This window comes from Halichoerus grypus, chromosome 1 (assembly GCF_964656455.1).
Source record: "Halichoerus grypus chromosome 1, mHalGry1.hap1.1, whole genome shotgun sequence".
Lineage (NCBI taxonomy): Eukaryota > Metazoa > Chordata > Mammalia > Carnivora > Phocidae > Halichoerus > Halichoerus grypus.
The window spans coordinates 210244996-210448202 of record NC_135712.1 but is presented as its reverse complement, the minus strand read 5'-3'; the positions used below and the strand labels follow the sequence as shown (position 1 = coordinate 210448202).

Here is a 203207-nt window from a genome sequence, read left to right as displayed (position 1 = left end):
TCAGTCGTTAAGCGTCTGCCTTCGGCTCAGGTCATGATCCCAGGGTCCTGGGATCGAGCCCCACATCGGGCTCCCTGCTCGGCGGGAAGCCTGCTTCTCCCTCTCCCACTCCCCCTGCTTGTGTTCCCTCTCTCGCTGTGTCTCTCTCTGTCAAATAAATAAATAAAATCTTTAAAAAAAAACAAAAAACAAAAAAAAACCTTACAGTTAAATAAATCATGTCAAGAACGAAAGTAATAGACCCTTAAATCCAACACCGCGTACTTAATGCCACTGAACTCTAGGCTTAGAAATGGTTAAAGTGGTAAATTTTAAGGTCATGTATGCTTTACTGTAATAAAATTAAGAAATGCAACCCTCCCAATTATTCTGCTTCATTTTTCTCTTATCTGTGCTCTCAAGGTTATTTACGACTACTGAATCTGTTTGGGGGCGACACTGGACAATGGGGTGCTCCTGTGCATCTCTTCCCAGCTCCGAGGTCGGTGACATCACGCTGGTACCTGGAAATGGGCCACGGTGAGAGGAACTGACACCATGGGAAGCGGCAAACACCACAGCTCAGTGCCCACGGAAACACACAAACACAAGACACACGCAGGACACAAGGAGACAGGGAAGCGCGCAGGTTCACATGCACAACCCATTCTGTAACCATCGGTTGTTTACTGAATGCAACACACTTATTGAGCGCCTGCTGTATGCTGGGTCTTTTTGTGGGCAGGGGACTATGGTGAACGGGGTGGACACAACCCCCTGCCCTGGAGAGCTGGAGGCAAGCTGTGAGCAGGAAACAGACCCACCCTGTGATTAATGGCCGCGAAAGGAAGCAAACCTGGTGATGCGACAGAGAGCGTGTCGGGGTGGAGGCTGCATTCGCCGGGGGGGCGCCAGGGAAGGCCCAGAAGGAGCCAGGCGTGTAAATGAAGATCTGGGACATTCGGTGGGGCAGGAACTGCAGGGGCAAAGGCTAGGGGACAGGACTGAGCTTGGTGTGTTTGGGGAATGACGGAGGGCAGGAGTGAGGCTGGAGGGGGACAGTCCTAGAAAGTGAGGCTGGCGGTGCTCGGACCTGCAGGCCCTTGGGGCCCAGACTGGAAGCATGATTGAAGGGCGTCATCAGGGTGAAGGGGGTTAAGCCGGGAATGAAGGGGCAGAGGTGGGGACAGGTGGCTCAGAGGGTGCAGAGCCCCAGAGACCCACCCAGACACCATCACTGGCTGGTGCCGGGACGGAGGGTGAGTTTAGAGTCCTTGGCCCGGGAGGAGCTGCTCTCTCTGTCCCTGTCTCTCCCCCACCTCCATTTCTCTCTGCCTCTTCTTCTGGGTTCCCCTACCGGAATTTAAATTCTCTCAGGCCTCTCCCCTTCCCTGGCTCCCTATCCTGCTCTCTCTCTTGTGGTCCGATCTAGAGCATCCTCTCCCCGCTCTCAGTACGGGCTTCCCTGGCCCTCTGCGCTGGACTCCATGCTCACTGCCCTCCTTCCACTGCTGAGGTCCCCGGTGGCCTCATGGACACTGACCGCGCAGCTGTGTACCCCTGTCTCACCTCCAGGGAGATCCCCTCTGCCTGAACTACCCTTTTCTGCTTTCCTTGGTGGTAAAATATACATAATGTAACATTTGCTCTTCTAACCATTTCTAAGCGCACAGCTCAGGGGCATAAAGCACATTCACACTGTTGTGCGAGCATCCACACCATCCAAGTTCTGCAGAACTTTGTCATCTCCCCGCGAGTGAGACTCTGTCTCCATGAAACACTGACTCCCCACCCCCATCCCTGGTGTCTTCTATTGGACTTCCTGTGCCCCTGAATTTGCCGTCTGGGTACCTCCTATGAGTGGAGTCAATTTCTGTCCTTTTGTGTCTGGTTTATTTCACTGAGCGTAATGCCCTCAAGGTTCATCCGTGATGTAGCGGGTGTCAGAATGCCCTTCCTTTTTAAGGCTGAGTTATATTGCATTGTGTGGACGGACACATTTTGTTTATCCATTCATCTGTCAATGGACAGTTAGGTTGTTTTCCACCTCTGGCCATCGTGAATAATGATGCTATGAACATGCGTGTGCAAATGCCTGTTGGAATCCCTCATTTGAACCCCTTTGGGTATATACTGCTGGAGAGTTTTAACTCCAGAGGAAACGGACCCATTCTGCTTTTAGCTTTAGGAGATGGCTTTCTTCAGACGGTAGCTGCTAACACTGAAGTGGGCCACTAGAGGGCAGTGCTTCACCAGGGCTTCTCCTCTGGCCAACCCAAGACCACAGAGAGAAAAAAACCCCAAAACCAGGCAGGGAATGCAACTCGGACTGCCTAAGGGCGGGGCCGTGCTTTAGTTAGCGATGGACACCTGTGTCTGTTAGGTCTACCTTTCCTTCTCTCACTTTTTTTTTTTTTTTCCTTCTCTCACTTTTGATAGAGATGTGGTTGAGTGAAATATTTTCTGTGCTGCAGGAAAAAAAATTTTCAGATGGGCTAAAGGGCAAATGTAAAAAACACCCCAAAGTAATACAAACTGTAGAAGGAATTTACACAGCAATTTTTACACTTTGGTTTGAAAAGCTTTTTTCTTTTCTTTTTTGTTTATCTTTTTTTTTTTAAACTAAGAGAGGAAACTCAGAAGGCATGAATGACAAGACAGAAATATCTGAATATATATAAACTAACACAAATGTAGGGGGGAGGTGTTATAAACAAAACCAATAAGTAAAGCTCAATTAGTTGTCTGTGAAGCGTTAGTACTTTCATATAGAAAGGATTTCTATACGTTGATAAGAAAAAGACTAACAACATAAATAGAAAACTGAGAAATCACATGAAGGGGTGTTTCTCGAAACCAAGAGCCAAAGAACATATGAAAATATGGCCCTCAGGAGCCCAGAGAGTGTGAATTTCAGTAACAATGGCTGTCACTTCACACCCAAGAGAGTGTCATCAACGAGAGAAAAGAGTGAGACTGTGTGTCTGATTACCATCTTATTGTAGATGAAATTATAGGGGACATCAGAAAATTTGTGAAATTCTATATATTTAATTTATCTATGATTTCCAATATTTTCTAAGATTGAACTAAAATTTCCATCATAAAACACGTAAAAAATGTGATAAAAAACATTAAAAAATGATAACACTTATTGCCGGCAGAGATGCAGAGAAAAGAGCAGTGATGCATATTGTCATACACAGATATTCCTTGACTTACAACAGGGTTACATCCAGATAAACCCATCATAAGTTGAAAATATCAGAAGTCAAGATGTATTTAATATACCTAACCTATCCAATAGCATAGGGTGGCTTAGTCTCCTCGAGACATACGCAGAACACTTTTATTAGCCTACACTGGGCAAAATCATCAAACACAAATCTATTTTATAATAAGATGCTGAATATCTCATGTAATTTATTGAATACTGTACTGAACCTGAAAACCGGAATGGTTGTCAGTGTATACATTTACAGTGTTGCTCAACAGTTGGTGTATCGATGGTTTAAATTTCTGATCCCATGGCTGACGGGGAGCCGCAACTCACGGACACTGCCCAGCATCATGATGGGATCATACGACATATGGCCAGCCTGGGAAAAGATCAAAATTCAAAATCCGAAGTACAGTCTCTACTGAATGCATATCGCTTTCACACCATGGCAAAGTTGAAAATTTGTAAGTTGAACCACGCAAGTCAGGGACTGTCTGTATTTAGAAACCCTTCCTCTAGTGTGTACAACCATACAGGGTCACAGCCTTAGCAGCCCCCACTCTCTGGTCTCTTGTTTCCGAAGTAGAGCTTACACTCTAGGATGTGCTTACCATTTCTCACCACATTTCATGAAAGACCCAAGGAGGAAAAATACTCAGTAGGGTCTCATTTTCTGAGTATGAGCCTCCCTCTTCTTTCAGTGTTTAAAAAGTGAGGTAGGATTAACATAGAGTGAAATTCAATCCCTTGAGAGTACAGTTCTGTGAGTTTTGGCTAATCCATACTCTCATGTACCCAACACCATGATCAAGATATAGAACGATTCCATCGCCTCCCAAATTTCCTTCTGCCTTTTTGTAGGCATCCTCTTTCTTTCCCTCTGGAAATCACTGAATTCTTCTCTGTCCCTAGAGTTTTGTCTTTTCCAGAATGTCATATTGATGGAATCATACAGATGTTTAGCCTTTGAATCTGACGTTGTCCACCCAGCATAACGCATTTGAGATTCACCCATGTTGCTATGTGTGTTTCTTTCTTTCTTTCTTTTTTTTTTTTTTAAGATTTTATTTATTTACTTGGCAGAGAGAGAGAGACAGCGAGAGAGGGAACACAAGCAGGGGGAGTGGGAGAGGGAGAAGCAGGCTTCCTACCGAGCAGGGAGCCCGATGTGGGGCTTGATCCCTCCATGACCTGAGCTGAAGGCAGACGCTTAACCAACTGAGCCATCCAGGCGCCCCTGTGTGTTTCTTTTTATCACTGTTATAAGGTATACCACTATTTGTCCAGTCACCCACTGACGGTCCTTTAGATGGTATGTAGTTGGTGGTGATTATGAATAACACCACTATAAACATTCGTACTGAGGTTTCTGTGTGAACACGAGTTTTTATTTCTCTTGGGAAAATATCTAGGAGTGGCATTGCTGGGTCCTCTGGGGAATGTACTTCCAACTTTACGAGAATCATTTCAACTGTCTTCCAAAATGCTGTTAAAAATGCACTGTTTTGTGAAAGAGAAGAAAGATGAGGCAGAGGTCCCAGTGAACCGCTAGCTTGTGCACCTTCGGAGGCCAGAGGAGCAGAAATAAGGAGAGCCGGAGGCTGGGGACGTGGGGCCAAATTGTTGGACGGCACGCCTACTTTCTAGACCGTGACTCAAAGGGCCCAGAACATCCATTGCCGTGTGATCACCACGACCACCCTTTGAGAGACCCACCTTGCTCACATCAGAACAGTTCCTTTTGGTCCTTTGCCCTGGACCTGTGACTTTCAGGATGAATTCTATTTTCACTTGTGGCTGAAGGTAACGCACAGACCATAAATCATCTCTTCTGCTGTCTCTGCGGACGAAAAAGTAATGCATTCCCACCAGCAATGATTGAGAGCCCTCTGTGGGGCCCTTTACTCATGTTAGCCATGCTAGTTGGCATACGGTGACATCTCATTGTGTGAGGGCCCCTTGATAACATCAGGAAACTGGGGTGGTTGCCAATGGGGCGCATAACATCCCTGCATGGAGAGTGGAGCAGTGGAGTTGGACAGGGCTAGGAGTGTGGGGTTCTGGGTCCAACTCCTGATTCTGCCCATCACTGTGCCTCCCGAGTGTGCAAGCTGGGTGCACTTGCAGCTCAGCCCTCCGCAGCGTGTCAGTGTTCCCACGACAGGGGCTTTGATGAGACAATGCGGGTGACAGGCTTGGAACAGGGTCTGGCCCAGCGCACACAGCCGCCGGACCTTCCAAAGCTCCTTCCGCCACCCCCTTGCTGCCTCAGGCCTTTGCACCTGTAACGTGCTCTGCTGGAATATTCTTCTGGTCCCCTTTCAACTGCCCAACTCTGTGTGTGCATGTGCGTGAGTGTGTGTGTGCATAAGCAACAAGCTAAGAGGAGTTTATTAATGCCTTGAATCAGTTTGTATTTTTGAAGCCAAACAGCACCTACCCACGTTACCAAAATAGACCTACACACATGCAGGAGATCGTGTTTATTCTGTCCCTGGCGTACCCGGAGGGTCAGGGTTGTTGCCAGATAAAATACAGGCAAATGGAGCTCTTATGTTGTTTGCTTTTGTCTTTTTGATTTTTTAAAAAATTTTAAATTTTTATTATTTATTATTTTTTAATTTTACTTTATTTTTTAAAAGATTTTATTTATTTATTTGACAGAGAGAGACACAGCGAGAGAGGGAACACAAGCAGGGGGAGGGGGAGAGAGAGAGAAGCAGGCTTCCCGCTGAGCAGGGAGCCTGATGCGGGGTTTGATCCCAGGACGCTGGGATCACAACCTGAGCCAAAGGCAGATGCTTAACCAACTGAGCCACCCAGGCGCCCCATGCTTTTTTTTTTTTTAAGATTTATTTATTTATTTGAGAGCGAGAGGGAGAGAGAGCATGAGGGTGTGGGCAGGGAGAGGGGCAGAGGGAGAGGGAGAGAGAGAATCCTCAAGCAGACTCCACGCTGAGTGTGGAGCCCAACTCAGGGCTCGATCCCAGGACCCTGAGATCATGACCTGAGCCGAAATCACAAGGTGGATGCTCAACTGACTGAGCCAGCCAGGCACCCCTGGACCTCTTACGCTTTTATTTGCTGATGGGGGTGACCCTGCTTAGGGACGACCCTTTGTGGTAGCTCCCAAGCCCCAAGTTCAGGCAGCAACGCAAAGGGCAGGGAGGCTGGGCCTCCTTCTCCTGCCCACTCCTGGTTGAGAACCTACCTCTTCCCCTGCTGCTGAACCCCCAGAGAACCCACAGGGGATTTCAGAGGCTTGAACAGGAAAACCGCATCTTAATATAACCCAAGAAACCAACATTCTCATAACGAGATGCCCGCAGAAGCGCAACATTGTTTGTCAGATGCATCCTGGAGTGGCTCCCAGGGCTGGTGATGAATCACAAAGGAGGGGTCACCACCCTCTGAGAACTTTCTATATGGCTTATTCCTCTCCTTTAATCGTCACGGCCATCCGGGGAAATGGGTTCCATTGGCCCCATTCTGCTGCTGAGGAAGCTGAGCCTTGGTGAGGTGAAGCTCTGTGCCACACGGCCCCCCAGGGGTTGCGGTGTGGAGAAACCTTTAGAACACCGGCCTGGTTAAGAACGTGTTGAGAGGGACGGCGTCTGGGCCGCTGCGTCAGCCACTGTGGCTGGGGGCCATCCACGCACCTGCATTGTTAGCTCTGCTTGTCTCTGCTAGTGACCCAGACTCGCGTGGCTGGTGACAGGGACAGCCTCTGACCACCACCACACCCACGGGAGACACCATTCCCCAGCAGTTCCCTTCCCACCACTGCATTCTTTTTTTTTTAAATTTCTTTATTTAAATTCAGTTTAGTTAACATATGCTGTATTACTAGTTACTGGGGTAGAATGTAGTGATTCATCAGTTGCATACGACACCCAGTGCTCATTACATCACATGCCCTCCTTGATGCCCGTTACCCAGTTACCCCATCCCCCCACCCACCTCCCCTCCAGCAACCCTCAGTGTTTCCTGGAGTTCAGCATCTCTTATGGTTTTTCTCCTTCCCTATTTTCATCTTATTTTTCCTTCCCTTCCCCTATATTCATCTGTTCTGTTTCTTAAATTCCACATAAGAGTGAGATCATATGGTATCTGTCTTTCTCTGACTGACTTATTTTGCTTCGCGTAATGCCCTCTAGTCCCATCCAGGTCATTGCAAATGGCAAGATTTCATTCTTTTTGAGGACTGAGTAATATTCCGTTGTGTAAATATACCACCTCTTCTTTATCCATTCATCTGTCGATGGACATCTGGGCTCTTTCCATAGTTTGGCTATCGGCACCACTGCATTTGTCATGCGGTTCCCCCAGTTTGGGACTCCAGCCTTCCTGGAAAACACTGAGGCACTGTTGTCCTTCCCCAGTGCCTTACTACCCTCGACCCCCAGTCTGGTGGCTACTTCTTCCAGCCAAAGCTCCCTCTGGAGGCTTGTCTGGGGTGGGGCAGGAGTCATGCTCACTGCTGGGTGGGGCACACAGAGGCTGGAGAGACATGGTGCCGAACGCTGCCTTCTAATGATCAGGGTCATCACCAGTGAGAGGGAGTGACCCAACACCAGGGTCATCCAAGGCTCCTGCTAGGGAGACCCAGGCTTATAACTTTTATACTCTAATACTGCCCTGGGCACCGCTGAGAAGCTTTCTTTTTCAGCCCACGAGTCTTGTCTTGGCTAAGAGAGCAGAAGAGGGGATCACCTATGTCCACCCTCGGTGTGAGCCATGAAGGACTTCTAGTAAGTGCCTGGCAATCGCCCACCCCCCTCAACCATGGAACAGGCTAGGAGAGCAGCAGGCTTGCGCAAGGCATCATATGCTTATCTGTTTGGGACCAGACACTGCGCCAGGTGTGGGAGGCCCTTGCAGAGCTCGGGTCCACTGGGAGACAGGCAACCTGGCGAGTACAAAGCGATATGGCCCGTGCTCTAGGGGGAGCCCAGGTGAACTTGGATTTGGAGTCCAGGAAGGCTTTCAGGAAATGATGCTCAGCACACACCTGAAGGATGGGTGAGGCTGGGGAACCCAGTGACAAGCACAGGGCTCTCGTGGGGACCGAAAGTGATCCCACCTGTCTGCAGCAAGGAGAGACATGGGCAGGGTGGGGGCGGGTGGCCATAATAAGGAAGCTAGAGATGGAGGCGGGTGTGTGCTGGGTCCCAAGACATGGGTTTCGAAAGAGCTTTAGGCTTTGCTCCAAGGGCAACGAGGAGCCATGAGAGGCTGTACGCAGCTGGAGGTGGCCAGGGCTGCGCTTTGTTTCAGGAAGATCCCTCTGCCTGGGCAGGGGTGGGGTGGGGGCGAGAGTGGATACAGGGTGCACTCTGGGAGGCTGGGAGGCTGGTTAGGGGGCCGTGGTGTCATCTGGGGGAGAGGGTGGTGGCTTAGCCCAGGCATGGGAGGGAGAGCAGTGGGTGGCTTTGCAGAATGCAGAATGAGCTTGACTTTGTGTAGACATGGGAGGTAGGGAGTGAGCATGCCTCCTGGCTCTCAGCCTGGTTCCCTAGATGGCAGGCCCTGGGGGAGGCTCCAGGGTCAGCCCTTGTGATGGAGGGCCTCCGTGTCCGCTAATCTATGGGTGTAACCTCCCTGCCTGCTTCCCACCATTTGCCCAGTTTCGTTTCCTGTGCCTGGGATTTTCCAGCAGCCCCTCTGGTCACCTGGAAGGAAGAAAGCTGGGAAGACATTCTCCCACCCCAGCAGCTGGCCCACAAGACAGAGGCTGCCCCGGGCTGACGCTCTTCCTTTTCCTCCAGGGGAGCCTGTGTCAGGGCAGCTGGGAACCCTGGAGGAAGGGCAGGCTGTCTCAGCCATGGGGGCCTCTCTTCCCATGCCCTCATGGACTCAGGGGTCAAGGAATCCCAGGTCCAGGTGGGGGGCTGGGGCATGCATGTTTGGGGCACCTGGACACGTGTGCATGTGGCCCGGGTGCGTGTCTTGCCTGCCGGAGCCCACGTGCCCGTGTCTGTGTGTGCCCATTACTGCTGGACTTGAAGCCCCCCGCCCCGCCCCCACCCCCAGGCAGCTGGCCCCTTCTTAATGCGGCCTCTGCGCAAACAGCACCTGCCTGGGGCTATCTGACCCTTGTTTTATTTTCTCTAGTGTCTGTATTTCCTGGCTGTTCTCTGAAATCATTTCTTGGTTTACGCACGTTGATCTGCCTCCTCCATTCGAATGCTGGTTTGGGGGGAAAGGGGATTTTTGTCTATTTCCTTTGCCACTAGGCACACAGTAGACGCTCAATAAACATCTGTTGAAAGAAGGAGAAAGCCCCTGCCTCCAGGGAGACGATAGAGGGGTGAGAGACAAATAATAGGTGGACAATAGCAGCAATAATGTCTAACATTTACTCAACATTTAAGGAGTATTTATGGAACGCCTATTGTGGACCTGTGCCCTTTGGAACTGGGATTCCAGCAGAGAATGAAGCCTACGGACAACCCCGTTTGGGGCGGCCTTTTCTAGTGGCAAGGGACAGAGAATAAAAATAAAGACCCAAAGGTGGTAAGGGAGTGAGATGTGGGAATATCAGGGAGAAGAGCAGTTTGGACAAAGGGAACAGCCAGTGCAAAGGTCCTGGGGTAGTCCCTGGCCTGGTGTGATGGAGGAACAGAGGGGAGGCCCCTGTGACTGGAGCAGAGTGAGTGAGGGGGACAATGGGAGAAGATGAGGGCAGGGAAGGGACAGGAGCAGGTCCTGCAGGATCTTGTGTGCCTTGGGATGGCTTGGGCTTTTACTCTGAAGGAGGTGGGAGCCCCGGAGGGTGGCAGGCAGAGGAGGGGAGGACCTGACTCCCCTCTGGAGGCCGCTGTGGGGAGGACAGATGGTGGGGCTGAGGGTGGGAGCAGGGGGACCAGGGGCAGGGGACTGCACCGGTCCCAGGGGAGGGGGGAGGTGATGGGCGCTGACCAGGTGGGGCAGCGGGAGGAGGGAAGGGGGTAGAATCCTGGCTACACTTTGCAGCCTGGGCACGTGGAGAGATTTGAGATTGGGTACAGGAGAAGACCGGACAGACAATATGACAAGAGAAAGCTTGTGGGTGGGGACGCTCCGAGGGTTTTGGCCTGAGCACCGGGGAGGGTTGGAGAAGGTGGAGGCCCAGAAGAGGAGGAGCAGGGGCAGCGGCGGGTGGGGAGGTGGAGGGGGGAAGGTCAGAAGCTAGAGTTCCAGGGAGGGGCCTGGAGGTGCCCCCTGGGAGGCATCAGCCTTCGTGAGTCCTCCTGGCTTCTCACTACTTGGGGGGTAAATACCTTGTGGGGAAATGGGGAGAGAAGGGGGGAGGAGGGTGCAAACATGTGTGTGCTCCTGAGCTCGAGCCTGTGTCCGTGAAAGGCTCACTCTGAGGCCACCTCGTCTGACTCCCTAGTGGAGTTTGAGTCCCCTTGCCCGCACCCGCCCCACGCCCCCTGGAAATCTTTGAATCCTGTGGTCCCCCTAGGCTCTTCTCCCCAAGTCAGGTCTGTGTCAGCAGGTGGCTGGGTTTGAGGTGTTGGGTCCCCTCTGGTCTGTGTGCGCCTGGAGGGCAAGATCGGGCTGGTTGTTATTAGCTGCCATCGGATCCCCGGAGTCAAGCACAGAGCCCCACACAAATACGAGGTGCTCCACAGACATTTGCGGACACGAATCCAAGTGTGTACAGAGCTGGGGACTGGGAATGGAGGTGAGAGCAATAGGGGATGCCAGGACCAGAAGACGTGTGGCCGCTCTGTGTGTGGGTCTGAACACATCTCTGTGCGAGTCACGTGTGTGTTTTCTTGTGCTGAGCACGCCTGTGTGTGCCCACATGGGTGTGTCAGAGTGTATTTGTGAATGTGGGATCACACGGGTGTCCACGTGCACCCAAGCTTGTCCGTGTGTGTATTTGCATGAGTGTATTTGAATGTACTGTGTGCCTACGAAGGTGCAAACATGGGCTTAAGCATGTCTGTGCATGTGCCCACGTGAATACATGTGTATCCCCCACATGCCTGTGTATGTACCCACATAGGTGTGTCTGAGAGTGTCCATGCAGGGTGCCCACATGCCTTCAGAGCCGGCCCCTGATCCCAGGGATTTCCTGACCCACCCATTCCCCTTCCCCCCAGCACTGCTTTATTTCAAACCCAGAGAAGAGCTTGGCCCACTGAGACTCCCTTTGTCCTCCTAGCCTTGACCCCAGCCCCTCTGGCCTCCCCCCAAGCCAAACGAGCCTTCAAAGAACCAGGATGAAGTGGAGGAAATTCCTCCTGGCAGCTTCCGGGCCTCTGGGCCGTTCCCAGGGAGGACTCCAGAGCTTTCTGGAGTGGGAACAGTTTTCTTGGAGGGGGCCCCTGGGTCCCAGGGACGGGAGCTGGGACCTCGCATGCTGGGACGTTTGGGGGCTGGTTCTGCCGGCTGGATCCAGCTCCGCGACTCCACTGCCAAGTTCAGACACAGAACTGGATGATAAATGTGATCTCTCGGACAGCTGGTGTGTATCATGCACATACCATGCAACCCAACAAATTGGACCCCTCTCCCACTGCTCACCACCCTCCAGTCACATGCATCCGGAAGGTTATGGCACCGAATGCTCAGCACACTCTGAGGGGCCGTATCAATCGGTCCCCGTTCCAGAGCTAGAGAGACCCAGAGGGGCGGGATGTAACCTAAGCCTGGGTGACTCTAAGCCTGTGGTTCTCAAATGAGGGGCAATTTCCCCCTCCAGGGTACATGTGTCAGTATCTGAAGATATTTTTGGTTGATGCACCAGCCAGGGGGATGTGCTTCTGTATTTTAGTGGGTGGATGGAAGCCAGAGATGCTGCTAAACATCCTACAAAACACAGGATGCCCCCCTCCCCCACGGCAGAGAATGATACAGCCCCAAATGTCGATAAGTGCCGAGGCTGAGAAACTCTTGTAAAGCATTTTGAGCATCATGGGAGGCAGACAGGATCCCGAAGCGTGAGCCGAGTTTAGAGACATAAAAGGTGTCTCAGGTGCAAAAACTTGACAGATGCTTCAGAACGTAAGGACAAATGAATAGCCAGGAGCCCATGAAGAGATGCTCAGCATCATCGTTCTTCAGGAAAATGCAAATTAGGACCACCGCGAGATACCACCACACACCCACCAGAGTGGCCAACATGGGAAATTCCAACAACAGCAAATGGTAGCAAAATTATGGAGCCATTGGAACGCTCCACTATTGCTAGTGGAATGTTAGAGGGTCCAACCACGTTCCATCAGTCAAACCGAGGCAGAAAGTCACGTGGCCAGCCCGGATTCCAGGCCGGATCTGATCAAGCAGAGTATCGCTTTCCAGGCTCAAGACCAGGGGACGTGGGGCTCATGGGGCTTCCCACCGGAAGAGGGAGCCCAGTTCAAATGCCACGATTCAGGATTTGCTGTCCTTGGTGGGCACCATCATCCATTACAAGGTCAATGGCTCTGGCTTCTTAAGAACTCTGCTTGGAGCATGGCTATTGAATAAAAAAGGAGTCACTGATGTCTGCTAGAGGTTTCTTGGGAGACTGGCAGACGGTGCTGAATCTCCAGCCCGGTTCCCAGCAGGCGGCTCCCGAGGACCTGAGGAAGATGACGGGTCAGGGCCTTCCTGAGCTACACCCTGCAGAGGTTCCCACGGCTGGCACTTGTGGATCCTTTGTAACAGTTGTTACATTTATTGAGCCTCAGCTGTGTGCCAGGCCCAAGGCTGAGATGCTATCCATGCAACCCAACAAACTGGACCCCTCTCCCACTGCTCACCACCCTCCAGTCACACGGGCTGCCTTTCTGTTCTTCCGACAGATCTCCCCGACCTCAGGGTCTTTGCACTTGCAGCTCCTTCTGCCCGACGTTCTCTTCGCTCCCAGACCTTCATAGCTGGGCCCTTCTCATGCTCCAGGCCTTGGGTCAAATGTTATCTGCTCTCTGGAGTGGAGACCCCCCACCCATCGCTCACCATCTGATCACTGGGCATTAGTTTCTTTATTACATTCTGGACGCTATTTTGAGTTTATTCATTGTTTCTGCTTCCCCACGTCCTCACCGGCACGGGATGTTATGTTTTACCAAGCTGATAGGCAAAGAACGCAGCTCATTTTATTTTATAAACTTCCTTTTTTTTTTTTTTTAAAGATTTTATTTATTTTATTTGAGAGAGAGAGAGAGAGAGCGGGCAAGCATGAGCAGGGGTAGGGCGGGGCAGAGAGAGAAGCAGACTCCCCGCTGAGCAGGGAGCCCGATATGGGACTCCATCCCAGGACCCTGGGAGAAGTCAGATGCCTAATCAACTGAGCCACCCAAGCAACCCAGCAAAGGCGTTTCAAATGTTCTTTTCTCTTTTAACTTAAAAAACTTTTTTTTTTAAAAAAAAAGCTATATTTACTTAGGTCATCTCTATGCCCAACGTGGGGCTTGAGCTCACGACTCCGAGATCAAGACCTGAGCTGAGATCAAGAATTGGACGCTTAACTGACTGAGCCACTCGGGCACCCCCCCTTTTAACTTCTTAGAAGTGTTTTTTAGGGCGCCTGGGTGGCTCAGTCGTTAAGTGTCTGCCTTTGGCTCAGGTCATGATCCCAGGGTCCTGGGATCAAGTCCCACATCGGGCTCCCTGCTCGGCGGGAAGCCTGCTTCTCCCTCTCCCATTCCCCCTGCTTGTGTTCCTGCTCTCGCTGTCTCTCTCTCTGTCAAATAAATAAATAAAATCTTTTAAAAAAAAGTGGTTTTTAGCTCCTAGCAGTTTAAATTTTTTTATCTAGTCAAATATTTCAGTCTTTTCCGTTATTATTTATACCTTCGTAAATATCCATCTTGTATTTTCTTCTAGTGGCCGGTTACTGCAGTGTTTTTAGGTTTCACATTTTTGTCCATCCGGAATTTATTTGGTTGTGAGGGTTGATGGGCAGGCATGTCAGACTTAATTTTGTTCTTTTCAGGTGATGACTGAGTTGTCCCAAGTCTGTTTATTGAATGAGTAGCCGTTTGCATTCTGATTTGAAGTTCCTCATTTATAAATACCAAATAATTATCTGTATTTGGGTTTGTTTAAGGATTTTCTGTTCTTTTCTATAAATCTTTTTTTTTTTTTTTTTGTTATCTGTCCCATAGTGACATCTTCATAATATTCTTCCCATCCAGGAATATTTATTTGTTTAGCTTTTTTATATCCCTTAAAAATTTAATGATTTTGTTCATATGAACCCCTATACTATTGTTACGAAATATATTCATGGGTTGTACATATTTTGGGTGAATAATATAAAATGAGTCATTTCCCCATTATGTTTCCTGGTAATTACTGGTCTATTCATATTTATGTATTTATTTTGTATCCTGTTGCCTTCCTGAATTTTTATTAACTGTAATAGTTTTTTGGCTAGATTTTCTAGGGTAAATAAGGTTACTTCCTGTAGAGAAATATTATTTGATTTCCTTTTCTCTTAATGCTATTTTTTTCTTATTTTTTCTTGTTATACTGATGGTTAGGACATCCGAATACTAACTAACAATGACAACAGACATTCTAATAATGGCAACATATTCTTTTCCTTTAATTGTAACAAAGTTCGCGTTTCCCTGTTAAATGTGGTGGAGTCATTGAGATAAAACAATTTCTCATTGGGAAGGGTTTTTTTTTTTTTTTCATATTTGACAATGAATAGCAAGCGTTACCATTTACTAGGTTCTTAATATTTGCTGGGTTCTTTTCTAAGCATTTTACAGGGATTGTTTCGATCCCTCAGAACCAAATATAAATATAATTCCTAAAAACAGCCCTCAGAGGTAAGGTGCTATTGTTATTCTCAATTACATAGAAAGGAGCTTAGGGTCAGAGAATTCAAGGAAAATCAGTCAATGGAGGAATCGGGATTTGAACGCAGGTAATAAAACTTCTGAGCCTGTGTGTCCGTGTGCTATGCCCACCATAAAAACCTCCTTCCCTTTACTAACTTGCTACATTTTTACCATCAGGGCTGGATCAAGAGTTTATCAAAATAACTTTCTGACTTCTTTGGAGATGAGCATGCCTATGTTTTCTTTCACTGGCTGATAGTTCATTTCATTTAAAAGACTTCAGTGCTTGGTAGAGTGCTGGCAAATGGGGAAAAAGAATCATTTGCCAGTTTCTGTGGTGTAAATACTCCTGTTGTGGATAATTTCAAGCGACCACTGCGATATCGCCGGGTGAGGAGTTAGGAGGAGACGCACTCTGTTCGGGCCAACATTGATGTGTGCTTGCATTCCCAGGACTAACCTCTAAGGTCATGGCAAATTATTAATTTAACACACACACACATATGATAGATGGCATATACTGTGTGGTCACTGAACATACCCTAGCGGGGGGTGCAGGAGGACCTTGCAATCAAGCACATCAATATTTGAGCAGCAAAAATGCATTACACATTCTGTGTCATAAATACTATCAAGAGGCTCCCGGAACTTTGGGTCAAGTTGGCTACCAACTTAGTTTTGGTGCCAAACTTACCCAAAAGGTCAGAGTTTTTTTGCTCTGGATGGATGAGTGTGTGAACTTGGGTTTTTATGTAGTATTTTTGCTCTCTCTCTCTCTCTCTCTCTCTCTCTCTATATATATATATATATATATTTGGTGAGCTTGGTCTTCAAATTTTTTTTTCTAGCTTGTCACGTTTTGTATCAGGGTTGGGCTGTTTATAGAATGCCTAGGAAGTTTTCCATCTCTTTTGGAAATCTTTACCTATTTCTTGAACTTTTGAAGGTGGAAAAATGGCATAACTTTTTGGGATTGATCTTTTTGGAGATGTTATTTTTGATAATATCTTTAGTTTTTTCATCAGTATTTATTGATTCCTTCAGGTGTTCTACTCCTTCTTTCTTTCTTTTTTTTTTAAGGTTTTATTTTTAAATAATCTCTATACCCAAAGTGGGGCTCGAATTCACAACCCTGAGATCGAGAGCTGCATGCACTTCCCATTGAGCCAGCCAGGCGCCCCGGTGTTCTACTTCTTCTTGAGTTAATATTGGTAATGTATACATTTGTAGAAAGCTCAATTCCACTGAGATTTTCAAAATTTTCAGCATAGTGCTGTATGTCATATTCTTTTATTTTAAAAAAAGCCTCTGTTTATTTAGTTTTAGAGAATAGCATTTGTTTTCTTTCTGTTTCTTGGATAAACTGGCTAGAGGTGTGGCTATTCAGTTTCCAAATTCCTTTTGTGTGTGTGTGTGTGTGTGTGTGTGTGTGTGTGTTCTAATTGATGAAAGATCTTTGAAACTCATTACAAATTCCTTTCTTGACTTTTGTTACTCTCTTACTGACTTCTTGAGTTGAATGTTCCAGTTTATGTATTTCTACAGTAGCTCAGTAGAGAGAGGGGTTCCTTTTATGAAGTATAGGAGGGAGGAGAGTCAGGGGAAGTAAACTTGAAGCTGTGTTTTGACGGATGGAGAGAAGTTTTCTAGATGGAGAAGTTCTTTCCAGTTGAGACGCCAGCCACAGAGCAGTGAAAGACCCACTGCATGCTAGAAGTGATTCCTGGCAAGGTGCAGTTGAATGAGCAAATGAATGGTATTTGTAATAATATATTTATCTATTATGTTTATAAACTATATAATCTAATATGTTTATAATATATTAATACATTTGTGGGATTATTTGATGCAACTGTAAGCTCCATGAGGGCTTACAGAGACCACTGTTTTCTAGTGTCAATTCCAGGACCCAGCCCAAAGAAGGTTATTGAGGAAAGGATTCCCCAGGATGCCTGGAACGTGCCAAGCCTTGTTCCAGGCACTGGCGGACACAGTAACGAACAGAGCCTTTCTGGTGGGTGGTCCTGGAAGATTTCATTTGGCTGCAATATAGGGAGCCAGAGAGAGTGTGGTGGGAGGTCAGCAGGGGCAGTCATGAGGGGCTTTGCCAGTCCGCTTGAGCCCTGGGCACCATGCGGACTGTATTGTATCGAAGATAAAGAAAAGCCCCAGGGCTGCAGTGCTGCGAATGGACTCTAGGGGGCAGGAGTGGAAGCTGGGAGGTCAGGGAGGAGGTGCAGGGCAGTACAGGTGTGGGGTGAAGGGTCTGCAGAGTCGGGAGCCTACCAGGCAGCTCCGTGTGTAGTAGGACTGCTTTGGACTAAAAGGGACCACATTGCTTTTCTTTTCAGTGGCTCTGTTGAGGCGTAAGGGACCAGGTCCGGTATTTTCGTTGTAAGCATCTTTGCTGCAAAGATTTTTGCCACTTACCTAATCGACCTTAAGGCAGTTTTGCTGTAAAAGTTAAAATCACAAAAAATAAAAGAGGGACCTTAAAAAAGGACATAATGAAACATGAAAAATGAAGAACAAAATTAAAAAGACTTTATTGCGAAATATGAAATATTTGAATACATTCCACATGTATAGTGTAGATTCATAGCAATGCTGTGCAAATAACTGATTTTTATTTTGTGGGTGGTACCTAAGGACTTGTCTTCGAAGTCTTCCGTTCACAGTATTGTACATATATTTGTTTGTTGATTCTTCTCCTCATTTGGTAACCCACTTTCTCTTTTTTCACTAAAATTTCTTCCTTCATTAAGAAAGGTATCCGGGGGCACCTGGCTGGCTCTGGTGGTAGAGCATTTGACCCTTGATCTTGGGATCTGGAGTTTAAGCCCCACATTGGGTGTATTGATTATTGAAAAAAAAAGAGGGGCGCCTGGATGGCTCAGTCTGTTAAGCGTCCAATTCTTGATTTCAGCTCAGGTCGTGAGCTCAGGGTTGTGAGATCCAACCCTGCACGGGGCAAGCTGCTAAAGATTCCTTCCCTCTTCTCCCCGCCCCCCCCTCCAAAGTATCTATTTCCAAATAGTAGGCTGCGTATTTTTTTTTAAAGATTTTATTTATTTATTTGACAGAGAGCAAGAGAGTGAGAGAGAGAGCACAAGCAGGGGAGCAGAGAGAGAGGGAGAAGCAGACTCCCCCTGAGCAGGGAGGCTGATGGGGGACTCGATTCCAGGACCTCGAGATCACTACCTGAGCTGAAGGCAGACGCTTAACCAACCGAGCCACCCAGGTGCCCCTAGGCTGCATATTTGTAACTCAGCTTTGTATTGCGTCGTGAAAGCTTTCTGCCCTGTTTGTTTTTGACATATTGTCACATATCCATTGATAGATGTTCCAAAGTTCTATGGGACACATGGGCTCAAAATTCTGAGACACTGTATAGACCATTGTGAGGGCTAAGATTTATACAATATGAAAATGGGAGAAACCAAACTGTTAACCATTTTGATGAAGCCAAACTGCCAAACCAAACTGTCAACCAGTTATTATTATTTTTTTTAATCTTGTATGGTAAAATTGGCTTGTGGCCCATGAGTTACGTGGCCAAAGTGTTTGTGGTGAAAATGTCTAAGGCAAAGATGTTTATGGCAAAAGTACCTAGAACCCCAAACTGACACACAGTAAGTTGCACATATTTAAAGTAACAAATCGGATGAGTTCTGATCTATTTGTACACGTGTAAAACCATCATCACAATTAAGATCATGAATGTTTGGTCAACCCCCTACATTTCTTACTGTCTCTTCATCATCGTTCCATTCTGTCTCACCCCCACCCCCAAATCACCAATAAAAACCCTGATGTATTTTCTGCCATGGAGACCGGTGTGCACTTTCTAGTACTTCATGTAAATGGAAACAAACCATATGCGGTTTTGTTTTTGTTTTGGTGTGAGCATGTGATCTCACTCAGCATAATGATTTCGAGATTTGTCCACATGCTTCTGCATGTCCATAGTTTGATCTCTGTTTCATTCCTGAATCACATCCAGCAGACAGATACCATAATTTCGTTATTCACTCTCCCGAGAATGGACATTAGGTTTGCTTTGGCTTCCTGGCAATTACAGATAGAGCCAGGATAGTTCACGTACAAATCCGCATGTGGACGTATGCTTTCGCCTCTTCTGGGTAAAGACTCAGGAGTGGAAGCCACCAAACTGGTCCAAAGCGTGTGTATCATTTTACCCCCCCCATCCCATCAGCAGTATATGGCATTCCAGTTCCTTCACCTCCTTGACAGCACTTGGTAATGTCCTTGCTTTTATTTACTTATTTAATTTTTTAGAAAGATTTCATTTATTTATTTGACAGAGAGAGAGACAGCGAGAGAGGGAACACAAGCAGGGGGAGCGGGAGAGGGAGAAGCAGGTTCTCCACTTGAGCAAGGAGCCCAATACGGGACTGGATCCCAGGACCCTGGTATCATGACCTGAGCTGAAGGCAGGTGTTTAACCGACTGAGCCATCCAGGCGTCCCTGGGTTTCATTTTAAAAGCTGTGTATTGCTCATAGGAATGTAAAATACTGCAGACTCTATGGCAAACAGTATGGCGGCACCACAAAAAATTAAAAATAGAATTGCCAGTGTGATCTAGCAATTCCACTTATGGGTACATACCCAAAGAAATTGAAGGCAGGGGCTTAAGAGATATTTGCACACCCATGTTCACAGCAGCATTATTCACAATAGCCGAAAGGTGGAAGCAACCCAAATGTGTATGGATGGACAAATGGATAAACCAAACGTGCTGCATCCATACAACGGAATATTATCTAGCAAAAATGGAAGGATGTTCTGACACCTGCTACAACATGGATGAAACTTGAAGACCTTATTCCGGTGAAACAAGTCAGTCACTAAAGGACAGATACTGTAGGATTCCACTTATATGAGGTCCCGAGAGTCATCAAATTCATAGAGACAGGAAGTAGATGGTGGGAGTCGGGGGCTGGGGGAAGGAGATGGGGACTCAGTGTTTCGTGGGGACAGAGTTTCAGTTTTGCAAGATGAACAAGTTCTGGAGACGGAGGGTGGGGATGGTTGCACAATAATGTGAGTGTACGTCACACCACTGAGCTGTACATTTAACAATGGTTAAAATGGTCAATTTGGGGGGCGCCTGGGTGGCTCAGATGGTTAAGCGTCTGCCTTTGGCTCAGGTCATGATCCCGGGGTCCTGGGATCGAGCCCCGCATCGGGCTCCTGGCTCAGCGGGAAGCCTGCTTCTCCCTCTTCCTCTGCCTCTCCCACTGCTCATGCTCTCTCTCTGTATCTCTGTGTCTCAAATGAATAAATAAAATCTTTAAAAAAAATAGGGGTGCCTGGGTGGCTCAGTTCTTAAGCATCTGCCTTTGGCTCAGGTCATGATCCCAGGGTCCTGGGATTGAGCCCCACATCGGGCTCCCTGCTCAGCAGGAAGCCTGCTTCTCCCTCTCACACTTCCCCTGCTTGTGTTCCCTCTCTCGCTGTCTCTCTCTCTGTCAAATAAGTAAATAAAATTAAAAATAAATAAATAAATAAAATGGTCAATTTTTGTTACATGTATTTTGCCACAATTAAATTTTTTTCACAATTAAACAGTTTTTAATTGCTTAATTGAAAAAAAGGAGTACATATTGTAAAAAAAAATAAACAAAACGAAAACCAACAACACCAAAATAGAGAATGTGGAAGTCCCTCAAGGTGATTCTAACCACGATAATTACCATTTGTATATCCTCCCAGAATGCTATAAACCCACATACACACCTGTGTATGTATTTTCTTAGGTTCTCTGTCTATACTCAAATAAATAAATTATACCCATATATTTTGCCAACATGGAATTGTACTATGCACAATTTTCTGCACTTTTTTTTTTTTTTTTTTTTTTTGCTGTAATCATAGATCATGTTCATCCTCCCATGTCATTATTTGGAAAAACAAGACTAGGCATGCTACTTTTAAGGGTGGTATAATATCCTGTAGCAGGACTTGGCAAACTTTCTTAAAGGGCCAGAGAGTAAATATTTAGGCTTCCTAGATCCGGATGGTCTCCGTGGCCATCACTCACCTCTGCTGTCATAGCGCAAAAGTAGTCATAGGTGATATAGAAACAAATGGATGTGGCTTTGTGCCAATAAAACTTTATTTACAAAAACCAACCCTTGTTCTACAACATGAATGTTCTTTAGTATGTATTTACTTAGTCCCCTGCAGATGGACAGTTGGGTTATTTCCCTCTCCCTCTTCAAGGAATGCTGCAACAAACGTGTGCAGAGATCCCAGGGACGGCAGAGGCACAAGATGGAAGGGGCTCTCTCCGAATCATCATTCATCAACCCACAGTGCCCATTTTACAGATGTGGAAACTGAGGTCAAGAGATAGCTACATAAGGGAGCAAGACAGACTAAAACATTGGGGTTTATCATAACTGACTGTCCTAACTGGCTGAATTCCTCACTTGGAATCAATTTATTCCTTTTTTCTCCTGTGCTATTGAGCACCTTCGCATTTCTCAGCCAAGGAGAGAGAAGTGTCTTTCCGTTTAGGGCAGGGCAGGTGGGGCGTGGGAAACTACTCAGAATAGAGTCGGTTTATCAGCTACTGCTTGTTTTGGACGTGCCTGATGGTGGACAGCAGATGTGACTTCAAAACTGCCCTTTGGGTTCTCCTGGGCTGGGAACGTGCACTGAGGTCTCAGACAGGCCCATTCCTTGGACCAGAGGTCAGGCCACATCGGAGAACCGTAAGGCTGGGGGCTGAGTTCTAGGGGTTTTGTGGCTGTCCATAGGCAGATGGTGGTGGTGGGAGATAATTATTTTGTTACTAGGGCTGTTTATGATGTTCCATTTTTTCAATGCAATTTACAGAAGGTTCCATACTCTTTTCTGTTGATGGTCTCGAGAAATAATCCTTGGCTCGTGTTTCCTGAACATTTGCTATATGCCAGGCTCTGTATTAAGTGCAGCGACTGCCTTATCTCATTTAATCCAAATTAAATAATCCACAGACCTAGGAGTCAGATCTGAAGTCCTTACGATGGGCTATGAGACCCTGTGGTGTGTGAGTATCACTTCTTACCCGTCTGAACTCACCGCCTCTCATTCTGCTTCAGCTACACCAGCCTCCTGCTGTTCCTCCAACAAGCCAGCACCATCCTGCCTCAGGACCTTTGCACTGGCTGTTCCTTCTTCCTCAAATGCCCTTCTTCACTCCTTTCCGATCTCTGCTCAGATATTGCCACATCAGAGAGGCCCTCTGGATCTTCCTATTTAAAGTTTCACTCTCTAAACCACTGGCTGGCAGCATCTATATCCCTGTTTTATTTTTCTCCATGGCATACCTCCTAGCCTGATGGATTTTGTATAGGTCAGTTACTCATTTTGTTTATTGTGTGTTTCCCTCCCCTGCTGCATGGGAAAAGGAAGTTTTAACTGCTCTGTTCACCTCTGGGTCCCTAGTCTTGGCACATGGTAGGCGCTCAATAATATTTGCAGAATGAATGTACAAGGTAGGTGCCATTTTAAAGATGAGGTTATTGCATAATGGGGTCCAGAGAAGTGAAGGGACTTGTCTGAGATCATACTCTGATAAGCGGCACAGTGGACTTGGACATGAACTTGCTGGTGCCCACCCAGGTCTCTCTCCCAGCTCTGTGGGCTCGTCCCCCCTTCATGCTTTTCTACTGAGAACTCACACCTGTGGCCTTCAGTGCTGTCCTCGGCTCTGGAGTGGCTCTCCCAGAAGTGACCCAGAAGTTCGTGGAAGGCTCCCCGTCTCCTTACCTTCTTGACTGACTGGTGCAGAAATACAAAGCTCCCTCCCTCCCGTGGAAGCAGAACAAACTCTGAGACGTAATTCACACGCCAGAGCTGCCCACAGGATGCGGGCTCCTCTTTAATAAATCCTTGCATCCAAATTCTTGGCTTGGGTCTGCTTCTGAGAGAGCCCACCCCACGGAATCACCAAATCCCCAGAGCCCATCTAGTGCTGGTATGCAGTAGGTGCTTCATAAATGTTGGGCAAAGCCAGTTTCTCACTCCACACACCCTCCCAGGGTCTGATCCTCTGTCTCCTGTCTCACCCTGGGCTCTGAAATCTAGCCGCCTCCTGGATATTCCTCCTGGGTATTCCCCCCTAACTCAGTGTATCTCCAAACTGAACTCAACATCTTCATTCACTCAACATGCTGCAGATGGATGGGCAGAAACATGGAAAGAATCTGACTTCTGACTCGGCTGAATTTAGGAGCCCGGGAGCCACCCAACATCAAAACTCCTCCTTCCAAGACATAATATGTCCCCTTAAGGTTTTTCTTTTTGATGAACTATAATTGTGTAAATTTAAGGTGTACAACATGTTGATTTGATACATTTATGTAATGCAATATGATTACCACAGGTAGCATCATGTTACATAATTATAATTTCCTTTTTGTGGTGAGAACAATTAAGATCGAATCTCTTAGCAGCCTTGAAGTTTGTGACACGTATTGTTGACTATCATCACCATGTCGTGGATTAGATCTCCAGAACTTACTTATCTGCTAGTTGCAAATTTGTACCCTGAAAACATCATCTCCCCAACTCCTCCACCCAGCCCCTGGTAATCACCATTCTACTCTGTTTTTCTGATTTCAGCTTTTTTAGATTCCACATAAGTGAGATCATAGAGTACTTGTTTCTTAAGATTTAAGCCACTTCTAGTTGGGGTTTCTAACACTCGTAGCTGATAGAGTAAGAACTGATACATGCCTCTGCTCTCAGCTTTCAAGCTCAGTGGATATGCTAATGAAGGAGCTGCGACAATGTTACCTGGGACCGAGGTGAGCACCAGGCATTGCAGGAACGGAGATACACAGCTCGCCTAACCGAGCTGTGAGTTGGGGGATGGTCGGTGGGGGGGGGGGGGATCTCCCCAGAGGTTAGCATTAACAGGCAAAGAAGAGTTAGTTGGGCTGAAAAGGAGAACTTTGTAGGCAGGAGAAAGAGCACCTGCAAAGGCTCTGAGGCTGGACAACGTTTGTTCTGTTCACCTCTGCAGAGAGTCAGGAATGGCCAGAGCAAAGGAGGTGTGTGCTGGGGGGAGAGGTGAAAATAGGATTCGGAGCTTGCTAGGAGCCTTGAAGGTCGTGCTAAGGTAACCTTAGATTTTCGCCTGAGGGGGATGGAGAGCCACAGAGGTTTCCAGCTGGGGAGGGATGAGGTCAGAGCCCCTGTGGAGGAGGGCATAACCTCGATTTACTCATCTGCAGGATGGGGATAATAATATTATCTGCCACATAGGAATATTGGCAGGATTATATATGTTAATGCAGGCAAGGGATTTGGCTCAATGCATAGCACATAGGAAGCCTCCAATAATCTTAGAATGAGTGTACAGCATGAGAAGAGAATAGGAAGGCGGACCAGGGCATGGTTAAAGATGCTAGAATCTAGCCTTTGCACTTGCTCACTTGCCGCCATGTGAACTTTACCGCCGTGCCTCAGTTTCCCTGTCTGTAAGATAGGAACAACAGGATCATCACAGCATGCACTGTGAACAGCACCTCAGCATTACCAACTCTATAAGCGTGTTTGTTAGGGAGTCTCACCTCCTCGGCTGCCACCATACTCTTATTACTTAGTACTTTTTTCTTCACTTGAGTTACTTAAATTTATTTCTCTCTTCCTATTGTAGTAAAATATGCGTAACATAACATTTACCATTTACACCATTTTAGCTGTATAGTTCTGTGGCATTAAGCTCGTTCACATGGTTGTGCAACCGTCCCCACCATCCATCTCCAGAACTTTCCATCTCCCCAAACTTAACCTCTGTCCCTGTGAAACACGGACTCCCCTCCCACCCCCCACGCCCCCGCCCTTCGCTCCTGCCGTCTACTCTCTGTCTCTGTGGACAGGACTCCTCTACAGTGTCTGTCCTTCTGTGTCTGGCTTGCTTCATGGAGCACAGGGCCCTGCAGGTTCACCCTATTGTAGCAGGTGTCAGAATGTCCTTCCTTTTTAAGGCTGATTAATATTCCATTGTATGGGTGGGCCACATTTGGTTTATCCATTCATCTATTGAAAGGCGTTTGATGCCCCTCTGAACGTGGTGGGTGTGCGGAGATCTCCTTGAGGCCCTGGTTTCAATGCTTTTGAGTATTTGCCCAGAAGTGGGATCGCTGCGTTACATCTTACCACCAGGTTTTACTTTCTGAGGAGCCGCCAAACCGTTTTCCACAGTGGCTACACCATTCTACCCGAGATTCCACTCTTGCCCCATAGTGCATTCTCCACCCATAGCCAATGTGAGCTCAGAACAGAAATCATCCATTCCCCCCATGCACGAATACTTCTCACTCACCTAGTGCACTCTGGGATTAGTGGTGCTCAGTACGGGGACACCGACCTTCCTGTAGCTTATGGTTGAGAGGAGGGAGCCAGGCAACAAATGATAAAAATACACAACCGATAGCATACTCAGATGGCAATAACTACAAGAGAGAGGTAGAGAGAGGGTGACAAAAATCACTGGGGGTGAGGGTGTGATGCAGATTTTCAAATAGGGTGGTCAGAGAAGTCCTTGCTGAGGTTAACATTAGGGCAGAGATCAGAAGGGAGGGAGGGAGCCTTGTGGGTATCTGTGGGAAGAGTGTTCTAGGCAGAGGGCACAGCCCTGTGCAAAGGTCCTGGGGTAGCCCTGGGTCTGGTGTGTTCCAGAAACAGGCAGGAGGTTGTGTGGCTGGAGCAGAGTGAGTGAGGGAGAGAGAGGAGGAGGGGAGGGCAGGCAGGGGACACGGGCAGGTCCTGCAGGGTCTTGTGGGCTGAGAGAGGACTCAGAACTCCTGCCCCCCAAGGTGGGAGCCCTGGAAGGCTGTGAGCAGAGAAGGGCAGGACCTGACTTGGGTGCTCACAGGCGCCCTCTGGTGGTTTCTTCAGGGAGGACAACCTGTGGGGTTCAAGAAGGGGGTGCTGGGTACCCAGCGTGGGGTGGGGTAGGGTAGTGTCAGTGCTAGTCCGGGTGAGTGGTGATGGAGTGAACTAGGTTGGGGACTGAGGAGTTGCTGAGAAGCGTTCAGTTTCTGGATGGATGTTGCCGGAAGAACCAATAGCATCTTCTGAAGGATTGCGGGAGTGACAAGGTGACTCCAGTGATAATTTCGGCCAGTGCAATGGGAGAGGAGGAGCCTCCACTGGCCAAGATGGGAAAGATGATGCGGGATCAGGCTGAGTGTGGCAGAATCGCACTCCGTTCCTGTCTCAAGCGCTCGCCTGGCTGGCTTCCATTCACACTCAGGACTTGGTCCAATCCTCCCTCTCTGACTTAGCAGGCTGAGATCACTCCTCCATCCCTTCATCTATGTGGGGGTCCCCCTGCCTCCCTGCAGCCTCATTTCCCAGTCTCCCCTTTGAATCTGGCACCTAGAGCCCATGCGTTTCCTCTCGACCCCCACCTTGGAGGCCTGTGGACCTGTTCCTTACTATTTACACCCCCCTCTGCCTGGACTGAGTGGCTTATTGCTTCGGGATCCTTCTTGACCTCCTTTGTAATTAGAGATGGTGGCAGAACTACTCTTATCAAAGATGATGTGCTTTTAGGAGAGTTGATGTTTTCTTTCTCCAAACTAGGGGTGGTGGCATTCATGTAGAAGCAAGCAGCCTCCAAGAGGACACCACGTTTGACTTCTCAGTGCGAGGTCACACTGCAAGGTGGTCTGGAGTGGTATGCCGCAGGGCTCTTCGTCGACTCCCCAGCGCACAGTGTTTTTACTCTTATCAGATCCTGCTGTTTTATTTTGTTCACAGCACTCCCTGCTATCTGCCATTATCTTTATTATTGCACCCAGCCACCCCCCAGCATGTTTATTGCTTGTTTTCTGCCACTAGACTGTCACCTCTACAAACAAGGGCAGAGATCTTGTTTGTTTTACTTAAGGCCACAGCTGCAGTGTGGTAAGTGGAACAATGGCACCTGCAAAAATGTTTACTTCCTAATCCCTAGAACCTAGGAATCTGTGAGGCTGCCTGGCAAGGGGCATCAAGGTTGTTAATCAGCTGACCCGGAGGTGGGGAGATGAGCCTGGATTATCTGTGGGATCCCAGTGTTAATCTGGAGCATCCTTAAATGTGAAGGAGGGAGGCAGCAGAGAGAAAACCAGAGACATGGTGGCGTGAGAAGGACTTGGCCTGACATTGCCAGCTTTGAAGGTGGACGAGTGACCAATGAGCCAAGGCACGAAAGGAGGCCTCTAGAAGCCGGGAAAGGCAAAGAAACGGGTTTTCTTGTAGAACCTCCAGAAGGAAGAAGAACTTTCAGACACCTTGATTTTTTTTTTTTTTAAAGATTTTATTTATTTGACAGGATGAGAGAGAGAGAGAGAGCACAAGCAGGGAGAACAGCAGAGGGAGAGGGAGAAGTAGGCTCCCAGGGAGCCCGATGCGGGGCTTGATCCCAGGACCCTGGGATCATGACCTGAGCTGAAGGCAGACACTTAACAGACTGAGCCACCCCGGTGCGGCAGACACCTTGATTTTTGCTTTAGCCAGATGGTTTTGGATTTATGACCTCCAGAACTATGAGATAATAAATGTGTTGTTTTAAGCTACCAAGGTTGTGGTAATTTGTTACAGTAGCAACAAGGGATGGATACACTTAGCTTGGCACCTAGTAAACGCGCAATTAATTTTTTTTTTTTTTTTTAGAGAGAGAGAGCACGAGCAGGAGGGAGGGGCAGAGGGAGAGGGAGAGAGAGAATCTTAAGCCGGCTCCATGCACAGCGCTGAGCCCGACATGGGGCTCCATCCCACGACCTGAGCCGAAATTCAAAGGTCGGATGCTTAACCTACTGAGCCACCCAGGTGCCCCTCAATTAGCATTTGTTAAACGAATGATCAGGAGGTGACTTCAAGACCCAGAACTGCAGATGGTACATTAAACCTTAAGTTAAAGGGGCTGTCGGGCAGCCAGGAGTGGGGTGGGGATCTTGGAGTCAATGGGGTTCACCTCTGGGTCAGCACTGGGCGTGAAGGGGTGTGGAGTTCAAGGTCAGAGCTGCCCTCCCTGGGAACAGTTCAGAAACAGAAAAGGGGTTTCTTGATAACCCCCACCCCCAAACTACTGTTTTCACTGCATCCCAGTGATGCTGGATGGCTGAGGTGTCCGAAGCGTGTTCTTCTATTTCCTTTTTTAAAAATTACCTTAGGGGCGCCTGGGTGGCTCAGTCATTAAGCGTCTGCCTTCGGCTCAGGTCATGATCCCAGGGTCCTGGGGTCGAGCCCCACATCGGGCTCTCTGCTCCGCAGGAAGCCTGTTTCTCCCTCTCCCACTCCCCCTGCTTGTGTTCCCTCTCTCACTGTCAATAAATAAATAAAATGTCAAATAAATAAATAAAATCTCTCTGTCAAATAAATAAAATCTTTAAAAAAATTACCTTAAAACTTAAAATAATTTTATTGTAAAAATTTTAAGTAGTTTGATGTTTACAGAACAATTGAGCAGAAAATACAGGGAATTCCTGTACCTCTTTTCCCCCCTCTACCCTCAATTTCCCATATTATGAACATCTTGCATTAGGGTGGTACATTTGTCACAACGAATGAGCCAACACTGATGCATTATTATTAAAAAAAGTCCATAGTTTACATTAGGTTCACTCTTGATGTTGTATCTTCTTTGTTTTTTTTTTTTTTTAAAGATTTAATTTATTTATTTGACAGAGAGAGAGACAGCTAGAGAGGGAACACAAGCAGGGAGAGTGGGAGAGGGAGAAGCAGGCCTCCCGTGGATCAGGGAGCCCGATGTGGGGCTCGACCCCAGGACCCCAGGATCATGATCTGAGCCGAAGGCAGATGCTTAATGACTGAGCCACCCAGGCGCCCCTCTTCTTTGTTTTTTTTTTTTTTAAGATTTTATTTATTTATTTGAGAGAGAGCCCTCACACGAGGGGGGGTGGGGCAGAGGGAGAGGGAGAAGCAGCCTGGGGGGGGAGGGGCAGACAGAGAAGCAGACTCCCCGCTGAGCAGGGAGCCCAATGCTGGGCTCCATCCGAGGACCTGAGCCAAAGGCAGACGCTTAACCAACTGAGCCACCCAGGCACCCCTCTTCTTTGGGTTTTGACAAAAGTGTAAAGACATGAATTTACCAATACAGTGTTACACAGACCAGTTTCACTGTCCCCCAAGCCCCTGTCCACCTGTTTATCCCGTCCTCCCTTGCCCTGAGCCCCCCGCAACCACTGATCTTTTTACTCTCTCCGTAATTTCATTTTTTTCAGAAAGTCATATAGTTGTGATTATATAGCACGTAGCTTTTGCAGAGTGGTTTTTTTTTTTCTTTCACTTAGAAATATGCATTTAAGGTCCCTCCTCTTAGGGTTTTTGCTTGTTTGTTTTGTTTTGTTTTTTGCTTTAAAAAATCATGGTAAAAAAATAAAAAATAAAAAATCATGGTAAAATGTAAAACTTGTCATTTTAACCAATTTTAAACGTACAGTTCAATGGCACTAGATACATCACAATATTTGTGCAACCATCACCACCATCCATTTCCAGAACTTTTCCCCCCCAGCTTTACTGATGTATAACTGACAAGTAAAATTGTATACATTTAAAGTATACAAGATGATGATTTGACATATGTATACTTTGTGAAATGATTGCCACAACCCTGTTTATTAACGCAGTCATCACCTCACATAGTTACGTTTTTTTGTTTTGTTCTGTTTTTTGGTGGTGAGAAAGCTTACATGTTACCCTCTTAGCAAATGCCCAGCACTTTTTTTTTTTAATCATCCCAAACTGAAACTCTTAAACAACTACCCATTATCCCCCTTCTGCCTTCAGCCCCTGGTAACTTCTAATATACGTCTTGTCCGTGAATTTGACCACCGTAGATACTTTGTACAAGTGGAATCATACACTACTTGTCCTTTTGTGCCTGGCTTATTTCATTCGGCATAATATCTTCAAGGTTCATCCCTGTTGTAGCAGGTGCCAGAATGCCATTCCTTTTTTTTTTTTTTAAAGATTTTATTTATTTATTCATGAGAGACGGGGGTGGGGTGGGGGCGCAGAGGCAGAGGGAGAAGCAGGCTCCCTGCTGAGCAGGGAGCCCGACGCAGGGCTCGATCCCAGGAGCCCAGGACCATGACCTGAGCCGAAGGCAGACGCTTACCTGACTGAGCCACCCAGGCGCCCGCCGTTCATTTTTATTTTTTTTATTTTTTTTTAAATTTTTTTATTGTTATGTGAATCCCCATACATTACATCATTAGTTTTAGATACAGTGTTCCATGATTCATTGTTTGTGCATAACACCCAGTGCTCCATGCAGAACGTGCCCTCCTCAATACCCATCACCAGGCTAACCCATCCTCCCACCCCCCTCCCCTCTAGAACCCTCAGTTTGTTTTTCAGAGTCCATCGTCTCTCATGGTTCTTCTCCCCCTCCGATTTCCCCCCCTTCATTCTTCCCCTCCTGCTACATTCTTCTTCTTCTTTTTTTCTTTCTTAACATATATTGCATTATTTGTTTCAGAGGTACAGATCTGAGATTCAACAGTCTTGCACAATTCACAGCGCTTACCAGAGCACATACCCTCCCCAGTGTCCATCACCCAGTCACCCCATCCCTCCCACCCCACCCCCCACTCCAGCAACCCTCAGTTTGTTTCCTGAGATTAAGAATTCCTCATATCAGTGACCGCCGTTCATTTTTAAGGCCGAATAATACTACACGTATGGATGGGCCACTGTGTCTTATCCATTCATCCATCAACAGACACTGGGTTACTTCCACCTTTTGGCTACTGTGAATAATGCTGTTGTGAACATTGGTTAAAACCATCTGTTTGAGTTCCTGCTTTCAATTCTTTTTGGGTGGACATCTTAGAATGGGATTACTAGATCATACAGTAATATTCTTATCTTTTTGTATCCTATATTTAAACTGGTAAATTTACTACTAGGTGGACAATGGCATCGACCTGTTATTTTCACTCATGTTTCTTTGGTTAGGAGTAAAACTGAACATTTTTTTTATTATGTTCAATTAGCCAACATATAGTACAACATTTGGTTCCTTGGCAGTTTTGTTTTCTCTTGGAAACAGTCCCTTAATACCATTTGCTTTTTATCTGGAAGGTGGAACCCTTATCAACTTGAGAACACCCTTTATATGTATAGGGTCCATATATAGATATGGACCTCTTTTGTATCTTGTTTGTGGAATATACCTCCCCATTCTGTTGCTTATATTTTCATTTTGGTCATTTCTTTTTGGATATGTAGACATTTTTATTTTCATGAAGTGAAATCTTGATGTTGTTGTTATGTTTTTTGTGATATGCTTAGCAAGTGCTTTCTCTTGGAAGACTGATACACATCCAATTCTATATTCATCTAGTTTGTTCTAAAGGATAGAACAATCTGAAGTTTAGCAAACTTTTAGTGTGGGAAATTAGATTTAAACTCTTTTTTAGATCTAGCTTTTATTTATTATTTTTTAAAAAGATTTATTTATCTGAGAGAGAGTGCACACGAAAGGGGGGAGGGGCAGAAGGAGAGGGAGAGAGAGAATCCTCAAGCCCACTCACTGCTGAGCACAGAGCCCCATGCGGGTGTTGATCCCAGGACCCTGAGCTCATGACCTGAGCCAAAAATCAAGAATCGGATACTCAACCGACTGAGCCACCCAGGCGCCCCTAGATCTAGCCTTTAACTCATTAAAGACTTTATAGATTTCTTTCTCAAATTACCAATTATCTCAGCCCCATTTATTGACTGATGATATTGGAGAAAATTTTTCTCTTTCCAACTCCGACTGATTGGGAGGCACCTTTAAGATAAATTATTTAAAAATGGGGTGTATTTCCAGGTTAGTCCTTCTGATATATTGATTCAACTGCCTGCCCATACTTGTGCCTATTTGAATTTATTTCGGCTTTTTAATATTTTAATATCCAAAAGCGTTATTGCCATCCTGATTACCCTTCTTTTCCAGATTTTCTTCTCGGTGCTGATTTAATTATTTTTTCAGTCAGTGGTTCCCAGCCAGGAGTTTGTGGTCCAGGACATACTTGGCAATGTCTGGAGATAATTTTGGTTGTCATACCTGGGGCTGTGCTGCTCGCATAGAAACCAGGGATGCCACTAAACATCCTACAGTGTGTAGGACAGCCCCCACGACAAAGAATTATCTGGCTCTACATGTCCATCGTCCCAAGGTTGAGAAACCCTCCCCTAGATGAACTTCAGAATAATTTTCATATATTCTTTTAGATATAAATTTTTATGCCGAATTGGATTTATATATATTTTGGGGGACAGTGGGAATGCCCCTATACAGTGTTCTGTTTTTAAGTTCTACTTTATGTCCCCCATAAAGTACTATAGTTTTCTTTTAATGGGTCAGAGACTGTTAAAATTTTTCCTCTGTCTTTATTTTATTTCATGTGGTAGATATGGTGATGTTATTCTGAAAAAATGTCTCTGTCTTATGCTGATTTTTGAAAAGGGAATTAACGGTTTAATACACGGTTTAAACAATCCAAGCAGATAGAAAAAGGTTAACCAGTTTCCTGTGTATTCTTTGAGAGAAATTGCATGCATCTAGAAACGTCTGGGGGTAGGTATATGTTAACTCGTGCTGCTGAATTTCACGCTCTCTTTTAAAACACAAATGGTTGTATTTCCCTTACGTTATTCTTTTTTTTTAATTTTTTATTTATTTTTATTATTATGTTATGTTAATCACCATACATTACATCATTAGTTTTTGATGTAGTGTTCCATGTTTGCGTATAACACCCAGTGCTCCATGCAGAATGTGCCCTCTTTATTTTATTTTATTTTTTTTTAAAGATTTTATGCATTTCTCTGACAGAGAGAGACACAGCAAGAGAGGGAACACAAGCAGGGGGAGTGGGAGAGGGAGAAGCAGGCTTCCCGTGGAGCAGGGAGCCCGATGTGGGGCTCGATTCCAGGACTCTGGGATCATGACCTGAGCCGAAGGCAGACGCTTAACGACTGAGCCACCCAGGCGCCCAGAACGTGCCCTCTTTAATACCCATCACCAGGCTAACCCATCCGCCCACCCTCCCTTACGTTATTCTTCATTTAACTTTTTGTATAAAAATAGTATATATCTTGCAGGTTTCCTCATCTTAGTACATGTAGATTAACTCATCCTTTTGTTAAAAAGGTCATGGTGTCCCGCTGGCTATTTTCCCGTTATTTGTTTATGTTAGAAAGTTTCCTTTGAGGGGCGCCTGGGTGGCTCAGTCCTGCCGCATTGGGCTCCCTGCTCAGCGGGAAGCCTGCTTCTCCCTCTCCCACTCCCCCTGCTCGTGTTCCCTTTCTCTCTCTCTCTCTCTGTGTCAAATAAATAAAAACTTAAAAAAAAAAAGAAAGTTTTCTTTGAATTATAACTTTTCATGTACCGTGTTTCTACCCAGGGTCAGGTAACTCACTCTCAGCCAGTAGGAAACAGTCCTTTACATTGCAGCATGAAAAGAAATGCTTTTGAGAAATACATATTCCACGTGCGGTCCATCATGCCTTTTCTCTTTCTTGAAAACCGCACTGGAAAGAGGCAAGTAGGCAGGAGAAGCAAACACCTCGGTGCCCATACTTGCAAATGAGTTGGCAGCGCTCCCTTAATATTTTTTTTTGGTCTTACTCAAGTACAAATAGTTCCCCATAGAAGCTTTCCCATCTTCTAAGCATTTTATGTGTTCAGCCCAGTGGCTGTCGAAATTCTCTGAAACGAAACGAAGCCAAAATCTTGACAACAGCTGTGCTGTCAGTAGCCTCAGAAGCCGGGAGGAGCCCCTTACTCAGAAATCCAACCGGGGGGCTGTACCTCAGCAGACCTCAGAAAGTGTGGGTTCAAGGGTAGGTTCAAGATGGGAGCGTGGGGGTGGGTCTGACGATTCAAAATCCAACGGATGATGGAATATCATTCAGCCATAAAAAGGAATGAAGGGCTAATCCATGCTTCAATATGGATGCAACTTGAAAGCATTATCCTAAGTAGTGAAAGGAGCCAGTCACAAAAGGTCACGTGTTACATGATCCCATTTATATGGAATGTCTAGAATAGGCAAATCCAGAGAGACAGAAAGTAGATTAGTGGTTGCCAGGGGCTGAGGGGAGGGGAAACGAGAAGTGGTTGCTTAATGGGTATGGGGTTTCCCTTTGGGGCACTGAAAAAAAAAATCTGGAGCTAGTGTGATGGTTGCACAATATTATGAATCTACTAAATATCCCTGAATTATACATATTAAAATGGTTAAAATGGTAAATTCTATGTTATGTGCACTTTACCACCATAAAAAAAAAAAAAGGGAATCAAAACAGTAACTGAGTGTATTTGAATACGGGTCAGAAATGGAGGTAAGAATCACAGAGCTCCATGCAAGTGGAGAACGTACCCCCGAGGGGAGCAAGACTGATAGACATCAAGCTGCGTGAGCATGTCTGTTCTCTCTTTTTTTTCCTTTTTAGATTTTTATTTTATTTAATTTTATTTTTTAAAGATTTTATTTATTTGACAGAGAGAGACACAGCGAGAGAGGGAACACAAGCAGGGGGAGTGGGAGAGGGAGAAGCAGGCTTCCTGGGGAGCAGGGAGCCTGATGCAGGGCTGGATCCCAGGACGCTGGGATCATGACCTGAGCCGAAGGCAGACACTTAACGACTGAGCCACCCAGGCGCCCCTTCCTTTTTAGATTTTTAAAAACCGAGACACAATTGACATATAATGTGTAAATTTAAGTTGTGCAGTGTGTTGGTTTGATGCATTTATATATTGCAATAGTAACACGATAGCATTAGCTAACGTCTTTATCATGTCACATATTTATTTTTGTTAAGAACAGTTAAGATTTAGTCTCCTAGCAGCTTTGCAGTTTATAATACAGCATTGTTGACTATAACCACTCTGTTGTGCATTAGAACTCCAGAGCCTTTTATCTACTAGTTTTAATTTGTATCCTTAAACGGCGTGCCCTAATTCCCCTGTCCCCAACCCCTGGTAACTACCGTTCTACTCTCTGTTTTCATAAGTTCAAGGTGATTGTTTTCTTTTCTTTTCTTTTCTTCTTCTTTTTTTAAAGATTTATTTATTTATTTGAGAGAAAGAGAGAGAGAGAGAGCGTGCAGGGGTGAGGTGCAGAGGGAGAGGGAGAGAGAGAGTCTTTTAAGCAAACTCTGCGCCGAGTGGGCAGCCTGGGGGTGGGGTTGGGGGGACTCCATCCCACCACCCTGAGATCACAACCCAAGCCGAAACCAAGAGTCAGACGCTCAACTGACCGTGCCACCCAGGTGCCCCCAAGATGATTGTTTTCTTCTACCAATATCACCCCCTGCCTTTCTAACCTCAAAACTAAAAAAAAAAAAGAAAAAAAAACCCATGAAAACCCATGAAAAGATTGGAAGTTACCATAACTTGTTGATGCAAACCCTGTGTGAATGGTTTAAGAGATAAAAAAGAAAGAGAACAAGAAAAATTTTAAATATTTGAATTGATTAGTATTTTGAGGAGAATGTATAGGTCTCTCTGTTTCTTGTGGGAAAGAGTTATTTAGGTTGATTCTAGGTTTTGTTACAGTGAATATCCTTGTGAATATATATATATATATATCCTTGTGAATATATATGTATATATATATTACACTCATGGGAGTATACCTGGGCAGCATATAAATTCCTGGAAATGAGATGAGAGGTGGAAAGGGTCAGTGCAATTTACTTGTTGAAAGTCATTGCCAAATCACCTCCCATTGATTGACCTGATTTATACCAGTGATTACGAGAGTGTCTGCTTTCTCACAGATGTTCATATTGTGTTGCCCGTTTTTCTGATTGTTGGCAAATTCAGTGAAAATGATGTGGGCATATCTCTAACCATGAAGAAAGCTGAACGTCCTCTTATATGTGTAAATCCCTTTGTATTCTTTTTCTTTTTTTCTTTTCAGCAGTCTGTTTCTGTGAGCTGCCTGTTCATGTCCTTTGCCATTTAAATTTTGGCAAACAAGAGTTTGGGGTTTTATCTCACTGAAAAAAAAGTACTATGTTTTGTATATTTTGTAATATAGTAGAATGCATGACCTTTATCTGTCATTTAATCTTTTCTCACTTAAAATTTTTTTCTCACTTTTAAAAATCTGATTTTTGACTTTATGTATGAATTTTTTTTTGCAATTCATATAATCTGTTTTTACATTGCCAAATTTGTTATTTTTGGATTTTAGATTTGGGACTTGTGCCTTGCTTAACGAAATAGTCCCTACTTTGAAATTATGAAACAGTATTTCCACATTGTAGCGTCTTACGGTTTCATTTTTGAATGGCTGCGAGTTCATCAAATACATTTGTAGTTTTGTGATAGGGGCTCATGAGCCTTCCCTCCTTGGATCTATTAAAACAATGATCTCGATGGCTAGACTTCCTAGCATTGAACCATCTTTGCACTCCTGGTTCCACTTATCCTGCTATTGGTTTTGGTGCTGTGTGTGTGTTTTAATTTGCCTGGTTCTTTTAGTAAATTCTCCATGCGGGGTTTTTGCACTGTTATTCACAAGTGAACTCAGTCTGTACTTTTTTTTTTTTTTTTTTTTGCCTCCTTACTCCTAAGTGTAATGTATTAAAGCAGGTTTCCATGACAGCGTAGGAGTCTGGATTTACACTTGGTTTCCTGCTTCAGTGAAATGGAAAACAGCTAGATTGAGGATGATTGCACCAGAGGGACCTGCTAAGAGAAGGCCCCCAGCAGGTTGATGGTGAGGTCTCCCCAAGACCTCTGTGATGGGCAACAAAAGTGTTTATTGCCTATATTCATGAACTATGAACCAAGCTTGCTTTCTCTTTAGATCATGCGTTCCGAGTACAATGTGTTTAAATGTCAAACCAAAGCCAGTCTAACAAAAACAAAGTGAAATAAAAAGCCCCAAATAGGTTTTTTTTTTTTAAGTAGGTTCCACACCCAACGTGGGGCTTGAACTCTCAACCCTGAGATCAAGAGTCACAGGCTCTACCGACTAAGCCAGCCAGGCGCCCCACCCCAAATAGTTTTTCAAAATTTAAAACTTTTGATTTTGATATGACGCTAGACTCCATGCAAAGCTGTTTGAATAGTACAGCAAATCTCTATGTCCACACTCTTCACCAGATTTACAAATTTTGTCACACTTTATCACTTCTGCTTTGTTCTCTCTTTTCTGTCTGTTTTTTTTCTGAAGTGATTTGAAAGTTGGTTGCAGTCTGCCCCTTTATCCCTACATACTTCATTCAGTATGTATTTCCTTTTTCTTTTTCTTTTTAAGATTTTTAATTTATTTATTAGAGAGAGAGAGCTCGAGCACAAGAAGGGGGAGCAGGAGAGGGAGAAGCAGGCTCCCTGCTGAGCAGGGAGCCCGATATGGGGCTCGATCCCAGGACCCTGGGATCATGACCTGAGCCAAAGGCAGACGCTTAACCGACTGAGCCACCCAGGTACCCCTCAGTATGTATTTCCTAAAACCAAAGACATTCTCTCACATCGCCTCCATACAACGATCAAATTAATATTGATTCAATACTATTATATAATTGATGGACCTTTTTTAGTCTTCCCCAATTGTCCCGGTAATGTCTTACATGACAACAGAAAATCCAGAAGCAACTTTGATCACTTAATTAAGGTGATTAAGTCTGGCAGCTTTCTCTTCTATGAAGCTACTGTTTTTCCTTTCCTTTATCATTGACAAGTATCTTGCAGAGAGATACTTGGAGACCATGGAAATACTCCTTTACTTCTCAAAACTCCAACCATTAGTTTTGGCATTCCGAGATGGTTTTTGCCCTAATCAATTATTTGGAGATTCCCAAAGTGTGGTTTTTCTGCTTCTGTCCCAATGATTTTTATTTATTTATTTATTTATTATTATTATTTTTAAAGATTTTATTTATTTGACAGCGAGAGACAGCGAGAGAGGGAACACAAGCAGGGGGGTGGGAGAGTGAGAAGCAGGCTTCCCGCCGAGCAGGGAGCCTGACGTGGGGCTCAATCCCAGGACCCTGGGATCACGATCTGAGCTGAAGGCAGATGCTTAACGACTGAGCCACCCAGGCGCCCCTGTCCCAATGATTTTTAAAAGGCAGAGGTTGACTTTCAATTTTTAGAAACTTGTTTTTTTGGGGTGGTGGTGCTGGGGGGTTTTTACGAAAGAAACAGTGAGCAGTTTCAGGAAGTGGCGGGTCTTCATTTCCAAGTCACGACCGAAATGATTCTTTCAACTTATATCCAACACACAAGTCCTGTGTCCTGAAGGATTTCCAGAGGACAGTGTGTTTCCTTCCATGTGTTTTTCAGCACACACTTCCTACTTGGAACTGTGGTGGCTTTTGGGGCTCCCGTGGATCCGAGGGAAACCCACAGCTCTGGACAGGTTTGCATAAGGAAGAAGGGGGACATTTATCGAACCTACAATTCTTGATATCCTGGGACTGCAGCTACCTTCTCTTTGTTCTCCCTGGGTCCATGCTTGCCCCATGGCACACGGTGAGAGATTATTGGAAAGAAAATCAGATTATGTCAGCCCTTTTGTGTAAACCCTCTAGTGGCTCCCCACTGCTTTTAGGATAAAGACGGTTTGGGAGGGGGCTTAACATGGTATATCCAAGGCTCTTCTCCTTCTAGCCCTGACTTTGAGTCCACCTTCCCTTCTCCTCTCTCTGTGCCTAGGTCCATTGGGAGAACACCTGCCGGACTTCCTCTGGGCCCCTGCTCATGCTTGTCTCCCCACCTAGAACACTTCCATGCTTTCCTTTGCTGACTCCTCCTCACCTTCAGATTTCAGCCCAAACTGTCTTCCTTCCCTATCCCCCCTACCCCCACCCCTCTTTATGCCCCCAGGATTATTTAATTAATGGCCCTCTGCCCCGCCAGACTGTGAGGTCTACAAGGAAACAGAGTGTGTTTATTTTGCTCATTGTAAATCCTCATTACTTATTGCACGTTGATTCTTCCATTCAACAAATATTTATTAAGCAACAGATAGATCAGGCACTGGGTGTAAAATAGTGAAGAAGATTGACACACTTTCTGCTTCGTGGAGAAGGGAGAAGACACACAGGAAACCCAAAGAATTTCAGGAGATACTGGAGTGATGTAAATAACAGGTAAGGGAACAAAGGGATTGGGGGGGGGTGGATTTGCAAAGTGGAGCACAGAGGTGGAGCCAGCCACTGGAGGGACAGGCCCAGGAAACAGCCGAGGCCGGAGTAGGTTTGGTGGGTTAGAGAAACCGTGGGCTCAGCTCCTGGCAAACTAATATTTGTTTAATGGACCAGACGAAGAATGAGCGCCCTCTGCCTAGAATTGTGCTGGGTGCTTTCTCATGCTTTATTGCTCTTGCACCTCGTCAGATCTGACCTGCAGGTATTGTTACATCCATTACAGAGCTGAGGCCAACCCAGAGAGCCAGAAAGAGAGAGAGAGAGAGTAAAGTCCCACGTTCAAGGCCACACAGGAAGTGAGGGGAGGGGGAGCCAGATTCCACTCGGTCCTGGCTTTCTAGACTTAAGGCTCCTTCACCCACCCCCCCCCCCCCCACCGCCCAAGGTGGGTCGGCCGCTATCGTGCCCTATTCGTGAATGCCATTTGCTAGACACTCAGACACACACGGACTCTGGGTCTGTGCATTGGAAATCGGGTGTGTCTACCTGTGCGGCAACCGGGCTCTCTGGGGCCTGGTTTGCTCTTCTGCGAGGTTCTGCACATTCTCCCGGGTGTCTTTTCTCCGACCTGAGCCACAGGCCGCGCCTAAGGCACCCTCGCTCCCGTAGCCCTGCCACGGAGCACACTGAGTGCACTGGGCGCGCGTGCACGTGGCTGTCCCCAGGGCCCTGGCGCTGGGCGGGGGCGCCCGCGCGTCTACTACGAGACGCGCTGGCAGGACTGGGACGAGGGTGACGCGAGCGCAACATTTAAGGGAGTACCAAAAAACCCGGTGATCAAGAGAAACAGTATTTTAATGAAATATTTTTAAGAAAATCAAAATGAGCCTGCCAGAGTCCAAGGGAACGAAATAGCAAAAACGTTAAGGAAGGGATCCGTCTCGATGGGTCGGGCATGTGGGGCGCCCCCAAACTCTGAGACGCGAGTCGCGGGGTGTCGGGGGCGCCCCCTCGGCCAGGGCGCGCCGGGGGCCTCCAGCTCGGGGCCCGGGGTAGGGAGGCTGACGGGCGGGGCGGGGCGGCGCCTCCCTCTCGGTCCTCCCTCCACCCCTCCCGGGGCCTCTCCTGGGCGCCGAGTCCCTTCCGAGTCTCGATCCGCGCCGCCTTTTCCCGCGACCCGCACGGGGCCCAGCTGACGGGCCGCGTTGTTTACGGGCCGAGCAGCCCTCGCTCCCGCCGCCCGCCCGCCACTCGCCTGCCCAGGTGCCCGCCCGCCAGTCCGCGCGTCTGTCTGTCCGCGCGTCCGTCTGTCTCAGCGTTCGCAGATCGTGGCCCGGAGCGCTCCGGGCCGAGAGCCGGGCGGCCGGGGCGCAGCGAGGGGCTCCGGGCCGGGAGATCGCGGGACGGGGCCCGGGCCGCAGTGGTCCGGGGTCGGGGCTGCCTGCGCCGCGGCGCCGCCGGATTGATTTGTAGCGGCCGAGGCCCCGCGCCCCTTCCTGGGGCTGTCTGAAGGGCCCTCCCGGGCGGGGGCTGCGGCCCGCGGGCCGCCGGCGTGGAAGAGAAGGACGCGCGTCCCCCAGCGCCGCTCGGGCGGCCGCCTCGGAGCATGACCCCCGCGGGCCGGCGCCGCGCGCTCTGATCCGCCGGGACCCCGCGCTCCAGCAGCCATGGGCGCCGGGGCTGGGCGGGGGGCGGCGACCGCGCCGCTGCTGGTGGCGGTGGCCGCGCTGCTGCTGGGTGCCACGGGCCACCTGTACCCCGGAGAGGGTGAGTCTGGGGGTCCGGGAGTGGGCGGGGAGCAGCGCGGTGGGGAGGGGGACCCCTTGCCAAAATGGAGCCCACCGCCGTGGATCCAGAGCCCTCCTCGGTGCGTGTAGGGGTGCGGGTGGCCAGGACGGTGGCTTCGGCCCCGCGCGGGGCGGGAAGCCGCTGACCTTGGCCTTTGCCCGCCTGGGCTCGCGGTTCCGCGCCCCGTGTGCGGGCCCCGGGCGGGAGGAACCTTGCCCCAGTGCCCGCCCCGCCGCGGGTGCGTCTCCCAAGCGCGCCTCGGACCCGTGCCTAGCCCTCTCCGAGCCCAGCTCGCTCCGGGGACGCGACACGCGTCTTCTCCAGGTCCTCTGTGAAGTGGGGTCCCTGGGTCCAGGCGGCCTGGGACAGTTAAATGCCGGGGGCGCACGGGTTTTGGAGCGAGAGTCGAGGGTGACTGGACTGAGGGTCCCTTGGGGTCCCTGCTGATAGGTGCTCCAGGGGGAGAATGGTAGAATCCTAGCCCCTCTTCCTGGATCTAGGCCCGTGGCTACGCGGACTTCAGATCCATGTTTACACTTTTGGGTTCTGTTTCCAGATGTCCAGAGGCAAACTCTAGCGCCTTGGCAACAGGGCCTTTGTTGTAGCAGAAGCAGGGGTGTCTTTATCATGATCATTATAGTGTCACCAAAAGCCATGAGCTTATCTCTTTGCACCTTCACCGTGCCCCCCCCCCCAGGTTGATACTGTTTGCCCATTTCATAGAGGAGTAAACTGAGGCTCCGGTAGGAGACAATTCGACTTGCTCAAAAGTCAGTGCCAGAGGGAGTAAGAACTCGAACCTTTCTGTGTGGTGCCCTTGTGGGGCTCTGGACTGCTGCTGCTGGATGTCCCATGTCCCCCCATAACCCCCGCAGCCCCCCCTCCAGCTCTGCCCTTCATGAAGGGCTCTTTACCTGTCAGCTCAGGGAGGTCTCCAACCTCAGGTGAGCCTCTCATACCCCCTAGCCCCATGGACTTCCCTCCTGGGCCTCCCTGTGCTGGCAGCAGATGGAGGCAAACCCCAACTCCAGCATCCTCTTTGGGCTTGGTAGCAGGCCTTTCTGGTTGGGGGCAAGAAATGAAGAACCCGTTATGAGAACATGGCTGGAGTTTCCCACTGGTGTCTGAGGCCCTGCTTTAAAAATATCTGTTGGGTTACTTTTTCAGAATTCTCCATAAAAGGAAATCAGTCATGGTGAGGAAGGGGTCGGGGAGGGAAGGAGCCGCAGCTCCTGAGCTCCGTGACAGTGAATGAGGTCCATGAGAAAGCCCACATGGGCTCTGAAGTTGACACCCCAGGTTTGCTGAGCTCCTCTCTGTTACACAGTGGGTCCAAGGCCCAAGTGCTCGGTGTACAGTGGGCACAATAAAGGTGGCAGTTGGCTTGGGTTCTCATTAGGAGTGTATGCATGTGCGTGTGCACAGGTGTGTGTGTGTGTGTGTGTGTGTGTGTGGTTCCCTGCTCTTCTGTTCCTTGTAGCTTTGGTAATTAATTGTGGATTTGTGCCTGGGCTTCCAGGGGCCAGTAGATGGGTTTACCATTTCTTTACGTATTTACAGTTCCCACAGGAGCAGAGGCTTCTGCTTCTTTCGTTCACAGCTACATTTCCAGAGCCTAGAACAGTGCCTGGCGCATAGAAGATGTTTGGTTAAAATATTTGTTCTTGAGTCAGTTCATGTTCTTCATGTTCTCAACAGTACTCCAAGCCGTGACTCTTTTATTCTTCAGATAATGCCTAACTAACACGTACTAATAAGAGCAAACTCTTGGCGGGTGCTGTTCCATATGCTTTGAATATATAATTCTCAGTTAATCCTCACTACGGCCCTATGACGTAGGGTTTATTTTCCCTTTTCGCAGGTGAGGCGATTTGACTAAGCTGCAGAGCCCTGGTTTCTTAATAGAAGGTTGCTCTCTTGGGCTTGAGCTTCCCTACCCCTGGCCCGTGGTAATGGTTAACAAAATCCTATCAACTGAATGAGATGTGATGCCCCTCGGAGGTTTGGAAACTTCGAGAAACTTTACAGATCATTAATCTCTAATGTCAACCGGTAGGGCATTTTGGCTGGGGGTTGGGAGGGGGTGGTGGTGTGATTTTTTTCTGAAATGCAGGACTTCCTTGGAGATGCCCACTCTCCCGTGGAATCCCTGCTGCTCCGCTCAACTGGGCAGTGGCTCCCCCCTCCGTTTCTCCTCCGACTGGCTGGCTGGGGCCTGAGATTACTCGGGGGCATTGCAAAGTCAAAGAATGAAGGCAATGTGAGATTAATTAAAATAAAAACCCACAGGGCTTTGGGGGAGTCCAGCAGTCGGCCAATTAAGGCATGAGAGGCTTGCTTCCAGAGCCCCCTTGTTTCTCAGGTGCCCCTCATTTCTCAAGGGTGGCCCCAGATGTTTCTCTTGTGGGTTATCTTGTGTGCTTTGGGACCCCCAGAGCAGGACTTCTGCCTGCTCAGTAACCTGCCTGAGGTTATTCTTAACCTTTGCTTCTCTCCTGGAGCCCTGCCCATCATCCCTGCCCCACTCACTCATTAGAGGTCATGGGGGTGGGCTCCCGGGGGTCCCCACTGCACCCCACTCCATCATTGACTTCCATTCTTAACCTGGTTAGAGTAGAACCTCTCAACTTCAGCGCTCTTAATATTTGGGGTTAGATAGGTCTGGGTTGTTGGGGGGCTGTCCTGTGTATTGTGAGAAGTTGAGCTGCATCCCTGGTCTCTCCCCCCAACAACGTGCTGTAGCACTGCCCAAGTGTCTCTGGACATTGCTAGCTGTCCCTAGTTGAAAACAACTGCATTGAGGGAGATAAGCTTTCCTTCGTCTAGGGCACTTCCCCACCTGGGTCTCCCTGTTCTCTTCTCTGTACTCGGATCTCCATCTGCCCCAGAGTCTTTCCCTTTCCAGCCTACAAACATTCAGTACTCCCTGAACCCCAGTGCCCACCACCCATCTCCAGCCTTCCTCTGCCCAGCCTCCCTGGTGGGCCCTAACCACCCTCCTTCTCCCCTCTCACCCACTGCACTGCCCACAGCATCTGGCTTGTGTCTCCATCGCTTTGCTTTGCCGATGGCTCTTGTGAAGGTAATCCCTCACCTCCTGAGTGCGTCTCCTGTCCCCTCACCCCAGCTGACCTCTCTGGGTCTGCTACTCTCTACTCCCCCCTCCCTGGGGGGGGGGGCAGGAACGCACAGTCTCTTGCAGAGTTTTCACCTGCACCTGGCTCCTCTCCACCTTCTCTGCTCCCTTCCTGGGCTCGGATGTTAGCTCTCTCTTCATCGAGGGCCAATCCCTACTGCCATCCACTCTCAGCCCAGTTTTGAATTTACATAGTCAAACTCCTTCATCTAGAACAGGGGCCAGCAAACTATAGCCCATAGGCCGACTCCTGCCTGCCCGTGTGGGTTTTATAAATAAAAATAAAATAAATAAATAAAATAAATAAATAATAAATAAATAATCTTCTAAAAAAAAGAATACATACATTGGCTTACCATAAACCCTATTTATGGTTTTTTAACTAAAATGATAAGTAATGCACGCTCATTGCAAAAAAATTTGCAAAACCCTGGAGAGGAAAAAACAGAAGTCCCCTTGCAACACTCTATCCCTAAAATCATCCCATTTCTATTCTGGGAGGTGACTGTGCTATCAGTTTGTGTCTTAATTGTATGTGGGTGCGTGCGCAGAGTTATGTGAATTTTAACTCATGCATAGAGTTGTGTGACTGTCCCCACAACTGGGATGTGGAACAGTACCATCACCCCAGTTCCCTCCAGGCATCCCTTTATGGTTGTGCTCTCTCAATCCCCAACCCTAGCAACACTGATCTGTTCTTCATTGTTTTCTCTGTAGACTTTAAAACATATCTTATAATTGAATTAATACTCTTTTTAAAAAAGATTTTATTTATTTGAGAGAGAGAGAGAGAGAGCGAGCATGAGCGGTGGGAAGGGCAGAGGGAGAGGGAGAAGCAGGCTCCTCACTGAGCAGGGAGCCCAAGGCAGGGCTCGATCCCAGGACCCTGAGATCATGACCTGAGCTGAAGTCAGTCGCTTAACTGACTGAGCCACCCAGGCACCCCAATTGAATTAATATTCTTAACGTTTGACATTTTAAATTTAAGCCCTCATAAGATTTGCTCACAGATTTCCTATTTGTGAATTTGCCTCGTGGCTAAAATTAATTTGTAACTCTAAAGTCAGTACTCAGTGCACTTTGGTGGTTCTTCTGGACCTGCGTAGAGCATCAGGTCACCTGGGTCTCTGAACCGGCCCGTTCCCAGCTGAGGTCAGGCGTGGTGGAGTTGTGTGTTTTATCTCTGGGACGGTGGATTCACGCAAGCCTCAAAGATGAAAACAAGTGTCTCCTTTGACGATGTATGTAGTGCCGCGTTTCCCACATTTTCGTGCTTTTCACTGGTGATTTTGCTGTTTGAAAAGGCCTCGCCCATCGTGTTGACGGGCTGTTCGTGTAAGTGCAAAGAATAAATGCAGGAGAGTTGTGATGTGCCTCACAGAATACGTGGGGGGATAAGCTTTGCTCAGGCCCGAGCTCTAGTGTCTGGTGCTGTTGGCTGTGATTCAAAGTTAATGAATCAACACTGTCTATTAAATAAGGTGTATTTAAACAGAAGCGCACATAAAACAAGGTTATGGATTAATCAATTGACAAAAACATTGTGGCCAGAGGCTTGCAGGAACCTAGCCTTGTACTTCCCTAGGGACAACGGCGCAGTGTTTGCTAAGCCCGTGTTCCAAGGGGCCCGTGTGCCCAGGCAGGAAGAATCTTGTGTGTAGAATCTTGTGGAACACATCTGCCCCTCTGGTCCTATTTTTATCTGTGCAGAAATCCTTGGTTACGTCTTGGAAAGTTCATGAGATGGCACCAGACTGCTGGCCCTTGTTTCAAGGAGGGGTCTCCTGTGTTCTGTTGATCCTGGTGTCAGGGGGGTGCTCCAGTGGCTTTGGGGCCTTTAGAAAGAGATTGTGTTTCCAGCACAGCAAGATTTGCTGTGCCGTGTTGCCAGATGCAGACTGGATACCAAATGCAGACTGGGTATGCCTTCCAGTTGGAGTTCAAGGCAGACTCATGAGGATTAAAATTTGAGTTCCCATCTGGGTTTTTCTTCCAATTCCAGAAGGGTATGGTGTCACATCGGGTCTGTGTGGTAGCTTCTGTTGTGTGTTCAGGAACAGCGGCCCGTTAGTGGGAGATGCTCGCTTCTCTCCTGTGCCTTTGTGGGAATGTGGAAAGCATAGGTACTTTCCGAAAACTGTGTTTGCTAATCGTGTGCAAAAAGGTAAGTGCTTGGACACAGAGGGATAGAGAGAGTAGAGCTACCCCTGTTTTCCTGCAGGCCTTCTATGATTTCTTGTTGCCAATCTGTTTCCAAAGATGTATCCTGTTTCCTTGCAGAAGATCAGAAAGGGGAGGAGTTCTGAGATGTTCCTTCTTAATTACATGTGGTTGCATTGTATCAAAGCCACCTGCTACTTTATTATTATCATTATTTTTTAAACAAAGTGCCTTTTGGTCTTGTAAGACTTCTTTTGGTTTTCTTTCCTGGGTCTTCTGTGGCATTATCTGTCCCCATCTAGAAAAGTGAGGAGGTAGAATCCCTAAGGGGCATGGAAGCTTCTTATGATCCTGTGGTTTGATGTATGATGCCCATAGGATTGCAAAGCTATGAGTGCAGGAATTAGCCTAGATGTTCTGGAGCCTTCAGGCTTGTAGAAGGTGGTGTCGGGATGGGCATGGACCTTTGGTCCTCTCCACGTTCATTAGTGACTGCCCCTCACTTCTCCCTCCCCTCCTCCACCTCCCTGGGTCCCACGTCCCATTGATGGTAATTCCCTAGTGTCTCTGCGGCCTCGCCTCTCTCCTTGTACCCGCTCCCACGATGGGCCCCCTTTCTTCTCAGCCAGTGTGTGCCCTATTCAATACTTTCTCTCCTCTGCTGCCACAGGGATTTTTCTTCTTCCTACTTGGGTCCTTCCACAGCTGCCAGCCAAACCCCTTCCCCTGGCACGTGAGATCCTGCTCTCAGTGTAGGCTGGAGAAGGGCTTGATACGTGTTTGTCCAGAGCAAAAAGCAACGTCCCGTAGCCCCCACCCCTGCCAGTTCATACATGGGAGCCACGTGGGAGATAGAGCTTTTGGGGGAGGTAATTAAGGTTAAATGAGGTCAGAAGAGTAGAGCCCTAATTTGATAGGGTTGGTGGCCTTCTGAGGACAGGAGGAGAGAGATCCCTTTCTTCCTGCCTGGGCGCACCAAGGAAAGACCACGTGAGGACAGGGAGAAGGCAGAGTCTGCAGGCTAGGAAGAGAGCCCTCCCCACAAAGGGACCGAGCTGGCTACCTTGATCTCAGACTCCCAGCCTCCAGAACTGTGAGAAATAAATTTCTGTGGCTTACGTTGCCCAATTGGTGGTATTTTCTTATGGCAGCCCTAGCTGACTAAGATGAGAACTGGGATCGGAATCGGCTCTGAAACCTAGCCGAGAGGGACACTGGCAGATAAAATGGGTGTGGGTCCAGCTTTCTTTGAAATTGCTGGGGCTGGGGGCGCGGCCCACCATGTTCTCTCTAGCAACAGTCAACAACAATCAACAGCCCCCAGAGAAGGCGTCTGATGGTATTGATCCTGGGGCGAAGTGCTCAGTGGAGCGGGTGGGACAGAAGAAAGGGGACAGACAGGTGGGGGGGGTCCCCGGCTGGAGAGGTGGGCCAGGATGGGTAGATGGTATGTCCGTCCTACTTGAGTCCCCACCACATCCCTTGGGGAACCTTGTGTAGAATGCAGATTCTTGGTTCTGGCTCCTGGACATATTGATTTGTTTGGTCTAGAGCCGGGCCTGGGAATCTGCATTCTCCCCGGCCGTGATTCCGATGCTGGCCTTGCACAGAGCACACTGTGGGGAACCCTCTGCGATGGGTAAGGGCACAGGTGCTGGTGTCCTAGGCACCTGTGCGTGATGGGCTGGATTATGTCCCTCTTCCCCAAATTCATGGGTTGAGGCCCTACCCACCCAGGACTGCAGAGTGTGACTATATTTGGAGATCGGGTCTTGAAAGAGGTGATCAAGGTTTAGGACGAGGGCCTCACAGTGGGTGCTAATCCAATATGCCTGGTGTCCTCATAAGAAGAAGAGATCAGGACACAGACCTGTGCGTGCACAGAGGGTCTACTTCGTGAGGACATAGGGAGAAGCTGGTTGTTTATAAGCCGAAGAGAGGCCTCAGAAGAAACCAGCTCTGCTGACACCTTGCGCTTGGACTCCTGGATGCCAGGACCGTGAGAAATTAATGTGTGGTGGGTAAGCCCCCTGGCCAGTGGGTCTGCGTTATGGCAGCCCGAGCAAACTAGTATACGGGGCTCAGGTCTCGGCTCTCTCATCTTTGCTGTGTGACCTTGAGGAGGACACAGTCCTCTCTGAGCTTCCGTCACGTTCCTTTTCTAGAAAATCTGTCTGGGCAACACGTGCGCAGTGTTTTGTCTGTGTCCCAGCCTTGCGCACCCCCACCCCTCAGGGCATTTGCCACCCCTCTGTGTCCAGCAATTTCCAGTGGAGCCCGACTCACGTGCTCATGGCTGATGGGGCTTTCTGAGGTCACCCTCGGAAAGCCTGTTTTTGAGAGCTTATCTTCCCTGGTCTGAGGAATTCGCAGGTCTCACCCCGGCCTTTTGATGTCCCTGCCTTGTGGACATCACAGGTCAGGCATCTGCCTTCTCCCGGGGAGGGAGAACCGGCAGGGATTTCAGTTCTATCTTTCCTGGGGCTTTCTTCAACTTCCACATCTCCCACAGCCCCTCGTTGGCTCTTGGTTTGTTCAGGAGATCTCCTTGGTGCATCCTCCAAGACTGTGAGAAGTTTCTAGAAGGATGATGGTCTGGATGGCAAATGTCCCATCAGGGCTCCCTTTCCCCTCTGGTCCTCTGCTTACACAATTTTCTTCTCCATCCTGCATGTATGATGATGGGCCACTGTTGTTACCTGCATCCTCTGTTTCCGAGCATCCGAGCCCCCAAGCACCCACCTCGGGGTCCCTGACCCCTGTGGCTGGCCACTGTGGAGGCAGAGGGGCCCTCCCGTCTACTCCTCCTTCCAGCTGGGCTCAAGAACCACCTTCCTGGGGCGCCTGGGTGGCTCAGTCAGTTAAGTGTCTGCCTTTGGCTCAGGTCATGATCTCAGGGTCCTGGGATCGAGCCCCATGTTGGGCTCCCTGTTCCACGAGGAGCGTGCTTCTTCCTCTCCCTCTGCCTGCCGCTCCCCCTGCTTGTGCTCTCTCTCTCCCTCCTGCCCCCCCCCCGCCCTGTCTCTGTCAAATAAATAAATAAAATCTTAAAAAAAAAAAAAAAAGAACTACCTTCCTCAGGTCTCCTCTCTGGGCTGCTTCTTCTCTCACTGGGATTTTTACCAGGAATTTGCAGGAAAATACTACAATGCTTTAGTCCCCCCACCTCTGGTCCACCCGTAAACCTCCCTGAGTTGCATGTGTGAACCTATCTGCAGCAGACTTCCAGAACAAGAATCTCTGGGCCCAGAGGCATTTGTGTTTATAAAATTGCCCCTGAGTCTTGGTGGTTTCATCACTCCCCCTTCAACCCCATGTGGTCGGGATAGGTCCCCCAGGCCTCTTGAGGTCCCTTAGATCTTGTCTGAGCTGGCTTCTCTAGGATATTTATTCGGTTCCCTGTTAACTCCAGCCTCCTCTGCCTGTGTGCACCTGCTCCCCCCCTCCCCCCCGTGGGGCCAGGAAAATGGAAGCCCAGAGAGGTTAAATTACTCACCTGAGGTCACACAGCTGCCAGTCGGCAAAGCTGAGATTTGCACCTGGGGCCATCAGGCCTCTGGTCTGTGGGGCGCATTGCTTTAGTGCACTCTGACGGCAGTTTGTCGCAGTTAGCTCGGTGTCTCTATGAGCTGGAAGCCTTCCACCTTACCCATCTTGATAGTCCCCATGCCCGGCGTGATGCCTGGTGCACCGGGATGCTCAGCAAATGTTGGATGAATGAATAAAGGAGTGATTCCCATGTGGCTGACTTGCTGGTCCTGGAACCCACATTAGAATCCTGGGGTCTTGATTCTCCCTGCCACGTGCCCCGGCTCCCCCATTTCTCCTTCTCGGAGGAAGCCAGTTTTAAGAGCTAGTCTTTCAGGCAGGTGGAGAATCTTCAGGATGTCTGATACCACAGTGTGCCCCGTTCTCCTTTCCGAAGGTGATAATACATCTAGGAATTGGTTCCGTGAGCTCAGCGCAGAGCACTGACATGGCTGCACGGCCACATTCCAGTTCTCATCGGTTCTTCATCATGCTGCTGCCATTGTTCACAGCGAGGAAACGGAGGCAGAGATGGAGGAGGTGGCTCAGGATGACCATAACTGGCAGGTGCTGCGGTAGGAAGCCAGATCTGCTGGGTTTCTAGCGCGGCCCGGAACTGGCATGCGTGGTGGCTGGACACCTAAACCCAAGGCTCGTTGGCACCGGACTCCTGAATTTTGGGGTGTTAAGACTGGTAGGAATGCAGAGAACAAGTGGCCCCAGACTAGGTCACCAGGGAGCATTTGAAGAATGTGGAGTATATTCATGGTCGAACGCAGAATGTCTAAAACTCTCAGCATTGGAAAGCACTCTCAGAACCTTCTAGATACCCTCTTCCCGGCCCCTCCACACTTCTTGCCTGCTTTCACGGTGGAGAGACAATCAGGGAGAAGGGACACTTTCCAAGATGGCTCTCGTGTTAAGTCTTCTTGCCTGGAAAATCCTCAGATCCCTCCGGCTGGGCAGGAAGTTCTAGACCAGCACCGTCCAAAAGAACGTGTTGCTCTGAGGGAGATGTTCCGTGTGTGGGCTGTTCAGCATGGTGGCCGTTGTCCACATGGGGCTCTCGAAGCTGTGGCCAGGCTGACTGAATCTTTACTTTTATTTTACTTTAGTTCATTTAAATATTAAAAAAGTCAATGTTGGATTCTGTTGCTCGAAAACCCTTTGGTACGTTTGGGACAAGCTGGGGAAATGTGCCTATATTTTCAATGCTACGTTGTATGAGATCTACATATACAGATCTAGTATTTCTGCTGCAGAGTTAGCATCTGAATTGAGACCTGCTGCATGGCATTTTGAAAGCTTACTGTGAAAAAAAAATCCTGTAGAGTATCTCATTAATAATTTTTTAAGTATAGCTTACATGTTGAAGTGAAATTTTTGAATACATTGCATTAATTAAAATGTATTTAATTTCATCTGTTTTTTTTTTTTAAAGATTTTATTTATTTATTTGACAGAGAGAGACAAAGCGAGAGAGGGAACACAAGCAGGGGGAGTGGGAGAGGGAGAAGCAGGCTTTCCGCTGAGCAGGGAGCCCGATGCGGGGCTCGATCCCAGGACCCTGGGATCATGACCTGAGCCGAAGGCAGACGCTTAACGACTGAGCCACCTAGGTGCCCCTCATCTGTTTTTTTTAATAAAGATTTTATTTATTTATTTGAGAGAGAGACTGAGAGCACGAGCAGGGGGAATGGCAGAGGGAGAGGCAGGCTCCTCGCTGAGCAGGGAGGCGGATGCGGGGCTCGATCCCAGGACCCTGGGATCATGACCTGAGCCGAAGGCAGACGCCCAACGACTGAGCCACCCAGGCGCCCCTCATCTGTTTTTTTTTTTTAATAAAGATTTTATTTATTTATTTGAGAGAGAGACTGAGAGCACGAGCAGGGGGAGCGGCAGAGGGAGAGGCAGGCTCCTCGCTGAGCAGGGAGGCGGTTGCAGGGCTTGATCCCAGGACCCCGGGATCATGACCTGAGCTGAAGGCAGACCCTTAACCGACTGAGCTACCCAGGTGACCCTCATTCCATCTGTTTCTTTTTACCTTTTTAGAGAACATTTAAAATGCCATATGTGGCTCATATTATATTTCTGTTGGATGGTAGTGCTCTAGACCCACACAACCTGGCCACCCACGGTGATGAGCTGTAGCTTGCCATTGCCCTTGACCTTCCAGTGAAGTAGGCAGAACTAAATAATTCTTTTTTTTTTTTTTAAGATGTTATTTATTTATTTGACAGAGAGAGACACAGTGAGAGCGGGAACACAAGCAGGGGGAGTGGGAGAGGGAGAAGCAAGCTTCCCGCCGAGCAGGGAGCCCGATGCGGGGCTCGATCCCAGGACCCTGGGATCAGGACCTGAGCCGAAGGCAGTCGCTTAAGGACTGAGCCACCCAGGCGCCCCAGAACTAAATAATTCTTAATGCACCATTTGTGTAGGTGTTGGTCCTAGGGCCACCTCCTTCAGGAAGCCTTCCTTCATTGTCCCAGACCAAGTCAAATAGCTCATTTCTGTGATCTCTTCTGGCCGCTGAAGCTCTCCTTGAAGGCATCGTCTTGGTTATATTTTAAGTTGACTTAGGTAGTTGATAGCAACTAACTAGTCTGAGAGATCCAGGAATCTGGATCTGTCCTAATCCCTGTGGCACTTCCATCCTTGGAACAATGGTGGGCACAGAGCAGGGCCTCCTCAAATATTTGCTGAAGGAGTGAACAAAGGAAATGATCTTTAACAAGATTTCTCTGGGTTGTCACAGCAGGAAAACTGTTTCACTGTTTCCTGATATTTGTCACATGTACCCGCTTCTTCATTAGGCATGTTCTTGAAGGAACAAAGATGGTAAAACTGTAACATAGTTATAGCATAGACTTTGCATGTAATTGCAAGGTTGCAAACCTCATGCCACCACTTAAAACTCAAGCCTGGGTGAGTCTCGATTTGCTTGTCACACAAATGGGCATGAAGATGCACCTCCTCTGGGGATTATTTTTAGAATTCAGTGAGCCAGAGAGTGGGCCAGGTACTTTATATAGTAAGTGCTCAGAAAACACAGTAGCCCCCCCTTATCCGCCGGGGATGTGTTCCAAGACCCCCAGTGGATGCGTGAAACCATGATAGTCCTGAGCCCCACAGATGCTATGTTTATTTTCTATACTCACATACCTATGTTATGTGACTAACGGGTGTGTAGCGTACACAGCTTGGATGGGCTGGACAAAGGGATGATTCACATACCGGGCGAAACAGGATGGCGTGAGATTTCATCACGCTCCTCAGAATCGTGGGCAATTCAAAACTTATGAATTGTTTATTTCAGGAATTTTCCATTTAATATTTTCTGACTGCAGTTGACCATGGGTAACCGAACCTACGGATAACAGGGGACTACTGTATTAGCCGTCGCTGGATCCCCCAATGCCCCTGCTCCTCATTGTCCTTCTCTCCCAGCTCTCCCCGTGTATAGAGGGCTGGCTAGCCAGGTACCACTTATGAAGAACCTGAAGCATTCTTCGGTTCCCACCCAGAGGTATTAAAAGCCAGCAGAAGGCCCTATATTTATTTCTGGCACCATTTCTAACATCCTCGGGATATTTTCTGTCCCGACAGTAAATTGCTCTATTGTTTAATAGATGGGGACACACACAGCTTTAATGAGTTGAGTGAGATTCATTGGAGACTTTAAAAAAGCAGTTCTTTATTGTTCCCTACTATTATAGTTGTTTAATTTTTTATGACAACTTTATTGAGCTATGATTCAATACCATACAATTCACCTATTTAAAGTTTACAATTCAGTGGCTCTTACTTCATTCACCGAGTTGTGCAACCATCACTACAGTCCATTTTATTTATTTTTTTTTATTTTTATTTTTTTAAAGATTTTATTTATTTATTTATTTATTTATGTGAGAGAGAGAGAGAGAGAAACAGCATGAGAGGGGATAGGGTCAGAGGGAGAAGCAGGCTTCCCGCTGAGCCGGGAGCCCGATGTGGGACTCGATCCCAGGACTCTGGGATCATGACCTGAGCCGAAGGCAGTCGCTTAACCAACTGAGCCACCCAGGCGCCCCACTACAGTCCATTTTAGAACATTTTTGGTGCTCCAAAGAGAAACCCCATCCTCGTTAGCTGTCCCTCCTCATTCCTTCCTCTCCAGCCCCTGGGAACCACTAATCTACTTTCTGTCTCTGTAGGTTTGCCTCTTCTGGACATTCCGTGTAAATGGAATCATAGCACATGTGGTCTTTTGTGACTGGCTTCTTTCACTGAGCATCAGGTTTTCAGGCTACATCCACGTTGTTGCTCATATCAGAGCTTCATTCCTTCTTATGGCTGAGTCGTATTTCATTGTATGGATTTGCCACATCTTGTTTATCCATTCATTGGCTGAGGGACATTGGGCTGTCTCCACTTCTTGGCTATTATGAATAATGCTCCAGGGGACATTTGTATACACGCATGCGTCGTTTTATTGCACTCCACTTGATCATGCTTTGCAGATACTGCGCTTTTTACAAGTTGAAGGTTTGTGGCAAGCCTGCGTTGAGCAAGTCTATCTGCCCCATTTTTCCAAAGCATTTGCTCACTTCGTGTGTCCGTGTCATTTTTGCTAATTCTCACAATATTTCAGACTTTTTCATTATATTGGTTTGGTGATCGGTGATCGGTGATTATGACTCACCAAAAGCTCAGATGATCATTAGCATTTTTCAGCAGTGAATTATTTTTTAATTAAGGGGCGTACATTTTTTTTTTTTTTTTAAAGATTTATTTATTTATTTGAGATAGCGAGAATGAGAGAGAGAGAGAGTACATGAGAGGGGGGAGGGTCAGAGGGAGAAGCAGGCTCCTCGCCGAGCAGGGAGCCCGATGCGGGACTCGATCCAGGGACTCCAGGATCATGACCTGAGCCGAAGGCAGTCGCTTAACCAACTGAGCCACCCAGGCGCCCAGGGGCGTACATTTTTTTTAGTCATAATGCTATTGCACACTTCATAGACTATAGTATAATGTGAATATAACTTTTTTCTTTTTTTAGAGGGGGAGGGAGGGGCAGAGGGAGAGTGAGAGAGAATCCTTTTTTTTGGTCAAGTTCAAAATCAGATGAGTTTATTTTATTTTTTAAAGATTTTATTTATTTGAGAGAGAGAGAGAGCGAGCAAGCGAGCAAGCAAGCACACACAAGCAGGGGGAGCAGCAGGCAGAGGGAGAGGGAGAAGCAGGCTCCCCAGCGAAGAGGGAGCCTGACGTGGGACTCAGTCCCAGCACCCTGGGATCATGACCTGAGCTGAAGACAGACGCTCAACTAACTGAACCACCCAGGCGCACCACGGGAGAGAGAGAATCTTAAGCAGCCTCCATGCCCAGCATGAGCCTGACGTGGGACTTAATCTTATGAGCCTGAGTCATGACCCCAGCCGAAATCAAGAGTCGGCTGCCTAACCGACTGAGTCACCCAGGTTCCCCAAATATAACCTTTTTTTTTTTTAAAGATTTTATTTATTTATTTGACAGAGAGACAGCGAGAGAGGGAACACAAACAGGGGGAGTGGGGAGAGGGAGAAGCAGGCTCCCCACTGAGCAGGGAGCCCGACGAGGGGCTCGATCCCAGGACCCTGGGATCATGACCTGAGCCGAAGGCAGACACTTGACGACTGAGCCACCCAGGCGCCCCCAAATATAACTTTTTTATGCACTGGGGAAACCAAGAAATTCATTCGATGCATTTTATCAAGATACTTGCTTTATTGCGGTGGCCTGGAACCGAACCCGCAGTATCTCCAAGGTATGCCTGTACAAGTTTCTGTGTGGTTGTGTTTTCATTTCTCTTGGGTATCTACCTAGGAGTGGAATTGCTGGGTCACGTGGTAACTCTTTGCTTAATGGTTTGAAGAATCGCCAGACTTTTCCACAGCAGCTGCATCATTTTATGTTCCTACCAGTGAAGTACGAGGGTTCCAATTGCTCTGCATCCTTGACAACACTTGTTATTGTCCATCTCTGATTTCAGCCATCCTCGTGGGAGTGAAGTGGTGTCTCATTGTGGCTTGGATTTGCATTTCCCTGGTGTTCAACAGTTGAATGAACGTTCATCCCTGGTTTTGGTCCTGCCACAGCCTGGGGAGGATGGCGGGCAGGTGTTTTTGGTTCCTGCACCGTAAAATTTTAGGGCGTGTGTGTGAAACACAGGATGAGGTTCAGGTTTGAGGAGCCCAGAACGGTGGCCAAACCTACGCCATAAGTTGCCAGAGAAAAGGCAGAGCACCTGGCTAAATTTGAATTTCCTATAAACAACAGTTTCTAAGGATAAGTATGCTCCAAACATTGCAGGGGATGTAGTTATCCTAAAGAAATACTTGTTGCTTATCTGAAATTGAAATTTAACTGGGCATCCTGCATTTTTATTCGTCAGATCTGGCACCCCTGCCGGCCGCTGGTCGGGTGGGGACAGGGCTTGTGGGAGACATCAGAGGCGCCGTACCTGGGGCGACCTCTGTATGTGGATGTTTGGATGTGACTGCAGCTGGGAGCTGTGTGTGGGGCTCGAACCGGTGTCCTCGTCCCAACTTCCTAGCGAGTAGATGAGTGTGTGCGTGTATTTTCCCTTGATTTAGCCTAATCTGCACAGAACGTGACTAAGGAACATTGCAACTTTACTCCCCCAATTGTTTGCTTTGCTTTGGTGTGTGTGTGTGTGTGTGTGTGTGTGTGTGTGTTTTCTTTCTTCCTAATTTGTGCTTCTTTTGCGAGTTGTTCCCCGGGTAGATTTTTAAGAGGATTTTCTACTATTCTTTAGAATAATCTATTTGCCTCAAAAATACTGGGGGACGGGTTAGTGTCTTTAGAATATAGTAAGTAGAGATTGTATACTGAGCCTTATATTCCAGGTGTTGAGGTGTGTGTGTGTGTGTGTGTGTGTGTGTGTGTGTGTGTGTGTTTTGGCAAGGAGAAACTGTCTCAAGAGTTTGATTCCGATGAATGTTAACTCGAGTTTAAGGGGCACAAGGAGAAGGAAAAGCTTCTAATAGATATATGGGAGAAAAATCAGAGAAGGCTGCCTGGAAGAGGTGGCGTTTGAGCTGGATCTTGAAGGGTGATAGGCTGGATTTAGAAACACGGAGCTAAGGCATAAAGGGGCTTTGAGAGCCGACAGAGCTAGGGCTGCCCTGTCCAGTACAGTAGCCACTAGCTGCACATGTCCATTTCCATTTAAATTAACTAAAGTAAAATTAAAAATTCAGTTCCTCAGCCTTTTTTTTTTTTTAAAGATTTTATTTATTTATTCGACAGAGAGAGACACAGCGAGAGAGGGAACACAAGCAGGGGGAGTGGGAGAGGGAGAAGCAGGCTTCCCGCCGAGCAGGGAGCCTGACACGGGGCTCAATCCCAGGACCCTGTGATCATGACCTGAGCCGAAGGCAGATGCTCAACGACTGAGCCACCCAGGCGCCCACTCTGTGTTCAATTTAAATGACCCGTTTTTGTTTTTATTGGAACTCAGAGCAGATACAGAACATTCGTATCAGTGCTGAAAGTTCTGTTGGACAGCACTGGACTAGGACAAGGGTTATCAACTGCAGCCCCAGGAATGAAACTCCAGGCCACCACCTGTTTTTGTAAATAAAGTTTTATTGGAACACAGCCACATCCACTCATTCACATACTGTCTCCGCCTGCTTTGGAGCTACGATGTCAGAGTGGAGTAGTTTCTACCCAGACCGTCTGACCACGAAGCCAAACGTATTTACTGTCTGAGCTGGGGAAGTGAAGGCACAGAGCCCCGAGATGATTGTGATATGTTCGGGAGAAATAAACCACACCAAGGTAGCTGGCATTAATTGAGCACCTACTATGTGCTGGGCACTGCTTGCATGCCTGTTACCCCACTCACTGCTTCCCATAGGTCATGTTACAAGGGGAGGACACTGAGCCTTGGAGGTGTGTGAGTGGTGGGCAGCCTCTTCAGCATGGCACAGGGGAGCGAGCGAGGGGGGAGCCCTGAGGGCTGGGAGGGAGAAGTGCAGGGTCATGGGGAGCCAGGGAGGGTGCTGGAGCCCGGGAAGGACCACCTTCAGGAGATGGGCATTCAGGGTGTTTGTGCGGGGGAGATCAGGTAACAGGGAACAAGGAGGGCAGGTTGGGAAGGACAGACCTCGAAGTAGGAGAATTGACAAAACAAATTCAGCTCTCCTTGCCCCATTTTGATGCGGGCACCTTTATCCTCCTAAAGCCAAGTCTTTTGAAGATCTCCAGTGTTGACTCACCAGGCACAGCTCCCCTTTCCCTTCTGCACCTGCTGCCTTACTCAATCCCGTGTAGTCCCAAGGTCTCCACTGCATGATAATTCGATGCGATGGTTCTCAGGCTGCTCACAGGTCCCACCAAAGGAGTTATGTTCTTTGCCTTCTGGAAGTGATGACTTAGGCACAGACACTGTAGAGAAAACCACTCATCATCAGGGCTCGCTAATTTGCAGGGACCCAGGCAGAGTGAAAACGTGGGGCCCCTTGCTCAAAAATGATTAAGGATTTCAAGATGGATGGAAGAGCATTGAGCCAAGGGTTGGGCCCTCCTGAGTGAGCCCCACGACTCAGGTTGCACACTGGCGAAGCTGGGCCTGCCACTAATTCTTTCTTTTTTTTTTTTTTTAAGATTTTATTTATTTATTTGACAGAGAGAGACAAAGCGAGAGAGGGAACACAAGCAGGGGGAGTGGGAGAGGGAGAAGCAGGTTTCCTGCTGAGCAGGGAGCCCGATGTGGGGCTCGATCCCAGGACCCTGAGATCATGACCTGAGCCGAAGGCAGACGCTTAACGACTGAGCCACCCAGGCGCCCCCAGCTGGGCCTGCCACTAATTCTTATAACCCATCCATGGCATGTTTGCTCACCTGTCTTGCTTTCTGCTTGTTTTCACTTCTAGTGTGCCCTGGCATGGATATCCGGAACAACCTCACGAGGTTGCATGAGCTGGCCAACTGCTCGGTCATTGAAGGACATTTGCAGATACTGTTGATGTTCAAAACAAAGCCCGAGGATTTCCGAGACCTCAGTTTCCCCAAACTCATCATGATCACTGATTACTTGCTGCTCTTCCGGGTCTATGGGCTGGAGAGCCTGAAGGACCTGTTCCCCAACCTCACGGTCATCCGGGGCTCGCGTCTCTTCTTCAACTATGCGCTGGTCATCTTCGAGATGGTTCACCTGAAGGAGCTTGGCCTCTACAGCTTGATGAACATTACGCGGGGCTCCGTCCGCATTGAGAAGAACAACGAGCTCTGCTACCTGGCCACCATTGACTGGTCGCGCATCCTGGATTCTGTGGAAGATAATTACATTGTGCTGAACAAAGATGACAACGAGGAGTGTGGGGACATTTGTCCAGGCACTGCAAAGGGCAAGACCAACTGCCCCGCCACCGTCATCAACGGGCAGTTTGTCGAGCGGTGCTGGACACACAACCACTGCCAAAAAGGTATGCTGGGGTACACAGGGCTTTCGGCTGCTCGCACGCCTCGTTCTTTAGCGAGAAGCTGGAGGCCTTCCCTAGACCAGGGGGTGGCACATTTTTTCTGCAGAGGCTCTGGTAGTAAATACTTTCGACTTTGCAGGCTGTGTGGTCTCCTGTTAGAACCCCTCAGCGCGGCCGTGGCAGCACATCAACACGTGGGCATGGCTGTGTTTCAATAAAACTTTACTGGCAAGACAAGTTGTGGGCCAGGTTTTGCCAACTCCTGTGCTAGACAGTTGAATGTTCCTCTTGCTTGGGACGGGGTGGGGGCAGACGAGCGCGGACTTCGTTGTGGAAAAAAAAAAAGTTTATCTCTTGTCTGATTATAGAAGTAAGATTGCTCAGGGTAGACGTTTGGGAAAAGAAATCGATAAAGGAAACACAACAGCAGCCCTTATTCCACAGTTAGTGGGAGTACTTCCTTCTCGTGGTTCTGTTGTGTCTTTATTTACTTACCTTTCCCTGTCTTTGGGCATTTAGGTGATTTCCAGTTTTTCTAAAGAGAAGGATGAACATTTTGGGGTCAGAGCTTTATCAAGCATTTGTTTCTTTGGGCCTTGCTTTTCCAGAAGTGAAATTTCTGGGCCAAAGGCTCTTGATACCAGTTGCCAAATGACTTTCTGGAAATGTTGTACCGATGGGCACCCCTCCTAGCACTGGCCGAGAGGGAACACCTTGGCCAGCTTTTTTTTTTTTTTTTTTTTAAAGATTTTATTTATTTATCAGAGAGAGAGAGAGAGAGACAGAGGCAGGCAGAGGGAGAAGCAGGCTCCTTGCTGAGCAAGGAGCCCGATGTGGGACTCGATCCCAGGACCCTGGGATCATGACCTGAGCTGAAGGCAGAGGCTTAACTGACTGAGCCACCCAGGCGCCCCACACCTTGGCCAGCTTTGAGTGTTGCTCGAAACATTGTTCATAATTTACTGCAGGGAGGAGCGGAGGTGTTGTAACTGTATTTGCATTTCTTTGATTGCTGTCGGGGTTGAGCCTTTTAAAACATGTTTATTTATCATTTGGGTTTTCTCTTCCTGTTCGTATCCTCTGTTCGTTTATCTTTTAGTACTTCAGTGGTTTTCGAAATACTAGTCTACGTGAGGTTTTCATAGATGAAGACTACTGACCCTTTGGTCAAATTTTTTTTTTTTTTTAAGATTTTATTTATTTATTCGACAGAGAGAGAGACAGCGAGAGCAGGAACACAAGCAGGGGGAGTGGGAGAGGGAGAAGCAGGCTTCCCGCTGAGCAGGGAGCCCGATGTGGGGCTCGATCCCAGGGCCCTGGGATCATGACCTGAGCCGAAGCAGACGCTTAACGACTGAGCCACCCAGGCACCCTGGCCAGATGGGTTTTCAGGCCTTTTTGTTCAGTGGTGAAAATGCTCTGGATCGCCGGCTGTTGCCAGAGAAGCTTCAGATGTTTATGGAGTCCAGAGTGGGATCTTTGCATGCCTCTCATGTTGTTAGGTTATGTTTAGAAAGTCCTTTTCCATCCACGAAATGATTTTTTCCCCAAATTCCCTATTTTAATTATCATTAAAAAAGATTCATCTGGGACATTTGGAATCTATCGGTGTGCATGATTCAAAGGGATGTCCCTCCCCCACCTCCCCAATAACTTGTTGGGGTCTCACTGCTGTTTATTGCAGAAATTTACTCCTTTGGCTTTGATTTGGGGTCTGTTTCTGAACAGCCATCAATATGTTCCTGTACCAGGCCTGCTACTGTTCTAATCACTATAGTTTTATAATGTTTTTGTAACCAGGAAGGCATGCTCCAAACACACACCCGTTACTTTTTTATTGTTTCGACTCTTTCATACATCGTGAAATTCCCTGGGAAGAGTTAGTGAGCATGAGATCGAGGTGGGAGAAAGTGATGGGGGTGGGGGGGGGGGTTGCTTAATGGTTGTATCACGAAAGATACAAGGGAAGGGAGAAAGGAGGGTTTTCTCGTCTGAGCCCAAAGCTGTCGGGAAGCCACACAAGGTGAGTCCTGAGTAGAATCCATGGAATTGTCCATGAGAAGCCATCGGAGCCCTGGGGAGGGGCCCTTCTGAGGCACAGGTGTTGGGTCCTAGGGTAGCAGAAGGTGAGAGTGGGGGCCACATGTCTTCTGAGAGGTTGGGCAGTGAAGGGAAAGAGAGCCTCGTTGTTTGAGGATGGGGGAGGGTACGATAATTATTATATTGTGGAGCAATCTTGGGGACGTTGGTAGGTCAGGGACAGAGAGAGAAGCTAAATCACAAAGTTGGGGCAAAGTCTCAGCAGAAGTAGAACGACTGCCTGTGGGTTTGGAATTTCGGAGAACAGGGAAGTTTCTGAGGTGGGGGTGGGCGGCAGGTAAGGGTGAATAAGCTGGGAGCAATGGCTTTGAGGGGGGGTTGGCATCCACGGTGGCGAGGCCAGAAGAGGATGTCTAGGATCTACGTTAGAGGCCACACGGCTACAGAGGAGCACTGTCATTCTCATGTTGGAGACCAGAGAAGTTACTTAACTTACCTAAGGCCACACAGCTAATGAAAGACAGCTGGGGTTCGTGCCAAGTCTGAGACACAAAAAAGGCATATTTTTTTGAGGGGGGGTGGTTGTCCCCTCTGTTTAGAAACAGTTAAGCCACTTGTAGTTGGGGCACCAGGGAAACAAGGAACACGCTTTTATTATTCCTGTGCCGAGGTCTCCAAATTTAGGTGCTTGTTTGAAATGCTCCAGGCTCTTGTGTCTTGTGATATAATTTAAGACATTCCTCTGTGGATTTATTTCTGTACACATTTTAGTCAAAATATCCAGAACGGTATTATCTGCAGAAATGTCCCTGGTGTGAGCAGTTTTTTGTGTTTTTTTGTTTGTTTTTTGTTTTTTTTTCCCTAATCTTTTGCTTTTGAGAACAGACTTGTTTTTTCAGCATGGGGGTTTTGTCAGAGGGGAAGGTGTGGCTCTGTACACATTGCTGTGACCGACACCTGCTGAGGTACCTGGTTCCTGGCATCTGGCTTGGTCATCACCTGCTCCTGGTGTGTGATCAGTGCCGAGGTCCCCTAGGCGAAGCATTGTCCTGTCCTAGGAGTAGCTGGTGAAATGAGTGTTCTTTGAACCAGCGCCCCTGTCTGCTGAGTACCACTCCGCTCTGGCCTTTTCTTTTTCCCTCAGTTTCTTTTATTGTGGGAAAATACACATAATATAAAACTTACCATCTTAAGTTTTTTTTTTTTTTAAAGATCTGATATTTTTACTTATTATTATTTTTTAAAGTAAGCTTGATGCCCAACGCGGGGCTCCAACTCACGACCCCGAGATCAACAGTCACACGCATGCTCTACCATGTCAGCCAGCCAGGTGCCCTGCCATCTTAAATATATTTAAGTGCGTAGCCCAGCGGCACGAAGCACACTCACACTGTCCTGCAGCCACCCCCACCCTCCGTCTCCAGAGCTTTCCATCTCCCCAAACTGAGACTCTGTCCCCATGAAGCATGGACTCCCTGCCCCCTGCCCCCTGGCTCCCACCCTCTACCTCCTGTCTGTGGATGGGACTCTCCTCGGGTCCTCATAGAAGTAGAATACTACAGTATTTGGACTTCTGTCACTGGCTTATTTCGCTGAGTCTGATGTCTTCAAGGTTCATCTGTGTTGTGTGTGTGTGTTGGAACTCTCCCTTCTTCAGGCTGACTGGTATTCCATTGTGTGGACGGACCACATTTACTTATCATTATCCATGGATGGGCACGTGGGTTCCTACCACATTTTAGCTACTGTGAATAAGGCTGCCGTGGACGTGGCTTTTTATTTTTTTTATTTATTTTTTATTTTTTTATTGTTATGTTAATCCCCATACATTACATCATTAGTTTTAGATATAGTGTTCCATGATTCATTGTTTGTGCATAACACCCAGTGCTCCATGCAGAACGTGCCCTCCTCAATACCCATCACCAGGCTAACCCATCCTCCCACCCCCCTCCCCTCTAGAACCCTCAGTTTGTTTTTCAGAGTCCATCGTCTCTCATGGTTCTTCTCCCCCTCCGATTTCCCCCCCTTCATTCTTCCCCTCCCGCTACATTCTTCTTCTTTTTTTCTTTCTTAGCATATATTGCATTATTTGTTTCAGAGTTACAGATCTGAGATTCAACAGTCTTGCACAATTCACAGCGCTTACCAGAGCACATACCCTCCCCAGTGTCCATCACCCAGGCACCCCATCCCTCCCACCCCACCCTCCACTCCAGCAACCCTCAGTTTGTTTCCTGAGATTAAGAATTCCTCATATCAGTGAGGTCATATGATACATGTCTTTCTCTGTTTGACTTATTTCGCTCAGCATAATATGGACGTGGCTTTTTAAATGCTTATGTTACCTTGTGACCCTGGCTTTTGAAGGCTTATTTAATGTGCTGTGAGACTCGAACACAAAAACAGACCCAAATGAACCTTTATAGGGGATGCTCCCCTGTCTTAGGTGACGGACACTGGCCTATGAAAAACTGTCAGCTCGTTTAGTTCTCTAGAATCCTCCCAAACACTTCCTGGAGGGGCCAGAGCCATTGTCTTTTTCTTGCATGATTGTCAGGCTCTGGAAGCTTTTGGGGTCTGGCCAGTGTTTGGGATGAAAGTGTTGGATTGTTCTCTGGACCCAGCTTATGCATTCTCTACATTGTGCCCTCTTCTACCTGTTCTCAAAACAATGACGTTTTAAGCAGAGAAAGCAAAGGAAGATTAAAGGAAGGTCAAGGTAATTAAAAGGGGAAAAAAAAATCACTGTAGTGTGCGGCTGGAGGTGCTTCCTCTCTGTCGCCCTGCCCATGGATTTGGGGTGCAAATACCAGGAGAGGCCAAATGCGAGGGGGCCTTGGATGGGCAGAGTGGAGACGGAGTCTATGCAGGCTGGGTCACGAATCACCTTTATTGAGAGCCTACTATGTGCCGGGCATTGGGGTCCTTGGGGCCGCAGGGTGGGAACCAGCCCCCGCCTCCTCGGAGAGGACCTTCTGGTGGCAAATACTGACCTTGAATATGTGACGACACACTCTTGCTAGGAGAGTTACAGGACAGGGCTCTGTGGGTGGGAGCACGGGTCGAAGCCCCAAACTTGCCTTCAGGGTCCGAGAATATCTCCCCTCCCCCAAACTGGTGTGTCATGAAGACCCCGAAGGTCGGCCTCACTGACCCTTTCCCAGGTGGTTACAAGAACTGCTTGGAGTCCTGTTTTGCTCTTCACTGGTCATGAGCCGGTTCAAGCCTCTGTCTCCTGATCCAAAAGATGGGGACAATGATGGGACCTGCTTGTCAGAGTTGCAGGTTGGGAGGAGGTGAGGTGGTGTAGGGGGTGCATTTAGCGCTGCGCCTGGCACTCCGTGAGTGTTCTGGAAGCTTCCTGGGAGCACCATGGCTGCGCTCCGCTTCTGAGCAGACCCGCCGCTAGGTGAATGCCTGCCAGGGTTTGGCTTTGGCTCTGATTTTGGGCTTGGGTCAGGCAGAGGAGAGCCCACTGCCCGACCCGCTGATGACGGGGGTGGGGTGTTGGACCCACAGCACCAGAGGGAAGACCACTCTGCTCACCTGGGGCCTTGAGATACTCCAGAGACCCCCAGCTCTGGGCTTTTGGGGGCATCAGAAGCCACAGAGCTTGCTTGACCAGCTGCTCTAGCCAAACCCACTGGCATTTTTTTTTTCTGGGCGGCCACCCCAGCTGCTTGCTGCCAGTCAGAGGGGTGGGTGAGGCCGGGGCCCACAGGGTGCCAGGAAACTGCCTGCGACGCCACATAGGACATCGGCGAGAGAGTAGGCGCAGGAGGCTGAGGAGGCCGGTCTCTCCTCCCCGGGTTTGGACTTCCTTCCATCTTTGTTTCAGGTTCTCTCAATGTTGGGGTGCTCTCTCTAGATTAAATATTAACTATTTAATTCCGCCTTTGGCATTTTAATGATCAGAACCTTCTTGGTAGCCAATGCACTGTTCTAAGCGCTTGGCTGATGATGCTGCATTGAGCCCCCCGCAATTCCTTCTCACGGACGAGGCCACGGAGGCCCCCCCAGAGGGTACGCCACTTGCCCTGGATCACACGGCTAGCGAACATTGGAGATGGGATTCCAGCTGGGGACCCAGGTGTTGGAGCCCAGAATTTGAGCTATTAAGCATTGTGCTCTCCTGCACTCCAGGTGGAGAGCTGGGCAAGTACGGAAGACAAAGAAATGGAGGGGAGGGGGAAATCCCTGGAATTCTAGCCTGCCAACATTCTGGCTGCCTTTTCTTACGGCTCTTTTCGTCCCCCCTTACAGTAGCTGCCTCCTCCATCAGGCTGGGATTTCTTGAAGACAGGGACTGTGGCATTTATCGCTGTGGCCCCAGCACCTGTCAGGTAGAAAAGCAATGGCATCTTTGACCACTCAGGCCTAGCCAGTGTTTATTGAGCACCTACTAAGTGCTAAGCATTTGACAATGACAGCCCAGGAGAGGATACGATTCCCATTTTACAGAAGGGGAAACGCTGAGGCCAGAGGAGTAATTCAGAAACTTATTCTTGGAGACCTTGCTGGGAAATGGCTTGACCTCAGGCTTGTCGGGTGCCCTTGACCAGAGGTCAGCAAACTGACGTGTGGGGCAAATCCGACCCATCAAGTGATTTTTGTGTGGCCCATGAGCTAAGAATGCATTTTATATTTTAAAAAGTTGGGTGTGTGTGTGTATGTAAATCTAAAGGATAATATTTTATGAGAGGTGAAAATGCTATGAAATTAACATTTCAGTGTCCCAAAATAAAGTTTCCTTGGAACACAGCCAAACGCGCTCATATGTGCATTTATATAACGCCCGTGGCTGTGGTTGGTGCGGTGAATAGTTGCAACAGAGACCGTATAGCTCTTCGCAGAAAAAACTGTGCCGACCTTTGGTCTTGGCTATGCACCTTATAAAGATGAGGGGGCGCATTGGGGGGTGGAGGCTGGTTTCACTGGAAATCGGGAGCATCCTAGCATCCAGCCAACGTGGTCACCTTGCCCCTTGCTGGCACCAAGGGGCACTGCGAGGTATGGCATGCCATCCTTACCTTACCTTACATCAGAAGCTCTTGTTTGGTTGGGGAGTCAAAAGGCAGGAGTGAATTAACCATCCAGGGCAGCCCAGCTGGCAGGAGATGTCACGAGGCAGGTAGGTGCCCCCCCTTCCCGTTCCCCTCAAGTGAGTCATCAGATTGGTGGTTCAAGACATGTCTGTGAGCCAGAGCACCTGGAAATCACGATGTTCTCTAGATAATATCGCTGCAGAATATTGATAAATTAAATTCCTTTGAGGTTTTGTCACTGTAGTCCCTGCAGAAAGCAGGAAAGTCTAACACATGCACACGGGTATTGAATAATAGTAATAAAAGATGGTGGATCGTGTAGCATGAGGGGCCATTTGAATTTGTCACCCATATTCCTTTTTGTTTTTACCAACAATCTTTTTTTTTGTTTAAAAGATTTTATTTATTTATTTGACAGAGAGAGACAGCGAGAGAGGGAACACAAGCAGGGGGAGTGGGAGAGGGAGAAGCAGGCTTCCCGCCGAGCAGGGAGCCCGATGCGGGGCTCCATCCCAGGACCCTGGGATCATGACCTGAGCCGAAGGCAGTCACCCAACCAACCGAGCCACCCAGGTGCCCCTTTGCCAACAATCTTTTAAAAAAATCAAGGAGAGGACTAAAAGCACCAAACTGGGGGGGGGGGAGGGGAAGCAACAATCCAGGGTCATGGTAATTTCCTTATCATGGAGATGATTGGAATTTTTAAAAGGAACTTCTGGTTTTGGAGATGACTGGATTTTGTGTAGCAGGAAAGAGCACGTGCTCCTGGTCCTGCCCAGGCTCGATGGATGACAAGTTGCCGTTGGCATTTGTGGAAGGAGAGTGGTGGTTCCAGATTGGAGTGGTTTGGTTTGGCTGGCCAATGACGCTTAGAAACAGGGGAAGAAGGAAGAGTGTTCCAGATGGGTGGGATGGCAATGACGAAAAACATAGATGCCTTTTGTGGGCAAGAGTAAGGAGGCTGCCTCATGCTGTGAAGAGCCTCAGACCATCATGTGCTTTGGCTGCTGGATGTTTTCCTGTGGCCCAAGGGAGAGGTCATAAAGATTACTTTGGGGCTGTATTCCGGGTGGCCTGTTGCACTGATAGTGAGTGAACAGCTGTGCCGAGCCAGGCATGTTGCTGGGACCCCAAAGTCCTCGCTGAGTTGGAGAAAAAGTGAAAGACGTTCACTCTAAGGTTATAAGCTAGGTAGGCAGAAAGTGTTGGGGTAGGCTCCAGGATGCTGAGGGAAGAAGGTAGACCAGTTGACTGCATGGTTCCCTGGCATCTTGGGGACAGTACTGTCCAAATCTTCAGTAGTGAAGATTCAGACTTAAGTTTGGACGAGTGCCCGGCTTCCTGGAGAGGGCTTAAGGGATTCCAATTAACTACTTTTTCGCCTAGAGAAGTAAATTGGCCCAATCCTTTGGAAGAAGGTGGTGTAGAGTTAAATACATAATTATGGAGAGGTGGCTGTCTGGTAACTTGGTAACTGGTCTGACAAGTTTTTCTTTTATTCCCTCCTCCTTGACGAAATTCATTGACCAGTTATTTCCCACCGTGTCACCAGGCCTTTTGTCAGAATTAAAATCTGTTCTTTGTGACTGAACACCTGAAATGCCCCAGGGAGGTCCCGGGGACCTCAGGTCCTGTTGGGCTTGGAAGCCAGCACCATGTGGTCGTCCTCCTCTCTCCACACACCTGTCCCTGATAGAATGTTCCCTTTCCCAGCGAAGAGTTTCAAAATTGTATCTTCTCTCTTCTCCTGCTCCCCGTTTCCCCCCTCTCTCTGTCTCTCTCTCAGGCTTGGAGGGCGTCTGTGCTAGCTCAGGCTTAGAGATAAATAATGTTAAATAGGATACAAAAAAAAAAAAAAGAAAAACCCATTGCTTTCCTCTGGGGCCCCATTGTCTGTCATGGGTGGGGCCATATGGGTAGCAGTAATTGGGCTAATTTCCTCCAATTCTAAGTTTGGGAAGAGTCCCAAGATCTCCCAACCCAGCCTCAAGCCACGGGACACAGAGGCACAGAGGCACGGGATGGAGCATGGATCAGTCGGCGCTGGGGGGCATCTGGTAGATAAAAGCCCACAATCGTCTAGTGCCTGGAGGGTTTTGGGTAGAGGGTCCTTTGACCTTTTCATTATAGAAGTTTCTTTGCTTCTTTTTTTGTTTCATCAAGGAGGGTCTTGGGTCTTTAATGACCCCAGGCTTGCTGGCTGCCGTCTAGAGAGGGAGGTTCGTTGATGGGCTTTTTCTAGAGTGTTTCCAAGTGCTTTGCTTAGGAGAAGCTGTTCTCTTTGGAAGATCTGATAAGGGCAGGGTTTCAAGTGCCGACATCTAGTCACACGGGCACGAGTGTGCATAGCACCCGTGTTGCTAATCGACCACCTGCAGCCCTGATCCATGGGCAGATGGGAGTCCTGCCACAGGCTGTCCTGTTAGTGGTGTGGAAGCTAAAGGCTTTCACCTTTGCAAAGAAACTGCGGGCTATCACAGCAGGAGATATGCAAAAGCAAGACAGGCTTCATCGGAAGCATTCCAGATTTCCCTTCTTTAAAACTGGGAATGAATCATTGAACACTACATCAAAAACTAATGAGATACAGTGGCTAACTGAGCATAATAAAAAAAAGCTAAAAAAATAAACAAAACAAAATAAAACAAAAAACCCAAAAAAACCCCAGTGTTTTTTATTGTGGTAAGATACACATAAGATTTACTATTAGTGACATTAGGTACATTCACAGTGCTGTGTGACCATCACCACTATATACTTTTCATCATTGCACAAAGGAGCTGTGCCCGTTAGCAGTCACTCCCCGTCCCCCACCCTTCTTCCCCGCAACGCCCCCCTCCCCGCCCGGCCCCCACTAGTCTGCTTTCTGTCTCTGTGGGTTTACCTATTCTGGATGTTTCAGTATAAATGGAATCATGTGATATGTGGCTTTTTATGTCTTACTTCTTTCCCTAGACATGGTTTCGTGGTTCGTCCATGTTGTAGCATATATAGCATATATCAGGACCCTGTTCCTCTTTCTTGCTGAATAATATTCCATTGTATGGATATACCAGTCTTGTGTATCCATTTACCAGTAGATGAACATTTGAGTTGTTTCCACCTGTTGGCTATTGTGAGTGATGCTGCTAAAACATTCGTGTACAAGCTTTTGTTTGAATACTTAATTTCAATTATCTCAGGGGATACATCTGGGGGTGGGATTGCTGGGTCATTTAGTAATTCTGTTTAATAAATTGAGTCGAGATTTCCTCCTATCTTTTTCTTTTCTTCTTTTTTTTGCCTTTGGTCTTATTTTTTAAAACATTATTGTATTATCAAAGAAGACACAGATTCGGAAAACCATACAAAATGAGTGTGTAGCCCAATGGCTGCTACTTCCCTATGGGCAAGGCTGTGGCTCTTTGATTATTACTTCCTTTTTAAAATTTGAAAATTCTGTCATGTAGTAAAATGGTACTCATTGGTCTCCCTGTTTTTAGTGTATAATAAACAAGGCATAGACTGAACTTTGTTAACAAAACTTTGTGTTCTTTATGAAGGCAACTTTTGCTAAGAAAATTATTTTTATAAGTCAGCGAGATATGAAGGTTATTTGCAAAGGACTTTTACAAGGGCAAGGAAAAAAAAACAACAACAACCACCCAAGAAGTTGATCTTAGGGCTCGCGGTTCTGCAGAAGACAGAGTGGACAAGACCTTGAGACACGTTCCAGAGGGAAAACAACAGATGAATCCGAGAAAGGAGAGATGTTCCAAATGGGGATGAATTTGATGAAGAAAAAAAGTTGGAGAATTGTCTTAAAGATGCCCGCATGGGCGCACCTGGGTGGCTCAGTCAGTTAAGCGTTTGACTCTTGACTTTGGCTTAGGTCATAATCTCAGGGTAGTGGGATCGAGCCTGCTTAAGATTCTCTCTCTCCCGACGATGGACTCTGAAAAACAAACTGAGGGTTCTAGAGGGGAGGGGGGTGGGAGGATAGGTTAGCCTGGTGATGGGTATTGAGGAGGGCACGTTCTGCATGGAGCACTGGGTGTTATGCACAAACAATGAATCATGGAACACTATATCTAAAACTAATGATGTAATGTATGGGGATTAACATAACAATAAAAAAATTTTTAAAAAAATTAAAAAAAAAAAAAAAAGATTCTCTCTCTCCCGGGGTGCCTGGGAGGCTCAGTCAGTTAAGCATCTGCCTTTGGCTCAGGTTATGATCCCAGGGTTCTGGGATTGATCCCTGCGTTGGGTTCCCTGCTCAGTAGGGAGCCTGCTCGTCCCTCTGTCCTCCCCCACCCCCCTGCTTGTGTGTGTTCTCTCTCTCAAATGAACAAATGAATCTTAAAAAAAAATTCTCGGGGTGCCTGGGTTGCTCAGTCAGTTAAGCGTCTGCCTTCAGCTCAGGTCATGATCCCAGGGTCCTGGGATTGAACCCCACATCGGGCTCCCCGCTCAGTGGGGAGCCTGCTTCTCCTTCCCTCTGCCTGTCGCTCCCCCTGCTTGTGCTCTCTTTCTCTCTCTCTCTCTCTCTATCAAATAAATAAATAAATAAAATCTTTTAAAAAAATTCTTTCTCCCTCTGTCCCTCCCCTCCCCACATTCCTGCACGCTTTCTCTCTCTCTAAAAAAAAAAAAAAGATGCCCGTGTGGTTCAGAGGAGGGCATAATTCTTCACAGACTTTCTTCACAGTTTTGAAAGGATGCCTTTGAAAGACAGCCACTAGCCTGGTGCACTGCTTGACTTGATTTTGTGACTTCTGGCCATTGGGAGTTTACAAATGTCTCATGTTGGGGATGGCAAATAACAGCAGTGGGCATCTGTAGGATGAAAAACAGGAGTTGGGGACGCGAGAGAGTGAAGGACACAGTGGCACATTGGCCTTGAGGTCTTGGGAGGAGGGATGAAGGAAGCTAAGGTGGATCCAGGTCATAAAAGTTACAAATTCTGAATCAAAGAAGTCAGAGAATGGCATTGATTCCCCCTTGACCCACAGTGCGAATATTGCCTACACAGAGACAAACAAATTTCTGTTTTTCCCCAACTTGGTGAAGGAGGTCTTGAAAAGGTTCTAGCCAGCCAGGAATGGTCAATGGGAATCCGTTCTTCAGGGTCTGTTCTTGCTCCGTGAGTATAAAGTGGCATGGGCTGTCTGTTTTATTTTAGAGGACATTAGAGTATTTCTAGAAGGCTAGGTTAGGTGGTAGCCCCGTTTCGCTCACACTGTTCTCCCCTGCATGGCTTACATTGTTCAACTGCTGCTCCTCCTGGATGGGTGGGTGGGCTTCAGCGAGGGTAAGGATGTTGAGGGTCCCACCTCTGAAGGCAGTGGAGAACCAACATGGCGAACTCCAGAGCTGGGCTCTCCCAAAGGTAGCCCTACTGGTCACATGTGGCAGAGTTTAAATGGATTAAAAGTAAACGGAATGAAACACTTGTTCCTCGGTTACACTCACCACATTCGGACAGTGCAGATGTAGAGCATTTTCATCATTCCAGAAAGTTCTGTTGGGCAGCGTTGGTCTAGAGCATCTTCATCATTCTGGAGCATGTCATTCCATGGTTAAAGACAGCCCTAGGGTCAGACAGACCTGGATTTGAGACCTGTATCTGTCATGTGACCTTGGACAAGTTGTCTGGCTCTTCCGAGCCTCAGTTTCTTCATCTGAAATGAGAAAATGGTAAAGGACCCCGTCTCTCATCATTTTTTCCTCAACTTTTACCTGATATTCCCCTCTTTTGATAAAAATAAAAATCTCATTCCTCTGCTCTTTTTTGATCTTGATTTCTTCCCCTCTTAACTCTGAAATAAAACATTGAATTGTTTTTCAGCCTTTGTACCTTCTTGAGAATCCGTAGAATAGAGGAAGGAGAGACCGTGGGAAAGTTGCACACATACAACAAAGAGGCTATTCTAGGTACATGTGAGCGAGAAGAGGAACAAGGAAGGGGTAGGTGTGTTGAGTGGGGCATGAGAGTGTCATCAAGAATGAGGAATATGTCAGCTCCTTCCTGGCTTCTCTTCTCTCTCGGGGGAACAGGGAACAGAGTGCTTTCAGTGTAAGCGGAATAGAAGGGGGTAGCGGAGAGGAAGTAGCCTCCAGATGGGGAAGGGACTGAGGGAGGGAACCCCAGTCTGATTTTGTCTTCCTGGCGCAGCATTGAGCGTCTCAATCAACTCATGATTGTTAGTGATGGGAATCGACTCAGACCAACCTAAACTGCAGTGGGGGGTGTGGTTTATTGGGAGGACGTAAGACCTTCTCTTGGAACTTATATCAGCTAGTTTTCGCTGTGTAACAGACTGCCCTGAAACAAAATGGCTTTACACAGCTGTCATTTATTTTGCTCACGATTCTGTGGGTTAGCGGGTCGGGTCTTCTGGGCTGGATCCATCAGCTGACCACAGACACAGTCTTGGCTCTCTCCTGAGTCTGGGATCAGCTGGTGGGATGGCCTCAGTCACATGGATGGCAGTTGGTACCGGGCTGTCAACTGGGATGCTTTGGTTTTCCGCCCTGTGGCTGCTCATCCCGCAGTAGGCTAGCTTCTACTTGGATCACATGATGGTCTGGAGGTTCCAAAAGTAGCAAGAGGTTAATCCCTAGAGCCACAAGTGTTTTCCAAATCTCTCTTTGCTTCATGTGTGATGATTTCCTATTGGTCCAAGCAAGTCACATGGCGAAGGGATGCGGGGAGCTGGAGGGAGGATAGACTCCACCTCTTGATCGGAGGGGAGGAATTTGTGGTGTTTTTTGCCATCTACCACAGAACCCCAGGGCGGGAAATGCCGGGGCACTCTTGAGACATTTTAGCCAGGACTCAGAGCTTACTCAAACACCCAAGACTGTGTGTGGTGTAACTGAGAACCTAAAATGATTTTCCTGAGCAGTTATTTAATTTCCTGAATTCCAGTGATTGAATAATCAGTTCCTTTCCCAGAAGGACTCCTGATGTTTTCTTTATCATTTATTAAATTCAACCAAACACCATGGCCAGCTTCTGGGATGCCAGGTCTGTCTCGTTCATTTGTGTCTATTCTTATAGACACAGTACCATACTGATTTAATTTCCATAGATTTCGAACATGTTTTATTAATGGCAGATATAGCATTTCCTTTTGCACTTTTTCAAAGTGTTTATCTTTTCCGGTTGAACCTAAGAATCTCCAAATCTACCTCCTCCAGCACACATAAAACCCATTGAAATTTTGATGAAAAAAATTGTATTAAATCTGTAAATTAATTTGAGAAGATACACCTTAATATTTTAGTAATTTTCCTTCCCATCCAGGTATGTAATCAATTGCTCCATTTGTTCAAATCTTTTTATGTTGTTCTCTTAAAAATATTTATTCTGTATATTTCTTGCTATGATTCCTGTAACATAGTTATTTATTTATTTATTTATTTATTTATTTATTTATTTAGCAGAGAGAGAGAGAGAGAGCACAAGCAGGGGGAGCGGCAGGCAGAGGGAGAAGCAGGCTTCCTGCTGAGCAAGGAGCCCTATGCGGGACTCGATCCCAGCACCCTGGGATCATGACCCGAGCCGAAGGCAGACGCCTAACTGACTGAGCCACACAGGCACCCCGAGTTTTTTTTTTTTTTTAAAGATTTATTTATTTATTTAAAAGAGAGAGAGAGAGAGAGAGAGAAAGAGAGTGCAAGCTGGGGGGAGGGGCACGGGGAGAAGGAGAGAATCTCTGCAGACTCCTTGCTAAGCAGGGAGCCCACGTGGGGCTTGATCTCAAAATGGTGAGATCACGATCTGAGCCAAAATCAAGACTCGGATGCTTAACCAACTGCATGATCCAGGCGCCCCTGTGTGTAGAGTTTTTGTTGTTCATTGTTGCTACTGTGAATGGGCATATTTATCCCGAATCCAGATCCTTTAGTGGCATTGACGAGTCAGTTGTAAATTTTTTTGTTCATTGTGTGCAGTTCTATCCTGTACAAATTTTGGTCATTTTTTTTTTTTTTAATCTTGTTTTAAATTTTGTACCTCTCACTTCAGTTTTAAATCTTTTTCTATTGGGGCGCCTGTGTGGCTCAGATGGTTAAGCGTCTGCCTTCGGCTCAGGTCGTGATCCCAGGGTCCTGGGATTGAGCCCCACATCGGGCTCCCTGCTCCTTGGGAGCCTGCTTCTCCCTCTGCCTCTCTCTCTCTCTCTCTCTCTCTCTGTCTCTCATGAATAAATAAATAAAATCTTAAAAAAAAAATCTTCTTCTATTGACTTGGGCTTCACGACTAATATTAAATATTTAACAGTGGTATGACCTGACATCCATGATTAACAGATATCCTCAGATAAAATCATCTTTGTTTTCCTGTGGTAAACCTTACTTGGTTGTGACGAATTATTCTCTTAGCATAGTGTTGAATTTGATTTGCTAGATTTGCTTTGTTCTGGTTGGTTTTTATTATTTTTGGGGGATTTTTGCCATCTGTGTTCATGAGTGAAATTGTGCTATGTTTTTGGTCTGTTTGATTTTGCAATCTCTTCATTAGGTTTTATTATCTGATATTCTAGCCACATAATATGAACTAGGCAAGTTTCCATTTTAAATATCTTGGAATTATGGCATCAGGCCTAACACTTACTTGAAGAACCAATTATTTGTTGGAAAAATCATATGGTGCTAAAAACCTTCTGGGGAAGTAATTCTTCGATAACCTTTGAAAATTTCATACTAGGTTGTTAGAGAATTCAGCTTAAATTTTTTTTTTTAACCTCTGGTAAGATCTTTTTGAGTCAGCTTTTGTGATCTGTATTTTCTTAGTGATCATTTCATTGAGATTTTTGGATTTAATAGCATGCTATTATGCTTGCTATAATCTTGTTTGTATATTCTCCTTATATCCATTTGGATTTGCCAGTTTTTTCCCCCCCCCCAGGAAAGCAGATGTTGGATTTATTTATCAATTCTTTCTCCGCAATTTATTAGTTATTTAGAGGAATCTTAATTTTTTTCATTTTTAGATTATTCTGAGCCATGCTTTTGCCTTCCCCCCTCCCCCCCCGGTGTTAAATGTTTGGATGACTCACCAGACACTGAAATCCTTTTTGGAATAAACTGGGGAATGAATGAATGAATGAATGAATGAATGAAGAATTTGATAATGTCCTCTGAATACAATTAAAGCTTTTAAGGCCATGAATTCAGCCCCTGAACTTGGCTTTGGCTGCCCTCCAAAGTTTTGGCTATCTAGCATTCTTGTTTTCGAAAGAGTTTGTGAATATAATTTTGATTTGTTATTTTTGATAATCAGTATTGGGAAAGCTGCTCCTGAGGGCCGACTTGCTTTCAGTCACTTTATATGAATGCTCTGACTTAATCTTCATAGGCACCCTAGGAATTATCCTTGCTTTACAGCCTAGTTTAACAGCCCATGAAACTGAGCGCCATGGGAGGGAAAGTGACTTGCCCAAGGTCGCACAGGTGATGGGGTGGGGGCGGGGCCAGGACTGGCATCTAGCCCACGGTCTGTTTTGATTCTAAACCACGTGCCCTTGTGACTCTGCCACTCGGCGTCTCCAGTTGAGTGAGTTTTAACCACTAGTCGTTAGGGATTTAAAAAAAAAAAAATTAACCGTTCATTTTAATGGGTTGTCTCAATCTCCAGTTGACGGGATTAAAAATTTAACTTGTTGTGACCCGTCGAGTTTGTGCATTTTTATAACTGCATGTGGCCTCTTGGTAGCCGAGTGACTGTTCCATGGGCTTCTACGAAGGCTGCTTGGAAGCTGCCGGAGTAGGCAAATTTAGAGTCAGAGCTCACAATCTACCGTTCCACCAGAAAAACGTACCTCCCTGGGACAGACGTGCACGTGGGGGTGTGGAAATAAAGGCTTCACCTCGCTGGCAAAATATCTCTGCCCTACCAGAGCTGGGAAGCCTTCTTCTTCCTTGCTCACTCTTGTTATCCTAGCCTCCTGAGACAGCTGGAACTAGTTTTTGCAAAGGCACTTTCTCCTTCCCTCATCATGTGCTTATGGTTTTGTGCTGCTGGCCTGGAGGAGCGCGGGCCGGGCCAGCGCTGAACTTGACCTGTGGGCTGCCCCGCTGTTTGGCCCTCTTTCCTATTTCTGGGTCTTGCTCTCAGCGTGAGGATGCTACCAATCAGTGTGACTTGTTGTGATGTCACGTGGTCAAACCTTTCCTTTAAAAACGGTCTGTGATTCATCTTTATTTTTACGGGGCTGTATCATGTTAGAAGTATTACAGTAGGAGTTTTCGTTTGAAATCTAATAAAGGTTTTAATCGGCCATCTGGAGTCTGTGTTCCTTACACTTTTTTTATTGTTCATGACTAAGAGTGGTGTTGGGGTTGGTGGTGGTGGTGGCGGGGGGGGGCTGGCGATGGTGGTTCACATCCCACGGGAGGATCGGGTCCATCATCCAAAACCTCATTTTCTCTGTCTTGGCTGCAGGCGGAGGCCGAGAGCCAAGTGCTGACCCTAAAGAATCCTTCTTTGGAGGAGTTCTTTTCTTTTCTTTTCTTTTTTGACCGAAACCTTTTATTTATTTATTTATTTATATATTTTTAAAGATTTTATTTATTTATTTGACAGAGAGAGAGACAGTGAGAGAGGGAACACAAGCAGGGGGAGTGGGAGAGGGAGAAGCAGGCTTCCCGCCGAGCAGGGAGCCCGATGTGGGGCTCGATCCCAGGACCCTGGGATCATGACCCGAGCCGAAGGCAGACGCTTGACGACTGAGCCACCCAGGCGCCCCGGAAACCTTTTATTTTTAATAGCTTGTTAGATACGTAACATGCAAATACTTTTAGTATCACAATTTTACATTATCAATTTTAACATAGCATCATAGACAGGTTTAAAAAAATTTTAAATTAATTATTGAACACAAAAGATAAGGGCTATTCGTTTTCTAAAGCAATTAACAATGAAAACATTAAAATTTTTTTTTTTTTTAAGTAGGCTCCATGCCCAGCACGGAGCCCAACCTCAGGTTTGAGCTCACAACCCTGAGATTGAGATCTGAGCTGAGATCAAGGGTCAGACACTCGGGGCGCTGGGTGGCTCAGTCTCTTAAGCGTTGGACCCTTGATTTCGGCTCAGGTCATGATCTCTGGGTCCTGAGATCGAGTCCTGCGTCTGGCTCCCAGCTAGGCAGGGAGTCTGTTTGAGATTCTCCCTCTCCCTCTGCCCCTCCCCACCCAATAAATAAATAAATCTTAAAAAAAAAAAAAGTTGGGTGCTTAATTGACTGAGCCACCCAGGTGCCCCGAAAACATTTTAAATTTTTACTCACATTGGTAGAGAATAAAAATCACTGTTTTTTCCCCCCACATCTTTTCCCCAAACTAATAATGTCAGCCTTTTTCGTTTGGGGTCAGGTGGAGGGTGTGGGAGGGTACATCAGTGGGGTCTTAACATGCATTTTTCTGGACCGCTTATAAAGTTGGTCCTCTCTTATATGTCTCTTGATCACGAATGCTTGTTTCTTCTATTTTTTCTCTTTTAAACGTGAGGAGTTTAGGCGGGCGTTTCTCAATCTGAACCCTGCTGACATTTTGCGCCAAATAATTTTGTGTTGTGGGGGCCGTCCTGTGTGTGGTGGGGTGCCAGCAGCATGGTCCCGGGTCATGACAACCAGAACCGTCTGCAGACATTGCTGTCCCATGCTCCCCGGCTGAGAACTAGTGCTCTGGCGTGAGTACGCTCGTTACCTTCGTTCAGATCAAGAATGGTTCCCACTTAAGCCCCTTGATGGGCCAAGGGTCCCAGTCTTTTTCATACCCGGCCCCCACCCTCCCACCCAATAACCACTGTCCTGAGCTGGATTAATCACTCCCTTGTGTTGCTGTATACAGTAGTCCCCCCTCTTTTTTTTTTTTGTTTTAAGATTTTATTTATTTATTTGACAGAGATAGAGAGAGAGCACAGATAGAGTGGCAGGCAGAGGGAGAGGGAGAAGCAGGCTCTCCGCCGAGCAGGAGCCCGATGTGGGGTTCGATCCCAGGGCCCTGGGATCATGACCCGAGCTGAAGGCAGACGCTTAACCGACTGAGCCATCCAGGCGCCCCACAGTAGTCCCCCCTTATCTATGGTTTCGCTTCCTGTGGTTTTAGTTACCTGTGGTCAGCTGTTGGCAGCAAGCAGATGATCCTCCTGGTGAATGTCAGAGGATCACGAGTCGCCGGCGTCCTATCACGTAGGCATTTTATCATCTCATCCCATCACAGGAACGAGAAGGATGAGGACGGCAGAGTTAAGATATTTTGAAAGAGAGCGAGCGAGCACATTCATGTGACTTTTATTATGGTCTACCGTTGTAATGTTCTACTTCATTATGGGCTGTTGTTCATCTCTTGCTGTGCCCAATTTATACGTGCATAGAGGAGAAACATAAAATATATAGGGTTTGGTACAATCCGTGCCTTCATCCTGCGGGGATCTCGGAATGTATCCCCCATGGGTAAGAGAAGGGGCCGCTGTCAGTTATGTTGCAAATCCCTAGACTCTGTGGTTTAATCTTGCCCATATTAAAAAAAAAAAAATTTAATAGGTCTTTTCAAAAAATGTATATTTTTTATTTCTTAAGTTATCCGTGCTTGTTTTTGAGAAATATAGGTAAAAGGAAAAGTATCATGTCACTCTGAAATCCACCCCTACCCCCAAGCATGGCTTCTTTTTTTTTTTTTTTTTTTTTTTTTTTTTTTTAAAGATTTTTTATTTATTTATTTGAGAGAGAGAGAATGAGAGAGAGCAAGCACATGAGAGGGGGGAGGGTCAGAGGGAGAAGCAGACTCCCTGCCGAGCAGGGAGCCCGATGCGGGACTCGATCCCGGGACTCCAGGATCATGACCTGAGCCGAAGGCAGTTGCTTAACCAACTGAGCCACCCAGGCACCCCCAAGCATGGCTTCTTAATTTTGATGAGAAATCTTTCATAATTGCCTCCGCAAACATATGTGTGTCAATTGAAATCCCATTAATGTGTTCTAGAAAATGAGGTTATATGATGCCATCTGATGCCTTTGTTGCAATCTGCTTTTTTTCCCCTCTTGGATCTATTAATACTCTCTGTGTAAATATGAATCTATATCATACTTTTACTTCTTTATAAATATGAATCTATATCAGACTTTTAATTTCTGCATTGGTGGACGTTTTAAGGTTGTTTCCAGTTTAGCATTTTACAGAAGGGGAAACTGAGGCATCAGAGGGTGGCCTGACCAACGTGGCAGCTTCTGGACCCACTCTTCGCAGTGCGGTGTGGAGCGATCACGAGCCGTGCCTGGTGGCAGCCTTGGCCCACCTTGAGTTCCAGTGAGTCCTTCCCCTGGTGTCCCCATGTGGACGGCCCCCCGCTGCCGGCTGAGTCCCTGCCCGACTTACAGCGCCGACACTGGAATCAGTCGGGATGTGGAGCACGGAGCTGTTTTGTCAGCTCGATGACATCCTGTACAAAAGCAAGCTGAAACCCAGCAGGGCTCTTGTCCTCTCACTTTATATTGTTTTTCTTTTTAATAGAACAAAGTACGGTTTGCGTAACTCCTCTCCGAGGCAGAGGTGATAGGATCTGAGAGCGGGTCTCACGGCCTCTGGATCTCTGCGGGAGACCAAGCGTGCCCTGTGGCATGTTAGGTGCGTGTGCGCTGCAAAGGGGCGGACCGGGCAGGTCTCTGATCCGCAGGTGCCTTCGTCACTCTGGTTTGGGATGTCGCAGGGAGGCGTAGACCTCTTACTCTAGTTACCGACTCCTGGGGCTCTCCCAGATGGATTCTTCTGAGTCCTCAGCTGGGCACGGCGAGCCAGCACGTGCCTGCCTTGCTCTCCCCATGCCCTGGGGTCCCCGTTGAGAAAATTCAAGGCGAACAGAGCCAGGAGGGGGGCAGCAGCACTGCCCTGGGGTGGGCGGCTGGAATTGTGGCATTCCCTGGCATTTGACCCTGGCATTTTGGGTAAGGCAAGTCAGGATTGCCCATGTGGACAGAGCAAATACTGCCTTGGGTAGGTGTCTCCGTCAGCTCGGGCTGCTATAACAAAACACCATAGGTTGGGTGGCTTAAACAGTAGACATTTATTTCTTCCAGCTCTGGAGGCTGGTAAGCTCCAGATCAAGGCACCAGTGGATTCTGTTTGTGGCGAGAGCCTGCCTGCTTCGTGGCTTGTACATGGGCTGCCTTCTCGCTATGTCTTGCCTGGCCTTTCCTTGGGGTGTGCTCTGGACGTAGAGCCCGTGTTTTGACATTCCCGCATGTTCTTGCATTTATCAACAGCGTATCCCTTTTTAAGATCGCGGAGGAAGTATTCCATTGTTTGGGACATCTACCTGTTCAAGAACATTTGGGTTGTTTTCCATTTTTGGCTATTATGCATAAGCCTGCTGCAAACATTTGTGCGTGAGCCTTTGTGTGAATACATGCTTTCATTCCTCCTGGATTCATACCTGGGAGTGGCAGGCACGCATTGATATAGGTGTAACTTGGAGAAACTGCCAGACTGTTTTCCTAAGTGCTTGTGCCACATTACGATTCCATCAGAGATGCAAGAGAGAGTTTCCAGTGGCTCTCGTGTCCTCACCAGCACCGGGTACTGTCAGTCTCTTTAATATTAGTGCGTGTGTACTGACATCTCATTGCGTTTGTCTGATGACCGATGGTGTTGGACATCTTTTCACAGATGTATTGAGCATCTGTATATGCTTTGTGGAACATTGTTAAAATCCTTTGCCCCCCCCTTTTTTTTCCCTTGGGGGGGTGGTTTGTTTCATTATTTATACAATTTGCAATCAAGAATGATGTCAGAGAGAGGTGTTGTGAATATTTTCTCCCATTTACTGCCTTAACCCTTTCATTTTTTTTTAACAGCGTCTTTTGAAGAGCAGCCAATTTTTAACAGGGTGATGTTATTAATTTAATCAGCTCCAGGTTGTGGCTTTGAGAATCTTCCTGAAGCTCTAGCCCCAGATATAGGACATTTGCAGAATTTTATTCTATTGTTTGTTTGTTTATGAATAGCATTTATTTATTTTATTTTTTTTAAAGATTTTATTTATTTATTTGAGAGAGAGAGAATGAGAGAGAGCACATGAGAGCGGGGGAGGGTCAGAGGGAGAAGCAGACTCCCCGCTGAGCAGAGAGCCTGATGCGGGACTCGATCCAGGGACTCCAGGATCATGACCTGAGCCGAAGGCAGTTGCTTAACCAACTGAGCCACCCAGGCACCCTGAATAGCATTTATTTTTAAGGCCAGTTTGAGGCTTGCAGAAAAATTGAGCAGAAAGTAAAAAAAAAAAAAAAATTCTCATGGCGTCCCTCACCCTCCCCAACGCAGCTTTCCCTATTATTCACATCTTCATTAAGGTGTCTGAGCAGTACCCCCTCTTTATCCACGGGGGATTTGTTCCAAGACCCCAGCGGCTGCCTGAAACCGCGCGTGGTACTGAACCCTGGCACTACTGTGGTTTTTCTCGTACACATGTACCTGTGGGAAAGTGTAATCTATAAATCAAGCACCGTGAGAGATAAACAACAAAATAGAACAATTATAACAATATAACGTAATAAAAGTTACATGAATGTCATCTCTCAAAACTCTTGCTGTGCTGTACTCACCCTTCTTCTTGTGATAATGTGAGATGCTGAAGTGCCTCTGAGGGGAGTGACATGGGCACTGTGACATCATGTTAGGCTGCTGCTGGACCTCTGATGGTGTGGCAGAAGGAGGGTCCTGTGCTTTGGACCACGTGGTTGGCCACGTGGTTGACCGTGGGTAACTGAAACCGTGGTTAGCTGGGTGTGGGGGGTACTGTTGTACGTTTGTTGTAATTGATGAGCCAATATTGATACAAGGTTATTAACCAAAGTCCCCGGTTTATGTTCAAGTTCACATGGTGTGTGACATCCTCTGGGTTGTGACATAATGTATAATGGCATGTGTCCACCATTACGATGTCAAACACCGTGGTTTCACTCCTTGTGCGTTCCCCGTGCCCCATGTTCATCCCTCCCTCCCTCCTTCCCGGAACATTATTCCAGAGCGTACCAGAACTTCTCTTTCATGTGAGTTTGGAGCAAAGATGTTAGGATGGTTTTCCATCTGTAAGTACAAGGAGTCAGAATTTAAGAAGTTAAAGACTCTCTTTGGAGAAGGGGAAGCATAATCGTGGTCTAATGACCTTCTCAGGATCTTCCAAGGGGAGAAAAGCTGGAGGTTGAACCTTGCCTTGTTTTTAGACTGTGGACTAGGTTTAAAGTTTGGCAAGGGAGGGCTGCAGCCCAAGTTAGGGCTGACTGGTCAGGAGTGATGATCCGATTCTGGCATTTGCTCTCAGGACCATTTGTGAAAAATCCATTTCCAGAAATATTTTAAAGAAGGGAGGAGAACCATCCTTCCCCCGCTCCTCCACAAACCCTCGTTTCCATGATTTGAACATATGAAAACATATTTTGAAACCTTATCCTTAGGTCCTGATACTCTGAATTGCCAATTTTCTCAGTATCTTTTTCTCCTGACTATATTGTACCATGGACCCTGCCCCCAGGAAAGTGCATAGAATCTGCACAGTTTAGCAAGTCATTATAAAGGGAGTTGGACTCAGGTCGAGTAGCGGAACAGCCTGGGCTCCCTGCATGTTCACCATGTCCTTTTCCAATCATAACTGCCTTCCTCATTCCAGAGGTAACTTTTTTTTTTAAATGACTGCCAAGACTGTATTTTTAACTAAATGTTGAGCTGACACAGCGCTGCATACATTTAAATGGATCAACAGCATTTTACTCCCTGTACAAAAGTTTGCAGGTGGATTTTCCTGTGTTTGTTCTTTTTGTATACCAGGTCCTGGATCTCTACGAGGGTCCCAGATTAACAGTGACTTCAGTCACATTTCCAACACAGAACGTGTGTATGTATTAGAAAGGTACACTGTTCTGGGGCCCAGGGACATGCCGAGCAAAGGTGTAAAGTAGGAAGCCCTGATAGGAGCTGGTGAGAATACAAGGCTCTATTTTGTAAAGGTTGTTCAGGAGTTTCTATCAACAGGGCTGAGTCCGCAGACACCGAATTATCAAAATGAAAGATTCAGGGGCGCCTGGGTGGCTCAGATGGTTAAGCATCTGCCTTCAGTTCAGGTCATGATCCCAGGGTCCTGGGATCGAGCCCCACATCGGGCTCCTGGCTCAGCGGGGAGCCTGCTTCTCCCTCTCCTTCTGCCTCTCTCCCTGCTCATACTTTCTCTCTCTCTCTATCTCTGTGTCTCAAATGAATAAATAAAATCTTTAAAAAAAAAAAAAAAGAAAGATTCAAAGCCAAACAACTTGGAAGTCACATTTGAGGAAACACTTTGTCACCGTGATTAAGGGCTCAGACGAGTTGAAATCTCAACCCGCTGTTAACTGACAACAGCTCTGGGCAGGTGGTTTATTCTTTTGGGATTAAAAAAAAAAAAAGCCTCACCTGTGAAAGGTAAAATACAGTCTGAGCTTCCTCATGGAGTCCTCGAGAGATAATGCGCCTAAAACATCGAGCACAGAGTAGGAAGCCATTTAGAGCTAGGACATCACAGTACGGATTGAAGAGTGTGAGGGGGAGGCAGCCGAACGTCAAGCATGTGGAAAAAAAAAACCCAGTTGTCTATATTTGTTTGGTTAAGAATAAAAAATCACACACATACGTATACTCTCTAGCTTTGGGTTACTAAAGAACTTTGTTAAGAGCCAGAATAAATAGATCTTTCAGTAGTTAGGAGAAAAAAAAAAAAAGATGTTTTACTTTCCCAAGCTGCTCAAAGTTGCAGGGACTCGCCATCGTTGGTTTGAAAGTGCTGGAGGTCCAGGTGGCAGGTGGGTTCGGTGGACAGCGTGAGTGTATGAAGTTTCTTGAAAAGCTGTGATCAAGTAAAACACATCCCTGGGGCACACGGGGAGCCCCTGGGATCTGTAGCCTGGCCCTGCCGCTTCCTACCTGTGGGAGGCCGGGGAAGTTACTGGAATTCTCCAAAGTCCCTCAGTTTCCTCGTCTGTAAAATGGGAATAGAAACGTACCATAAAGTTGTAAAGATCAAATAAGGTTAAGGCAGGAACGGTAGACACTGTAATCAGTCACACTGTTGCTCTTTTATCACGATCGTCACCATCATCACTAATTGCTATCGTTCAGTTTATTCTTTGGAGGAGAGAGAGGAGAGTGGAGAAAGAAATGTGAGAACGGTGGGGAGGGGGCGCTGGGAGAAGGGTGGGCGCGGCCCAGGGAGGACTTGTCACTCTGGGCTCGTCAGGCCTTTCATGCAGGAGTGCGAGACCGAGCCCCAGACGAGGCCTAAGAAAAGTTTGGAGAAGTTTAAGAGGTGTCTGCACGTTGTGGTAGGTGAGATCCACCGCCATGAGCTGTTAGGATTCAACGACCGAGAATTGGGTGGAGGCGGGAGAGGGATGTGTGGTCGATTGCGCGCGGTGGCAGAAATACACTTCCAGACACCCGGTGACTTGGAACTTTATCAAGACAACGTGGAGCCTTTTAACCAAAACGGTGTTCGCAGAAGCAAGTTTCAGGATCAGGAACTTTCCCCCCTTCTTTCCTTGCTTTCCAGGCTGCGCAGATTCTGTGAACAATTCTGAGTGTCTGGGATTCAACAGGCCGGTGCGGCTCTCGGCTCCTGGCTCTTGCTGCAGAGGCCGCCCAAGGTCTCGGGCCAGCCAAGGGAGTGAGCTTCCCGAGTCCCGAGCCAGGCGGGGAAGCTGGAGGCTGTTAGAGGCCATAGCTCCGGCTGTAGACACGTGTTCCTTTGGCTTTCACTTTGTTGAAAACACATTCCCTAGATAGTTTCTCTTCTGCACAGACCTCTGGGGCTCTTGGGCATGCTGGAGGGCCTTGCTGGGTGAAGAGCAACCTGATTTAGTCTCTCCTCGGGGAGGCCGTAAGCTGACATTTGTGGGAGGTGACATGCCTTGTGAATTCCCTTCCCCACACTTCGGTGACTTCAGGAGGTGGACACCATTATCACTTCCATCTCACGGAGGAAGAAATTGAGGCTTGGACAGAAATTGGTACCACACCCAAGGGGACCCAGCTCCTGCCAAGTTGGCTTGCAGCTTTACCCCTGCTCACAGCCTGACTGGGCCTGGAGCCGGGGCCCTTTCTCCCCTCATCTCTCCACACAGCCTTTGAGGGCTGTCGCTCGAACCCCTTAAATGGCCTCAAGTCCATCTTCCCTGTCCATGCTGCTCGTCAGTTGACTTTTGCTTCCCAGTCCCCCTGCTAAGTGCCACGTACTGTTCTAGACTCTGAGGACGTGGCCCAGGACAGTAGAGATGAGTTCCTAACCTTGGAGGCTGACATTCCTTCAGGGAAAGGACAGATACCAGTAATAAGCTGGAGGCCACTGGGATACCACCTCCCATCCACCAGGACGGCTACTATCAAAATACCAGAAACAAACAAACAAACAAACAAACAAACAAACAAACAAACAAACCCCAGTGCTGGTGAGGATGTGGGGAGATCAGAACCCTTGGGCGCTGTTGGTGGGAACATAAAATGGCGTGGCCTCTGTGGAAAACAGTGTGGCGGTTCCTCAAAAGACGAAACAAAGAAACACCGCTTCTGAGTACATACTCCAAAGAATTGAAAGCAGAGACTCGGAGAGATGTTCACATAACCAAGTCCACAGCAGCATTATCCACAGTGGCCGAAAGATGGAAGCAACCTAAATGTCTGTCAACAGCTGAATGGATAAACAAGATATGGAATATATCCCTACAATGGACTGTGATTCAGCCTTGAAAAGGAAGGACATACTGACACCCACTCCAACATGGATGGCCCTTGAGGACACTGTGCTCAGTGAAAGAAGCCAGACACAAAAGGACAAATACTGTATTATCCCACTCCCAGGAGGTCCCCAGAGGAGTCCCGTCCACAGAGACAGAGAGGAGACGGTGGGAGCCCAGGGGCTGGGGACAGGAGGTTTGGGGGGGGGGTCAGTGCTTCTTTGGGACAGAGGTTCAGTTTGGGAAGATGAGAAAGTTCTGGAGACGGATGGTAGGGGTGGTTGCACCGCAGTGAATGTGCTCGATGTCCCTGACCTGTCCTTAAAAATGACTAAAATGGTAAATGTTATATATATTTTATCACAATTTAAAAAAGAAAAAGAGAAGACGATAAGATGAGTTGTGGTTTGACGTAGGGGTTTCATTCCAGTGTGTTGTAAAGTCCTTGGCAGGCTGGGAAGTGTCTTTTTTTTTTTAGGCTGGGAAGTGTCTTGTCCCACTTGGAGAGCTGTGTGGCTTTTTCATCTTTTGTGTCTTCAGTAGCTGCTTGGGGCTGCAACGGGGCAGGCCACAGTGACATTCAGTGCATGAAAGAGTGGGAAGTTTGGGTCTGTTGGGGGAAAGAGTTGGGTGCTGGTAAGCGTGCTCAGGGCAAGGGGGCCCGCTGTCAGGGAAGTAGAGAAGAGAGGCGGGTTCTTGTGTCCCAGCGCCCGTGGGCTTGCTGTGGCCCAGAGGTGGCGTCTGCCATGCTCTGGGACCCTACCTGCCACTGTGGCCCCAGTGGGCTCTGTTCCGGGCTAGATTCTGTGCCCCCCCAAAAAGAGATGCTGGAGTCATAACCCCCAGGACCTCAGAGTGTGACCTTATTTGGAAATGGATTGTTTAGGGAGGTAATCAAGTCAAAATGAGGTCATTAGGGTAGGCCCTAATCCGAATGAGTGGTGTCCTGAAAAGAAGAGGAAAGTCAGACGCAGAGACAAATACCTGCAGAGGGAAGATGATCAGCTGTAAGCGAAGGGGACATGCCTGGAACAGACCCTTCCCTCACAGCCCTCAGGAGCCAGCTCTGCGGATACCTTGATTTTGGACTTCCGGCCTCCAGAACCGGGAGACATTTCTGATGTCGTAGCCAGGTGGTGTGTGGTCCTTTGTTACAGCAGCCCCAGGACCCCTGTATGAGGCCCATCTCTGCACAGAAGTGGATGGAAAGCCTCAGAAAGGTTGACGTGAGGGGGGTTTGGAGTTTATACTCACAGCCCTTCAGGCTTTCAAACTCTGATTTGTGCTCCCACCCGCCCTCCAATTTGTGATTCCCTTATTGTCTTATTCTGGAAAGTTTTTCTCCTCCCATGTGTGGGAAACAGCTATCCATATGTTAGTTGTTGTGTGTTTTTTTTTTAATAGTTCTATGCTTTTCACACACATCTGGGGTTTACCTTTGCCGAGAGCTGAGACTGTGACAAGTAATCAAATTTGTCAGCATTGGGTGTCGAATGGTCCATGTCACGGACGGGAGGTCATATATATTTCCTTGGTCTCCGGGGAATCTGATGTTAGAACCCCTTATTCTAAACCATCGATCTTTGCATTTCTTCTTGCCTTCATGTCACAACTAAAATGATTGTAAAATGATCATAAAGTATCTTCCACGTAATTCTTCCTTCCTAGCTTTTGAAAGCACCCCAGCTTTGTTTGTTCTTCTTATAATGTGGAAAATGTAACCAAGTTTCAGGAAAGAAAAAGGAGGGGAAGGAAAAGAAAAACAAAAAACAAAAAACAAAAACAAACAGACTTGGAAGCTCTGTGTGGGATTTATTGTGAGATGATAAGTTCATAAACTGATTTGGAGAGAAGTGGCATCTTGATAATATTTCCTTGTACCCTTCCACTTTTCCAAGGGTTCCTTTGTATTCTTAGACGTGTCTTAACGATTTTTCTTCAGACAGCATGAGTCTTGTGAGCACTGTTCTTAGGTTGACTGGCTTTCTCTCTATCCCTCCATCTCTCCATTAATCATCCATCTAACTATCCATCTGTCCCTCCATCTACCTATTTATCTGTCCATCCATTCACTCATCCATCTATCTGTCTGTCTATCTCATCTATTCATCCATCTACCCACCCACTCACCCACCCATTATCTACCCATTCTTTTTATTCCCACTCATTTTTTCATCTACCCATCCATCTACGTACCTTTTCATCCACCTGTTTATCTATGTATCTGTCTGTCTAATGCGGGAGAGATTTCTGAAAAGCATGAAATGAGGTAATTTTCCAGAATACGGGACAGGGATTGTGTTTTCTCTGTTCTCTGCTCCTTCACTAAATGTGTACTAATTCTAAAAGCCATGGTGTTGACTTCCTTCAACTTTCCAACTCTATAATCATAGCACCTGCAGATAATGATGATTTGCTGCCCTTTACCAATAATTATGCCAGTTATTGCCGTTAACCTTGTTACGGCAGGAACTTTCAGAATAGCGTTAAATGACAGAGTTGAACGTGGTGAGCCGGGCTCACTCCTCATTGGACTGGAATGCTTCAATTGTTTTACTGCAGAGGATAATTATATAATTGTTAGGACTCTTGACCTTCCTGTTTTTAGCCTCCTTTAGTAAATGGGGTGTGATCATGAACTCTTGACTGTCTCATATATCCAAGAGATACAACTGACATTTGTCTGTTCATAAGGACGGCAGATTCAATGTGTTAAGCCGTTAAGCTGTTAAAATCGCCCTGAAGCCCCCAGCCCGGTTTTCAAGCAGGGTGGAGTGTTGGTTTGTCACCTCCTGCCAGATGGCCACCTTCATTCTGGAGCAGCTTTTCCCTGGAAGGTCTTTGTGCCCGCAGTGGGCTTCAGACCCGAGAACTCTTGGGACCCTTGTGCCTTCACTGGGGTTAGGGTAGGTCTCAGAACTGCCCTGTATCATGGTAACCAGAGAGAGGCTGACTTTATGAGCAGGACCCACTGGGGACCCACAAGAGAGGCCCCAGGTTTGGGACAGTCTGGTCCAGGTTTGCCAGAGTTTTTTTCCAGGTGATGCCACCCTCATTCCTGTGGGTGAGTGAAGGTGTGGGTCTCAGACTACCTTGTTCCAGGTACGACAAGAAACAGATAAAAACACCTTCCAGAACACAGTGTTAACACTCGGTGGCACATGTCGGTTTTCAGGAAGAAAACTCAAAACCCCATCCGAAATGATTGAATGGCCACTGGGGTCTTCGTGGAGGTGGGCTACCTTTCCAGTCCACGACCACGCGGGGCTCAGTGCAGACACTGTTGTGTAACTGACCGGAGCATGTGCCGTAACTGAGGGTCCTCTTGGTGCACGGGGAGCTCGACATCCCGAATTAGGTTCTGAGCCGGCTAGAATCGATACAGAACTCTAACATGCTTTGGAGAAACGCACGTCAGCTTTAGGCAAACACGCACGTGCTCGCCCGATGACAGCTCAGCCCCTTCACAGCGCCGCTCCCTTGGTCCCAGACGGGCTGTGCGTTCTTTGATTTTCTGATCTTCTCTGTTGCTTCTTGTTCCCTGGCCATCTGATCTTTCACCCCAAGCCTGCTGAACATAAACGGGAAACGTATATGCTGGAAAACCCAAGCCATTCTCATGGCATCCGTGTTTACCCCTTCAAGCGTCAAGGTCACAGAATGCCTGGTGGCTGGTGTTGAGAGGAAAGGATTCACGGGGCCGTGTGGCCAGCTCTCCTTGTTTCATTGGTTTCCAAGGTAAGATTTGAACTGTTTACTGAAAGAAATTAGCGTAATAAGTCTCCTCTGGCATATATTTCCAGTGTCCAAGTGGAGCTGCTGAGATGTTGCTCAAGAGTAGCGGAAGGGTGGGGGGGGGGACATGCGTCACGCCAGCCCGAGGGGTTTTTATCCGCATTTTTGCAATATGGAAACCTGTTTGGAATGTGGGTGTATGGGGGGGAACTGGGCTGGTTTCTAGGATTTATCTCTTCTTTGGGCATTTAAAATTGTTTTTTTTTCTCTTTTTAAGTTTTAAAGATTTTATTTATTTATTTGACAGAGAGAGAGAGACAGCTAGAGAAGGAACATAAGCGGGGGAGTGGGAGAGGGAGAAGCAGGCTTCCTGCTGAGCAGGGAGCCCGATGCGGGGCTTGATTCCAGGACCCCGGGATCATGACCCGAGCCGAAGGCAGACGCTTAACCGACTGAGCCACCCAGGTGCCCCCAATTTTTTTTTAAATTTTATTTATTTATTTATTTATTTATTTATTTATTTATTTATTTATTTATTTTTAGTGTCGTTGCCCGGCAAGACTTTCCCCCTGACTTTGTGTTAAAGTTAGAGATGTTTTGATCTTGGCTTTGATGCAGTTGAGAGGGGGATCTTCGCACGCTGGGGCAGAGTTTCTCTGCCCCGGCACTTCGGGCGTTCAAGGCCGGCCCGTTCCCTGCGTGGTAGCGGCCTGTACCGTGCCCTGTGGGGTGCTGAGCTGCATCCCTGGCCTCCACTGTCCCTCCTCAGAGTTGTGACAACCACACATGTCTCCAGACACGGCCAGTGTCCCCCCGGGGGGCGGGGGGGTGGAACGGGCAGAACCGTCCCCTGATTGAGAACCACTCGACCGGGACCGTGGAATCCAGCGAAGGGAGGGCACTCCAGAGTTTTCTCCTTTTCATGGCAAAATGGAAACCGGGAGCCAGCAGCTGTCAGCCACGTGTGTGTAGAATCAGTGGTTTGGCATTGCAGAGCTGCCTGCTGGCAAAAACCACATCTCCACCCCAGGGGGACCAAAGAATCTGAGCAAGTGTGATTACAGTCCACGGTGGGTGGGTTCATGGATTTCCCAGGTGCCGTGCTTAGGAGGAGAGGACCGGGCGATGGGGAGCAACACAGACAGGTGACCATCCTCTTGGATGCCGTCTGTCGAACACCTGATTAGTGACATCGTAGACTAGAAAAGCACAGGGCGCAATGCAAGTTTGTTTGGTTTGGGCTGGGGTCCAGCAGGGACTCGGGTAGCCCCAAACTAATCTGGAAGAAGAGCCAGGGAAGGGGATGTTCAGCGTCTCCCCCCAGGATGCTTCGTCACACACAGTGGGGCAGAATAGAAAGGAATCATCTTATGCCTATGATGGCGACTGGCCCACAGCAACATTGTCTCGCTGTGGCTCGGCCACTCGCTCGCTGTGTGACCACAGGCGGGTTGCTTGACCTCTCTGTGCCTTGGTTTTCTCGTCTGTGAAATGGGGATAACAGTAGTGCCTGAGGTTGTTGGGAGGAGTAGCTGATGGATCGATGGAAAGGTGCTTGGCGTGCAAGAAAGCCCCGTCTAGGTGGTAGGCAGCACGTGGGGACAGACTCTCCTTTCCCCTGCTACGTTGGTGGGGCGCTCGCCTCTCCCCACGTCAGCTGTGACCTCCCCACCCCACCCCCGACCCCTGCGGCTTCGCCTTCTCTTGGTCAGCTGGCCATCTTAGAGGCAAGTGCAACCTGGCTATTTAACGGAGTCTGGAGTGTTCTTTCTGTGCAGCCCCTGTGCTTCTGTGTGCCCGGGGTGTATTTGTGCAAAAGCCCACCTGCGGCTGGTTAACCAGGACCATCTCCACTTTCAGACATGAGCCTCATCCAAACACCCTCCGCTATATTTAACCACGGTGTGCTTCCTCGGGACCACACGTCTTTCGGCTTCTTTGCCCCTTGCAGGCTACTGGCTGAGACCTTGGTCCTCCAGTGGCCACAGGGTCTTTCTTTGTGCATTCTTGCTCCTCTGGTCGAGATGTGGCTTGGTCGCCTGGAGTGGGGCCGTCGGCAAGTCTCCTCGGCTTCACGGAGGCTCCTTGTCCCCACGGCGGAAGACTTGGCTGCACACCCTGGCTGCCCGACACCTTTGAGCTGCCCATGAATGGGTTTTCAGAGCTTCTCTTGTTTACTTCACTGCACGCCTCTCTGTGGGCTCTTGTGAAATCATCGGGAGAGGAAAAGCCAAGTGGAAAACAGCCCTGCTTGGTGTCAGGGCTTGAGCGTGATGGAGAGAGACTGAGATGGAGATTTGCATGAACTGGTTTGCACATGTTTCAAGATTTTATCTTTTTTTTTTTTTTTTTTTAATTGTGTGTCAGTCTGTTCTGGTGGTTTAGAGAAGGGAAATAGGGAACTCTGGGTCTAAGGAGGGACAAGGACAGGTAACAGAGCAGATTAAGGGCTCTGGAGCACTTGGGGACACCCACAAGCCATTGTTTATTAGGCACCATCCACTGGCTACATGACCCTTCTAACCGTCAAAAGAGGTAGGATTTGAGCCTAAAAGTCTGGCTCCAGAAACCCAGCCTTTGCTGCGCTACTCTGCCTTACAGAGGAAGGGACCTTTTGTACTGGGTTTTGAAGGTTGAATAGGAGTTCCATGAAGAAGAAACACATTCTGTACTGACTTTGGCCTCCTGTTCCTCCTAGAATTGGCCAGAGGCAAATACGTTGGAGGCCATAATTAGGTGACTAGGGTGACCAACTTGCCCTGGCTTTCCCAGGACTTTCTTAGCTTTAGGAAGCTCTGCTTCCTGGGAAACCCACCAGTCCCAGGCAAACCAGAACTGTTGGTCTCCCTAGGTTTCACCCAGCAGCAGAATTTTACACCAGAGCCTGGAGACCCACTGAATTCCCTTTAACACATCCCCAACAATGCTCATCTCTCAGAATGCTCCCTTATTTCTTCCTGCTGAGGTTCTTTCCCTTGACCCTTCCATTTCTTAGTTTGGGTGAGAATGAAATGAGGTAATTAATGCTTGCGATGAGCTAAGCAAAGTACCGGGCACACGGGAGCGCCTTTTGGTTTGAGCTGTTGCAGTTTTAGTCCTCTTTGCTCTCTTTGTCTGCATTGGCGCGGGCACCCCTGTCCCTGAAGCCAGCGGGCTTCCTTGTACCCTCTTCTGAGGGAGCATAATCACTCCAGCCGGCCCCCCCCAAGGACGTGGCTGTTTTCCCCCAAGAGCCAGGGGTGGGCATAGTGCCCATCAGTTAGGGGAGCCACATGCGTGCCGGAGGTCTGGGGCAGCGTGGAAGTGTCGAGTATCAGGTCTTAGCGGAGTAAGTAGGAAACAGGTTCAGGGTTAGGATTCAGGACCAAGGCAACTGAAGGTCATCAGAGGCCAGGCTGGGCCAGATGTTAGTCGAGCCCCTTCTCCTTCCAACGGCTGCTACCATCTTTCCGTTACCTTGCTGCTGTCCGCTGAGATCCAGTCACCCCCGCTTGTTTATTTTTATTAATTTATTTTTAAAGATTTTATGTATTTATTTTAGAGGGAGAGTGGGAGTGGGGTGAGGGGCAGCAGGAGAGAGCGAATCTCAAGCAGACTCCTTGCTGAGCGCCGGACCTGACGCGGGGCCCCGATCTCACGACCCTGAGATCACGACCTGAGCCGAAATCAGAAGTCGGACTCTCAGTCGACTGAGCCGCCCAGGCGCCCCACCCCTGCTCATCTGTTGAGGACACCGGCCCAGACACCAGCCCGCCCTGGACTCTGATGCAGCCTTTCCTACCAGGCCTTCTGCAGAAAAATGATAGCCATGAATATTCATGGGCGCTGAGGACGTGCCAGGCACAGGGCTAAGCGTCCTCCGCCACTTTCCCTTAAAACGCGGTCAGGGGCTGCAGGAACCTGTACCTGTTTTCATCCAAATTCCCAACCAGGCTAGGCCTTGTGGTCTGAACACGTCCTAGAAGGAAGACAGGGAAGCAGAAATGGGGAACGTTGTCGGGAAAGGAGGCTCAGTATATTCTGGGGCTTACCGACGCTGTGAGTCTTTGGAGTCCTGATGAAGTGCAACAGAGAAAGGGGGATAGTGTGAGCAGATGTGGGTGGTGGTGGTGGCAGCTGTCTGCTCTGCCTGGACCGAGAATCTGGGAGATTATTGTGGTGTTTCGGTCGTGATTCTTTCCCCCAGATTTAGACAATGACACAGAGGACAAATACGAGGAGCCATGACCTTCCCCGTGTCCTCGTCGGAAGCATCTGAGACTGCCCGAGAGGCCTGGGCATGCCTGAGCTCACTGGTGTTCACATTAACACGCATGGCCTGGAGCCCATAGTCGTGGGTTCGAATTCTGGTTCTCTACTTCCTTGCTGTGTGACCTTGGGATTCACTTAACATCTCTGTTTCCTCTTCTATAAAATTGGGGGAAATGATCGGATCTGCCTCATACGGTTGTTGAGTGGATTACACAGGACAATGTCCACAGATCCCCTAACGCAAGGGCCTGACATGGAGCTGGCCTCCGTTATTTCAACTTGGGCTCTAGTAGTGGTGGGTTGAAAACCCCCAAACTTTGGCCCATCTGTAGAGGAGGTCATTTTTTTTTATTGTGGGTAGGCTCGGTAGCGAGGAACGAACACCTCTAGCCAGGTTAGAGAGACCTGGTTCCGTGACCTTGGGGAGGCTTTTAACTTTTTGAACTTGAGTGCTGAAGACTCGTCCCCTCCCGTAGGGCAGCTGGTGGCCCAGGCATCTTGAGATTTCCATTGCCTCCAACCCATTGGTTCATTTGTTCGCTGAACTTCAGTTCATGGAGGGCGGGCACAGGCGAAACATGACCCAGACCCTGTTGTCTCAGGCACTGCGCTGGACCTAAATGAAAGGTCGTTGGAAGAAAGGGGTTCAGGGCCAGCAGAGGGAAGGAGGTCACTGCCTGCCTCCCTTCTCGGGGGGGTGGGAGAGTGTTTCCTCTCCTACCTGGTTTGCTTCTTACACTGAATTTCCCCCCTTTGGACGCATACTTAGTTTGATTACAAAGAGAAAACACCTTCATCGGGTTGATATCCTTGAAAGGAGCTGATTTATATAACGTTTGGCCAGGCTGTTACTAGCTGACCAGCCTGGGTTCTAGAAAGTTCAAGAGCCTATGTCCTATGTATCGGCCATTGTTCCTTAAAAAACCCACATTCACAGGCTCTTCTCCGAGAATGACTTCTCAGGCTTACAGAATTCTGTCTCTGTTCTTGGTCCCATTTTAGCTCATAGGTTTCTCCCGTAACTAGGACTGTTGGAGACTTTAACTTTTGTAATAGGATACATGACAGTAGCATCTTCTGTTTATCGAGGGCTTCTGATTTTCTAGGACCTGTGTTAGTCACTTTCTGTGTGGTCAGCATGTTTAATTTTCTAACCAGCTGTTATGTAGGGATTGTTACTCATTAACTCCTGTTTACAGATGGGGAAACTGAGGCCCAAGGATGTTGGCTCACTTGCCTGATTTCACATAAGGGCAGAGTTGGTCATTGACCTTGGGTCTGTCCGACCTCACAGTCTGAGCTCTGAGCTCTAGTTGATACCCGTTCTGTCCTGCTCCCCACGGGTTGGGAGATGCGTGAGCCCCCTTGTGTCCCCAGGGTCCAGCCCAAGGCCAACCAGAGTGTGTGTGGCTTGGCTGGGGGTCCTGTGATCATCACAGTTCCCACCTGTCGTCTTGGTGATCATGAGCAGAAAGGCACCATTTGCAGATTCACTCGGGGAAGTGGAAGGAATTTACTGGAAGGCAGGGGGTATTGGCAGAAAGTCAGAATTAGGAATCCTGAATTTGAAGACTACAGTGTGAGCATTAAAAGTTCCAACTCTGGAGCCAAACTGCCTGGGTTCAAATCCAGGCTCCATCCACCATGCCCTGAGCAAATTACTGAACCTTCTGTTTCCTTCTTTACAAAATAAGGATAGTTTTGTACCTGATGTGGTTAGCCAGAGGATGCAGCAGGGTCCTGCAACCACCCCCACCGTCCGTTTCCAGAACTTTCCATCTCCCCACACGGAGACTCTGTCCCCGTGAAGCACGGACTCCCCACCCCCTGCCCCAGCCCTGGCTCCCACCCTCTCCTCTTTGTCTCTGTGGACGGGACTCCTCTGGGGACCTCCTGGGAGTGGGGTCCTGCGGGATGTGTCCTTCTGGGTCTGGCTCCTCTCGCTGAGCACAGTGTCCTCAGGGTCCCTCCACGTTGTGGTAGGTGTCAAATTGCCTTCCTTTTTAAGGCTGAATAATATTCCAGTGTGTGGATGGACCCCATATGTTTATCCATTCATCCATCAATGGTGAGTCTTGGGTTTTCTTTCTTTCTTTCCTTTTTTTTTTTTTTAAGATTTATTTATTTATTACAATAAAGAGAGAGAGCACAAGTGGGAGGGGCAGAGGGAGAGGGAGAGAGAATCTCAAGCAGACTCCTCGAGGAGTGTAGAGTCCGACATAGGGCTCCATCTCATGACCCTGAGCTCACGACCTGAGCTGCAACCAAGAGTCGGATGCTCAGCTGAGAGCCCCCCCGGCACCCCAGATCCTGGGTTTTAAAAGCCACCTTGCACATGTGTGCCCAGGTCATGGACAGCGAATAGGTTTCCCATCACACGTATGTACAGTAGAAAGCCTGGTTTTCCATCTCCGTGCAGTGCGTGTCTTCAGTCAAGTCTGTCTATGAGAAATGAGAAAATCCAACATTCTTTGTCTTGATCCATTAAGACCCCATAAAGGAGGACTGACCCTGAGCATTCCCTGGTGAGAAAAACAAAAAGGAAAACGGACATTTAATACTAACTCTTTGCACGATTCACAGAGGGTGGGTTCTTGCAGTGCCCTGTAGTGGTTTAAGGAATCCTCAGCGTCGTTCCAAACCTCACATTTTAAATGGAGCTGGGAAAGGACCCTCACTGCTGGCCTGGGGCGCCCCTGTGCTTCAGGAATTCTTGGAGGGACCAGGGCTGGTGGGGGCTGGCAGAGAGGGGCATGAAGCAAAGGGAGGCTTCTCTCTGGCTCTGCCTGCCCACAGGCTGGGAGGGTGCTGAGGACAGTGGCAACAGGACGTGGCCTCATGGCAGATCCTCAGCAAAACTCGGACACGTGGATGGTGCAGTGGATTGCGTGTGTGTGTGCGGCTTGAGAGCTGAGCTGGAGATACGAGACGTGGGTTGTGGGGACTCTGGAAACTGAGGTGTGATGGGGGTTGGGTGGGGGGCTGGAGCCTCTGCAGCTGTACCTGAGGGCTGGACGGACAGACAGACAGTCTTCGTGATCTCAGCCCCATTCACTTTTGTGATGTCCTTCTGTCTTTGCCACAGGTCACGCTCTAAGGCAGTGGTTCTCACTGGAGGGCGACTCTAGCGATATCTAGGGACATTTGTGGTTGTCACGACTGGAGGAGGGAGGGTGCTACTGGCATCTAGAGGGTGGAGGCCAGGGATGTGGCTCAACATCTTCCCTCACATGGGACACCCCCCGCCCCCCTGCCCGTCCCCCCCCCCCCCCCACGGCCCACGACAGAGAATGATCTGGCTCCCGATATCCACTGTGCTGAGGTCGAGAAACCCTGGTCCAAGACAACAGTGGTGGTGGAATTGTCAGTCCCAGATCAGTCCCAGAGCTCCCAAATCCGTGACTTGGGAAAGCGCCCCAGAGTTCCCAGGTGTGCATTTGGCAAGGAAGGTGAAGCTGGCAGGTGGTCCTGTCCTGCCTCAGACAAACCAGTGCTCCCTGCAAAGCTCTGTTTGGCAGAAGATGTGTTTGTTGCCCCTTGCCCATGGTATCTCTCTTGATAAGCTTTGTGGATTGTTCCAGATCGCGTTGATGGGGGAGGGGGGGCAGCTTCCTCCTCTCCGGCTACTGGCCCCGTAGCGCTCTGTCGATGGGAGAGGAGGTAGCTGCCCAGCTCAGGTCTCGGCTCGTAATGTGCTTGTGTATGTTTCGGTTCAGAGGGTCACTGGATTGTGTGCTTTCCTTTTGTTGTTAGTCAATTTAATTTGTTACTAATAATAAAATCCGGAACTTACCTGGCCCTGAAGCCCCGGGTCATTGAGAAAGCTTGGTGGCATGCACATCCTTTTCAAAGGCTGGCTTCGGAAAAAGCAGAGGGTGGAGTAAAATTGTCCCCTGGAACATTTCCTGAAAACTGAATTTACCTTCTTGCTGACTAAACCAACAGCTGGATCCCAGGGGGTCAGTTTTTCTAGAATCACCTGGTTGTATCAAGGACAGATTGAGGTTTCTGGATAGGGGCACAAAATTTAAGGCGGCACCAAAAATATTCAGTACTCTAATGCTGTATTTAAAAAAAAATCAAATTTAAGGACAAAATATTTACGATGAATAAAATTTCAAAATTTAAGTTTTTTTTTTTTTTTTTTAGAGAGTGTGGGCACACATGTGCATGAGCTGGGGGGGGGAGCAGAGGGAGAGGGAGAGAGAGAGAATCCTAAGCAGACTCCACACTGAGTGTGGAGCCTGATGCGGGGCTCGATCTCACGACCCTGAGGTCACGACCTGAGCCGAAATCAAGAGTCCGATGCTTAACCGACTGAGCCACCCAGGCGCCCCAAAATCTCAAAATTTTAAATAAAAATGGGATCTGACACTACTTACCTTACCCTAGTCTTGGTGCTGTTGAATCCTGGTTTTAATGAAAATTTTGATTTTGGGTGCACCATGGACTTTTTGGCCTTAATTTTGATTTTTAAAAATATTGTTTGTCCTGATGACGGTGTGCTTTGGCACCCCCTTACATTTGTGCCTGAGGTGAGTGCCTCATTCGCCCTGCCCCAGTCCCAGCCCTGGGAGTCTGGGTCGTTTTCTCAGATCATTTTACAGATGGGGAAACTGAGGCCCATGGAGGCTGGGTTTCTGTCCTGGGGTCACAGCCAGCAAACTGGGGCAGGGACTTGAGCCTGAGCAGTCGGACTCCAGAATCCAAACTTTTCTGGCTTTTACCTTCTTGTTGACTTCCTAACTTTGTGTGTTTCGGGAGGCCAGAGTTTCTCCTGCTTGTTTACAGGGAGGAGACACCCCTGTTTCTTTTTGGCTTTTACCTTGAATTAAATCATGGCAACATGGATTATGCAGAACCTTGTCACTTATGTGCTCAAACCATCAGATTTCTACCTGTGTCTTTTTTTTTTACTTAAAATTTTTTTATTATGGTGAAATGTATATAACCTAAATTTTCCATCTTAACCATTGTTAAGTGCACAGCTCAGTGGCGTGAAGCACACTCGCATTGTCCTGCAACCATCCCCACCCTCCGTCTCCAGAACTTTCCATCTCCCCAAACTGAGACGCTGACCCCATGAAGCACTGACTCCCCACTTCCTCGCCCACCCCTGGCTCCCACCATCTACCTTCTGCCTCTGTGGATGGGACTCTCCTGGGGACGTCCTGGGAGGGGGTTCATGCGGGATGTGTCCTTCTGGGTCTGGCTTCTGTCACTAAGCATAATGTCCCTAAGATTCGTCCATATTATAGCAGGTGTCAGAATGTCCTTCCTTTTTAAGGTTGAATAATGTTCCAGTGTGTGTATGTTTTGTGTGTGTCTTTCTATTCATTTGTATTTATATCTGTCTAGTCACATTTTGTTTATCTATTCAACCAATTTTTTAAAAAAGAGTATTATACGTGCAATGGTCAACCACCTTCAAGAGGTGTACCGGGAAAAGTGAGGTCCTTCCGCGTCTACCCTCTCCCCAGAAGCAATCACTCCTCTGAGTTTCTTGTTCACCCAAAAGAGGAATTGTATGCACACGTGTGTGGATGCCACTCACATCTGCCTGCCCCCGTTTTTGCACAAATACACTCTCCTCACTGCTCTGTGCCTTGGCTTTCTCCCTTAACAACATTTCTTGGAAGTCATCTGCATCTTTTTCTTTTGTGGCCGCGTCATTTGTAATGGACTTGTCCAATCGTCAATCAATGGACATTTCCAGCCCTTTGTTATTATAAACAGTGAAGCAGTTGGCTGTCCTTGTACTTGAAATGCACAGAATTTTTCTTGAGGAGGTGCCGTCCTGAGTGCCTAGAGCATCCTAGCCCTTGCTCTCGAATTGAAGTAGGGTGGGTGAAGTGGTATTCAAAGATGGGGTGATGCAGAACATTCTGTATTTCAGCTTGTAAGTTGTTCACACGTTATTTTTATCCTCAAACCCACATGGATCTTTTATGGGGTAAAACACACAACTTTTACAGAGTTGATCTTGACATTTGCGTACATTGAAGAGCAGAAGCTAGAGGTCTCAAATAAATGTCTGGTTTATTCAGGCTGTTGGGGGTGAGGTGTGAGTTATATATTCATTGCTCCCTGCACAGTGGGAGAACTAAGTCTTAATTACTAAGGTGACGTCCAGGCTTGGGTGGATTTGCGGGCCATCACCCGCAGCGCTCCGCCTGGTCTCACCTGTCCCGGAGGTTGTACTCTCAGCCTTGCTCTCATGCTCTATGGCAGATTCCAGCAAAGACGCGATGGCGAACAGTAGAACCACATGAGCTGGATGCATGTGTTATGTTTGCTTTGGTGCAGTCCTGTTTCTGCCCAGCCAGTCACCTAAGAGGTCTCAGTCTTGTCACCACCAGGCTTAGGGCTGGCGCCAAACTCACTGTGGCTGGGCAGACGTGAGGACGTTCTTAAAAGCAGGAGTCACTGTTTTATAGCTCTTAACTCTTTGCTGGGTGCTGATGTGGGACAGTGGGTAAAAAACACAGGGCCCTGCTCTCATGCAGCCCGTACTCAGTGGGCCTGATGTTCAGGAAACACGTCCACAAAAGGTGGACAAGATAATTTCAGGTTGCTGATAAGTCCTAGGAAAGAATGATGTCAGGGGGACAAGAGAGGCCAGGGTGAGTGGGGGCTCCATGAAGTAGAGAGGTCATGAGGGGAAGCTGCTGTGGGAGGCACTGGGGAGCAAAGTGGCTTCTAGGGGGATGGAACTTGCATGTGCAAAGGCCCTGGGGTGGCCTGTTTTTTTTTTTTTTTTTTTTTTTAGGAATCAATTTTTACTGCCTGGTCCTTCAGTGCCACAACCAGGGCACAGAATGAACCTCAGAGCAACAATGCAAAGCGGGTGGCCAGATGATCTTCCATTTTACAAAAGGGGAAATGGGCTCAGAGAGGCCAAGACACTTGCCTGGGAGCCCAGAATCAGGCAGTGGCAGATTCCACCTTGGACCCGATTCTCTGCCCTGAGCTTCTAGCCGCTGGCATGCATACCCTGAATCGATTACCCTGTGGGGTGTAAGGACAGCCCTGCCCCCCATCCCTCCATTAGACCACCTCCGTCGGCTCAGTAGCTGCCTCTCCCAAGTCTCCCAGGAGGGGTCTCTGGTGCTGGTGCTTATCTTGGCCACTTCAACCCTGTTTCCCTGGAGCTCTGGCTCTTGGTTTCTCACACATGTGACGATTGTTCTCCGAAGCTACTCAAGGTTACGATGTGTGTGTGTGTGTGTGTGTGTGTGTGTGTGTGAGACCCCATTTTTCCAATGCAAAGTTTCTTTTTGGGTACCTGCTGTTTAATTTTCCAAGGTGGGTTTTTTTTTTTTTGGTTGCTAAGGAAAAGTGCATTAATTTTTATCTTTGCATCCTGTGGAACTTTTTGTGAATAATGGGCAGCCGGGGGTGAGGGCTGCCAAGGAACAGATTAGGAAGGAAATTCGGCGGGTGGTGGGGGGGGATGTCTGTTTGCGAACCAAGGTGCACCTTTGATCTTCAGATGCCACGGAGGGAAACTCCAGGTGAGCTGGGAGTGAGGGCGAGGGGCGTGCCCAGGAAGGCCAAGCCCGCACGCAGGTCCGGCCAGTGGCTGCACGGGGTGTTCAGTGACATCTCAGAGGGGTGGCTGTCATTATCTGAGAGCAGTTCCAAGAAGTGGAGGTCTGTGAGCCAAATATGAGGTGTTTTCCTGGGGGTGCGAGGGGCAGGTCTTCACCATAAATCCCCTTGCAAGTCATCCTTTCTGTGCACCGCCGCCCCCCCTCCCCCACCTCAGCCAGGCCAGGGAGACCTAATGAGGTGGAGCCGTGTCTCCGTTGAGACTGCAGGTTTGTTTCTCTGCAGGAGGATTTCCTTCCTCCCAACCTTTCTTTCAGTCTGTGTGTGTGTGTGGAGGGACGCAGTTATACCTCTTGCTTTGGGTCTTACTCATTTCAAGTTCGAGCCCAAAGTCATTCCAGGCCCAAATTCCCAACCTTTCCCAGCATTCCATAATCACAGGCCTCGGGGAGAAATGTGCCCCAAAGCCCTCCAATTATGGTTTCCTTAGGAGGCTATTAAATCTTGATTTCTGAGAGGAAAATTGGGCATCCTGTGTTTTCCCTTTCAGTCTCCAGTGTTCTGCTACTGTGGGTGAGCTCTTCTAGAAACTTCCAGGTGGTTTCAAAGGCCGTTTAGGTACCATCGGAAAGTGTGGTTATTTTACAACGTTGTTGGGCTATAAAAAGAGCACGCCGTGTGTTTTATTGAGATCCCTGAACAATAATGTTGGCTGTTTCCTTCGGGGGAAGAGGTGAGTGTGGGGTTCATGGGAACGTGGGGAGACTGTGGATTTGGATCCGAATGGACACGTGGAAGTGTCTGGCGGGGACCTGCTGGACAGTGGGGATCCCGGGGAGCATGGACAGCCCCAGTGTTTTCTGCCTCGGGTGGCTGCCTGGCCTCAGGCTGCCTGGCACAGAGCACGGAAATGTTTGCGTTTAGGGAACCGAATGGAGTGCAGTGACAGGCTGGGTTTCCAGGGTCAGCCATCAGTCCAGGGTCACCAGCGATACCAAACGCGTCTGCCTCCCCTCACCCCACCCCTGCCTCATACTTAGCAGATTGAGAACTAACATACAGAAGTGCGGATGAACACACTTTCCCCAAGAATACATTGGGGGGAGGGAAATGAAAGTTTCTTGGGGGCATATTTTAGATTTGGTCATTTAATCCATCCAATGCCTCCCCGCCAGTGGGTTGTAGGAGGTCCACTATTTTGGGGAGGAATCAAGGCTGACAGATGAGATGCCTGATATTGTTGAGGGTGCTGCTAAGGACGCCCCCGAAACCCCTTTCTTGGGCTCTGCAAGGGGCCGGATGCTGTGCAGAGCACGTTTTGCGCATCATCCCATCTGATCCTCAAGCTAGCCCAAGCTGCTGTCACTATCCCCATGTATACGCACGGGGAAACTGAGGCACGGAAAGCTGAGTCGCGTGACCAGGAAGTAGCACGCATCCACTCAAAAACCCAGGTCTGCCTGAAGTCATAATTCTTCGTGTTCCACGCTGGGGTGCTTTGAAGCTGTGGATCCCAGGTCTGACGAGAAAGCCTCCAGAGAGCAGATTTGGACAACGCAGAATTTTCCCCAGCCCGTTCATTATACGGCCCCCATTCCAGTCCTGGCGGCCGAGGGCCTGGGATGCGCGGCTGACTCTGTGCAGCAGCTCGATTGCATGGTGAAGACAGGGAAGCTGTGAGGACTAAGGCAAGGCAGAGGGTTCCGCCAGAAGATGGCATTTAGCTCTCTGGCTGTTGAATGCAAGAAAGAAACACTTGAGCTTTCACAGAATAACCATCTGAGGAAATTAACAGGCCCCTGTGAACTGCCTGGAGTATCAGCACCATGGGTAACTAAATGTTCTTGATATGTAACTGAATGTTCCCTTGCTCCTGAGCCATTCTGTCTGTCTCCCCGAGAGGTGTGTGGAACTGCGTCTGTTCACCAGCTTGCGTCCAGAGCTTAGCATGGTGCCTGTGGCTCAGTAGGAGCTCAGATCTGTGGACCAAGGGGACCAAAAGGAAGATGGTGGGGGGACGGGCAGTGGGATGTGTTTTGCTACCTAGGGAACTTTTTAATTAAGAAACTTAAGAATTCACAGTCAGGCAGCCCATCTGTAAAGGTCGAAGGGGTTTCCAGGGCATCTCCATGGTGCAGAAAACAATCCACCTGTGAATAAATACGGGCCGGAGAGCGAGGGCATGGACGTTGTTGATGCCGGGGGGGGGGGGGGGGGGGGGGGAGGGGGGAGGAAGCACAATTCCTCCGTGGTCATAGCGTGCATGTAAAGGAGCCCCGATAAGCTTTCTCTCCATCAAGAGAGAAGGTGACTTCGTTTGGGTGTTGATAAACTACCCATCTTTTTTAGATGATCCTTGGCATCCAGATCTGATGGGAAAGCATTTCTACAGCTCTGTTTTCCTTCATGCACTTTCCCTGAGTGTGTGCCCGGACTTGGCAGCGTAAACAGAGGTGGAGCCAGGAAGTGGCAGGTGCATGAGCTGTTTGCTCAGGTAGATGGAGGGCTACAAAGTGGATCTGAAGAGTTAGTGAAGTCTGAGGATCCAGTGGCAAAGGGGCAAACTCGTTCTTTTCTCTGGTCGAAATAAACATGGAGAGGAAATGGGTTTTCCCCCAAATCAGAGAACTCCATTTTTTAAAGTAATAGAATAGCAGTGTGTGAGGTCTACACACTTTAGTATCCCAAGAACAGCCTTGGGGCTCTCGGCATGGAGATGACACACGGAGCTTCTGGTCTTTGCTAGACAGAAAATAAAGCAGCCAAGACTGGCTTTAGGAACCAACTCAATAAGGAAATAAGCTGAAAGTTTTCTCCCTTTGGTCACAATGGAATTTGGAATAGGTGTCTTTTCTTTTTTTAAAGTAAACTCGATCCTACTTCATGGTGTGTCTCTGCAGAAATGCAGTATATTCTGCTCTTAACTTTTGTCCTTGAGAAGTTGAGGAGATTTTCTCCATTCCGTGTCACTCTGTCTAAACCCTGCTAGCTCACGTGTGTAGAAGCACCCAGGAAACTGGCTTCTGTCGACCTGTGTACATTCAAGACCACCGTGTACTTTGTTATTGAAAAGCCATCAGTCGTGTGAGCGAGCAGACCTTTTTGTGGTTGAGATTGTCCCCAGGGAAACCCTCCTTGCAATTCAGACCTTCCAGTGACAGATTTTAAACTCTGACATTCCCCATTTCTACTTCCTTGTTCCCATGGAGGCTGCAGTTCTGTCTCCCCACCCCCACCGCTAGAAAATGGTTATACCTAATTCCAAAAACGACACAGGACACTTGACCATGTGTGTCAATAGCAACAGAGAAAAATATGCAAAGAACTCAGGCAAAAGGCATTATTAGGGAGTAAAGGAGAGGTTTTGCATCGTGTGAAGGGACAATCCTTAATGAGGGTCCACTAGCACAGTATCAAACTTCAGTGAGGAAATTGAAGGAACTACAAGAAGAATTGAGAAACCTTTGGGGATCCTCAAACACAGTCTTGATCATGTAGATAAACCTCAATTAGGCAACAAGGAGTTTTAATACGGTTAATAAGATCGTGGTAACAGATATAGACTGAACTTCGTACTCTACAAATGATAAACATTTTTAAATGCTCTTGAAATATTTAGAAAAATTAATCATCTGTTAAATCTCAAAAAAAAAAAAAAAAAAAAGGAGCCCCAGCAGAGTCCAAAAAACAGACATTGCACTGGCCCTAATCTCTTGCTGCAAGTAAACGTAAGTGGAAATTAATTTTTAAGAGCTTAACTGAACAAGCATGCAAGACAAACTCCTACCATGTGATGATGAAAAACAAAACACAACTCTTTTGGTTAGGGAGGAGCTCAATACTGTAAGGATAGACTCTTTAGAAAGCAGTGGAGTGGATGCAGAGACAAATGCAGGGCCGTAAGTGATCGCCTACGGAGATCACAAAATCGACACAACAAATAATAGAACAAATCTTCCCAGGAAGAAGGACATAATAAATTCACAGGGACTAACTGATTTAGAAAACAAATAGAACTGACAAATTCAAGAGCTGGGTCTTTCAGAGCTGCAGTGCCTAATAAGGTAGCCACTGGGCATATGAAAATTAATTGTTTTGCCGTCACATTAGCCAGATTTTCAGCTCTCACTGGGTACAGGTGGCTAGTGAATTTGGACAGCACAGATACAGAACTTTTCTATCAATGCAGAAAGTTTATAGGGCAGTGCTGTTTTCCAAAGAATTTATGAAGTAATGTAACTAAGGAAAAAAAAAAGAGGGGGGAAGGACAAATACTGTAAAATTAAGAATAAAAAGAGAAATGTAATTTAAAGCCCAGTAAAAAAATTATAGACAGCTCTGGTAATACTTTTGGGAGTATTATTATTATTATTATGTAATTTTTTTTTTTAAGAGATTTTATTTATTTGACACAGAGAGAGAGCGAGAAAGGGAACATGAGCAGGGGGAGTGGGAGAGGGAGAAGCAGGCTTCCCGCTGAGCAGGAACCCCATGTGGGGCTCGATCCCAGGACCCTGAGATCATGACCTGAGCCGAAGGCAGACGCGTAACGACTTTTGGGCCCCACTTTTGGGAGGATTATTGAAATAACTTCACTTAGTGTTTTAAGTGCTTATTTTATTAGATTGATCAGTACCTTATAGAAGAAATTAAGGCTGTGATTTTGCCCCCGAGAGCAGCTATGCCTGAATCTCATAAGCTGTGCCATTGTTAATTTCCAAATAGCCTTTAAAGTTTACTTTGGCTCAAGAAGCCAAAAACCTGAGTAGGTGGAAACAGCTTTTAAAAAGTGACTCTTAGGGTCACTGTCTAGCACGTGTATGTATTACATACACAAATGAAGAAAACTTTTTAAAATATCCACAACAAACAGGGGTCCTTGCACCTTGCAAGGGTGGTTTTTAGGACCAGGCTGGGGTGGGATTGAGGAGTGACTTAGCAGATGTTCCGGACTCCACACGTTAAACCCACGTCAGGGAAGTCTGAGCACCCGCTTCCTTGTCTGTCATTTGTCTTATGAGTCGTTTCCAGCCCCCCGAGGTGGAAACTTGGGAACCATCTGGGAGATAAGTCCTGAAGGCTCCACCTCCCTGGTGGTTTCAGAAGCCAGCCTCTTCCTTCCTGTCCCCTCTGCCCTTGCCTTCCTCAGCCGTCCACCAGAGAGCTAGAAAATTGCCCCACACGTGGATCTGATGGTGTCTTTTCTGGTTGAAGCCCTTCTTTGGTTCCTCCGGAGGGGCAAAGTCCAAGCCCCTCGGCTCCCTAACTTTCCTGTGTGCCCTGACCTCCCATGCCTCTTCCCCTGTACTTTGCCCTTCATCAACTCTGAACTGTTTATAGTTGCCTAAAGGCAGCCCCGATGATTCATGCATTTGCACGTACTGTCCCTCCCGCATGGGATAAAGCCAGTCAACTGATCCCTCACTTTTTTTTTTTTCCTATGAGCTTTATTGTGTACCTACTGTGTGCATGGCTCTGGGACCCAGTATAAGACAGGTGAGGTCCTCCCTTTCACAGGGCTTATTGGGAGAGAAAAGACAGTGTCTCCATTCATTTCTGCATATCAGTGCCTGGAAGCGGCCAGATCCATGTGGGCCAGGGTGGGGAACAGGTGAATAAAACCCACAGAACTCCATGATACCACACCCAGCCCCATTCTCCTTGGGAGACCTGGGTTCGAGTTTTGGCCCTGCTGCTTGCTAGCTGAGTTGGCATCAGCAAAGCAGCCCTTCTGTGCCTCAGAAGGAGATGGTTGTTTGAGTAATAGGATTAGTATGTTACTAACCGATGGGGGTTGAATGTTGTATTCTGCAAATGGAATACACATTTTAAACTGTATTCTTGGTGGGAGGTGGTTAGAGATAATGCCCATTGGCTGCCTCAGTTTACTGGAATTGCAAATACACACGGAGCACGCAGGTTTGACGTCTTCACATCTGCAGGGAACATTGGCTGGAGGGCACCCCAAAAATAGCCTGTAGATTTTCTTAAAAGTGTAATTTATGAGTATGGTCCTTGGTTTTCTGGGTGAGTGATGGGTGGAAATACCGGGGGTGGGTCCGAGAGAGCGCTGTCCCCGTTGTGCGGATTCTTCCCTTGCCACTCCCCCCTGGCCTCCAATTTGGGGGATTTTGCTGTGTGACCCTGGAGAGCCGCTGCCCCCCTCTGGGCTTCTAGCGAGTGAGGCCTGGGGCCAGGGCGCCCCTCGGCCATCCCAGGCGCTGCCACGCGGTGACCCGATCTCCTCCCGGGCACACGCCCAGCTCGCGAGCGGCCCAAGTCGCGCGGTGGCTGCTTGGGCCGGCCTGCACACTCAGTTTCATCTTTTCTTTAACTTTTCCCAAAGTTCCATTCTTTGCAGGGCCGTCCTGCAGGGTCTGCATCCTCGGGAGGCCCTCCCGGGGCGCCCCCTCCCCTCTCCAGCGCGGACCGCCTGGCGGCGGTCACTACGCGAGCACCAGTCGGGCCGACCGAGCCCCGCGCGCCTGGGGGCGGGGCCAGAGCTCCGGCAACACGCCTGTCTATTGGCTGAGCGCGAGGGCGGCGCTGCGGCCACCGCTACCGCCCGGCCCGGATTCCACGGAGCGGACCGCGCCTTGGGCTTTGTGTGGCGCGCGGACGCCGCTGGCTCGAGGGGGCGGGGCCTCACCCGCCCTCGGCCCGCCCGTTAGGAACTATACACACGCAGTTGCCTGCCACCCACCAATCCTGAGGCTGCCTTAACGGGGAGCGCCCCCCTCCCCCGGACCCGCCCCCTTCCTGGCCTGCGCGCGCCGTATGTCTCCTAAGAGCTACGCAACTCGATTCCAAACGCATCTGGAAAGCCAATCGGTTTGCGCGCGTGGGGGCGGCATTGTCAGGGAAGCAAAGGGAGAGCTTCCCTGTTTCAAGGACACGTGTCCTTGCGGTTGTCGCTTCTCGTGGATCGCGGACTGGAAAGGGCGTCTGTTGACCACCCAGCTGTTAGAAGTTCGCCCCTGGCCCCCACCCCACCGTTAAATCACCAAGGGGAGGAATTTCCCGAGGCTGTGCTGCCCGTGGTCCGGGCTCGGGGGGGAGGGAGGGGGGGGGCTCGGGGGCTCGAACCTCCGCTGCCCGGTATCTGGGGCGGGCGTGGGGGAGAGGGTCTGTGAATGGAAACCGAGTAAATGACTCTACAGAGTTTATAAAATTCACACTTTCGGGGAGAGCCACGGGGCCCTGCGGGGAATGTGTCTGCAGGCCCATGACGCAACTGTTCCGTTTGGAAATTTCTGGAAAGCAGTAATTTTGGGAATAATAAATCTTGAGTTTTTTTTTTCCCCCCAACTACAGGCTTTGGAAAGAAATGTAACAAAATGTTATTAACATATGTCGTGCTATGGAAACATAGTGGCTTTTTTCCTTTGGCTTTGTTTTGCTTTTTACCATACAGCTTAATTAAGGAACACTAAACCGATTTGAACTTAAAAAAAAGGCAAAGAGGAAAAAAAAAAAGGTGGGTTTTTCTAAGCATGTCGTTTACAGCGCGGCGCTGTGCTAGTCTTTCCCACTCTTTCAGCCTTTAAACCTTCCTTTGGATTTATTTTAACCTTTTTATTTTGATGCAGTTTTCAGGTTTACAGAAAAGTTGCAAGAATTGTATCCAGATTCAGTGTTGTTTACATCTTACTCTATTTTATCTCTAAAGCATTTATGTACATATGTTATATACATATATTTGTTTTTTTTTTCCTGAGCCTTTTGAGAGTCCTTTGCAGGCATACTGGGCCTTTACTCGTAATTCTTAATGGTTTTCTAAGGACAAGAAAATTGTCTTGCACAGCTGCAGTGCAATGAGCAGAATCAGAAAGTTAACACGGATGCAGTATTTTAATCCACAAGCTCGTGTATAAATCTTATCCCTCCTGCCAGTGTTGTCCTCATCAATACTATTTTTTCCTGGCCCTCTTTTGGATCTAAGACCACAGTTCTTATTTAGCTGCTTTGACTGTTGGTTTTGTAATAAGGCAAAAATGATCTTAAGAGAAACTTTGTATAAGCTCCCAGTGATGCCAGGCAGCTATTCTCACATAGTTGTACTGGGGTATTTGGGGGTAGAATTGTATGGTTGATCAATAGTATTTATTAATTGTCTACCAGAGGCTTTTAAAAAATGTATTTTCAAAAAGATGTCAGTTTTAAAAGGGTAGTACACATACAGAGCAAAAAAAACCCCACCGAATTTGCTGATATGTAAGGATGTCCTACCTACCGCCAACTCCAAGTTCATTCCCCTCCCCACGGTTTTGGGGCACATTGCTTGTGTCCCTTCCATAGGTGCGTACGTCTCATTTGTCCTTTTCTCTCCCCCTGCCCCCATTCCCATTTAAAGACATAATTTATATACAGCAGAATCCGCTCTCTCTTGGTGTAAAGTCCTGCGAGTTTTGACTGATAACATACATTCACGTAACCACCACCTCAGTCAAGATATGGAATGGTTCCATCACCCCCACACCAGATTCCCCTGGACCCTTTTTCAGCCCCTCTTCAGTTCCAGCCCACTGATGTGTCCACTGTCCCTACAGTGGCTTTTCCAGGATATCATGTAAATGGAATCATATAGCATATAGTGTTAAGACTGGCTGGCTTCTTGCACTCAATACAATGTGTTTGAAATTCATCCACATTGTTGTGGGTGTTAGCACATCATTCTTAGTTGATTGCTCAGTAGTGTTCGTTGTATGGAGGTATAATGCTTATCCATTCCCCAGTCCAGGGACATTTGGGTTGTTTCCGGTTTGGGGTGATGACGATTGTAGCCACTGTCAACATTTGAACACAGGTCTTTGTGTGAACATGGGCCATTTGTTTGTTTTTTATTTCACCTGAGTAAACCCCTAGGTTGTGTGGTAAGGATAAGAGGGGTATGTTTAACTTTATAAGAAACTACCAAACTACCAAACTGTTTTCTAAATGAGCTGTCCTGTTTTGTATTCCTGCTATGTTTGTTTCTCTCCTTTCTCTACAAAGGAGCTATGTTCTTTAGACACTGCTCTGCATCTTGCTTGTTTCACTTATTGCTACCTTGGAAGTGACTCCAACATCAGGATGCATAGAGCTGCCTTCTTTTTTTTACAGCTGCATACTATTCCACGCCTTGATCCACAGTAATTTATTCACGTGGTCTCCTGCTGTGGACCTTTAGGTTGTTTCCAGTCTTTTGCTGTTATAAACCCAACTGGTAATGTCCTGTAGGTTGAAGACGACCCTTGTCCAAATGTCTGTGTACACAGATTCTCTCTCCTCTGCAGGGTAATTCCTAGCAGGAGAAATATCGGGTCAAATTGCACTTGCCTCCTTTGCTTTGAATCACCTCTTCTTAAATAAGTTGACATTTCTGCAGATCTCCCTCTAGGGGAGGCATCATTTGGTGGGGAGCATTGCACTTGCTTCAGAGGGTCCAGCCAGAGGGTTGACGCAGCTACTTCCTCACGCCGTGGATTTATTTAGAGTTCAGTTATCAATCTTCTCAACAGGGCATCGTGGAAAAGCCACTTGAGGTCAAGTTTTGAAGGCTTCGGCTGGAGGCCAGGGGTTTGGGGAACCTTTAGGGAGGAGTGGGAGGGCAGCTTATGGGGGAGAGGGAGATGGATGGACAAGGGACTTGTGTGTTTGGAGGAGGGAGGACCGGTGCTTGCTGTCCCTGGAAGGTCTGGGTGGATGTTTCCTACACACACAGCATGCACCTGTCCTGGGAAAGTGGGCAGCCCCTGGACTGCTTGGCATTTTCTCAAAGAGGCTGCCATTGTTTCTGGCAGAAACAGCCTGGGCGGTGGCCCTCTGAGCCTGAGCTGCTGGGACCGCGGCTGGGGCTGGGGCTCTGTCGGTGTCTATGTGAGGGGGCCGGTGGAGGAGCACGGGGAGAAGAAAGTCCTCCATTTGGTTGTTTTTCATCTTGCACAACCTGTGGTTTTCATAATTCCGCCTGGGGTGGGGGCAGCGGCTGGCCCAGTGGCATTTCTATTAAATAAGATCAAGTACTTGGAAACAGAATGGGAGACACCCGGAGGTGGCTTATCATCATCGAAGCATAGTCTTCAAAAGTTAAAAACACAACTTTTATGTAAAAAGAAAAAAAAAAAAAGCGAAAGAACACCCATCAACACATTTCTTTTAACTCTTTAGTGAGGGGACCCGCAGGATGGCAAAGCCAAAGGGTTTGTCGTCGCTGAAATAGGATTGCAAAGTTAGATACAGGGCTGTTTAATGTCCTCTGGGGCCACAGGCTGTCATCTCTGGGAGGTTGTGTCTTCTGGTGGATAAAAATCATTTACAGAGTATCCATCTGTGAGATGACATCTGACTCCCTGGAGTCCAGACCCTGGTAGGAATAGTAACTCAATCCCAGGTATGTTTCCCTGAGCGGGGGCTGGCCGACCATCCAGCCCCTTGCCTGCTTCTGTTAAAGTTTTATTGGGCACAAGCGTGCCCGTGTGTGTGCGTGCACGCACGCGCCTTCCCTACGGCTGCTTTGTGGCCCTTTGCAGAAAAAGCTCGGCAGCTGCTGTGCTGGCGAATGAGATAGATGATTCTCAGGTGGGCTCCAGCATAAAATTGGAAACTCCACCACACACAAGGTGGTGGCCTTGTGTGCAAGTGTTGAGTATTTTTTCTTGGCATTGTCTAGGCCGGAAGGCTTATGTGTTTGGGAAGTTTTTGTTGGGTCTTTGCTAATGCTGCATTTGAACTCAAGGGCTGACCCTCAGACACAGCTCCAGCCCAGGAAATAGAGCCCTTCCTGTTCTCACATGTGCCTTCCCAGAGGGTGGGGTCTTTGTGGGTCTGCCTTAAATATTGTTTCCTGCCATTGAGCCTCAGCCCTTGGGTCCCTGCAGACAGATCATTAATAATGATGATGATCATAATAATAGGACTCGTGGTAGCTAACTTATCAAACCTACATGTTGATCAAAGAATCCAGCGTTGGGGCGCCTGGGTGGCTCGGTCGTTGCAGTTAAGCATCTGACTCTCGATCTCGGCTCAGGTCGTGATCTCAGGGTCGTGAGTTCGAGCTCCATGCTGGGCGTGGAGGCTGCTTAATAAAAAAGCAGAACAAACAAAACCCCCACCAAAGAATCCAGTGTTTTATCCACATCGTCTTGTTTAGTTGTGAGAAGTTAAGGGACTGTTACCCCGTTTTACAGACAAGAAAACCAAGGCCGTTGCTTCTTTAAGGAAATCTTTATGGTGTGCTTGTGGGGTGGTGGGCGCCCTGTTGCCAAAGCTGAATTCAGGTCACTTCTTCTTTGACTGGGTGGACCCTTTCTTTAGACCCAGGAATATCAGATTCAGAGCCAAAAGATCAAGAGCTTAGCTTTGGCCCTGCTGCTTCTCGGAAGAGCCTGTGGTCTTGCTTCTGTGAAATGGAGATACGTACTTAACCCCTCTCCCTGCTGGAGTCTTTGTTAGAATTAAGTGAGAAGCGAATGGGCGAATGGGCGAATGGGCGGTATGTGACCTTCTCCCATCACCCACCTTGCTCCTATTACAGCTTCTTCCTTCTTTCTGGGTCCATGGCATAAAAAATCAGAATATGCACCATGCGTAGACGCTCCACATTTTGCATTTGCGTGTAGATTTTCATGGTATTTGTGGAGCACCTGCAACCGGGGGGTGGATCACGGATGCATTCTTGAGCCAGTGGCTAAAAATTGTGTACTTGGAACTGCTCCAAAGTCATTCCTTTTGCCTCTCTGTCTGATCGGAGCCGTGCCTACTAAAGGCCTGTTGGTGCAAGCCCCGTCTTAGGAGTGGGTGTCCTAGGAACTGGTGCTGTGAGTGCAGCAGACACGGCTTGTCCTCCAGCATTCCCTCTAGACAGACGGTCAACAAACCCCCAGTGTAATTTTTGAGAGTGATAAATACTAGAAGAAAAATGTAATCAGATCGTGTGTTAGGACATGGTTGAGAAGGGGGGAGTGACTTCCAGTGGGGAGGTCAGGGAAGGTCTTCCTGAAGTGGTGGGACCTGAAGGACAAGAAGGAGCCAGTCGTGGGGTCATGGGAGGATAATGGGGGAGGGTGCTCCAGCCAGCTGGAACAGCAGATGCAAAGGTCCTCAGGAGTGTGTGTGTGTGTGTGTGTGTGTGTGTGGACAGCTGGGGGGCGGGGAGCAGAAAGGAGACCCAAATGGCTGCCACCTGGGGCTGGGAGAAGGACTCCAAGAGGCCAGCAGGCTAGACCACAGAGACCTGTAGGCCTTAGCGAGGAGTTTATTTTCATTCTCAAGGCCTCTGCTGTCCAATGCAAGAGCCAATAGCTACCCGTGGCTGGTAAAATTAAAACTGAAATACAATGAAAAGTTTAGTTCCTCAGGAGAAATTGGAACCCCTGTGTACTCTTGGTGGGAATGCAAAATGGCGCAGCCGCTGTGGAAAACAATATGGCGGTTCCTCAAAAAATTAAAAATAGAATTACCATATGATTCAACAATTCTGCTTCTGGGTGTATACGCAGAAGAATTGAAAGCTGAGTCTTGAAGAGATACTTGTGCATCTATGATCTTACCAGCATTATTCACAGTGGAAACAACCCAAATGCCAATTGATGGATGAATGAATAAATAAAACGGGGTGTATGTACGCACAGAGGAATGCTATTCAGCCTTGAAAAGGAAAGAAATTCTGACACCTGCTACAACATGGATGAATCTTGAAGACCTTATGCTCGGTGAAACAAGCCAGTCACAAAAAGACAAGTAGTATATGATTCTACTCCCTAGAGGTCCCTAGAGGAGTCCCATCCTCAGAGACAGAGAGTAGATGGTGGGAGCCAGGGGCTGGGCAGGGGCGTGGGGAGTCGGTGTTTTAAGAGAGACAGAGTTTCAGTCTGGGAAGATGAGAAAGTTCTGGAGATGGATGGTGGGAATGGTTACACGACAGTGTGAGTATACTTTGTGCCGCTGCGCTGTGCCCTTGAAAATGGTTAAGGTGGTCAATTTTATGCTATGTGTATTTTGCCACGATAAAAAAAAAATTGCACTAACCACACACAAGAGCCACAGGGGAGAAGTGGCTACCGTGTTGGACAACGCAGCTCGAGAACATTCCTGTCCTTGCAGAAAGTTCCATCAGACAGCGCTGCTCCTATGTGAATGTGGCTTCAGGGACCCCTTCTGTTTCCTGGGGCTGGTTTTGGGGTCCACTGGGGCCTTAAAGTTGCTGCAACAAAGAGCCTGAGGGCTTGGGGTCAGTAACACTCCCCAGCTTCCAGACTGTGTTTCAAGCCATGCAGAGTGACTGAGCGAAGAAAGCGACTCCAAGAACAGGCCAGGCCACGGCCGAGGTCTGTCCAGCCTCAGGGAAGCCATATGTCCACGGACAGATATGCCAACAGCTTGGGCAGGGAGGTCTGGTCATTAAGGACCAGGCCAGATGCCGAGGCACTGAAATCAAGGGGTAATTAGGAAGCGATGAGTAGTGAGACGTGGGGAGAGAGGGGGTGGGTGACAAGCTGCTGCAGGAACCCGGGGTAGAGTCCGGCCTTTGGTGGACAAGTTCCGTTGCAGGGGACCAGAAACTCCCCCGGCCACGAAATCAGAGGCAAGCCTCTGGCCTCCCCATCGGCAGGGCCTTCTCTTTTCTTCCTGTTCATTATCTCCTTCAGGTTGCAACAGACATGTCCCCTCCCCTTACCTCCAGCCCCGCGCTTGTGGCTTATGCAATTGCGCATCCCGAGCCTGGAGTTTAAGTAACGAATCTGCCTCCTCCGTCAGACCCCGTGCTCCGGAAGGAGGGGCTGCGGCCACCTTGTTGTTCCTGCATCTTGTTCCTTGTCCCTTGGCTGCAACATCTAGATCAGGGCAATCAGATGTCAGTTGAAGTGATAAATGACCTTTGGGTAACTTGCTTCACCGTCTCGTACCTTGGTTTCCCCGTTTGTAACACGGAGGAAATGGCCCTGTAGTAATGTATCTCTTTATACCAGTATTGCAGAAGCTTGCTAGAACCGACGGTCAGGGTTTCAGGAAATGTGTGAACTAGCTAATTAAAGAAGCTGTTATGAAAATGTACATGAGACAGACTTACAATTAACAAATCATGTTAAAAACAAAGGTAATAAATACTCAGAGCTCCCCACTTGCTATTTCTCACTGCATTTTTCAATTGCTTACGCCTTTGAGGTTATTCGCTACTATGGCAGCTGCACAATGGAGATGCTGTTTAAGGCTGGGCTACTGTGTGTCTCTCTCATGGGCTCCATGTTCAGCAGCATTTTGTTGGTAGCTTCAGATGGACCGAGGTGGGGGTATTTACACTGGGGCGATTTGCAAATGCTGCGAGTCAGAGCCTCTCTGCTGACAGGAATTAATAGTCATGCCTGGCGCGGAGCAAGGACGGTAGAAGGGAGACTGTTACTGTTACGATTTTGTGCGGCTTTTGCCCTCCCTCATCCAGGCTTGCGGTCTCTGCAGACGGCGAGGCTGCTGACCGGCTGTTTTCTCTCTCTCCCCAGTTTGTCCCACCATCTGCAAGTCGCACGGCTGCACCGCCGAGGGTCTCTGCTGCCACAGCCAGTGTTTGGGCAATTGCTCCGAGCCCGACGACCCCACCAAGTGCGTGGCCTGTCGCAACTTCTACCTGGATGGCAGGTGCGTGGAGACCTGCCCGCCCCCGTACTACCACTTCCAAGACTGGCGCTGCGTGAACTTCAGCTTCTGCCAGGACCTGCACAACAGATGCAAGAACTCCCGGAGACAGGGCTGCCACCAGTACGTCATTCACAACAGCAAGTGCATCCCCGAGTGCCCCTCTGGCTACACGATGAATTCCAGCAAGTGAGTCCAGGGTGTGGCTTCCAGGGGTGGGGAGGGGGTGGTGCAGCAAAGACGGGAAGCAATGCGGGGCTGATGGTGGTGGTGGTGGGGGGGGCGGGGTGGCACCTGCTAAAACTGTGTGGAAAACTAGAGTTAACTGGCAACGAGTGAGGGGGTGCTGCCGCGTGGTGATATTCCTGGGTCTCTCGGATGCCGTTGTTGCCTCCTGTTTTGGTCCTGGCCTTTGGAGCTGGACTCGACAAACTTTCCATAAAGGATGAGAGAGTAAATATTTTCCCGTTGTATGCACCGTTTTTTAGTTTTTCTGTGCTTAGCTTGGGGAACAGAAGACAGAAAGACAGGAGTCCTTGGTTTCTACTAGCATCCTTCTCAGGGACAGGACTGTCCCCAGGGATGCGGCTGCCCAAATGTTACAGCCTAGAGCAGAGCTGAGGTTTTTATGTTTTCTCCATGCTGGAGCCAGACAGCGTGCTGAGATTAGCCGGGAGCACAAGGAGGAAGAGAATCCATTCTAGAATATTCTCAGGACTTTGCTGCATTTTGAAGGACAGGGCCATCAAACCTAATGTTCCCTAATGTTCGGGTGAGGAATACGGTTTTCTCTTTGGTGGTGAGTCAGATTTCCTACGCACATCGCAGACTTTTTGTTCATGTTGTTAGCTTCTTAGATGAGCTATTTCGGTGTCTCGGGGCTGTAACCAAGTTTAAAAAATCTGTTTCCTGGTTTTTGTGTTGAGGGTTTGAAAAAAAAACCCCATAAAACAACAAAAAACAAATCAGAAACAGACGCACGTCAAGGGGCCTTGAGCTGATCTGCTTACGTAAAAAAATCTTCCTCTTCAGACTTGAGAATTAGCCAAGCGAGCGTGTTCTGGTGGGAAATTTTATTTCCCCGGGTGGAGTGGGTGGGAAGGAAAACAACCTTTATTTCAGGTCTTATGAGCCTCTCTTTGAGTGTTTGTGAAACCTGCAAGTACAACATGTTTTGTTTTAGTTGTTTTTGATAAAACCTATCAAGTGGCTTTGTTGACCAAAAATAGGCTTCTATAAATCACCTTTGCATGCCAGACAGAGCTTTTTTTTTTTTTTTTTTTTCCTGGCCAGTTTATCAGTCAGGTTGGGAAAATGACCATATTCCTTTGGATTCATTTCTGTTTTTTGTTTTTTTTTTCCCACGTTTGAAATAAAGCATGGATATTAACATCTTCTGGCGAGATGTTTGTTTAAAAGACACTGGCTTTAAATAAAAGGTTTTTTTTTTTTCTTTTTCCTGACTGTAACTGAGACCTGAGATGGAGAGGAGATTTCTTTGATGTGCTTGCTGATGGTGCAACAGCCCCTAGGACCCAAACCCTGGGAAATTGGCAGCATGTTCTGTGAAGTCTGGGACCTTTACTGTGGGAAGAAAGGCAGAGTGAGGGATGCCAATTATAACTTGTCAAAGCAATATTTTACTTTGTTGGTTTTAAAAAAAAAATACTAGCTTTCCTTCTGAAGCTTTTATTTGATGAAAGACTGTAGTGCTGTCATTTTCTAATATGGTTTAATATCAAATAGGACCAGATAGGTTTTCTTCCATTCTGGTGGTTTATATGGGAATGGTTTCTGATAGTTTCAGAACAGAGGTCTGGGAACCCACATGATTCATTAAAAAGCCTCACTATCTTTGGTCACTTTGAGGTTCCTGGTGGGAGTCCTGGGGTGCTCTTTCCTGGGACGAGGAGGGCTTGATATTTGGGGTGAATGTTAAGAGTGTGGTGGGCATGGGGCATCCCTGTCCCTCCCCCTAGAATGATCTTTGCCTGGCTGGCTTCTTGTCAGCCAGGTCCCAGCTGAAAAGTCACTTCCTCTGAGAACCCTTCCCTATTTGACCGCCCTGGCTGAATTAGCATCCAGCCACTCTTTGGCACATCACACAGTTTTCACTTTTTTTTTTTTTTTTAAGATTTTATTTATTTATTTGACAGAGAGATAGAGAGAGAGCACAAGTAGGCAGAGAGGCAGGCAGAGAGAGGTAGAAGCAGGCTCCCCGCTGAGGAGGGAGCCTGACGTGGGGCTGGATCCCAGGACCCTGGGATTGGGATCATGACCTGAGCTCAAGGCAGCCGCTTAACCAACTGAGCCACCCAGGCGCCCCCAGTTTTCACCTTTTTCATGGCATTTACCGCCAGTGGATATTTTAATTGTCAATTTGTTAATTTTGCCCAACCTGACCATATGTTTCACAAGTGTATCGGTGAGCTCTTTCTGGGTAACAAACCAGCCAACACCTAGTGACTTGAAACAACACTCATTCATGGTTTATAATGATTTCATGGGTTGACAGGTGGTTTGTCCAGCCATGACTGCATGCATAGGGTAGCCTCTCATATCTCGGATGGGCAGCCGAGGCCTCTCTCCGTGGGGTTTCCCAGCCCAGTAGCCAGGAAGTGCCTGCCCCCACGTGCTAGTACTTCTCAAGCCTGTGTTTGCATGACATCTGTTACTGTCCCATTGGCCAAAGCAAGTCACGTGGCCAAGCCCAGATTCACTGAATGGGGACCTACCGGGCACTTCTTGGTGGGATGGGCTGCAAACAACTTGGGGCCTTTGTAATCTCCCACGGGGAAAGTAGATTGCCTCTTTCGTTCACTCATGTGTGCCTGCAGCTTAGAACGGGCGATGGCAAAGGGCCAGATTGTAAATATTTTCAGCTCTGAGGGCCATATGGCCTCCGTTGGCAGCTACGCAACTCAGCCCTTGTAGCGCAAGAACAGCGCCATAGATGATACGCAAACCAGCGGGTGAGGCCAGGCTGCAGCCTAATGTTATTTACAGAGACAGGTGGTCAGCTGGATCTGGCCCGCGGGCCGTCGTTGGCCGGCCCCTGGCTTAGAGTATCACCTGTCACATAATAGGTGCTCCGGGAGTATTTGCAGAATCAACAAAAGAACCCAAACATTTGGTCCCTATTCCATTTCCACCCCAGCTGTTCTGATATCAACTGGTGCCCGTGGGGCAGTTCTGACCGTAGCCACCCGGAGTGAGCATCGGACTCTGTCCTCCACCACACTGCCCTCACTCCAGATGCCAGCCACGCTTTGGGGTACCCAGGCCACCCATACTTCTCATCGGCTGGATATGCATGTACGGGTTCTCACGTATCCATTTTAGGTTCAATAATTTTCCAGAACAGGTCACGGTACTTAAAAAAAAAAAAAAAAAAAAGGCCATACCGTTCCGTCAGTCCCGAGCCTGTTAATGGTAGCGCCCTTAGTTAGGGACGCTGGCAGGGCTCACCCAAGAGGCACATGTCACTTGTGGCCAGCTCCAGATGTTTCCCCATCAGGGCCCCTATTTATGGCTGGGCCGGCCCTTATGGTTCTTAGGATCGCTGGATGCACTTCAGCAAAGACTATCTGGGAACTTTGAGGAAAACGAGGGTGATGAGTCACAAGTCCTCACAAGAGGGCACAGGGCACCCTCGCGGGCCACACAGTGAGAACACGGGCAAAGAGAGAGAGAGAGAGACAGTGTGGACCTGGGGCTCTGCCTTCGTTAGGGTCCGAGGGTGGGGTGTCCAGGGTTTCGTGGGTTCACTCTTTACTGGTGAATTTAAAGCATAAGAAGAGGAATCGGGGCGGGGAGGGAGAAGTGGGGTCACTCGGGCAGTCAACTATCTGGGCCACCCAGGGCTTTCTGAAGGAGGGAGCTTCAGGGGCGGGGCAGCCGAATTCCTTATCTCTCGGAGCTGGGTCATGCAGTTGGCCATACGTTCACTGGAGGGATGTCTTTTGAAATGGATGCCTTGGCAATCAGAGCTCACCGTCAGGCACTTGAACTACACGTACTTACAACTACAGCTTTATTATTAAGGATGCGTGTGTTATCACGGGGCGTCCCAGCTCCGTCCCGTGGAGTCAGGGACGTGGCCCTCCCAGCAGATGTTTGCATTCACTGTCCAGGAAACTTCGCCGAGCCGGTGTCCAGAATTTTCCCTGGGCTCTCGTTACATAGCTGTGATCAGTTGACTCCTTGACCATGTGCTTGGACTCCATCTTCGGTGGACCCACAAATCTAATCCCGTCTTTGGTCTTCTTGGGGACCAGCCCCCATCCCGAAGCTACATAGGGGCCACCACACCGTCACCTCACTAGCATAGCAAAGATGCTCCTGCCTCTCAGGGAATCCCAAGGGCCTTTGAAGCTCTGTGCCCGGACCTGGGACTGCCATCACCGAGCTCATTCTTTTTTTTTTTTTTTTTAAAGATTTTATTTATTTATTTGACAGAGAGAGACAGCGAGAGCAGGAACACAAGCAGGGAGAGTGGGAGAGGGAGAAGCGGGCTTCCTGCTGAGCAGGGAGCCTGATGTGGGACTCGATCCCAGGACCCTGGGATCATGACCTGAGCCGAAGGCAGACGCTTAACGACTGAGCCACCCAGGCGCCCTCACCGAGCTCATTCTGAAGAATTGGATATGCCGGGGTGTGTAACCAGCCCCAGTGGCAACAATGATACCACTAATGAAAAGTGGTCATCAGAGCAAGGACTAACGACTCTTGTTTTGTACGTGCCAAGTGCTTTAGATAGTTTCTCCCTCTGGGAAATTCTGGTAAAACCCTCACTGGACTGACTTGGGTGCGTGCCCACCTCTGAACCCCTGGGGGGATGGATGATGGTGCCCAGCCTGGCCTGGATCATGTGTCTTGCCTGGACCTAGGAGTGCTGTGCTAGCCAAGAACCCACCTCAGACCCTGTTGGGGGGAGGGATGGTTCCCCAAGGACTGCTGGGAGCTGTGTAGTCCAGTACCATAGGCTACAGTCAGCAAAGCCAAAGGCTGCCGCCGTCACACACTGTCCCATGCGAGGTTGTGTTCAGACCCTACGCAACAGCAAGCATCATGTTTCCTCGGGGCGGCAGCGCCGTGGTATGGGGCAGCGGAAATCCTCCGAAAGGCCCATCAGCTCGGAAAAATTCCCATCACCATGGTAACGCCCAAGTCCCAAACCTTCAGTATGATGGCGTGAGTCCTGCCTCTTCCGGGTAGAATGGGATCCTCTTTGGGGTGCAGTGTGAATTCCATTACTTTGGGGTATGGCTAGAGCCCTGTCGTTTTAGGGGAAAAGCATGAGTCCCCTGCCTTTGGGGTAAAGCCGTAGGACGTGTCGCCATGGAGGATGGCATGCACCTGCCCCTTACATGGTGGTTCTTACTGGGGGTGATTTGCCCCCTGTCCCTGCAGGGGACGATGTTTGGAGACATGTTTGGCTGTCATGCTGAGGGACAGGTGCTACTGGCATTGAGTGAGTGAGGGCCGGGGAGGCTGCTCAGCACCATCCAGGAGCAAGACACGCTCACAACGGAGAATTCTCCGGCTCCAAATGTCAGCAATGCTGTGGTTGAAATGCCCAGCCTTAGGGTAACAGCGTAAGTCCCGTCCTTGGGACCCTGAGCAGTCCTGGTGCGTGGGGTCCTGGGTGCCCTGACCCCTTCTCTCCGCTCTTTCTTCAGCCTGATGTGCACTCCATGCCTGGGCCCCTGTCCCAAGGTCTGCCACATCCTGGAGGGCGAGAAAACCATTGACTCGGTGACGTCTGCGCAGGAGCTCCGAGGCTGCACGGTTGTCAACGGAAGCCTCATCATCAACATCCGAGGGGGCAGTGAGTGCTCTGGGGGTGGGGCCCCCCAGCTGGGACCCGCCTTCCAGCTACACACCAGGGGAGGAGTCACTTGAAGAGTCGGCTTCCGGACCTAAAATTCACAGCTCAGTCCTGGCCCCACCCACCTGGAGATTCTAATTTTCCAAGTTGGAAATTGGTGTTCTTATGTGGGAATTTGCATTTTTAACAAGTAGGCCGTGTGCCCTGTGGCAGGTCTGGGGGCCGTGTTTCCAGAAATAACCACCGCAGGCAAAAAGGCATCCCTTTATTTATTCAGCAAACATTTATCGAATACTCACAGTAAACAAAGCAAAGCCCACGCATGATGGATCTTACAAATAAACACATCAACATATAACGTAAACTTGGGGTGGACCCCACTATGAAGGGAAGTAAAGCAGGGAAACGGGGCGGGGGGGAGCAGAGATCGGTGACTTGTTCTTATAAAGGGCCACAGAATAAATATATTCAGCTTTGCAGGCCAGACGATCTCTGCCATAAGTACTCAACTCTGCTGCTGTAAAAACAGCCATAGAGAACCTGTAAACAAATGGGTGTGGCTCTTTTCCAATTAAACATTGTTTACGACACAGACTGGATTTGGCCACTGGGCTGTCTGTCATTCGCCAGCCTCCGAAATAGAGAGTAAAGAGGTCTGCTATTTTTGAAGGGGTTTCTGCTCTGAGGAAGGATGCTTTGAGCTGGAGATGAAGCAAACCAAGCAGATCTATGAGAGAAAAATATTCTGGGCAAAGGAGGAAGCCAGTGCAAAGGTCCTGAGGCAGAAGGATGCCTGGCTTGTTTAAGGGATGGTGGGGAGGCCCATGTGTCTGGAGGAGGGCAAACAAGGTAAAGGATGAGGAAAAAAGCACGCTGGTCACTTATATGGGGACTTGCAGCCTCTAGGTTGACTCCTCACTATGAGAGATTATGGGAAGATTAAAATATTTCTGTAGAAGCTCACTGGATATTCTCTCCTTTCCTTAGACAACCTGGCAGCTGAGCTGGAGGCCAACCTAGGACTCATTGAAGAAATTTCCGGGTATCTGAAAATCCGGAGATCCTATGCTCTTGTGTCACTTTCTTTTTTCCGGAAGTTACGGCTGATTCGAGGAGAGACCTTGGAAATTGGGTACGTGGCCTGGTTCTGGGTGTGGCCTGAAGGCTCACTAGGAGGTTCGTGAGTTAAAACAACTCACGGGTTTTTGCCAAGACACAGAAACACCTGTGTCCATGGATGGATGGAGGGATAAAGATGTGGCTCATACATGCAATGGAATATCACTCGGCCATAAAGAGGAAGGAAATCCTACCATTTGCAACAACACATATGGACCTGAGGGTGTTATGCCGAGTGAAATAGGTCAGAGAAAGACAAATGCTGTAGGATCTCACTTATATGAGGAATTTAAAAACAAAACAACAAAAACACGCTTTGAGATACAGAGAATAGATTGGTGGTTGCCAGAGGCGGGAGTAGAGGGTGGGAGAAACAGGTGCGACGGGTCAAAAGGTATGGACTTTCAGTCATAAAATAAGTAAGTCCTGGAGATGTGATGTACCCACGTAGTTAACAATACTGAATTACACATGAAATTTGCTAAGAGTGTAAATCTTATTTTTTTTAAGATTTTATTTATTCTTGGTGCCCCAAGAGCATAAATCTTAAAAGTTCTTGTCGCAAGAAACAATTTTTTTTTTTAAATCATGTGAGGTGATGGATGTGAACTGAACTTATGGTGGTGATCATTTCATGATATCTACAAATAGCAAATCATAATGTTGGAAGCCTGAAACGAATACTGTTATAAATCAGTTATATCTCAATAAAACTGGAGGCGGTGGTGGGGGAGTGGGGGGAGAAAAACTTAGATTTTTTTTTATTGAGGTGCAGTTGACATGTAATATTATATTAGTTTCAGGTGTACAACATAATGATTCTATATTTGTATATATGCAAAATGATCACCACGGTAGGTCTAGTTAACAACCATCACCATATACAGTTAGAAAATTTTTTTCTTGTGTTGAGAACTTTCTTTTTTAAGATTGTATTTATTTATTTGAGAAAGAGATAACAAGAGAGAGCGTGAGTGGGGGTGGGGAGAGGGAGAAGCGGAGTCCCTGCTGAGCAGGGAGCCCGATGCGGGGCTCGATCGCAGGACCCTGAGATCATGATCTGAGCTGAAGGCAGACGCCCAACCGACTGAGCCACCCAGAACTTTTTTAAGATCTACTTTCTTAGCGGCTTTTAAATATGTGATACAGTATCACTAACTATACTTATAGTGATGGAACTTAGGGGTTTTTATTTATTTTTTAAATGAATTTAATTTAATTAATTTATTTATTTGAGAGAGGGAATGAGAGAGAGAGAGAAAGCATGAGAGGGGCAGAGGGAGAAGCAGACTCCCTGCTGAGCAGGGAGCCTGATGCGGGACTCGATCCCGGGACTTCAGGACCACGACCCGAGCTGAAGGCAGATGCTCAACTGACTGAGCCACCCAGGTGCCCAGAACTTAGGGGTTTTTAAAGCCCCCCAAAGAATCTGTTAGGGGACAGTGCCTGGAGAGAAAGGAATGTGCTGGGACGTGTCGAGAGACCTAGCCAGGGAAACTGATACAGTCACTGTTGGGAAATCTCAAGGGGTTCAGCCCAGACTTTGTGCCCTCCAAGCGTGCTTTGGGCTTTGTTATGAGTTGGAGTGCTGCCGTGACTGGGACCTGGGAGTGCTGTGCCCTGTACCTTCTCAGCTCCTGGTCCCCTTTGACATTGACTGCACCTACTCCCTGCTGAAATTCTCATCTCTGGCCCACAGGATTCTGCTTCTTGGGGATACTCTCCCTGCCTCCTCATCTCCCTCCCAGGCCCCTTTACTCCACCTGCCTTTGAGAGTTGGCGTGCTGGGTTCCCAGCCTTGGCTGTCTCTCTAACGATCTACGTGTGCGTAGAGCTCCAGCCCTGGCTTACCCTCAAGCCTGTCTCTAGCGGGGTGACCCCCAGAAGCCTCAAATGCTACATGTACAAAATGGAACTCCTTTCCTTGCCCCAGCTGTCCATCCTCATTTCTCAGATCCCCTCCCCTCGAGGTCTGCTGACTCTGGGTCAGTAAAACAACAGAAAGCCGGACTAGCTGTGTTTCCTGTAGATGGAGATGGACTCACGAGCGACAAGTCTGAGGAGGGCTGTCCAACAATGCTGTCAAGGACCCAGGTTCTGTCCATTTTTGTGCTCCTCAGGGTCACAACTCCAGCCATGGCCCCGCCATCTTGGCGTTGGAGGTGGCAAGGCAGCGAATGACTAGGTTTGTGTATGTTTCCGTAGGAACTACTCTTTCTACGCCTTGGACAACCAGAACCTAAGGCAGCTCTGGGACTGGAGCAAACACAACCTCACCATCACTCAGGGGAAACTCTTCTTCCACTACAATCCCAAACTCTGCTTGTCAGAAATTCACAAGATGGAGGAAGTTTCAGGAACCAAGGGGCGCCAGGAGAGGAACGACATTGCCCTGAAGACCAATGGGGACCAGGCGTCTTGTAAGTGGGGATGTCCTGGTCCTTCCAGCCCATGGACCAGATAAGGTGGCCGCCCTCCTCCTCGAGAACTGCACTGGCCCTTGGGGGTAGGGTGGAAGTGTCATTGCCCCCCCAATGAGCTAAAACAACTCTATGTCTCGTAGAGTTCTATTTCTGAAATACCGAGGACAGGTGTATCTTAGCTTTGTGATTACAGAGATACAGTGCCTGATACTGGAAGATGCCACATCCACATTGAATGAATGAATGAATGAATGATTCGATTCTTCCTTATAGATGGTCTTGGCTCCAATGCTCTAGCAGGTCCTGGAGCTGCTATAGAGCTGGGGGCTGCTGGCTGACTACACTCCTCTGACAGGTTCTCTCCCGAAGGGACATCTGAGGCTTGACGCACCAAGGCTTCCATGATACCCTCAGGGGGAGTTCGGTCCTTGCAGCCGAGCGTGGGAATTCAGGGGAGGGAGAGAGCAAGGCTGGGGTGGAGCTTAAGGGAGGGCTTGCAGTCCACTCTTTCTAAGGCATTGTCTCTCCACCACCCGCTCGCTCTCTACGCTCTCTAAACTCCCTCCGCATGTGTTCACTTAGCACTGGAGTTACGTCTTGCGACACGTAACCTCGAAAGCCCACGTGTATGACAACATTGTGCCAGGACAAGCGTTACTCTTGAAAAATCACTCTTCCCAATAATTATTGGCCCGGTGTCCTTCTTGAGTTGGTGCTACTTACTGTTGAGCCTCTGGCCAAGTCACTGGCTGATGGAAGGGGCCAACTCACGTGACCAGCTTTTGCCCCCGAACCCCGGCAGAAGGCGTGTGGGAATGCGACCCATCCAGGGAATAGCAGATTGACATCTCCCTTCTCACCGGTGCTCTTGGGGATGTAGGATCACCTGTTCCGGGCTGCGCTGGAGCAAGGTTTTAATACTGATATTGTTATTGTTTTTAAACTTTCCTTAGGTGAAAATGAACTCCTTAAATTTTCTTACATTCGGACATCGTATGACAAGATCTTGCTGAAATGGGAGCCGTACTGGCCCCCTGACTTCCGAGACCTCCTGGGGTTCATGCTTTTCTACAAAGAGGCGTAAGTAGAAGATAAAGAGATATGCGGGTTGGGTGTGTTCGGAGGTTCCCCTCGGAGACTCCTCTGTCTCTCTCTTCCTTGGGAATAGCTATCATAAGCCCTTTTATACCATCTCACAGGCTGATGGCATGTGAGGTTAGTAACACCCCCGTTTGTCAAAACCAGAAATTGAAACAGACAAGTTTCTTTTGGTGAGTTTCCTACAGCAATATTCCATTTTGCCTCATGTCCACATATCTCAGCAAGATATCCTTAACAAAATCTGCTCAGTCTGCTTAGTGGGTTTTTAAAGATTGATTTTCGTATCGATTTTGTATTTTCTCCAACATTTAAAGAATTGTGGCAAAACATACACGACATAAAATTGGCCACTGGAACTGTGTTTCTGCGCGCAGCTCAGTGGCATTAAGCACATTCACAGTGTTGTGCAACTATCACAGCATCCATCTCTAGAACTTTCTCATCTTCCCAAACTAAAACTGTCCCCATTAAACAACACCTGGTCGTTTTGAGTACAGTTGACCCTTGAACAATGCCAAAGTTAGGGGTGCTGACCACCTCCCCTGGTCAAAAATCCACATATAATTTTTGACTCCCCGAAAACTTAGCTACTAATAGCCTGCTATTGACCGGAATCCTTACTGATGACATAAGCTGTTGATTAACACGAATTTTGTATGTTATATGTGTTATAGACTGTATTCTTACAAGAAAGTCAGCTAGAAAAAAGAAAATGTTATTAAGAAAGTCGTAAGGGGGCGGCATCTGGGTGGCTCAGTCGGTTAAGCGTCTGCCTTCGGCTCAGGTCATGATCTCAGGGTCCTGGGATCGAGTCCCACGTTGGGCTCCTTGCTCCGCGGCGAGTCTGATTCTCCCTCTCCCTCTGCCCCTCCCCTGCTCATGCTCTCTCTCGCTCTCTCTCTCTTTCTCAAATAAATAAATAAAATCTTAAAAAAAGATAAAAAAAAGAATCATAAGGGAGGGAAAATGCATTTACAGTCCTGTACTGTAAAAAATCCACACGTGAGTGGATCCACGAAGTTGGGGCCATGTTGTTCAAGAGTCTATACGACTGTGCTGAAAAAAAGTTTTTTAAAGATTTTATTTTTAAGTAATCTCTATACCCAACGTGGGGCTTGAACTTACAACCCTGAGATCAGGAGTTTTAAAGGGAGATGATGGAAGTTGTGATAGTATTCATATTAATAATTGCTCCATCTTTGAAGATTTATTATGCTCCGACTGTGTGCCGAGAAGTAGCAGATAATCTCTCATGCAGTCTTTTTTTTTTTTAAGATTTTATTTATTTATTTATTTGAGAGAGAGAGTAGGCACGTGCATAGGGAATGGGGGAGGGGCAGAGGGAGAGGGAGAGAGAATCTTTTTTTTTTTTTAAAGATTTTATTTATTCATTTGAGACACAGAGATACAGAGAGAGAGAGAGAGAGAAAGCATGAGCAGGGAGAGAGGCAGAGGGAGAGGAAGAAGCAGGCTCCTCGCTGAGCCAGGAGCCCGATGCGGGGCTCGATCCCAGGACCCTGGGATCATGACCTGAGCCAAAGGCAGACGCTTAACCATCTGAGCCACCCAGGTGCCCCGGGAGAGAGAATCTTAAGCAGACTCCATGCTGAGTGTAGAGCGTGATGCGAGACTCCATCTCACAACCCTGAGATCATGACCTGAGCTGAAATCAAGAGTCAGTCGGATGCTTAATGGACTGAGCCACCCAGGCGCCCCTCTCCTGTATTCTTACCAATAAGTAGTGAGGTAGTTGGTAACATCATCATCACTACTGATATAGTCGGAAAATTGAGCTATAAGGGAAGGGGTCCCTTCTCTTTGGGATCTGTGTCATTTTTCCTTGTGGCATAAGATTGTTGGTGAACAGGAGACAACCCTGTAGGATGTCACCTTCCCTGCTGCAACTCTCCATCCTCAGAGCGAGAGTCATGGCATGATAACCACCTTCTGCTTTGTCTTGAAAGCCCTTATCAGAACGTGACCGAGTTCGATGGGCAGGACGCGTGCGGCTCCAACAGCTGGACGGTGGTGGACATTGACCCGCCTCTGCGGTCCAATGACCCCAAGTCGCAGAACCACCCAGGGTGGCTGATGCGGGGTCTCAAGCCCTGGACCCAGTATGCCATCTTCGTCAAGACCTTGGTCACCTTTTCTGATGAACGCCGCACGTACGGGGCCAAGAGCGACATCATCTATGTGCAGACAGATGCCACTAGTAAGTGTTTCTTACGTGAAATGGACATCTTGCCTTGAACGGTTGACACGGTGATGTTGTAGGAAGTGCTCTTTGATGTGGCTCTTGGCTTCTGAAAGAGCCGGGTGCCCAAGTTTATAATTTCAAAAGACAAAGCAGTAACAACAAGCTACTCTGTTCCCTCCCATTCTGGAAAATTTTCAGATATTCACAAAAGTAGAAAAATGAGCCCCATGGACCATCTCCCAGCTTCATCGATAATGTTTTGCTATTTTTATTTCATCTCTGTGCCCCCTTCCCCCTTCATTTTTTTTTAGTCGGTGGGGGGGTGGTGCTGGACTATTTCCTAGCAATTTAGTGGTATTTGTATTTTCATAAAGCCTAAGTCCTTCTCCTGTTGTGGAGGTTCTCAGCCCTGGGGTGATTCTGCCCCCCTGCAGACCTTTGGTGATGTCTGGAGACCGTTTTGGTTGTCGTGACGGTGGACGTGGGGCTTACCGGCATTATATGCTGCTCAGCATCTGGCGATGCACGGGGCAGACCCCCACGACAAAGAACTATCTGGCCCTAAATGTCTGTAGTACTGAGGGTGAGAAACCCTGTCCCATGGGATATAGTCCAGACATTATGAGCCAGCCCCAGCTTTTTTGGCTAGTGCCCCCCTCTTCTTGTATCCTCCAGCAACACCAGAGGACTCCACAGTTTCTGGAAGCTTCTAGCTTCTGGATCTTTGTACGCATGATGCCCTCTGCCTTGAGAGCCTCACCCCCCCCATTGACCCCCTCAGCCACCTGCATTCTTGAGGGGCAGGTTTTGTGGAGCCCAAAGGTGGTGTGTTTTGGGGGGTGTTAGATGAGGTGTCGTCTCAGTGATACGGATGACTGGCATCCCAGTGCTGAAAGTTACCCCGTGACTGGGTTCAATTTGGGCCGAATGTTACCTGGAAAATGTGAGTGTATTTATCTCTTCCCACTATCCTTCCTTTCCCCAGCGTCTTTCCAGTGCCTGGAACCGAGACAGCTCGCCACACAGTTGGAGCTTTCTATGTATAAATGTGTGCTGCATAAATGAATGAACGAATGGCTGTGTAATCTGTGGTATGAATGGACTGTAATTTGGTACCCCGTGCGCTTGCCCGGTGAGCTTTCCACGTGTCTCCAGTTTTCTCTGCTCTTAAATAACACTGCAGCAAACATCCCCATGATCTCTCTAACCGGTGTGTTCCTTCTTCTTCTTTTTTTTTTTTTTTAAAGATTTTATTTATTTATTTGACAGAGAGAGACACAGCGAGAGAGGGAACCCAAGCAGGGGGAGTGGGAGAGGGAGAAGCAGGCTTCCCGCTGAGCAGGGAGCCCGATGCGGGGCTCGATCCCGGGACTCCGGGATCATGACCTGAGCTGAAGGCAGACGCTTAACGACTGAGCCACCCAGGCGCCCCCCGGTGTGTTCCTTCTTACGCCCGCCCGACAGCCAGTCCCCGCCCCCTGCTCATGGTGCACCTGTTTTCCCTTTCTCCTTTGCAGACCCTTCCGTCCCCCTGGATCCAATCTCCGTTTCTAACTCCTCGTCCCAGATTATTCTGAAGTGGAAGCCTCCCTCTGATCCCAATGGCAACATCACACACTACCTGGTTTTCTGGGAGAGGCAGGTAGAAGACAGTGAGCTGTATGAGCTGGATTACTGCCTCAAAGGTGAGTGGAGGTGGGTGTGGGAGCAGATGATCCGCTTTGTCCTGCTTCCAGGCAAGCATCTCCCCCCCACTCCATGCTGGCTTCCCAGTGTAAGTGTGGGGGCACGTGCCCACACACACCATCTTGTACCAAACCACGCAGACCCATTTCTAAACATCACCGCCTCATGACACTCTGAAGACTCGTGTCAAAACCAGATAGTTCCATGTCTTGGCACCATTTCCATCTGAAATTTTCTCCCCTTCCCCCTTCCCCGCTGTGGGGATGCAGCTCTGTTAACCTGCTGAATTTGGGGGCTAAGCTAGGAGTCGAGAGGTTAATGACAAAGTCAGGGAAGAGTTTTAGCCCCTACATTTAGACCCTTAACGTTTTAAGAGTGGAGGTAGCCAGGAGCGGTAATGCGTTCCCTTCTGTGCTTTCCATGAAAAATTTATGCTAGAGATGATTCTCCTCCCCGCCGCCCCGTCTTTAATCTTGTTTACTTAACAGCCTTCATCCATTTGCAGGAAAACAGAAAATTATCTGAGCCTCAATCTAGTTTGTATAAATTAGTTTAAAATTTTAAAGCTGGATTTTAAAAAAACCCCATCAAACCAGAGAAACAGATGTCATTTTTTTTCCTTTAGTTTTTTTTTTTTTTGGTGTTGTTCGTTTGTGCTTTATGTTTGTCCGTATTTATTTTTCTTTAGATTGTTTTGAGTGAGCGATTTCCTCAGCCCTTGACCTTGGAGGCAAAGGCTCAGGGACTGCTGGTGAGGCGTGGCGGGAGGCCTCGAGCCTGCGGGCGACTCTTGGCCGGACGTCTGACCTGCTGTAGGGCTTTGGGCAAGTCACCGGGCTTGTCACCGGCCGCCACCTTTTCGGGAGAAGGGGCAGGAGGCCAGATGATCTCCGGGAGCTGTCCCAGCTCTAAGATCATGTGCTATATGTATGCCTGTGACCTCATTCCCTGCCTGAGCTGAGGCTTGCAAACGTGATTTATCTCCTCAGATGCTTTATATAACTCAAGAGCAAGCACAGGCCTCAGCTTAGCTGTGAGCTGTTGGCCCTGCATTCGAGTAACTGAAACCACCAGCTTGAACCACCACCAGCAACAGCCCTCGGTGCTTCCCTTTTTTTTTTTTAAAGAGTAACAACTTCAATTCTGGAAGTCTAAATCTATCATTACAATGTGGCTATTTACACATGGCTTACTTTGTAATGATCGCAAAGTTTGTGGAATTGATAAATAAACTTACTAAGGACAGATATGGTAGGATTCCACCCATAGGAGGTCCCCAGAGGAGTCCCGTCCACAGAGGCAGAAGGTAGATGGTGGGAGCCAGGGGTTGGGGAGCGGGAGGGGAGTCAGTGTTTCATGGGGACAGAGTCTCAGTTCGGGGAGATGAGAAAGTTCTGGAGATGGATGGTGGGGATGGTTGCACAACAGTGTGAATGTACCTAATGCCACTGAGCTGTGCACTTAGAAATGATTAAGATGGTAAATTTTATGTTACGTGTATTTTACCACAATTTGAAAAACGTACGCAAAATAAATAAGCTTACTCACTATGACTGGGAGTGGTTTCCCATTAGTATCACCAGTAGGGTATTTTTCCCCCCAAGCTTTATTGAAATATGGTTGAATTATAAGATATTGAAAGGTAAAACTGTAAGATATTGAAAGTGCCCATCGGGATGATTTTGATATACCTGTATGCTGTAAAGGGATTTCTCCCAGGTAGTGAGTGAGTTCATACATCCATCACTTGTATTGTGTGTGTGGGAACATTTAAGTTCGACTCCCTTAGCATATTTCAGTTCTAGAATACGGCGTTACCAACTGCATTTTTAAAAATTGTGGTGAAATATATATAACATAAAATTGACTATCTTAATCATTTTTAAGTGCACAGCTCAGTGGCACGAAGCACGCTCACACTGTCGTGCAGCCATCCCCACCCTCCGTCTCCAGAACTTTCCATCTCCCCAAACTGAGACTCTGTCCCCATGAAGATGGACTCCCCACCCCCCACCCACCCCCGGCTCCCACCGTCTCCTCTCTGTCTCTGTGGATGGGACTGTCCTATGTGCCCCATTACCTATACTTTCACTGTGTAGTCACAGAAAAACCATGGGACACTATGTGCCCTGCGGTGGGGGCCAGAGAGGGTAACAGGAGTGAAGAACTGTGTGTGGCCTGATCAAAAGGTCCTTTCCTCTCCAAAAAATTCTTAGGATCCTCCCACACGAAGGAAACCCGACCTTTTTCTTCCACCCATTATGCCATGACCAGTCCCTGTAATGGTTAACCCAGCCAGGTTAGTCTGTGTCTATTAATAAATGTTAGAAGTGTTTTTAAGAGATCCTTGTAGCCATTCACAGCTGTATAAATACTTGGGCTTCTGAGTGGATACTCACCATTCCCGGGAAGGTACTTAGAGCCCATTGTCTCCAGGACCCATTCAAGGGGAGAGGAAAAAAAATGCTCAGTAGCCCCTAGGAGGCTCCCAGTGCAAGGGCTGGTGGCGGGAAAGGTGAATCCCAGGGGCCTTCGTGAATTTTGCCCGATGAGAGTAGCATTCATCCTCACAGTCGCACCCGAAGCATGTGTGTGGCCTGCACGATGGATGACAGGTGTCCCTGGGATTGGACTCGGGGGTCGCGACACGGCCAGCTTCGGCACTTAAAAAACAACTTTGTGTTTTTGAAAAATGTCTTCCCCCATCTCCCCTCGTGTCGTTAGTCCAGAGTTTCTCCACCTCAGCACTGTTGACATTTGGGGCCAGATCATTCTCTGCGGCGGGGCTGTCCTGTGCCTTGCCGGACAGTGAGCAGCACCCCCGGCCTCACCCCCCAGGTGCCAGAATCTCCTCCACCCCCCAGGATTCCTCACAGCCAGAATATCTTGCCCAGTGTCCGGGGGGTGGGGGACGGTGCAGAATCACCCCTCCCCCACCCCCGACCCCGGGGAAGAACCACTGCTCTACTGATTTCTGGATTCCTGAGTGAACTGTAGATTCTTTAATTTGTAACCATTGGGTCTGTAGGTCGGACCCTTTATATGGCCTCCCGTTACTTTATATGGTTGGCTGGCTGATTGATTCATTCATACAACTGTCACCTGCCCCCTCAGCCTTTCTCTAATCCCACCTCCCACCGTCCTGTCCCTCATTCTGTCCTGCTCATTACTTGGGGTTCTTGGTGACTTTTGGCATGCCAGGGAAATTCCTGCCTCAGGGACTTTGCACTTGCTTTTTGCTCCGTCTGAACTGCTTTACACCAAGATGTGTGCGTAGCTCATTCCTTTCCTTCATTCGGGACTGCTCAGCAGTCACTTTCTCTGAGACCACCTCGTAAAAAGCATCAGCCCCACACATCCTCTGATGTTCATCCTGCGAGCTGACCCATGGTATATGTGTTTATGTTTCTTATGTAGCCCCCCCAATTCCCAGCCACTAGATTGTAGGTTCCATGGGGCCAAGACATACCTGGTTACCTTAGTCTCCAGTCCAATGGGGTTATGGTGTCTTCTAGTTTCTGGAACACCCTGACATGCACAGGTGTCCCATGTGCCCAGCCCCTCCGAGAAGACCCCCTTGGCGGCGTGCATGTTGTGGGCTCGGGGAGGATCTGAGGCCACCTGCTCTGCCTGTCTCTAGGGTTGAAGCTGCCCTCCCGGACCTGGTCTCCGCCGTTCGAGGCCGAGGGCTCCCAGAAGCACAACCAGAGTGAATACGAGGAGTCTGCCGGCGAATGTTGCTCCTGCCCCAAGACGGACTCTCAGATCCTCAAGGAGCTGGAGGAGTCCTCTTTTAGGAAGACCTTTGAGGATTACCTGCACAATGTGGTGTTCGTCCCCAGGTCAGGACTGTTCCTTGGCTCTATGTGGAGGGGGGGGTCATTAGGGGAACAAGATGAAGAGGGGAGCCAGGGGGTGGGCGGGTAAAGGAGGAGATTCAATAGGAACCTTACCAGGAAGAGCAAATAAGCACTCCAAACGGGGACAAGGTAAAAAAAAAATAACAAAAAACAAAAAAACCCCGCAAACCCTCAACATTTGCTTTCCCACGTGGCCCAAACTCTTTATCCCAGCCTGGGGCCTCCGTCTGCGTTCTTAAACGAGCTCCATTAGATTTTGCGGCACACCCTGAGGAAGGCCTACCTGGCCCCATGCTTGATTTACCTTGAAGTCTCAAGCTCAGAGCATTCTCTGTGTTCATCTCGCCAACCTTCTTGTCCTTCTGGAAATTTCTACTGCATCTTCAAAACCGGGAGGCTTCTCCTGTTTAAATCTGTTGAGTTTCCTTTAGGAGGGAAGGGATGTGCTGATGTACACGGGCTCTGAGAGGGTTTGCAGTGAAGACGACCCCAGGCCACTCCTCTGTCGTTGCCTCTCCCAGAGGCAGAGACGCTCAGGTAAACGGCACGTGTCTCTCGATGCCTCAGTTTACTTATCTGCCATGTGCAGATAATAATAGTTCTTGTTTCTTAGGACCGTGAGAGCACGTGAGTCACCCAGGCTTCACAGCCTTGACCCTGTGGACGTTTGGAACCAGCTCATCCTCTGCTGTGGGGCCGTCCTGTGTAGGATGATGAGCCACATCCCTGCCTCCACTCACCCGACACCCCAGCGCTGTCTGCGTCCTATTAGTTCATGAGTCTTTAGAGTAACCCACTGACGTAGCTGTCACCTCCCTTTCATGGGTCCAGAGCCAGTGTTTCTGAGCTGGCGAGGGATCCGACCCCGGATCCGGCTGCTGGTGAGGGGTGTGGGTTGTGAGACGCCTCCTATCCCGCCCCCTTACCGCCCTCAGCAGACGGGCCCCCCAGCAATGTCTGATGCAATGCGCTGTCTCCAAAGTGGATCGAAACCCCAAAGGGTGACATTGGGATAAAATAAGATTTTAAAATGGGTTCCTTCAAATGCCTATCATCGCTTCCCTTAAGAATAGACGTTTTCCCAGAACCATCGATGTGTGACATTTAAAAAAAAAAAAAATTCTTTCTTGCGTTTTTTTCCCCCCGACCCTGAGTCCAAAAGAGCGCTAAATGTCAGAGCCCAGGCATGGAGGGTGGGGGGCAGTTACTGTTTTACCCGTTAAAAACAAAATGCTACTGGACTTAAGGAAACGGCCGAGTCAGTTGTGATGTTTAAATGTAGTCAAGTTTGGCATCTGAGGGGGATACCCCAGCTGGCCAGGTCTCGGGGGAAGGGAGGGTATTTTCTCTGATTCTCCCCCCGCCCCCGCTGTGTTCTCTGCATCTGATGGAGATGATGTGATTTGGGGGGTGGGAGACGTGGTCCACAGTCAAGGGCAGGGCACCCTTGGGCCGCTCGGAGGGAATGTGGCTTCCAGGGTGTCGGAAGCCAGAGGTCTGTCTGAACGAGTTCTGTCTGTCCTCAAAGTGGTTGGTTTTGTTTTCACAGAAAATCCTCTTCAAGCCCTGGTGCTGAGGACACTAGGTACGACTCACCTGCAGGAGGTCTGCGTGGCCGCTGGGGGCTGCTCAGCGCAGGGCCGGCGGGCCAGGCAGGGCAGGAAGCATGCTGTGTGCCTTTGAGACTCCAGAGGCTTCCGTGGCCTTAATGCATGTGATGGGCTGCTCTGCAGATACTGGAGCCTTCACGAATTCATACGGGAACTGCCTTCACCCTCAGATGGGATCTGGGCACAAATCTGCACTAACACACTCTTACTAAAATGTAGAATCAAGGGGCGCCTGGCTGGCTCAGTCGGTGGAGCATGTGACTCTTGATCTCTGGGTCAGGAGTTCGAGCCCCACGTCGGGGGCAGAGTTTACTTAAGAAAAAAAATAGGACAGAAGGGGGTACTTTCCAGGCACCTCTTAGATGCCACGCATTTCCCCCCCCGCGTTCACCCGCTGAACATTTATTTAAACATTTGTTTATCGGCACCTACGGTGTGGGCCGGACTACGCCTGGACCCCACAGTCTGAGGCACATGCAGCAGGTCGTGGGGGGAGCCTGATCTGCGAACAGAATGTTTTTATTTGGGGTGGCAGGTGCGGGGCTGCAGGCGTGTGAGCAAAGGCATGCCGTGTCGCTGAACTCCACTGAGGACAGGCGCGCTTTCCTTTGATTTGTGTCTTGAAGCTCCAAGGGGGCTTGTCCTGGAGGAGAGGACAGGCAGAGAGAGGCTGGGGAAAGGAAGGCCTTGGGATGAATCACGGGCCCCTGGGAGGAGCCAGAGGGGAGCTTGCAAAGGCAGGTCAGGGCCACGTGGAGGGATGCTACTCTCTCAGCAGAGGATTTGCTTCTTGATTTTTCAGGCCTATTTGTGTGGCCCTGATCTGACCTCTAGTGGCCATTTGGAATATAACCTGCAGAAAAGAAAGGCCTAGACATTTGCGGCTTGGGTCCATCCACATCGGGGTTTCTCAAATCCCAGACGTTTGACATTTAGGGCCAGATCATTCTCAGATGTGGGGCCCGCCCTGTGCATGGTAGGATGTTGAGCGGCGTCTCTGGTCTCACAATGCCAGTAGCTTACGTGTTCCCCCAAGTAGTGACAACCAAAAATGTCCCCAGACACGTCAGATGTTCCCCCATGGTGGGGGGAGGGGCAGACTCGCCCCTGGTTGAGGACCACTGGTTTGGTATGAGATTGTGGGGTGTGTAGGCAGCGGAGAATGTGGGAACCCCAAACGACAGATAGCGGGGGAGGGGGGTGACCGCATATACATTCGGCTTGTTTGATGAGACCTTTTCATGTTCCAGTTTTCATGTTTGGACACCCATTTCTCAGTAGTTTTTCCTGAGGCACCAGTGTCGTGGTCATTTGGGAAAAGGCCCATTTATGCCTGGATGGAAATGTTCTGAATCTTGCTAACATGGGTCTGTCTTTGGTTTCCGTCCAAGAACGTCACTGGTCTTGCAGATGAAAAGACCAAACAAAAAATCTTAATGCATGTCCCCTGCCCATGTAGGGTTTTTCTTCTGACTACAGTGCAGTAGAAACTAAAAATTGACTTCAAACATTTGAACAGAAAAGTGCTCCCTGGTGATTTAAAGTTGATTGCTTTGATACCTTTTGGGAGAAGCAGATGTGGAGACTTTCATTAAAGTCCATTTGGAAAAGAGTGGGAATGAGAATATCATGTACCTTAAATTTGTAGAATATCACCAAAGCTGGGCTTTGATGCTTTGATGCAAAATTAAATGATTTTGCTAGTTAAGAAAACAACCTAAAGAGGTAAAAATAGAAATGTATTGTGAGGGAGGGGAAATCGTTGAACTTGCAAATATAAGGATGAAAACCACAAATAACTAGAAGTAAAGCAGGTGATCTGAAACTAGGGTCGAAGAAAGATTTTAATGTTGAATTCGCTGGACAGTCTTGTGTTATTTAATTTGAAGCTTTCGGTGAGGAGGAAGGTTTTAATTTGATCTGATTCAAGATGAAGCAGAAAAAATTAAATATTCTAATAACTTTGGTAAATGAGTAAAAATTACGTCCCAAAAAGGCCCTGGGCCCAGAGAATTTTATAGATGAGTTATTTCAAACTCTGTGATATAGAAACTTTTCTGAGCATAGAAATCTATGGAAATCTTTCCAGGTCATTTTATGAAACTAACATAACGTCCCTTAGCAGAACTTGATGTAGATGCTATATTGACAGAAACCCCAGGACCAGCTAAAATGAGACTTTAGATCCAAACGTCCTAAATGAAACAGTGTGCTGACAATATTGTTTCACTCAGAAGTACAAGGATGGTTTACGATCAGGAGATAACGATAATTCATCAGGGGCCCAGTAAGGAAAATCATATGATAATCTCATGAGACAGTATTAATTAAAATTCCTAATTTAGGGAAATGAGCAAAAAAGAGGCCTTTTAGAAAAGCGGGAGTAGAATACTTCTGCTACAAGGTAAATAAATATTACCTAGATGAAACCAACAGCCAAGCTAACGTTGTATTTAAACTGTCCCTGTTACATTGAGAAGGAAGCCCAGTGTCTTCGTTACTAATTAACATTTTCCTGGGTATCTAGCCAATGCAATAAGACACAAAATAGAAATTAGAATAGCAAAGAATGGATTGTGTGAAATAATGTCATTGATATTCGCAGATAGCCCAGTGCAAGGGTAGACGTGCTGTGGTGTTAACAGGCGGGACAACCTGCTGCCCATTTTTTTGCTCAATGAAGTTTTATCGGAATGCAACCACTCCCATTTGTTTATATTTTGTGTACGCCTGCTTTCAAGCTACAATAGTTGTAAAGCCCATCGAAAGTTGAGTAGAGACAAGTACTTGGTGACACAGGCCCTGCAAAATCCAAAATATTTACTTCCTACCATCGACAGGAAAAGTGTGCCGACTCTTTTTCTAGTGTGTTCCTTGGAAACCCGAGGGTATCAACTATGAAACTCTTAGAAGAGAGTTTGGGAAAGAAGGTACAATACAAATAAACAAAAAGCCCGGTGATATACTAGCAATAGTTAGAATAGAACACAGAGGAGACGATCCCTTTCGTAATTGCCATACCACCTTGGTAACCCCATGGAGAATTAACTGTATAGGAAAAAGTATAAACGTCTGCTGAGCTCCAAGATTGTCCAGATACATGTGAAAGACTGTTTTGAATCATTTATAGAAAACTCACTGGCAGTAGTGTTGATAACAGTGTTAATATCCTTGGTGAATAAACAGGGCAGCAGTAGGAACAGTGAGGAAAGCACTAGAACATCATAGAAACAGAGGAGAAAGATGGACACTTCCCTTGAGAAACACAAGGGACCAAGGAAGGAAAGACAAGCTCACACGGAATGGGCTTAAGAGATGCAAACAAAGCAACAGTGCCTTGTTTTTCAGTTAATCTTTTGGGCTGAAAATCTGCAAACAAACAAAACCCAAAAAACCCCGAGTACTGATGAGGTTACCCTGAGGTGCAGTTTCAGGGGCTGCTGGTGAGAGCCCCCGGTCAGTAGAAAGGTCCCGCAGAGCAGTTTCACCGTATGGATGAACAGGCACAGCTTAGCATTTTCCCTTCTAAGGGTCTAGTTTTAGGATCTAATAAGACAATCGGACAATGATCAAAGCGATATTTATAAGAGCAAAAAACCCTGGGGATACTCTTATGCAGACACCTTCAGAGGTCCTGTGGGCTCGGTTGCAGACCCACTGTTGTAAGACGGATATCGCAATAAAGCAGGTCGCCTGAAGTTTTTGCTTTCCCAGTGTGTGTGAATGTTCTGTTGGAACCAGACTGTAGTCTACGAGGTGTGCCATAGCATTACGTCTAACAAACCAGTATACACACCTTAAAAAATACTGCTCCGAAATGCAGACCATCATCGGGGCTTTCAGTGAGTCATACTCACCGATCACAGATAGCTGTAACAAATAATGATAATAATGAGAAAGTTTGAAATAGCGTGAGAATCCCCAAAAATGTGACCCAGAGACACACAGTGAGGAAATGCTGCTGGAAAACGGTGCTGGTAGATTTGGCCGATGTGGGGCGGCCACAAACCTTTGGTTTGTAAAAATGCAGGATCCGCAAAGCACAATAGAGCCAAGCGCAATAAAATGAGGTATGTCTGCATTAAATAAAATAGGAGGATGGTTGGTAATTTATGGTTCGTGCATTAAAATGAATATTTTCCAGTTTTCCAAGTTTTCTGCAGTGAGCATGTTTCCTTTTGTAACTGGGAGGGAAAAGCTTCACATTGAAAAAGACAAAACATAAATTCTGTGCTAAGTACTTAAGGCGTTACGTTTTAAGGAAGCTCTTTGGTGAATATTTCCAACAGAACAAGCAAACAAAGGATTACAAAGCTAGCTTGGTCCTCATACCTACACATAATATTTCTAGGAAAAAAAATTGCCTCCAGGAAACAGAGGGCAGTGGAACGATGAGTCATTTAAATTTTCTCTCTGCTTTTTGTGTTTGCGTGTTTATAAGTTTTTAGGCTATTGCATTTATTTCTTAATTTCTTCTTAATTGGGGGGAAATGTGTGTCGACTGCATTTTTTTTTTTTTTTGAGTTACCCTTACCAACCTGAGTGGTAAGATTTTTTTTTTAACCCAAGAACTGAAATTTAGTCACTACTATGATGCAGATGCCCTATATGGTCATAAGAATTAGGAGATGCATTTTACCTGTTTAGACAGATGATGCTGGTTTGGGATGCTGGGCTCGTGAAAAGCTAGACTCTGACATGCTTTAGGCATTTTGTCTTTAACGCTGACCCGGGGTGGCCGATTAATCTGCAATACGACAACCTGAAATCAAGCATGTTGAGGGGAATATTGGTGTGTGTCCCCTGCCGATGGTCCTGGAGCCCCCTCCCCTCGAGGGCGTCCTGGGGAGCTGCTCTGGGTTGTAATTCCGGGCAACCTGCATTTAATCTGTGTGCCTCCTTGCATCCCCACCGCACCAGTCTTTGATTCTGAGCCTTTTATTCTCCAGCATCGTTTTTGTCTTAAAGACGGCGACCGCATGACCGTGTGTGTCCTGCTGTCGTGACAGGCCATCGCGGAAACGCCGGGCCCTCGGGGACGTTGCCAACGTGACGGCGGCCGCGCCCACGGTTCCGGGTTTCCCCAACACCTCGACCAGCGCGCCCACGAGCCTGGAGGAGCACAAGCCCTTCGAGAAAGTGGTGAACAAAGAATCCCTGGTCATCTCTGGGCTGCGCCACTTCACTGGCTACCGCATCGAGCTGCAGGCTTGCAACCAAGACTCCCCCGAGGAGAGGTGCAGCGTGGCGGCCTACGTGAGCGCCAGGACCATGCCTGAAGGTGGGTGGCCCCGTCGCGGTGCCAGGAGACCCGGGCGGACCAAGGGCCAGCCCTCCGCCCGTTAGGCAGCGTAGATGTGTACTTGAACTTACCTGCCTTTGTCGTTTCTTATTTTTATTTGCGGCCGGCCTCACTGAGATCCCAGCTGACATATAACATTGTGTACATCTAAGGTGTACAGCGTGTCGGTTAATACGCGCACGTATTGCAGTGTGATTACCACCATGGCGTTGGCTGGGCCACCTCCGTCACGATATGTGGTGACTGTTCCTTTTTCTGTAGCGAGAACGCTTAAGATCCACTCTCTGAGCACCTTCCAAGTGTAAAGTATTATTAACTCTAGTCAGCATGCTGTGCGATAGATCGCTACAGCTTCTTCGTCTTCCAAGCTGGAAGTTAGTATCTTTGCATTACCCCCGCCCCCTCCAGCCCTTCCCGGCCCCAGGTAACCACCATTCTACTGTCTGTTACCTGTGAGTTCCGCGTTTTTAGATTCCACATATCAGTGAGATCATACACGATTTGTCTTTCTCTGTCTGACTGATTTCCCTGAGCAGAATGCCCTTAGGGGCCATCCATATATGCCGGTATTATTGTTTGATTACACGAGTCCTACGTAGCCAGTTTATGAACTTTAGTAAAGACACATAAGCCATGAGAAATATAAACTAAAATTAAGAAATACATATATGGATGGTATTAATCAGGGTTCTCCAGAGAAACAGAACCAATGGGATATGAGATAAATGGATAGATGGATAGATAGGTATGTAGACAGTCCTATGAAGAAGTGAGTTTTACGTGTCCATTTTCCTTGTGGGAAAGTTACGCGAGCAGCTTGAGGTTGGTTGCTCGGCTGGTAGGTGGTGGAGGTGGTATTTGATCCAGGGGCCAGGTGCCGGCCTCTAAGCACTGCTCTTTACAGCCAAGGCAGATGACATTGTTGGCCCCGTGACCCACGAAATCTTCGAGAACAATGTCGTTCACTTGATGTGGCAGGAGCCAAAGGAACCCAACGGTCTGATCGTGCTGTATGAAGTGAGTTACCGGCGCTATGGTGATGAGGTAAGACCCCCTGATGCTCGGGTACGTACCTCAGAGCTGTCGCTGGTACCCCCTCCCTCTTCTTAAATTCTGGCCCAAATACTTCTCCTATTAGCTACGTTGTCATTAGGACTCCATGCCTTGATTTATAACTTTCCAGGGAGACGGGTGAGAAATTCCAGTCTGCAAACTTATTTATTTCCTCAGTTTCTCCCATTGCTTCTCACATTTCAGCTCCGTCCGACAAGATGAATGATGGCTGCGTGCATTTGTGTCCCCCCTGACATGACAGGAGACCCATTTCACTTTAGACAGAGTTCTCTGAGTCTGGGGAGAAATCACTTAAGATCTTAATAAGGAACTTTCCGTTTACTACCAGACACCGTGCGGGGTGGTGGGTGAACACAGAGATTCCCAAGATAGGGCATCTAAGAAGAACAAAAAAGGAGCCAAGCTGTCCTGAGGGGTCACTGTGTGTCTCGCACGTATGAAGCGCTGTGCACACATGGTCTTAACTCATTTATCGTATTTTACCACGTCTAAGGCATGATAAGCGGCCCCATGATTTTTATGGACTGCTAAAAAAAAAAAAAAAAAAGATGCTGCCAATTCTGAGTTGGTGTTGCTTCTAAGCTGCATTGCAATTTCAGAAATGCCAAAATGTGAAAATAATATGCCTCTCAGGACCAGTGAAATGCAATAAATCCTCAGAACAACCCAGTGAGCTTGGTCCGGAGGCAGCCAGAATTTTTTTGTCCAGGATCCATAAGAATAAAGTCAGGATTCAAACCCAAGACTATCTGATGTTCTAATCCGAGGGTTGGCAACTGTTTTTTTCTGTCAAGGGCCAGATACCGAACATACCCGGCTTCCCAGCCGGATGGCCTCTGTTGCACATACTTAACTCTGCTGTTGTAGCTCGAAACCACCTTGTATAATGGGTATGGTTGTGTGCCAATGAAACTTTTTTTTTACAAAAACAAGCAGCAGGCTGGCGTTGGCCAGCCCCCACTCTAAGCCATGCCCGTAACTACTTTGGGGTGGATCTCCATCCCCAGAAGGGCTGGGGTCTGCTCCTGCCGGGAGAGGCGCCGGCCAGGGCTTGAATCCACCTGCGCACAGTTCTCCCCTTGACCGTGTGACTTTAAGCAGTTGAGTCGCATCACCTCCTTGGGTTTGACTGAGCCCTTTCCCTGTCCCAGACACAACCCTGAGTCCTTTGCAACCATCCGTTTGAACCTCTCAGTGACCCGACCAGGTGGGGTCTGTTAGTGTCTCCTTTTTTGGCCAGGAGTACGGAGGAGCTGAGTGGACTTGCTCAGGGTCACACACCCAGCATCTTAAATCCAGACCTTTGCGCTCCCGAATCTACCGTCTGCAGTTGAGGGCGGTCACTTAAGTCAGAGGTCGTTTTCTGTAAATGGCCAGAGAGTTTAAGTTTTTAGTTTTGGGAGCCATAAAGTCAGGCTTGGGCATGAGGGTTTTTGTTTGTTTGTTTTATAATAACAGCTTTACTGTGACACATTCACATACCATAAAATACACCCATTTCAAATATACAATTCGGGCGCCTGGCTGGCTCATTCGGTGGAGCGTGCGACTCTTGGTCTCGGGGTTGTGAGTTCGAGCCCCACGTTGCGTGTAGAGATTACTCAAAAATAAAATCTTTACAATACAATAAAATAAAATACACAATTCAATGGTGAGTTTTTTTGTTAATTTTTTACAATTTTTAAGTATTCTCTACACCCAACGTGGGGCTCGAACTCACAACCCTGAGACCAAGAGTCGCACGCTCCACCGACTGAGCCAGCCAGGCGCCCCTATAATTCAATGTTTTTTTAGTAATTCACAGAGTTGTGCGACCATCACCACATCAATTTCAGGGTATTTTCATCACCCTAAAAAGTCCCCCCATCCCCCAATCTCCCCTGCCTCGTCTCCCTCCAGCCTCTGTCAACCACTAACCTACTTTCTGTCTCTGTGGATTTGCCTGTTCTTGATACTTCCTATGAATGAATCGTACAATACATGGTCCTTCTGTTGCTGGCTTCTGTCATTATCATAATGTCTCCAAGGTCCATCCACGTGGCGGTGCATGTCCACACTTCCTTCCTTTTCATGGCTGAGAAATATTCCAGCATGTGGATGGACCACATTTTGTTACCACTCACCCGTAGACGGACATTTGGGTCGTTTTCACCTTCTGGCCGTTGTGAGTAATGCTGCTTAGAGCATTCGCGTGCAAGTGTTTGTGCGGACGCATGGTTTCAGTTCTCCTGGGTGCATATCAAGGGATGGAGCTCCTGGGTCCTGTGCCAACTCTTTTAAGGAAATGCCCACTCTTTCCCCAAGGGGCTGCACCATTTTATATCCCCACCAGTAGCGTCTGAGGGTTCCAGTTTCTCCACATGGTCGCCGACACATGTTCTAGGCTGTCTCTGATTAGAGCCATACTGGTGGGTGTGAGTGGTATCACACTGTGGTCTGGATGTGCATTTTCCTGATGGCTCATGTGGGCTCGAGTTTTGTGCCTTTCCCTGAACCCATGGGACTCTTCAGCTTCAGGCAGCTTCGGGCAATTTAGCGTCAGCCCTGGAACCGGGGTGGGGTTGAGGATGGGAGGCAAGGAGGAGGGGCAGCTTCCAAAGGAAGTTTGGGATGTTGTGGGCAGCAAGGAAGAGAATATGGATTCTGGGCAGTGAGCATCACATTTCCACTACAGACCCTCCTTGGTTTTATTCCTGCTGCTGTGACCAACTCTTTCCCATTTGCCTGGACTTTGCCAGTGTTGAGCACTGAAGTCCTACATCCTAGGAATCCCTTGGTTCTGGGTAAACTGGGACAGTTGGTTACCCTATTGGCATTGGACCTAACCCTGAATTCTCCCAGCTGCCTTCGGCTGGACTGCCTCCCCCCTTCCTGGAGCCCACGGGTCACCGGTAGGAATCCCCACTAGAGCCTCTGCCCCACATGGCCCAGCACCAATCCCAGATAGACTGGCCCTATTTGCCCTTTAGGGGAACAGAGACTTAGGGGGAGAGGGAATGGGAGAGAGTGAGAGATTATAATCACCTTTTAAAAAAACCTTTTCATAGATAAGAAGGTGGATCATCTCCATTTTCCTTTATTGCTTAACATTGCTTTGATAAAGAAAATAATGTAAAAAAAATTTTTTTTGTATATACCATTAGTACTGTTGGGGTATGATTTTGCCAGTTCTACGAAATTCTCTCCAGCATTTGGTGGGAGGTCTTCTTTTTTTTCTTCTTCTTCTACTTTTTTTTTTTGGTATTTGCTAGGCTGATAGCTGAAATCACCTCTAGCTGCATCACTTTTGAATCTCTCTCTCCTCGAACCTCACGTTCAAGTCATTTGCCCTCCTACTTCGTCCCCTCTCTGCCCAGAAGACCCTGGCCCCAGGGACTGCCCCCTTCCCTGGAAGGAGCATCGCTTTTTAATTTTGGTGTACTCCTATCCTTTGCTTCAGCGTTTTTCATGGTTTTGAGCTTCTGTCTTGTTGGCACAAACTTTCATATAATTGGCTTCTTTTAGGTTTCGCTTCTCGTTTTGCTTTTTGTTTTTGTTTTTCGGTGTCTGTGGAGACAGCTGCCTCAGGGTCTAGTTCCTTCTGTTCATGCTCCCTTCCCTCTCCTTCACCCCTTGAGGTGTGTGGGGTGCATGGCCGGCCTTGGAGGATGCATTTCCCCTTTGTCCCCGATAGCAGCTACCTTCGGTTTCTATATTTGCTTATTTGTCCCTTTCTACTTGGTGACTCATCCGACTTGGATGAACCTTTGGACCAGAGCCCCCACCCCCTGCTGCCAGCCCGATCCAGCCCGATCTGTTTTCTTGCTGTTATTGTCACATGATGAGCACGGGAGTTTTTACATTTCTTTCTCTGCCCACTAAAATTTTCCAGTCCAGCTCTCTGCATGCACTATTAACTTGGAGCTGTTTTGGAAAGTTTTTAAAATTTGGCCCGACGCGTGCAGGGTTCATGGTCCCACTTCCCAGTGAGCCTCTTGCCTCTCCTACACTAAGGTCTGGGCTGATCTCTGTTTACACGGTGATCACTGGGGTGTGTGTGCTTTACTTATCTCCTCTCTGTTTTCAGAGATTGAGGTAGGTCCCAACTCTTTTTCAGAATGGTCAAGTAAATCGAATCAAAACAAAAGGCTGCACCAGGGGAAGGAAGGAGCTTTAAAATTTGTCCTTAAGACATTAAGCCCATGCATATGTAAGCCCATGCATATGTTTGGTTCTGAGGCCAGGAGGTGTGTGTGGGGGCAAAGCCTGAAATTTGATTTAGGTCATGTGGGGCTCTTCTTTCCTGTCCTTCTGGGACTTTCTAGAGGCCTGGTGACAAGGCCTCACAGTGGTTCCAAAAAGGTTGGGAGCCAGATGGTTCTGGATTCAAGGGTGGTTGGCCCAGCCACTTACCAGCCAGGAGCCCTCCGACCAACCATCTCGTCTCTTCAACCAGGGGTCGGCAAAGTATTTTTGTACGCCTGTTCTTGTACAGCTTGAGCTCTAAGGATCGCTTTCATATCTTAAAATGGCTGGAGAGAAAAAAACAATTCAAAACGTCGAGAGAAGAACAGTGTCACGACACGTGTCAGCTTAACGTGAAGTTCAGCGTTCGGCGTCCACGACGCTCCGTGGGCACACGGCCACGTCCGTTTGTGGACGGATGTTACGGATTTGGGCTTGGTCCCCGGCTGCTTTCGCGCTGCCACAGCAGAGCTGAGTGGGTCACAGTGACCGTCCGGCCCCCTTGACAGCGAAGGTTCGCAGACCTCCGCCCCGGGCCCCCAACATGAGGTCGAGCCCCAGTGGGGTCGTCATAGGAAGGAAATGAGCCGATCCAGGGCGAATGCTTGGCTTGCGGTTTAGGAAGGGTTGGCTGTTATCAGTGATGACAGCCTCCACGTCCGCGTCCTTCCCCGGAGGGCGAGCGTGCGGAAATTCTGACGGTCCTGATGCGGCTGGAGCGCGCGGTGCCCTGATCGCGCCTTCCTTCCAGGGATGGACGCTCCCGAGTGGCGAAGAAGGACCCCCCACACCCTCCCCCTCTCCTCCCCTTGTCTTCCAGGAGCTGCACCTCTGTGTCTCCCGCAGACACTTTGCTCTGGAGCGGGGCTGCAGGCTGCGTGGGCTGCCGCCGGGGAATTACAGCGTGCGAGTCCGGGCCACCTCCCTGGCGGGCAACGGCTCGTGGACAGAAGCCACCTATTTCTACGTGACAGACTATTGTAAGTCTGCGCTTGGGGCTGGGCGTGGCAGGACATTGCAGAGGATGGCCGGGGAAGCTCGGAGGCTGTGCCCGCGGGCCCTGGACTTGACCTCTGGGTCTGCTGGCTGCTGCTGTGTGACCTGGGCAGTGTGCTTGACCTCTCTGAGCCTGTACGTTCTCATCTGACCATGGGGATAATTATAGGAATACCCCCCCCTCCCCGCCCCGCCTTGGAGGTGAAAGGAGGTTTCAGTGACATTATGAAGGTCAAGTGGCTGGCCCAGGGCACGTCTGATGAACACATTAGCTCCAGTTACTAGTGTCCTGATACTGATTTTTGATGGGTTGTGCCCTCCAAGGAGGACACGGGAGCTTGCTTGCTGAGTCTCAGATGTGCTCTTGATATGCAGGCAGTGAATACTGCCGTTGGGTGAGCAAGACCCGCTGTGGACAGTAGGGTGGGCGGCTGGGAAGGCTGAACTGGTCAGGGAAGGCTTCCTGGAGGAGGTGCCTCTTGAGTGAACAAATGACTTGGAAAGAGGGGAGATTCTAGACCAGGAGGAGTGGGAGCTTGGGTGGGAGGGGGTGAGACAAGGCTCCTGCTTGGCCGGCTGGATTTTCACATGCCAGGCCTGGTGGGACTTGGGAAAGTGGGAAGTGATTCTTCTCTGGTGTCTGGACACCAGCTGGGTATGTGACACAACGATTCTGATGCTGCCTAGTGGGGTGAGCACAGACCCTGCCAGGTTAGGAGCACGGTTCCCAGCAAGACGGCCCTCACTTCAGATGCCAGATGCAAGTTGGGGGTTCTCCAAGCCCCCCCCACTTCTGACCAACTGGCAACAAACTCAGGGGTTCCCACGACCCCCCTCAGATTCAGTCATTTGCTCGATCAGCTCACAGAGCTCAGGAGAGTGCTATATTACAATGACGGTGTTATGATAAAGGCTATCAGTCGGGACCACCCAAGGGAAGAGACACCCAGGGGAGGGTCGGGAGGGTCTAGGACACTGAGCGCCTGTGTCTTCTCCCAGTGGAATCAGGACGTGTGGCGACGCCCTCCCTGCATACCCATGTGTTTACCAGCCAGCAAGCTCCTCTGAGCATTGGTGTCCAGGGTGTCCCTCGCTAGGCATTGCTGATCACATCGTTGGCTGTGTGATGGAACGCCCTCTGCAGCCCCTCTGCTCTCTGGAGGTCAGGCCGCCGCAGGCCCCAACCTTCTAATCACGTGCGTGGTCTGCTGGTGACCAGCCCCCATCCTGGGTCATCTCATCCTATAGCATAAGCTCAGGTTGTGTTCCAAGGGGCTGGTCAATAACAAAGACACTCTTACTACCCAGGATATTTCAAGGATTTGGAATCTCTCTCTCAAAAACCAGGGATGCCGTGAATAAAATTCCAAGGAAAATATCAAAGTGGGAGAAACATTGGTGATATCATTGACAAAGAGTTAATATCCTTGATATAAAATGAAGATATATGTGTAGGACATGAGTAGAAGATATATATAAATCCTAACACAAGGATAGGCAAAGAACATCAATAGCCAATTTAAAATGAAATATAAAGATAAAAAACATAAGAAAAAAAGTCCAACCTCAAAGCCACACCAAAAAAAAAAAAAAAAAAAAAAAGAAGAAGAAGCAAATTAAAATGAGATGTGATTTTTAACTTATGGAATTGGCAAGGCTTTTGTTTCTGTTTAATTATAGTACTTAGTGTTATTCAAATTATAGACACATGGACTTTTTTTTCATGGTTGGTGAGTGCTAAAATATAGTACTTTATTTTTGAAAAGATTTTTATTTATTTGAGAGAGCAAGCAAGAGAGAGAGCATGAGCTTGAGGGGAGGGGCAGAGGCAGAGGGAGAAGCAGGCTTCCCGCTGAGCAGGGAGCCCGGTGCTGGGCTCCATCCCAGGACCCTGAGATCATGACCTAAGCTGAAGGCAGATGCTTGACCGACTGAGCCACCCAGGTGCCCCTAAAATATACTATTTTTATAATATGTATCAAACATAAAGGATCTTACTATGTGAACCGACAATTCTGGTTCTAGAAATTTATCCTGAGGAAATGATCAGAGATGTCCAAAAAAGATACATGTTCAAGGAAATGCAGCCCAGCATTACCAAAGATAGCAAAAAGTCTGGAGAATTAAAACAATTCTTTATTTTGCAGCAGGGAGGCAGGCAGGGCACCCAAGGTGCAAATTTGAAGGAGGCATTCACCCCCAGGGGCTGACCCTGCATCTCCATGACTCAGAGCAAGAGTCCTCAAATTTTGCACCCTGGTGCTTCCCTTTCTTCACCCTGGTTCCATGGCCATGGGAATCGGTGGCGTGAGCAGGACTGTGGGGTCTGGGAAGCCGAGACGGGGTGTGGGGGGTGAAGCCTGGCTCTCAGATTGTGTCCCCAGACCCGCTAAGTCCTGGCAACTTGGTGACCTCCAGCTTCCCTGCTCCTGAGGAAGAAGGGACAAGGAGGAGGGACATGCAGACAACTGCATGTGGCCATAGGTTTCCTTTTCTCATGTCCCATTCAACCACCAAATATTTACAGAGTCTTTCTGTGGCCAGGAGCTGCCAGGGAGGGGGAGGAGGCAGTTTCCTGTCATTCAGGAGGGTGTCTCAGGGTGCCCTCCGTGACCTTGGCCAAGCACTTCTTCAGATGGCCCCGCTTGAAATCCCTGCTCCACCAGGGGTTAGTTGTGGGATTTGGGGCAAGACCCCTCCAGTCTCTGAGCCTCTTTTCCCAATCTGTTAACTGGTCTTAGTCACGGTCCCTCCCACCTTGGCTTATGTGACGATTAAGTAAAACCAACCAGCACAGAGCACTTCAAATAGCGCCTGGTGTTTTCCTAAGTGTTCGGTAAACCGCTGTTGATAGGAAAGACCTTAGGGACCAGGGACCAGGTTCCCTCCGGGATTCCTTAGAACCCATTTTCCTCCTTGGCTTCGGAGAGTCTGAATACACAGGCATGTTTATAAATGCAGACAACTTGGCCTTACATGCAAATTTTTAAAAAACGAGGGCTCCATAGCATTTCTTCGGTGAATTTAAAAGGATTTTTTTGAGGGGAGGACCGCCTAGCACACAGGGCCCTTCCTGGTGAATTTTTCATCTGTGAGAGGTGCTGTTGGGATTAATTTGCAGGGCCCACTGCAAGATGAAAATACAGGTCCCCTTGTTTAAAAATTATTAAGACTCTTTTTTAAGATTTTATTTATTTGAAAGAGCAAGAGAGCACGAGTGGGGGGGGAAGGGACAGAGGGAGAGGGAGAAGCAGGCTTCCCGATGAGCAGGGAGCCCGATGTGGGGCTCGATCCCAGGACCCAGGGATCAGACCTGAGCCAAAGGCAGACGTTTAACCGACTGAGCCACCCAGGTGCCCCTAAAAATTATTAAGACTTTCAAGATGGTGAGAGTGGAGTGTTAGGGATGAGGGCCCTTCCAAGTGTGGGGACTTGGGCGACGGCCTGGTTGCGTGCCTGTGAGCTGGCCCTAGGGGGGCGGGTGGGAGAAGGCTGCCACTGGGCAGTGGTCTGGGGGTCAGGGCCTCTGAGCCTGGCACCCAGCCCCGTGGAGCAAGCTGGTGTTTTAGGACTGCTGGAAAAGAGGGGCCAGGGAGACCAGGGGAGAGGTTCGGGGACAAGAGAAGGGGCAGGTGCGTGTGGCCCTTCATTATAGGTATAGGTGTGATTTGTGATAGGAACACATTTTGATGTGAACCATTTATTTTCCTATTCTATTTCAGTAGATGTCCCGTCGAATATTGCAAAAATCATCATCGGCCCCCTCATCTTTGTCTTTCTCTTCAGTGTTGTGATTGGAAGTATTTACCTGTTCCTGAGAAAGAGGTGGGTGCGGTGGTATGCTGGTAGATGGTTAAAGACTGGCTCTCCAGGAAAGAAAGTATGCCTCGATCTAGAGAGAGCTGTAGCTAAGTTTATTATAAATTGGACTGACATAAGGGTTGGGAATAGCACGCAACTTACAGGTAATGATCATAATACCATTTGTAACACTCTCTATCCTAAATTCCCCCTAGCTCGTTGATTCTCACCAAATGTTTTGGTTGATTTTTCTTCCCCCCGCCCCGAACCTTTGTATCTACAGCCAACCTGTGGTGGCCAGTGATGAATGAGCATAGCTCGACCTGAATGTTCATTGATACTTTGTTTTCATTAAAGAGCAAGGTAAAAATGAACTAAGATGTGTAGGTTCATCAACGAAGAAGTGACTTCGCTCAGTCACGTAGTAACTCTTAGATGCTGGAGGAACATTTTCTCAAATTTTTTTTTTTTTTTTGCCATTTGCAAATCATGGCCACAGAGATGACATCCTTTTTTTTGTTGTTGTTTAAGATTTATTTATTTTAGAGAGCGAGAGCAAGAGAGAGAGAGAGAGAGCAGGGGGTGGGGCAGAGGAAGAGAGAATCCCAAGCAGACTCCATGCTGAGCACAGAGCCCGATGCGGGGCTTGATCCCAGGACCCTGAGATCATGACCTGAGCCGAAATCAAGAGTCGGCCGCTTCACTGACTGAGCCCCACAGGTGCCCCGAAATGACACACTTTTAAGCTTATTCTGTGTTGTTAACATTTTTTGCCATCCTTTTCTCAAGCCTGGACAGACAACAGAACAGTAGATCAAGTCTTGGTTTGTACCGTTCCTGTTTCTTTCTATGATGTAAATATTCCTACTGTGGCCAATTTCCAGCCACAAACATACCACTGATGATAGTAAGAAGCAAAATGATAATTAGGAAGTGGTGAGTTTTGCTTTCAATGTCATTTTGTTTAATCGTAAGCCTATGTCATTTAATTTTGGACGATGGCTGTATTAATAACCTGCTCTCAGATTTCCTGAAAACTTAGCAGTTGTTTCTCATGAGCTGGGATGAGAACAGCAAAGGGCGAGTGGCTTGTAGGTATTACACGGACAGCCACAAATTACAGCGTATGGTCCCATGTTGATGTGCGTAAGTAGCCGTCTGATGGGCTTCTACTCCTAACACCCCAGGATGCAGGGATGTTATCCAGGATCACGTGGATGCTGCTGCTAAGGGTTGTCATTGGCACTGGGGGGCTTGTAACCCCCCGTGCGAGTGACCCAGAGCCCCGTGAGAATATCCAGCTGGAATGTCTGCCTTTTTCTCTTCCAGGCAGCCGGATGGGCCACTGGGACCGCTGTACGCGTCTTCAAACCCCGAGTACCTCAGTGCCAGTGACGGTGAGTCCCATCCCCGTACCCCTGGGTTGCCAGAATCCTGCCTTTTGGGGTCCCTGCCGTCACTGTCAAGTGCAAGTCGGGTTGGCACCCGGGGAGGCTGAGATGAGCCCTCTGGTTCACGTGAGCTCGCAGACCTGCCCCTTGCTGCAGAGACCGAGTTACTGAGAGCAGCCAGACACCCGCCGTCTGGCACCTGTTTGGACGGGCTGGTCTAGCTGGTCTGGGACCCGTGAGCTGGGCTGGGAGGCTGACAGAGAATCCGGTGTCCCAGCTGTTGGGGGCCGGGGGTGGAATTGGGACCTGTGCCAGAGACCCGCACTGATGGTCAGAGCCAGAGGGCCGTGTATGGACTTGCCATCCAGGTTGGGGGTCGGGAGCCAAAATGAGACACTGCGGATAAGGGGCGGGGAAGACAAGAGTGAAGGGTAAGATGGGGTCCGCAGGAGGCTGTGTGGACTGACACCTGTATTTCCCCTGATTGTACACTGAGCAGCCTCTACAGATGAGGCTCTCCTTCCGAGGAGAAAGCGTCTGCCACGTTACAAGTTTCCAAAGTCCTTCATGCAGCAGAAACCAAAAAGTGACTTTCGAGGCATGAACGCTGTTGCCTGGCAGGATGCTGCCGTGGGATACGGGGGTGATGTTTTTAGGGACACCCAGGATTTGTTTTCATCAGGTCCGATAGGGGAGTGTGGGAGAAGGTGGACAAGAACCTTTATTGTGGTGTCCTTGGGAAGGCAAGGCAAGGCGGGGTAAGACCAAGGACTCGCTGCTTTGAATGATTTCAGTGGGTTCTGGGGTGTAGGGGCTGGCTCTGGGGTGATCGGCCCCCCTGGGGGGGGTTAAGGCTTGGGTTCTGGATCGGTGGTTTTGCAGATAGAAGGTGCTCTCACAGGCAAGTCATTTACTGTCTCTAGGGATTGGCCGCCCTTGGGAGGGGCAGTCCCTCCAAGGTCATTGAGGCCCCAGATGCTAAAGCATCAGAATAGGGAAACTAGGAGAGGTGGGCCTTCCAGGTGGGAATTGTGCAGGGAACAGGAGCGGGAGGGAGTGAACATGGATGGGGGCGCCTCCTCCCCCAGCTTGGGGATGGCATTGTTAGCCCACTTCGGAGGTGGGGAAGCTGAACCTCAGGGCTGCCACTGGACCCCACGGTAAGGGGTGAGGCCAGGATGGCTGTGCAGGGCTGCCTCTGCACCCTACCACCCTGCTTCCTTCTGGGAATGCAGGAACGGCTGAGGGCACAGGGGTGCCCGGTGAAAGCTGGAAATTGGACCTCAAGGGTCTCTAAGGCTGGGAGGGCCTGGGCCAAAGGGAACGCACAGGGAAAGATCCAGGCTTGGAGCCCCGGGGGACAGGGTACCCCCATTGAGCATCTGTGTGTGCTCATCTGCCTGAGGCCCTGGTGACCGAATCAGTTTGCTGGGGCTCCTGTAACAAACACTATGGACCGGATGGCTTAGCAAACAGAATTTTGTTTCCTCACGGTTCTGGAAGCTGGGAGTCTGAGATCAAGGCGTCAGGAGGATTGGTTTCTCCTGAGGCCTCTCTCCTTGGGCTGTGGACGACTGTGTTCTCCCCAGGCCCTCATATGGTCGGCCTTGTGTGCATGTCTGTGTCTGAATGTCCTCTTCTTAAAAGAACACCAGTCATATGGGATTAGAGCCCCCCCACTGACTTCATTTGAATTTGATTGCCTCTGGAATGGCCCTGTCTTTAAATACATTCTGAGGTACCAGGATTAAGACTTCAACATAAATTCTGGGGGGGTGGGGGCACAATTGAGCCCCCCTTCAGAGGAAAGCAAGAACCATTTTGGCTTTTCTTATGAGGCCTTTGCGCATTCGTCTGCAAATTTGTCTGCTGTGTAACGAACCACCCCAAAGTTAGTGGCTTGAAACAACCAGCATTTCAATTCGGTGGGTCTGCCACCTGGGATCTGCTCGGCTGGGCAGACCTTTTGATCTCGCCGGGGCTCATTCACATGGCTATAGGCTGCCTGCCGATCAGCTGGTGCTGGGTAGTCTCGGATGGGCTCACTGGTACGGCCAGCGGTTGGCAGGCTGGCTGGTCTCCCATCCCCTTGGCACTTTGCAGAAACAACAGCCTCAGATGGGAAGTAGTGTTGCGGGGTGGCGGGGCTCTGAAATCAGATAGAAAGGACGAGGAGGCAGGCTCAGCTCGGCACGTACCGGCCAGAACCCTGGACTGGTGGTGGCTCCTTCCCAAGCCTCTGCTGTCCCCTCCATGAAGGACAGGGTCCCATGCCTGTCCTGTTCTCGGCTCTGCACCCAGTGCCTGGCACAAGTCCTGGACCACAGAAGTCCCTTAATGAACATTGGCCAGTGGGAGGGCCCCGGTGGGGGGTGGCTGGGGGTCCCCCCCGGGGGTCCGCCGAGGACGCTGTGTAGATCAATGAGGAGTAGTCTTTCCATGTTCTGTGTATGTGCCGGACGAGTGGGAGGTGCCTCGGGAGAAGATCGCGCTCCTGCGTGAGCTGGGGCAGGGCTCCTTCGGCATGGTGTACGAAGGAAACGCCAAGGACATTGTCAAGGGCGAGGCGGAGACCCGCGTGGCGGTGAAGACGGTCAACGAGTCGGCCAGTCTGCGGGAGAGGATCGAGTTTCTCAACGAGGCCTCAGTCATGAAGGGCTTCACCTGCCATCACGTGGTGAGTCCTGCCTTCGCCCCGAAGCGGACAGAGGTGTCCTTTCGTGCCTGCTCCCTTGTTCCCCCTCCTCCGTCCTTCCTCCTCCTCCCGCACGAAGCAGGAGGACTCTAGGTGTGGACCCCCGGCCTGTCCCCCACTCTGCTAAGCACCCGAAAGGTGTCGGGGGGGCTCCGTCCCTTCTCCCTTCTCGAATCCTGTCCTCTCCCCGCTTGCACGGAGCCGGACTCCTTCCTTTGCCTTCCAGAATCTTTTGTCTCTTCCCTCTTCCTGGCCCCTTTGTAACCCTGAAATACGCAATGGATGGTTCGTTCCATCCCTGCCCCCCTCCTGAGTCAGCCCAGACTCTTCCCATGCTGCTGCTCCCACGTGGCCCCACAGCTTCTCCTTGAGCCTTGCGTCCTTTCTTCCCTGCCACGCGTGGCTGAGGGGATCTGCTCTGTGCTGAGCCCCAGTCTTGTCTCTTCGGTGCAGCAGATTCCGGCCCTCTTACGGAGTTTCCAGGACAGCCGTGGACACAGACCCTAAACCCAATAAGTTCCTCATGGAGGACGTTAAGAGCCGATGCTGTGGCAGGATGGAACAAGAGAGCAGAGTCAGGGGCTGGGCATTTGGGAGTGGGGAAGGTGTCGTAAGGACGGAGGGACTGAGCCATGTGGACATGGCAGGGAACAGAGGGCCTGGCAGAGGGAACAGCAAGTGCAAAGCCTTGGAAGTGGGAACGTGCCTTATGTGCTCAGGGCCCCCGAGGAGATCTCTAAGGGTCTGCCTCGGAGTGTTGCTGTGTGGGGGCACGTCCCTCTGCTCCCCCACCCCGCCAGACTGTGACTCCTGAATTCTCCCTCCCTCCCCCGACCCTCCTGTCCCCACAAGGCACTGACCCTGGCATTTGAGCTAGACAGACCAGGGCTCCCCACACAGGGTGCTGTGTGTGACGCAGACATCAGACGGGGAGACCTTGGTGATGGAAGCCTTCCCACCGACCCTCACCCAAGATCGTGCCGTGCTTGCTCCGCAGGTCCGCCTCCTGGGGGTGGTGTCCAAAGGCCAGCCAACGCTGGTGGTGATGGAGCTGATGGCTCACGGCGACCTGAAGAGCTACCTCCGCTCCCTGCGGCCGGAGGCTGAGGTGAGCTGGCTCTGGGGACCCGGCAGGGCGCCTGCTCCCAGCCGCGGGCACCTGGGTCCCTCAATGCCACCCCCTGTTTCGACTTCAGAATAACCCCGGCCGCCCTCCCCCTACCCTGCAAGAGATGATTCAGATGGCGGCGGAGATTGCCGACGGGATGGCCTACCTGAATGCCAAGAAGTTTGTGCACCGGGATCTCGCAGCCCGAAACTGCATGGTCGCCCACGATTTCACCGTCAAAATTGGAGGTGCGTCTGGCCATCTGCTTGGAAATGTGTGGCCCAGGCCCAGTTTGATTGCAGGACTTGTCTGTCCTGAGCAGTTGAGTCTTTGCCAATAGTGCAAAGAGGGCCCAGTCCTCAGACTGTAATTTAATTGCATTTGCTCGTGAGCTTGCTCATTTCCTGCTCCGGATGACAGTGGTGTTCCCTGTTGGCAGAAGCCGCTGCACTAGGAGCTGATAGATGTGACTGATGATGGATAAGTCACCATGATTTTCCTGCCCTCATGCAGCATGCGGTCTTCATCTGCATCACCCGCTGCGGTAGCGGCCATTTACATTCAAGTTAACTTAAATTAACTAGAATTAAAAATGTATTCCCTTGGCTGCACTGGCCACATTGCAAGTGAGCAGTCGCCACCTTGAGCCTGGGGGCTGCCATATTGGGTAGTGTGGCGTAGACCGCGTTCATGATCACGGCAAGTTCTACTGGACAGGGCTATTGAAAGGCGAACAGTAAAATAGTGCTTGTATGAACAAGAGAAGGAAGGCTGGGAAAGGAGCCCAGAAGGAAAGAGTTCCGTGGTGGAGAGGAGAGAGGCCTCTCTCTACAGGGAGGCAGCCTTTTGGCCAAAACTTGCAGGATGAGTTGACCTGAATGAATGACAGCATCCCAAGGGGCGTTCCAGCATATGCAAAGGCCTGAGGCTGGAAGCATGGCTGATGTGGGGTGAATAGAAGGAACAGGGAGGGGAGCAGAGTGGCATGAGATGTGAGGTTAGAGAGAGAAGCAGGAGCCAGACCTGGAAGGATCTTATTAGTCAATAAGTCATCTAGCTGTTATCCTAAGGAGCCAGCGCGAAGCTAGAAGTAACGTGATTCTATTTATGATCCCAGACGACGTTATCAGCAGGGGAAGCCAGAAGGGATGTCATCCCATTTATAATCCAACAACCTTATCCTCCATTAGCCATGGGAAGCAAGATATAATGTGATCCTATTTATGTAGCTTCTCTTGGGCAGTGGGCTGTCAGAGTCAGGATGGAGGGAAGGTCCTGCAGGTAAGAGATGGCGGTGGGGCCGGAGTGACGGAGAGGAAGAGTTGGGTTAGAGCGGGATGTGGAGGGAGAGCCGGCAGGACTCGCCGCTGTCTTAGATGTGGGTATGAGGAAAGGGACGTGGTCAAAAGGGGACCCGCCCCTGGGTTTTGAGCTGGGCAGCTGGGTAGCGGTGGGGCCATACCTAGTGGAGAAGAGTAGGTTGGCTGCAGAGACTCAACTCTTTGGTTTGGGATGCCTGCAAGGTCATGGGTGGGAAGGAAGTGTTGCTGAGAATGGGATTCCCAGGTTGTGGGCTGGAACGTCGCTTCTTTGCCACTTGGTGCTGCCTTTTCCTTCCCTTTACATGGTGGCCCATGCTTTCCCTCCACATCCCCGTGAGTACCCTCAGAATCCATCCTCACGGGATTTGGCCACCACCAAGGTGAGCACACACCTGAGGCAGCTGAGCCCATCTGAGGGCTCTACAAGGCAAGATGGGGCAAGATGGAGACAGCTGGACTGTAGGCTGAAGGTTAAGACCACGTGAACCCTTTGTTGTCAGACTTTGGGATGACCAGAGACATCTATGAAACGGATTACTACCGGAAAGGAGGCAAGGGTCTGCTCCCCGTGCGGTGGATGGCACCGGAATCCCTGAAGGACGGGGTCTTTACCACTTCTTCTGACATGTGGTGAGTGGTGCGTGGATCGGCGGACAGAGTGCTGGGCTCGAATCCCGGGGCATTCCCTTAGTGTGACCGGCAAGAGGGGGCCAGTTAAAACCTGCCTTCCTCACAGCCCCTTGATCAAGAAAGTGAAGGGGAGGACCCTTGCACGGCTACTCACGTTCCGATTGAGACCCATCTAGGCATTTCTGAATGCAGCATGAATTGTTTAATGAACTGGCCAGCCACGTTCTAGTAAACCAAGGAGGGGTGCATGTGTGTGTGCGTGTGTGTGTTTTTATGGCTCCTTTGTTACTACTTTCAACTGTCGTTGTCAGGTCCTTCGGCGTGGTCCTTTGGGAAATCACCAGCCTGGCAGAACAGCCTTACCAAGGCCTGTCCAATGAACAGGTGTTGAAGTTTGTCATGGATGGAGGGTATCTGGATCAACCCGACAATTGTCCAGAGAGAGTGTAAGTGTAGAAAGACCAGGTGGTGTGTGGGCTCTCCATCAAAAAGGCACTGCCCTTTGGTTTGCATGTCGTATGTCTACATGTGTGTGCTTGTGTTTGCATGTTGTGTCTTCGTGTGGATGCTTTTTTGGCGCATCATCTCTACATACATGCTTGTGTTTGCATGCCATGTCTTTACACATATGCTTTCTTGCATATCATGTCTGTGGAAAGTTGTAGAAAAACCCTACAGCAATGCTTATTACCACGGGAGAAAGAAACTGGGTAGCTGGGGTGGGATATTTATGTTTAACTGTTGGTTCTTTATATACTTAACATTTTGTCAGGGAATGAATATAATCTGACGTGTCCATTATATCTCAACAGAGTTGGGAAAAAAAGAAATCATAAGCAGAAACATTAAAATAATGTTTTGGTCAGGGATATGTGTTACCTATCTCCCGCTCCCCCAATTTTTGTTGTAAATTTTGGTCATAGAAAAAATAAGGGGCGCCTGGGTGGCTCAGTCGGTTAAGCGTCTGCCTTCGACTCAGGTCGTGATCCTGGGGTCCTGGGATCGAGCGCCGCCCTTGGGCTCCCTGCTCAGCGTGGAACCTGCTTCTTTCTCCCCCTATACCCCTCCCCCAGCTCATGCTCTCTCTCTTGTTTGCTCGTGCTCTCTCTCTCAAATTAATAAATAAAATCTTTAAAAAAACTATTAAAAAATAAAAAATAAAATGGCATAGCAATTGAAATTTTAAATGATGCTTATAAAATATTTTATAACTTGGTGGATAAACCTATGTTAAAATATTAAATATAAAAAGTGTCTATATATTACATTACCAAATATCTTTAGATAGGAAAGATAAGAGGTTAGATCTGAAGGAGGGTTGTATGCAGACTGCATTTTTTCTATGTTCTGGGGTGTTTCCTTTCTGCCATGAGCTTGTTTACATATAAAGTCCTTTATCAGTGTTTCTTAAGAAAAAAGTTTGCCCTCCTGAAAAATCCAGGGGGAAAGGCCAATTTGAGGCTTCATCCCCCAAAGAATAAGACTATTCATTTAGAAAACCCAATTGGAAGGGACCTCATATGAAAAAGAGTATGAAGCAGAGTTACTTAGAAACTGTGAGCAAAGTATTTCCGAATGGTGCTTCATGAGAGTCCTTTCCTGGCCATTGGCAGCTTGCTGTACCGTTCCAGGACCAGGGAAATCAGGTAGGCCCTAGGGCAGAGGGCCACACACTTTCTATAAAGGGCCATATTGTAAATATTCTGAGCTTTGTGGGCCCTGTGGCTCTCTGTTGCGGCTGCCCAACTTTGTTGTGTAGACTGAAGGCAGCCGTGAACAGTGCATAAGTGAAGACGTGTCGAGACACTTCAGGGGGCCAGATTTGGTAGTTACAGCGGGGAGAGGAAGAGGTAAAAGAGAAACCCCAAGCCCTCAGCACCTGTACTGTGTGCTCTTGGCTGAGTCGGGTTGTAACCCCCTGCTACCACCTTGGAGAGCGTGAGCGCTAGGCCCGCAGGATGGCTGCTCTAGGTTCAGTCCACTCAGCTGCCCCATCAGGCCTCAAGCATCTCAACCCTGAAGGATCTTTGACCCTAGAAAGATTGCTTCTGGGCACAGGGAAGCCTTTCAAGCAGCCCCAGTGGGAATTAAACTTTATGAAATGCACCAAATGGGAGGAAAAGAAATCAGGAATGTATAAAATGATCAACCTTGTCCAACACGTAGGTGCATCAAGAGGGGCCCTTCTTGATCTGGCCTGGGAATGAGGCAGGCCCTTTGGCTCTCTTTCCAAAACCATTTTTTTTTTTTTTTTAAGCACCGGTAGAAATCCCATTTCTGTCTTGACCATTGCCTGTGCTGGTGGCTGCTGTCTGACGTGGGCACTTGGAGGGGGCTGGGTGGGGACTGCTCGGCCGGATGCCCCCGGACACATTCCTGACATGTCCCTCTGTCCTGCAGCACCGACCTGATGCGAATGTGCTGGCAGTTCAATCCCAAGATGCGGCCCACCTTCCTGGAGATCGTCGACCTGCTCAAGGACGACCTGCACCCCAGCTTTCCAGAAGTTTCCTTCTTCCACAGCGAGGAGAACAAGGCGCCTGAGAGTGAGGAGCTGGAGATGGAGTTCGAGGACATGGAGAGTGTCCCCCTGGATCGGGCCTCACACTCTCAGAGGGAGGAGGCCGGGGGCCGGGATGGAGGGTCCTCACTGGGCCTAAAGCGGAACTACGAGGAGCATATCCCCTACACCCACATGAACGGGGGCAAGAAAAACGGACGGATCCTGACTCTGCCGAGGTCGAATCCTTCCTAACAGCGCCTGTTTTGGGGAGGGGTTCCCATCTTCACTTTCCTCTGGTTTGAAGGCCTCCAGAAAACTCAGGATTCTCCTATGAATCTGCCACAGTGTCAGACGGAGCTCAGAGATCATTACTATCCATTGATGTTCATCTATGACTTAAAAACACACGTGTCTGACTGCCAATTTGACGAGCCGTCAGAGAATTGAACTGTGACCCTAGAGGAGAAGGGGTTTCCTCAGCTGCTGTCCTTGTAGGCAACTGCGGTTTTAAGCCAGGATGTTACTATTTTTTTTCTAGTAGATTGAGAGCAAGCACCTGTTTTTACAAATCTTCTTCTTTTTTTTTTTCTTCCTGGTGTCTGAGCTACAGTATAAAGCATAAAACTTGTTTGTGGAACAAAAATTTGAAAGAAAGAAAAACAAAACAAAACAAAAACCCAACCCTGTTCCAGTAGAATTTCAGGCTTTCCGGAGTGGGCTTCAGGAAGGTTTTTTTTCTCATCCAGGCTGAAGGATTTTTTTTTTTTTCTTCACAAAATCAGTTCCTCAAATTGACCAATAGCTGCTGCTTTTATACTTTTGATAAGGATCTGCAGTCCCAGTGTGTGGCTCACGAGTCTCTGCGTGTGTGCGTGTGTCTATATGTCCAGGCTAGACAGGGCTGGTCAGTGTGTGTGTGTGTGTGTGTGTGTGCAAAGCGTTCATGCTGAGTTGACGCTTTGAGGGTCGGCTCATGAAGGTTCTGCTCTTCTTGAGCTCCTGATCCTCCCATCTCCTTCCTTCTTATTTACTGGGAGACTGTGCCCTCCACAGATTGTTCTGCCCCAAGCCTAGTCTCAGGAGTCTTTTCTCCCTTAACTTTGGTGAAAAATGTTTCCCAGGAGCCAAGGGAGTAGTTTGGAGTGATAGTGGATCTTTTCAAGACCAAACAAAGCTAGGACAAAAAAAAGACAAAAAGAAAAAAAAAAAAAAGAACTGAGATGATTAAGAGTTTTGAGAATATATTTGTAACATATTTAATTTTTTAAAACTCTCCAACGTCAGCCTCATAAGTTATTAACTGTTTCCCGGGGTTGGGGGAGGGCTTGTGGGTTGGTCTGCCTGTGTGCAGAGGGGGAGCGAGGCACCAGTTGCTGATTTGTTTGGTCTTAAAGGCATCCACTTTTCTGGGAATAAAGCCACATTAGCTGCTGACCCTTTTGGACGTGATGAGGCCATGCTGAGGGTGTGGGCGATTGGGTTTGGTGGATGGTTTGGTTTCTGCTTGGGGAAGCTGATAGCCACCTGGAGCTGAGTCCCACCTTCAGACACACTTGTGGCTCTTGGATCTGTTGGTTCCTTGTGTGTACCTCGCACGCTTCCTCAACTGGGTGTGCACATACCACAACAAAATCAGACCCCAAAGGGCGACAGCCCAGATGGACTTTGAGAACACTAAGCAATATGAAGCGAGATGCACCTGTCGGTCGGTCCCTTCCACCCTCAGGGCATCCAACTGTCCTCAGAGTTGACCTCCCAGAAGCTGCTCTGTGCCCAGTGACCTCAGCTGGGCCAGGTGTGGGGCCTGAGCAGAACTCTCAGGTGCTTATGATGTTGCAGTCCCCAAGAAAGTAGAGTCTGGAGGAGAAACCGCTAAGGACCTTCACGCCACCAAGAACTTCTGAATGGGCGTGAATCCAGTTTCTTCCCTTTGGGGAAAGAATCACAGCTGCTCAAATAAAGAACATGGTGAACTCATTACTTCGGTTCATCAAAATCATCACCCACGGGTTATCCCTGAGAGCATTTTCTCATGAGTTTTTGATTGCTTCCTTCTCCTCTTAAAAGTTGTGGGCTTAAGAACAGGATAGAGACAATGGTGACCTCTGAACCTTCTCAATTCTTGGTTAAGAACACAGGTAGACACAAATCCCAATTGCCTATTACTATCTTATTTATATGATTTGAGAAATTACAGCACGTGAAATATTTCTGGGGAGCCTCAATGATTGGGTACAAGGAACAAGCGTACAGAAATTATTTTCGCCAAATTTATTTTGTACATATAAGAGGGTCTGTACGTAAATTAAGAACACATAGATCTAGGTTTTTTGTTCTTTTCATAGTAAATTTGTAGTGGCCATATACGACACTAGCAACAATTTTCACATTTTTCTAATTCAGAAAGGTTTTCTTATATTAGGGGAAAATTATTTATTTTAATATATAAAAATCACTGTAAAAATCACTTTCGTAAAAAATGGAGTGCATGTAAATTTTTATCAAAGAAAAATAAACAGGTGAATGTGGGGTAATGATTTTTTTTTTCCAGCACAGTCTACCTCAGTGTATCATTAGGATGTGGTTCAATAATGGACATCTTTGAGACTTCAGAATTCTGCCTGGATCCAATCTGAATCAGGGAAAATCTGTATCAGCTGATTCCAAATGCCAGGGACCAGTAAGAATTTTGAGGGAGGGAGTTGGGATAAAGTGTGGCTTTCGTGTGAGCATAGATCCTTTTTCTGGCTGATAATCTTCTCTGAATTCAATCCCCCTCCACTTTGTTTTGATCCTCCATCCATTGTCACCATGCTCCCAGACATGAACTAAATTTCAGGCCATCGTGATGTATCTGATGTGTGGAGTGCCCAGGCCTGAGCTACCTTCCTTTGGTGGGGAGAGGCTACTCCATCTCCTGCTGGGGCAAAGAGTGGCTTTAGTGCAGAGCCAGCATCCCCACTGTCCCACTGCATCCCCCTGAAGTGAGCATCGAGGTGCCTTGGCTCTCCATGGCCTGTTCCTACTCCTTTTAAGCCCGGATGCTTTTGGGGAGTGAAACAAATTGCACTTGTGGGCACCTCACATGCAAACACCCGATGTAGCATTTCTATTCTCTTAAGTGGAAAGAGGGAATGTTGAAAAATTCCAATCCAAAACGCACCAGCATGCTGAGTGTATTTTTTAGCAACAAAACCTTGGACCCCTGTGTTTGGTTGACCTCAGACCGATACTGTTTGAACTTATGGGGCTTTGAGAACCCATTTGTAAGTCTGGGAAGGGCCAGCAGGGCTGTTGTCCTACTCGCCAAACCTCACCGCCCTTATACGTTTAGACACTGCCCCTGCGGGCTCACCCTTCTGCGCTTACCCTGAAGAGGTACAGTGGAGTGCTGGGCCCACCTGCACAAATGGGATTTCACCTATTAACTTCAGTTGTCTCTGCTACTGTGGTAAGAAGAGCAAGCAGCCATTGGGTCACAAGCCTTTTTCATCACATAAAGTTGACTCTAACAACTTTGGTCCTAGAAAGTCATGGTTGCCCTCGGGAGGGGGTTTATAGTGATGAGCTATACTGGGGGGCTTGTAGTGATGGGCTATAAAAAAAGCAACAAAGCCAGCTTAGGTTGACACTTTTTGTTGTTTGCTTTTAAAGATGTCTCATTATTATTAAAACCCTTTTCATTAATGTGGCCTAATCCACATAGTAGTTTCTTCTTCCGGGAGGAGAATAGCAAGCACATTACTTTCTCCCAGGACCAGTGATGTCAAACACACTTCTGGAAATGTCTGTATTCTGGGAGCTATCCTTGGTGCTTTCCTGTTATTTCAAGCTAGTAGGGAGAGATGTTGCTGGTTCTCTTGGAGAGATGTTGAGCACAACGGAGAAAGTGTGGGAATTGATGCAAGGGTCTGCACATACAATCCTGTGACCGTTGGAGACTGCTGCCAATTGATGAACAAATCTTCCAAAATCCCACCAGAGCAGACAATCTGCCATAAAATGTGCTTGTTGGGTTGGGAGGTGTTCATTTGTAGCTGTCAAAACTGGGCAGTGGGCAGCGTTGCCATCAGAGCATGGCCCATGCTAGTCATCTGGGTAGGTGATGGGTGTATTGTAGTCCCAGGGACAATCATTTTTCTACTTCATGGTGAGTGGAAGTTTGGTGTTAAATGTCTTTTGGATACCACTTGGCGAGTCCTTGACACCTCAGGCTCTTCAGAAATTATGGTTTTGTTGGGGATAGGGAACAGGGAAATGCTGATTGTATATAAATGGTGCACATAGAATGGTGTCCCTTCAGAAAGCCTTCCAGAATGTTCTTTAGAATATTGATTTCGATGGAAAGAACAAATGCTGATTTGTTCGTGTGTTTGAAAGAATGTGATAGACTTTCAGGGGCTACAACTGAAGGTGAATGTTTCCTTGGGGGGTCCCCCAGAAGCAGAGGGAAACATTGACTTTTTGAGCTCATGGTCACCTATACCAGTCAGGGCCAGAACCAACCTCCAGCCAAATTCTTATTTGGATATGGGCCCTAAAAGTCCTTGTTAAAAACCAGATCACGAATCTGAGGCTCTTGGTCCCCTTGGGAAGGAAGGAACAACTTCCAAGATGAGTGTATGTCTATGCACACATTCAGGAATGACTTGTTTAGTCTTTCTACTTTGTGTGCCTGGGGGTGGTCTCAGCCCTGCCTGTCAGCAGCAGAAACTTCCCGTCTGTTTTCAGCAGGCACAGGATCAAATGGGCCTCGGCTTATGTAGAAAACAACTCAGAAACACAAAACCCACCAAAAGCTCAATTATTTTTTCAATGTTTTCCTACAAGAGCCAAGTAGCGCCATGTACAGAATATGCCTTTTTTTTTTTTTTTGGAATATTGAAATTGCTCTGCATGTAAAATATGGGATAATTACCTGTTTATATGAAAATTCTGAATAAATTATCTGAGAATTGAGTCTTATTTTTGTGTGGTGTTCGAGCAAGGACCTGTGACCTGTGTGGGATTGTGGCTATGGGGTGGGCTGTGTTAAGGGAAATCTGGAAGTTGTGGGGATCTGTTTTAAGAAGGAACAAACCTATGGGTTCTTCAGAAAAACGAAGCAGGAGGTTAAATATTGTTATAATCAGGGCTGATGATCTGCTGGTACATACCTGTACAGTTGAACTGGTGGTTTAAATATTGAACTATTTCCATACCAGTTGGTAAGTAACTGCTACCCCAAAGACCCCCCAGACGCTCCCATGATGCAAGCACTGAGAGGTTCACTCCAGGAATATGAGGGGATCTCCAGGATCTTACTCCATTCCACCATGCTGAAGACTTACATATTGAATACTTTTAATGTTATCCTGGCAGCATGGACCTGACCCCAAGGTGGGTGGTCAGTGGGGGACTACAGATTGGAAGAGGATTTTGAACAGCCTTGCATGAGCTATACACAGAATGTAGTGGGTAAGGAGATAGACTTCCTGCCTTCAGCTCCCTGTGTGACTTTGAATGAGTCACATGACTTCATATGTTAGTTGTTGCTGTGTAACAAACATCCTCAAGACTTTGTGGCTTAAAACAGCAAGCATTTATTTCTCACAGTTCTGTGTGTTGGCTGGGTGGGTTTTCTGGTCACAGTCTCACTCCATCTATCCATCCATCTATCCATCTGTCCATTCATCCACCCATTTACCCATCCATTCATCCATTCATCTGTCCATTTGTCTGTCTATCGGTCTGCCCATGTTTGCCCAACCATCCATCTGTCAAGCCATCCTTCTGCCTCTCCTTCCTTCCTCCCTCCCTCCTTTCCTTCCTCCCATCCCTTCTTTCCTCCCTCCCTTCCCCCTTCCTTCCTTCCTTCCTTCCTTCTTTCCTTCCCTCTTTCCATCCATCCATCCATCCATTCAACCATCCATGTGTTTGTATACCCACCTGCCTATCCATCCGTTTATCCACCCACCTCTTCATCCATTCAGCCACCTATCTGTCTATCTGTTCACCCATCTGTCCATCCATCCAAGACTCCTGGCCTTTGGTGAGAACCCGGCAAGGCTGAGGAAGCATGGTCTTTGGCTGGGCTTTATAGGCCACAGTCTTGCAACCAGAGGAGGAGCTCTGGCTGGGCTCTGGGTTGGAGTGGGGATGTGGGTGGTTGAAGTGCTCAGGGTTAGGAGCCACAAGTACAAGCTCTGGCCCTGACTCTGCATGACCACAGATGAGACAGTTGTCACCAGCACAGTGCACAAGTGAGAGGAAGCACATGAAAGCTTTGGTATCTCCAAAGTACTCCACAGAAGAGGGATGTGATACTCTTAAAAGGGCTGACATGGTTAGCAGGTGGTCTAGACAATGTGTGATGAGGTTCATGTTTTCCAGCTCTTGGTCTCTAACCTCCTTGGATGCTGCTGACCCATCCCTTGGGGCATGGTTTCAACCCCATAAGGCTGACTGTGCTGCCTGAGATTGTGCCCTCAACGTGACTCACCCAGAGTCTTACACCTCAAGCGCCTCTAGAAGCCCTTGTTGTAATCAGAACCACAGGTTGCCACTGCAGTAGATGCTGTAGTAGATCTAGTGGGTAGATCTATCACTGTGGTAGGTGTAGTGGGTGCTGTGGCAAGTACACTGCTGTGGTTGCTGTGGTGGATTCACTGTAGTTGAATGTAGGGCACCATCCAGAACACCTCTTCAGAACCCAGATGCTCACTCTTCCAGCTGTCAGGGGCTGTTGTCTGCTGGGGGCTCACAACGGAGTCCCTCTGCCAGCACTCTCCTAGGTTTAAGGGAGCTGCTTTGCCCACAGTTATGCTCCCTTCCTTAGGGCAGCCACATCTGATGACTGGTTTATGTGGCATACGAAGCTCTGGCCCCTGTGCCTGTTAAGGGTTTGATTGTGTCTCCCCCAAACCCTCTAAAAAAAGATATGTTCAAATCCTAACCTCCAGTATCTCAGAATGTGACTTTCCTTGGAAATAAGGTCACTGTAGATGGAATTAGTTAGGGTGAAGTCATGCTGGAGTAGGATGGCCCCTGATCTGATATGACTGGTGTCCTTATAAAAGGGGAAAGTTGGACACAGGCACACAGAGAGAATGCCATGTGAAGACAAAGGCAGAAACTGGGACAACACACCTGCAAGCCAAGGTGTGGACAAGGAGCCAGAGATTTCCAGGGAACCACCAGGACCTTGAAGAGAAGCAAGGGACAGATTCTCCCTCACAACCTCAGAAGGAACCAACCCTGCTGACACCTTGATCTTGGACTTCCAGCCCCAGAACTGTGGGAGAATACATTTCTGTTGTTTAAGGCCCCCGTGGTCCTTCAGTACAGCAGCCCTAGTAAGCCAGTGGAACGTGGGACAACTCTGAAGAACCACCACAGTTAGAGTGCTCCCTGTGGGATCAGGGAAGGTTTTGGTTGCAGATGCACTGCAGTGTGATTTTCCCCTCTGCTCAGACCCACTTCCCTCCCTTACGGATGCTGATCCCAAGTTACCCCTGATAAAACTCCCCCATGTAAATAAACTAAACCCTTATCTCTATTTGTTGCTGTTAACAAACACTCCAATACTTAGTGGCTTAAAACAACAAACAGCTGTTATTTCTCACCATTCCATAAGCCAGGCCAGCACTAAATTAAATCCAGCCTTCTGTGTCTAACCAATGGCTTGGCTGGACTGGATGATTCAGGATGGTTTCACTCATCTGTCTGATGATGGCAGGCTAACAGATCTCAGAGTTTTTTCCTTAGGGAACCCAATCTACCACACCAAAGATGTTAGCCATTAGGGAAGCTTTCATTGACAGCTTTCAAAAATGAATCAGAGAGGACAGTGAACTCTCAAAGGTCACACAGCAAGTTGCTTTGTTTCACTGTGCTCTGGTTGATGGACCTACAGGTACATTTGGCATTCCAGCATTAAGGAGAAACAAGGAGCTGAGGTTTCTTTGCTTTTTTAAAAGATTTTATTTATTTATTTGAGAGAGAGAGAGAGAGGAAAAGAGAAAGAGAGGGTGAGTGGGAGGGAGAGAGAATCTGAAGGAGACTCCATGCTGAGTGCACAGCTGGATGCGGGGCTTGATCTCAAGATCGTGTGACCATGACCTGAGCTGAAACCAAGAGTCAGATACCCCACCTTGTGAGGTTTCTGAGCACAGTCCCTCCAGGGCTGCTCTGAGAAATACAGAATGCTGAACAGTAACCCATAGGGGAAGGAGAAGACAAAGCTCCCATGGTTAAGGGTATTCCTCTGGAATGGTTCACAACAAGACTTCAAAGTTAGAAATTTGTCAATTGGCTGGTTGTTCACCAGGCAGTTTGAGACAACTCATTAAACTTCCCTAAGCCTCAGTTTCCTCAATTTTAGAAAAAGATAATGACAGAACTTCTACTGCAGGGTCATTCTGAGATTAAATTGGATAAGACTGGAAAAGCATTAAGCACTAAGCCTGGTAAATGGTATAAGCTCAATACAGGTAAGTAGCTTTATTAGTATTTTTATTATTATAAATATGCATTTTCAAGCCTCAGGGAATGAGTTCCATGGTGTATGGGGTCATTTCATGAACCTCACATGGTGGACTGCTCAGGACGACCGTGTATTTCACAGATGTGACACCTGGGCTTCAGGGAGTTAAAGGAACATCACTGATCTTCCTTTCTGTCCTGTCATGTTGGGGAAAATAGCTGTTGGTGGATGCACTTTAGGATGACCCCCACCTCAATAATTCCCACTTCCTGGTGTCCACCACTTTGTATAATCCCCTCTCCCTGAGTATGGCAGGGTATGTGACTTCTTTTTCTCTATTTTTAAAAGATTTTATTTATTTATTTGTCAGAGAGAGAGAGAGAGAGAGCAAGCAAGCACAAGCAGGGGGAGCTGCAGGTGGAAGGAGAAGAAGACTTCCCGCTGAGCAGGGAGCCCGATGTGGGACTTGATCCCAGGACCCTGGGATCATGACCTGAGCTGAAGGCAGATGCTTCACCGAACTGAGCCACCCAGGCATCCCTGTGACTTGTTTCTAACTCATAGAACATGAAGAAGATGATGGAATGTCACTCCCATGATTATGGAATACTATATAAGAGTTCCTGTTAGCAGGTTGGAGAGAGATTTTACTGGTGGTGTTGAAAAGCAGACAATCCTATTGTGAACTGCCTATGAAAGGGGCCACATGAAGGGAACTGTGGCTGTTCCTAGGATCTGAGGGTGGCCTCCAGCCAACAGCCAGTATAAAACTGGTGTCACAAGTCTTACAACCACAAGGAAATTAACTTTGCCAATAACATGAATGAGCGTGGAAGCATATTCTTCTCCAGTCGAGCCTCCACATGAGAATGTGGCCAGCAGACACCTTGATTGCAGTCTTGAGAGCCCTCAAGACCTAGCTAAATGATGTGCAGACTCCTGGCCCACAGAAATTGTGAGATAATAAACGAATGTGTGGTTTTAAGTCGTTAAATTTGTTACACAGCAAAAGAAAACCATTAAAATAGCATAGTGACCTGATTTACAGTATTGTGCAGATGAAGAGTCATTTCATGTGTGGCACACAGAATGTCTTTGCTAAGTGTTAGATAATATGAATCACCGGCATCGACATCATCATGATTCTCCTGGTAGGCATCCTCCTGTGTCAGTCTTTTTTTAAAATATAGATCCTAGTTTTTCTTTTCTTTTCTTTTTAAAATTGAGATATTATTGACATGTAACATTATATTAGTTTCAGGTGTACAATATAATGATTTGATATTTGTATATATTGCAAAATTATCACAAGGAGTGTAGTTAAAATCCATCACTATATATACTTACTTTTTTTGCCATGAGAATTTAAAAAATTTACTTTCTTAGCAACTTTCAAATACACAATACAGTATTATTAACTATAGTCACCATGCTGTACATGACATCCCCATGACTTATATATTTTATAATTGGAAGTTTGCACCTTTTGACCCCCTTCACCTCCTGCCTCTGACAACCATCAATTTGTTCTCTGTATCTATGAACTGAGTTTTGTTTTTGTTTTTAGATTCCACATATAAGTGAAATCATATGGCATTTGTCTTTTTCTCTCACTTCACTTAGCATAATGCCTTCAAGGCCCATCTATATTGTTGTGAATGGAAAGATTTCACTCTTTTTTATGGCTGAATAATATTCTGTTTATACCTATACCACATTTTTGTTATTCATTCACCCATCAATGGACACGGGTTGTTTCGATATCTTGGCTATTGTGAATAATGTTGCAATGAACACAAAGGTGCCAGCCTTGTTTCTTCTACTGTCCCCTGCCCCCTCAGAGAGTGACCCACAGGTGCAATATGCCACATGCACAAACCCCTTGCCTTGGGCTGTCCCAGCATGTATCCTTTAAAGATTCAGAAACAAAGCCCTGGATAAACTTGGAAGACTCCAACACCAACATTCCAGTGCCACCCTGTGAATCTAGTCACATTTGGCAAGTTATATTTTTCTAAGAATTTGTCCTAGAGCTCATTTGCTGAAGCTTCCCTGGTCTCTGATATTGGGGTAACGGGGGTCAGAAGCTGGGGTTCCTGTTGTTTCTGGTCTGGAGATCTGCGGGAGGGGTCACCAGATGGAGATCCTATTTTCTCTAGTTTGGGGTGAGTTTTGAGGCTAGGATAGGGCTCTACTTATCCCTAGTCACTTTCTGGGACTCCCTTTGTCTGTCTTGTTGGTATACACTGGGTGGGTCACTGGGATTGGGCTCCCCATTCTCTACTGTTGCAGGGAAGCTGAAGGAGTCCCTTCTGGGCCTGCTGTCTTTTCTAGAATTGGAAGTGACTGGGGTGCTTGTTAGAATTTCCATCATCTCTGGTTTGGGAGGACGGAGGTGTTGCTTGTTTGGACTCCATCTTTTGTGCTTGGAGGTGAGTGGGGGATTACTATTTGAAATTCTGTTGCCTCTAGTGTTGGAGGAGGCTGGTAGTCTCTTGCTAGGGTTTCTGTCAGCTTGACTGTTGGATGCAGATTGTGAGCATCACTTGCTGGGGATTCCATAAGTTCTAATCTTGGTGGACAGACTGGGGGTCACTTGCTGTGCCTTCCATCATCTCTATGGGGGGAATCAGTTCAACAATTTCTAAAACCTTTTATTCAGAAAAATTTTAGATTTCCAAGAAAATTCTAAAACTATACAGGTTTTTTTTTTTTAAATAGTCAATTATTATTTGTATTTACTCACATTTATGTTTCCTATTGATCTACATCCATAGGTCTCCACATGGAATGATTTTCCTTCAGCCCAAAGAACTCATTTTAGTGTGTCTTGAGTGCAGCTGTTAATTAGTTCAGCTCTTAAAAAAATCCACTGGTAAACATTTTCATTTCATCTTCACTTTTGAAGAACATTTTGTCAAGTTATACAATTTTAGACTGAGCTTTTTTTTTTTTTCAGTCTAATCCTTTAGATGTCATTTATTGTCTTTCTGTTTCTGTGGTTTCTTTAAAAAAAGTCATCATTAGTCTTATTATTCTCTTTTGAAAGTAATGTGTTCCTTTGGTTGCTTTGAAGCTTTGCAGTTTGCTTTCAGTTTTCCACAATTTGTCAATGTTTCCTTCATTTTTATTTTTTATTTATTTTAAAAAAGATTTTATTTATTTATGTGAGAGATAGAGTGAGTGGTAGGGAAGGGGAGGGAGAATCTGAAGCAGACTCCATGCTGAGCACAGTGGCCGACGTGGGGCTCGATCCCACAACCCCAAGATCATTACTTGAACTGAAACCAAGAGTTGGATGTTCAACTGACTGAGCCACACAGGTGCCCATTTCCTTCATTTAAAAAAAACATATTTTTCATAATTATTTTGAAGTCCTTGTCTGCTGACTCCAATACCTGGATTGTTTCTGGGTCAGCCTCTATTGACTTACACATTCATAATTGGTACTTTCTCCTGTTTCTTTGCATGTCTAGTATTTTTTTATTGTGTGCTGGATATTGTTAATGATACGTTGTAGAGGCTCTTGATTATTCTTCTAATGATTAAGTTTTGTAATGGCAGGCAGTTATAGGACTAATGTATCACCTCGAGTTTTTAAATTTTGTAAGGGCAGGTTTATTTCAATTTTGCACTTACTCCTAAGGTGTATCTCTTCCTCTTAGTGCATGATACATATCATGGTGTGGCATTTCTAGGGTATTGGTTGAAATGGGTTTTCCCCAAGATCACTCCACTGTGGATGAGTCCAAAAACCAACCTCCAATTCCTAGAATGTGTGTCCTCTGAAATTTCTGTGCCACTCTTCCCCTTTCAGTAGCTATTCTTGGCTAAGCCTCCTAGTGACTTTTCCAGTTATAGGTAGTGTTTTTCAAAGACCCGAAGGAAATATTTAGGCAGGTTTTTTGGACTTCCCTGGGACTCTTCCTTCTCTATTAAAAGAGCATTTAGGGGGCGCCTGGGTGGCTCAGTCGTTAAGCGTCTGCCTTCGGCTCAGGTCATGGTCCCAGGGTCCTGGGATCGAGCCCCACATCGGGCTCCCCGCTCAGCGGGAAGCCTGCTTCTCTCTCTCCCACTCCCCCTGATTGTGTTCCCTCTCTCGCTGTGTCTCTATCAAATAAATAAATAAAATCTTTAAAAAAAAAAAAAAGAAAAAAAAAAAGAGCATTTAGGTTGGCACCTGTGTTCTTTCAACAAGCACCCAGCACCTTTTGAGCATTTCTTTACTTTATGGCATCGCAAGATATGCCAGGATCATTTTATATTTTCTCTGCCCTAGCCCTGGAATTAACCACTTCTCCAAGGAGCCCTGGTTACCACCCCCCTTTTTTTGAGAATGGCATTTACAAACCTAGATCTAGGTGCCAGGTGTACTCATTGCTACTGAAGTGCCACCGCTTCTAGGTCTTCCTCTCTGCTGACAGAGGTTGAAAATATATGTATGTACCCACTTCAGGCATACGCATACCTCTGTGCTTATCTAGTTATGTGTCTATGTATGTATCTATCATCATCTTTCAAGAAACCCCAAGTTCTTACTTCTATCTCCAATTCCAATCCAACACCACAGGGTCCACTCTAGCCTTTCTCTTTCCTTGTTTGTAATGTCTCTGAGAGCAAGAAACTGGCTTTAAGGATCTACAACATATATACTTAGTTGTCCAACCCTAGTATATACATAAAGTGGTTCAGAATTGCCAACCCATACCCTTGAGAGAAACAAATTTATTAACTCTAGTACAGGATTTCTGTACAGTTCTTTTTGCTTTTAGCCTTATAGCATCTGGTCAAAATACAGTTTTCCTAAGTAAGTTAGGTTTCTTCTCCATCCTCTTCAGTGTGGTTATGATATTCATTTGTAATACAGTTACGTTCATTTGTTATAGTCTGTATTCCATTTTGTGTTACCTCTACTACCTGGTGATTGTATTTTGTTTTAACCTATAATAATATTCACTCTTTGTGGTTTAATGTTCCGTAAGTTTTGAAAAAATACAGAGAGATTTGTCATGCTATAGGACAGTACCAAAACTCCTGAATTCCCTTGTGCTATGCCTTTGTAGTTATCCTATCTTCTACCTCTTATCCCTAGCAACTACTGATTTGTCCTTCCCCACAGTCTTGTCTTTTCCAGAATGTCATACAACGGAATCATACAACATGTGGCTTTTTGTCTCTTTCACTTAGCGAATTTTTAAATTGAGGCATAACTTACATGCAGTGCAATGTACAGATCTTAAGTGTACAGTTTGATGCATCCTGCCAAATGCATATATCTGTGTAACTTATACTCCGATCAAGACATAAAACATTTTCTCACCCTGTGAAGTTCCTTCTTGTCCTTTCCCAGTCAATCCAAGTTACTGCCTCACATCCCTTGCCTCACACTTAGTTGCAACCCCTGTTCTCCACCCCCCTCCAGATTATTTTCTGCCTGTTCTAGAAATCTATGTAAATAGAATCATACAGTATTTACTTTTTTGTGTCTGGCTTGTTTTGCTTGGTATAATCCTACAATTAATTTTAATTAATTCACAATAAAAAATGAAATATATATATAGGGTTTCCTATATACCAGGCAGTCTCCCAAGTGCTTTACATATATTAATTAATTGAACCTTCAATACAAGTTTACAAAGTAGGCACTCTCATTGTTAGCATTTTATAAATGAAAAAACTGGCACAAAGTGTTTGTTACTTGCCTGAGGTAACCAGGTGATTAAGCAGTAGGGTCTGGACTTGAACTCAAATAGTTTCTCTCCAGAGTCCATACTCTTTAATTGCTATGCAATAGAACACGGCCTCTGTACCAGGCGTGGCTATGGTACAGGATCTACAGTGATAAATCAAACACACAGTCCTTGCTTTCATGGTGTTCACAACATAGTGGGGGTTGGGATGGGGAATAAATATTAGTCAAATAAAGAGGTATATATAGAGTCAGTCAGATGGTGGTAAGTGCTATTGAGATGAATAACTCCCAATAAAGATAATAAACGTGGGAACTGGAGACTTGCTCACATATTTGGAGTGGGAATGAAAGCCTTTCAATTCAAGTGACATTTTGGCAGAAACCTAAGTAAACTGAGCGAGTGAGCTATGTAGCTATGTTGGGAATATCAGTCTAGGCATTACAGAGACCCTGACATTGAACTGTGCTGGGATGATGGGGCTACCGCAAGACCAGCGCAACTATAGTGTAGGAAGTAAACAGGAATGGTGGAAGGTGAGGTCGGCTCTGCAGTGGATCTGAATTGTTTGGGGCCTTGTAGAAAATGGTAAAGACCCTTCATTATATTCTCAGTACATTGGTGTATCACTATAACAGAACAATTGCAGGCAGGGTGTAGGGAAACAAAAAAGGGATAGTGCATATTCAATGACTGGAAGAAGAACAAGGAAGGAGAGGACAGAGGAGGGAGTGATTATTGAAAATTTGGGGCATGGTAGGAAGAGGGGAGAGGGCTGCACTACAGGGACTGAAAAGTGGCCAAGTGTAGCATCCAGAACCCAATTCTCCTGCAGGGATATGCTGTGGGGTGGACTCACTCTCCTCTATCCCTTTGATCTCCCACCTGGGCTCCCCACTGACCAACCCAAACAGAAGCCTGAGGTATATGAGCCCACTGATATAGTCCATTAACCTCTCGAGGCACAGAGCAGGGAAGAGTAAAGTAGAGTGGAGAGTGCCAATTGTTTCCTTCCATATTCCTTATATACAGTGTTCCTGTACAGTGTGATTTCTTATGTATGTCTTAAAGGATGAGTGTCTTCTGAAGAGTTTTCCATTTTGATGATATTCATAGGGTTTTCCCTTCATGTGAATTTCATGTGATTCACAAGATACCACGAAAGGCTTTCCTTTAGCCAATGCATTCCTCCTGTTTCTCCCCAGTTGGTAATTTTTTTTACTTCTGTGAGAGCTTGAGGTAAAAGTTTTACCACAAAGTCGGCACTTATAGGGTTTCTCTCCACAGTGAGTTAACATTTGGGCTATTGAATGGTATTCCATATTGACTGGATTAGAAGGAGGATCTGCTGATAGCTTTTCTTCACTGAGTCATGATCGATCTCCAAGATGGTTCCCAGTGTTTTCGGTCTCCTTGTATCCATATCTTGTGTAGTTCCCTCCCACACTGTCAGAACCAGTGTGGGTGACCAACACAATACAGATGAAGAGAATATATCCTGCGGCTAGGTCATAAAAGACATTATGGCTTCTGCATTGGCTCTTTTGGATCACATTATTTGGGGAGAACTTGCTGCCATATTATAAAGACACTCATCACTGCAGAGAGGCTTACATGGCAAGGAACCATAGGTCCCATGCCAACAACTGGCACTAGTTTGTCAGGCATGTGAATAATCAATCTTCAAAGTGGACCCTTCAGTCCTAAAGACTTCAGGTGACTGCAGTTCTAGTCGACATATTGGTTGCAACCTCGTGAGGGAACTAGAACCAGAATTACATAGCTAATCCATTTCTGAACCCCTGACCTACATAAATTGTGAGATAATAAATGTTTGTTGCTTTAAAGCACTAAGTTTTGGGGCTAATTTGTTATGCAAAGATAATTTCTACATCCAGCATGAGTTCCCAAGATGTCAGAGGGATGAGAAACCAATGAATGCTTTCCCATAGTCGCTGCATTCCTATCTACCTATTATGAATTCTCTTGTGCACAGAAAGGTAAGAGTTACTGCTGAAAGATTTCCCACAATGATTACATTCGTAGGGTTTTTCTCCAGTGTGAATTCTCACATGTTTCTTAACAGATGAGAGATTATTAAACGCTTTCCCACAGTCACTACATTCATAGGGTTTCTCTCCATTATGTATTCTCTTGTGCACAGTAAGAGAAAAACTACTGCTGAAGGATTTTCCACACTGATCACACTCATAGGGTTTTTCTCCAGTATGAGTTCTCACGTGCTGGGTCAGATGTGAGCTCTTCCTAAAGGCTTTCCCACAATTGTGGCACTCATAAGGTTTCTCCCCTGTATGAATTCTGTTGTGCACGGTAAGGGAAGACCTCGTGCTGAAGGCCTTGCCACACTGATTACATTCATAATGATTCTCCCCAGTATGAACTCTCTTGTGCCTTTTGAGGATACATCTAGTACGGAAGACATGAAAACACTGATTACATTTGTAAGGTTTTTCTCCAGTGTGAATTCTCACGTGCAGTCTAAGGGAAGAGGGATTACTGAAGGCTTTCCTGCAGTCAGTGCATTCATAGGGTTTCTCCCCATTATGTATTCTCTTATGAACAGTCAAGTAAGAACTACTGCTGAAGGATTTGTCACACTGATTACAGACATAGGGTTTTTCTCCAGTATGAATTCTCTTGTGCTGAGTGAGGTTAGATTTTGTGCTGAAGATTTTAAAGCACTGATTACATTCGTTGAGTTTCACTCCAAGATGATTTCTTTCCTGTTGATTAAGAGATGAATGATAACTATAATTTATAGTATTTTTAATATTCAGTGCTATCGTAGGAATTCTCTCTCCCAGGAATTCTGTTATGTATAACATTATAATTTGGCATTTTTGCTACTTTGAGTGATTAGAAGTTAAAAAAGATGGCTGTGGTGCCACAAGTCTTTATCATATTCAGAGAACAGTTTTCTGATAGGTTTAACACCAGTTCATGTTTGAAATCTTTAATATCTGAGTCACATTTATGGAAACAATTATGGAGATGCTCAGGGAAGAAATAACTGTGAAATCATTTTTCTCCAAATTCACAATAGTTTCATGGTATCTCTTCAGAGGCCACTTTCTCTTGGGAGAATGACTCTCTTGGTAACTTTGTAGTTTTTCTAATTTATGGCATATTCCTACTGTGGAAAATTAGAAATCTTACCATTTTTACACCTTCATATTGTTCTTTTCTAAAAACATGCTACTTAGAAGTTAACCCTTTGGCTTTAAGTAGAGTCTCCAAATCTGAAACAAATTGAAAAGAAGTTTAAGTTTGTGGAGAAAATAAAAGATAAAATGCACATATTACTGAAGGCAGACCTTAAAGGATTAGCGTTTTTCAGGAGGTTTGCAATGAAAGGGACACAGGTATGACAATTTAGGTATTTTTAAAAGATTGTATTTATTTCAGAGAAAGAGAGATAGCAACAGAGATAGCGAGAAAGAACACGAAGCCTGAACTGAAGGCAGACGCTTAACTGACTGAGCCACCCAGGTGCCCCAATTTTAGGTATTTTTAAAAGACTCTAGGAAGATTGAGATTGAGGCTGACAGAAGAAGGAATCGTCAGGAATGTAAAGTGGGATGGAGCTCACGTGAAACTTACATTTAAGAAGAAAAAGAGACATGTCTTTTTTCTTCCTCTAAGGCTGAAGTAAAGTGTGAAGTGATGAACAGAGAATTTAAGAGGAAGAAAAGAAGGTACACAAGGAGGCTTATCCTAAATGCTTTTGATCTTGTCAGGAAAAAAAAAGGGCATTTTACAAAGTTCCCTGAGTGACATTTCCTAAAGTAATACTCCAAACTCCCAAGCCACAGGCCAGACATGTTCCTCACAAGGACTCACAATCTACCTGGTGCTCACCTGGACAGTTGCCTGGGAGAATTCTGATTTCCTCTGTAATCACTTTATCTTCTTGCTCCAATTCAGACACCAGACCAGGTTTATCAACTTGATTTCCTATACATAAAGAAAGGACATAGTATGTAGGGGGACTCTACAGGGGAAAATGAGCCCCACCATGAAACTGAAGCCCTTACTTCTGAAGATAAGCAGGTGTGGCTTTAGGAACAATGGGATAATTATCCCTAAATTCTAATAAATATAGTAGCTCTCTTTCATAGTGAAAAAAAAAAAAAAAAAGAGAGTATCCTCAGTCGATACCCACGGTGCCTGGGGGAATAACTAGTACCAGAAGCTAATACCCAAGCTCAAACACATATTTAAAAGCTCCAAAACTTTTATGCATAGAGAATATAAAGTCAGGGCCAGGACTAGATCTTCAGTTCATAGGGCAGGCATTAGAGTGTAAGCTCCATGATAGTAGGGACCACATCTGTCTTGTTCACCACTCTATTCCCAATTCCTAGCACAGGCCTAGGAACATAAAGGTGCTCAAGAAAGACTTCTGAGAAGTGATGTCAGCAAAAATGGTGGAGTCGGGACCTCTAAAGTCTAACCTCCATACACACACACACAAAAAAGCAAATTAACAGGTAAAAACTGTTTGAATTACTAAAACTCTAGGAAGTGATCAAGAGCTTACAGCAACAAGGAAAATGCTTAATCAAGACAAACAGCTGAATCTGTAAGAGAGCTTTGTGACATTTTAGCTGATCCTCACCCTATCCTCCGTCCCACCCCAGCAAGCATTTTGAAGACAACAATCTGTGCTCTTAGTACTGGTAGAAGTAGGACAAATCTTATTTTCAAAGAAGTGTGATTGTCTGTTTTGACCTTCCTGGTGGCTCCCAGAAGGACTGGCTCACAGGGCTTGCCTTTATTTCGTTTAACTCCAAACTCTCCCGGAATGGAAGTGGCTATGGGGGCGGAGGGCTGGGGCATGTACTGACTACATTTAAATGTATTAGCTACTGCTGCTTGGGGCAAGGGAAAATCACTAAAGCACACATAAGACTAGCCAAAAAGTCTCAGAGGAAAAGCAGGGAACAAGATGCTTTGGGGGAAAGGGGCTTTGAAAAGCTCCCACAGTCCTAGGAATATAGAACATGTACATACCCATGGTTGGGTGTACGCTCAGAAAATATCTGAAAAGGCACTAAGCCTTCACCTTTGACTGACCTTCAGGCTCTATACAAGCAGTAAGTGAAGGCTAAGGCAGAGTTGTAAACTGTTTGAGTTTTGAAGGCATGCTCCTATATACACAGAGACCATCTGCAAAGACTGGGAGTTTTGGAGTTCCAGGCATTTAAGGAAACCTCTGATAAATCACTAGCTGACTGTTAACTTAACAAAATAGAGATTGCAGTGGCCACACACGACAAATACAGACATTACAAAATTAGTTCAGAAAATGTCACCAAACAATACTAACTAGAACAAGCAACAACAATAAACCTTGGGGATAGGGGAATCTCTGACTTACAGAACTGTCCTAACATTCCAAACGTTTTTGGAGTTTTCAACAAATTATGAGGCATGCAAAGAAACAAAAAAGCATGACCATTACAGAAAAAGGAAATTAAGAAACACTGTTCCTGAGGAAGAGACTTACTAGACCAAGATTTCTTCTTTTTTTTTTTTTTAAAGATTTTATTTATTTGACAGAGAGAGACACAGCAAGAGAGGGAACACAAGCAGGGGGAGTGGGAGAGGGAGAAGCAGGATTCCTGCTGAGCAGGGAGCCCAATGTGGGGCCCAATCCCAGGACCCTGGGATCATGACCTGAGCCGAAGGCAGATGCTTAGCGACTGAGCCACCCAGGCGCCCCAAGACCAAGATTTCAACTATTTTAAGTACGTGCAAAGAGCTAAAGGAAACCATGAAAAAGGATTCTCAACAAATAGTGAAAGAAATTATAAAACAGAACCAAACAGAAATTTTGGAGTGGAAAGTACAATAAATTAAAATGAAACATTCACTAGAAAAGTTTATCATCAAACTTGATCTGGTGGAAGAAAGAATCAGTGAACTTGAAGACAGGTCAATTGAGATTGCCCAATTTGAAGAGCATAAGAAACCTGTGGGACACCATCAAACAACCAACATGTGCATAATAGAGTTCTTGAAGGAGAGGAGATGGACAAAGGGGCAGAAACAATATTTTAAAAAGATAAATGGCCAAAAAATTCCCCAAACTGAAGAAAGTGATGAATCTACATATCCAAGAAACTTAATGAACACCGAAGAGGATAAACTCAAGGAGACCAAATTGAGACACATTATAATCAAACTGTTGAAAGCTAAAGACTAAGAGAGTATCCTGAAAGCAACAAGAGAATTTTTAGTTCATCACATATATGGGATCACCATCAATCAGATTAACAGCTGATTTCACATCAGAAATCGCAGAGGCCATAAAGCAGTGGGATGACATATTCAGAGTGCTGAAAGGAAAAAACCTCTGTCATTCATTAATTCTATATGCAGCAAAACTATCCTTCAAGAAAGTGAGAAGACAATCCATAGAATGGGAGAAAATATTTGCAAATCATCTATTTGATGAGGGTCCAGCATCCTGAATATATAAAGAATTCTTACAACTCGACAATAAAAAGGCAAACAACCCCAGCCCTCTCAAAGTGGGCAAAGGACTCAAATACACATTTTCCCAAAGAAGATATACAAATGGCTAACAAGCACATGGAAAGAGGACCCATCTTATTATTCTTTAGGGAAATGCAAATAACCAAGTGTTCCCACATTGTTGGTGGGAATGTAAATGGTGCACAGGTACCATGGAGAAAAGTTTGGAGGTTCCTCAAAAAGTTAAACATTGAATGACCATATGACCCAGGAATCCCACTTCTAGGCAAACGTACAAGAGAACTGAAAACAAATGTTCAGGCAAAAACATACATGAATGTTCATAGCAGAGCACAGCACTCTTCACAGTAGCCAAAAGGTGGAAACAACTCAAATGTTCATCGACTGATGAGTGGGCACAGAGAAAGTGGTATATACACACCATGGAATAACGTTCAGCCAGAAAAAGGAATAAAGTTCGACACATGCTACAGCATGGCTGAACCTTGAAAACTTTATTCTAAGCAAAAGAAGTCAGATACAAAAGGCTATATATTGTATGATTCCATTTATATGCAATGTCCAGAACAGGTAAAACCAGAGACCGAGAGTAGATCCATGGTAGCCAGTGGCTGGAGTAGGTGGGAAAGGGAGTGGCTACTTAATGATTATAGGGTTTATTTTTGGTGCAATAAATGTTCTGGAATTAGAGGTGGTTGCACAACACTGTGGCATTACTAAAAATCACTGAATTATACATTAAAAATGTTTTCTGTTCTGTGAATGTCACATGAATTAAAAAAAGAAAAGACTTATTACCTGAGTCATTAAATAAATGCAGGGCTGAGGTGGGGCTTACCCAGCGATGCCAGATTTATGCAGTTCTCCCGCATCACGTCTCTGTACAGTGTTCTTTGAGAAGGGTCCAGCAGTGCCCACTCCTCCTGCGTGAACTCCACGGCCACATCCTCGAAGGTTACCAAGTCCTGAGCCGTCACAAGCATCATGGCTTAGCCAAGGACCACCCCCACCAAGTTGATAGGAGGATGACAGGACTAGGGACAGGAAACCCCAAGCACAAGATGTACGGGCAGGGTTCTGAGCTCTGCTCTCCACTGCTCCTGGGCTTAGCCTGCAGGGCTCCTCTCCTGCCTACTGACGCCCACTCCCAAGGTGAAATGTACCTTTAACATGTAGGTGAGTCCCTTATTCCAGTGAGACCGTGGAATCCTGCAGTCTTATTTCCCTCGATCTCAGGGCTGAGCATAGGCCGGGGACATGGCAGATGTCAGAGATACTCCCCAGTGGCCATCACCAGTTGCTTGAATATAGGACACAGTCATGTCTTTCCTTTAAAACTAATAATAATGTAATGTATAAAGTGACTCTGGAGGAAGTTAGGAAAATATAGAAAATGTTGATAAACACTGACAATCCTTTATCTACCACCAGATGCCCGGAGATCCTGGAATGCCTGAAGACCTGGCTTGGCTGTGGGGCTCCAGGCCCTGAAAGGTAAGTCCAACTTTTGGTCAAAAGAATAATTATTTGGGAAAAAAATATGTGACTCACCGGTAACCAGCTTGTCAGGAAGCCATGAACCAACCCTTCCTCCTCTGTGCATCCTTTTTGAGGAGAGGCTGAGTACAGGGAAGACTGAGCTGGAGAAGAAATGAGTCGGAAGAGTCCAGGATTGCTCTATATTCTAGCACTCACCAGTTTGGAGGCTTCCTCACCTACCTGTAATTGACCATACCCCAACACACACACACACACACACACACACACACACACACACACACACACACACACAGCTTTCACAGGACAACAGAGCAGAGCCCTGTCTCACCAGGGCCAGAAAACAGGGCCAAGGCTCTTACTGCACTGGAGGAAAAGATGATAATTCCCATTTCACAGATGAGGAAATTGAAGTTCAAGGGACAGCACTGTTATTTTATCAAGTTTATAGAAAGAATTTGAGGTAAATTCAAAGGCTCTCCCATATTCACGACACAGGTGAGATCTCCACAGACACACTCAAACCACCAACACCCCAAATCCCAAGAACCACATGGGGTCCTGGTGACCCCCGGGCATTCGGGGCTCTACTCCCGCCTCCCTGCTCAGCCCCTCCTTTCCTGCTCTGTGGTGCAGGGGCCTTTAACGCTTGGATTTTGAGGGCCCCCCAACTTACCACAAGTGGGGGAGAGAACCATGGCCGCCATCCTGTGACTCAGACAGAGAACCCGGACACTCCTCCTCTCGTCCCCACAGTGCACGCAGGCCAGGCTCTGGAAGAAATGGGAAAACAGGAAGCTTTCACAGCCTTTCTCCCTCTCCAGGCTACTGAGGATGAATGGGTCTCAGCCTGCCCACCGTGTCCTCCTTTAAATGCAAGTGGGGTCTCCAATCCTGGGTCTTTACTTTGCTTACTAGCATGTGATGAACGGAGGGCATGTGAAAAACTTGTCCTCTTCTGTCCTAACTGGGACAACCAGCACAAGCCTGTGTCACCCCCATTTAAATCCTCAGCTTCACCGAGTCTCAGGGCACATCCTTCCCATCCAAGCGGTTGTCACAAACACATTCCCAGCTACGACCCCTTTACCAAATAGAGATGCTGGCACCTGCCTCCCATTAGTCTTTCGATCTCCAGTCCCACTGCCCTCGGGTAATATCAGAGGGCGTGAGGATGACCCTCACTGTTACGAGTTGGTCCCCATCCACGTTGGCCGCACCTTCCATCGGCACCACCCTAGACTCTGTCATCACCTGACCCTGTTCTACCATCTAGAACAACAGGTCAGAAATGTCTCTCTGAACCCAGCCTCCCAAACCTCGTCCTTGTCCACTCAGTTGTTCTCAACCACACAAAGGACTCAGTCCAGCCATTCTCCTGCCTCCTCAGGCACTCCCTGTTTGATGTTTACAACATCTAGCCATTTCCTAAATTTATTACTAATGAGAGTTTGTCAGAAGCTGATATATCTCTAAATTTAAGCTAAGTTTATTTAAATTAGGGTGTTCTATTAACCATTTTTCCTGCTGCTTAGAAAAGTAACCCTCACAGAAAGATTACTTTCATATTATGGTGACATCCATGTGTTACAGTGACATTTCAGTAGAATGCCCACACTTCTTTAATTTAATTCCTACAAGAAGGGGAAATATTACTGGCTTTTCAATATTTCTACCTTAACTGGGTTTTGCCATGATAAAAAAAATAATAATTGTTGGACTGCTATTCAACTACTCAGTAATAGGTTGCTGTCTTTATTATAAATCCATATTCCTGATATTGAGCCGTTTTTACCAATATGTTGGCTTAACAGTAAATAAACATATGTGGGAATGCACATATGTTTTAGTAGTGTTTTTAGTAGTGAAATAAATCTATCATAAGGGCAGGTTTCCTTCTGTTTCCACCTAGTCTCTCCCTGATCACTGGCAAAGTGTTTTCAACCCTTGACTCATTTCCTCGCATCCCACTTACTCCTCAACTTGGGACACTCTGGTTTCAACCATTTCAAGGACACCACCCTTGGTAGACTCACTGGTGATCTTATTCATAATGACAGAGATGCAGATTGCAACTACACTGATACTATTTCTTATCTGTCAGATCAAGAAAAACCCTTTATTGGAAAGTCTGTCCGGAAAGGCACTCTCATACACTGCTGGGGTGCAATCCTACAGAAGGAAATTTGTCATCATCACGCAAAACTGTGAAGATGTTTACTTCTTCTCCGTCAATCCCACTTGTAGGAATCTTTCTCAAAGATACGGAAATATTAAAACCGATGTCTAAGACTATTTACTGTGACAATATATATAATAGCGAAGGACTAAAAGCAACACAAATGACCATCTATAGGGAACTGGTTGAATAAACTAGGGGATATCCATACAGTGAAGAATCATGCAGCCATTACAGAATGAGATGATCTCTAGGTATTCATAGAGATTATTATCCCCAATAAATATAAGGAGAGAAAAAAAATCAAGGTACAAAACAGTATATGGAATGTTCCTTTTTATAAGAAGGGAAAGGCCAGGAGAGACACATATGTATGTATATATATGTGCATATATATATTTTGCATATATACATTTATAGACACATATAGACAGATACATACACAGATACACATACCCACTTGCTTCTAAATGCAAAAGAAATACTGAGAGAATAAAACAAATGAATATAAATGGTGACCAATGAGGGCAGGAGAATAACTGAGAAGAAGAGACAGGAATTATAGTTAGAATTCCCTGAACATGTCTTATTAGAGAATTTTGGCTTTGGAATCATATTTAAAAAAATACAACTGCAATCCTCAAAACTGAAAACAAACAACAAGAGAAACCTAATTGCTCATCAATTTGGAAACACGACCACAACAGTCTGAAAAAACAATACCTTCCTATGACTTTAAAACAAAGTATATTGCTAATTCTGCCAGTTTCCTACTGATGGACATTTGTGTTGCTTCTCATCTTTTGCTGCTGGAAATAATGCTCCCACAAATAATCTCATATTGTTTTGTATTTTGGGAGGTTGACACTCAGAATATATTTCCAGAAGTGGGGTTGCTAGGTATGGGCAGCAATGTTTCTGAGTGTCATTTTTTATATACAGGGAAGGAGAGTACCATTAAGTAAATAAATCAATGTTGTTAGGAGCCAATATTTTTAGTGTAACATATAAAAATTAACATAAAATCCAAAAAGTTAAGGAAAAAAAAAAACACTGCAAAATTAAAACTGAATTAGAAATACCATGTTAAACTCACGATTTAAAAAACATATATTTCCGCGGGCACCTGGCTGGCTCAGTCGGTGGAGTGTGTGACTCTTGATCTCGGGGTTGTAAGTTTGAGCCCCACCTTGGGTGTAGAGATTACTTAAAAATAAAATTTTAGGGGCACCTGGGTGGCTCAGGTGGTTAAGCATCTGCCTTAGGCTCAGGTCATAATCCTAGGGTCCTGGGATGGAGCCCCAGGTGGGCGGGCTCCCTGCTAAGTGGGGAGTCTACTTCTCCCTTTCTGTCTGCCCCTCACCCCTGCTCATGGTCTCTCTCTCTCAAATAAATAAATTAAAAAAAAATCTTTAAAAAATAAAAATAAAACCTTAAACAATAAGAACAACCTCTCCCCCGCCCGGCCAAAAACACACATATATTTCCTAGCTAAATCCAGGGAAAGGTCCTAGAAGGAATGTTACTCAAGGGGCACTTACTTAGCACACCCAGTGTCTAGATCTTGGTTTTTAATACTATTCGCCATTACAAGGAGCAAAGTATGAACTAATAATGGAAAAATCTCCAGTATATGTTAAGGGACAAAACGCAAGACAAAAACGCATACAGGACTACAATGTTTTGTGTAAGTAAAGTGGAAACAAGAATACATTTGCTTGTATTCACTTGAAAACCTGGAAGGATAAGAATGCACGATAAACCACTAAAAGCAATTACCTATATAGGTCCCTAAGGGAAGAACAGGATGGAAGAACGGGGGGGGGGGGGGAAGATTTTCTAACATAGACCTTTTCGTATCATCTTAGTTTTGAACCAAATGCAAAGAAAAACTTTAACCAGAATTTCCGACAAGTGAGTATTTTCTAAGAAAACTGAGTAATTTAATTTTTAACCCTCACTCTTAGTGACCCCTGGTGTCGCTTGCCCACAGGAAGGGCCCACTGGCAGTTCTGCGCAGCGGAGGCTGCTGGAACCTGTTGATACAATTTCCACGGGGAGCTCACCTGGCCACACGGAAATCCACGGATCCCTGAGAACAGGTGGAGCCTGAGGCTGGTTTCCACGCAAACTCGGAACCAGAGAGATGCTCTTCTTGCCTTGGGGCGGGGGGGGGGGGGAAGGCACGAAGATTGCTTTTGAGGCCTTTACAGGAAGTAATAGTTGTTGGATAGAAAGACCGCCCATTCACCATTTTTAAAATTTACTGATTCAAGGTGCAGCGAGAGCCGAAGTTGCTGGTTCCCCAGCCGTCCGCTCCCAAGGGGGAGAACGCGGCGTCAGGCTGTGCGCATTCGCCTCGCTCGCTCATTTCGCGGGATGGAGCTTCTGCGGCTGGTCGCTGGGGGGAGGGGGGGCCCATCGGCTAAGTGACTCCGCTGACTTTGAACCGATTTCCACAGCTGGTGCAAGACCTCGGACACGGAAGGCCCTGCAGAGAGCAGGAGGGTTTCCCAACCTTGGCACTGCGGACACCGGGGCGGGGTGACTTTTTGTCGCGGGGGCGGTCCCGTGCATCGGGGGATGCTGAGCAGCATCCCCGGCCACTACCCTCTAGAGGCCGGTGTGTGATATGTGACAACCCCACTGTCCCCAGACAGGGCGGGAAGTCCGGGGGTGGGGGGAGAGGGGGGCAGAGTGGCCCCCAGGTGAGGTGACGGGGACCGTGCTTTCTGAGGGGGACGGCGCGGCCGGACCTCCAGGCTGACCTGAGCAACAGCCTGAGGCCCCCGGGGACGGACGGAGGGACACCGGCGTGACCGGGGACTGCCCGAGGCCCAGCCCCTCCCGGGCGGGACGCGAGATCCCGGGCTCGCGGCTCCCCGGCTGCGGCTCGGACCTGCCGGGCAGACCCGCGGCTCCTCCTCGGCCGCGCCCCCGCCGCACTTCCGCTTCCGGCCTCGGGCTCGCGGCGGCCGAGGGGGGCGGTCGGCGATTCCGGGCTGAGGCGGGGGGCGGGCCTTGGGGGACGCGAGGGGCGCGAGGGGCGGGGCCCGGGCCTAGCGGAGCGGTGGCAGCGAGGGGAGGAGGGGAGGAGGGGAGGCGGCGAGGGGCGGCGGGCCTCGCGGGGCGGTGGGGAGGGAAGGGGAGGGGAGGGGCCGGGCCTCAGACCGGGATGCTTAGTTTGCTTAGTTGACAAATAAAAATCCATGAGGGGAGGGCTCCCGGGGGGCTCGGTCTTTGAGCATCTGCCTTCGGCTCAGGTCATGATCCCAGCGTCCTGGGATCGAGCCCCGCATCGGGCTCCCTGCTTCTCCCTCTCCCACTCCCCCTGCTTGTGTTCCCTCTCTCACTGTGTCTCTCTCTGTCAAATAAATAGATAAAATCTTAAAAAAAAAAAAAATCCATGAGGGGAATATGGAAAAGGGATACACCGAAGCAATCTCTAACTTTAGTTATTGGAGAAAAAAAAAAAAAATCAACAAAAGTAACCGATGGAGGGAGGAATACAGTGGGTGCAGAGACAATCCTTGTATAAATGGAAGCTTAGTATGTGATCAAGTTAGCGTTTCCAATGAGCTGGGAAATGAGGATTTAATAATGGTTTGAGGAGAATATAGGACACATTTAAAAAAATTAAGTATTCAGGAAGAAATTCCAAATATATTTGAAAGGTAAAATTAAAACCTCTAAAGGAGTCAGAAGAAAACATGAAAGGACAGATGTATACCCGAGGTAATTTTACCCAAATGGGAATCTTTATAGTAACTGTCACTTGATAAAAGAAAACAGAAGGTGCGATGGAGGATGGCCTGAATATTTCTAAGTTCCGAAGTGAGTGTTTCAGGCTAGAGAGGTGGCAGGAGAGAGAATGTGCTTACTGAATATGTAATAGTGGAAGAAATAGCTCGATTAGACAGGAAAAACTTTGAGGATAGCCCTTAATCCAAAGTAGAACTCTTGTTTGTGAGCCTTGATGGCTAAGGGAGGTGGACGTAGGGACTCTTAAAATAGAGCAGAGAAGTTGGTAAACAGATAAAGAGATAAAGATAATAGTTTTGTAATATCTGAGTGAAAAACCAGAGTGATGTTTATTGTTTAAAGACCTAAAAATGTGGTAGAGACTTCTGAGATAAAACCTAAGAATGCCTGTTTCTCCTGGAACCTATTTTATTATTCCTTAAATCTTTTGAAGAGTGCTTGTTGGGTCTTAATCAGAATGATCAGCACTTTGGGGCAGAGATGCTGCCTAGGAATCTAGCACTTGAAGCCAAGATGGAGATCTCCACCGGCACCATGAACTTGCCCTTGGCGCTGTGGTAGATGGGGAGGAAGGTGACTCAGACACTGCAGAACACGTTTCTCTCTTCTAGCCCTTCACCACCCTCAACTCCAACACACACACACACACACACACACACACACACACACACACACACCCCACCAACAGCAAAAGCATCACCAATACCAACACCAACAATGGGTACGTGGATTACACAGAGGGGCAAAAGATGTGCTGCAAATTAGGAGAACGAAAGATGAAGACGGGCCTCCTAACAACTGTCTTTTAGGCTCAGTATTTTACCTGTAGGCTTGAACTACCTATTAGACTTTTTTTCTGTTTGGGGAGACAATAAACTATTTAAACCCTGACTCCAGAAAAGCAAGACTCCACTTGCAGCCATAGTTTCGGAGCTGTTGTTTGACAAGTTTGGGACACACATGGTCCTATATTTCTCCCTCATGTTTTATCAGAAATGTCAGGGTTTATGATCTAGTTATATAAAGCAATATACAATTTTCCTTATTACAGAAGTTATGTGATCATTTTACTAGAAAAGCAGGTAAACATGGAAAGAAGGGGCACCTGGGTGGCTCAGTCAGTTAAGCGTCTGCCTTCGGCTCAGGTCATGATCTCAGGATCCTGGGATCGAGTCCCGCATTGGGCTCTCTGCTCAGTGGGGAGCCTGCTTCTCCCTCTCCCTCTCCCTGCATGTTTTTTTTCTCTCTCTCTCTCTCTGTCAAATAACAAAATAAAATCTTAAAAAGAAAAAAAACATGGAAAGAAAAAAATGAAAACTAAGTCAACTGTAAGTTCATCTTTAAAAGATAGTCACTATTGACATTTTGGTGCATCCTCTTCTAGACGATTTTCCTGCTATATTTATAAACAAACTAATTCACAGCACTGATATTGCATAATAACTAAACTTAGTTTTTGCTCAAAAATAGACTGAACTTTTCTCCATATTCATAAATATGTGATTTTTAATGTCTGGAGTCCTTTGAATATATCACAGTTACTTTAACCAGCATCCTCTCAATACTTGGGATTTTGGAAAGTTTTCAGTGTTATACATAAGGTTGTAATGAACTTCAGGGTGCTTCCATTTCTGCACATTTTTTGGATTATTTTCTTTGGAGAAGCCCCAAGAAAAGGAATTTCTAGACAGAGGGTATGCTTAGTTTAAGATTTCTGATAGATTTCTGTTCTGATAGATGGCTGTTTTATTTTATATTCCCATCAGGAATGAAAACTAGTGTGACTGGGTTCCCATACTTTCTTCACAAAAGGGTATCATCACTATTTTTAATATTTGCAAATGGTTGAAGGCATTTCTTCGAGGGTAAATGTACTTTAATGTATTCACAGGTGAGTTGTATTTCCTCTCTGTCCACTTTTTATTCTTTAACTCATCCTTATTGATTTGTAAGAGTTCAAAACACATCAGTGCTATTAATCTTTACTTTTCATGTTTACCAGATTTCTTTTAGCCAAGGCATCATTTGCTTATTAATTTTATCATGGGTTTTTCTGACAAAGGAAGTCTTTAGATCTTATGGAATCAAATCTTGCCCATATTTGCCTCGATGGCTTAGATCTTATAAAACCCATGACTATAAAAAAGAGTCACTTTTTTCTTCTAGAAGTTTGTGGATCCATTTCTTAGATTTGAGTTTTAATTTATCTGGAATAGAGACGTAATTTCAACAATTTAGTATTCTATGGCAGGAAAGTGCCATTATAGAAATTATTCTAGGGAGAGATCTACACAAAAGAAGATGCGCAAAGAGGGTAACTGGAATAAAAAACAAATATCACAAAATATGTGTCAGGTTACAGGTAACTTGTGATCTGAATTAAATGAGAAAGTGGCTCAGTGACAACAAAATAGCAAAGAAATAAAAAATACTCAAGAAAATATGAAGAAATTGAGAAAAACCCATGATAATCCAACCATTCAAAGTTAAGTGGTTTGAGACCATTTCGCAGTGTGCATTTATTATCTTTCTAAATGCACAGATTTTTTCAAGTCAATGTATTTGGGAGTGGATATCCACAATAGCAGAATTTAAGTTAGGAATTTAGGGAAGCACTAATAGGATCACAAAACTCCAGACCTGGAGGGTAACTTAGGGGTCATCTGGGGTTATTACTCATCAGGAGATGAAGAAATGAGCCTTCAGAGATGAACAGTTTTAATTAATTGAAGTTCTTTTTTTCTTATGTAGAATTTGTGTATTGCTTCATATTTTTGCAAAACACATACAAATCTGTACTATTATTTGTTTATAATAGTAACCTTTCTAGGTAAGCAAGATAAGTGGTCAAGTACTAGCTTCCTTATTTTATAAATGACTAAGCCTAAATATAAAACCTAAATATTAATTCAGTTTAGAAGTTTGAGAAGATCTACTTCTGCAAGACCTTTTGGTAAATTCTCCTGAAGAGAAATGAAACAGTCTGTTCTCCAGAAGGGCAGCGTTTATGTGAGAACAATTTGCTGGCAAAATTATGGTGCAAGAGGAGATAGCCCATGACTACTATAGGCAAAGTGCAGTGCTCTTGGCATTCCAAGAAGGGAGAGGTTAAATTTCACTGGGGACAGACTGGGACACGCTTCTGAAAGAGGTATTACAATGTGGTTTTATCACTTCATGCAAATATTATGATATAACAAATTATTTGATATAAAAAGTAACACAGTGAAGACACAAATCTGAAATAGCTCATCATCGTGCTCATATGGTCGAATGTTTTATAAAACTTGCAGAAGTTTAAATGTTACATCCTTTTTCTTTTTTTCCAGCTTTGTTACGGTATAATTGACAATTAAAAATTGTATATATTTAACTTGACTTGATATACGTATGCGTTGTGATTAATTACCATAGTCAAGCTAATTTACATATCCATCACCTTACCTGCCTACCATCTTCTTTTGTGTGCGTGTGTGTATGTTAAGAACGCTTAAGATCTACCTTCTTAGCAAATTTCAATATGCAATTCAGTTTTGTTAATTATAATCACAGTGCTGTGCTTTAGGTCTCCAGCACTGTTCATCTTGCGTAACTGAAACTTTGTACCCCTGGACCAACATCTTCCCGTTTCCCTCTCCCCTCATCCCCTGGAAACCACCGTTATACTCTGCTTCTGTGGGTTTGAATATTTCAGATTCCATGTATAAGTGAGATCATGCGGTATTTGTCTTTCGGCATCTGGCTTATTGCACTGAAATAATGTCCTTCAGGTTCACTTGAATTGTCTCAAATGGCAGGATTTCCTTTTTTTTTTTTTTTTTTTTTTAAGGCTGAATAACACTCCCGTTAACTAAATTGCATTTTCTTTATCCATTTGTCTATCGACAGACATTTTGGTTGTTTCCATGTCTTGGCTGTTGTAAATAATGCTAAAATGAACATGGGGTGCAGATATCTCTTAGAGATCCTGATTTTCTTTTCTTTGGACATGCACCTAGAAATGGGATTACTAGATCATATGGTGGTTCAGTTTTTAATTTTTTTTCCTAAAGATTTTATTTATTTATTTGACAGAGAGAGAGAGAGAGAGCACAAGCAGGGGGAGCAGCAGAGGGAGAGGGAGAAGCAGGCTCCTGGCTGAGCAGGGAGCCTGATGCGGGGCTCCATCCCAGGACTCTGGGATCATGACCGGAGCCGAAGGCAGACGCTTAACCAACTGAGCCACCCAGTCGCCCCTCAATTTTTAATTTTTTGAGGAACTTCCATACTGTTTTTCTTAGTGGCTACACCAATGGACATTCCCACCAACAGTACACAAGGGTTCCCTTTTCTTTCCTTTTTTTTTAAACTTTATTTTATTATGTTATGTTAATCACCATACATTACATCATTAGTTTTTGATGTAGTGTGCCATGATTCATATATATATAACACCCAGTGCTCCATTCAATACGTGCCCTCCTTAATACCCATCACCAGGCTAACCCATCCCCCCACCCTCCCTTCCCTCTAGAACCCTCAGTTTGTTTTTCATAGTCCATAGTCTCTCATGGTTCATCTCCCCCTCCAATTCCCCCCCCCTTCATTTTTCCCTTCCTGCTATCTTCTTCTTCTTCTTCTTCTTTTTTTTTTTTTTTTAACATATAGTGTATTATTTGTTTCAGAGGTACAGGTCTGTGATTCAACAGTCTTACACAATTCACAGCGCTCACCATAGCACATACCCTCCCCAATGTCTAGCACCCGGCCACCCCATCCTTCCCACCCACCACCACTCCAGCAACCCTCAGTTTGTTTCCTGAGATTAAGAATTCCTCATATCAGTGAGGTCATATGATACATGTCTTTCTCTGATTGACTTATTTCGCTTAGCATAATACCCTCTAGTTCCACTTTTCTTCACATCCTTGCCAACACTTGTCATTTCTTGTCTTTTTGATGATAGCGATTCTAACAGGTGTGGGTATCTATCCCCTTGTAAAGTATTTCTTACAACCTTGAAAGGTACAAAAACAAGTACTGAAATAAAGTGAACCTAAAATCAGACCTTTGGATCTCTGCATCATAATGTTAAAGCAAGATCTTTAAAATTAAACTTTCAAATTTTGAGAACTATAGATTCATGTGAAGTTGTAAGAAATAATACAGAGAGATCTTGCAGAACCTTTACCTGATTTCCCCCAATGACAACATCTTGCAAAACTGTGGTACACTACCACAGCTGGAAAATTACCATTGGTGTTGTCAAGATACAGAAGAGTTTGATCACCCACAGAGACCCCTTCTTATTCCCTTTTATAGACACAAACACACCCCTCTCCAGCCATTTCTATCCTTTACCCCTGGAAATCACTAACCTGCTCTCCATCTCCATAATTTTCTCATTTAAAGAATGTTATAGAGCCACACAGTATGTAATCTTTTGGAGTTGGCTTTTTTTTGCACTCAATATCCTGGAAATTCATCCAGGTCATTGCATGTATCAATAATTTGTTCCTTTTTTTATGGTTGGGTAGTGTTCAGTGGTATGGATATACCATATTACTCCGTTTAATCATTCACCCATTGAAGTATATTGGAGTTGTTTTATTTTTTGGCTACCTACAATAAAGGTTTTTAATAAACATTTGTGTACAAGTTTTTGTATGGACATAAATTTTAGTTTCTTTGGGATAAATGTAGAAGATCTAAAAATTTTTTTGATTTTGTGGGATGCCTCAGTGGCTCAGTTGATTAAGCGTCTGCCTCTGGTTCGGGTCATGATCCCGAGGTCCTGGGATTGAGTCCCACATCAGGCTCCTTGCTTAGCGGGGAGTCTGCTTCTCCTTCTGCCTGACTCTGTCTCTGACAAATAAATAAATAAAATCTTAAATTTTTTTTAAATTTTGAAATAATTATAGACTCAAGCAGTTAGAAAAGCAGTAGTGAGAGTCCCATGTACCCACCGCTCAGTAAGCCTCATTGGCCTTCCATTTCAGGTCAAGCAGAGGGGACAGAATGAGTGCCAGACAGGTGTCAGGTCACCAACCATGTAACTTCTGGCATTAAAGGCAGAAGCGCCTGTCATCTTCTACTATTTTTAATATTTGCAAATAGTTGGAGAATGCATTTACCCAAGGCTGAATAAGGTAATCAAGTGCTTCTGGCAATTTCCTAACGCCTGAATTCAATGCCAACTTTTTCTTCTTTTTCATTTTCTTACTCTTTGACATTTTGTAGGTAATCTGTCTTACATATGTGGTTGCTATGGAAAGAAACCACTTCATACCCTGCAAATTCACCACAATATACCTGTGGGTGGATTAATTTTCATTCTACTTAGCACTCCCTGGGCATTTTAAAACTGAAACAAATGAATTTCAGTTTTGGAGATGTCACTGCTGTGATTTCTTTGAATTTGGATATTCTTTCGTGCACTCTCTTATTTCCTTCTGGAACTTCCTGCAGCAGCATGCACTCAAGATAACCTCCGTATCTTCTTTTCTTTTGTATTTTTCTTCCTTTCTCACTGTTCTGTGTTCACGGCACACATCTCACTAGTTTCCAATTTGCCAATTCTCTAATGGCTGTTCAGTTTGGGTCCTAGTATTTGTTCTGTGTATTTAATTTATATAATGTATTTCAAATCATCTGTATTTTGTTTTCACATTTCCAATTTTATGCATCATACATGCACTTCTGTGCCACTTGGCCTGCTTTGCAGATGCTTCTAAGATGCCCTCTTTGATTTTCATCTTCCTCCTCCTGCAGTTTCCTTCCTTTGTGTGCGGTTTGGCTGATCCCAGCCGACTACTGGGGATGAACCCCAGTGTATACAAGGATGGAGATGTGATTGTTGGTGGGTCCCCCCCGCCGCCTTTATACATTTCTCCCATACAGTGGGAACAATGGGCCTAGCAAGGATGTCATGTTCCAGCAGTAAGTGCCTTTCATTTATTTTCTGCTTGGTTTTTATGCTGGAGGGGGCCTCAGGGGTCTGTGGATGGATGGACCAAGGCTTTCCACATCACCTGTCCTGTCCTTTGCCCTGCACCCTCACGTCCCAGACTGTCCATAATTAATTTCTTCTCTTCCTGCTGACTTTGATGCTTCCTTCAAAGGAAGGAAGAGAGTTTTTATCAGGCAGACTATAGTTCTAAAAGCAAATTTTAAAGGAACACATAGAAGAAAGAATGATCCCTCATGAAGAAGGAAAAAACATGCATTAGTACCTACAGGAGTGAGTGGGCAGGAAGAGTTTGAGAATTGCATGAAGATTTGAGAATCATAAAAATTAGAGCAGAGGTAGTAGGGGTAGACAAGGCCAAGTTTATACAGCATCCTTTTGGTCTTTCTAAGAGTTTGTGGGATTTTTTAGTGTAGGATAAACATGAGCACATTTACATACAGAAATGTCACTGTGATGCTGGACTGGGCAGGAAGCCAGAGTAGAGTTACTGTGATGACATAGGAGAGAAGCGACTAGAATCTTAACAGAAGTCGTGGGAGTGAAGTCAAGATGGAATGTATTGGACGTCATTTTAGATGGCAGAGAGAGGGTCATTTTGAAGCTCCCTAGGAGTGAGGTCTCTGACTTGGTCATCTCTGTTTCCCTGGAAGATAGCAAATTATCTGGCTCATGGTGGTTTCCCAAAGAGTGCTTGCTCACTGAATGAATGACTTCAAGCCATAGTGGACAGAGGTATAACAGTGAGACAGGAAAGGATTTCGGCTTTCTTGTGAGAAAAAAAAAAATGCTCCTGTGAGTATGCAAGATAGATACTGAGAAGAATAATAGTTCTGTTTATTTAACCCTAAAGATGTAGGCAGCATTAGCTGGGAATCATCCCATGCAGAGCATTCTCTTATGTGGTATTTAGAGCAACAAAGGAGAACGTTTGGCTAACCTTATACAATGCACTTCTCTGGGGGCCCGTGAATAAGAGATGACTGAGCCTGGGCTGAAGACACTTTGCACTTCTTCCCAGATGTGGATCAGTGTGTAAGGTGTCCAGATCGTCAGTCCACCAACAGAGAGTGACATCACTGCCTCCAAAAAGCGGTGACCTTTCTGGTTTAGAAGGACCCCTCGAGGATGGATCTGTGCTTGTCTGTCCTCATGGCTGTGGTCCTGGGGGTCTTTGTGAAGCACTGAGGCATTCCCCTAGTCAAGGCCAATAACAGGGCTCTCAGCCACGGCCTGCTCACTTCTCTCCTCCTGGGCTTCTTCTGCTCCTTACTCTTCATTGGCCGTCTCAACACAGCCACCTGCATCCTCCAACAAATCACATTTGGAGTTGTTTTTCTTGTTGCTGAAATGAATATGTGAGTGCAGATATCTCATCAAGCTCCTGTTTCATTTCCTTTGGATATATACCCAGAAGTAGGATTGCCAGATCATGTAGTAGTTCTATTTTTAATTTTTTGAGGAACTTCCAAACAGATTTCTATAGTGACTGCACCAATTTACAATCCCACTAACAGCGCACAAGGGTTCTCTTTTCCCCGCATTCTTGCCAACACTTGTTACTTCTTGTCTTTTTGACGATAGCCACTCCAACAGGTGTGAGGCGATATGTTATGTGGTTTTGATTTGCATTTCCCTGATGACTGGTGATGTTGAGCATCTTTTCATGTACCTGTTGGCCATTTGTATTTCTTCTTTGGAAAAAATCTATTCACTCCTCTACGGATGTTTAATTGGATTTTTGTGAGTTGTATGAGTTTTTATGTATTTTGGATATTAACCCCTTATCAGATATATGATTTGAAAATATTTCTCCCTCAACCCATAGTCTTTTCATTTATTTGATTGTTTCTTTGGCTATGCAGAAGCTTTCTAGTTTGATGTAGTCCCACTTATTATTTTGCTTTTGTTGCTTGTGCTTTTGGTGTCATATCCAAAAATTCATTGCCATGACCAACATCAATGAGTGTTTTCTCTGTTTTCTTCTTGAAGTTTTACAGTTTTAGAGAAGTAAGTAGAATCTTAACACATCACTATATCACATTATTAGAATATTTTGAATTTCATGATATAGTTACATTTATCAGTGTATTTTATGTTTTCATATTATGAATAAGCATTCTTTCATTTCATCTTGAAGAGTTCCTTTCAGCATTTTTTTTAAGGCAGGACTAGTGGTGATATATACTCTCAGCTTTTATTTGGCTAGTTAAGTCTTTCTCGCTCTTTCTTCCTGAAGAGTAACTTTGCTGGATGGAGTATACTTGGTTAGTGATTTTTTTCTTTCAACGATGTGACTATGACATCCCACTCTGCCCTGGCCCATAAGGTTTCTGCTGAGAAATCCACTGATAGCCTTATGCGGTTTCCCTTGTAACTTATAAGCTTCTTTTGCTGCTTTTAAGATTCTTTGTCTGTAATTTTTGACAGTTTTATTATAATGTGTCTTGGAGAGGATCTCTTTAGGTTGAATTTGTTTGATGACCTGTGAGTTTCATGGACTTGGATATCCCAGTCTTTCCCCAGATTTGAGAAATTCTCAGCCATTACATCTTTAAATGAGATTTCAGCCCCTTCTGAAGATTTCTTTTCCTTCTGCAACTCCAATTCCAGATTCACAAATTGGTCCTTTTGATGGTATGCTATAGACCACATCATCTCTTCCCACTCTTTTTTAATCCTTTTTCCTTTGTTCTCTTCTGACTGGGTGGTTTCAAAATTCCTGTTTTCTGCCTCACAGATTCTTTCTTCTGCTTGATCCATTCTGCTGTGATATTTTCTATTGTATTTTCAATTTCATTCACTGTATTCTTCAGTGCCGGAAGTTTTATTTGGTTCTTTTTAATGATTTCTATCTGCTCATTAAACTCCCCATTTCATTTTTATGCTGTTTTCCTGATTTCATCGATTGCTTTTCTGTGTTATCTTCTATCTCATTGAGTTTCCTTAAAACAGCTATTTCAAATTCTCTATCCAGTAAATCCCATATCTCCATGTATTTGGGATCAGTTACTAGAAGATTATTGTAATCCTTCATTGGTGTCAAGTTTCCTTGGCTTTTCATGTTCCTTAAAGTTTTGCACTGCTGTCTTTGTATTGAAGTAACAGTCACCTCCTCCAGTCTTCACTAACTAATTTCAGGAGAGAAATACCTATGGATATACCTCGATGTTCATTGTTTCCTTTCATGGCAGAATTTTTCAGCTTGTATGTGTTCTCTTGGTCCAGCAATACATCAGACCAGGTGTTGACAGCCTCCCTTTTGTTTTTCCAAAAGTGATGTGAAAGCTCGAGTTTGTGGTCTCTCCCTGGCCTGCAGATTTGGGCCAGCTTTCTGCACATTCTCACTAGCTGTCTGCCAAAGCTCACTTTTACCGCCACCTTTGGGATCACACAAAGAGAGCAAGTGGTTAGGGGTGGTGTGTTTGGGTGAGGCACACAGAGCAGTTGGGGGTATCCCCAGGTGAGGCATTTTCAGCAACGCATGAGCAGGATTCTGGAGGGAGTCATCAGTGCAGCTAGTAACACCTGCTCACCTGCTATAGAACCTCTCTCTAAAGCCCTCCAGGAGTACCAGTGCACTTGCCAATGCATCCAAACTCTTCACATACAAACTCGTATATATATATATTTGCTTTAATGGTGTGCTGAAACTTCTCCTCTGGAAACCTGGACTTTGGCAGAGGGTCTCTTAACAATGTGTCATGGTCTAAGACAGTATTTTCCAGGGTCTCCTACACAGTGGCCAAGATGGGCTAGAGCCAGTTCAAGGCCACTGCAGGGTCCACACCTGGGGCCAAGTTCTGTCCATATGTTGTTGGATGCACAGTAGGAGAGACTCCTCCCAGGTCCCTTGGAGTATAGTTCTGGATCACACTGCTCCCATAGAGACACTTTGGTCTATGGATGGATGCCAAATTATTGTTGACAGGGAAGTAGAGGGAGAAAAATGAGGGGCCTCTTCTTCTACTATGATGCCGACATGCTTCTCCTTTGATTTACAGAGATTCAATTTTGACTCAACTTTTAGGAACATGCTGTTGCCTAAAAGGCTCTACAAACCCAGACCCTTCCCACTCCATGAGTTAAACACAAAGAAGTTGCTCAGACCTACTTATAAGACCCAGGCAGATGAAAGCCAAAGAGTGGTTGCAGTCATTCTACTGGGCCCACATCAGACACACATGACACTAGCCCACAGGAATTGTAGGTGTTATGTCACACACACCTGAAGATGTTGCAAGCAAGAAGTTTCTAGCAAGATCTCTCTCTCTTGCTAGGCTAAGAGGCTGAAGAGGCCCCCAGCGGCACAAAGGCTTTTCCAGGACAGAGAACTGACAGAGAAAAAAGAGGACTGAACTCAGTTCTGACCCCTCCAAGCTGGGACCCTGGTTACATTCCCAACGAGTGGTGGGGTGGGCTGTGGTGGATTTGTGTACAGTTATGGAGATGACATGGCCAAGGAGGGTGAGTAGTCAACAGTCTAGTGGAGGCTTTAGGGGGGTCTCAATGCAGAAGGGACCCAGGGAATGGAACTTTGAAAAAGTGACCTCACTTCCTTGGTGACAGAACCAAACAGAATTCTGATCACCAGGCACCCACATTCTAGAGACAGCCCCTCATCCAACTCACTTGACCAGAGATGCTCAACAGAGCAACATGTGGTCCTGTCATTTCCCCACTTTCCAAGGCTCTGGCCTCAGGAGAGTCAAGAGTGAAAACTTTATCAGTTGCTGTAGACATTGGCTCAGCCCTTATTTCTAACATCTCTGGCCATTCGGCACAGGGTACCCTAAGGTAACACAGGGCAGCCCAAGACAGGTCAGTCCAGGCCAGGCCACAGCTGTGATCCCACCAAGGCAGGCCCACACCCTTTACCCATTCCTGTGTGTGTAGAGGGAAGGGGGGATAAGGCAGGAAATGAAGGAGGGTGTCTTCCTGGGCAGCAGCACGTTGTTAGGTGTAGGAAACCCGGCAACTGTCATGTTCATACCCCAGCTCATGGCTGGCAGAATGGAAAGATGAGTTCTGAGGACAAGCACCTCCACCCAGATGTTAATCCCAACTCTCAAGGTATCATCTTGTTCCCTCCCTGGCTGGAGGTCTATATAGATGCTCTTCTGTGCTGGATCTTGAAAGAATTTGTGGGGGGGGGTATTCCCCCTGTGGAGGTTTACGCAGGCCCATAAAGCCTCCTCCCTGGCTACCAGACACTCTGGGCAGAGCTCCACCCACAGGAGATCATGAAGTTGCTGGTGGTTGGGTTCAACTACTCCCTCTCCCAGGTCAGGGGGCAGGTGCATCAGGCCACCACCAACAGCCAGGGTTGGTCTGAGGTGAGAGTGGGGGCAGGAGTCTCTATATCCAGGATGCTATGATGAATGAGCAGGGCTCAGAACGCAAAATCTGGGGATTCTTCTGGGCCTTCCTAGGGCTTCTGCAATAGTTTCACAGTCTCACTCCCAAACGAGTCTGCACCTGCACTTCCCCCACCAGCTGGGTGGGAGGGTGGAAAGATACTTTTCACATATTCATATGAATATTAGAGAATAAAATTAACGTTGTTTTCACTTAAAAATAAACCACTAGTATCTTTGAATTTTGTCCTTTTTCTGATTCTGGGATCTCCATATTGAGGGTCTCAAAACTCCCTTTATTTTTTTTAAAGATTTTATTTATTTATTTGAGAGAGGGAGACAGAGAGAGAGGGACAGCACAAATGGGGGGCAGGGGAAGGGCAGCGGGAGAAGCAGGATCTCTGCTGAGCAGGGAGCCCAATGTGGGACTCGATCCCAGGACCCCAGGATCATGACCTGAGCCGAAGGCAGACACTTAAGCAAATCGACTGAGCCACCCAGGTGCCCCTCAAAACTCTCTTTAATGTGAAAGAAAAATCAGTGGCTTCGAAGTCATCAGGAATCACATAGAATGTGTCTACCCTGTATGCTGTCTCTAAACTAAGAAGGACCTTTCCTTCCACGTCAGGGGCAGACCAACCCTCAGCTTAGAGGCAGTGTCATGCAGCCCTGGGGTGGGCGGTCTCAGTTCTGACCCACAGGATTGCAAGGGGCCACTTGGCATCCTTAAGCCTCTGTGTTCTCATCTCTATAATGGGGATGTTTGTTGAAGACTCATTTGGACAACGCTCTTAATATAGGCTATTAATACAGGGAGGTCTGTTGTTCCCCAGCTAACAAAATGCCTTGAAGGTACTAATTGTAAATTTAAATTGTACTTCCAAAGCCTAGAACCTTTATCATTGTGGGGACTGCTGTCCTGCCTCCTGCTCATGTCACTGAGGGGCTGGGAGTTCCTGGGAAGACTCCAGACCACGAGCCTCCTGGTGGTTCATGGTGATGCTGCTGATATCATGTCCCTCCTTGTCCCATCCAGTGTGAAGATGGGTCCATCCTGAACACGGATGAGAGCTGTAGGATGTGGGCACTCTAGGCGAGCATGATGGGGAAACTGGCAGAGCCCATGGTACTAGTCTTCCCAGGTAGAAACATCTTCCACATCACCATCTTCCCATTCACATGCCTAGCCTTCAACCCCACGCAACAGGTGCTGGACCAGCTGTTCACCGGGTGAGCACCCACCCCTCCTCAGCACAGTGCTGACTCTGCCCACCGCTTGCTGTGTGTCTCAAGAATGTCACTGCATCTCTCTGAGCCTCAGTTTGTTCCTCTGGAAAGTGGGGTCACAGATGACCACCTTCAAAGGGTTCTTGTAGGAACGAATGGGATAATCCTTGGCAGGTGCTTACCTGGTACCTGGCTCTGCAGAAAGGGCTACTGGACATGCCCCATGAAAAGCCATCTGTCTCACCCATCACTGGCCTGTGGCCTTTCTGAGTTTGGAAAAGCATATGGAAAGCAACTTTTTTTTTTTTTCCCCTTCTTCCACGAGTAAAGGAGGTTTGAGATTTTATCTAGTTGGTGCTGGTCCTTGTCATTGTGTGGCCAGATGAGGGAATCTCTGGGGGGTAGCAGAGGAGCTCCTGGCCCACTCAGATATCTGGGAAAGTTCTGGTTGGAGTTAATTCAGTCAACAATATATCTTAAGCCCCCACTCACTACATTCAGCCACTATTTTAGACACTTAGG

General features: G+C 47.3%; 2 protein-coding genes across 5 annotated transcripts; one reads left to right on the top strand and one right to left on the bottom strand.

Moving 5' to 3' along the window:
• Positions 1-40298: 40298 nt before the first annotated feature.
• Positions 40299-166000, top strand: INSR (insulin receptor). Of its 4 annotated transcripts, none has more exons than XM_078055985.1 (22): positions 40299-40877; positions 58644-59195; positions 116034-116355; positions 121848-121996; positions 122984-123128; positions 125321-125535; positions 126492-126618; positions 128604-128854; positions 130357-130524; positions 134166-134367; positions 135935-135970; positions 141005-141276; positions 142202-142341; positions 147416-147575; positions 151317-151416; positions 152722-152789; positions 155216-155460; positions 156476-156586; positions 156675-156834; positions 158409-158538; positions 158850-158984; positions 160939-166000. In XM_078055985.1, exons 1-22 carry the CDS (start codon positions 40778-40780, stop codon positions 161291-161293), a joined length of 4143 nt encoding a protein of 1380 aa, XP_077912111.1. In that variant the 5' UTR covers positions 40299-40777; the 3' UTR covers positions 161294-166000. The 4 variants fall into 4 exon arrangements, with proteins under 4 accessions (XP_077912111.1, XP_077912108.1, XP_077912120.1 ...); XM_078055982.1 differs by having other exon boundaries at positions 151314-151416; XM_078055994.1 differs by lacking the exon at positions 135935-135970.
• Positions 166001-174210: 8210 nt separating this feature from the next.
• On the bottom strand, positions 174211-188001 carry LOC118538491 (uncharacterized). Its single transcript, XM_078056037.1, is given in 7 exon segments — positions 174211-177939; positions 178373-178455; positions 179075-179170; positions 182556-182682; positions 183269-183357; positions 183891-183987; positions 187460-188001. Coding segments are annotated over 6 exon segments (1203 nt in total). The 5' UTR covers positions 183922-183987; positions 187460-188001; the 3' UTR covers positions 174211-177162.
• Positions 188002-203207: the final 15206 nt, after the last annotated feature.

Excerpts from the sequence above, each read along its gene's own strand:
- INSR (XM_078055982.1), top strand. The coding sequence starts at position 40,778 with ATGGGCGCCGGGGCTGGGCGGGGGGCGGCGACCGCGCCGCTGCTGGTG. Across the intron at positions 130,525-134,165 it reads GCTGGATTACTGCCTCAAAG|GGTTGAAGCTGCCCTCCCGG; the intron begins GTGAGTGGAGGT and ends GCCTGTCTCTAG. Across the intron at positions 147,576-151,313 it reads TTTCTACGTGACAGACTATT|TAGATGTCCCGTCGAATATT; the intron begins GTAAGTCTGCGC and ends ATTCTATTTCAG.